Below are 228,884 nucleotides of genomic sequence, written 5' to 3'. Positions count from 1 at the left end.
ACCCTTAATGGGAATAATAATTAGGCATTTTAAATTTGGAATTTGTATAACAGGTTAAGAATAAATACAGTTTGTATGTGCTTGACTGGGGTTATTCAAGTCATTATCATTAGTTATTCAAAGATTCAAAGTACATTTATTATCACAGTATGTGTGCAGTATACAACTCTGAGATTCAGCTTTCCCATAGACAGCCAAGAAACAAAGAAAACCATTGAACCAGCTCAAAAAAAAATCAGACCCCACATGCAAAAAAACCATGCAAATGGCAACAAAAGAAAATGAGTGAAAAACGCAGAATATGAAACATAAAAACCAAAGAGTCCAGGCGTAACTCAGTTCAGCTCAGTGTTTGTTATCAAAATAGCAACAGAAAAAGGAGTGATCAGAAACTAGACAACACATCATAATGCGAACTCCACATCGTTAGCATTTGCATGTTTTCTCTGTTGTTGATTGCTTTCAACTCAAATTGCCATAGATTCTTTTTATTTAGCAGTACAGTGAGGAGTAGGGCCTTCTGGTCCTTTGAGCCAGCAACCCCCAGCAAACCAAATTAACCACAACTTAATCACTGAACAATTTACAAAGAGCAATTAAACTACATGGTATGCCTTTGGACTGCGGGAGGAAACCAGAGCACCGAAGGAAAACCTATGCATTCCAAGGGGAAAACGTACAGAGACTCCTTACAGATGGTAGCGGAATTGAATTCCGAACCCCAACGCCATGAGCTGTAATCGCGACGTGCTAACTGCTGTGCTACCGTGGCACCCACGAAAAGATTTCTTACTAAGATCTTAGTGTCTTGCTCACGCACTGACATGCTTAGTTAAATGGCAACAATGACTTGTACAGAATGCATGAGAAGTAGGTGACTGATAATGCACATTTCTGATGCAAAGGCTTAAACAGATCATTCTCTCCACCCTAATATGTTTCCACTGTTTAAACTGCAGTTTTCAGTACATGCAGGGTAGATTGACAAAATAGCTCAAGCATGCTATATTCTGCACAGTATTACAAGTGAAAGAGGCAAATTAGAATTGCTGATAAAATTTTGCGGAGGATATAATAAGAGGAGAGTGATAGAAAATGTTAAACCTCCTGCAGCTATTCAGCCAGGGGCACAGTTGCAAAAGAGGCCACCAATTATTTCCTTCTGTTTGAGATTTAGGTGAGGCATTTCCACAAAGATAAGTCTGGAATTACAAAATAATCACTTTATCTATTCTTTTACACAGAATTATTTTACATAATTAATTATTTCATAAAAAGTAATGGTTGCCATGTTTATTAATCTAACGATATATAGGTGTAATCTGAAAAGTGTCATAAAAGTGCTTATTTAGAATTTTATTCACTGTTAACATCTTACATCTTATAATTTTGAATGTGTATCACAAATAGCCTTGAGGCCATCAGACCATAAGACATAGGAGCGGAATTTGGCCACTTGGCCCGTTGAGTCTGCACTGCCATTCAATCATGGCTGATCCTTTTTTCCCTCCTCAGCCCCACTCCCGGTCTTCTCCCTGTAACCTTTGATGCCCTGGCCAGTCTAGAATCTATCAATCTCTGCCTTAAATACACCCAACAATGTAGCCTCCACAGCTGCCTGTGGTAATAAATTCCACAAATTCACCAGCCTCTGGCTAAAGAAATTTCTCTGCATCTCTGTTTTAAATGGATGCCCCTCTATTCTGAGACTGTGCCCTCTTGTCCCAGACTCCCCCACCATGGGAAACATCCTTACCACATCTACTCTGTCTAGGCCTTTCAACATTCAAGAGGTTTCAGTGAGATCCACCCTCATCCTTCTAAATTCCAGAGCCATCAAACGTTCTTCGTATGATAACCCTTTCATTCCCTGAATCATCCTTGTGAACCTCCTATGAACGGGGCCACAGGGTAAAGGCACTGGGTCATATGATTACTTTTTGATTACTGTGGTGTAAGCGCAATGCTGATGTGATGGGCTAATATGACCCTTTTGTACTATAAATTTCTGTGGTTCTACTGTTCAAATACTCTGCTCTGTTTGTGTGTAAAGATAGCAGAAAAATCTCATCAGCTCAAGCAGCATCTGTGGGAGGAGAGGTAAGATGACCAGGCACAACCTGTCTGCCATCTTACCTCTCCTCAGTCCACTAATCACTTCAGATTCCAGTCTCACCACTCCCCTTCTCCTCTTTATATTGGCAATCTGGCCTCTCCATTCTCAGACCTGAAACATCAACTATTCCTTTCCTCCCACAGATGCTGCTCGACCCACTAAATTCCTCCAGCACCTTGTCCACTGGTCCAGATACAGCATTGGTCTCTCTAAACCGCATCAGATAGTCAGCCCGACTGCTTTTGACCCCATACAATAACACTGAAATATCCTCATTACTTCTTTTTGACATTCTGTTTTAAGATATTGATTAAATTCTGTTTTACTATACTCTTGTTAGACTCTTCTTTCTTAAGGCTGAGACATGCAGATCTTGAGATAGATATTTCAACCAATATTAGATACTTGTTCCCTAAAAGGAGTTTAAAATAACTAACATTCATCCTCATTGCTTACCTTGACATTTTTCTTCAAATTCGACAACTTCTTTCATAGGCTATTTTAAATGGAGCAGGTTATTGCATTTGTAGTGCTTTGGCATGCAATTATCTTTTGGTTTCACACCATACACAATAATCTTCATTAAAATAACCTTTGTATTCCTTAAACAAAGCCTATTAAGGGGTTAACGTGCAATTTCCTGATTGATTGCTCAGCTCGTCTCTGCATCATTAAAATGCAAAGCTAAAAAATCCATACAGCACATCCATGAAGTTATGTCGACCCACTAAAATAAAAGGTACAGCACAAACCACAATATTTGTGACAGCAGGCAAGGAAACTAAGAAGCAAAATATGGGAAAATAAAAATATTTGAGTGAACAACAGCAACTGCTGGAAAACACTAAGCAGGTGAGGAAATGTCTTTGCAAAAAGGAAGGTAAAGTGGAGGTTCCATGCCATTGGCTTTTCATAAGAATCAGGAAAAAAATCAGAGAGAAAAATAAAGGCAAACACGAGGAAATCTGCAGATGCTGGAAATTCAAGCAACACACACAAAATGCTGGTGGAAAGCAGCAGGTCAGGCAGCATCTATAAGGAGAAGCGCTGTTGACATTTCGGGCCAAGACCCTTCGTCAGAACTAACTGAAAGGAATGATAGTAAGAGATTGGAAAGTAGGAGGGGGAGGGGAAAATGCAAAATGATAGGAGAAGACCGGAGGGGGTGGAGTGAAGCTGAGAGCCGGAAAGGTGATTGGCAAAAGGGATACAGAGCTAGAGAAGGGAAAGGACCATGGGACGGGAGGCCTAGGAAGAAAGGGGGAGGGGAATAATTAAATAAAGTACTGCTGATGAACCTTCAACGGGTCAAAATGAAAATATTATTGCCCCTTGGCTACTGTCATGAGATATTTGCACATCTTCTACTTTTTAGAAGCAGAAGCAATCGATCAGAAAAGGAAACACAGATGGTAGTTGGCCTCACAGGTGCCAGGGTCCGCAACGGTTCTGAACATGTCCACAATATCCTGAAAAGGGAGGCTGAGCAGCCAGAGGTCATCGTACATATTGGTACCAATGACATAGGTAGAAAAAGGGAGGAGGTCCTGAAAAAAGAATCCAGGGCATTAGGAAGGAAGCTGAGGAGCAGGACCTCAAGAGTAGTAATCCCATGATTACTGCCTGTGCCACATGACAGTGAGGATAGGAATAGAACAAGGTGGCAGATAAATGCGTGGCTGAAGAATTGGAGCAGGAGCAGGAATTCAGATTTCTGGATAATTATGACCTCTTCTGGGGCAGGTGGGACCTGTACAAAAGGGATGGGTTACACTTGAATCCAAGGGGGACCAATATTCTTGCAGCAGGTATACTAGAGCCAGTGAGAGTGGTTTAAACTAATATAACAGGGGGATGGAAACCAGTATGATAGAGTTGAGGATGAGCCAGCAGGTTTACAAGTAGATAATGGATGTAAAATGAATGTAAGAAAGGACAAGCCAATGACTGGGTACAAAGACAGACAGAGCAAAGAGTTAAATTGTACCACGGAGGCAAAATTCAAAAGGGTGAAGAATGCAGGACTGAAGGTACTGAATTTAAATGCGTGCAGCATTCAGAATAGGTGAACAAACTCGTGACGCAGTTAGAGATTGGTCAGTATGACATTGTGGGCTTCACTGAGTCATGGCTGAAAGAAGGCCAAAGTTGGGAGCTTAAAATGAAAAGGATATACTTTGTATTAAAAGGACATGCAGGCAGGCATAGGAGGTGGTGTGGTTCTGTTGGTAAGAGATGGAATTACATCTTTAGAAAGAAGTGACATAGGGTCAGAGAACGTTGGAATATTTATGTGGGGAGTTAAGAAACTGCAAGGGTAAACAAACCATTATGGCAATCATATATAGGCCACCAAATAGTAGCCAGGATGTAGGGTTGAGATTGCAAAGAGAACAGGAAAAAGTATGTAATAAGGATAATGACACAATTGCAATTGGGGGCTTCAATATGCAAGAGGATTGGGAAAATCAGGTTGGTGCTGGATCGCAAGAAAGGGAATTTGTTGAATACCTACAAGATGGCTTTTTAGAACAGCTTGTGCTTGAGCCTACTTGGGGAAAAGCTATCTTAGTTTGGGTGTTGTGTAATAACCCAGATCTTATTCAGAAGCATAATTCACATATATCAGCATCGCAATGAAATAAGGGGAATTACAGAGGCATGACAGAGGAGCTTGTCCAAGTGGATTAGAGGAAGATACTGGTGGGGATGGCAGCAGAGCAGAGATGGCTGAAGTTTCTAGGAATAGTTCACAAGGCGCTGGAATCACAAACACGAGAAAATCTGCAGATGCTGGAAATCTGAGCAACACACACAAAATGCTGGAGGAACTCAGCAGGCCAGGCAGTATCTATGGAAAAAAATACAGTTGACATTTTGGGCTGAAACCCTTCGGCAGGACACAATAGAGGAATGGCTGACAGGCAGGAGACAGTGAGTAGTGATAAAAGGGGCCTTTTCTGGTTGGCTGCCAGTGACTAGTGGTGTTCCTCAGGGGTCAGTATTGGGACCAATACTTTTCACATTGTTTTTCGGAGAGTTAGATAATGGAATTGATGGCTTTGTGGCAGAGTTTGCAGTTGATACGAAGATAGGTGGAGGAGTAGTTTGTGCTCAAGAAGCGATGAGCTGACAGTAGGACTTAGACAAATTGGAAGAATGGGCAAAAAAGTGGCAGATGGGATATAGTGTTGGGAAATGGATGATAATACATTTTGGTAAAAGGAAGAATAGTACAGACTATTATCTAAATGGGGTGAAGGTTCAAACATCAGAGGTGCAGAAGGACCTAGGAGTCATCGAGCAAGACTCCCAGAAGGTTAATTTAGACGTTGAGTCTGTGGTAAAGAAGGCAAATGCAATGTTGGCACTTATTTCAAGGGGAATAGAATGTAAAAGCAAGGAGATAATGCTGAGTCTTTATAAGACACTAGCCAGGCCACACTTGGAGTATTGTCAACAGTTTTGGGCCTCATATCTCAGAAAGGATGTGTTGTCATTGGAGAGAGTCCAGAGGAGGTTCACAAGCATGATTCTACAAATGAAGGGCCTAACATATGAGAAGTGTTTGACAGCTTTGGGTCTGTGCTCACAGGAATTTAGAAGAATGCTGGGGAAGGGATCTCATTGCAACCTACCAAATGTTGAAAGGACTAGGTAGAGTGGACGTGGAGAGAATGTTTCCTATGGGGAGGGCATCCAGAACTAGACGACACAGCCTCAAAATTGAGGGACAACCTTTTAGAACAGAGGTAAGGATGAATTTTATTGAGCGAGAGAGTGGTGAATCTGTGAAATGCTCTGCCACAGACTGCGTGGAGGCCAAGTCCATGGGTATAGTTACGGCAGAAATTGATAGTTTCCTGATCGGTCAGGGCATCAAAGGATATGGCGAGAAGGCAGGTAATGGGGTTGAATGGGATTCGGGATCAGCCACGATGGAATGGTGGAGCAGACTTGATGGGCTGACTGGCCTAATTCTGCTCCTATGTGTTATAGTCTTATGGTAAGTAGTTATACTCCAGTGCCAATAAAATTCCAGACAATTACAGGACAATTTCAATCAGCTCAGTATTTGACGGTTTGATTTTTACCAGAGCACAGATACTATACAGGTGATCACTTCTCAAATGGCATTTCTCAACCGCTTATCTCTTAATATATACTTTCCTGATAGATTATGCTTTTCAAATTTACTATTTGTATGTAGAATTGCACGCCTACATTAGACACTTATCATGTAAGTTAATCTGATTTGGTAATACTGACTCAGTTGTGAGGTTGATTGCTGGTCTTTACTAACAGACTTCCACTCCGCCCGCCACAACAGACAGGATCTCCCAGTTGCCACCCACTTCAACTCTGTTTCACATTCCCATTCCGATATGTGCATACATGGCCTCCTCTACTGCCATGATGAGGCTAAACTTAGGTTGGAGGAGCAACACCTCATATACCATCTGGGTAGTCTCCAGCCCCTTGGCATGAACATCGAATTCTCCAACTTCCAGTAATTCCCTCCCTCTCCCTTCCCCCATCCCAGTTTCACTCTGCCTCCTCCTCCAGATGCCTATCACCTCTCTCATGATTCCACCTTCTTCTACTACCCATAGTGATTTCCCCTTAAATTCCTTCTTCACCTCTCCTGCCTATCCCCTCCCTGCTTCCCCTCCCCCACCCCTTGATCTTTCCTCTTACTGGTTTTTCACCTGGCACCTTCCACCCTCCCCCCACCTTCTTTATAGGGCTCTTGCCCTCTTGCCCTCTTCAGTCCTGACGAAGGGTCTCAGCCTGAAACGTTGACTGTTTGCTTCCACAGATGCTGCCTGACCTGCTGAGTTCCTCCAGCGTGTTGTGTGTGTTGCTTTGACCCCAGCATCTGCAGTGTACTTTGTCTTTACTAATAGCTATTGTACAGTTACTGGAAATCTTCACCCTAAAGTTCCTCATGAAATCCATTGAACATCTTTACTTGAAGACCCTACAATTGGATATGAACTGCTGTTGCTGGGGTTCTGTGTTGTCCAGACACCTCTGGAGATTTTAACATCATAACCAGTTACTGGCTGTCACACTTGTCTGAGTGAGAATGGTCCCACCAGATTCCCGGAGGCTCAGTGAAGTTTGCAGAACTGGAGCAGGTAAGCAAAGACACCTCCAATTTTTATTCAACCTGAGCACATATTATTGTTTCCATGTGTTCCTGGATTCTCAAGTGATCAACAGATACCCTCTCTGCTCATCACTGCCGCACACCAAAGTGTAAGGAGAACTACATGGGTACAATCGATCACATTTTGGAAGAAACACGATTGTAGTTGCACTGTTTTTCCCCCCCTAATGTCATTGCTGCTTTGAAAGGGGATTGGATTTAAATGGCTGTGTGTGAAAAAAACAGCATCTGTCACATCCTTGATTGCACCACAAATTAAACCAGATACATCCCCAAGGGACACTGGAATGGTTATGCCGTGTAGAAATTCAGCACTGTTATTTTAACTGCCAGTGGAACAGCAATACCAATTATTGAGCGCATTTGCAGGTATTGTTTTAGTTGGGAGCATATGTCACTGACAACCTCCTTACTTGGCCTCAGCTTTCTATGGTACTGATTCTTTGCACGTCCAGTTTAACAAATCATGTAACATGCAAGGCACTCTCTGTCTGACCTTCAAAATGCCTCTTCTTTCTTTATGTGCATACTGTCCTGCCTATGCAAATGTCCCCAGAAAAAACTAACTCAAAGTTGTGCTGCTAAGAACAGCATATCATTTGTAAATTATAAAGATGCAAAACCAACTCCTGCCTGGAAAGGAACACAGAATTAATACATCAGGATATATGTCTGCTGAACTAAACCAGGTCTCACTCTTTCTTACTCTTTTGCTGGATTCAATTTTTAAACGCTCATTGGATTAGCTAGACACAGCAAGTGCAGAAATAATGACACTTAAGATTGAATGATTTCCTGTCAATTATACTCTGTAGGTTAAATATCCCATAACATCAACGTTTTGGTGATAAATTCAAATCAGAAGCCATGAAAAGCATGTGGAGGAATACAGCAAAATGTGTATAAATTAGCAGCATAGTCGAAAGTTCTTAACCCTATATTATGATACAGCAGACAAATATGAAACAATAACATAGGAATAAGAATACAAGAAGCAGAAGGAATAGGGCCTCTGGGTCACCATGCCTGGTTTCCTTTCAATAAGATTGTGGCTAATTTACTGTTTACCCTAGTGCCTCTCTCCTGTATTAACCTCAATGCCCAGAGATCTATTGGATCTCTGGCTTGAATAAACTCATTGACTGACTCTGAAGCTCTGTAATTGAAGAAATTTCTTCTCATTTCAGCCCTGAATGGCCAAGCCTTTATGCTGATTCCATCACACAGGGCAAACATCATCTTTGCATGTCCTCTGCCAAGCTTCATAAGAATTGTGTTTATTGACTTGTTTATTCCTGTTCTCTGTTTTCTGACCTTTAACTAATCCTACAGCATTTTCAATATATTTATGACTCTGTAAATTTGCTTATGTAGAACCTTATTAAAAGGCCTGCAAAACGTCCTTTCACAGGTGTGATTAATGTGAATGTGTGCACACTGGTTAGTGTGGTGATGATGGGCCAAATGGCCAGTTTTCCTATTGTATGACCCTGACAGTAACACTATCTCCATTATTTCCAATTATATATACTGCTATTCACAACCTCAAAAATAAACATATTTATCAGACATGATTTTCCTTTCATAAATCTATATTAAAACTGCCCAATCCTATTACAAACTAAATTCTCTATTTCAACTTCTTCAATTATAGATTCAAGCATTTTTCTTACTTGTTGGTCTGGCAATTTCTCTTTCTCTTCTTCCCTCCTTTCTGAAATAATGGGTTATTATTCCTCTCTTCCAGTCTGTGTGAGCTATTCTCAAATCTTTGGAATTTGGGATGATGACAATCAGTGCCTCCATTCTCTTCATATTTAGACGGACAGACAGACATACTTTATTGATCCCGAGGGAAATCGGGTTTCGTTACAGTCGCACCAACCAAGAATAGTGTAGAAATATAGCAATATAAAACCATAAATAATTAAGTAATAATAAGTAAAATTATGCCAAGTGGAAATAAGTCCAGGACCAGCCTATTGGCTCAGGGTGTCTGACACTCCGAGGGAGGAGTTGTAAAGTTTGATGGCCACAGGCAGGAATGACTTCCTATGACGCTCAGTGTTGTATCTCGGTGGAATGAGTCTCTGGCTGAACGTACTCCTGTGCCTAACCAGTACATTATGGAGTGGATGGGAGACATTGTCCAAGATGGCATGCAACTTGGACAGCATCCTCTTTTCAGACACCACCGTCAGAGAGTCCAGTTCCACCCCCACAACATCACTGGCCTTACAAATGAGTTTGTTGATTCTGTTGGTGTCCGCTACCCTCAGCCTGCTGCCCCAGCACACAACAGCAAACATGATAGCACTGGCCACCACAGACTCGTAGAACATCCTCAGCATCGTCCGGCAGATGTTGAAGGATCTCAGTCTCCTAAGGAAGTAGAGACGGCTCTGACCCTTCTTGTAGACAGCCTCAGTGTTCTTTGACCAGTCCAGTTTATTGTCAATTCATATCCCAGGTATTTGTAATCCTCCACCATGTCCACACTGACCCCTTGATTGAAACAGGGGTCACTGGTGCCTTAGCCCTCCTCAGGTCCACCACCAGCTCCTTAGTCTTTTTCACATTAAGCTGTAGATGATTCTGCTCACACTATGTGACAAAGTTTCCCACTGTAGCCCTGTACTCCGCCTCATCTCCCTTGCTGATGTATCCAACTATTTACCTCCAAAACCCCTTGAAAGCAGGCCTCGGTGCACTGAAGATTTAGCAATTTTCAGTCCTATTCATTTCCCCAATAATAGTTTTGCCCTCATTCACTCTAGATCCACAGTTCTCCACTATACCTAGAATGTTTATCTAATTTATCCCATAAATAATATGACTGTAAAAATATGTGACAAAAATTAAACACATTAACCTGTACCATTTTTATGTATCTATACAGATTTTATAGTCTAGCCAAATGTTTCATACTATTGTACTCCTATCTCATAGTCTCCATTTACTTACCAATATATTGGTTCATATTTGCTGAATTCTGAAATTATCCTGATTCTCAGGCTTACCCCTCTCCTGACAACATTTAATACCGTTTATGTGATCTATTCGTATCTTGAATTTCTCCTGTCAATCATAATAGGGCCACTTTTCCTGCTGGAATTTTGTCCTTTATGGGAATATATATTTGTTGTAGGTGATGTATTCATTATTTAGCTGGTAGTTATTACTATCTTATCTGCATTCAAGTACTTCTTGATTTTCTGAGTTAAGATCATTTCCCTCTGCTTACCTTTTTAATTTTGCTTATCTCTCCTACAAGTAGCCTGGAATGTTTCATTCACAACTTCATTCACTTTGCAACCACATCGCTGTAATTGCTATTGGATTCTACTCGACAATTTGTCAATTTTCTTGTGAATGCTCTGTATATTCAGATAAAGAGTCTTCAATTTTGACTTTTTAACCATATATCTCTACTCTTACTCTAATTGAAGGCATGCTCTTATGTTTGACTGCTCTATCACTTCACAATATACTCCATGTAATAATCGGGTAAGTTTTGCCTGGAAGTAAGATTATCAACAGTGTGTTCAAACTTAATCTTACCATATTGGGTGAGAGGATCATAACAGAACCATCTTGTGAATTAATCATCGTGCCCTTCACATGTCCCTACATACACCTCACACAGGCAGATTCAAAACATTTTAGTGAGTCAGTGTCAGATTTAAATTGTTAAACTTTTATTTTACAGATAGCATCTGAACAATGTTATGCAATGGATGAGTGATTTGTCTATGCAAAATTATGCTCAATAAACAAACTTGAACTAAGTGGATTTGATCAAAAGGATAAGAAATAACCTTGAAATTGGATTCCAAGAGTGATGTTTGGCAAACTTTTAATAAATATATGAAGTAACACTGATATCTAGGTCCTACTTAATTCATTGGATTTTATCCATTGGAAACTAATTAAAACTGTTGTCTTGCCTAGAGGGCTAGCTGATATTTAACAATATTGTTTTTGCAAGGGAAGAAGTCTTTTTACATCAGATGGCTAAATAAGCGAGTTATCAGTCATGAATGGGCAACAGTGAGCCATTGGTAGATAAAACAGGACAGATGAAGCAGACGGAGAGGAATTTTGGGCCAAGACCCTCATCGGGACTCCAGCATCTGGGTTTCTCCGGTGTTTTGTGTGTGTTGCTCAATACTTCCAACATCTGAAGAATTTCTTCAAGTAAATTACCTTTCCTTCATTCCATCCTGTATGCTTTTTTTTTTATCAGTATTCATTTCACAAAGTGATTCAAAATGCCTTTAATGATTTATTGTCAGATAATTGAATTAAGTGTTTAAAAAGTCAATCAATTAAAATCTAGCTAAAACCAGCAGCCATTCAGAAAAAGTACTCTCAGGATGGTTTTCCACATTTATAATCACACACACTCTATACTTTACAAGTAATGGTTTCTTCTACATTAGGTGAAGACCTTTTAAAACAACTCTATTCGATTTGTATAAAGGTCTGAGCTCTCAGTTGCCTTTTATTTAATTCTCTATATCACTCTCACTTGGCTTCCACAGTTCTGCACTGTTTCAACAGTGCTCAAAGTAAATTGAAAGAACTCTACCACATTTTCAAAGAAACATAGAAACATAGAAAAACTACAGCGCAATACAGGCCCTTCAGCCCACGAAGCTGTGCTGAACATGTCCTTACCTTAGAAATTACCAAGGGTTACACATAGCCCTCTATTTTTCTGAGTTCCATATACCTATCCAGGAGTCTCTTAAAAGACCCTATTGTATCTGCCTCCACCACTATCGCTGGCAGCCCATTCCACACACTTACCACCCTCTGCGTAAAAAAAAAACTTACCCCGACATCTCCTCTGAACCTAGTTCCAATTACCTTAAAGCTGTGCCCTCTCGTGCTAGCCATTTCAGCCCTGGAAAAAAGCCTCTGACTATCCACTTGATCAACACCTCTCATCATCTTGTACACCTCTATCAGGTCACCTCTCCTTCTCAGTCGCTCCAAGGAGAAAAGGCCATGTTCACTCAACCTATTCTCATAAGGCATGCTCCCCAATCCAGGCAACATCCTTGTAAATCTCTTCTGCACCCTTTCTATGGTTTTCACATCCTTCCTATAGTGAGGCAACCAAAACTGAACACAGTACTCCAAGCGGGGTCTGAGCAGGGTCCTATATAGCTGCAACATTATCTCTCGGCTCCTAAACTCATTCTCACGATTGATGAAGGCCAATACACCGTATGCCTTCTTAACCACAGAGTCAACTTGCACAGCAGCTTTAAGTGTTCTATGGACTCGGACCCCAAGATCCCTCTGATTCCTCCACACGCCATTGATACTATATTCTGTCATCATATTTGACCTACCAAAACGAACCACCTCCAACTTACTGTATCTGGATTGAGCCCTATCTGGCACTTCTTAGCCCAGTTTTGTATCCTATCAATGTCCCGCTGTAACCTCTGACAGCCCTCCACACTATCCACAACACCCCCAACCTTTGTGTCATCAGCAAATTTACTAACCCATCCCTCCACTTCTTCATCCAGGTCATTTATAAAAATCATAAAGAGTAGGGGTCGCAGAACAGATCCCTGAGGCACAACACTGGTGACTGACCTCCATGCAGAATACGACCCGTCCACAACCACACTTTGTCTTCTGTGGGCAAGCCCGTTCTGGATCCACAAAGCAATGTCCCCTTGGATCCCATGCCTCCTTACTTTCTCAATAAAGCTTGCATTGGGCACCATGTCAAATGCCTTGCTGAAATCCATATACACTACATCTACTGCTCTAGCTTCATCAATGTGTTCAGTCACATCCTCAAAAAGTTCAATCAGGCTCGTAAGGCACAACTTGTCTTTGACAAAGCCATGCTGACTATCCCTAATCATATTTTGCCTCTCCAAATGTTCATAAATACTGCCTCTCAGGATCTTTTCTATCAACTTACCAACCACTGAAGTAAGACTCATTGGTCTATAATTTCCTGGGCTAACTTTACTCCCGTTCTTGAACAAGGGAACAACATCCACAACCATCCAATCCTCCGAAGCCTCTTCTGTCCTCACTGATGATGCAAAGATCATCGCCAGAGGCTCAGCAATCTCCTCCCTCACCTCTCACAGTAGCCTGGGGTACATCTCGTCCGGCCCCAGTGACTTATCCAACTTGATGCTTTCCAAAAGCTCCAGCACATTTTCTTTCTTAATATCTATATGCTCAAGCTTTTCAGTCTGCTATAAGCCATCCCTACAATTGCCAAGATCCTTTTCCATAGTGAATACTGAAGCAAAGTACTCATTAAGTACTTCTGCTATCTCCTCCGGTTCCATACACACTTTTCCACTGTCACACTTGATAGGTCCTATTCTCTCACGTCTTATCCTCTTGCTCTTCACATACTTGTAGAATGCCTTTAGGTTTTCCTTAATCCTGTTTGCTAAGGCCTTCTCATGGCCCCTTCTGGCTCTCCTAATTTCATTCTTAAGCTCCTTCCTGCTAGCCTTATAATCTTCTAGATCTCTATCATTACCTAGTTTTTTGAACCTTTCATAAGCTTTTCTTTTCCTCTTGACTAGATTTACAACAGCCTTTGTACACCATGGTTCCTGTACCCTACCATCCTTTCCCTGTCTCATTAGAATGTACCTCTGCAGAACTCCACACAAATATCCCCTGAACATTTGCCACATTTCTTCCATACATTTCCCTGAGAACATCTGTTATGCTTCCAAGTTCCTGCCTGGTAGCCTCATATTTCCCCTTACTCCAGTTAAACTCTTTCCTAACTTGTCTGTTCCTATCCCTCTCCAATGCTATGGTAAAGGAGATAGAATTGTGATCACTATCTCCAAAATGCTCTCCCACTGAGAGACCTGACACCTGAACAGGTTCATTTCCCAATACCAGATCAAGTACAGCCTCTCCTCTTATAGGCTTATCTACATATTGCGTCAAGAAACGCAGTAGGCAATTTTCTTCTTTTTGGGTGATTTCAAACATTAGGCATTTTCAGATTTTTATTTCATATTTTTGCCATCCACTCCACATTTCACTGGTAATTTCAGTTAATTATTCTGTTTATTTTTCATTCACACCTACTCCAGTATGACCTTTGTTTCCTTTACTGATTATCACTCTTTTTACCTTGCACTGTCTTCCTCTCATCTCTTCTGTTTTCCACATTTCAGAAATCTCCCCTCATGATCTCTCACCCTCCTCAGACTTAGACAGACAGTCATACTTTATTGATCCTGAGGGAAATTGGGTTTCATTACAGCCGCACCAAGAATAGTGAAGAAATATAACAATATAAAGCCATAAGTAATTAAATAATAATAAGTTAATCATGCCAAGTGGAAATAATTCCAGGACCAGCCTATTGGCTCAGGGTGACTGACACTCTGAGGGAGGAGTTGTAAAGTTTGATGGCCACAGGCAGGAATGACTTCCTATGACGCTCAGTGTTACATCTCGGTGGAATGAGTCTCTGGCTGAATGTACTCCTGTGCCTAACCAATACATTATGGAGTGGATAGGAGACATTGTCCAAGATGGCATGCAACTTGGACAGCATCCTCTTTTCAGACACCACCGTCAGAGAGTCCAGTTCCACCCCCACAACATTAATGGCCTTACGAATGAGTTTGTTGATTCTGTTGGTGTCTGCTACCCTCAGCCTGTTGCCCCAGCACACAACAGCAAACATGATAGCACTGGCCACCACAGCCTCGTAGAACATCCTCAGCATCATCCGGCAGATGTTTTACTTACTCTGCTGCCTTTATTTTAACTTTTAACCCATTGTGATTAAAGATCACCATCAAAAAAAGTTAATTCTTTCATTCACTACAAAGATCCTATCTGATCCACTGAATGTTTTCAAAACTTGTTGTTTTTTATGTCATAGGTGTGTGATACAGTTTAGCAGGGATCCTTATTATAAGTGGATTAATATAGGGAGTGAATATGGGGATTCAGATAGAAGTTTGAAAAGCAAGATCTCAAGAGTTCTAATCATCAGTGCCAGATGCTAGTGAGGGAAGGAACAGAAGCAAAGGGCAGAATAATGTGTGGTTGAGGAGATGGTGCAGGAAGGAGGGATCCAGGTTCTTGGACCGTCGGGATCTCTCTGAGGCAGAGGTGACCTATACAAGAACTGGAAGGGGATGTATCACAGTGGGAGTTGCAGGTGCTACTTGGAAGGTTTCAAGCTAGTCTGGTGGAGGAGAGTGGGGTTGGAAAGAAAGGGGAGGTGGGATTTGAAGCATTAGTTTGGCAGGTGAGAAGCTAAAAGTGAGCAAACTTACTAGGCAGGATAGGGAGTGAGGAAGGATTGACAGGCATTTATTTTAATGCTAGAAGCCTGACAAATAAGGCAGATGCGACAGGTGGGTTAGGGGGTGAGTAAGAGAGGAGACAAATTGCTTTCTGGAGTAGGGAAATGTCACAGTAGTGGTACTTTGAGGGAATATTTCTGGGGGAATTATCCATTGGTTGGAAATCAGAAATAAGAAGGGGATGTTCATTTTGATACGATGGTACTTCCAAATAGTTAGTGGGAATTAAAAGAGCAAATACATTGAGACTTCACAGATAGCTGTTTGAATAGTAGGACTGTAATAGCAGCTACATTTAACTTCTTCATATTGATTGGGACTGCCGTAATTCTAAGGGCTTGGATAAAGTGGAAATTGTTAAGTGTATCCAGGGAAGTTTTCCCAAGCAATATGTGGAAGGACCACTTGAGAGAGGGTACCACTTGATCTCCTTTTGGAAAATGAGGCTAGACAGTACCTAATGTGCCAGTGGTGAATGCAACCAATAAATATAATCCTATTAATTATAAAATAGCTAATGTAATGTATGGATTTTTTTTCGTGCAATGACTCCCTTTAGGACTACTAATTCACTGATAATTTACCAATGCATATTGATCTGTAGTGTTCTCTCTCTGCAAGTGAATATACCAGTTACCCTCACCTCCGCATGCATGCTTTTATTTAATTGATATGTAGTTGTACAGACGCAACAGTTAATGGAAACACAGAACTAGCCCTAAAGATAAAATCCTAATTTTGGGCATGGCAACTTGTGATAGGAAGGTTCTGACAGGACTCTAAGAAATAGGACCTACATGAACTTGAAAAGGTAAGGATTGATTAAAGATAGTCAATATGACTTTGTGGGCAGGAAGTTGTATCTCATGAAGTTGAGTGAGGTTTTTGAAGAAGTGACCAAGAGGATTGATGAGGGCATCATCTACTTGGACTCAGCAAGTCCTTTGGCAAGGTCCTGCATGGTAGGCTGGCTCACGAGGTTAGAACACATGGGGACCAGGGTGAGCTGTCCAATTGGACACAAACTTGGCTTGCTTGTAAGAGTTAGAGGGTGGTAGAGGAGGCATGTGACCATCAGCATGCCACTGGGTCTACTGCTGTTCATCATCTATATTAATAACTGTAAGAGAATGCAGTTGGTATGAATATAGTTATGAAGTTTGCAGATGACACCAAAATTGATGGGAGTGAACAGTACAGAAGGTTTTTTAAGATTACAACAAGATGAAGATCATCTGGGAAAGTAGCTCAAGGATTTGCAGATGAAAATTTACATAGAAAAATGTGACCATTGGATTATAAAATACAGGAGCAGAATTAGGCCATCTGGCTAATCGAATCTGCTCCACCAATTCATCATGGCTGATCCAATTTTCCTCTCAGCCCCAAACTCCTGCCTTCTCCCTGTAACCTTTCATGCCTTGATGACGTGAGCATCTATCAACCTTTGCCTTAAATATACGTAAAGACTTGGCCTTCACAGCCACCTGTGGCACCGAATTCCACAGATTTACCACTCTCTGGCTAAACTCTCTCTTCACTACAGAAAAGGATCTTGGCGATTGTAAGGATGATTTGCAGTGCACTGAAAAGCTTGAGCACATAGATATTAAGAAAGAGGATGTGCTGGAGCTTTTGGAAGGCATCAAGTTGGATAAGTCACCGGTACTGGACGGGATGTACCCTAGGCTACTGTGGGAAGCAAAGGAGGAGATTGCTGAGCCTCAGGTGGTGATCTTTGCATCATCAATGAGGACGGGAGAGGTTCTGGAGGATTGGAGGGTTGCGGATGTTGTTCCCTTATTCAAGAAAGGGAGTAGATATAGCCCAGGAAATTATAGACCAGTGAGTCTTACCTCAGTGGTTGGTAAGTTGATGGAGAAGAACCTGAGAGGCAGGATTTATGAACATTTGGAGAGGTATAATATTAGGGATAGTCAGCATGGCTTTGCCAATGGCAGGTCGTGCCTTACGAGCCTGATTGAATTTTTTGAGAATGTGACTAAACACATTGATGAAGGAAGAGCAGTAGATGTAGTCTATATGGATTTCAGCAAGGCATTTGATAAGGTACCACATGCAAGGCTTATTGAGAAAGTAAGGAAGCATGGGATCCGACAGGACATTGCTTTGTGGATCCAGAAATGGCTTGCCCACAGAAGGCAAAGAGTGATTGTAGACAGGTCATATTCTGCATGGAGGCCGGTGACCAGTGGTGTGCCTCAGGGATCTATTCTGGGACTCCTACTCTTTGTGATTTTCATAAATGACTGGATGAAGAAGTGGAGGGATGGGTTAGTAAATTTGCTGATGTCACAAAGGTTGGGGGTGTTGTGGATAGTGTGGAGGGCTGTCAGAGGTTACAGCGGGACAATGATAGGATGCAAAACTGGGCTGAGAAGTGACAGATGGAGTTCAACCCAGATAAGTGTGAGGTGGTTCATTTTGGTAGGTCAAATAATATGGCAGAATATGGCATTAATGGTAAGACTCTTGGCAGTGTGGAGGATCAGAGGAATCTTGGGGTTCGAGTCCATAGGACGCTCAAAGCTGCTGCACAGGTTGACTCTGTGGTTAAGAAGGCATACGGAGCATAGGCCTTCACCAATCATGGGACTGAGTTTTGGAGCCGAGAGGTAATGTTGCAGCTATATAGGACCCTGGTTAGACCCCACTTGGAGTACTGTGCTCAGTTCTGGTTGCCTCACGTGGAAGGATGTTGGAACCATAGAAAGGGTGCAGAGGAGATTTACAAGGATGCCGCTTGGATTGGGGAGCATGCCTTATGAGAATAGGTTGAGTGAACTCGGCCTTTTCTCCTTGGAGCGACGGAGGATGAGAGGTGACCTGATAGAGGTGTGCAAGATAATGACAGGCATTGATTGTGTGGATAATCAGAGGTTTTTTCCTCAGGGCTGAAATGGCCAGCATGAGGGCACAGTTTTAAGGTGCTTGGAAGTAGGTACAGAGGAGATGTCAGGGTTAAGTTTTTTACACAGAGTGGTGAGTGCATGGAATGGGCTACCGGCAGCGGTGGTGGAGGCAGCAATGATAGGGTGTTTAAGAGACTCCTGGATGGATACATGGAGCTTAGAAAAATAGAGGGCTATGTGTAGGTAGTTCTAAGGTAAGGACATGTTCAGCACAGCTTTGTGGGCCAAAGGGCCTGTATTGTGCTGTAGTTTTTCTATGTTTCTAAAGAAATTCCTCCTCATCTCCTCTCTAAAAGGAGGCCCCTCTATTCTCAGACTGTGTTCTCAATATTGCATCCTTGCTTAGGTAATATCCTACTGAAATTCCAGTGAGGTAATATTGGGTAGGGCTTACAAGGTAAATGTCAGAGCTCTTTAAATTACTTCAGAACAGAAACATCTAGGGATACAACTTCATAGTTCTGCAGAAGTGGCAACACTGTAGACAAGCTGGTAAAAAAGGCACTTGGCATGTGTGAATTCATTAAGTCAGGACATGGAGCACAAGAGCTGGAACTTCATGCTATAATGTACGAGATGTAGGTGAGACCACACTAGCAAATAGTACAATCCCACTAGCGATTCAAAAGATATCATTAACCTTCTAAGAGTGCAAAAAAGATTCACAATTATTAATCCAGGATCAGGAGAGCTTGAGTTATAAGGAGAGACTGGATAGATTTGGGATTTTTTTCATAGAACATAGAACATAGAATAATACAGCACTTTACAGGCCCTTCAGCCCACAATGTTGTGCTGACCCTCAAACCCTGCCTCCCATATAACTCCCTCACCTTAAATTCCTCCATATGCCTATCTAGTAGTCTCTTAAATTTCACTAGTGTATCTAGATAGATAGATAGATAGATAGATACTTTATTCATCCCCATGGGGAAATTCAACTTTTTTTCCAATGTCCCATACACTTGTTGTAGCAAAACTAATTACATACAATACTTAGCTCAGTAAAAAATATGATATGCATCTAAATCACTATCTCAAAAAGCATTAATAATAGCTTTTAAAAAGTTCTTAAGTCCTGGCGGTAGAATTGTAAAGCCTAATGGCATTGGGGAGTATTGACCTCTTCATCCTGTCTGAGGAGCATTGCATCGATAGTAACCTGTCGCTGAAACTGCTTCTCTGTCTCTGGATGGTGCTATGTAGAGGATGTTCAGAGTTATCCATAATTGACCGTAGCCTACTCAGCGCCCTTCGCTCAGCTACCGATGTTAAACTCTCCAGTACTTTGCCCACGACAGAGCCCGCCTTCCTTACCAGCTTATTAAGACGTGAGGCGTCCCTCTTCTTAATGCTTCCTCCCCAACACGCCACCACAAAGAAGAGGGCGTTCTCCACAACTGACCTATAGAACATCTTCAGCATCTCACTACAGACATTGAATGACGCCAACCTTCTTAGGAAGTACAGTCGACTCTGTGCCTTCCTGCACAAGGCATCTGTGTTGGCAGTCCAGTCTAGCTTCTCGTCTTACTGTACTCCCAGATACTTGTAGGTCTTAACCTGCTCCACACATTCTCCATTAATGATCACTGGCTCCATATGAGGCCTAGATCTCCTAAAGTCCACCACCATCTCCTTGGTCTTGGTGATATTGAGACGCAGGTAGTTTGAGTTGCACCATATCACAAAGTCCTGTATCAGTTTCCTATACTCCTCCTCCTGTCCATTCCTGACACACCCCACTATGGCCGTGTCATCAGCGAACTTCTGCACATGGCAGGACTCCGCCACTGACTCAGGCAGTGCATTCCATGCACCAACCACTCTCTGAGTGAAAAACCTTCCTCTAATATCCCCCTTGAACTTCCCTCCCCTTACCTTAAAGCTATGTCATCTTGTACTGAGCAGTGGTGCCCTGGGGAAGAGGCGCTGGCTGTCCACTCTATCTATTCCTCTTAATATCCTGTACACCTCTATCATGTCTCCTCTTATCCTCCTTCTCTCCAAAGAGTAAAGCCCTAGCTCCCTTAATCTCTGATCATAATCCATACTCTCTAAACCAGGCAGCATCCTGGTAAATCTCCTCTGTACCCTTTCCAATGCTTCCACATCCTTCCTATAGTGAGGCAACCAGAACTGAACACAGTACTCCAAGTGCGGCCTAACTAGAGTTTTATAGAGCTGCATCATTCCATCGTATCTCTTAAACTCTATCCCTCGACTTATGAAAGCTAACACCCCATAAGCTTTCTTAACTACCCTATCTACCTGTGAGGCAACTTTCAGGGATCTGTGGACATGTATCCCCAGCTCCCTCTGCTCCTCCACACTACCAAGTATCCTGTCATTTACTTTGTACTCTGCCTTGGAGTTTGTCTTTCCAAAGTGTACCACCTCACACTTCTCTGGGTTGAACTCCATCTGCCACTTCTCAGCCCACTTCTGCATCCTATCAATGTCTCTCTGCAATCTTCGACAATCCTCTACACTATCTACAACACCACCAACCTTTGTGTTGTCTGCAAACTTGCCAACCCAACCTTCTACCCCCACATCCAGGTCGTTAATAAAAATCACGAAAAGTAGAGGTCCCAGAACAGATCCTTGTGGGACACCACTAGTCACAACCCTCCAATCTAAATGTACTCCCTCCACCACGACCCTCTGCCTTCTGTAGGCAAGCCAATTCTGAATCCACCTGGCCAAACTTCCCTGGATCCCATGCCTTCTGACTTTCTGAATAAGCCTACCGTGTGGAACCTTGTCAAATGCCTTACTAAAATCCATGTAGATCACATCCACTGCACTACCCTCATCTATATGCCTGGTCACCTCCTCAAAGACCTCTATCAGGCTTGTTTGACACGATCTGCCCTTCACAAAGCCATGCTGACTGTCCCTGATCAGACCATGATTCTCTAAATGCCCATAGATCCTATCTCTAAGAATCTTTTCCAACAGCTTTCCCACCACAGATATAAGGCTCACTGGTCTATAATTACCCGGACTATCCCTACTACCCTTTTTGAACAAAGGGACAACATTCGTCTCCCTCCAATCCTCCGGTACCATTCCTTTGGACAACGAGGACATAAAGATCCTAGCCAGAGGCTCAGCAATCTCTTCCCTCGCCTCGTGGAGCAGCCTGGGGAATATTCCGTCAGGCCCCGGGACTTATCCGCCCTAATGTATTTTAACAACTCCAACATCTCCTCCCTCTTAATTACAACATGCTCCAGAACATCAACCTCACTCATATTGTCCTCATCGTCATCTAGTTCCCTCTCATTGGAGAATACCGAAGAGAAGTATTCATTGAGGACCTCGCTCACTTCCACAGCCTCCAGGCACATCTTCCCACCTTTATCTCTAATTGGTCCTACCTTCACTCCTGTCATCCTTTTGTTCTTCACATAATTGAAGAATGCCTTGGGGTTTTCCTTTAGCCTACTCACCAAGGCCTTCTCATGCCCCCTTCTTGCTCTTCTCAGCCTCTTCTTAAGCTCCTTTCTTGCTACCCTATATTCCTCAATAGACCCATCTGATCCTTGCTTCCTAAACCTCATGTATGCTGCCTTCTTCCACCTGACTAGGTTTTCCACCTCACTTGTCACCCATGGTTCCTTCACCCTACCATTCTTTATCTTCCTCACTGGGACAAATTTATCACTAACATCCTGCAAGAGATCCTTAAACAATAACCACATGTCCACAGTACATTTCCCTGCAAAAACATCATCCCAATTCACACCCACAAGTTCTAGCCTTATAGCCTCATAATTTGCCTTCCCCAATTAAAAATTTTCCTGTCCTCTCTGATTCTATCCTTTTCCATGATAATGCTAAAGGCCAGGGAGTGGTGGTCACTGTCCCCCAGATGCTCACCCACTGACAGATCTGTGACCTGACCCAGTTCGTTACCTAATACTAGATCTAGTATGGCATTCCCCCTAGTCGGCCTGTCAACATACTGTGACAGGAATCCGTCCTGGACACACTTAGCAAACTCTGCCCCATCCAAACCCTTGGAACTAATCAGGTGCCAATCAATATTAGGGAAGTTAAAGTCACCCATGATAACAACCCTGTTATTTTTGCATCTTTCCAAAATCTGCCTCCCAATCTGCTCCTTGGTATCTCTGCTGCTACCAGGGGGCCTATAGAATACCCCCAATAGAGTAACTGTTCCCTCCCTGTTCCTGACTTCCACCCATACTGACTCAAAAGAGGATCCTGCTACATTACCCACCCTTTCTGTAGCTGTAATAGTATCCCTGACCAGTAATGCCACCCCTCCTCCCCTTCCCCCCCCCCCCCCCCCCATCCCTTTTAAAGCACTGAAATCCAGGAATATTGAGAATCCATTCCTGCCCTGGTGCCAGCCAAGTCTCCGTAATGGCCACTACATCATAATTCCATCTATGTATCCAAGCTCTCAGTTCATCACCTTTGTTCCTGATGCTTCTTGCATTGAAGTACACACACTTTAGCCCTTCTACCTTCCTACCTTTACACCCTTTATTCTGCTTCTCTTTCCTCAAAGCCTCTCTATATGTTAGATCTGGCTTTACTCCATGCACTTCTTTCACTGCTCTATCGCTCCGGGTCCCATCCCCCTTGCAAATTAGTTTAAACCCTCCCGAACCATGCTAGCAAACCTACCTGCAAGGATATTGCTCCCCCTCGAGTTCAGGTGCAACCCATCCAATCTGTACAGGTCCCACCTTCCCCAGAAGAGATCCCAATGATCCAAAAATCTAAAATCTAAATCTAAAATCTAAAATCTAAATAAAAATCTAAAATTTAAAGGGGAAATCTAAATAATTTCTCCTGGATTATGGAGGCTGAGGTGTGGCCTTATAAGGGGCATAGATAAAGTGAATGATCACAGTTTTTCCCAGGGTTGAAGAATCTAAAATTAGAGGACATAGGTTTAAGGTGAGAGGGGAAATATTCAAAAGGAACTTGAAGACAGCTTTTTTCACTCAAATGGCAGTGGGTATGTGGAGTGAGCATCCAGTGGAAATTGTAGAAGCTGTACAACTACAACATTTGAAAGATATTTGGACATGTAAGTGAATAGAAATGTCCAAATATATTTTAGGCCAAATGCAGGCAAATGGGTCTAGCTCAGGTAGGGATCTTGGTTGCATGGACAAATCGGCAGCAGAGCACATTTCTGTGATGTATAACTCTAATTTTATGTGCTTACACAGACATTAATTTCAAATTGATATCCAATTCCTTTGCAGTGCTCAGAATGTGAAGTATGACCTATGCTAACGCAGAGCAAGAGTACCAGGGCATTGATACAGTATACTGTGTTCATTCTTGTAGTCTTTCACAAAGGAAGAGAACTGAACATCTTTGATTATTTATGATTGTTGCATTGTCATACAAATTGCCTGACTGGCATATTATATATAAATAGTATAGATTACACCCAGTTAAATGCGGATTCATTTCTTTCTCTGCTCAAATATTTATTTCACTCTGTGGCTTTTCTCACTTCACATTTGGCAGCAGTTTGAAAATGACTGTAAACAAAAATGTGTTACATTAACAACGTCTCTACAAAGAAAACAGTATGTTTCATACCAGGTCACCTTGCTACAGAATGATTGATGCATGATTGCATCAATTATCAACAGAATAAAAGAATCCTTGTTATTAATGCCTACTTGACTTTTGATACCTCATTCTCTCCATCATTTTATGTCTTCTACAGTTGAACTGAAGCTTGACAATTGATATCTCCATATTTTAAACTTGACATTCTTTGGTTTGAGCATATCTAAATGCTGATTGATTCTTTTCCTGTCATGTTACTTTAAGCAATATGATGTCACTCTGTCCATGGTTGACCTTGTCTTCTTTGCCAGGACTGGACAACAATCTCATATTTTTTTCTTCTAGATCTGAGTCATCAACATGATTGCTTTGTTTAGGTATATGATACATTAGTCACCTCCATCCTTGCCTCAATCCACCTTTAAGAACCTTGATTATTCATAAATTCTCTCTATGGCTGATTATCCCAATGATAATTGGTAGCCCCATGAGCAACCTTCCTTTAAAACCACTGAAGTGTTGACATGTACCATATCCTACACAAAGACTATTGGCTCCTCTTCTAACAATGTATCAGCCTTTGGTGTCATGCATGTAGTCTTTGAGAGCCACAGTATGGAAATTGACTTATCTAGTCCATAGCAACCACCAAGCATCTATAAACACTAATGCCATGGTAATCTCATTACTCATTCTTCCCATATTCTCATCAATCCTCCTGATCCTATAACTCATTTACACACTAGAGGCAATTTACTGTGGCTAATTAACCTGTCAGTCTGCATGTCTTGGGAAAATGGGAGGAAACCAGAGCATCCATAGGAAACCCACGCAGCCACATTGAGAGAGTGCAATCTCCATTCAGACAGGACCCAAAGTCAGGATTGAACCCATCATTAAAATCAGTATGGAAACAGGCCATTCAGCTCACCTCATCCACGCCAACCAGTACATTTTAATCCTGTCATCAAGTACTTGGTCCATAGCCTTCCACACACAAGCAATTCAACTCCTTATCTAAACATCTCTGAACTGTTTGTGGACGTCAGAAAGGGTAAGATGAGGGAACCCACATCAGTCCTCAGAGAGGGATCAAAACTGGATGAACTCTGGGTCATTTGGAAGGCTGGCGGTTGATAGAAAGGACATAGATAGTTACACCAAAGATGCAGGATACAGGAAACTGGGTGACCCTCCGGAGGGGGAAAGGGGATAGGCAGCCAGTGCAAAATACCCATATGGCTATCTCCCTCGACAATACGTATACTGCTTTGGATACTGCTGGGAGAATGACCTAGCAAAGGAAAGCCGCAGTGGTCAGGTCTTTAGCTCTGGTGCTCAGAAGGGAAGGGAGAAGAGGCAAACTGTAGTGAGAGGGGATTCATTGGTTACGAGAACAGAAAAGAGGCTCTATCGATGAGAATGAGATTCCTGGATGGTATGTTGACTCCCGGGTACCAAGGTCAGGGACATCTCAAATCAAGTACACAGCATTTTTAAGTTGAGCAGCCAGAGGTCGTGGTCCACACCTGTATCAATCACATGGGTAGGAGGAGTGATGAGGTCCTGCAAAGTGAATTCAGGGAGTTAAGTTCTAAGTTAAAGGACAGGACTTCTAGCATTGTGATCTCAGGATTGCTACCCATGCCACATGCTAGTGAGGCTAGAAATAGGAAGATACGGTTAAGATTTTTAGATCATTGGGCTCTCCTCCAGGGATGATGAGATCTGTACAGACGGATGGTTTGCATCTGAACTGGAGGGGGTCTAATATCCTTGCAGGAAGGTTTGCTAGTGCTGCATGCGGTGTCTTAAACTAGAGTTATAGGGAGATAAGAACCAGTGAGCCAGAACAGATAGTGGAGATTGAGCAGAAAGATGCTGTTAAGCCTACATTGAAAGTCAGGAATCAAAAGGTTGAGCAGGCTGGGACAAATGTCCTGAGCTGCGCATATTTCAATGCAAGGAGTATTGCAGGAAAGGCAGACAAGGTTAGCACATGGACCAGCATGTGGAATTATGACATTGTACTGTTAGTGAGACTTGCTTGCAGGAGGGGTTGAAATGGCAGCTCAGTGTTCTGGAGTTCTGATGATTTCGACGTGATAGTGCGGAAGGAATTAAAGGGGGAAGTGTGGAATACTAGTCAGATAAATGTCACGGCAGTGCTCAGTCAGGACAGACTGGAGAGGTCGTCTAGTGAGACTTTATGCATAAGGTTCTTGGGGGAGGGGGGAGAGAGCAGTGGGGTGAACAGCCAGAGGTGCACATTGAAATAGGAAAGAGGTCCTGCGCAGTGGATATAAGAAGTTAAGGAAATGGTAAAGAGCAGGACCTCCAATTACTCCAATTGCTCCCAGTGCCGTGAAGTAGTCGTTGAAGGAATAGGATTATAGTACAGGTGAACAAGTGACTGAGGAAGTGGTGCAGAGAGCAGGTTTCAGATTTCTGTATCACTTATGGGGGCAGTATGAACAGGTTACACCTGAACCCAAGGGGGAACGAAATCCTTACAGGCAGGTTTGCTAGAGCTCTTGGGGAGGGTTTAATCTAAGTTGGCAGGGGGATGGGAACCAGAGTGATAGGGCTGAGGATGGGGCAGTTGGTATACAAGCTGAGGCAGTGTGTAGTGAGACCATGAGGAAGGACAGGCAGACGACAGGGCAAAATTGCAGTCAGTGTGATGAAGTGTAACATGGGGAGAAATCGAAAAGGGTGATGAAGACGGGACTGAAAGCACACAGTATACGGAATAAGATAGATGATCTTGTAGAGCAGTTAGAGATTGAGAGGGGTGACATGTGCATCACTGAGTCATGGATGAAAGAAGATCATAGTTGGGAGCTTAACGTCCAAAGATACACATTCGGTCAAAAAGAAGGGCAGGTAGGCAGGGAGGGTGGCATGGCTGTGTTGGTGAAACATGAAATCAGATCCTTAGAAAGAGGGAGCATAGGAACAGAAGATGTAGAACCCTTGTGTGCAGAGTTAAGAAACTGCAAGGGTAAAAAGTTGCTGATGGGAATTATATACAGGCCCCCAAACAGTAACCAGGATGTGGGATATAAACTTCAACGTGAAATAGAAAAGGAAAATATTACAATAGTCATGGGGGATTTCAATCTGCAGGTAATTTGGAAGAATCAGGTTGATAGTAGATCCCAAGAGAAGGAATTTGTAGGATGCCTACGAGATGGCTTTTTAGAGTTTCTTGGGTTGAGCCCACTAGAGGAAAGGCAATTCCTATGGGAAAGGATTGTTGTGTAATGAACCAGATTTAATTAAGGATCTTATGGTAAAGGAATACTTGGGAGGCAGTAATCATACTATGATGGAATTCACTCTGCAGTTTGAGAGGGAGGTGATAAAAATCTAATCTGGAATATTCTACTGACTGAGATATTCACAGCTAGTGCTGTGGCATGTTTCAAAAGACAGTAAGACCATAAGACACAGGAGTGAATTAGGCCATTCAGCCCATCAAATCTGTGTCATCATTTCATCATGGCTGATCCATTTCTCACTTAACCCCATTCTCATGCCTTCTCCCCATAACTTTTTATGCCTGACTAATCAAAAACCTATCAATCTCCACCTTAAATGCACTCAGTGACCTGGCCTCCTCAGCTGCCTGTAGCAACAAATTCCACAGATTCACCACCCTAAAGAAATTCCTCCTCATCTCTGTTCTAAATGGACATCCCTCTATCTCGAGGCTGTGCCCTCTGATCCTAGACTCCTGCACCAAAGCAAACATCCTCATCACATCCACTCTCTCTGGCCCTTTCAGCATTCGATGGGTTTCAATGAAATCCTCCTCTCATTCTTTGAAACTCCAGGAGTACAGGCCTGGAGCTTTCAATCGCAGCTCACGATACCCATTCATTACCAGAATCATTCTCGTGAACATCCTCTGAACGCTCTCCAATGTCAGCAATTTCTTTCTTAAATAAGGGCCCAAAACTGCTCACAATACTCCAAGTGAGGTCACACCAGTGCCTTATACAGCCTTAGTATTACACTCTTGCATGTATATTCTAGTCCTCTCGAAATGAACACTAACACTGCCTTTGCCTTCCTCATCATCGATTCAACCAGCAAATTAACTTTTAGGGAATCCTGCATTAGGACTCCCAAATACCTTCCCACATCCAATTTTTGAACTCCTGATGAAGGGTTTCGGCCTGAAACGTCGTCACTACCTCCTCCCGTAGATGCTGTCTGGCCTGCTGAGTTCTGCCAGCATTGTGTGTTTTTTTATTTATTTCCTGTAATTACCTTTCCTGTAATACCATGGCTCTTATCTTGTTAAGCAATGTCATGTATGCCACCTTTTCAAAGGCCTTCTGAAAATCCAAGTACTGTAAATAGCATCAGCTGATCCTTCCTTGTTTATCCTGTCTGTTATTTCCTCAAAGAATTACAACAGGTTTCTCATGCAAGATTTTCCCTAAAGAGAACCATGCTGACTTCAGCTTACTTTATCATGTGCCTCCAAGTACCCTGAAACCTTAATAATGGACACTTCACTCTTCAAGAATGGAGGGAGGCAGAAGAAAGAAAATTATAGGCCAGTTAGCCTGATCTCAGTGGTTGGTAAGATGCTGGAGTTGATTGTTAAGGATGTGGTTTTGAGGTACTTGGAGGCATATGACAAAATAGGCGAAAGTCAGCATGGTTTCCTTAAGGGAAAATCATGCCTGACAAATCTGATGGAATTATTTGAAGAAATAACAAACAGGATGGGCAAAGAGAGAATCGGTGGATGTTGTGTACTTGGATTTTGACAAAGTGCCGCACATGAGGCTGCTAAACAAGTTAAGAGCGCATGATATTGCAGGAAAGATACTCGCATAGATAGGGCATTGGCTAAGTGGCAGGAGACGAAGAGTTAGAATAAAGGGATTCTTTTTGGATTGGCTTCCGATGACTAGAGGTGTTCCACAGGGATCTGTGTTGGGACCACTTCTTATTACATTGTATGTTCAATGATTTGGATGATGAAATTGATAGCTTTGTGGCAAATTTGCGGATGATACGAAGATAGGTGGAGGGGCTGGTAGTGTTGAGGAAACAGAAAGGTTGCAGAAGGACTTAGACAGATGAGGAGAACAGGCAAAGGGGTGGTAGATGGAATGCAGTGTCAAAAAGTATATGCTCATGCATTTTGATAGAAGGAATAAAAGCATGGACTATTTAATAAAGGGAGTTATTACCTCCTCCCATAGATGCTGTCTGGCCTGCTGAGTTCTGCCAGCATTTTGTGTTTTTTATTTATTTCCAGCATCTGCAGATTCACTCGTGTTGCCTTTTAATTACAGGAAAAGTTTCTTTGTGGATATAAAATTGACTTGACAGGCAGGAGGCGAAGTGTCGGAATAAAAAGGGCCTGTTCTGGTTGACTGCCAGTGAAAATCGGAGTTCTGTAAGCATTGGTATTGGAACTGCTTTTTTCACATTATCTGTCAATGACTTGGATGATAGAATTGATGGCTTCATGGCCAAGTTTGCAAATGATAAAAAGACAGGTGGAGGGGCAGGTACTGTTGAGGAAGCAGGATTCTGCAGAAAGGCGTGGACAGATTGGGAGGATTGGCAAACAAGTGGCAGATGGAGTATAGTGTAGGGAAGTGTATGGTCATGCACATTGGTAGAAGGAATAAAGGCATAGACTATTTTCAAAATGGGGAGTAAATTCAAAAATCATAGTTGCAAAGAGACTTGGGGGTCCTTGTGCAGGATTCCCTAAAGTTTAACTTGCAGGTTGAGTTGATGGTAAGGATGCAATGCTAGCATTCATTTCGAGAGGACTAGAATATAAGAGCAAAGGTGTAATGCAGAAGCTTTGCAAGGCATTGCTCAGACCGCACTTGGAGTATTATGAGCAGTTTTTGGCTCCTCATTAAAAAAATATGTGCTGCCATTGGAGAGGGTCCAGAGGAGGTTCATAAGAACGATTTCAGGAATGAAAGTGCCAACGTATGACAAGTGTTTAACAGTGTTGGGTCTGTAGTCACTGGAGTTTAGAAGAATGGGGGGGGGGGGGGGTGAATCTAATTGAAACCTATTGAATATTGAAAGCCCTAGACAGAGTGGATGTGGAGTGAATGTTTTCTATAGTGGGTGAGTCTAGCACCAGAGGGCATAGCCTCAAAATAGAGGGACATTCACTTAGAACAGAGATGAGAAGGAACTTCTTTAGCCAGAGGATGGAGGATATTTAAAGCAGAAATTAATATGTTCTTGGTGACTCAGGGTGTCAGAGGTTTTGGGGAGCAGGCAGAAGAATATGGTCGAGAGGGATAATAAATCTGCCATGTTGGAATGGCGGAGCAGACTCAAAGGGGCAAATGGCCTAATTCTGCTCCCATGTTTTATGGTTTGCTTTATTTTGGGAGACAAGGGTTGGATATGACTCAAGTTATTAAGCCCCCCTCAGTACAACACCCCAGCAGAGTAAGTAAAACATAGTGCAAACCAAAGGTTGCTATCCATAATGGGGAGGAAAGGAAGATATAAAAAGCAACAGAACATAGTGCTAGAGATTAGAGGCCCGAAGTAAAATATGGTCACTACCAATACAGATTTCTTGAATGATTAGAAAGAAACTGTCTGCAAATTTGGTCAACAATTTGGTCTCCCAACTCCATACCTCCTGCAATCCCAGGCTGAGCCACAGATCACATTCTTTCTTGAGGTTTCAGGTGGCAAGAGGCTTCAAGCCATTTCAGTGTCAGGATTGGTGAAAAATCTCTGCACGGCCCAGATGTCTGGTGGTAAAGGCTATTCTCAGGGTGTCTAAAGTGTACTGGTGCACTGAGGAACCTTAAACCGGATGGAAGGTTGGGAGTTCAAAGTAAATCTATTATCAAAGTATATAATAAGATGAGAATCATTTTCTTGTGGGCAGACTCAATAAATCCAATAGTCATAATAAAAGCAGTTAAAAATTGCACTAATGGGGTGCACGAATGGTGTGCAAAAGTGTGTGGGGAGGGCTTTACCTATGATGGACTGGGCTATATCCACTACTTTTTGTAGGACTTTCCATTGAAGGACATCAGTGTTTCCATACTAGGCTGTGATACAGGCAGTCAGTACACTCTACATCTATAGAAGTTTGTCAAAGTTTCAGATGTCAGCAATCAGCAAGCACCTCTGCTACAGTGTACAGCTCCCAATTCAAAAAACAAGTAATTTGGAAGAGTTACTTCAGGAACTATTGGTTAGTGGTTTAGATAATCTGGCCATTGTCTCCACTTCATCCAACAGGACCACAATCTTGTCGTGCCTTGGAGGCTTGCGTGCCTCAGTGACCTGGAGAACTATGGTGGCCGGAGTCAAGGCCTTATGCTTTGGCCCTTGGTAGGGTCACCCATGCCAAACAGGTTAAAGTGTTGAGGCCAGACTAAGAGTGGTCCACCGGCCCTCCAGATTTGGGGGTTCCACTCAGCGCTAACAAGCCTGACTGGCCCAACAAAATCATTACAGAAACAGCAATGAAGAATTCTTCTATGTCTATGTGCAACGGTATAGCAGAAATGAGGTCCCTGAACCATACCTGAGCACAGTAGAGAAGGTGGGCAAGTCACACAGAGATGGAGGAGCTTCATTGCTCTCCTAAATGCCAGTGGTATAACAGGCAGTAAGCATATTGTCTCCGTTCTCCTGCTTCTGATGCATTTTGATTACTCATTCTGTAATACTTGGGTGTTACAGATGATAACACATCCATCCTCCACTAGTGTCATGGGGCCTGTCACTTTCAGATGCCTACTTAAAAACTAGTGTTTAGTCCACATCATCAAAAACAATACTTGAGCCTCCTTTATTGATATTAAATGTGTAAAAAAGGTAAGGTAAATTTTCATTATTAATATTTTCTTGAGGATATATACATGCGAGCTAACCACAACACCATGATTTGGGGATCCATTCAAAAGGGTGGAGAGAAGAGAAATGTAGTTGTAATTGGGGATAGTAGAGTCAGGGGAAAAGACACAATTCTTTGTCACAAGGATCGAGAGCCCCAAAGACTGTGTTCCCTGCATGGTGCCCAAATTCAGGATATTTCATCTGAACTGCAGGGGGAATTTAAGGGTGGAGGGGACTGTCAGCTGATGGTGCCCATGTGGATATCAAAAATGCAGGAAAGAGGTTCTGCTGTGGGAATATAAGCTGTTAGGGACTAAATTAAAATGTAGAATGAAACAGGTAATAGTTTCCAAATCATCATTTGAGCTACATGCAAATCGGTACAAGGTCAAAAAGTTAATTTGAATATGTGGCTCAAAGATTGGTATGAGAAAAGTGGATTTGAATTTGTGAGACATTAGTATCAATCAGTATTGGGATCTGTTCTAAAGAAACAGGCTGAACCTGAACCATGCTGGGATCAGGATCCTGGTGAAGCACATAACTAGGGCTGTGGATAGGGCATTAAACTAAAGAATAGGGGATGGGTACAACAGATTGAAATATTACGCATACAGTAAAAGGAAAAGAGGGCACAGGATATATTACTGATGCCATCAGAATAAAAAAGTAGTAAGGTTCAGAAAAAGATAAGAATTTTTCAGACAACATGGAGATAAATTTGAGAAGAAGGATAGTTAATACAAGCCTTGAGGTATTATATTTGAACACACACGGTATGAAGAAAGGTAGATGAGCATGTAGCACAGTTGGAAATTGGCAGATACAATGTTGTGGCAACACTAACACTGAGTCGTAGATAGAATAAGATCAAAGCAGGGAGCTTAATATCCAAGGTTACACATCATATTGAAAGGATGGGGGGGGGGGGTGCAGAGAGAATGAAATGGCTCTGTGGAAAAACAATAAAATAAAACCCTTAGCAAGAAGTGACATAGGATCAAAAGATATGGAAGCCCTGTGGGTAGAGTTAAGGAACTGCCTGTGTAAAGGAAGACTCAGATGGGGCTTATAAACATGCCTCCACATAGTAAACAGAATGTTTGATGCAAACTCTCACAAGAGATAGAAAATGCATGTAAGAAAGGCAATGCTGAAGTGGTCATGGGGGATTTCAATATGAGACTGACTGGACAAATCAGGTTGGCGCTGAATCCTAACAGAAGGAACTTGTAGAATGCTGATAAAATGGCTTTTTAGGACAGCTTGTGTTTGAAAACTAGGAAAAAGGCAATTCTTAAGTTGATGTTGTCCAGTGAACCAGCTTTGGTTAGGGAGCTTAAGGTACCGAAATGCCTAGGAGGCAGTGATCATAATGAGAGAATTCCCCTGCTGTTTGAGAGGATGAAGGTAAAATTGGATGTATCGGTATTACAGTTGAGTAAAGTTAACTGAAGAGGCGTAAGAGATGAGCTGCCCAAAGATGATTGGAAGGTGACTGAAAAAGCAAAAAGGAGAGAAGAGATTAAATAATGAAAGTAAGCTAGTCCATAATATAAAAGAGCTATAAATGTTTTCAAATATACCCATATAATGAGTAAAAGAGAGGCAAATGTGGACATTGGACTGCTAGAAAATTATACTTGAGAAGTAGTAATAGGGAATAAATAAATGGCAGCTGAACTGAATAACAATTCTCAAGACAAATCACTTTTATTGTCATTTCAACCATAACTGCTGGTACAGTACATAGTAAAAATGAGACAACATCCGTTGAAATGAGTAGTCAACATTCATCCAGTTCATTCAGCTTGTTTGTACGTGTTGATTTGACCACAGCATCTGCAGTGTACTTTGTGCTTAAAATGAGACAACATTTTTTCGGGACCATGGTGTTACAAGACACAGTACAAAAACTAGACTGAACTACGTAAAAAACAACACAGAAAAAACTACACTAGACTACAGACCTACCCAGGACTGCATAAAGTGCACAAAACAGTGCAGGCATTACAATAAATAATAAACAAGACAATAGGGCAGTAAGGTGTCAGTCCAGGCTCTGGGTTTTGAGGAGTCTGATAGCTTGGGGGAAGAAACTGTTACATAGTCTGGTCGTGAGAGCCCGAATGCTTCAGTGCCTTTTCCCAGACGGCAGGAGGGAGAAGAGTTTGTATGAGGGGTGCGTGGGATCCTTCATAATGCTGTTTGCTTTGAAGATGCAGTGTGTAGTGTAAATGTCCATAATGGCGGGAAGAGAGACCCTGATGATCTTCTCAGCTGACCTCACTATCCGCTGCAGGGTCTTGCGATCCGAGTGATGCACCATCAATAACTCACTCTGAGACGTAAGAAGCGAGATATCGGCTTTTATTAACTGGAAGAATGAACAACACTACATCCTGGAGAATGAGGCCGGGCATCAGGCCTCAATCGCCTTTATACAGGGGTCTGTGGGAGGAGCCACAGAAGCAGTCAGCAGGGGTCCGTGGGAGGAGCCACAGGAGCAGTCCAGACAGGTATATGTAGTTCAGCACACCGAGATGGTGCAATTTCCGAACCAGGGAGTGATGCAGCTGCTCAGGATACTCTCAACACAACCCCTGTAGAATGTGATGAGGATGGGGGGTGGAAGATGGACTTTCCTCAGTCTTCGCAGAAAGTAGAGACGCTGCTGGGCTTTCTTTGCTATGGAGCTGGTGTTGAGGGACCAGGTGAGATTCTCCGCCAGGTGAACACCAAGAAATTTGGTGCTCTTAACGATCTCTACAGAGGAGCCGTCGATGTTCTGCGGGAAGTGGTTGCTCCATGCCCTCCTGAAGTCAACAACCATCTCTTTTGTTTTGTTCACATTCAAAGACAGGTTGTTGGCTCTGCACCAGTCCATTAGCCACTGCACCTCCTCTCTGTAAGCTGACTCATCTTTCTTGCTGATGAGACCTACTATGGTCATGTCATTGGCGAACTTGATGATGTGGTTCGAGCTGTGTGTTGAGGCACAGTCGTGGGTCAGCAGAGTGAACAGCAGTGAACTGAGCACACAGCCCCGGGGGGGGGGGGGGCCATGCTCAGTGTGATGGTGTTGGAGATGCTGCTCCCAATCTGGATTGACTGAGGTTTCCCAGTCAGGAAGTCCAGGATCCAGTTGCAGAGGGAGGTGTTCAGGCCCAGTAGGCTCAGCTTTCCAATCAGTTTCTGAGGGATGATTGTGTTGAATGCTGAACTGAGGTCTATGAACAGCATTCGAACGTACGTGTCTTTTTTATCTGGGTGGGTTAGGGCCAGGTGGAGGGTGATGGCAATGGCGTCATCTGTTAAGCGGTTGGGATGGTACGCAAACTGCAGGGGTCCAGTGAGGGGGACAGCAGGGTCTTGATATGCCTCATGACGAGCCTCTCAAAACACTTCATAATGATGGATGTGAGTGCAACGGGACAGTAGTCATTTAGGCAGGACACTGAAGACTTCTTTGGCACGGGGACGATGGTGGCGGCCTTGAAGCACGTTGGAACGGTGGCGCTGCTCAGGGAGATGTTGAAGATGTCAGTGAGAACATCTGCTAGCTGGTCTGCACATCCTCTGAGCACTCTACTAGGAATGTTGTCTGGTTCAGCAGCCTTCCGTGGGTTGACCCTGCACAGGGTTCTTCTCACATCAGCCACGGTGAGACACAGCACCTGGTCATTTGTAGGAGGGGTGGACCTCCTCGCCACCACATCATTTTCCGCCTCAAAACAGGCGTAGAAGTTATTCAGCGCATTTGGGAGGGAGGCAGTACCTGCACAGTCAGGTGATGTTGTCCTGTAATTGATGATGTCCTGGATGCCCTTCCACATGCGCCGCATGTCGCCACTGTCCTGGAAGTAGCTGTGGATTCGCTGGGCACGTGCACGCTTTGCCCCTCTGATGGCTCGGGACAATTTGGCCCTCGCTGTTGTTAGGGCTGCCTTGTCGCCTGCTCTGAAGGCGGAGTCACGGGTCCTCAGCAGCACATGCACCTCCACTGTCATCCGTGGCTTCTGGTTAGCGCATATAGTGATGGTCTTGGACAGAGTAACATCATCAATGCACTTGCTGATGTAGCTGGTCACTGATGCTGTGTACTCCTCTAAGTTGGTAGAGTCGCCATCGGTTGCAGCCTCCCTGAACATGTGCCAGTCAGTGTGCTCAAAGCAGTCTTGAAGAGCAGGGTTGGCTCCTGCTGGCCAGGTTTTCACCTGCTTCTGAACTGGTCTGGAGCGTCTGACGAGCGGTCTGTATGCTGGGATTAGCATAACAGAGATGTGGTCTGAGTAACCGAGGTAGGGGCGGGGCTCTGCCCGGTACGAGTCGGGGATGTTTGTGTAAACCAGGTCCAATGCGTTCTCCCCCCTCATTGCAAAGTCCACATACTGATGGAACTTAGGGAGCACTGACTTAAGGTTCTGCATTAGTCTTCATTGTGGAAGACACCAGCAACATGCCAGAAATTCAAGTGAGTAGGGGGGCAGAAGTGAATGCAGTCACTATTACTAAGGAGAAGGTGTTTGGGAAGCAGAAAGGTCTGAAGGTGGATAAGTCACCTGGACTAGACACCCATACCTCAGTGTGGAGGTATTAACCTGAGAATCACTAGGGTCAGAAATCATTCCAGAGGACTGGAAAATCACCAATGTCATTCCGCTCTTTAAGATGAGAGACAGGCAAAAGATAGGAAATTATAGGCCAGTAGACTGACTTCAGTGGTTAGTAAGATTTTAGAGTGCATTATTAAAGATGAGGTTACAGGGTACTTGGAAACACAAGATAAAATATGCTAAAGTCAGTATGGTTTCCTTGACCATAGAACAGTACAGCTCAGGAACAGGCCATTTGACCCATAGTGTTATGTTGAACAAGCGAGAAAGCAAATCAAAAACACCCCCCTACCATGTCCATATCCCTCCATCTTCCTTCCATCCATGTGCCTATCCAAATGTCTCTTAAAAGCCTCTAATGTATCTGCCTCGACAGGCAGCGCATTCCAGACATACACCACTCTCTGAGTAAAAAACTTACCCCTTACACCCTTGAACCTACCCCACTCACCTTCAATGCATGCCCTCTGGTACTGGATATTTCAACAACGGTGAACAGATACTCTTTCCCACTTTAACTATGCCTTTCATGATCTTGCCTCTATCAGATCTCATCTCAGCCTCCGCTGCGCCAGAGAAAAGAACCCAAGTTTACCCAGCCTCTTGTGATAGCAGATGCCCTCTAAACCAGGCAGCATCCTGATAAACCTCTTCCGCACCCTCTCCAAAGCCTCAGCATCCTTCCTATAGTGGGGCAACCAGAACCGTACACGATACTCCAGATGTGGCCTGACTGGGGTTTTACAAAGTTGCAACATAACCTCCTGACTTTTGAACTCAACCCCTCAACTAATAAAAACAAGCATTCCATAAGCCTTCTTAACATATTGTTACGCCTGTGCTCCCCCCCCCCACCTTTTTGAGAATCGCAAGATCGCTATTAAGTCAGGTCAGGAGACCCAGGAAATGAGAGAAAGACATGCAGAATCCACAAAGAGTTTGGAATGTGTCCTGGCCTCCGAAAGGCGGAACCATTGGTAACGGCTATTGTCTTTTGGAGACGGAATTGTGTATTGAATACTGTACGATTCATCGAACCACCCAGACAATGAACCGAGGGGGGCTGGTGGAGGGATTGCATCATTCCAACCTGATTGACATCTGAGACCCTGTGAGTCAGGATAAAAGAGGGTCTGGGGAACAGCCCCTTCAGACGCACCAGAAGAAATGCTAGAACTCCTGTAACAGCGTAATAGCGAAAGCCAGTGGAAAAGCCCACGTGCATCCTTTTCCATTTGCCTCGGAATTGGTGGGCCTTTACCACGGAAGCACGGCTTTAGCTAACCACAAAGGGGAAATCAGCCCCCAACGACTCTTGAAGGATTGACCTCATAAAAGGAATGGGCAAGTTAAACCTCCGTCTTTCTCTCCAACCAAAAGCTGCAGCTTGAATGTACTGAGTGACTTTTATATTTCCATCGGACAATACATTATCCCCTAGACAACGATAGAGCTATTTCTTATTGATTATTATTATACCCGCGCTTTTAGATTTAGTATTGACGACATATATTATATGTATGTTTGCATTGATATTATTTTTGTGTATTTTTATCAATAAATACCGTTAAAAATAGTACCATCAGACTTCAACGGACCTCTCTATCTTTGCTGGTAAGTGACCCAGTTACGGGGTACGTAACAATATCGATCTGTTCAGCTACTTTCAAGGAGCTATGAACTTGGATCCCAAGATCTCTCTGCTCAGCAACACTATTAAGGATCTTGCCCGTAACAGTGTATTGTCTCCTTGCATTTGCCCTACCAAGGTGCAACACCCCACATACTGTACGTAGGAGCAGATTTAGGCTATTCAGAGGCTAAAGAGGAAGTCTTTCCTAACATATCTGTTGGACTCTTTGAGGAAGAAACAAACAGAATAGATAAAATCAATGAATGTTGTTTACTTGGATTCTCAGAAGGCCTTTGACAAGTTACCACCCGTAAGGCTGCTAAACAAGAAAGGAGTTGTGGGCAGACAGAATATGGCACAGGGAACTATATAATTGTGCACTTTGAGAGATGAAATAAAAGTATAGACTATTTTCTAAACAGGGAGAGAATTCAAAAATTGGAGGTGTAGATGTACTTGGGAGTCCTAATGCAGGATCCCCTAAAGGTTAACTTGCAGATTGATTGTTAATAAGGAAGGCAAATACAATTTCAGCATTCATTTCAAGAGAACGAGAATATAAAAGCAAGAATATATTGCTGAGGCTTTATAAGGCAATGGTCAGACCATATTTGGAATATTGTGAGTAGGTTTGGGTCCCATATCTGAGGATGGATGTGCTGCACTGGGGAAGATCCAAAATAGTTTTACAAGAATGATCCCAGGGATGAAAAGTGTGAGGAGTGTTTCATGGTGCTTGACCTGTACTCGTTGGAGTTTAGAATGTTGACTGGGGATCTCATTTAAACCTAACAAATATTGAAAGGCCTGGATCGAGTGGACATATGGCAATGTTTACAGTAGCAGGAGAATCTAAGACCAGAGGGCACAGCTTTAGAATAAAAGGATGGCCATTTAGAACAGAGATGAGAAGGAATTTCTTTAGCCAGTGGATGATAAATTTGTGGAATTCATTGCCACAGATGACCATGGAGGCCAAGTCATTGTGTAAGTTGCGGAAGTTAAAAGATTCTTGATTAGTAAGGTTATTACAGGCTACTGGGATAAGGCAAGAGGAAATAATAAATCAGACACGATCGAATGGTGGAGCAGACTCGATGAGCCAAACAGCCAAACTGTGCTCCTATGTATGTATGTATGCATTTATTTATTTATATTGTGTGGAACAAGCCCTTCTGGTCCAATGAGCTGCACTGCTCAGCAACTCACCTATTTAACACTAGCCTAATCATAGGACAATTTACAATGACTAATTAACCAACTAACTTTTGGACTGTGGGACGAAACTGGAGCACCCGGAGGAAACCCACGTGGTCACAGCGAGAACCTACAAACGCCTTACAGAATGCGCAAGAATGGAATTCCAAACTCCAAACACCCATACTGTAATTGCCTTGCACTAACTGCTACGCTACCAAGATGCCCATATGGTCTTATAGTCTTCCAAAAGTACAGCAAATTGGAAATGGGAGAAAGGAAGAAAAATCCCCAATGTGCACTTTTTGCTCTGTTTCTGAAGCATGATGCTGCTAAATTATATTTTTAAGCATGATTAACAAATGATTTAACAATATTTTTCTGTCTGCTTGTTAATTAAGAAACATTCTGAATAAAGTCCTTTCCTGTCAATGTGCTATTAAAATGGGATACAAAAATCTCCCTTAACGTAGGAGGAATTTCATTATAAAACTTATTAACACCACCTTCTGGAGATTTGCTATTCTATATCGCAAACTTGGCATAAAGTCCCTTAGTAAATACCACATCTAAAATAATTTGATTTGCATTCTGTAGATTACATGAGCATCTCTATCGTTTTAGTCCAGTATTGTGAATGGATAGCTTTAGACAGAAAAAAAAAATCCTGGACAGCGAAGCAGTGCAGTGGTAGGTCTTGTTATGCTTTATAACTCCAAAATATAAAAGTAATCAAAAGAAAAACACGGAGCCAGGAGACGTGTGTGTACTTCATTTCTTCCTTTAATAGGCACGCACTTATGATGTGGTGGCATATTGACGGATGCCATTCACGTACTTTTACGTATAACCTGTAATGAATTAAGTAAACAAATACTGCCTAATCAAACAATATATTTAAATTTTTTTCAAATATTACTTAAATATTAAAGACACAACAGATCTGCCGCCAGACAACTCTAGAGACGTATGTACAAGCCTGGCTTGCAATGTTGTCTGTGTGGTCCTTGCTACATAGGTTTCCCCTTGGGCCCACGGGTCTCTCCTACATTCCAAAGATAGGAAGTTGATTGGTTAATTGACCAGTGTAGTTTGTGAGTGGGTGGTAGAATACGAGAATAAGGAGAGTTGCCTGGGGTTGATGGAAAGTAAGGAGAAAGAAGCAGTGTTAGAATATGAGGGTGACATGAACTCAATGGACAAAAGGGACTACCCCTATGATGAATAACTCTCAAAATGCCCAATAGTTTGTGCTCTATGTAATATGTATTCTTTAAAGTATTGGATTGATTGTTCTATTTCCCCTCAAATCTAACTCCATGAAACTAATTCTCCCAAAAAGTAGTATTTTTATCCGTTATAAGGTATATATCTTAATATTATTTTTCTCAATGAATAGCAATATTTTAGGTTTAACTTCAGTAGAGGTATTAGGAATGGTTCAATAGCTGGAGCCATGCCCGGAGTCAATTAATTAAATTAACGTGCTTCTCCTCCTTTGATGGTTCTCAAGGATCAAAAAGGTGTATTGCTTCCACTACAGTTCTGTGGATTCTGGAACAGCAGGTGCTTGACAGGGCAGCCAGATGAGTAGTTTGTGTGGTACCACACTCTCTCTGGTCTTCAATTTAATTACTGAAACAAGATTTCTCCTGCAGAAGATCATTTTGATGATGGAACACATGTTCCACAAGAGCGAAATTTTGGACCATTATTATTCATAATTTACAGTAAAGATCTGTGGTTAGGAACAAAGAATTCAGTACCAATATGTGGAGATGATAACAAACTGAGAAGGGATGCTACAAAATAAATACTTGGACGCAATGCCAATGACTAGAGGATGCAATTCAGTAGGAAAATTAGAAACAACACTTACATCAAAGAACATAATTACAAAACAGCATTGCATGTTGGCATGGCAATTAAAACTTCAGGTCATACAGGGGTACTTGTAATATGCCATAATAAGGTGTTGCTAGAAGTGGTGGTATGGTACAGGTTACAAGAGAGTAATGATGATAATAATAATGTTGATTAACACTGGGATTCAGCAGAAGAAGATCTATATTTGGAAGAAGCAACACTGACATGGTAGACGCTGAGCATTTTAACTTAAAGTCTGCAAAGGGAATTGACAATGCGTATTGACAATTATTTTGGGAAGTCATAAATATTTATTTTTTCACATCAACATCTTTTCTGTTGAATATTTTTGTGCTTCATTCATTACTTGGCTTGTTAAAAATGATTAACCGACAGGGTCTATCGCTTAGTTAGTGGGTTGGTCTTGTATCCCATAAAGAACTCTTTCTAACCAATCCGTTCTTTGCATCAAACCACAAGGCCTCCAATAAACTTTTTTTTAATGAATTACATTTCAGTTTCATAAGTGCTGAATTATGAAATCAGTTTCATAGAAGTTTATTGTATGTGTGTTCTAGTTGTGCATTAATTATAAAGAACCCAATCTTGTCAAAAGCATCATTTCCAAACCTACTTGGTTTATTACCCCAGCTTGTCAATTCATTTTGTGTAGGATTCTGACTTCTTGACCAGTTTACCAACAGGGATGACAATGTGATCTTTCATGTCTGTAGTATTTCTGTGCTTTGAGCTCTGTTATGGATAGTTGCCAATGATCCACATTCTATGTAGACTGTCAGGTTTTTGAAGTCGGAGCTAGCTGGCATTAATTAACTTTTTTCATATCCGTAACATCTCAGAATAACTTCCTGAACCTACATTTCAATGTCACTAGATGTGAGGGTTGAGTGAATTTTAAGTGGGAATAAAAATATTTAAAACTTTGGAGATTTAAAATTATTTATGAGGTGTTATTGTTGGAGAAATTTCAAACTTTGCAAACAAGCATTTCAAACTCTAAGCTTGCACAGGACTTTTTATATATTGAAATATGGAGATATTCAACCCAAGGAGTTGAAATTGCGGATATGCAAAAACAAGGATTGTGTTAAATCTAGAACAGACCATTCGGTCCACAATGTTATGCTATCATATGCCCAACTAAATCCATCTCTTCTGCCAACAACTTGTCCATATCCTTCCATTTCCTGCACATTGTGCCCATCTGAGAGCCTTTTCAATGTTTCTACCATATTTGCCTCCACCACACTTCCTGAGATCCACCACTCTCTATGTAAAACAACTTCAACTGCACATCCCCTATGACCTTAGCCCCTCTCAGCTTAAATGCATGGCCTCTGGTATTAGACAGTTCAACCCTGGGAATAAGATAAAAGCCCTCTACTCCACCTGTGCCTCTCGTAATCTCTGTTAGATCTCCCCTCAGCCTCTTCTGTACCACACAGAACAAGCCAAGCATGCACTCTAATCCAGGCAGCAAGCCTCTTCTGCAGTCTCTAAAGCCTTCACATCCTTCCTATAAAATAGCCACAAGAACTGAATGCTTCAAATGCTACCTAACTGGAGTTTTATAAAGCTACAACATAACTTCCTGACTCTTGAACTCAAGTCCACAACTAATAAAAATAAGTATGGCATATGCACTTTTTACCATGCTATCAAACTGTGCAGCCTCTTTTGGAGAGTTATAGACTTGGATCCCAAGATTCCACTGCACATCAACACCACCCACTTACACTTGATTTCCCAAAGTACAACATTTCAAATGTGCCCAGATTTAAATACATCTGCCATTTCTCTATATAATGATATATACACTTATCAAAATATAGATCAATTGCACACACAGCATATATCACAAACAGCAGTGATACCAGTGTGAATCCCTGTATAGCTCCGGCCAGAGTAAGTCCCATCAACCACTTTTTTCTGTCTTCCATGGGTGAGACAATTCTGAATCCAAACAGCCAATTCTCCATGGATCCTATACATCCTAATTTTCTGAAAAGCATCTCATTGTCAGAAAACATAGAAGAGGCTTGACCCAAAAGCAGAGTAGCAGAAATATTATTTTAGTAATAAGCTGCAAAATAACGAGCCTCGAGGGGCCACAAAACAAAAGCGAACAAAGAGTTAACATGACAAAGCAACAAGGTAACTGAAGACTAGGAAAAACTGGTTGAGGCTGGCTGGTTTAATGGGTGAACAAAAGACCGTGGATGTGAGTTGAGTTTAAATAGGCTGCAGGTGGTGAGCTGGAAACGAGTGACAGGTGACTGGGTGGAGACTGGAAGGTGCCTGTGCAGGTTTGACAGGACTCCTCCCCCTATGGCCCATGATTCTGGAAGTGCAGGTTCAGGTGGATTGAGTGGTCCTTGGACAGAGGGCTTGAGGTAGGACTTGTGGAAGATGCTGAGGGATGGTGACAGCTGGAGATGTTAAGTGTCTGGGCTAATGTGATGGGTAATCTTAAAAGGGTGAGAGCTTACGGTAATTGGAGCCCAGGGGGCAGATCTCGGATGGATAACGAGACATATCCCACAGAGGGAGAAGTTCTTAAACAGCAGGGGTAGGAGGAAAATGTGACTGACAAAGGAAGTTAAAGACTGCATAAAGCCAAGGAAAGGGTGTATAAGGTAGCAAAGGTGAGTGGGAAGTTAGATGACTGGGAGAATTGTAAAAAAAGTGGCAGATGGAATACAGTTTCAAACATCAGAGGTGCAGAGGGACTTGGGAGTCCTTGTGCTGGGTTCCCAGAAGGTTAGCTTACAGGTTGAGTCTGTGGTAAAGAAGGCAATGTTGGCATTTATTTCAAGGGGAATAGAACAGAAAAGCAAGGAGATAATGCTGAGCCTTTATAAGACACTAGTCAGGCCGCACTTGGAATATTGTCAACAGTTTTGGGCCTCACATCTCAGAAAGGATGTGTTGTCATTGGAGAGAGTCCAGAGGAGGTTCATGAGGATGATTTTGAGAATAAAGGTGTTAACATATGAGGAACATTTGGCAGTTTTGGGCCTGTACTCACTGGAATTTAGAAGAATGCAAGTGGATCTCATTGAAACCTACCAAATGTTGAAAGGACTGGATGGTGATGGATGTGGAGAGGATGTGGAGGGGGTATCCAGAACTAGAGGGCATAGCCTCAAAACTGAGGGGCACCCCTTTTGAACAGAGGTAAGGAGGATTTTTTTTAGCCAGAGAGTGGTGAATCTGTGGAATGCTATGCCTGTTCAGCCAACACTGCGGTGGAGGCCAAGTTCATGCATATATTTAATATAGAATTTGATCGTTTCCTGTTCGGTCAGGGCATCAAAGGATATGGCAAGAAGGCAGGTGTAAGTTGTTGAGTGAGATCCGGGATCGGCCATGATGGAATGGCGGAGCAGACTCGATTGACTGAATGGCCAAATTCTGCTCCTATGTCTTATGGTCTTATGGTGATCTGGATCAGTCTAGTGGAACTCTTTGATAAACAATGGATCCAAGATGAAACTGGAAACCTAAGACCTCTCCTCCTCGCTGTACCATTCCCAATCGGCACACCCCATAAATCCATCAACTAGCGAACCATGTACACTGGTTCACCGTCCACTGTCCTTGGATCCAGAAGTGCAGGCTCCTTGGACAAAGGACTTGAGGCAGGACATGTGGAAGGTAGGTGTGATGCTGAGAGATGGTGACAGCTGGAGATGCTAAGTGACTAGGTTGATGCAATGGGTAATCTTAAATGGGTGAGAGCCTGCGGGAGTCAGTGAACAGGGGCAAATCTCGAATGGACAGCCAGACACTGTCCTTCAGGCTGGAGCAGACTGGCTGGGCACTGACAGTGGTTAGTTTGGTGGCAGCAAGCATGGTTGGTAGCTAGGGTGGCCCTCTGTGCCCTCTTCCACAGAGACCGATGTATTCCAGCATCGTGCACCAGGGCCCAGGCGAATGGGACCTCCACCTTTGGCTCCTCTGTGGGGAATAACAAGGGTTGGTCGCCATTAAGTGCTTCAAAGGATGACATACCTGTGGCAGAGAAGGTGTGTAGATTATGCAACATTTCACCCCAGAGCTGATACTTCTTCCATGTTAAAGGTAGGAAGGGATTGCAGAAACATCTCTACTTGTCAATTGGCTCTTTCTGATTGACTGATGGCCTGCAGATGATAGCCAAAGAACAAACTCACTGAGTTTGGAGGGAGCAAAAGGCTAGCAGGAAGTGGGAGACTACTTGTGGGCCCCGGTCCGACACAATGTCCTGAGGGAAACCATAGAAGTGAACTCTAAGTTGGAGAATTAAGTCCTCTCCCTCAGTGGCTGATGGAAATTTGGGGAGGGCATTGAAGTGGATCACCTTGGAAAACTGGTCTACTACTGTCATGATCGCCATAGCCCCATCAGTAAATCCATGGTCAAATCTACAAAGTTTGTATGTCGAATTGGGGTCACAAGAGCCCAGAGGGCCACTGGTTGGGGGAATTGGACTGGGCACATTGAGGGCTGATAGTGGAAAACTGACATACGTCTGTGTTCAAGTTGGCCCATCAGAACCGCTGTTGCAGAAAATCCAGAACCCGCCTTGCGCCTGGATGGCTGGAGAGGGGCGTGGAGTGGACCCAGTGAAGTGCCTCTGAGTGCATCACCACCAGCTCGTACACGCAGTTGTCAGGTGTGTCAGCCAGATCTGGTTCTCAAGATCTCAGAAGATCAGAAGGAGCATCTGCAAGGATGGAATGACGGGCTGAAGGTTTATCTGTTTCAGATGGGTTGAACTTGGTGTTCTTGGAGCTGGGTCAATAGGAGATGGTGAAGTTCAATTGCTCAAAGAAGTGGGCTCAGCAAGTCCAACATGGGTTGAGTTTGCAGGTCTTTTGTATGGATATGTGGTTCTTGTGGTCAGTCCAGTCGTAAAGGGCTTGATGTTTCCCATCAGCCAATGTCTCCATTCCTCCCTATCTCCTATGCTATTACAGCGCTATGTGGAGTTGAACTTGCGCAAGGCGGCGGCAAAGGGTATATCTGCCTGTCTCAACCTTGCTAGGAGAAGATGGCTCCAGCGTCCATGTCAAATGTGTCTACCTCTACCACAAAAGGTGTGGAGGAGTTCAGGTGGAGGAGAATGGGAGTGGTGATGAAGCCTCCCTTGAACTCCTTGAAAGCATGGTCCACAGCAGCAGGTCAGGTTATCCATGAGGTAGGTAATTTGGTGAGGGAGCTGACAGGAGCAGTGATTTGATCATAGATCCTGATAAAAAGATGGTAAAAGATTGAAAAGCACAAGGAGTGCTATAGTTGTTTGTGAGAGTGCGGTCAATGATGGTGCGTGCTTTCTCTGGGTCCGCGGTTATGCCTTGTGGTGGAAGAATGTAACCCAGGAAGGAGATGACTGTGGTGTGGAACTGGGCATTTTTCTAACTTGCAGTAGAGTTGATTTTCAAGTTGATATCGAAGGGCCGAATGTACGTGACAGATGGGTCTTGGGAATCCTTGGAGAAGATGAGGATGTCATCAAGGTAGAGAAACACAAACCTGTGTAGCATGTCTCAGAGGATCTCATTGATGAAGACTTGGAAGATGGCTGGATTGTTGGGAAGTCCAAAAGGCATCACCAAGTATTCATAGAGACCAGTGGGCACTATGAACATAGTCTTCCACTCATCTTTCTGAGGGATGCAGATCAGATTGTACCCACTCAATAGATCCAATTTGGTGAAGATCTGCACCCTGTGGAGTGTTTCAAATGTGCTATCCATCAAGGAGGGAGGGTAGGGGTTTTTAATGGTGATTTTGTTGAGTCTATGGTAGACAATGCAGGGACAAAAATTCCACTTAATTTTTGACAAATAAGAATCCTGCACTGGCTGGAGACTGGGATGGTCAAATGAAGCCATGCTGCAGCACTTCAGTGATGTAGTCATTCATAGCTTGGATCTCAGGAGGGAACAGAGAGAACAGATGACTTTGGGGAGAGTGGTGCCCTCAAGTGTGATCTGTGAGGCAACAGGGTGCTGGCTTCCTTTTGATTGAAGGCGATGACTGTCGTGATATTCCTGTGGGAGTTTAGTGGTCAAGAGTTTCCTCTAGCTCCAAGGATTTGCGGGTAAAGTCAGCTGGATTGCAGGGAGATGGTCCAGCAAACACATCACCAACTCAACAGTGAACTGGATGACCAGTCGAAGTGAGGGTCGTGAGTGGAGAGCCAGGGTAACCTAAGATGAGAGGAGTGTTAGGTGAGTCGATAAGGAGGAATAGGATGGACCCACCAGTGCTTTTCAATGCTCACGTGCACAGGCCCTGCATATGCTCTGACCACCCCAGACCCCAAGGGACGTCCATCAAAGCCCATAATGCAGTAGGGAGTCCAATCCAAAAAGTTGCCCACCACAACGGAATCCACCAGAGTCTCCTGAATGCCTAGAGCTGTCAGGGTGTGGAGTGAGTGAGGCTAAGGTGCTGGAACGCGAACCAGGGGAGCCTACTAGATAGAAGGTCCCTCATCTCTACCTGGCGGTGCCATTTTCCTGGATGCAGCGGCCATTTCTATGTTCAAAGTTCAAAGTAAAATTTATTATCAGAGCACTTACATGTCACCACATATAACCCTGTGATTCTTTTTCCTGTGGGCACACTTAGTAAACCTATAGAATAGTAATGATGACAGCAAACTATACAAATGCAAATATAAATAAATGGCAATAAATAATGAGAGCATAAAGTAACAAGATAAACAGTCCTTAAAGTGAGACCATAGGTTGTGGGAACACCAGAAGTAGAATGAGTGTAGTTATCCCCTTTTGTTCAAGAGCCTGATGGTTGAGGGGTAGTAACTGTTCTTGAATGTGGTGCAAATCCTGAGGCACTTGTACCTTCTATCTGATGGTAGCAGCAAGTAAAGAGCATGGTTTAGGTGGCGAGGATCTTTGACAATGGATGCTGCCCTTCTATGGCAACGTTTCATGTAGGTGTGCTCAATGGTGGGAGGGCTTTACCCGTGATTTACTGGCCAAATCCACTACCTTTTGTAGGATTTTCCAGTGATCCCATACCAGGTCGCACTGCAGCTGGCCAGCACACTTTCCACCACACATCTATAGAAGTTTGCCAAGGTTGTTGATGACTAGTTGAATCTATGCAAACTCCTGAAGAAGTAGAGGTGCTTGCATGTTTTCTTTCCAATTTCATTTATATGATGGATCCATGACACCAGGAATTTAAAGTTACTGACCCACTCTACCTCTGATCCTCCGAGTACTGGCTCAGGGAATTCTGGTTTCTTCTCCTGAAATCTGCAATCAGTTCCTTGGTCTTACTGACATTGGCTGAGAGGTTGTTGTTATTACACCACTCAGCCAAATTTTCAATCTCCCTCCTGTATGCTGACTCATCACCACAAAATCACGACACAGCCCACAACAGTGGTGTCATCAGTGAATTTGTATATGGTGTTGGAGCTGTACTTAGCCACACAGTCATAGGTGTAAAGCAAATAGAGCAGGGGACTAAGTACACATCCCTGTGATGCACTTGTACTGATGGAGAGTGTAGAGGAGATGCTTTTGCCAGTCCGAACTGACTAGGGCCTACAAGTCAGGAAATGCCAGGATCCAATTGCACAAGTCAGTATTAAGGCCCAGGTCTTAGAGTTTACTGATTAATTTTGAGGGGATGATGGTATTAAATGCTGAGCTGTAGTTGATAAACAGCATCCTGATGTATGCACCTTTGCTGTCCAGATGTTCCAACATTGTGTGAAGAGCCAATGAGATGGCATTTGCTGTGGACTTGGCGCTTCAGTAGGTGAATTGGAGTGGATCCACGTCACCATAGACAGCAGCTGAAATGCTTCAATACCAGCCTCTCAAAATACTTCATTACTGTGGATGTAAATGTCACTGAGTGATAGTCATTGAGGCAGGTTACCACGCACTTCTTGGGCACCTGTACGATTGAAGGCTGCTTGAAGTAGGTGGGTACCACACACTTTGGTGCTGAGAGGTTGAAGATGTCTGTGAACACACCCACCCAGTTGGTCGACACGGGTCTTCAGTACTCAGCCAGGCACTCCATTTGGACTGCATACTTTCCTTGGATTCGCTCTCTTGAAGGCAGCCCACACATCATCTTCAGATACTGAGGCCAAAAGGATCATCGGGAGACATGGGGGTATGCGATGGTTCCTCCCTGGTAGTCAAAGTTAGCATAGGAGACAATGAGCTCATCTGGAAGCAAAGCTCTGCTGTCCCCCATGTGGCTAGATTTAACTTTGTAGGAGGTTATGGCATTCAAACAATTGTCAAAGTATCCCTCGTTGATTCCAGTCTAATCCAGAATCTCCACTTTGCCAGTGAGATGGCTTTCCAGAGATCATACCTGCATCTCTTATAGCATTCTTGATCTTCAGACTTGAATGCCTCTGATCTGGCCTTCAGCAAATTCTGGATTTCATGGTTCATCCAGGGCTTCTGATTGGGAAAAACCGTGAACGATTTTGTTGGGACACACTCATCTGTTTTAATAAAGTCTGTTACAACCCTGGGGTAGTCATTCAGATCCTAAGGTAAGTGCTTGAACACGACCTAGTCAACTGGCTTAAGGCAAACCTATAACCGTTCCTCTGCCTCCCGCAATCACCTCTTAGTTGTTTGATCTCTGGAACCTTGCTTTTTAGGCTGTCTGTATGCAGGTAAGGAGTACAGCCAAATGGTCCGATTTGCCAAAGTGCAGTCTCGGAAAGGAATGATAGACATTTGACGCGTGGGTAAATGGTGACTCTGCAGTGAGAGCACAAGTTATGCTCTTAGAAGGGGGTTAAGGGAGCTCTCCCTAATTGTGTGGGTTCTGGAGCCGTTAATGTTGAGGATCCTGCAGTGTGAAATGAAACTGGGGTCCTGGCTGATGATCTGGAGGGCTGTCCCATAAGACACTGGTGGACTCGGAGGGCCAGATTGACGAGGCTTTCAAGGTCAGTGGCCATCTCCCAGGTAGATAGCTGATCTGTCAAAGGCTCCGAAAAGCCGTGATGGTACTGGGCCAGCAGCTGCATTCTGCAGCAAGGGTCCTCAATTCCACTGTGTAATCCAGCACCAAGCTTGAGCCTTGATGCAGGCAAAATATCTGATCCACTGCCCACTCTACTTCCCAGATTGTTGGAAGCTGCATCTCAGCAGTGAGTTCCTCATATTCACTGCAAATGGTGGTTTTATTGTCCCAGTTGGTGGTGGGCCAGGTCAGAGCCGCCCAGTCAGGAGAGAAATGATGGCTCAGTCCAGAGACACAAAAATGGCTGAACCCTGAAGTGAGAGGCACGCTGTGACTGGAAGTTGCGGCACAGGGTTGGGAATCCATCGAAGTGATCAGGCACCGGAACCTGGGGCTCCAAGGGAGGAGGGTGACTGGCACAGGGTTGCTAAATGGAGAAGGAGGATTGGTTGAGAGCAGTGTACATATAGTCAACGGTCTTCTGCTGCTACTGGGTCATGTGCTTCTGTCGACAGATTCCCTTAGGTGAACGGGATCTGCTGAGTCAATCATTGGTTCACCATCCTGCCAGGAAATGTGGAGCAGGCTTCGCCCAAAAAGCAGACCAGTGGAGATGATTTAGCAGTAAGTGATATTTTACTAATAAACTGCAAAACAACAAGCCATGAGGGCCCAGAAAACAAGAGTGAACAGATACTTAACATGACAAGGCAACAAGGTAACTGAAAGCTAGAAGCAACTAGTTGAGGTTGGCTGGTTCAATGGGTGAACACACAACCGTGGATGAGAGCTAGGTTTAAATAGACTGCAGGTGATGAGTTGGAAACAAATGGCAGATGACCCTCATTAGCTGAGTAGTAGGGAGGTGCCTGCTTGTGTAGGCCTGACACCCATGAGGGACATTTTCTAACACCTTTTTAAAATCCATGTTAACAACGTCTACAGTTCTACCTTCATTAATCACCATCCATTACCTCCTTGATAAAATCAGTCAAGACAATTTTCCTTTCATAAAGCCATGTTGACTGTCCCTAATTGAGCCATAGTTTTCCAAATTCTCATAAGTCATTTCCTAAGAATACTCCCTACCACTGATGTGACAGTCATCAGCATTTAGTTTCCAGGATTATCCTTATTTCCCTTCTTGAATAATGGAACAAAATTAGCTACAATCCTACCAGTCCTCTGGGACCTTGCCTAGGGCTGGAGAGGAAATGAGGATATTGACCAAGGCCCCAGCCATATCATCTCTTGCCTTTCTCAATAACCTAAGGTATATCCATGAGGACTTGTACATATTAATATTCTTTAAGATATCTAACACCACCTCTTCTTTATCTTGAAATGTCCTAGCAAATTATCATGCTCCATGCTGATCCCTCTATCCTCCATCTTCATCTCCTACGTAAATACTGATGCAAGGTACTCATTTAGGATCTCACCCACATTCCTCACCTCCAAACATATGTTCTCTCCTTTATCTTTGAGTAGTTTTACCCACTTCCTAGCTCCACAATCTTGCTCTTGATGTACTGTGCAAAAGTCTTCAGCACATATATATAGCTAGGGTGCCTTAGACCTTTGCACAGTACTGTACAAGCGCAGTCTTGGAAGCTAGCAAGTACTGCAAGTTATTTTTTTATGCATGGTCCACCTACAGTCCTTGCTTGGTGATTCATCATATACAGAACACATCTCATTTACTACACAAATTACCACACATTGAGCTATTGATGCGCCTCGGATGTCGTGACTCAATATCTTCTGCCTCCTTTCACTTTGTAGCTCCGCTTCAGAGAAAGAAAGGTGGTAGGATGAAAGGACAACTTTGGACAACCTTGTCAGGATTAATCACAGACATTAAATTCAGGATTTGCCTAATTTAGGAGTTAATCATTGTACAATTATGTTTTATTCCCCTTATTTCTAGAGAAATAGATACTATACAGCCATAAAGAGTAATTGTATATAAAAGATCAGGAGTATCTGCTAGTAGTTCTTTTGAGGACTCTTCTTCCAAACTTTCTAAATAATGTTCACTTCTAGGTTAGAAGCTATAAAGAGCTTGAAGAAGATTCCAAGATGCCATTGGTAATCTTCTATTTTAAATAAAAAAGCTTCTTAAGTGATATTTGTGGCAATAAAATTGGTTCCTATGATCACTTCTCCAATAGTACATCCTATTTATCCCCTCAGAAGAGTTGATATTTTATTTTCTAACATTACATTCAAATTGAAAATATTCTTATCAGGATTATTCATCACAAGATTGAAATCTTTCTTAAGTATGAGTCTATACAGAAGGAATCTAAATATGCCACTGACAGAAATACGTCCCTTAATGAGAAATATGCAGATTATTCCACAAAATAATGAATTCCTTTTTGGCAAAAATATCCATGATAAATATATTACCCAGACATGTTGTTTGAATAAACTACACAATTTTAGACAGTACTGTACATTGTTTGCTTTGATGTAAAATCATTACCGCCAATGAATAATTAATTAATAGGCTCTGTCACCCAAGTTATACATTCTATTGTGGAAGTGTGTCATAAGGAAGATAATTTTCACACATAGTTTATGTGAAGAGTTAATCTCTGAGCATACCTAGACATATACAAATAGATACACAGTGGTGCCCCAGTCACTCAAACACTCCAGTCTCCTTTACACCACCTGCCCCCTAATCCACTATGGATGTTCTGCATGCTCCCACACCCCTTAACTTCCCCCCACCTTGAGCTCCAGGCTCCAAAGGTGAAAAATGAAAAAAAAGCTTGTCTCCGAATTAGGTTAAGAAGTGAAAATAGAAGGAAGACCACTTTCTTTAGAGTGGCACGGGCCCTCATAACTTCAGTAAGTTACCAGACTCAACGAGACCACTTTCCTCCTTAAGGGACCACAGATGCCCAAATCTCCTCAAGGGCAAAGGCTATTAGAAATCTACCAGTCAGATTTTTAAATATTAACAGACTCAAGAAATATTTTACTTACTCATTTTCAAGACCTGAGTGTAGCTGACAAGGTCAGTATTTATAGTCCAAGCCTAATTGCCCCTGAGAAAGTGGTGGTAAGCCATCTTCTTGAACTGTAGTAATCCCTTTGGAAAAGATAGTCTTCCATTGCAGAAAGTTCTAGACCCTGCAAAGATGAAGAAACAGCCTTGTATTTTCAAATCAGATCAGTATGTGACTGAGTGGAGCTCACAATTGGTGATGGTCTCATAAACTCTCGGTGAGTTGCCATTCACTTCAATTCTGCTTCACATTCCCATTCGGATATGTCCATACATGGCCTCCTCTACTGCCATGATGAGGCCAAACTCAGGTTGGAGGAGCAACACCTCATATACCGTCTGGGTAGTCTCCAGCCCCTTGGTATGAACATCGAATTCTCCAACTTCCAGTAATTCCCTCCCTCTCCCTTCCCCCATCCCAGTTTCACTATGTCTCCTCTTCTAGCTGCCTATCACCTCTCTCACGATTCTGCCTTCTTCTACTACCCATAGTGCTTTCCCCTTAGATCCCTTCTTCACCTTTCCTGCCTATCCCCCCCGCTTCCCCTCCCCACCCCTTGATCTTTCCTCTGATTGGTTTTTCACCTGGCTCCTTCCACCCTCCCCCCACCTTCTTTATAGGGCCCCTGCCCCCTCCTTCTTTAATCCTGACGAAGGGTCTCGGCCCTTGAAACATTGACTGCTCTTTTCAACGGATGCTGCCCGACCTGCTGAGTTCATCCAGCTTGTTTGTACGTGTTTATTTGACCACAGCATCTGCAGTGTACTTTGTGTTTACTGTTGGTGATGGTCTCACATGTCCACTGCCTTTCTCCTTCTGGGTAGCAGAGATTTTGGGCTGGGGAGGTGCTGTTAGAGTGACCTGAGAGCATAATTGTAGAATATTTTGTAGATGATACACATTACCTTCAGAAGAATGAGAGGGGATCTTATGGAAACATACAAAATTTTGAAAGGTATAGATAAGATAGAAGAAGGAAAGTTGTTTCCATTGGTAGGTGAGACTGGAACTAGTGGACATTGCCTCAACATTCAGGGAGAAGATTTAGGACGAAGATGAGGAGAAACTGTTTTTCCCAGAGAGTGGTGAATCTGTGGAATTCTCTGCCCAGGGAAGCAGTTGAGGCTTCTTCACTAAATATATTTAAGATACAGATAGATAGATTTTTACATAGTAGAGGAATTAAGGGTTATGGGGAAAAGGCAGGTAGATGGAGCTGAGTTTACAGACAGATCAGCCGAGATCTTATTGAATGGCGGGGCAGGCTGCTCCTATTTCTTATGATCTTATGTTATGTTGCAGGTGGGGAAAGCACAGCAGTTTCTCAATTTGGCATTTGGCATGACATCTAACACTTTGACAACCTTCTATAGATGTGTAGTGGTGAGTATATTGACTGACTGCATCACAGCCTGGTATGGAAACACCAATGTCATGAATGGAAAATCCTACAAAAAGTAGTGGATATAGCCCAGTCCATCACGGGTAAAGCCCTCCCAATCATTGAGCACATCTACATAAAACATCCATCATCAGGGACCCTCACCACCCAGGACATACTCTTTTCTCACTCCTTCCATCAGGAAGAAGGTACAAGAGCCTCAGGATGCACACCACCAGGTTCAGGAACAGTTATTACTCCTCAACCATCAGGCTCTTGAACCAAAGAGGATAACTTCACCTGCTTCATCATTGAAATGTTCCCACAACCAATGGACTCACTTTCAAGGACTCTTCATCTCATGTTCTTGATATTTATTGCTTTTAATATAATCATTTGTTCTTTTTGTATTTGCACAGTTTGTTGTCTTCTGCACCTGGTTGAACACCCTAGTCGGGATTATTCTATAGATGTATTAAGTATGCCCACAAGAAAATGAATCTCAGGGCTGTATATGGTGACATATATGTACTTTGATAATAAAATTCACTTTGAATTTTGGAGCAGCAAATGGATATTTAGGATGGTTGACAAGGTGCTTATTGCGTGGGTTGTGTTGGCCCAGATTGGACTGAGCATCTTGACAGCAGCTAGCACTGCACTGGTATCCAAGCATGTGACATTATTCCATTGCACATCTATCATGGAAAAGTAGAAAGGTTTGATGATTTCAGTAAGTCAGCACTCAAACACATACCCAGCCTCTGACCTCATCTTAGCATCCATGATTTTTATATGATAGATCTATTGAGTCTTAGCATGGAAACAAAACCTTAGACCACTGAGCTAACTGCAGAGCACCCATTTAAACTAATCTGAAATACTTTGTTCTTTCCTCTTTCCCACTCACTCACCTCCACACTAGGCACGATTTACAGTCACCAATTAACCTACCACTCACGTGTGATGTGGAAGAAAATCAGAGCACCCAGGGGAACCTCACACCATCACAGGGAGAAGTACACGCAGACAGCACTGGAGGTCAGGATTGAATAGAGATTGTTGGAGCTTTGAAACAGCAGCTTTACTAGCTGCACCACTACACTACCCAGTTCATTTTCGGGTCAAAAATAAACCCCAGGAAATTGTCGGTTGAGGAATCAGCAATAATAGTGTCATTGAATGTCAAGGGTGAGTTGTTACACTCCCTTCTATTGCAGATAGTCATTGCCTGGCATTTGGTGGTATGAGGGTTACTTCCATGTCTGAATATTGATTTGTTCTTGCTGCATAGAGAAAGGGGCTGTATCATTGCTGAAGAATTGAGAATGGAATGAAACACTGTGCTGTCATCTGCAAACATCCTCACTTCTGATCTTACAATGGAAGGAGGTGGTTGATGAGGCAACTGAAGACAATTCCCATGACCAATGCCTTGGTGATTTTCTGGGCTGGGATGTTTGATCTCCAACAACCACAACCACCTTTCCTTGGGTGAGATAGCATTATAACCACCAGTGTTTTCCATTTAATGCCCATCAACTTCAGCTCTTGCAGGGCACTATGATGGACACTTGCTTAAACGCCATCTTAATGTCAAGGGCAATCACTCTTAACTCACCTCTAGAATTTAACTTAATAGTTCAGGACTATGATTGAGATCTGGAGCTCAATGGTCCTTGCAAAATCCAAACTGGGCATTAGTAGTATGTTCTTGTTGAGTACTTGCGATTTGATAGTACTATTAACAACAGTTTCCATCCATTGGCTGATGATTGAGAGGAGCATACTTGGGTGGTATTTAGCTATACTAGATTTGTCCTACACTTGTGGACAGGGAAAACTTAGAAGATCTTCCATATTGTCAAGTAAATGCCAGTGTACAGGAGCACAGCTACTCCTGGAGCTCTGGTCTTCAGCAATACAGCTGAGATATCATTTGGTCCCAGAGCCTCCATGTTCTCAGCTGTTTCTTGACATCAAGTGGTGAATCAAATTGTCTAGAGTCTGTGAGAGGGAGATCTCAGGAGGAAACCAATATGAATGAACATAGATGTGAATGCCTTGGGCTTTTTTTTTTAAACACTCACATACTGGGCTCAGAGAAGGAGGTTATTCTTGGCACTCACTTCCCGTTAGTCACTTTATTTGCCTGTACAGTATACACAACTGGATGTTTCGGGATGGTATAGTTTCAATCTGATCCATTGGTTGTAGGATCATTTTGTTCTGTTGATTGTGCCCTGTATTGTAGGAGTGCTGAGATAAAAATATCTGCCACAATCCTATTGCATAGAGGAGAACCCACAAGGAGGCAGATGACCTACTCCTGCAACTTGCTGCTGCACTATATGTAATTTTAATGCAATTCATGAGTTTCAACTGGGCCTTTATCCTTTTATTTTATTTATGCTTAGTGCAGTGCTGAAATTGCATAATGAAGGTTTTCCAAATGGTATTATAATACAAATTGAATTTCTCATACTTCCAACATTTAAAAAAAAATCCCTTATCCTCCTACAGTCCCAGGTGCTTTGAAGGCTTTAAATTTTTCATTAAGCCCTAGGCAATTCTAAAGTTGGCGACTCAAGGATCAAAGTCCAGAATTTTCTGAATTCTCCTACGCACAACTGTACTGTTTTACTTTGGTGAGAACCTGAAGAGTACAATTATGCCTGCACCCCAGTTCTGTTCAAAGTTCAAAGTAGAATTCATTATCAGAGTACATACATGTCTCCACCTAAAACCCTGAGATACTCTTTCCTGTGGGCACACTCAGCAAAACTTTAAAACAGTAGCTGTAATCAGGATCAATGAACAACAAACTGTACAAATGCAAATACAAATCAATAGCCGTAAATAACGAGAGCATGAAATAGCAAGACAAAGAGTCCTTAAAGTGAAACAATCAGTTGTGGGAACACCAGAAATAGAAATGTGTGGTTAAACACTTTTGTTCAAGAGCCTGATAGTTGAGGGGTAGCAACTATTCTTGAACCTGATGGTGCAAGCACTTGTAGCTTCTACTTGATGGCAACAGTGAGAAAACAGCATGGCCTGGGTGGTGAGGATCTTTGATAATGGATGCTGCTTTTCTACGGTAATGTTTCATGCAGATGTGCTCAATGGCTGGGAGGGCTTTACCCATGATGTACCGGGCTAAATCCATTTCTGCTCTATGACATTGGTGTTCCCATACTAGGCCGTAGTGTAGCCAGTTAGTACAATTTCCACCACACATCTATAGAAGTTTGTCAAGGTTTTTGATGACATGCCAAATCTCTGCAGAGTCCTGAGGAAATAAAGGCGCTGGCCTGCTTTCTTTGTAATTACATTTATAGGATGTGTCCAGAACAGGACAGATAGTGACACCCAGGAATTTAAAGTTATTGACTCTCTCCATCGCTAATCCTCTGATGAATACTGGCTCGTGGACCTCTGGTTTTCCTCTCCTGAAGTCAACAATTAGTTCCTTGGTTTTTCTTATAAGCCTCATGTCTGGTGAGAATTATAAGGCCACATGGTAACTTCTGCCCAGTGTACTTCTTGGTGGGCCTCAGGTTAGAATCTTTGCCAGTGAAATTTACTTCAAAATCCCAATGAAGTTTGAGGAAAGGGGTCAAAGTCTTACATCTGGGGGTAATTAATAAGAATCTCTATATTAAGTGACCAAACAGCATACTGCAACATTTTGTCTTCCACTAGAATAAATAGTTCTATTCCAACATTAAGTCACGTACAGTTTCTCTGAACTTTGAAATAAAAATGATTTCCCTCCTGAATTTGCTATTGAATTCTTATCTATAATGCCCAGTTTTACGTTCACTTATAAGTGACACTTACCCTGGAATTGCCTTTTCATAGTCTTAAAACCTTCTATTAGGTCACCTCTCTCTTCTCTTGTGTATTATAGAATTTTCTTGATTCTTCGCCTCTCACCAAAATGGTCTAGCAAGCTGCCCAGTTGTATCAACTGCTATGTCAAATATAATAAAATTGGATGGACTACGCCGTGAGCTTTGACACTTACACATCACAAAGGCTCATCAGTTCCAATTAAGTGTATAAACTCTATCTCATGATATTTCAACACAAATACCTAAATTGGGAAAGCTATCAAGCAGGCATCTCAAGCACAAGATCTGCAGATGCTGGAAATCCAGAGCAACACATACAGATTTCTGGAGGAATTCAGCAGGCCAGGCAGCATTTGTGGAAAAGAGTACAGTCGACGTTTCAAGCCGAGACTCTTCAAGAGCCCTGAAACATCGACTGTTTACTCTTTTCCATAGATGCTGCCTGACCTGCTGAGTTCCTCCAGCATTTTGTGTGTGTTGCTTTAGGCTACTCAAACAACCTAACATAATCATACAGAGAGAAACAATCTTTCAGATGCCTCTATTATTTACCTTTTTATTTGCACAGTTTGTCTTAGCTTATACTTTAGTCGTTTCTCAGTCTTTGTCTATTTAGCTAGTTTTTCATGAATTCTATTATATTTTTCCTGTAAATATCTGCAAGAAAATCAATCTTAAGGTGGTATACGCTAACACACATGAACTTTATTGTTAAATTTACTTTGAACTTTCAACTCTATTATAATGTTGAACATTCATAATAAATACGATGTTTGCTTGGATTTTCAGAAGGTCTTTGGCAAGGTGCCACACATGAGGCTGCTTAACCAGATAAGAGCCCATGGTATGACAGCAAAGATACTAACATGGATAAAAGATTGGCTGACTGGCAGGAGACAAAGAGTGGGAATAAAGGAAACCTTTTCTGGTTGGCTGCCGGTAACCAGTGATGTTGGGACAGCTTATTGGGACATGTTGGAACATTGTATATCTATGATTTGGATGAAAGAATTGATGGCTTTGCGGCCAAGTTTGTGGTCAATGCAAAGGTAGACTATAAAACATAGGAGCAGAATTCGGCAATTCGGCCCGGAAGGATTTAGACAAATTGGGGAGTAGGCAAAAAAATGATAGATGGAATATAGTATGGGAAGTGTACGGTTGTGCACTTTGATAGAAAGAATAAACGAGAGAAAATTCAGAAATCAGAGGTGCAAAGGGACTTGGGTGTACTTGTGCAGGATTCCCTAAAGGTTAACTTGCAAGTTGAGTCTGTGGTAAGGAAAGCAAATGCAATGTTAGCATTCATTTCAAGAGGATTAGAACGTAAGAGCAAGGATATAATGCTGAGGCTTTATAAGGCATTGATCAGACATGAACTATTGTGAGCAATTTTAGACCACTTATCTAAGATAAGACATGCACACATTGGAAAGGTTCAGGAAAAAGAAACCAGGAATGAAAGGGTTAACATATGAGGAGCATCTGGGCCTGTACTTGCTGGAATTTAGAAGAATGAGGGAACATCTCATTGAAACCTATTGAATACTGAAAGATCTGGATAGAATGGATGTGGACAGGATGTTTCCTATACTGGGGAAGTCTAGGACCAGAAGGCACAGCCTCAGAATTGAGGGGTGAGGGGTGTCCATTTAAAACAGAGATGAGAAAAAATTTCTTTAGCCAGAGGGTGGAGAATCTGAAATTCTTTGCCACAGACAGCTATGCAGGCCAAGTCATTGGGGGTATATTTAAGGTGGAGGTTGATAGGCTTTTTATTAATAAGGGCATCAAAAGGTGTGGGGAGAAGGCAGGAGAATGGAGTTGAGAGGGATAGTGAATCGGCCATGATGGAATGGCGGAGTAGATGTGATGGGCTGAGTGGCCTAATACTGCTCCGAGATCTTAAGGTCTGATGAGGGGATTTAAAACACAGAGAGTAGACTCACCAGGTGTAGCTGTAGTGTTGTCAGATGAGATTGGAGCCATTGACTCTGGACCTAATGAATTCTGAAGGCATCTGATTAAACAAGGGCATGAAAACCTCTAGCTCATCTAGAATCGCCCGCCTCAACTGAAAAAGTAGTATTCCTCCATGTTGACCACATAGAAAAACAAGAAAACAGAATCTAGTTTATGTAGGGGGGAAGGGGGGGCTTTAATTCAAAGTTCATTATAGAGGGACTCAATAGCATAATTACTGATCAAGCTCTTAAGGAGAGAACAGCCAGATTGAGTCTGTGGCAGATGGTGAGAGAACCAACAGGAAGGATAAACATAAGTCATACATATTCTCATCAATCTACTGTTAACAATGTATCTGTCTATGATAGCATTGTTATTACATAGTCTTCTACTGTCATGTCAAGGACTCATGATGTCCTGCAGCTCCACCTTTGTGTTATATTGAATAAATTCAGAAAGGAATTTATTCATCAGATACTAAGCTGTCAGTAGCAACAGTCGAAATATATTTCAGCACAATCTGTAACCCCATGTCTTGGCATATTGCTCACATTTCAACTACCAGCAAGCCAAGGGATCAAATTATTTCACCGTAGGAGCGGTAACAAGCTTGGTAGATCTAATAAAGTTGCACACTGGAATACATGCACATTAAGCACAAAAACAGCCTTCAATAGACAATTTGTGTCACTTTTCCATGCAAGCACAAGATTTGCAACTCCTCTTCTTCCCATTCAATGTGTCATCTTTCTGGGTGGAACTGATTTCCTTTCATTCTAATCTAGAATCCCCAGTGTTCATACTGTGGTCCCTATGGTAACTATGAAAATGGACAAGGGAGAGCGTAACTATGAAAATGGACAAGGGAGAGCCGGTGGATGTAGTGTACCTGGACTTCCAGAAAGCTTTTAATAAAGTCCCACATAGGAGATTAGTGGGCAAAATTAGGGCACATAGTATTGGGGGCAGAGTTCTGACATGGATTGAAAATTGGCTGGCTGACAGGAAACAAAGAGTAGTGATTAACGGGTCCCTTTCGGAATGGCAGGCTGTGACCAGTGGGGTACCGCAAGGTTTGGTGCTGGGACCGCAGCTGTTTACAATATACATTAATGATTTAGATGAAGGGATTAAAAGTAACATTAGCAAATTTGCTGATGACACAAAGCTGGGTGGCAGTGTGAAATGTCAGGAGGATGTTATGAGAATGCAGGGTGACTTGGACAGGTTGGGTGAGTGGGCAAATGTATGGCAGATGCAGTTTAATGTGGATAAATGTGAGGTTATCCACTTTGGTGGCAAGAACAGGAAGGCAGATTACTATCTAAATGGAGTCAAGTTAGGAAAAGGGGAAGTACAACGAGATCTAGGTGTTCTTGTACATCAGTCAATGAAAGCAAGCATGCAGGTACAGCAGGCAGTGAAGAAAGCTAATGGCATGCTGGCTTTTATAACAAGAGGAATTGAGTATAGGAGTAAAGAGGTCCTTCTGCAGCTGTATAGGGCCCTGGTGAGACCCCACCTGGAGTATTGTGTGCAGTTTTGGTCTCCAAATTAGAGGAAGGACATTCTTGCTATTGAGGGAGTGCAGCATAGGTTCACAAAGTTACTTCCCAGAATGGCGGGACTGTCATATGTTGAGAGATTGGAGCAACTGGGCTTGTATACACTGGAATTTAGGAGGATGACAGGGGATCTAATTGAAACATATAAGATTAGTAAGGGATTGGACAGACTGGAGGCAGGAAGCATGTTCCCGCTGATGGGTGAGTCCAGAACTAGAGGCCACAGTTTAAGAATAAGGGGTAGGCCATTTAGAACAGAGATGCGGAAAAACTTTTTCACCCACAGAGTGGTGGTTATGTGGAATGCTCTGCCCCAGAAGGCAGTGGAGGCCAAGTCTCTGGATGCATTCAAGAGAGAGTTAGATAGAGCTCTTATAGATAGCAGGGTCAAGGGATATGGGGAGAGGGCAGGAACAGGGTACTGATTGTGGATGATCAGCCATGATCACAGTGAATGGCGGTGCTGGCTAGAAGGGCCAAATGGCCTACTCCTGCACCTACTGCCTATTAATAGTCTATTGTCTATTGTCCCCTTTAAACTGGGGAAACCCAACATGGCTTGCTCATGTTTTACAAAGCACCGGAGCTTCTTGTTGCCTGCCCCTTCAATACATCATCACACATCTATTCATCCCTATAGTCTCCTGCTCTTTTAGAGGGGCCCAACACAAGCTTGAAGAACAAAATCTCATCTTCCATCTGGCTGCATTTAGCCTACAGCAGGGGTCACCAACCTTTTTTGCACCATGGACTGGTTTAATATTGATAATATTCTTGTGGACCGGCCGACAGGGTGGGGGGTGGGGGGGATGTTAAACACAACTGGAATAGTGATACTCGAAGGGGGTTCCTTATGTCCAGTCTATTCCGCAATTTAGATTTTGTGGCTCTCAGCACTTGCTTCTGTCCTGCTTGCTCATGTTTTTTCCGCTCAAAAAAACTCAACGGTTTTGTCCTTAAGTGCAGGGTGCTTGGACTCAAGGTATCGAAGCAATTTTGAGGACTTCATTGCCTCATTAGATAGCCTCCGCGGCCCGAATTCCAGCCTCCCGCCTGCCCGCCGGCCAGACGCCTTGGCTAGGTGCGGCTGGTTGTGGGTGGGGTGAGAGGACAAGGTAAGAGCAGCAGGTCCTCGTGCCAGGGCCGCAGTCCAGAGAGAGCGACCGACCGAGCGAGGAGTGTAACACCACACAGCCAGTATGTTCAGACCACGTGAGATCTGTACATCCTCTCAACCCCAAATCCACTGGGTTTAGGGTTTAGGGGCTGGCCCATCTCCATTCCTTCTGTAGTCCACAACCAGCTCCTTTGTTTTTGCAACATTGAGGGAGAGGTTGTCTTCTTGACACCGCTGTGTCAGGGTGATGACTTCTTCTTTGTAAGCTCCCTCATCATTATTTGAGATTAGGTCAATCAATAAAATCTACGGCCAGAGGGCACAGCCTCAGAATAGAAGGGTGTCTTTTAGAACAGAGATGAGGAGGGATTTCTTTAGCTAAAGAGTGGTGAATCTGTGGCATTCTTTGCCACAGGCAGCTGTGGAGGCCAAGTCTTTAGGTATATTTAAGGCAAAGGTTAATAGGTTGGGTAGGGCATGAAGGGATACGAGAAGAAAGCAGGAATTTGGGGCTGAGAGGAAATTTGGATCAGCCTAATTCTGCTCCTATATCTTGAGATCTTTTGGTCTTATTTTCTACAGATCAGCAAGATGACAAAAGAACTGCTTGTCTAAGCACAGGAAAATTCAATCAAATAAATACAACATCAAAGTTGCATTTATATAGTACCTTTAACTTAGTTTTGTTTTCTGAGGATAGGCTTCATTTATTAATTATTTCTGCCATCTCCAACTAAACTACTGTGGCTTTGTTCTGAATCTGAGAAAGTAGGTCCCTCCTCGATTGCTTTTCTATCTCCTACAGATTCTCTCCAAAGCACCATTATCTTATCTCTGTGTCTAATTTCTTCTTGGCTTTGACATTTTCTATTAGTGTCCCTTTCAGGATATTCAGCAGTTCTACACTGGTGCTAAACAACAGATTTCTAATTCCTCTGTGTTTTCAATGAAAATGCATTCAGGGGAATAGAAACCATTTTTTGTAATGATTTCGCCTCTCATTACAGCACAAGGTTGCTTTAGTGGTTGTGCAGCCACATACAGAGTTCATAGTGAAGGACTCATTACTTTGGAAAGTGTCACTTAAGCACAATGAACAGATGAAGGATACAAATCTTGTGAATACCTTGCAGATTATTTGTGCCAGAATGGCAGTTTCAAGAAATAAAAAGCTCTGTTTGTTATTCTCACATAGACCAACGGTGGTAAATGATGATTTCTCATTTGTAGTGAAAAATGCAACTGCAATCATAATACTCAATGGGTGTTTCATGCTGATAAAGATTGAGTGCCAATTCATTGAGTTTAACAAAATTAGATCATTTATGCTAATTTACTCCCTGTAAATTTTCTGCACATAAAATAAAGAACTTGCATCATTTATATATTACCTTCCATCCCGAAATACATTTGCAGCCAAACTGAGTGCTTTTAAACTATCACTATTGTAACAGAGGGAAATATGCCTGCAAATTAATGGACAGCAAGGACTCAGATTAATAAAAACAAATGATCTGTTTCAGTATAATGAAATTCCAGAAGAATTCCTATTTTTTGTATACATTTTATTTACCTTCATTTGAGGTAATAATTTAACCAAAAAGTGGTCCTTACAGCAGAGCACTACTCACCTACTGCACTGAGGTGAGAGCCTCAATAAAACACTTAAATCTTTGAATGAACACTTGCTTTCTCTAAGATGTTGTATGGTGGTTTGATGCTTTCCAGAAGTTGAAATTGGAATTGGTTTATTAGCATTGTTTCACATTAGTCACGATACAGTGAATAGCTTGACCTGCATTCTGTTTATACCGATCCAAATATTACACAGCACATTGAGGTTGAACAAGGTAAAACAATGCAGAATAAAGTGTAACAGCTACAAAGAAAGTGCAGTGCAGGTAGACAATAAAGAACAAGGCCATAATTAGGTAGATTGTGAGATTAAGAGTCTATTTTATCATACTGGTGAACTGTCTTAATACAGCAGGGTAGAATCTATCCTTCGGCCTGGTGGTACATGCCTTCAGAATTTAAGCTTGATGAGATTAAAGAGACACTGGAAATAGGGTCCTCCAGGTTCTATGGAAGTGTAGGCATTGGAACCCCTCAGAGTTTTTGTGGAGGATGGTGAATGGATCCTAGTGTGAATAAAGGGAGCATGCTGTTGGCCAGAAGAAACTACAGTCTAAACAAGGACTGGGGAAGCAGACAAACCAATTCTCTTTGCTCCCCCCCCCCCCCCTCCATTTTATGGACTCTGAACTGAATCTTACTCTTGGATAATCTAATCAGAGCAACTGAATGTGGACACAGGAAGCTTCAGGTAACGATCTGCTAAACCTGAGACCATTCTCAAACAAGTAGGCACTCTTTATGTAAAGGGTGTGGACTGGGAACTGATTCTTGACTCTGGGACAATCTAATCAGAGCAATGAACTATTGCAATAACTATTCTCTATTCTCAGAGGAGTAGCTACTTGTTATGTAAAATGCCAAACCTACAAAAGAAGGAACCTGTAACCTTGTTCGACTCTGTCTGGGTTGCCTCATTTAACTGGCTTGGACCAGTCAGGGTGTAAAGACACAAGGCTGGAGTGGGCTGAGCCATGAAACAATGTTGGTTGTAGCCCTGTACAATGACCAGTAAAAAGGTGACCGAGGTAAGCCAGGTGACCTTGAGCCAATGGGATGGAGATCCAACAGTTCAATTGATGAGGAACAGTACAAGACTCTGGAACTCCAAGTAACTCTCCAGCAGCCCGAGACCAACCATCGCAGATAAGGAGGACTCCATGGACACTTGGAGATTGGCATCACAATGAACACCTGGCCAGCATGGACTGCTTTCCTGGGTAATAACTTTTCTCTACATTGACTGTACATGGAGTGTCAGGGAATTCCAGTAGGGTGCACACAGGGAGATAGTTTGTGAACCCAAGTGCTTTTTAATTGAAACAATATAAGTTACTTGTTGGTAAATACAGATTCTCTGTACCTCACTGATCATTATTACAAGGGGTGATTCTTGTAACAGTGCAAACTGGGCCCTAGCGATTATAAAAGGAGCGCAGGAGCCAAGGACCTAAGGAGTTTTGAGAGAATGTTGAACTGGAGGTCCTGGTGAGTTTAAAAGGAGCAATGGACTGGAAGTGAAGTGAGAATGGGAACGGAGGCTTGAATCGTGCTGGCGTTATCTGACGGTTTTCAGATTACTTGCTGTATGTAGTGAAGTAAGCTTGTGAGCCGCTCTTGCTGGTGGACATTCAAATAGTAAATACTGCACATTCTTAGGTTCCCAAAAACATTCCTACAACTTTTATTGTCCTGGAAGTCATATTCTTCATCAATGTTCTCACTTGCACTACAACTTCAAATCCAACTGATTTACCTTTCCATTTATTATTGTGCAATCCCATTTAAACTATCAGCTCTATACTGCTGGATCTTCCAGCAATCATTTCATGCATTGTCCTAAACTCTGAGTATTCTGATCAAAACTGATTCAGCTTTATCAAACAACACACACAAAATGCTGGTGGAACACAGCAGGCCAGGCAGCATCTATAAGGAGAAGCACGCATTTTGTGTGTGTTGTTTGAATTTCCAGCATCTGCAGATTTCCTCATGTCAGCTTTATCAATATCCTTTCTACACTTGACAATTCTTCTCGTTACCACAGCACTCAGATCCAGTCATGAAACAGTTTTGTTTGAATATCCCACACACCTTACATAATGCTCAATTTAAAAATACACCAAAATTGCACTGTTCTTAAAAGGAATAGGCTCTCAATAAATACTGAAAAGGTGATAACTTATGTACTATTCCAGCACATAAACAAGCAATTCCTCCATTTTCCACATATTTGTAACTCTGTAAACTTAATCTCCAGTACTTCTCAGCTTTGGTTCTGTTGCTCAGCTTCCTACCTTATGCCACTTCTCAGCTTCTGAATTGCTCACTTGGATGCTTTTCAAGCATTCGCTGTGCTTCTCAGCTTCTAGTGCTATCCCTGATCAATTTTTTTGTTTCACCGATTTAACTCACAATCCCTGTTGCCATCACTGTCAAAAATCATTCTAGTTGGGTGTAGATTTCATTTCTCCAATTCATTTGTGACTGGAGTTCTCTAATCCAGTTCCCTTTCTCTCCACCACTTCTTAGGTCTCTAGTATTCATCTCTAAATCCAATAATATTCCCTTCTCATGCATTCTCCACAATATGACAAAAACAAGACTTGTGTCCATCAGTAAAGGCTCATGAGTAAGAATAATGAGACAATAAGAAGCTACATACTATAGGAGGGAGAAAGGGAATGAGAGTTAGACATATGAATGTCGGTGTGGAAAGAAGGATGTATAAAAAATGGAGAGGAAAGAAAGATGTGAGAGCAAGAGATCCTGAGGAAGAAAAAAATGGTGCAGGAAGAAAGAACACATATTTTCTTTACCAGAGACATCACAGGAAATCAGTTGCTAGATGGAAAAGAAATGAGAAAGCCCCAATTTGATGAAGAAGTCCAGTGGCTCTGAATTTTGGTCAGCAGTGTGTTGTCAACAATCCTCATTGATTTTGAAAATAAAAATCACTTGCCTTGTCCAGTTTCCCCAAAGAGGAATTTCAGTACAGAATTGGAAAGTTCCTCGGCATCAAAACCTTGTTCTCCACTGCAGCAGGTCCCTTCCTTCAAAAATACCATGGTGTTGAGGAAGGAGAACAAAACAATCACAAGCAGGTATCAGTTTCTTTTAGGAGTTGAGTAATACGCACCGGTTTAACCAAATGTCAAAGCAGTCAAGGCTTCAAATTTGAAATTCAAAACATTCCAAAAACTATTTTAAAAAATTAAATAATGATTTAATCAATTAAAGTCTAAAACAAAAACACTTCTAAAGCACTCAAATAAAAACAAGTAAAAAACTATTTATACCAACACTTTCCTTCCTGGCAAGAACTCCCTGCTCCAGCATAAATCTGGTGCAAGCTGTTTAGCTGGATTCTCTGCCATAAATACTGGGGAATTGCTGCAATTTTGCATTCTGCGGATGGACTCCATAAAAGGCTCCAACATTGCAATGTAGTCAGGAAATCACAGCCAGACACTTTTGAACTCTTACATATTTGCATTTTGTTCATAAAATCCTAGGAGTTACTTGAGGAAATGTCAGCTATGTATGAAACTACAGACAATTCCTACAGACTACAGACACAGAGAAATAACTCCAAATTGTTCGTAACTAGTTCTTTTCATTCTCAAATGATCATCAACTGCAATTAAATGCTGTCTCAGCCTGAAAAACCCACATCTTTTGAACGAACCATAACACAATAGCATAATCAGAAATGTGAAAGGTATCACTTCTGTCCTTTTTTACATGGCACATGACCAACAATAAGAACTGCACAAACAACCCTCTGCGTTTATGTTTTTTTAAAGATATACAGCACAGTACATTTACGTCCCCACTAAATCTTTTATCCATTACGTTAACATAAAACTTAGCTTTCAATTTATTGTCACAGTTGCAATGACAATTCATTACCTAAAATTTACTGTATTCTTACAAGTTAAATGTTCCAGAAGAGAAAACTTTGTCTGCAGCAACTGTATTGTAAAAGCAGAATAAAATAAAGTGAAGCCACTGAAATTCTTTCATTGTCACTTCCCACTCTTTGCCATTTGTCACTGTCACTTCCTACATATTGCCATTTATTTCTCAGCCACTTCCCACACATTGCTATTTTTTTTTGCCTCTTCCCACTTACCACCAAAAGCGTAGAAAAGAGAAATCGTATTACAAGCTTTGAAATGTGCATTAAGAATGTTTTAACCCAAACTGATTTATTTTATTAAGGGAGGTGAATAAGCAAACTTAATCACCTCAGGAAAATAAATTTAAGTTTTATTACATTGTAAACTGCATCTTTTTTTTCCCCATTTCATACTGTCTGTCAAGTACCTCCTACTCCATATTAAAAGAAACCATTCACCAGCTACTTCCAATTCACAGAATGAAGTATGGGACAAGGAATAAGGATGCTCATTGACAATCCCAAGGGCTGGTTCTAAAATAGCTCACAGACTAGTTACTTTGACATCCTCCACTACACTGAGTGACACACAACAGGCAGGAGAAGGCCAGTTTAAGGAACAAGGTCATTGATATATCTTCTTTTGGTGAAACAAACCAGAAGAGAAACATCTTATTAATGGGGTAAAATTTGCTATCAAGAATGAGCTAGTCATCTTTTCCAAGCTCTATAATGGAATGAGATTACCAGGCAGACAAGGGAAGTTATTCAAGGAAGTGCTTAAAACCACCTTGGAAAACACAGTCCTACAGTTTCTATGAATTCTTGGCCATGACCGCTCAAATTCCTGGCCAGGCATCACAAGCACTCAGTGGCCCAGCATATATGGCAGAAGAAGCACACCAGCTCAGAAGCTACCTACTGCCTCACTTGTGAAAGAGTCTGTAATTCACACATTGTACTCATTAGTCACCTCAGAAGCAAAGCAAGTCATCCCCAATCTCAGGGCTTCTCAAGAAGATTGAAAGATTCCTTTCAAGATGATCATTTGTGTGAGGTATAATTTCAATATTGTTTACCTGTATATCAACTATATAAATGCTAACAGGATAATGAAACGGGCTACTTATCAATCACAAGAAACACACACAAAATACTGGTCGAACTCAGCAGGTTGGACAGCATCTATAGAAATGAATAAAGAGTCAATGTTTTGGCCCAAAACACTTCATCATGGCTGGAAGGGAAGGGGGAGGAAGCCAAAATAAGAAGGTGGGGGGAGGGAAAGGAGTACATGCTGGAAAAAGATAGGTGGAGCCAGGTGAGGTGAGGGAGAGGGGATGAAGTAAGAAGCTGTGAGGTGATTGGTGGAAAAGGTAAAGGGCTGGAGAAGGAATCTGCTAGGAGAAGAGAGTAGACCATGGGAGAATTGGAAGGAGGAGGGGCACCAGGAGGAGGCCAGAGCAGTGTGAGGAAAAGAGGTAAGAGGGGGGCCAGAGTGGTGAACTGAAGCAGAGGGAAGGGGGAGGGGGAAAATACCCAGAAGTTAGGGAAATCTATGTTCATGCCTTCAGGTTGAAGACTACCCAAATGGAATATGAAATGTTGCTCCTACAGCCTGAGAGTAACCTCATCATTTCAGTAGAGTAGGCCATGGACCAACAAGTTAGAATGGGGATGGGTCTTACCAATGTAGAGGAGGCCACATCAGGAGCACCAGATGCAATAGACAACCCCAACAGATTCACAGATGAAGTGTTGACTCACCTGAATGGAGGTTAGGGAGCAGATGTGTGAGGAATTTTGCCAGTCTAGGGGTTCATACCTTTGTGCAACTACATAATTGCATGTCTACATTGCTCAGTAGAAATCAGGTGCTGCTCTTCAGCCTACTGGTGTCAATCACAAGACCATGTGGTGCTGCCCTTTAGCCAACCATTGTAAATCACAAGACTATGTGACTTGAGTGTTTTTAGGAGTTTGTATTCAATCTGGAGCAAAGTTCCTGATTTATTGCTAACAATTGTTCTTGTTAAAATGTGTAACCACACTGCTTGCATGTCCTATATGTTATATGAAGGAATTTTCTGTAATCAAAGGCAAAGTGGCTGCTCTCAGGAAGAATGGCTCTCCATATCATGTAAAATAACAAATCTCCTGTATATAAAAGGCAAACACAAGGAAATCTACAGATGCTGGAAATTCAAGCAACACACACAAAATGCTGGTGGAACGCAGCAGGTCAGGCAGCATCTATAGGAAGAAGCGCTGTTGACGTTTTGGGCTGAGACCCTTCATCAGGACTCACTGAAAGGAAAGATAGTAAGAGATTTGAAAGTAAGGGGGCGAGGGATCTATTGCCCCCCTGGGGCAGCAGGCTGTGTGTTGCTTAAATCTCCTGAATACCTGGGTCTGAGTCTGGTGTGGAAATAAAACTTCCCTAACAAGGTGAATGGGCAGGTGAGAGAACCTGGGTGGAACAGAAGGAGACAGAGAGATGAACCAGTGAGAGGAGAGGAGGTTGCCTTACCTGAAATAAGTTCCTTTGGACTATTATTGCAATTGTTCCTTGGCCTAACCTTCTGCAGTTGCTTCATCCATGATCTGCCTACTATGATAAGAAAGGAGGGAGGCAGCAGAAAAGAAATTATAGACCAGTTAGCCTGATCCAAGTGCTTGGGAATACGTTGGAGTCAATTGTTTAGGATGAGGTTATGGAGTACTTGGTGACATAGAACAACATCAGCATGGTTTCCTTAAGGGAAAATCTTGCCTAATGAACCTGTTGGAATTCTTTGAGGAGTTTACAAGTAGGATAGTTAAAGGGGATGTTGTATATTGAATTTTCAGTAGGCTTTTGACAAGGTGCCACACTCGAAGCTGCTTAACAAGTTAAGGGCCCATGGTATTACAGGAAAGTTATTAACATGGTTAGAGCATTGGCTGATTGGCAGGAGGCAGTGAGTGGGAATAAAAAGATCCTTTTCTGGATGGCTGCCAGTGTCTAGTGCTGTTTCACAGCGGTGTTGGGACCACTTCTTTTTATGCTGTATATCAATGACTTAGCTGATTGACTAGATGGCTTTGTTGCCAAGTTTGCAGATGATACAAAGATTGGTGGGGTGCCAGTTAGTGTTGAGAAAACAGGAAGGCTGCAGAAGACTTAAATCAATTAGGAGAATGGGCAAGAAAGTAGCAAATGAAACACAATGTTGGAAAATGCATGATCATACACTTTGGCAGAACAAATAAATGTGCAAACTATTTTCTAAACAGGGAGAAAATCCTAAAATCTGAGATGCAAAGGGTCTTGGGAGTCCTTGTGCAGAACACCCTGAAGTGCAGAAGACCCTGCTGCTGAGGATGTTCTACGAGTCTGTGGTGGCCAGTGCTATCATGTTTGCTGTTGTGTGCTGGGGCAGCAGGCTGAGGGTAGCAGACACCAACAGAATCAACAAACTCATTCGTAAGACCAGTGATGTTGTGGGGGTGGAACTGGACTCTCTGACGGTGGTGTCTGAAAAGAGGATGCTGTCCAAGTTCCATCTTGGACAATGTCTCTCATCCACTCCATAATGTACTGGTTAGGCACAGAAGTACATTCAGCCAGAGACTCATTCCACCGAGATGCAACACTGAGCGTCATAGGAAGTCATTCCTGCCTGTGGCCATCAAACTTTACATCTCCTCCCTCAGAGTGTCAGACACCCTGAGCCAATAGGCTGGTCCTGGACTTATTTCCATTTGTCATAATTTACTTATTATTATTATTTATTTATGGTTTTATATTGCTGTATCTCTACACTATTCTTGGTTGGTGCGACTGTAACGAAACCCAATTTCCCTCGGGATCAATAAAGTATGTCTGTCTGTCTATCTGTCTTAACTTGCAGGTAGAGTTGGTGGTGAGGAAGGCAAATACAATGTTAGCATTCATTTCAAGAGGTCTAGAATATGAGAACAGGGATGTGATACTGAGGCTTTATAAGGCACTGGTGAGGACTCGCCTTGAGTACTTTTAACAGTTTTGGGCTCCTTATCTAAGAAAAGATGTGTTGGCATTGGAGAGGGTTCAGAGGAGGTTCACAAGGATGATTCTGGGAATTTAAAAGGTTATCATATGAGGAATGTTTGATGGTTCTGGGTCTGTACTCACTGGAATTTAGAAGGATGAGGGGAGATCTCATTGAAACCTTTCAAATGTTCAAAGGTCTAGACAAAGTAGACGTGGAAAGGATGTTTCCCATGGTGGGGGAGTCCAGGACAAGAGGGAATAGTCTCAGGTTAGAGGTGCATCCATTTAAAACAGAGAAGGGGATAAACTTCTTTAGCCAGAGAGTAGTGAATTTGTGAATTTATTACCACAGGCAACTGTGTAGCCCAGTTCATTGGGTGCATTGTAAGGTAGAGATTGATAGGTTCTTGATTGGTCATGGCGTAAAAGGTTACAGGGAGAAGATCGGCAGTGGAGCTAAGGAGAGGAAAAAAAGGATCAGCCATGATTGAACAGCAGAGTAGACTTGATGTGCCAAATGGCCTAATTCTGCTCCTATTTCTTATCAGAATCATGTTTATTATCACCGGCATGTGACGTGAAATTTGTTAACTTAGCAGCAGCGGTTCAATGCAATACATAATCTAGCAGAGAAAAAATAATAAATTAAATAGAAATAATAAATAAAATAAAAATAATAACAATAAATAAACAAGTAAATCAATTACATATACTGAATAGATTTTTTTTAAACGTGCAAAAACAGAAATACTGTATATTTTTTTTAAAAGTGAGGCAGTGTCCAAAGATTCAATGCCCATTTAGGAATCGGATGGCAGAGGGGAAGAAGCTGTTCCTGCATTGCTGAGTGTGTGCCTTCAGACTTCTGAACCTGTTACGTGATGGTAACAGTGAGAAAAGGGCATGCCCTGGGTGCTGGAGGTAGATATTCACTGACGATTACAAAACGTTCAATTCCATTCACAACTCTGTTAGAAATGAAACAACTCACACCTGCATGTAGTAGCAGTGCATTCACTTGGGTCGAGTATGATGTTCTCCAAATGGGCTGCCTAATGGTGAGCCTCAGATGGCTGTAGGGGCTGATCCAAAACCCACCTATTCTGGTTGGTGTGGGCACAACACCACACTATGGTGGCTATGGTTGGAGGTTGGGTCTTTTTGATTGTTTAGTCTCTCCCTTTACAGCTGCCGCTTGTTCTCTGTGGTACAGCGGAGGTTGTCCTCATATAGCACAGCTTCCTCTTGAATGGATTTCCTCAAAATCTGCCATTAGGCCCTTAGGTGGTACAATATCCAGGCACATGCTGGTAAGTGGCAAGTAATATTTGAGCCACAGTGATGCCGGACATGAATACTTTCAACAAGAGAGATTCCAATCAGCTATGTATGACAACTGCCATTTCATGGCATCCCTATCTCTAAGGTGTACAAGATAATGAAAGGATTGATTGTGTGGATAGTTAGAGGCTTTTCCCCAGGGCTGAAATGACTAGCACGAGAGGGCATAGTTTTAAGATGCTTGGAAGCAGGTATAGTGGAGATGTCGGGGTAAGTTTTTTTTTTTACGCAGACAGTGGTAAGTGCATAGAATGGGCTGCCGGCAGCGATGGTGGAGGCAGAAACGATAGGGTCTTTTAAAAGACTCCTGGATAGGTACCTGGAGCTTAGAAAAATAGAGGGTTATGGGTAAGCCTGGGTAGTTCTAAGGTAAGGATATGTTCGGTACAGTTCTGTGGGCCAAAGGGCCTGCATTGTGCTGTAGGTTTTCTATGTTTCTAAGTCCTCGGCCATCAATATTCTGGGATCATCGTTTTTCTGAAATTCAGCTAGTCCAGGCACATAATGAGTATGACTAAAAGAGCATATCAAAGGCTAGGCAGGACTCATCTTGCAAAATCCTAACATCTTTCCGCCACCTGCAAGGCACAAATCAGGAGTGTGATAAAAGATTCTCCACTTGCCAGATTGAGTGCAAACATTAGTAAGTTCGGACGAAGTATACACTGACTGCCTACTTGATTGTACACCATTTATCAGCCAAATCATTCACCTCCACAGTCCACACAATGTAACTATAGTGTGTACTGTTTACAAATTGCGGGATATTTCCATAGCACCTCCCAAGCTCTCAATCTTTATCACATAAAGGGACAAGTGGTAGATGCATTAGGACAACACCACCTATAGGCTCCCTTGAAGTTGCATTCTGACTTTGAAATATACTCAGATCGCTTCTCTGAAAATCTAGATCCAGATAGTGGAAATCCAAATAGATTATTGGAGTACCTTCACCAGAAGAGTTGGAGTAACAAATTCCTGATTTTGCCCTGGTAAAGATTGCTCCCTATCATCAGTGTTACTTGGAAATTAATCTCCAGAGGCAAGCTTCCACAAATAAATCCAACAGATAAGTGACTGTGAAAAGCAGTATCTCCTCAGCTCTTTGCTGTGCTGATTGAACTCCTATGTTAGTGGCATTAAGAAAGGAACAATTGCCAAATAATATGTAAAAAATCATAAATGATGCCAGTTTTACTGAGGGCTAGTAAGACAGTATTGATATTGGATATTATATATACATGGGTTCTTCCGTACCTCATTTAAGTGCATCTCTGAGTACAAGTATCTGTCGATCAGGATAAAGCTTTTCTTCTCTTCTCTTGATGACTACAAATAAGCAGTTTTATCACCATCAGGGAGGAGGTGATGGTGATAGAGTAAAAAAAATAGAGAAGTGAATTGAAATCTTGCAAGATTCCTGCCGCTGCTAAACCCCATTGCTAAGCCTCCATGGTTTCTGGATTTGTAAATTCTGGAAGTTGTCAAAGACAATTGCAATTAGGACAGTAGAATGGCACAGCTAGTAGCTGCCTCACTGCTCCAGTAACTCGGGTTCAAACCTGACGTCCGGTGCTCTCTGTGTGGAGTTCATACGTTTCTCCCTGTGGCCACATAGCTTCCTTCCACATCTAACAGAGAGTTTGATTGGCTTCCTCATTAGTCTATAGTGTTCCTATTGTGTAGGTGTCCAGTAGAAGCTTGGGGGAGTTCATGGGAATGACAGGAGAATAGGTTACAGGAAAATTCATGGGGCATGGCATTATTCTGTAAGTCAGCAGACTCAATGGCCTAAAATAGCCTCCTTCCCTGTCGTAAGGAAACACTAAATATTAAAATATATTTGTAGCTGTTGCTTTAAATATACACCCACAACGCAATAGGCCCATCTGTATTTAAGCATTGATACTTCCAATCTAAAATCACTTTCTTCCATAATATCATCTGTGCTAGCTAAAGTATTTACACAGCGTCACAAGTGTTAATGGAAATACCACTATGTCTGTGTTGCTGCTTGCATTTGTAGGGGTTACATGTGGTAGAGCTGAATTGCATGGTTTGTGTTTGAAGTCCAGATGGCAAAAATTCATGGGTGGGAAAATATTAAATTAAGAATATATCAACCACCTACATAAGCATATGTTCAATGAAGAAAAGATATGCTTTATAGCAAGAAATTTCCACATCGAGGAATGGGTAACACGTGAAATCCATATTGACTGAAATTTGTTTACAGGTCACAATCTATTGGTGTTGATTTATATTCTGTAACGTGGACCATTTCTGTAACGTGGATTCAAAGTTGGGTTTTTGTTGATTCTAGAAATGCTAAGCATTAACTGCAGAATCTTTACCAGCCTTCTTCCCTGAATGAGAAATGACTTCCTTTCTGATTCTCCTTTCAAGTCAAGTCACTTTTTATCGTCATTTCGACCATAACTGCTGGTACCGTACACAGTAAAAATGAGACAATGTTTTTTCAGGACCCTTGTGCTACATGAAACAGTACAAAAACTACACTGAACTACGTAAAAACAACACAGAAAAAACTACACTAGACTACAGACCTACCCAGGACTGCATAAAGTGCAAAAACAGTGCAGGCATTGCAATAAATAATAAACAAGACAATAGGAACAGCAGAGGGCAATAGGTTGGTGTCAGTCCAGACTCTGGGTATTGAGGAGTCTGATAGCTTGGGGGAAGAAACTGTTACATAGTCTGGTTGTGAGAGCCCGAATGCCTCGCTGCCTTTTCCCAGATGGCAGGAGGGAGAAGAGTTTGTGTGAGGGGTGTGTGGGATCCTTCATAATGCTGCTTGCTTTGCGGATGCAGTGTGTAGTGTAAATGTCCATAATGGTGGGAACAGAGACCCCGATGATCTTCTCAGCTGACCTCACTATCCGCTGCAGAGTCTTGTGATCCGGGATGGTGCAATTTCTGAACCAGGCAGTGATGCAGCTGCTCAGGATGCTCTCAATACAACCCCTGTAGAATGTGATGAGGATGCGGGGTGGGAGATGGACTTTCCTCAGTCTTCGCAGAAAGTAGAGATGCTGCTGGGCTTTCTTTGCTATGGAGCTGGTGTTGAGGGACCAGGTGAGATTCTCCGTCAGGGGAACACCAAGAAATTTGGTGCTCTTAACGATCTCTACTGAGGAGCCGTCGATGTTCAGCGGGGAGTGGTCGCTCCGTGCCCTCCTGAAGTCAACAACCATCTCTTTTGTTTTATTCACATTCAGAGACAGGTTGTTGGCTCTGCACCAGTCTGTTGGCCGCTGAACCTCCTCTCTGTATGCTGACTCATCGTTCTTGCTGATGAGACCCACCATGGTCGTGTTATCGGCGAACTTCATGATGTTGATAATCATAAAACTAATCATTGGTTAGCAAGGAGTCATAGTAATTTACTAGGGAGAAGGGTATCTTTCAGATCTTCATATTAATGAACTTTAGGTTAACCCCATTTCTAGCTCTTTATCCATGTCATTTCACATTTGGCTTTTAATTGGTAACCCAGGTACAATTAAGAAAGAGTTTAATTACTTTCTGGCAATAACTTCTAGTTTTTGATCAACTGCACTCTAATCCATCCACCAACGAATTCAAAATCATGCCTCCTAGCAAATGACCTCTGTGCTAAAGGAAGCACAACCCTGCTATTCACCCTGTCTAGGTCTCTCATGATTATATACACCTCAACTAAATATTCCCTTTCTCTTAAAAAAGTGACCACAGCCTAGATGCTATCTCCATAGAACTATAAATCTTTAACCCCTCGCAACATGTCTATAAATCTTTCCTACAGGCTCTTTCCTTAGAGTAGCATATGGAACTGTGTTTTGAGCATAAACATACAGTAGTATCTATTGTCCTAAAAGAAGTAGAGAGCCTTAAGTCCATCCCGATGACAATGGAAGTGTACAGGGAATTTCATCAGACTTTGGCTCTAAACATCAACTGTTTATTTCTCTCCATAGATGCCACCTGACTTGCTGAGTTCCTCCACCATTTTGAGTGTGTTTAAGATTTCCAGCATCTGCAGAATCTCTTGTGTCTCATAGAAGATCAGCAGTTGCACACCTTTAAAAAGATATTTCAGAAATCTAAGCAAGGGTATATTCTGGTGAAAAAGAAAGATTCTATGAGAAAGACGAACTATCTGTGATTAACTAAGGAAATTAAGGATGGCATTAAATTGAAAGAATAGACATATAGGCAATCCCCACATTAGGACCATGCAGGAAACAGAATTTCAACCTTACAGAATTTACAAATCGTTGCTCAAAGATGTGGAATAAAATTCTCTCTCACAGAATTTATATGCAAATAAAAACAAAATGAACAAGCATAATTTTTCTCAGCTCATATCTCTTAACACGTGCTCAGATGAAGTGACTTTATGGTAAATGGCAATATGGAACTTTTTCTAGGGAAGCAACTCCCCCACCAACGCCCCCACAGGCGCAAGTCACCTGTACAGTGTTGCAAAGATTACCAGTAGACCAGAGGATTGGGAAATTTTTAGAAACCAGCAAAGGATGATTAAAAACTATATTAAAAAGAATAGAGTATGACAGTAGGCTAGAAAATAATATAAAGATAAGCAATAAGAGCTTCTTCATGTATATAAAAAAAGAGCAAGTCAAAGTAAATGTCACTTAAAGGCTGAATCTGGAGATTCTATAATAGGAATAAGGGGATAACAGGAAATTGAAAAGTGACAGTAATTTTAAATAACTACAATGGATTGGCTTCATGATAGAAGGCACTGAAAGCATCCCAACAATGTTGGCTTATCAATATGCCAGTGGAATGAAGGAACTTAACACTGACAGCAAGTACCATTCAAATTAATGGAGCTAAAGGAAGACAGGTCCCCCTGACCTGATGGCCTGCATCCTGGACTCTGTAATCTAAATCAGAGCTCCTTGGATTCTGGAGTGTTCGCACAGAGTTGAAAAACTGTAATTATAATCTCAGCATTCAGCAAAAGAGACAGAAAGTATGAATCTATCAGCCTGTTGGCCTCATATCAGTCATTGGGAAAACTGCCATCCATTATAAAGGTGATAATAGCAAATAATATATAAAATCGCAAGACAATTAAATATAGCCAACATTTATTTATGAAATGGAAATTAGGTTTGAAAAACCTGATAGAGTTCTTTGAGGATGTAATAAATAGGGTGAATAAAGGGGTTGTTGAAGGAAGAGAAGTTGAGTTGGTTCGTCTATAGTTTTATTGGAATTCCAAGAATGAGAGATGATATTATTTAAACATAAAAGATTCTGAGGTTGATTGACAGGGTGGATGTAGAGAGCATATTTCTCCCAGATGTCTAGTGTAAGGGGTACGGAAAAAGGGGATAAGGCAGAAATGAGGAAAAATATTTGTTTCTCAGTGAATCTTGAACCTTTGGAAATCACAACCAATTGGTGCTGTGGAGGTGAATTCGTGCAATATATCCAATGCAGTGACTGATAGTTTGAACTACAAGGAAGTAGAGGGTATGAGAGAGATTGCAGAACAGGAGAATGGACCAGGCATGATCTTATTGAATGGTGCAGTAGGCCCAAGGGCCATCTGGTCTACTTCTGCTATTATTTCTAATACACACATGCTTCTCTTTACCAGAGCCCAACTCATGGAGGGAAGTGCCAGTATATTCTCTTACAAGAATTTTTACACCTCTGAAAATTCTGGGAACACTTTCATCAAAAACAATTCTCAAATCCAAGAGTATGCAGATGACATTCCAATTAGTCTCAGATGACTGTGATATTTTGTTTCAGTTTTGACACAGTGTTATTTCTTCACACATATTGGAGTCAACACTTGCTCCACTAATCATTAAGTAAAGGTTGCCTAACCTCAGTTTTTATGTTGTGTGTATAAACACAATTCCCAAAAGGATGATGTTAAATGAAATTGAAGCTGTAGAAATCTGTGTGCAACAATAATGCCATTTCAAAGATGGAAGTATTAAAGTAAATTCACCCTGTTACAATGTCACAAGTACACAACAAGATATGCACAAATTTACAATTAAGTTTAAGACTGCACCCATCTCAAATATTGGGTGATTAAGAAAATGGATAGTCTTGATGCAAATTTTGGACTATCGATGTTGCTCACAGACCAACAAGGAACTGTACAGAATCATAAGTTGTGGTTTGGGCCCAGATAGTTTGGTTCACAAAATAGATAATGCCTCTGTCTCAAGCAACCACATGGTGAAATCAACAAGAACCAAAACTTCCCTCCCCTCTCTCTTCCTCTAATTCCATACTCTGGCCTTTTACCTCTTTTCATCTGCCTATCACTTCCCCCGGTCCTCTCTTCATTCCCTTTCTCCTATGGTCCAAACTCCTCTCCTGTAAAATTCCTTTTCTCCAGACCTTTACCTTTCCCACCCATTTGGCTTCATCTATCACCTTCCAATTGGCTCCTTCTCCCCACGCCCCACCTTTTTATTCTGGTATCTTCCCCCTTCTGTTTCAGACCTGAAGAAGAATCTTGGCCTGTAAAGTCAAAAGCCTGACCTGCTGAGTTCCTCCAGAATTTTTGTGTGTTGTTTTGGATGTCCAACACCTGCAGACTCTCTTGTCCTAACAATTATAGTAGATACCCTGCAGTGGAGGTTATACTTCGAAAGCTTGATTGTACCTTTCCATTGTTTGATGTATAGTTCACTGGGCACGCCAATGGTAAACATCAGAATCAGAAGTAAATTGGTCTTCATGACTGCTGAGCTATTCAGTAAGATCCTTTACCTTCGCAATCCTTTATTGCAATAGGCCATAAAATATAGCAACAGAATTAGGCCATTTGGCCTATTGAGTCCGCTCCGCCACTTCATTATGGCTGATCCAATATTCCTCTCAGCCCCAATCTCCTGCCTTCTCCCCATATCCCTTCATGCACTGAATACATCAACCTTTGCCTTAAATATACATAAAGCCTTGGTCTCCACATCTGCCTATGGCAAAGAATTCCGCAGATTCACCACTCTCTGGCTAAAGAAATTCCTCCTCATCTCTGTTCTAAAAGGACACCCTTCTATTCTGAGGTTGTGTCCTCTGGTCTTAGACTCTCCCACTATGGGAAATATCCTGTCCACATCCACTCTATCAAGGCCTTTCACCAATTGATAGGTTTCAATGAGGTCACTCATCATTCTTCTGAATTCCAGTGAATACAGATCCAGAGCCATCAAATATTCTTCATATGACAAGCCATTCAATCCTAGAATAATTTCCATGAACCTCCTTTGAACCTTCTCCAGTTTCAGCACATCCTTTCTAAGACAAAGGGCCCAAAACTGCTCACAATACTCCAAATGAGGCATTACTAGTACTTTATAAAGTCTCAACATTACATCCTTGCTTTTATATTCTAATCCTCTTGAACTGAATGCTAACATCGCATCTGCCTTCATCATCACAGACTCAACCTGCAAATTAACCTTTAGGGAATCCTGAACAGGGACTCCCAGGTCCCTTTGCACCTCGGTTTTTTGTATTTTTTCTCCATTTAGAAAATAGTCAACCCTTTTGTTTCTTCTACCAAAGTGCACGACACTGTATTCCATCTGTCATTTCTTTGTCCATTCTCCTAATCTGTCTAAGTCCTTCTGTAGCCTCTCTACTTCCTCAAAAATACCTGCCCCTCCATGATATCATCTGAAAAATGTGCAAAAAAGCCATCAATTCCATCATCCAAATTATTAAAAATAATGTTTAAAAAATCAGTCTCCACACAGATCCCTATGGAACACTACTGACAGTCAACCAGAAAAGGCTCCACTTTATTCCAACTCTTTGCCTCCTGCCAATCAGCTACTGCTTTATCCATGCTAGAAAACTTCCTGTCAGGGATGGACAACCTATGGCGCATGCGGCAAAAGTGGTACATTGCACCCCAGTGATGAGAATAAAAAAGTAAGCCTACTCATGCAAAAAGTATTAACCAAAAACCGATTTGTAGAATAAAAAATCTATAACAGGAATTCAAGATGCTTAGAGCTAGAAATGGGTTTTACTGAGAATAAATCTAAAACCTAGCAATTATTTTTAGCAATTTTATTATTTTGTGCACATCTTTTGGTGAATGTTATCTTCTTTCACATTAATCTGTTTTCAATTTTAAAAAATGTTCAATGAGTCAAACTAGGAAAGAAGGACTTTTGTTCTGCAGTCGTTCCATAACTGTTCAATACACGTTTGATATTTGTTTGATCCTGAGGCACCAGGCGTCTGCACCAGCGGTGCGTCACAGGTCTCTGCCAGTCAGTTTACAATTGACACTCATGCGCTACAGAGTTGTGCTTTGTTCGTCCTTTGTGAACATTTGCAGTTTTGTACTTTTTCGAAAATTAAGCCTTGATTTTACATTCAGTTACCCATCACAGTGCAAAAGAAAATGAGCAAAAGAAAAGCAGAAAATGATAGTAAACGTGAATTCAATGAACAGTGGGAAACTGAGTTCTTATTTATAGCGGGTCCATTAGGAAAATCATTGTGCATTGTTTGTAAAAACACTTTCTTACATAATAGAAGACATGATCTTAATAGACACTATAAAACACAGCATCAGACTGAAATAGAAGGAAAACTGAAGCTAGTGCTTGGATCTGAGTTACAGAAAGAAGATGTGATTAAGAAAAATCATTTCAGCACCTAAGTTACAGGGAAAGATTGAACAAGTTAGGTCTTTATTCTTTGGAGCGTAGAAGGTTGAGGGGGGACTTGATAGAGGTATTTAAAATTATGAAGGAGATAGATAGAGTTGACGTGGATAGGCTTTTTCCATTGAGAGTAGGGGAGATTCAAACAAGAGGACATGAGTTGAAAGTTAGGGGGCAAATGTTTAAAGGTAACACGGGGGGGAATTTCTCTACTCAGAGAGTGGTAGATGTGTGGAACAAGCTTCCAGTAGAAGTGGTAGAGGTAGGTTCGGTATTGTCATTTAAAGTAAAATTGGATAGGTATATGGACAGGAAGGGAATGGAGGGCTATGGGCTGAGTGCGGGTCAGTGGGACTAGGTGAGAGTAAGTGTTCGGCATGGACTAGAAGGGCCGAGATGGCCTGTTTCCATGCTGTAATTGTTATATGGTTATATGGTTAAAAAGGAAGAAATCAAAAGGAGACAAAATAAATTTGTTAAAAGTCTCATTAAGGTAAGTAATGTTTATCTTGTTTATATATTAAATCAATATATCATGTAAAAATGCTAAGAGAGAGAGAGTGTGTGTGTGTGTGTGTGTGTGTCTGTCTGTCCGTCTGTCCGTCCATCTGTCCGTCCGTCCTTAACTCCTGGTGGAGTCGTCGGGGTGCCATCATGACAAGCTTTTTGCACCGATCTTTTTGGTGATTGTGCATCTGAAACCTGGCGGAGCCCATCCCGCTCCAGGTTTTTTTTTACGAGGTCGAGTTGCTAGCTCAACACTCAACCCAGGCACGGATGGAGAGCGTGTAAGGTAGCCTGCCGGATTCGAACTCAGGACCTCTCGCCCCAAAGTCCAGCACTGATGCCACTACGCCACCAGCCAGCATAAATATGTTATATTAACATATATTTACAAGAATTGAATGGGGGCACAAGAGTTGTATGACGCATCTGAACTCGTGTGTGAAAAAATTGATGCATGGAATGTAAAAGGTTGGCCACCCGTTTCCTGTAATGTTAAGTAGCCTCAGGTGTGGCACTTTGTTAAAGGCCTTCTGAAAATCCAAGTACATTACATCAACTGATTCTCCTTTGTCTATCCTGCTTATTTCTTCAAAGGATCCCAACAGATTTCTTCAGCAAGATTTTCCCCTGAGGAAACCATATGCACTGCGGCCTATTTTATCATGTGGCTCCAAGTACCCTGAAACTCCATCCTCAATTATCAGCTCCAACATCTTCCCAAACACTGAGGTTAGACTAACTGGTCTATAGTTTCTTTTCTTCTGCCTCTCTCCCTTCTTGAAGAATGCAGTGACATTTGCAATTTTTCAGTCTTCTAGAACAATTCCAAAATCTAGTGATTATTGGAAGATCATTACTAATGCCTCCACGATCTCTTCAGACACCCCTTTCAGAACCCTGGGGTGTACACCATCTGGCCCAGGTGACTTATCTACCTTCAGAACTTTCAGTTTCCCAACAAACTTCTCCCTAGAAATGGTAACTTCACACACTTCAAACCCCCTGACATCTGGAAATGGCACCATATTGTTAGTGTTGTCCACAGTGAAGACTGACGCAAAATACTTATTCAGTTCATCAGCCATTTCCTTGTCCCCCATTACTAACACTCCAGCATCATTTTCAAGTGGTCCAATATCCACTCTCGCCTCTCTTTTACACTTTACGGATCTGAAGAAACTTTTGGTATCCTCTTTAACATTACTGGTTAGCTTACTTTTGTATTCCATCTTTACCTTCTTAATGACTTTTTAGTTGCCTTCTGTTGATTTTGAAAACTTTCTCAATCCTCTAACTTTGCATTAATTTTTGTTCTATTATACGCTCTTTGGCTTTTATGTTGACTATGACTTCTCGTTAGCCAGTTATGTCATCTTGCCTTTAGAATACTTCTTCCATATTGTATATACCCTGTGCCATATTGCTTCCAAAAATTCCAGCCATTGCTGCTCTGCCATCATCCTTGCCAGTGTTCTTTTCCAATCAATTCTGGCCAGCTCCTCTCTCATGCCTCTGTAATTCCCTATACTCCACTGTAATACTGATACATCTGACTTCAGCTTCTCCTTCTCAAATGTCAGAATGAATCACTATCTCCTGAGGGTTCTTTTACCCTAAGTTCTCTAATCAATTCTGGTTCATTGCACAACATTGAATCCAGAACAGCTGATCCTCTAGTGGGCTCAACCAAAGCCATTTAAGAGGCACTCTAGAAATTTCCCCCACCTGGAATCCAGCACCAACCTGATTTTCCCAATCTGCCTGCATATTGAAGTCCCCCATGTCTATTGTAACATTGCCCTTTTGGCATGCATTTTCCATCTTCCATCGTAATTTGTAGACCACATCCTTACTACTGCCTGAGGTCAGTATACACCTTTCATCAAGGTCTTTTAACCCCTACAGTTCCTTAGCTCTATCCACAATGATTCAACACCTTCTGGCCTTATGTCACCTCTTTTTAATGATTTGATTTTACTTTTTATCAACAGAGGAACACTGGCCCCTCTACCTTCCTGCCTATCATTTTGATACATTGTGTGTCCTTGGGCATTAAGCTACCAGCTATAATCTTCTTCCAGCCATGGTTCAGTGATGCCTAAAACATTATACCTGCCAATCTGCCACTGGGCTAAAGCCTCAAGATCACCACTCTGACTCTGTCCACCCCAACAACGATCGCCCTGCCTTCCTTTAATTTGTTCTTGCTAATCAATCACAAACACTGACTGGTTGCTGGTCAAAGCTCTTTTTCGCTGTAGCGACCCGCTGCTAGCTTTTCTACTTGGGCAGTGAACCTGAGTGAAATTCCCTCCTCTCAAAAGTTCCAACGTCCGGATTGGTCACTGGTCAAAGCTCTTTTTCAATAATCCTATATGCTTTGATTCCAAAATCCTATTGACCTCTGGTTTGAATAGAGCCCTTTTAGACAGGGAAATACAGAATTCTGTTACATTCTGTTGTAAGATTAATTAGCACAGAAATTTTTCAATACTCACGCATATTTGCACCTATTCCTTTGAAATATCACCACACAATTTTAAACCATGTTTCTGATTACACTATAAACTACATAAGACCCTTGAAGCCAAATGGTTGCAATGAAACAAGAAAAAGCAGATCAAAGGCAGTTTTGAACTAATTCCAAATTCAACAAGGGAGAAAAGTGGAACAGAGATAGTCCAAATAAATAATTTTTACAGCACATTTTAAAAATTATGATTTGAATTTCACTGGGTAAACAGACCTATTTCTATATATAAATTCACATTTTTTAACCATAAATGAATTCTACTTCAAAATACCTGTATTGCTCAGATATGGCAGTATAATCTGCTACAATTTCAAAATTTTGCTATTTACATAAAGAGCATTTCTGCGCACCGCAGTTTCCAAGGAGACTTTGCATTGGAGATAGTTTAAAAGAAGCGAGCGGGGGCAGGCGGCAGATTTTGCACACCACATTTCCCGAGGAGACATTGCATTACGTAGAGGAGAGAGAGAGTTTAAAAGAAGCGAGCAGGGGCAGTTGGCACATCTTGCATGCCACAATACCCAGGAGACACTGGATTCCACAGAGGGAGAGAGAGTTGAAAATAAGCGAATGGGGGTAGTCGGGTAGTCAGCATATTCTCTGCACCATAGTTGCCGAGGAGACATTGGATTGCGTATAATTAGGCACTTGGCAAGGTCCAATACAAAAAAAAAGTTAGGTTTAAGCTGAATGACCTTTGTGGGAGCGGCCATTGTGTGAGTGAGCCATTGTTAGAGTAGGAAGCTGAGGCTTTGGTGATTACATACTTTCATCCAGTCTATGTCCTTCATGATGCTTTTATACCTCTATCAGATATAATCTTTTCTGTTCTATTTTAGGAGATTCTCCAGTCTCCTATGTTCCAGGGAATAAAGTCCAAGTGTACATGAACTCTCCTTATAACTTGGGCCCCATGATTCTCACTTTTCTTGTTTAATAACATCTTTTCTATATCAGGGCAATCAAAACTGCACACAATACTACAAGTGGGGCCTCACGTATATCTTATATAATTGCAATATAATCTCACAACCTTTACATTCAGTGCCCTGAATGATGAAGGCCGATGTTCCATACACCTTCTTCACCACCTACCTACCCGCAATGCTGCTTTCAGCTTAGTACTCAATAAATGAAATAAAATAAATAAACAAGTAAATCAATTATGTATATTGAATAGATTTTAAAAATGTGCAAAAACAGAAATACTGTATATTTTAAAAAGTGAGGTAATGTCCAAAGATTCAAAGTCCATTTAGGAATCGGATGGCAGAGTGGAAGAAGCTGTTCCTGAATCGCTGAGTGTGTGCCTTCAGGCTTCTGTATCTCCTGCCTGATGGTAACAGTGAGAAAAGGGCATACCCTGGGTGCTGGAGGTCCTTAATAATGGATGCTGCCTTTCTAAGACACTGCTCCCTAAAGATGTCCTGGGTACTTTGTAGGCTAGTACCCAAGATGGAACCAACTAAATTTACAACCCTCTGCAGCTTCTTTCGATCCTGTGCAGTAGCCCCCTCCCCCCAATACCAGACAGTGATGCAGCCTGTCAGAATGCTCTCCACGGTACAACTATAGAAGTTTTTCTGAGTGTATTTGTTGACATGCCAAATCTCTTCAAACTCCTAATAAAGTATAGCCACTGTCTTGCCTTCTTTATAACTACATCAATATGTTGAGACCAGGTTAGATCCTCAGTGATATTGACACCCAGGAACTTGAAACTGCTCACTCTCTCCACTCCTGACTCCTCTATGAGGATTGGTACTCTTTCCTTTGTCTTACCCCTCCTGAAGTCCACAATCAGCTCTTTCATCTTACTGACATTGAGTGCCAGGTTGTTGCTGCGGCATCACTCCACTAGTTGGCATATCTCACTCCTGTACGCCCTCTCATCACCACCTGAGATTTTACCAACAACAGTTGTATTGTCAGCAAATTTGTAGATGGTATTTGAGCTATGCCTAGCCACACAATCATGTGTATATAGAGAGTAGAGCAGTGGGCTAAGCACACACCCCTGAGGTGCGCCAGTGTTGATCATCAGCAAGGAGGATATGTTATCGCGAATCCACACAGACTGTGGTCTTCCGATTAGGAAGTCGAGGATCCAATTGCAGAGGGAGGTACAGAGGCCCAGGTTCTGCAACTTCTCAATCAGGATTGTGGGAATGATGGTATTAAATGCTGAGCTATAGTCGACGAACAGCATCCTGACATAGGTGTTTGTGTTGTCCAGGTGGTCTAAAGCTGTGTCGAGAGCCATTGAGATTGTGTCTGCCGTTGACTATTGTGGCAATAGGCAAATTGCAATGGGTCCAGGTCCTTGCTGAGGCAGGAGTTCAGTCTGGTCATAACCAACCTCTCAAAGCATTTCATCACTGTCGATGTGAGTGCATTGGTATAATTGTTGTCTTTTTGAAGCAAATGGGACCTTCTGCCCATAGCAGTGAGAGGTTGAAAATGTCCTTGAATATGCCCAGTAGTTGGTTGGCACAGGTTTTCAGAGCCTTACCAGGTACTCCATCGGGAGAGTTCACTCTCTTTAAAGACAGTCTAACATCGGCCTCTGAGACAGAGATCACAGGGTCATCAGGTGCAGCAGGGATCTTCACAGCTGTAGTTGTGTTCTCCCTTTCAAAGCATGCATAGAAGGCATTGAGTTCATCTGGTAGTGAAGCATCGCTGCCATTCATGCTATTGGGTTTCACTTTGTAGGAAGTAATGTCTTGCAGACCCTGTCAGCGTTGCCGTGCATCCAATGTTGTTTCCAACCTTGTTCAAAATTGTCTCTTCAAGCTTGAAATAGCCCTCCACAAATCATACCTGGTTTTCTGGTACAGGCCTGGGTTGCTAGACTTGAATGTCAGAGATCTAGCCTTCAGCAGACGACATACCTCCTGGTTCATCCATGGCTTTTGGTTTGGGAATGTAGAGTAAGTCTTTGTGGGCACACACTCATCCACACAGGTTTTAATGAAGTCGGTAACAACTGCAGCATTCTCATCCAGATTTGAAGATGAATCCCTGAATACATTCCAGACCACCGATTCAAAGCAGTCGTATGAGCACTCCAAGCAACACACACAAAATGCTGGTGGAACGCAGCAGGCCAGGCAGCATCTATAGGGAGAAGCGCTGTCGATGTTTTAGGCCAAAGCCCTTCGTCAGGACTAACTGAAAGGAAAGATACTAAGAGATTTGGAAGTAGGAGGGGGAGGGGAAAATGTGAAATGATAGGAGAAGACCGGAGGGGGTGGGGTGAAGCTGAGAGCCGGAAAGGTGATTGGCAAAAGGGATACAGAGCTGGAGAAGGGAAAGTATCATGGGACAGGAGGCCTAGGGAGAAAGAAAGGGGGAGGGAGCACGAGAGGGAGATGGAGAACAGGCGGAGTGATGGGCAGAGAGAGAGAAAAAAAACTAAATATATCAGGGATGTGGTAAGAAGGGGAGGGGCACTAATGGAAGTTAGAGAAGTCAATGTGCATACCATCAGGTTGGAGACTACCCAGCCGGTATATAAGGTGTTGTTCCTCTAACCTGAGTGTGGCTTCATCTTGACAGTAGAGGAGGCCATGGATAGACATATCAGAATGGGATTATACCGGCTTGGTAGCCTGAACCTGATGGCATGAACATTAACTTCTCTAACTTCTGTTAATGCCCATCCCCTTCTTACTCCATCCCTGATATATTTAGGGTTTTTTTCTCTCTCTGCCCATCACTCTGCCTGTTCTCCATTTCCCTCTGGTGCTCCCCTCCCCCTTTCTTTCTCCCTAGGCCTCCTGTCCCATGATCCTTTCCCTTCTCTAGCTCTGTATCCCTTTTGCCAATCACCTGTCTGGCTCTCAGCTTCACTCCACCCCCTCCGGTCTTCTCCTATCATTTCGCATTTTCCCCTCCCCCTCCTACTTCCAAATCTCTTACTATCTTTCCTTTCAGTTAGTCCTAATGAAGGGTTTCGGCCCGAAACGTCAACAGCGCTTCTCCCTACAGAGGCTGACTGGCCTGCTGTGTTCCACTAGTATTTTGTGTGTGTTGCTTGAATTTCCAGCATCTGCAGATTTCCTCGTGTTTGCCTGTAAGCACCCCTGTGCTTCTCTTGTCCATACCTTCTTGGTCCTCACTACTGGTGCTGCAGTCTTCAGTCTCTGCCTGTACTCAGGGAGTAGAAGTACAGCCAGGTGATCAGACTTCCCGAAGTGAGGGTGTGGAGTAGCATGGTGGTGTGTAGCATAGCATTCTTGATGGTGGTGTAGCGATGGTCCAGTGTGTTGATTCCTCTGGTATTGCAAGTGATCTGTTGATGGTAGTTGCTAAGTAATTTTTTCCAGAGTAGCCTGGTTAAAATCTCACAAAACGATGGTGAAGGCATTAGGGTGCGCTGTTTTGTGCATGTTGATCCCATTACTCAGATCATCTAAGGCAGGGTTCCCCAATTAGTTTTCCACAAGGGCCAAATTACGTCAAGCATGCCAAGCCAAGGGCCAAAACGTCCAGGGTTTTTTTTTCATTGCACCAGTAAGTTGTTTTATGGGCAGATGTTGTTGTTGCTGCTATTACCATTATTATTATTATTAGTAGTAGTAGTAGTAGTAATGGTAGTAGTAATAATTTAGGCCTGGGATTCTCAAAGCCTGTGTGGGTCACACAAGAAAAAAAACGGAGAACGGCTGTCTCAGGAAGAGGAGGATGTCACCTGAGAGTTTAGGGGAGTTTTCAAATTGTTCCCTGAAGTTTTCTGCCAGGCTCGTCACGAAATCCTTCATCACTGGATCCTCCCACATCTCGTTCTTCTCGCAATGCTCCCATAGACGTGGAAAGTGCAACTTTCTCCCGTGAATGTCTCTCTCCAAAAGGTTCAGCTTTGACCGGAAAGCTTCAGTTGCCTCGTACGTGTCTGCAACGGTGTGGTTGTTGCCTTGTAATTGCAGATTAAGTTGATTTAGATGAGACATGATGTCACACAAAAGGAGAACATGCGCCATCATCTTGTTGTCACTTAAAAACCTCTTAAATCCTTGGGCTTTTTGGCTCTGCAGGCTGGATAAAAATGACACAAGCTCATCGCGCAGGTCACACACCCTCTCCAACACACGGCTTTTGCTCAGCCAGTGAAGGTCACGCGCTCTACGGGGACGTAGGTCAAGTGTACGGTGCGGGATGAGGTTAAAATAAATTAGAGCAACGCGCTTTATTTACATGTCATGACAGGTTTGTTCACGTAAGTGCCAATGGGTCAGCGCGGTCCAGACATATGGTTCTCGCGGTCCGGACCTGGCCCCTGGTCCACCTATTGGGGTCGTCTGATCTAAGGTCAGAACACTCCCCGGTACGACCATTCATTGTGTAAGCCCGACCCTGATTGGATCTCCCAAATTGCAATACCTCGCACTTAGCTGGATTGAACGTCATTTGATAATTCTGAGCCCACATATCTAGCTGATCAAGATCCCTCTGTAATTTTGCATAACCTCCTATGCTATCTGCAACACCTATTTTAGTACCATCTGGAAATTTACTAAGTACATCCAAATTATTTATATTATTTACCACCACCATCACAGGTCCCAGCACCAAGCCCTGTCACACACCTCTGGACACAGGCCTCCAGTCTGAGAATCAAGCCATGACTAGCAGCCTCTGCTTCCTACCACTAAACCAACTATGAATCCAATCCAATACCTATGCAAACTAACCTAGTTTAGATGAGTACGTTACCAATGTTGTGGACTTGATTAAGTGTATAGAGGACTGTGTACTAAAGATGTCAATCCAGGTTTTCACAAACTGGAAACGATGGATGAACCAGGAGATCCACTCCCAACCAATTTCCCTCCAGGGTGTGGTGTTCAGATCAGGTGACCCTGAACCATGCAAGAAATCAAGATACAATTTCCATAAAACCTTCAGTAATGTTAAGGGACAATACTAATCCAAAATAAAGTCCCAGACAAGATTCTGAATGTGTTGCTATCACAGGCTACAAAACGAAGTCAGGCAGTGTCACCAACAACAGTACTGTGCACCTTTTCCTGACGACCCTGCACATTTTATCCACGTTTTGAATGGAAGTTAATTGGTATGTCATCACCCAGCTCGATAGCCTCCAATGTGCCTGAACCCACAGTCACTGCAGCAGACACCAGAGCAGACTTCCAGAGAGTGAACTCATGGAAAACATTTGGCCCAAATAATGCCCCTGCCAATGTCCTTAGAATCTTCTGCAGATTAAATGGTGGGAGTATTTGCAGAATTTTTAACCTCTCCCTGCTTCAATCTGAGGTTCCTGCTTGCTTTAAGAAGACCACTATCATTCTGATACCCAAGAGAAACAAGGTCACATGCCTTAATGCCTACTGCCTGGTGGCTCTGATAGCTACTATTATGAAGTATTTCAAGAAGCTGTTTATGGCACACTCCAGCCTCCCAAACAACCTTGACCCACTGCAGTTCTTATGCCATCACAATAGGTTTCTGGAAGACGCCATCTCTCTTGCCGTACATTCATCTCAGGAGCATTTAGATGGTAAAGACACCTACATTATACTGTTATTTATTGACTACTGCTCCACCTTAAATACTATAAATTTAAGCAAACTTATCGTCAATTTCTTTCTCTTGGGACTCAACACCTCCCCTTGCAACAGGATCCTGGCCTTCCTGATTAACAGACTGCAGTCTGCAAGGACAGGCAACAACACCAACACTGGTTCCCCACAAGGCTGCATCCTCACCTTCCTACACTATTCCTTATGCACTCACAACTGAGTGTCCAGTTTCTGTTCTAACTCTGTCTACAGATCTGCAGATGATACCACCGTAGACTGCCGAATCTCAAAAAATTATGAATCGGAGAACCTGGTGACATGACGTCATGGAAACTATCTTTTGCTCAATGTCAACAAAACAAAGGAGCTGGCCATTGACTTCAGGAAGGGAGGTGGTGTAGTGCACACGGTATTTTTACATCAATGGTACATATGTACCTGTTCATAGATGGTGTTTGAGCTGTGCCTAACCACACAGCCAAGAGTTTAGAGAGAATAGAGGAGTGGGCTAAGCATGCCTCCCCGCGGTTCACTGATGTTAATTGTCTGTAGGGAGATGTTGATGTTATACTGGCCCGCAGTTAAATGTTAGAACCCCAACTCACCCCTCCAGCAGCAAAGCAATGATCCCCCCTCTCCCCCACCAGCAAAAAGCATTGGCACCCCCCCCCACCAAGCACTCAAGCATTCAGCAAAGTATCAATAAAGACACTGACTTTAAAAATACTACTCGTTCACCCAGTAATTCGATACACCACTGGCTCTCTCTCACCCTAATAAGGGAAAAAGAGGTGTCTCCGTTTCACACTCCATCCAAGTCTTTCACACTATGGTTGTCTCAGTGAATATTAGGGAAGTTAAAATCTCCCACTAACGCTACCCTAATATGTTTACAAGCTGCAGTCTCACTACATATCTGCTCATCCCATCATCCCATCATATCCCTTGTTGTTTCTTAGTTCTACCCATAAGACCATAAGCCCATCGAGTCTGCTCTGCCATTCCATCCTGGCTGATCCCTGATCCCAATCAACCCCATACTCCTGCTTTCTCGCCATATCCTTTGATGCCCTGACCAATCAGAAAATGATCAACTTCCACCTTAAATATACACACGGACTTGGCCTTCACTGTAGTCTGTGGCAGAGCATTCCACAGATTTACTACGCTCTGGCTAAAAAAAATCCACCTATTCTAAAGGGTCACCCCTCAACTTTGAGGCTGTGCCCTCTAGTTCTTGATACCCCCATCATAGGAAACATCTTATCTATATCCACCCTATCTAGTCCTTTCAACATTCGGTAGGTTTAAATGAGATCCCCCCACATTTTTATAAATTCCAGTGAGTACAGGCCCAAAGTTGCCAAACACTTCTCATATTTTAACCCACTCATTCCCAGAATCATCCTTGTGAATCTCCTCTAGAGTCTCTCTAATGACAACACATCCTTTCTGAGATATGGGGCCCAAAACTGTTGACCATACTCCAAGTGCAGCCTGACCAGTGTCTTATAAAGGCTCAGCATTATTTCCTTGCTTTTATATTCTATTCCTCTTTCTTTGACAGGATAACTCCCTCTCTTCTCTAGTCTCTGAATACCTGTAGTGTCTGTATCCACGACAATCTGCCTTTCTTTGTTCTTGAATTGTTTACATTTCTACATAGTGCCAACATCAGTGACTATTCCAGATGCAAAACTGTTGTGCTAACACCTCATTAGCTCCTACTTATTCAGAAAATTATCCAAAGTGCTCATGCCAAAAAGAATTTATGGGAAGAAGCTTTTTTATAGGTTTTTATGAAACTGCACTACAATCTGACATTTAACAACATGAATACTGCCAGCTATACAGTCTTTGCATGACTAATGCATACTTGTCTTCTAGAGATACCCTGTGAGGTAACATCCTATCTACTTCAGAGAAACAAAGCCAGAATCAACACCATGAAAGCTAATAATGGCAAAATGGTCACATACTGTGATTGGGCTCCTCAATGTCGAAGTGACTGATTTGTGGGTAATAAAAGGCGAGTATTAAATTGAAAAATTACATCTGTATGCAAAGAATCTATGAAGTGGGAAAGAAGCAGTGCCTGGTGCCATGGAGTAGCTGTGGAGGTAAATTGAACAGGGAATGGCTGGTCTTTTAGGAGAACTAAAAGAGTAATGTGTGTTTCATAGTGGGTCTGGCTATGAACCATTGAAATGTCATTGTGGCCACAGAGTCACGACCAAAGTTGTCAGGTAATATTCATGCAGGAATACTGATTTCAAATATTTCATTCCTGGGAGAATGTTTCAACATAGCTAAATACTTGCCTATCTTTTTTTAAAAAATTGAAATGTAATATCAAAGACAGTGAAGCCTTAAGGGAAGCTGCCCAAGATTTCCCAGAATGTTTGGAAAGAATGGGTTACTCAATTTACAGCACAGAAAATTAAAAGGGGATCTGGGAAAGGTGTTTGTAATGATAAAGATTCCAGAACTAGATAAAGAAAAATGGTTGTCCCTTTCAAAAGAGTCGAATTCAGAGGAAACTGAACGATTGGCAAAAAGCCGAAAGTAGTATTGGTATCTAATTTCATAATGGTTAATAATATCCAAAATCCAATTGGAAAAAAAAGGCATAAAATATTGCATGGGTTATGGGGAGGGAGCCTAACTAGATAGATCTTGCAGAGACTTGACAATGACTTTATAGGCTGAATAACCCTTCGGTGTTAAACTATTTCTGTGATTCAAAGATTACCAGCACAGTCCATCCCGGGACACAATAACCCTTCGGTGTTAAACTCTTTCTGTAATTGAAAGATTACCAGCACAGTCCATCCCGGGGCTGAACTCAAGAACTACAACTCCACTTAGCGTTCGCGCCGAAATGACGTGCGTCCTCGCGTCATCCACTTCACGCGCGCCTCCAGTCACCGCCGAAGGAGCAATGGCCGGGACCGTGGATCAGATCGCGCCGGTGGCAGAGGATCAGGAAAGGGTCATCTCCAGGTCAGACAGGTACGACCGAAACGACACGGGGGACTTCCTAGAGTGGTCGGTGCTGGAAATTCGCTGGTTTCGGGAACGTTGCGCGTGGCGGAGAGGAGCAGGCCTGGGGCATTTAACATGGGTTACCCGGTTGCCATGGGGCAGCCCGGGAACGAGGCCGCGGTTCTTCCCGGTGCGCGTGAAGTACTGGCAAATTAGCGAGTGAGCTGAGCATCATCGTAGGCCTTTCCACATATTGCCTAACTCACTTCACATTTACTTCATTCTCCGAGCCTGTGGCAAGCTAAACAATACTTCAGATAACCTAAAATTAAGTCCGTTATTGTAGACGTAAATGTGAGTTACAAGGAGTTGCATTAGTTATCATGAATAAATCAGCCAGGAGTGTATGTTGCTATTGAAAAAGACCAATTATCGCAATAAAATATTGCAAAGTTTTTTGCACAAATAATGAATTTGACATGAAGCCGCGTTGCCGGAAATAGCCGCACGATGTTTTAAACTGAAAGAAAAAAAAAGATAAACATTTGTTACTGCGAATCAGTACTAAATTAACTAAAGTTAAAGTATTCCCTACATAAACAGGCAACTATTCTGACACTCCTTGAATCCTTTCAGTTGACAGATTGATTGATGCCTTCCCTGTTGGAAGGTTGGTGGATTCCAAATGTTGGAACCACATTCACAAAAAAAATCTGCAGTCAGTTTCCACATGGTCATGCTATAGATTTGGAAATCAGTGGCAAAGCCAGCAGTTATGTCCATCCATAATTGCTCGGGGACTACCTTTTTGAATATCTGAAATGTTTAGATGAGGGGATTTCCACAGTGGCTTGGTTGGGGTGGCCTGGATTTGGGTAAAGAAAGGGAGAATGCCTGCTGCATTCATCCTTTGTTTTGGAGTGTTGTATTGGAGTATGCGCACTCTGCATTTTGCAGATGGTAGACAATGTAGTCATTGAAATGGAAGGAATGAATGTTTCTGATGGTGAAGGGCTGCCTGTCATGTAGGCTGATTTGTCCTGGATGATGTTAGGCTTCTTGAGTATTGTTGGAGATGTTTTTGTCCAGGAAAGTGGAGAGTATTCTATTATGCACCTGACTGCTGCCTTGCAGAGATGATGGAAGGCATGTCAGGAGGTGCATCATTTGTTACTGGATGCCCAGTCTGTGCCCTGTTCTTGTAGCATTTATCTGGTTGGTCCAATTGAGTTCCTCATGGATGGTGTCCACAAAGTAATAAAGCCACTGAATATAAAGAGAGTTCTGTTCTGTTGGTGGTGATTGTTGTCTGGCATTTGTATGGTGTTAATGTTTCCATCAGTGGAGAATCAGTAACCAGAATATTTGGATTTAAGGTGTTTTGTGAAAAAGATGCAGTTGACTTTTTAATTGAAATGTTTGTTCTGAATGAAAAAGAACTGTTTCAAGTATTTGAAAGTGCATGGAGAAGTTTACAGGCTGTGGGGAAAGATTTGCCTTTCACTGCCGATACTCTTATCCATGTTTTTGCTTCCTTAAACTTTTTTTTCAGTATTTTCTTCTTGTTGGCCTCTCAAGTTAAAGCTTCCAAAAAGTCCAAATTTCTGCTGAATATCTTTTGCTGTTCTCTTGGTCTAAATTAGTGGTCGCCAACCTGTCGATCTTTGAGACTTTCCCAGTAGATCCCGAAAAAAAAGAAAAATAAATACACAAATACTGTTGAGAGATTGTTTCCGAGTTATGGGGTTTTAGTTCCGTTCTTTCTGCTCAGTGCGCACGTGTGTAGCTCCCCCGCACTACACAGTGTAATTCAGTGGTCCCCAACCACCGGGCCGGGAGGAAACAATATGAGTCAACTGCACCTTTCCTCATTCCCTGTCAGCTCACTGTTGAACTTGAACACACGTGAGGTCATCAGTTGCCTAACCGCAGTGACACCCTCACACCAGAGGTCACTGGTTTGGCCTCGGGCGACCGGCGGGAAATGCCGTCGCTACTGTCCTGGAGCGCTGCCTCTAAACCTGTTTAACAAACCGAATGTTTGTGGGGAACCCGGTGTTAAAATATTCGCAGTCGACCTAATTCGGGCTCAGCGCTTCATAAGTATCAGAGCAGCTACCTTGCTGTGATCTACTGAAACAAACTTTTGTCAGCCGATAGAACCTACAAGGGGTAGGGGGCGTGCTTGCGCCCTGTCGCACTCCTCGCTTGGTCGCTCGCTCACTCCGGACTGCGACTGCCGCGGTCCCAGTACGGGGACCTCTGGCCCTGACCTTCTCCTCTAACCCCACCCACGACTAACCGCACCTGGCCAAGGCATCTGGTGGTGGGCGGACGGGAGGCTAGAATTCGGGCCAGGTGGCTGTCCGAGGCAATGAAGCACTCAAACCTGCTTCGGTACCTTGAGTCCAAGCGCCCTGCACTTAAATACAAACGCGTTGAGTATTGTGAGTGGAAAAAACGTGTTCAGCGCGGGACAGAAGCTAAGTGCCGAGAGCCGAGAAAACTAAATTGCTGAATAGACTGGACATAAGGAACCTGCTTCGATTATCACTGTATTCCTGTCGTGTTTAACACCACCCCCCCCGCCCCCCCCAGTCGGCCGGACCGCAAGAATATTCTCAATATTAAACTGGTCTGCAGTGCATAAAAGGGTGGGTACCCCTGGTGTTCATACATTATTTCTACTTCTGGGTTGCAGGGTTTTACTTCCAGTCTTTTCTGCCCTGGTGCGCATGTGTGTACCTAATTGATCTGGGGTTGATCTTGCCTTGAACTAAAGCCGAGGTAGGGGATCTTGGGCTTAAAAAGGTTGGTAACCACTAGTCTAAATGATTCATATTTGATCCCTATTCCCTCCCTCAGCACATTTGAAATGAACAACTGATTCCTTGAAAACATTTTACTTAATTCTGCTCTTAATTGAAATATTCCTTCCCTTATGCTTTAACTTGTAAATTGTTATATTAGAATTTGTGAGGTATGGAAAAAATGGACTTTTAGCAAATTTGAGTTGCATAGGTAAAACAGCGTACAAAATTCTGATGTGGAAATAAATATTTAAGCCTCAAGTATCTTTCCAACAAATTCAAACATGTCTTTGAATGACCAAATTGTTGTACCATGAGCTTCCAAAGGGACGTTTTTGCTCCAGGGATCCAATTTATTTGTTGGAATTTTGCGCCTTTCAATGGAAAACAGTCCTTTGAACTGCAGTCCCTCTTCTGAATTCCTGTAAATGCTCCAGTTTCTACTTTTCTCTCTAGCATTAAAGCATTGCAGGTGTTACTTCCTACAAGGTGGAACCTAACATGAATGGCTGTGATGTTTTACTCGCAGATAGGCTGAACACTTTTTTATGTTCACTCTGAAGGGGAGAATAAAGCTGCACCTGAGGAAATCCTTTCAGCTTCTGGTGATCTTGTGATCTCTGTTTCAGCCAATGTAACATCTTTCATTAGGGTGAACCCTTGTAAGGCACCAGGTGCTGATGGTGTACCTGGGAGGCCAAAGAAAACCTTAGTCAATCAGCTGGCTGGAATATTCAAGGACATCTTCAATCTCTTGTTGCTGCAGTTGGAGGATTCCACCTCCTTCAAAATGGCGACAATCATACCAGTGGCCAAGGCAGGGTGACTGGTTGCATCACAGCCTGAAAAGGACCGATGCCCTTGAATGGAAAATCCTACAAAAAGTAGTGGATGTGACTCAGTCCATCGCGGGTAAAGCCCTCCCCACCATTGAGCACATTTCAATGGAGCGCCATCGCAGGAAAGTAGCATAGACCTATATCATGGAATTATAAGGTCATATATCGTAGAAAAGCATATTATTGATAAATATACCAATATATAGTTAGTACTTATTGATCAATCTGAGATGAGATCTTGTCCCTGTTGGTATCTAATCCAATTTGCATCACTCTAAATGTCATTTGTACTCAACAGGTAGGTCTGTTAATACTGGCTACATATCTGCTGATAATGAACTTTGGGTCTTGTTTATAAATCTTGCTGTTGTCAACCAAATTTGGGATCTGCTCTAGCTTATTCATTTTTTTTCCAAGTGTGGAGGTTGAAGACCCATTGGTTTGATTGTTGACCAGATCTTGTTCTGTTATCTGAAGAGCTGGAAATGGAACTCAAAATTACATCCACAAGCTACATTCTGTCTTCTGAAACATACAGTAAATTGATATTTGGCCTAAGGGTGCCATGCTGAAGACATGTATTAGACTACAATAACCACAACTATTTTCCATTCACGAACAAGAATAATACATGCCGCCAATTTTTAACAACACACATGAGATACTGGAGGAACTCAGCAGGTCAGGCAGCATCAGTGGAGGCAAGTGAGCAGTTAATGTTTCAGTCCAGTACTCTTCAGGACTGGAAGGAAGGGGGCAGAAGCCAGAATAAAAAAGTGGGGGTGTGGGGAGGAGTAGACAAGTGATGGGTGAGACTAGGTGAGAAGCTGAGGGATAGTTGGAAGAGGTATGGGGCTGAAGAAGGAGGAATCTAATAGCAGAGGACAGTGGACAATGGGAGAAAGGAAACTAGAAGCAAGTGATAGGTATGTGGCAAGGGAGGAGAAGAGAAGTGGTGAGAGGAGAATCAGAATTGGGATGAAAATATAGAGAAGGTCGGGGGAAACTAGAGGGGATTGATTACTAGAAGTTAGAGAAGTCAGTGCACATGCTACCAGGTTGGAGGCTATCCAGACAATATGAGGTATTGTTCCTCCAACCTGAATTTGGCTTCATTATGACAGTAGATGAGGTCATGGACAAACATTTCTGTATGGGAATGGGAAGTTGAATTGAAATGGGTGGCACCAGGAGATCTTGGCAGTTGCAATGGATGGGAGCATAGATGCTCAACAAAGCAGGCTCTGCATCTGCATTGGATTTCACTAATATAGAGAAGGCCACACCAGGGTGCACCACATACAGTAGATTACCCCAACAGACTTGCAGGTGAAGGATCACCTGTTTGGGGCCCTGAATGGTGGCGAGGGAGGAGGTGTAGCACTTGTCATGCTTACAGGGATAAGTGCCAGGAGAGAAATCAGTGAGGAAGGATGAGTGGACATCGGAGTCATGTAGAGAGTGATTCCTATGAAAACCAGGGTAGGGAGCGAAGATGTACCTCGTGGTAGGATCCCATTGGAGATGATAGAAGTTACAGAGAATGATGTGCTGGATACGGAGGCTCTTGGAGTGGTAGGTGAGGACAAGGGGAACTCTAACCCTGATCGGACAGTATTGGGTAAGGGCAAAGGCAGATGTGTGGAAACTGGCGCACTTATGAGTGAAAGCAGCATTCCCCATCCCATTTCCATTCCATTTTAGCGAATCTAGTAGTTTTGTTTCTGTTAAAAGCATATTTATCTGGAATGTACTTTGTGAATTGCATTGGAGCATGAATTGATGGTTGACCACAAAGCTCTGAATGCAATGTTAGTGGTAAATCTCAAGCTTGCTTGCTAGCTCTACCTTCCCAACTCTTGCTCTCTGGTGACATCCTATTTCTACTTGGGATCTTTAGTCAGTGATCCCACTTTCAGGATTTTCTTGTCAATGCTAATAATTGACTTAGATTTCTATCTTTGTTAGCAGTTGCAATGACAAACTTGCAGACAGAGATTTAGTGCTTCCTTGATTCTTTGTCTGTGGCGGATAAAACAATCTGTTGCTGGGAGGAGACGAATTTGCCATGACTAAATCAGCTGCTGGTGGATTTTGTTCTAATGTCCATCAACTTGATTTAAACTTGCAAGGTAATTTTATATTTGTATGCTATTTATATAAGCTTGTCAAAATAATTTTCTGTGGAAACATCACTAAAGTAGTTTAGTAGCTTAATTTATTTAGAGCCACGTGAAAGCTCCTACATCTCAATGAATGCAGAAGCTTTAATTTGCTGTATTGCAATAACATTTTTATAAGTCGTTACTGAATATTAAGTTAATAGTTATAAAAATGATGAGACTAACTTAATTCTTATAAAAGCTATATTGCGGTACAATTCTTGGATCCAAATGAGATGGCATTTTCCAAATTGGAATATATTATACATTTAAATTTTAGGGCAATTGCATTTCTGTCAATAGTTTTGCAACAATGGTTCCAGATAGCACATGAAATGTTATCAGAAAAAAATTGAATTGTTTTATTATCATCAGATGATCTGAAATACAGTGAAAATATCATGTGCCATCCAGACAGATCATGCCATACATAAATACATTAAGGTAGAAAGAAGGAAAACAGAATGCAAAATATAGTATTACAATTACAAAGAAAGTTGTAGAGCCTTGATGTGGTAGATTGGGAGATCAAAAGTTTGCCTTTTGGCATATGCAAAGTCCTTTTGAAAAGCCTGAAAACAGCAGGAGGAAGAATGCTGTCCTTGAGCATTGTGCTAGATGCACTCAAGCTTTGTATCATTACCTAGGAGAGGTGGAAGAGGAGAGTATGACCAGAATAGGAAGGAGTCTTTGATTGTGTTGCCTGCTGTCCCGTGGCAGCAGAAAATGTAGAGGGAGTCAATAGGGGAGGCTGGCTATTAAGATAGATAGATAGATAGATAGATACTTTATTCATCCCCATGGGGAAATTCAACTTTTTTTTCCGATGTCCCATACACTTGTTGTAGCAAAACTAATTACATACAATACTTAACTCAGTAAAAAATATGATATGCATCTAAATCACTATCTCAAAAAGCATTAATAATAGCTTTTAAAAAGTTCTTAAGTCCTGGCGGTTGAATTGTAAAGCCTAATGGCATTGGGGAGTATTGACCTCTTCATCCTGTCTGAGGAGCATTGCATCGATAGTAACCTGTCGCTGAAACTGCTTCTCTGTCTCTGGATGGTGCTATGTAGAGGATGTTCAGAGTTTTCCATAATTGACCGTAGCCTACTCAGCGCCCTTCGCTCAGCTACCGATGTTAAACTCTCCAGTACTTTGCCCACGACAGAGCCCGCCTTCTTTACCAGCTTATTAAGACGTGAGGCGTCCCTCTTCTTAATGCTTCCTCCCCAACACGCCACCACAAAGAAGAGGGCGCTCTCCACAACTGACCTATAGAACATCTTCAGCATCTCACTACAGACATTGAATGACACCAACCTTCTAAGGAAGTACAGTCGACTCTGTGCCTTCCTGCACAAGGCATCTGTGTTGGCAGTCCAGTCTAGCTTCTCGTCTAACTGTACTCCCAGATACTTGTAGGTCTTAACCTGCTCCACACATTCTCCATTAATGATCACTGGCTCCATTAAATATCATTACATTTTAAAATTTGCATAGACAAACATAATTCATAATACAGGTCAAAGGTCAATGTTGGGAAACGAGATGACTGAATAGAAGTCAATTTTTAAAAATTTGCTGCAACTTGGCACTCTTACTTTGAACTTGGGATAGTAGAACTGCCTAGGAGAAAGTGCAGCTTCAGAGTTGTATCTAGATTTGTTTTTGTATAGTCCAGGATATTTTGGATACCTTTGTGGCAAATTGTCTTTTTCAGAATTTAGAAATGTCTAGATCTACATCTGCTATTTAAAAGCCAGAGACAGGACTCAGTAGTATTTCCTATCAAATTTCAATGAAGAAACAGTGCCAAAGGCTTGATTTTTTTTATCATAATATTTAGCACATGCAGAATTTGACCTTAATTTCATGATTATTCAGTAGGATTATTGACCTGAAACATTAACTGCTTCTCTCTCCACAGATGTTGCCCGACCCACTGGATGTTCCTTGTACTTACTGTTTTTCTTTCAGGTTGCCAGAGTCTGCAGTCTCTTTTGTTTACTTTTACCTGGCTGGAGGCGTAGTGCCATCAGCGCTGGACTGTGGGGCGGGAGGTCCCGAGTTCGAATCCAGCCGGCTTCCCTACACGCTTTTCATCCATGCTAAGTTAAGAGCTGGTGATCTCTCTGGGGAGGAAAAAAAACTCACCAGGCAGAAGTCAATGGCAAACCACTGCTGTAACTTGCCTCGTACGCGACTTCCCACTACGTCACAATGGCGTGGGAGGAAGTCGTCTGCTAACTGGAAAAATTCCGAATGCGACATACCTTAACTTTGATGTTATCCTTTCTACTGTAAATTGAATACCTTGGAATAATTAGATAATTTAGTAAAGTGGGAGTGAGGTAAAAGATCAGTCGTGATCTTACTGAATGTAGGGCAGGCATGAAAGGCTGCTTGGCTTACATTACTCATATGAACACAATAAAAAATAAATGGGGGTAGTAAATATTTTAAGGAGAAAGCATGTGCCTTAGTGTGTGTATTCTATCCTAGTGGCAGCGGTGAGGATTCCTTGGATGGTTTGTTTTCCCGACTACCGTTAACTCCATCTCTTTCTCCACGGAAGCGAACAACTAGTCAAAGCAAGTCTGAACCCCCACTTCTGAGAACTAGCAAGCGAACCATCTACACTGCAGGGCGACCTCCCTGGTACACGGAATCAGGAACTCCATTTAAAGAAGCCTTTGTCATTGGTGAATGATACTTTTTTTTAAACAACTTTCCTAATAACAGTAATGCTTATTAAAACCTACAGTTGTCTCCTACAGTGCTGGAGAACATAAGGATAGACTGCTTTGCAAGGTTAATTATATCTATTAGTCCACTTTGTTCTGTATTCTAATTAATTCATGTTTGAAATTTTCCATTGTACAAATTTTCCAAGGTATAAATACAATTTAAGGGTCTAATGGAATGTCAGCTTTAACTTTCTGTTTAAAAGGTTACACCCCTTAGTTCTGATCTTCCCTCTTCGGAGAAAATCAATTTGTCTTCACTTTTTATTGTTATTTGGGTAAATCTGCTGTGCACTTTCCAGGACCAACGTACTGTATCCCTGTTGTGAAGGAAAGTATAATAAACCAAATGTGGTTAGCCAGACTTTACTCAATTTCAGTTTAAGTACCATTCCTTTGTATTTCATCGAAGTGGAGGCTGACATTCCATTAGACTTTTAAATTATATTTGTACCTTCCCATTAACCTTTAGTCATTTCTGTCCAAGGAAACTTAAATTGTGCTTCTTCACAGTTCTGGTTCTTGCCAGTTAGAAAATAGTCACTCTCTTTTAGGTCTAAATTCAATGGGCTCAAATCTCTATATGAAACTTAATCTTTTATTTTGCTAATTGGGTCAGTGCTGTTATTATTTCCAGCCTATTTATATATCTGAAGCCAAGAAATAAGTTGCATAATTCAGTGTCAGTTCTATTACTTGTATTTTACCCAATTAATTAGTTATTCCTTTTAAACTTATAATTTTATCCTGAGTGTTTCTCTTGCACAGCATCTTTTCTGGGTGATCTGTTTATGCCTACATTCCAAAAACAGTTGGGGTTAGTGAGTTGTGGGCATGCTACTTTGGCACCGGCAGCATGGCAATATTTGCAGGCAGCCCAGCATAATCCTCACTGTTTTGAAGCAAACAACTCTTTTCACTGCTTGTTTCGATGTACATGTGACAAATAAAACTAATCTAATCTTTATTCTGATTTTGAATTATAGCTTCGAAATCAGAATTCTGGATAGATTTCTTTTATTCTCTTTAACAGGAAGAGGATGATTCTTTTTGAAGATTGAATTAAGTAAAGCCCTTCCTATAAATGCGAAAGTTTGGCAAAACTAATCCTCCAAATGATTCCTACTTTCAGGGTTGTAAGAATGACAAAACAAAATTGATTACTTCAGGCTGGGCAAAATAAATTTTGCATTCTTTTGACCTGATGGAGCTACTGGATTTAAGATATTTTTAAAATTTGAATTTGAAAAACAATATAAAATATTTTGGGACAATTTCCAAATGAGCACCATTGTAATTAATTTATGAATTTGCTGTTAAGGATAGGTATTGCATCCTTCCCATCCACTATTAAACTCCAAAATGTGCATTTATTTTTGTAGGTTTGTGTGGAGGAAGTTCTTCTGGCAAAACTACTGTGGCTAACAAGATCATTGAGGCTTTGGATGTTCCTTGGGTGGTTCTACTTTCTATGGATTCCTTTTATAAGGTAAAATGGTTTTATTTGCAGTGGGTTATTTTAAGGGTATTGTGTGGTATATTAGTATGAAAATTTGTAGGTATTTTATGGAACTGTTAATGATTAGTTGAAGCTGTTCCATTTGTGTATTGCTATTTGATGCTGCTTCATTTCATTTTTGCATAGTTACAAGAAGGTTTTAACAAGATAAGAAATGGATTATTATCGAGTAAATGTCATTTTACATTGATTTCAAATTGGGCTGCCTCCACATGCATTTCTTTTTCTTCCACTGTATATTTTCTCCAAAACTTTTTATTCTTCTTGCTTTACATAGCAGATTAATCCACTCTCTTTGTCATTGTGCTTGAAATATGAATCTGAATTTCCTGTTTGTTCATTTTCAAAAAGTTTTGAATTTGTCATCAGAATAAACAATTCAGAGGATTTAAAGTTTTGAAGCTTATTACGTAGGGTTGCCTATATATGAAAGAATTTATAAGCGTATTCAAAACCATAGAAAGCCGTCGAGTGTGATACAGATAAATCTTGTAGGCATGTTAAAAATTATGGAGAGCTATAGGGAAATGGAACTGAATTCAAGTTTGAATCCATCATGGTAATATTGAATGTTACAAGAGGCCAAGAACTCTGGGGCTTCTACTACTTATACTTTTATATTCTTCTGTAAGATAACATTAAAGTTTTCTATAACTAAATACCCTTCCTAATCTTGCATTAATTTTGATTGAGATCTCAGATCAGTTACCAATTTGATTGTTCTTAGTGGTGTGGTGACCAAGCGTGCTATACACTCAATATCTTAAAAATTAAAACATTTTATTATTGGTGGCCCATTTTCTATTTGTATTCTAATCCAATCTCGCACCAGTGTGCTTTTATTTTCACAAGTAAGCTGATCATTTACATGATTTTTTTCTAAAAGCCCTCTTCTGGACTTGTGTTTGGACTGCTGCAGTTCCGCTTTACATCAGCTTTTTTTTTCACTGTAAAGCTATAGCATTTCTGAATCAGCTTACTTTTACTTGCTCCATTATCTGCACTCTAATACCAATGTTTAATTTGTATGATTTGCAATTACCAGATTCCAAGATCTTTGTTGCTGAATTAATTACTACAGTAAGGTTAAAATTGTCACTTCTGGCAAGCACTTGTATTATGTTGCTGTGATTTCTGGCACTTTATTGTTATAATACTTATTTGTCCAACTATATTATCTTCATATCAGTATCTGTGTTTCTGACGCTTATTGTTTTTCTGAAACTCTTGGAGCAATAATGGCTTTAAATAATTTGAAAAAAAAACTTCCTTGCAGTGTGCCATATTGTCTATGGCTTGTTGTTCTGTGAAGATAAGGGCTAAAACTATCATCTTAAAATTTGTATGGAATTAGCTTAATTATTTTCTTCCCATTGACAGGTCTTAAACAAGGAGGAACAAGAACTAGCTGCCAAAAATGAATACAATTTTGACCATCCTGATGCCTTTGATTTTGACCTAATCATACATACATTGAGGAAGCTGAAGAAAGGGAAAAGTGTGAAGGTTCCAGTTTATGATTTCACCACACACAGTCGACGGAAGGATTGGGTAGGCTTAAGAATTTTGCCTTTTTTTTTGTAAAGACATATGAACTGAGCAGGAATAGCTGTACACCATTGAATACGATAACAGCTGGATTGATCTTAGCCACAGTTCCATGTCCCGACCTATTCAAGTTCATTTATTTATTATATGTACATGTACACGTTCTTAGGTACATGTATATAGCTAGGGTGTCTTAAGACTTTTGCGCAGTACTGTAGTAATTTTATTTATTGCACTGTACTGCTTCTGCAAAAAAAAACATTTCATTATTCTGTTACTGTATATGATACTGTACTGTAAGTCTGATTCTGTTTTGGGTCTCTATTGTGGGCAGGGAGATGAGAATCATGGTTGCAAAAAGGGGAAGGGAGAGGTGAGGGAGCAGGAAGCACCAAAGAGACATTCTGCAATAATCATTAAACCAATTGTTTGAAATTAAATGACCTTGCCTGATGATTCAGGACTGAGTGTAATGGAGAAGCTTCACTCGTTCATATGTTTTGGTCACGTCTGAGTCTTGGAAAATATTGGAAAGAAATATTTCAAACTTTCTCGATACTTTTCAAAGTAAACTTTAAGCCTAATCCTTTGACAGCTTTATTTGGTATTGTTGGAGGAAAGGATATTATTTTGGAGTCATCTGACTTGCACATTTTGGCTTTTATTTCTCTTATGGCCAGAAGGACGCTCTTGCTTAAATGGAAAGATGCGCCCCCCCCCCCCAAACTCACGGCCAATGGTTATGTCATGTCATGTCATGTTTAAATTTAATGTTCAATCTCTGAATCTGGTCAAGACTTTCAAACATTGTGGGGACCTTTTCTGAATTATTTTCAAAACCTTTGATTTGCTGTTAAAGCACAGATGATGACTAATAATTTTTTAAACTTTTTTTTCTTTACTAATCAGCTTCGGTCTTGGTCGTGGGTTAGATTTTTTTATATAATAAAATTATTATATCTCAATGTTACAAATTAATCTGTATGAAAATAGGGTAAGAAGTTTTTATGTACCATTTAGTATAATGTATTGATATTTTTTTCTTGTACTCTATTATATGTAAATTAATAAAAATATTGGAAAAGTAAAGAAAGGACTGGGTGTGTCTGCACCCGCTCCTTCCTCACCCCTACCTGTGGCACTCCTTCTCTGCCACCTGTCCTACACCCCTCCTGCAGCACTCTACCCACACCATTCCCAATATCCTTTGCTCCTGTCAGATTTATAAACTCGCTTCTGAAGCCAAAATAGCTTACCTACAATGTTCAGCAGAACAACACAAGCAAGAACAGCAGCAGCAAAACAAGCCTGTTTGTTTCCCCCCCCCCCACCCTCTCTCTCTCTCTCTCTCTCACACGCATGCATGAACACACGTACACACAAACCCAATACAGGCTGCCTCCAGGCCTCCAGCCTTGAGTACACTCACAGACATTGATTGGGCTTCTGACTTTCCCAGAGGACTCTCAATTTGCAGACGCAGTGCTTCACCAATAATTGCAACCCGAAATCCAGGCCTAGGGAGTCACCAGCCCTTGTGTGTCCTGCCCGATCAGAACTTCAGTCCTGGGACCAGGGTGGAGCGGTGGGAGGGTGGCACCAGCTGTCATTCTCGCTGGTCTTAATCCGCAGTTCTATGACTCCCTTGTAGTCCAAAAATATTATTATCACCCATGAAGGTGTTCAGTGATTCAGCCTTCACAGCTCTTTGGGAGAAGAATTCAAAAGATTCACAATTTTTAGGAAGAAATTCCTTCTCAACTTACTTTTAAAAAGCGATCTCTCAGTTTGTACCTAGCTCTTTAATTCTAGACTCCTCACATAATGAAGTATCCTCTGAGTACCCACCCTGTTATATACCCCCTTTGTATCTTCAATAAGATCAACTCACCTTCATCCATTCAGTGTAGTCCCAAAATACTCGATTTTTCCTTGTAATATCCTTTAATCTCTGTAATCAACATAATGAAATAACCTTGATCTGTGACAACACAGGTGTATCTCTCCTTGCATTGAAGAACAGAACAGTGCACAGTAGTCCAGGTGCACTGTTATCATTATCCTATTTGGTTGTGGCAAGACTTCTTTACATTTTATTCCACCGTCTTTGTAACGGATGTTATCATTTATTGGGTGGGTGGGGGGAGGGAGTGAATCTACTTCTATCTTGTCTTCTAATCTATTCTCACACCTAGTGCACTTTTGTTTTTCACTAGAAGTAGGCTCATCATTTACCTCAGTAGTTGCAGCTTGCAACTAAATTCTGTTCATTACTTTTTCTCAATTCTAATAAATAGAGTGCAAGACCCTAGGATATAGGAGCAGAATTAGACCATTTGGTCCATCAAATCTGTTCCACCATTTCATCATGGTTGATCCATTTTTCCTCTCGGCTCTGATCTCCTGCCTTCTCCCCATATTTCTTCATGCTCTGACAAATACACGATCGATCAACCTCTGACTTAAATATACATAAAGATTTGGCCTCCACAGCTGCCTGTGGCAAAGAATGCCACAGATTCACCACCTTCTAGCTAAAGAGATTCCTCCTCATCTTCGTTCTGAAGGGATCCCCCCTCCCCGCATTCTGAGGCTGTGCCCTTTGGTCTTAAGACTCTCCCACCACAGTATGTCAAGCATGTTTTTTTCTTTCATGAAACCATGTTGATTATCTTTGTTATGATTTTGTATATGGCACTGTTGCTTCTTTCTTAATGGATTTCCAAGTGTAGAAATCTTAAGCACTTTTGGTCACTGCGCATCAGCCAATTGTATGACTTAACTTTTCTGATATTTGACATGGTCCTTTATTGCAGAAGTTATTGAAGTACTTGGAAGAATGGTGGATAAAACACACCACCAAGTAATGATATTTTTGAAGCTGCATAGAGGGCTATTCCTACAGAAATTGTAGGCAGTCTCAAGAGTAGGTTATGTGGTTGGCACAATATTGTGGGCCGAAGGGCCTGTAAAGTGCTATAAACTTCTATGTTCTATGTATACCAGTAGAAGGTATTGTTTGGAAGAGGAATTCAGAATCAAAACCATTAAAATAAGTTACTAAAGAAACAAAGAAAAGTGCTTACGAGAATTAGTAATAAATGGTGAGGATTTTGAAATCTGCGCTAAAGGTCAAATGACCAAGGACCAGTCTAGTGTTTGAATGGGCTATTTTTTTGAAATCAAGTAGCTGAATCTTTAAATTGTGGTATGGAAGATGGGTGAATTTACAATCAAGTGGAATTAAATGCTAAAATGAATTTGCACTTCACTGTTGGTGTGCTAGACGTGCTCTGTTATGTATTTAAAATTCCTTGGCTTCACAACATGTATACTTTGTATTTGAGGCCTGATTATTTGGTACTATTTATCTATAGCCCAGAATTTAGAATTGGGTGTATTATCACTGATGTACTCTATGTCATGACATTAGTTGTTTTATGGCAGTTTGGTTAAGATTCTTTGTATAAGCACACTGCATCTTTATTTTTTAAAAGGAGATTTCCTGGGTCCCTGTATGCAACAATGTTTTCCTGCCGCCTTTTAGTTTAGACAATATTGTTCCCTATTCCATGAATTGTGTGAAATTTTAATTATTTAGGAAAGTTCATAAATGTAATGCCTAAAACAGTTTGCAAAAGGCTATTTTAATTAGTTAATCATTGATGCCTGTTTTTTGATATTGTAATAGTCTTAAATTGATGGCATTTCTCACCTGGCTGCAGAAACACAATAAAACTAAAGACTTACAATTAACATTACCAACAATACAAGCAGATACCGCCATCATTTTTAGCTTCTGGCTATTTCTCCCTGCATACAAATAAGCGGTTTCCCTTTTTTATATAGTTTTGCATTTAAATTTAATGCTCCACAACCAAATCACAAACTTTATTGGATAGGGACTCGTGACTGAAATTTGCTATTGCTTGAATTTTTTTTGTTAGCAAGGACTGCAACAGGGTCTGAGAGGATGGTGGTAAGCCCTCAAGGCATAATATGAAAAAAACCTTGCTGTGATTTTTCTTTCTTGCGTTCAGTATTGTCTGTCTAAGTTTATGACATTGCTAGATGCAGTCTAATTAAAATTTTAGTTTCATGCAGATTTGTTTGAAGTTTCAGAATTTTGATTGGAGATACTGAATATATCAAATTCTGTTTCATTGTATAGTAATTTATTCATTCACTCTATGTGAATATTGATGGACATGCTGGCATATAATGCCCAATGGCCCAATTTTTTTAAAAATAGATGGCAGTTGTATTCTGAATGCTTGCTTGTTTGTGTTTACCTGGTCCCGATGGCTTCATCTTATAACGGAGTATGATTAATTATTTTATCATTCAGTTTAATTCAAGTTTAATTGCCATTCAACCCATAGATGAATACTAGCCAAACGAGACAGCATTACAATGGGGTCAAGGCACTAAAACACATTACCATCTCAGTCGTCCCTCTCCCCCTCCTCCCTCTCCCTGCCCTCTTCCCCCTCTCTCTTCCCCCCCTCTCTCTTCCCCCCTCTCCCCCCCCTCTCTCTTCCCCCTCTCTCTTCCCCCTCTCTCTATCCCCCCACCTCACTCTTCCCCCCTCCTCTCTTCCCCCTCTCTCCTCTCCCCCACTCTCTTCCCCCTCTCTCTTCCCCCTCTCTCTTCCCCCTCTCTCTTCCCCCCTCCTCTCTTCCCCCCTTCCTCTTCCCCCCACTCTCTTCCCCCCTCTCTCTTCCCCCCTCTCTCTTCCCCCCTCTCTCATCCCCCCTCTCACTCCCCCTCTCACTTCCCCCCTCTCTCTTCCCCCCACACTCTTCCCCCCCTCTCTCTTCCCCCTCTCTCTTACCCCCTCTTTCCCCCCTCTCTCTTCCCCCATCTCACCTCTCCCCCTCTCTCTTCCCCCTCTCACTACCCCACTCCACATCCCCCACTCTCAATCCCCCTCACTCTCCCCCCTCAACACTACCCCCCACTCATACCCCCACACATCCCCCTCACTACCCCCCACACTCCCCCCTCACTACCCCCCTCTCTCTTCCCCCCCACACACTCCCCCCTCACACAACCCCCACACACATCCCCCCTCACACAACCCCACACACTTCCCCACATCACAACCCCCACACAACCCCCACACACAACCCCACACAAACCCCCCACACACATCCCCCACACTCATCCCCCCCTCTCACCCCCACACACAACCCCCTCACACAACCCCACACACATCCCCCCACACAACCCCCCCCCTCAACCCCCCACACTCTACCCCCCACACTACCCCCCTCATCAACCCCCCTCTCACCCCCCTCTCATCCCCCCTCATCTCACCCCCCACTCTATCCCCCCTCCTCAACCCCCCTCTCTCTCCCCCTCACTCTCCCCCCTCTCTCATCCCCCCCACACTTCCCCCTCACTCTTCCCCCACTCTCTACCCCCCACACTCTACCCCCCTCACACTCCCCCACAACCATCCTCCCCACTCTCTACCCCCCTCACAACAACCCCCCACACACCTACCCCCACACACAACCCCCCACACACTACCCCCACTCACTTCCCCCCACTCACCTCCCCCCCTCTCACTCCCCCCCTCACTCTCCCCCCTCACTCTACCCCCCACACTCATCCCCCCTCACACAACCCCCCCCTCTACCCCAACCCCTCTTCACAACCCCCCCTCATCACTTCCCCCCTCACTCTACCCCCTCACACATCCCCCCTCTCTCTTCCCCCCCTCTCTCCCACCCCCCACTTCACCCCCTCTCTCTTCCCCCCTCACTCTTCCCCCCTCTCTTTCCCCCCTCTCTCTTCCCCCCTCTCTCTTCCCCCCCTCTCTCTCCCCCTCTCTCTTCCCCCCTCTCTCTTCCCCACTCTCTTCCCCCCCTCACTCTTCCCCCCTCTCACTTCCCCCCACTCTCTCCCCCCACACCTCTTCCCCCTCTCTCATCCCCCCCTCACTCTTCCCCCCTCTCTCTTTCCCCCCTCTCTCATCCCCCCACACTCTACCCCCCTCTCTCTTCCCCCCACACTCTACCCCCCTCTCTCTTCCCCCCCTCTCCTCTATCCCCCCTCACTCATTCCCCCCTCTCTCTTCCCCCCTCTCTCTTCCCCCCCTCTCTCATCCCCCCTCTCTCACCCCCCTCACACTTCCCCCCACTCTATCCCCCCCTCTCTCTTCCCCCACTCTCCTCTCCCCCCTCACTACTTCCCCCCACTCACTTCCCCCCTCACTCTACCCCCCCTCACTCTTCCCCCCTCTCTCTATCCCCCCCCCTCAACCCACTCTCCCCCCCTCTCTCTTCCCCCCCTCACTCTTCCCCCCTCTCTCTTCCCCCCTCACATCATCCCCTCTCTCATCCCCCCTCTCCTCTACCCCCCACTCTCACCCCCACTCTCCCTCTCACTTCCCCCTCACTCTTCCCCCCTCTCTCTTCCCCCCCTCTCTCTTCCCCCTCTCTCTTCCCCCTCACTCTTCCCCCCTCTCTCTTCCCCCCTCTCCTCTTCCCCCCTCTCTCTTCCCCCTCTCTTCCCCCCTCTCTCTTCCCCCCTCTCTCTTCCCCCCTCTCTCTTCCCCCCTCTCTCTTCCCCCCTCTCTCTTCCCCCCTCTCTCTTCCCCCCTCTCTCTTCCCCCCTCTCTCCTTCCCCCCTCTCTCTTCCCCCCTCTCTCTTCCCCCCTCTCTCTTCCCCCCCTCTCTCTTCCCCCTCTCTCTTCCCCCTCTCTCTTCCCCCCTCTCTCTTCCCCCCTCTCTCTTCCCCCCTCTCTCCTTTCCCCCTCTCTCTTCCCCCTCTCTCTTCCCCCTCTCTTCCCCCTCTCTCTTCCCCCTCTCTCTTCCCCCTCTCTCTTCCCCCCTCTCTCTTCCCCCTCTCTCTTCCCCCTCTCTCTTCTCCCCCTCTCTCTTCCCCCCTCTCTCTTCTCCCCCTCTCTCTTCTCCCCTCTCTCTTCCCCCCTCTCTTCCCCCCTCTCTTCCCCCCTCTCTTCCCCCCTCTCTTCCCCCCCTCTCTTCCCCCCCCTCTCTTCCCCCCTCTCTTCCCCCCCTCTCTTCCCCCCCCCTCTCTTCCCCCCCTCTCTTCCCCCCCCTCTCTTCCCCCCCCCTCCTCTTCCCCCCCTCTCTTCCCCCCCCTCTCTTCCCCTCCCCTCTCTTCCCCCCCCCTCACCCTTTGTGCAGTACTCTGAATTTATCCCAACAATGAATTCCAGTTTATGAGAAAGGGTTTTCCTCTGAGCATTCGGGTTTCCTCCTACATTCCAAGGTTACCAGTTAGTAGTTAATTGGACATTGTAAATTGTCCTGTGATTAGGCGAGGATTAAATCGGTGGTTTGCTGGGCAGTATGGCTCAAAAGGGCCTGTTCCACACTGTATCTAAATAATAATAAATTCTAAAAAAATTTATTCCAGTTCTGGGATTTCAAAATGAGATTTAATTTTTGACTTGCAAAATTAATCTTTCATTCCTTGCTGAATCTGGTAATATGGTGGCCTGCCTGGACGTAGTGGCATCCCCTGGCTTCAACTAAAGGTGTAATTATTTGTCTTTTAAATATTTCATACAATTGCAAGACTCTGGATTTTAAGAACATTAAGTATTGCAGATCTAACCATTAGTGAGTTGCTCGATAGCTACGGAGCTGGAATTGTGTACTTTTGTGGAAATGTATTTAGTTGCCTTTTTTTTTGCATGCCATCGTTGTGCCGAGGCAGCACGTGTTCCAACAAATGGTGCGAGTGATTGTCTTGGACGTTGTTATTGTGGTCGCACGCCCTGTCGGGCATTGGTTATGTGGAATTCTGAAGTCTGGTTCAGTGATTCATTGTTGAGACCCATGGCATAGGGCTTGCTTACCTTAGTGGTGGCACAGACTAGGCCCTCATGCCACAAGATTTGCCTGTTGCAGCCACCCAGGAGAGGAGATGCTGGAGGCTGTGTGGGAGAAAGCAGAGTCCTCTTTGGGCGTACAACAATCTGTACAGGGTTGGGGCAATGCTGCTCTCTGGTGTTCACTCAGTGGAAGAAAAAGCTGGACCAGGACAAAATCCCATGCACCATCAATCTACAGGCCATGCTGCTCAGGGACTAGAGCTTTTTTTTTGTGTTATAACCATATGTGCTGTGTGCTGCGGTAATGTATTTTGTACCCTGGTCCTGGAGAAATGCTGTTTTGTTATTACTATATTCATGTACGGTCAAATGATAATTAAACTTGAACTTGAATTAAGCTTCTTTAGCAGCTTAACAAGCCATTCTGTTTAAGAGGCTATTAGCGCTGGGCAATAATTGTTGGCCTTGGCAATGATAATAGCTACAATATCCAAGGGGAAAGGGAACAGTATGATTTGTTAACAGAGAAAGGAACAAGATGATAACTTAACAGAAAAAATTGAACCCTGCAGTTTCTATGAAATGATAGTACAGCTGCACTTCCTAAATTACAGTGAGCTCAGTGTACACCATGAAATGAAAAGCTGATCTGTCAAGTTCTGCATATTCATGTATGAAGACTCTGAAATCTGAAAGAACCATCATTTTCACTGAATATTTCTTTTCAATTAGCCATGCATTAAATTTTGTTTCAGATCTAATTCACACTCAACAATAGGGACAAATTTCAATGATATGAATTCAGGTGGTTTTGCAGAATAGTTCATACTGATGTTTAGGACAAATCTCTGGAGTTGGAAGATTCATAGTTTTAATGAGGATCATAGTTTTCAATTTTGTTATCATAGAATTGTACAACATGGAAAATGGCCTTTGGCCCAGTTCATCCATGTCACCCAAGATGTGTGAATTTATCCCATTTGCCTGTATTTAGCCCATAACCCTCTGGGCCCTTTCTAGCTATTTATCTGCCCAAAATTACATTAAGCAGTGTAATTGTACCTACCTCTACAGCTTCCTCTGACAGCTTGTTCCACATATCCACATCCTTTTTATATCATTCCCCTCTCACCTTAATTCTATTCCCTCTAGATCATCCCTCTAGATGTCACTTAAAGTAAAATTGGATAGGTATATGGGTAGGAAAGGAATGGAGGGTTATGGGCTGAGTGTGGGCCAGTGGGACTAGGTGAGTGTAAGCGTCGGCACGGATAGGTAAGAGCCTATCAAGCCTCTTGTTACTCAAGCCTTCCATTCCTCATAAACTCGTGAATCTTTCCTGCATTCTTCCCTGCTTAATGGCATCCTTCCTACAGCTGGGCATCCTGAACGGTCCAGGTATGGCCTTGTCAACTGTTTATACAAGTGTACTCAGCTGTATATCCCCAACTCTTGTATTCAGTGCCTTGTCCAATGAAGGTAAGTGTGCCAAACACCACCTTCGCCATCCTGTCTACCTGTGCTACCACTTTCAGGGAACCATATACCTGTACACCTCTGCCTCCCATTCTTTGAAAATCAAAATTAGTTGATTCAAAAAACCCTGCAGCTTAATAACATGTTTTTTTTATGTTGCTAATACCCAAACAATTACATGAAAAGTCTACTGACTTTTATTTTAAATAGATGAGGGAATACTCACCCACTAATTACTACATTGCATCTAACAAATTAATTCCTAAAATAGAGTTGAATAGGTGAAATGATTAAATATAAGTACTAAATAGTAAGCTGCTATTGTACATACATTTTTGCAGGTTGTAATTTTTCCTGTGTGAGTTGAATGTTAATTAACAGGAATTTTTTTGGCAATTTTATTCAATTTTAAGATCCAAAATGGCTTTACTAATTTTAATTAACTCAATGCTGATTTCCACCCCCCCCCCCCCCCCCCCCAAATAATGTTAAATTTATATTGATCACACAGTGTTAATATCAGCTGTGGAGTTCATTGCATAGTTTTGTACTTCTGCGATTTTATTTACAGAAAGTTAGTCTTGTAATTAAATTTTAACTTAAGTACCTGCTTGTGAATGTTGTATATTCAATCAAAAGCTGACGGATTACTACGGAGTTTAGGCTGCAAGGAAGTATTTCTAACAATGATGGCATGTAACTTATGAGAAGACATTCCTGAAAACATTACTATGAGTGATAAAAGCATGTACATTTATGAATAGTACATGTGATAGAAATTCAGAATTTCATTTGCTGTTTTAAAATGCTTTACTTGCATCTTGTGATTTTATGATTTGCTTCTCAAGCTATCCCACAAATGTTGAAGTCTTGCATTGTTTCTTCATGTTTAAGGGACTGGAGACTAAGAAAAGTAGCTGTACATTTGCAGTTCATGTTTTAATCAATTAATCCAAGTGTTGTCTGTCCATTTCCATTAGATATATTTAAATTGGAAAGTTGATGTTCCAGTCTGTCTCTGTCCATCCAAGATGGTGCTGATTTGCTTTTAAATCTGAATTGGGTACCTCAGAGGTAATTTTTCTCGAGCATTGAAACTAGTTAGTAACTGCAATATTTTTAAATTTGTTTTTACAGAAAACTGTGTATGGAGCAAATGTTGTCATCTTTGAAGGAATTCTTGCATTTGCCAGCAAGGAGCTTCTAAAGGTGCAGTGATTTTCTTTTTGCTACAGTGTTTGAATAAAAACTTGTGAAACATCATTGATCATTACAAAATTATTTTTCCAAATTATAGTGGTAAGATGATACATTTAGTAATGTGATCTACAAAAGAACTGTGCTCAGTACCACCCATGATGTGTTTCATGCCAAATAGATTGGCAGTACTAAAGCACCACACAACAGTCAGTTCATCTCTATACTAACACTGGTAGATTTGCAGCAAGCCCTGATGTAAAATTGTTGAAAAAAGAAATTTTTGACTATGAAGCTCCCTCACTGGGCTCATATGGAAAATTGGCTTGTTGCCAGCCCAGCTAAGAGCCATGGACTCTGTGATGAGAAGCCAGCTTCCGTAAACAATAGGTGTCCTAGGGTCAATATGATTTGGAATTCAACCAAATAGGACCATCGTGATATTACAGTTAAAGAATTGTCAATTTGAGCAAATGCTGCATAAATACTGTCTGTACACAATTGTTGGTTGACAAGAAATAACAAATTGTACACTGCATAAAATTATAAAGAAAGTGTGTATTTACAAATTTCAGCTTTATTGAACAGTTATACCATAAGACATAGGAGTAGGATTAGGCCATTCACCCCATTAAGTCTGGCTCCACCATTCCATCATGGCTGATCCCGGATCCTACCCAACCCTACATACCTGCCTTCTTGCTATATCCTTCGATGTCCTGACCAATCAGGAAATGATGAACTTCCGCCTTAAATATACCCAAGGACTTAGCCTCCACCGCAGACTATGGCAAAGCATTTCACAGATTCACTACTGTCTGGCTAGGAAAATTCCTCCTTACCTAAAAGATCACCCCTCTAGTTCTGGATACCCCTATCATAGAAAACATCCTCTCCACATCCACCTTAGCTAGTCCTCTCCAACAATCGGTAGGTTTCAGTGAGATCCCCCCCCACATTCTTCTAAATTCCAGTGAGTACAGGCCCAAAGCTGCCAAATGCTCCTCATTTGTTAACCCCTTCATTCCCCTGAATCATCCTTGTGAACCTCCTGGACTCTCTCCAATGACAACAGACCCTTACTGAGATAAGGGGCCCAAAACTGTTGACAATACTCTAAGTGTAGCCTGACTGGTGTCTTATAAAGACTTAGCATTATCTCCTTGTTTTTTGTTCTATTCCCCTTGGAATAAATGCCAACATTGCAGTTGCTCTCTTTACTACAGACTCAACCTTCTGGGAATATGGCACAAGGTAGAACATAGAAATTTACAGCACATTACAGGCCCTTCGGCCACAATGTTGTGCCGTCCATGTAACCTACTCTAAAACCTGCCTGGAATCTCCCTAGCACTTAGCCCTCTATTTTTCTAAGCTCCATGTACCTATCTAAGAGGCTCACAAAAGACCCTATTGTATCCGTTTCCACCATCACCACTGGCATTGCAATCCAAGCACCCACCACTCTGTGTGAAAAACTTATCCCCGACATCCCCTCAGTACCTATTTCCAAGCACCTTAAAACTATGCCCCCTCGGGTTAGCCATTTCAGCCCTGGGAAAAAGCCTCTGGCTATATACATGATCAATGCCCCTCATCATCTTATACTCCTCTATCAGGTCACCTCACATCCTCCATCGCTCCCAAGGAGAAAAGGCCAAGTACACTAAACCTATTCTCATAAGATACGCCCTCCAATCCAGGCAACATCCTTGTAAATCTCCTCTGCACTCTCTCTATAGTATCCACATCCTTCCTGTAGTGAGGTGACCAGAACTGAACACAGTACTCCAAGCGGGGTCAGACCAAGGTCTTTTATAGCTGTAACATTACCTCACATTTAGATAATATTCTGCACTATTGTTCCATTTTACCAAAATGCATTATCATACAGTTCTCAACACTATATTCCATCTGCCACTTTTTTGCCCATTCTTCCAATTTTTCCAAGCCCTGCTGCGATTGCATTGCTTCCTCAGCACTACCTACCCCCCTCCACCTATCTTGGTATTATCCGCAAACTTTGCCACAAAGCCATCAATCCCGTTATCCAAATCGCTGACAAACAATGCGAAAAGTAGTGGTTCCAATACTGATCCCTGAAGAACACCACTCGTCAGTGGCAGCCAACCAGAAAAGGCTCCTTTTATTCCACTCGCCGCATCCTGCCTATCAGCCATTCCTCTATCCATACCAGTATCTTTCCTGTAACGCCATAGGATTTTATCTTGTTAAGCAGCCTCGTGTGGCACCTTATCAAATGCCTTCTGAAGATCCAAGTAAATGACCTTTTTCTGTCTCTCCTTCGTCCACTCTGCTCGTTACTTCCTTGAAGAACTCTTAACAGATTTGTCAGGCAAGATTTCCCTTTACAGAAACCACGCTGACTTTGACTTATTTTATCATTAGTCTCCAAGTACTCTGAAACCTCATCCTTAATAACAGACTCCAGCACTTTCTCAACCATTGAGGTTAGGATTACTGGCCTATAATTTCATTCCTTTTGTCTTCCTCCTTTCTTCAAGAGCGTACTTAGTAGGAAAAAGAAAAAAAAGGGAAAAGCAAATAAAATGGCCCATTACAGTTAAACCAGTCTAAACATTGGAGCTGATCTTGAAGTTGTCTTGACTCGCTCGCTGGACCCACGGTTTGTGTGAAAACTCATCACGTTCCAAACTTTGCTTGAAATCCATTTCAAACCAATGGGTGCTCTCTCTTTCTCTCTCTCGGGAGTGTTGGCTCTTCCTTCTTGGAGCCATTCATCTGCACAAAGCACCTTGTGTAATGGGGACATTCTTTTCCACGGTATCCTTGGCCATCTTCTCTCCTGTCCTCTTTGCAGCTCCCGCCAAAACAAAAAAAATCCTCAAACCACACTGTCCGTCACAAATCTCTCTCTCTGCCCCACTCTCTTGAATATTCTGCCGATTCCACCATCCAGATTGGCTGACACTACATTCCTAAGTTGAGTATCAGCCCCTTACCTTGTAGCTGAAACCAAAACATTCTAAAAGCTTTTGCAGAACAGCTAAAATAAAATACCTACACATAGCAGTAAAAATCTTAAACAGGGCATTACAACTGGAGCTCAGTTTAGTCAAATATGAAAGTTCTGAAAAGTTTTGTTTGTTCTTGCATGCAAGTTATTGAAAGCATTTCAATTTTTCATATTATAAAAGTCTTAAAACTTAAATCACTTAACAATCTTTAAGAGATCTCTATTTTAAAATCTATTGATACTAATATTTCCCTTGGTCACTCAGTCATTCTGCTCTGTTGAATAAATGATAATGAGTGATGCAGCGTAACTGTATATAATGACTGTTATTGAATACCTTTATTGTTCTTGGTATATGTATTTGATGAACATTTGTATGGGCTGCATTATAGCCTAAGGATTGGAGTAAGTTAGAATAATAAATGAGGACATATTGGAGAAGTGAAAAAAAATTAGGTAACTGATTGTGCCCCAAAGTGTTTTTGAGTGTGCATAATTACAAAGGTTAGATTAGTTAGGTACTTGAAGCGATAAAGAATGGTTCTGCATCCGTGGAACAAATCAGGTCTAGGCTAATATTTCACTCAATCATGGCAAAGTGTAAAATAATTAAAAGATATATGTTACAAATGTGGAGCAACTCTGAGGGGCCGAAGGGTGCAAAGTCGCCCCCTCCTTTTTGAGAATCGCAGGATTGCTATTATTTTGGGTCTGAGACCCAGGAAATGAGAGAGATACATATCATGTCAATAATGAGAGAGAGAGACGCCGGATAACAGCAAAGGCAGTTGTTATAGACAACGCAGAATACACAAGGTTTGGAATGTCTGCTAACACAAGCGGAACAGAACCACTGATTACTGCTATTGTCTCTTGGAGAAGGAATTGTGTATTGAGTACTGTACTATTCATTGAAACCCCTCGGGACAACCAGAGTGGTCTGGTCGAGGGATTGCATCATCCCAACCTGATTGACATCTGAGACCCCGTGAGTGAGGATAAAAGACGGGTCTGGGGAACACCCCTTAGACACCAGGAGAAACGCTAGAAATCCAGTGACAGCGTTTTATAGCGAAAGCCGGTGAGAGCTCATGTGTGTCCTCCCTTGCCTGGGTGGCGGGCTCATCATGGAAGAACGGTTTAGCTAAAGGAGAGGTCATACTTGAACGGCCACAACAACGAGACACCGACGGATGAAATCTGAAGAAGGGAAAAAACAGTTGGAGAGTTTGGTGTGGGTTGGGATCATCAAGAACCTGGAACTGGAAGTGTTAGAACTAAGTGGCTGGAGAAGAAAATAGTGCCTGGCGGTGTGATCGGCAATAGAAAGGGTACAAAACAGGAGAAAGTGAGAGATGGAGAGTGACGGCAGCTGTAAAGAGCTGTAAAAAAAATAGTGCATAGAAATAATGGATTCTGATTTGGAGAAGATACCAAAATCTGTGTGTGAATTAACAGAGGAAATCAGGCTTGTATCAAAATCTGTTTTTCCTGTACAGTACTACATTTTGAATTGAATTGACTTTATTACTTACATCCCTCATATACATGAGGAGTAAAAATCTTTACGTTACGTCTCCGTCTAAATGCACAATGTGCAATTTATAGTACTTTATAATAAATATGTACAACAGGATAGTCAATATAACATAGAAATACATTTGTGCCAGCATGAATTAAGCATTCTGATGGCCTGGTGGAAGAAGCTGTCCCGAAACCTGTTGAACCTGGCTTTTATGCTGCAGTACCATTTCCCGGGTGGTAGCAGCTGGAACTGTGTTTGGGGTGACTGAGGTCCCCAATAATCCTTCTGGCCCTTTTTACACGCCCGTCTTTGTAAATGTCCTGAATGGTGGGAAGTTCACATCTACAGATGCGTTGGGCTGTCCACACCACGCTGCAGAGACCTGCGAATGAGGGAAATACAGTTCCCATACCAGGTAGTGATGCAGTCAGTCAGTATGCTCTCAGTTGTGCCCCTGTAGAAAGTTCTTAGGAACTGCAGGCCCATACCAAACTTCTTCAACAGTCTGAGGTGAAAGAGGCATCGTTGTGCCTTTTTTTACCATGCAGCCACTATGTACAAACCACGTCAGATCCTTGGTGATGTGGATGCCGAGGAACTTAAAGCTGTTCACCCTCTCAAGCCCAGATCCCTTGATGTCAATAGGGGCTAGCCTGTCTCCATTCCTCCTGCAGTCCACAACCAGCTCCTTTGTTTTCGCGACATTGAGGGAGAGGTTGTATTCTTGACACCACTGTGTCAGGGTGATGACTTCTTCTTTGTAAGCTCCCTCATCATTATTTTCTGAATAGAGGGGAAATGTTTTGCATTGTTAATTTGAACCTGTGATGGTTATTAGTCTGTATTGCAATGAGCTCCTTTCTGAGGACACTGGTGAATCAGTTCCTGTAAATTCAGTACCCCTGATAATAACCAGGAACTGGAAGGTTCCAAGGATGGAAATTTTCTGCCCCAAAAAAGCAACAAGTATGTGTTTCCTGCAGCTCAGAGGAATTGATTGACAAGATTTATGAGTGGTACTAAAAGGCTGAGCACCTACTTGATAGGAAAGTGTTTGAGAGTGAGAATAGATTTCAAGGCCAAAAGGAAGAAACTCTGATGTTGGGGAGCTAGAAACCAAAGTTATTCAGCCAAAATGAGTATGTTTTATATTGAATATGAGATCATGAAGTTGACTTGGAATCTTGCTTTTTGATATCCCTTCAAGATGATGGCAAACATGAGGGAAAAAACAAGAGGTGTTTAAGCAGAGTATGTAGTGGGAGTAGATGATAGCTTTAGAGTTCCCAGTGGTTTCATGGGGGTGTTTGTAAAACAATTTGAGAGCACAGAGCAGAGAAGCCCTGAGAGCCATCATAGAGCGGAGGAACTAAATTTGATACTTCATGGATGTAGATGACATTGATAACAATAGAAGATGATTGCTGTTTTGGTAAGTGGTGGAGCTACTACAGGTTAGAAAAATCCTAGAGAACTGAGTAGTGGAGAGGCATTGGAAGCAAAGTTATTGTAGAAACAAAAATAACCACATCTCAAAGAAGTTGAGGACCAGGGAGTGGTAATGGCAGTAGTCACAAGAAAAGTAATGTGTGACTTAGGGTTGTTTTGACAGAAACCATGTGTGGAAACTGGTGCTTCAGATTGAGCAGATTCATCAGCTATGAAGAGGCTATGCTTGGAGAGAGCCATGTAAAATGTTAATCTCCATTAACCTACAAAGGAAAGCTAGATGATCATGTTTGGTGGGAATAGAGACAAGGGATGATCTGATTGAAATTATTTTGAAGAATGGGAGAGAAACTAGAAAGAAGTGAACTTAGGGTTTAAGTCTTTTACACAATACAAACCTCAGGAAGATCATCCAATAACCAGGCATCAGTTAGCACATCATAAATATAAGGGATTTTGCAGATGCTGGAAATCAAGAGCAACACATATAACTGGTTGGAGAAACTCAGCAGGCCAGGCAGCATCTATGGAAAAGAATAAACAGTCAACATTTCGGGCCGCGATCCCTCTTCAGGACTGGAAAGGAAGGGAGAAGATACCCCGTCAGTTTAGTTAGCACATGAGCTGTCCTGATAGCTTTCAGGTTCCCCTCTTGTTTGGTTGCTGCAGTTATTTTTAAATTATCAGGCTGTTCAGCATGTCATGGATGAGCAGAAATTTACACTATCATGATGATATTTTACATTACCATGAGATGATTTCTACTAACATTCGCAGTCAGCAGAAACCATTTCATGATAATGTGAAATAAAATGCTTTAATTCATACATTCAAAATAATGGAATTCTATGTTTTTTAGCTTCTAGATATGAAAGTTTTTGTGGACACTGACTCTGATATCAGACTTGTTCGACGTTTAAAAAGAGATATATCTGAGAGAGGTCGTGACATTGTTGGTGTCATCAAGCAGTACAACAAGTTTGTAAAGCCTGCGTTTGAGCAGTACATAGAGCCAACAGTACAGCTTTCAGATATTGTGGTTCCTCGAGGTAAGAATTCTTTATATATTTATCTGTGTTTAAATAGCCACAATGGCTAAATTCAAAACTGCAAAATTTTCGAGAAATGTAGTTACCATTTTTCGAATGTTAATCCTTTTGAGATTATTATAGTACTGCAGGTTATAATTAGGGCTCAGGAAAAGAGTGGAATTTCAACCATGGTATATATGAACTAAAATTAAATATACAGTGACATTTATAATGGGTGAAATTTAACTTCGGAAGTACTGCAATACCTGCAATATTGGAATAGTTTCTCTATAATGACTCAACTTAGAACATGGAGCAGTCCAGCACAAAATATTAAGCCAGCCAATATAGTCTTAGTCAATGATCAATCTAATCCTTCCTTCCCTCAAGGCCCATAACCCTCCATTTATTTTACATCCATGTGCCTAGCTTAAGTTTCCCTGTTGTATTAGAATCAGGTTTAATATCAGTGGTGTATGCCGTGACTTGTTTTGCAGCAACAGTACATAATTTAACAAAAAGGCCCAAATAAATAGCATAACAGAAGTACGTGCAACTGCTGCTAGTTAAATTGTTCAGGAACATTCTCCTGTCCCAATTAAGCAGCTATCCAAATAAACGAAGAGAATCCCAGCTATTGATGAGTTTTTTTTCTTTATGTGTGTATGCATGTTTATGTGTATGTGTGATGCTGAGAAGGCTACGGTCCGTGATGGAGCTGGCTAAGTTGGCAACTTTTTGCAGCTTAATCCGATCCTGCGCAGTGCTGTTCCATCAATGAGGACTGGTGTGTGTTCCTTTGACTTCCCCTTCTTAATTATTACTATCCATTACACCACTCGCCTTTAGAGCAGCAATGAAGGTCCTCCATCTCAGACAGTGTTCAGAGCTTCTTTCATTGTCAGTAGCTTTCTCTCAGTTTTTATTACTGTCAGTCATGCAGGTCCCAGGTGAAGACTCAGGAATAACATTTCACTCGTATGTAAAAAGATTCTTCATTGCTCTTTCCATAGCAACCTTGTTGTACATGTCTGGGTTGTTAGCTCTGAGCTAAGCACCCATACCTGGAAGACTAGTGGGCCACTCTTAGTCTGTCCTCTGCCATTTGACCTGTTTGGCATGGGTGACCGTACCAAGTGCCAAAGCATATAGAGCCCTGACTCCAGCCAATATATCTCTCTGGGTCATTGAACCATGCAAGCTTCCAAACCAGGACAAGGTTGTGGTCCTCCCCTTCCTGAAGTCCGTAATTAATTCCTTGGTCTTACTGACATTGAGTGCAAGGTGGTTGTTGTAACACCACTCAACCATCTGATCTAGCTCCGCTTCTTCCACCACTCCTGGCTGTGTGCTTCAATCATTGACCACTCTCAAAGTGGATAACATATATAAAAAACAAACACTGACATCTTTCCTCCACTTTCTTCTATGCATCTTAAACACATGTTGTCTGGTATAGGCCATTACCACCCCGGAAAAAAGGTGCTGGCTATCCACTCTACCAATGCCTCTTATAATCTTGTACACCTTTATCAGATCCTCCAATGACAAATACCTTAGCTTGCTCAATCTTTCCTCATAAAATATTTCTCCAATCTAGAAAGCATTCTGGTGAAACAAATCATAACCAAGAGAAAGTCTGCAGATGCTGGAAAATCTGGTAAATTTCTGGTAAATCTTCTCTGCATCCACTCCTTCCTAAACGAGGGAACCAAAATTGAACACAATATTTTAAGTGCGATCTAACAAGAATTTTATGGAGTGCAGTATTACCTCATGGCTACTGAATATCCCAACAAATGAAGGCCAGCACACCATATGCTTTCTTAACCACCCTGTCAAGTTGCTTGGCAACTTGGGACTTGGACACCAAGATCCTTTTGTTGCTCCATGCTACTAACAATCTTGCCATTAACAATGTACTCTGCCTTCAAGTTCAATCTTCTAAAATGTATCTCTTCACATATTTCCAGATTGAACTCCCCTCTACTATTTTTCCACCCAACGGCATCCTGTCTTAATGCCGTTGTAAGGTACGACAGCCTTCTACACTATCCACAGCGCCTCCAATCTTTGTGTCACCTGCAAACTTGCTAACTCACCCCTTTACTTCTTCATCCAAGTTATTTATAAAAATTGACCTCCAGGTAGAAAATGCTCCATCTAGTACTACCCTCTGGCTTCTGTAGACATACCAGTTCTGAATCCACCCAGCCAACCTTTCATGAATCCCATACCTCATGAATTTATGGGTGAGTCCACAATGGGTAGCTTGTCAAGTATCTGACTAAAAACCATAGATGCTACATCCACTGCTCTAACTACATACAATTGTTTTCTCAACTATTATTTTTTTTGGTCTGTGGCAATGCCACTCGTTAAAAGATCTTCCGTTTTATACCGCAAACACAAGGAAATCTGCAGATGCTGGAAATTCAAGCAACACACACAAACTGCTGGTGGAACGCAGCAGGGCAAGCAGCATCTATAGGAAGAAGTACAGTTGACGTTTCAGGCTGAGACCCTTTGTCAGGACTAACTGAAAGAAAAGATAGTAAGAGATTTGAAAGTAGGAGGGGGAGGGGGAAATCCGAAATGATAGGAGAAGACAGGAGGGGGAGGGATGAAGCTAAGAGCTGGAAAGGTGATTGGCAAAAGGGATACAGAGCTGGAGAAGGGAAGGATCATGGGACGGGAGGCCTAGGGAGAAAGAAAGGGGGAGGGGAGCACCAGAGGGAGATGGAGACAGGCAAGCAGTGATTGTGAGAGGGACAGAGAGAGAGGGGGAAAAAAGGGAGAAGAGAGGGGAAATAAACCAATAAATAAGGGATGGGGTAAGAAGGGGAGGAGGGTCATTAATGGAAGTTAGAGAAATCAGTGTTCATGCCATCAGGTTGGAGGCTACCCAGACGGTATATAAGGTGTTGTTCCTCTAACCTGAGTGTGGCTTCATCTTGACAGTAGAGGAGGCCATGGATAGACACATCAGATTGGGAATGGGACGTGGAATTAAAATGTGTGGCCTCTGGGAGATCTTGCTTTCTCTGGCAGACAGAGCGTAGGTGTTCAGCGGAACGGTCTCCCAGTCTGTGTTGGGTCTCATTAATATATAAAAGGCTGCATCGGGAACACCGGACGCAGTATACCACACCAGCCGACTCACAGGTGAAGTGTCGCCTCACCTGGAAGGACTGTCTGGGGCCCTGAATGGTGGTAAGGGCAGGTGTAGCACTCCCCCCTCCATTGAAATGTCTGTTGCAGGTATGCCAACACAACTACAAAGATGTAGGTAGTGGGTATATTGTGTAGCTGCAGTACTTAGTGAGCATGAAGATTTCCTCTTGGTTTAAAACAAAATTCACTATACTTAGAGTACCTATTTACCCATTCTGAATCTTGTGTACGTGCTTTCAGGTATTGCAGATTCCTGAAATTGAGAGTGACCTTTTGAAATGAAGGCTCAATTTCAGCCTGAACCTGCTTCACTAGTCCAGTGCTTTATCCAATTGAGATTCTCATTTAAATAATTATAATGTAAATGCTCTCCAAGCAGTATTTAAATTCCAGTATATTTTGCTATTTACCTGTGGGGTTCCAAAGCTAATGACTATAAATTTATAGTAGAAAGCAAAATGTAGCATATTTAGGGTTGCTAATAGTTAAAATAAACTAATTGGGGAAAATGAGCTGTCTGGAAGTGTGAGGGAGTCTTGAACAAGGTGGCAAATACAGAACAATGTGAACTACATGTAACCCTCAGGCTTGGCCAGGACATGTTCGTTTAGTGGAAGACAACTTCTGGCCCCACCAAACTGAGAAATCTTATTTGTGTGGATGCTACGTGATGTGTCGCCTGGTTACAAATCCGCACCGCACAATATCGGACAGTACACCATATGAAATTAACTGATTGAACTTTATAAATCTTAATCTGAATATAGGGTTAGTAAAGAAAATAAAAAGAAAAAGGACCCATTTTAAGAGAAGAGTCAAAATTGCACGTTGGAGCTCACAAATACGGCTATTCATCAACCATCGACCTCCTCCAAGCATCGCTGACCTTTGGACCCTCGCTCCCGGTCTACTCCATCTGGTGGTCTACCAGCTCTCTCCACATGTGTCTTCCTTCTTCTCCTCTCACCGACCAAAGACAGCGAAAATCTCTCTTCCAGACTCACAAGAAAGAGCAACATCATTCCAAACCCTGTTACCTCTAGTCATAACCCAAACATTGCTGCTACAGAGAAACTATTACATTATCAGTGAAACATTGCAGAGAGGGCATTACATTATCAGTGAAACCTGACAGCGCGCTACACTATCCCCCCACCAAATTTAGTCATGTCCTCATGACATTGAGAAAATTCGCCACCCCTTCTGCAGAACACAAAACCCAATCCAGGTGTAAAAGGCAGTGACATAGCTCCCCAGAACAGTAGGAGTCATGCTCTGTTCCCCTGGTGCTATGTAGGCCAACCTATCTGGTTGTCTCCTAATTCTCTGAGACCTCTGCACCCCTCATCTAACTCCTCAGGTCCAGACACTACTGGAGATACTTCCGGTCTACCTGGTGAGTCCTCCCCAATCTAACACTTGTGCCCTGCCCTCTGTCCCATGGCCAAACCCTGCTTCCTCCCCTGCAGAGTCCCGCTGCAACCCAGGCTGCCCACAGATACCACCCCCCCTTCACTTCACCTGAAGGGCCGGGAGTCTCTTCCTCAATCAATGGGGAGTTCACGAAAGGCAGCATATACCACACATCCAGGTCCTCATTCTCTGAATCAGTATCTCTCTCGGGTGGGTTCCAGCCTAACCTCGCCTGTTGGGGGCCCTGTAGTTGCCCTACGTTTCCGTAGAGTCCTCTTACTAAGTGTAGGCTCCAAGTCACGCTTTGGGTCTACTTGTACCTCTTGATCCTGGGGCAACAGGTGGTTCGAATGGAGAATCTTGACAGGCCCATTCCCATCTTCTGGTAGGTTTGGCATCTGACTCTCCACCACATAGGGCGTAGCTGCCCAGCGGTCAGCCAACTTATGCTTTCCAGGTAGCCCCAAGTTCTTTATGAGGACTCTGTTTCCAGGCTGGAGTTGGGAGAACCTCACCTTTTGATCATTCCTCCTCTTATTCCTTGATTCTGCTTGGCAGCTGCAACGTCAGCTAATTCATAAGCCCTTTTCAGCTCTCTTCTCATGTCAGACACATTCTTCAGGTAAGTCTTCAGTGGTAAGTCACCCTCATCAGTCTCAAAGCAAAGGTCAATGGGCAACCTCGCCTTGCGCCCAAACATCAGACAGTGTGGCAAGTACCCAGTAGCTTCATTTAGTGTATAGTTGTAACTGTGAACCAGATGCCCAATATGTTGAATCCACTTGCTCTTCTTGCTGATCTCCAGGGTCCTAAGCATGTCTAGCAAGGTCTGATTAAACCTCTCTGGCTGGGAATCACTCTGCGGGTGATAGGGCGTGGTCCTCGACTTCTCGACTCAAAGCATGCCCAATAACTCCTGGATGAGTCTGCTCTCGAAATCCCATCCCTGATCACTATGTATTCGCCTGGGGAGGCCATAATAAACAAAATACTTTTGCCACCATAGACGCCCTCTTGTCCTTAGTAGAAAGAGCCTGAGCATATCTGCTGTAGTGGTCTGTGATGACTAAGACATGCGTCGAGATGCTGGCATCACGTTCTATTGCCAGGAAATCCATACACAACAGGTCCAGAGGCCCTGCACTCTGCAAGTGGGACAAGGAAGCTGCCTGTGTAGGCAGTGTCTTCCACTGTATGCATTGAATGCATGACTTGCAGTATTCTTCGATCTCTGGCTTCATTCGGGGCCAGTAGAATTGGTCTCTGAGCAATCCATAGGTCTTTTCAACCCCCAAATGCCCAGAATCATCATGAAGTGACTTCAGAGTAATCCTCCGATACTTCTTGGGCAGAAAGCTGGCAACGCTGGGGTCAGTCTGGGGGTGACATGACCCAGTATAAGATCTGGTTCTTCAATTCCAGCCGAGGGGTTTCTCGCAGTAATGGAGGCACAATGCATGTTTCGTCTTCTCCGCCTGAGCCCTGTCTCCTTTTTCAACCACTGCCCAAATGATATCAATGCCCGGATCATTTTGCTGAGCAGCTGCCACTTCCCCAGAACTCAAATCTGGCAGCTGATTGGTCTTCAGAGCAGTCAGGTTGCAATAAACGTGGGGCATGGCGTCATCAGAAGCCCCCAATTGGTCCACCACTCGATCCTGCCCCTCCTTTTTCTCTGCCTTCACGGTGATGGCAAACTGAACATGGCCTTCACCCCAGGGGCAGGAATGCTTTCCCACTCCTCGTCCATGTCCAGGCCCTTATGCTAACATAGCTAACAGACATCTTGCAGAACTGCATTTGTCCTGGGAAAGTTTTAACCCTTCAGCTTTTAGGTGGCCCAGCACCTTCAGCAGCCTCGCTTCATGTTCTTCCAAGGTGGATCCAAATACTGTGAGGTCATCCAGATATACCAATACCTCAAGTAAGTTCATATCCCCCACTGTCTTCTCCATGACTCGCTAGAAAGTTGCAGGAGCCCTTGGGAATCCTTTCGAACTGGAAGAGACCCAGGGGACATATAAAGGACATCTCTTTGTCAGCCTCACTCATGGGGATCTGGTAATATCTACTTCTCAAATCCAGTACACTGAATCCACTGCGCACCACTCAGACAGGCCAGCGCATCTTCGATCCTCGCGACCATGTACTGGTCAGAGACGGTGTGCCTTTTTGGAGTCCTATGGTCCACACACATCCGTACCTTCCCATTCTTCTTCCAGGCCACTACTATTGGGGACACATAAGGACTTCGGGACTCAGGGATGATCCCAGCTTCCTTCAACTCCTGCGACCTCTCTCTAAATGGGGTGTCCTCGGTCACCCAGATAGCGTGACGAGTGCTCTTGGAACAACCCACGTCAAATTTGTCAGTGGAAAAGACACCTTCCAGCTTCAACATTTTCTCTACCAACCTCCTTTTCCACACTGCAGGCACTGGTGAGTCCCTGAAGTTGAATGACTCCGCTGTCAACTTCCACCACCCCCTTTGCCATAATTTCTCCCCGGCTTGTCTCACAGGGACACTGGTCATTACCGTTAACAGGAACAGATGTGCCGAGGTGTCCCCCACTTGAAGGTGACCTCGCTCTTTGTAGTGTTCCTGACAATCACTGCCATCCTGCTCGCCTGTACAACTCTGGACTTCTGCAGCTTGGGCCTCACCAGTACCCCAGCAGGAAATCCAGACTCGCTCTCGAGGTTTTCCAGAGCATCCACTCAGTGGACCTCGCCCTCAGACACTCCGGGAAATTTGGGAGACCCCATCACTCTTGCTACTTCCTCGAGCTGGACCACCAGTTGTTTCGTTTGGGTGAACCACACAGTCCCTCGTTTAAATCCAGTATCCGACCCAATGCAGCCGTGCACTTCCTCAAAAGCAGCACAAAACACCGGGTGCATGGACGATGTCCCCAGAAAGCTCTGACCAGCCTTCTCCTTGCAGGTCCCCATGAGTCTCCTCACAAGAGAGGTGTTGGCTCCCACCAGAACTGAAACGTCGCCCGTCTCAACCGGGTCCTGACAAACCGGCACGAAGGTATCGAGGACCTCAGACACTCCCACATCAGCCTCCAAGAGCTCTAGCTTCACTGACAAATAGCCGTTGTATGGATAATCACCGGCACTGAGACCTCAGATCTCCAGTGCCCTGAATGGTGGCAATGGTAAATGCTTCAGATACCAGTTGTAAAACAAATGGTACAACGTGACCTGCAACCCGGTGTCAAGTATGGCTTTAGCATAAATACCCTTTATTCGTAGCCACACACTGGAACATGGTCCCACTAATCCTTCAGGAATAGGGTCTTTCACTTTCGAGGGTTCCTTGGTACATTGCTGGGAATGTGTTCCCCCAGAGACACCAGGCCATTCCCTCACTGGGTCTCCTCTAAGTTTCCCGACACTTCTCCCTGCTTAGGCATCCGGGGCTCACTCTCCAAGGGGCTTCCCGTCACTCACTGTGCTGAAGTGGCCCTCTTCACCACAGTTATAGCAGACAATACCATCCACCCCCCCTTCTCACGGAACCCCAGCCACCCGCAGCCCTCTGCATAGTCCTACCCCTTGGGAGACAGGTTACTATTGATGCAATGCTCCTCAGACAGGATGAAGAGGTCAATACTCCCCAATGCCATTAGGCTTTACAATTCAACCGCCAGGACTTAAGAACTTTTTAAAAGCTATTATTAATGCTTTTTGAGATAGTGATTTAGATGCATATCATATTTTTTACTGAGTTAAGTATTGTATGTAATTAGTTTTGCTACAACAAGTGTATGGGACATTGGAAAAAAGTTGAATTTCCCCATGGGGATGAATAAAGTATCTATCTATCTATCTATCTATCTATCCATCCATCCATCCATCCATCCATCCATCCATCCATCCATCCATCCATCCATCCATCCATCCATCCATCCATCCATCCATCCATCCATCCATCCATCCATCCATCCATCCATCCATCCATCCATCCATCCATCCATCCATCCATCCATCCATCCATCCATCCATCCATCCATCCATCCATCCATCCATCCATCCATCCATCCATCCATCCATCCATCCATCCATCCATCCATCCATCCATCCATCCATCCATCCATCCATCCATCCATCCATCCATCCATCCACCCACCCACCCACCCACCCACCCACCGCTCCTATCATATGGGGGGGTCCACCCCCACTGTTAACACCCTGGACATCTCAGTTCTCAGATCTGCCACAGTCTCCTTTGCCATTTCCCAGGTTGGGCTGGCTGCGGTCACTTCACCACAAGGGGCGTAGTAGCTGTATCCTGCTGACAGAGCCCTCCCGCACCTCCGACGCATTCTCCTCCTTCCGTACCTCTCTAATCAGCTCAACAAAAGGGGGGGGGGGGGGCGCATCTTACGGGACTGTCGGGGACCCCAAGCAATCATGTCCTGTGACTGGGCGTCCTATCTGGTCCTTTTTTTTTTGGATTTTTTTTTAATGCAAATAAAAAAAAACCAAAACAAAGTAGAAAATTAGTACAGTGCAAGATAAACATACAATAGTAATATAATACAAAATAAGATAATTGAGAAAGCACCCAAATTGAAGTCATGTAAAGTTAGTATCCTCCCCAAGCCCCACAACAACAAAAAACTCCAGACCAACCAAGACAAAATGTAGAAAATATAAATCAGAACATTCAAACCCCCAAAACTGTAAATACGCTTGAAAACAGAAGATAATAATGCCTACTACCAAAAAAAAGCTGAAAGCAAGGGACTGAAAAAAAAACTTAATTAACAGGAAAATTATGAAAATACTCAATAAAAGATCCCCTGACCTTATGAAACTTTATATCCGAATTAAGAATTGAATAATGGATTTTTTCAAGGTCTAAACAGGACATGATATCGTTAAGCTATTGAGCATGCGTGGGCGGGGCAACATCTCTCCATCTAAGGAGGATTAGACATCTAGCCAGGAGAGAAGCAAAAGATAATATTCGACATTTAATCGAACTCAAGCGTATATCTGTCTCACCCAAGAAACCAAACAGAGCAATTAAAGGGTTAGGTTCTAAGTGGTGATTCAGAATACAGGATAAAGTTATAAAAACATCTTTCCAAAATTTCTCTAGACTAGGACAGGTCCAGTACATATGAATAAGAGAAGCCTCGCCACTTTTGCATTTATCACAAAGAGGACTAATATTAGGGTAAAATCGAGATATTTTAAATTTGGACATATGGGTTCTGTGAACAATCTTAAACTGTAAAAGGCAATGACGAGCACAAAGAGAGGTTGAATTAACCGATTTGAGAATCAAGTCCCAAATCTCATCAGATAAAGAGATATTTAAGTCATGCTCCCAAGCCATTTTAATTTTATCCACAGGGGCATGCCGTAAGGATACTAATTTATCACGGATAAATGATATTAAGCCTTTACCCAGTGGATTAATAGAAAGAAATAAATCCATAGCATTTTTCTTGGGCATTTCAGGGAAGTTAGGAATTAAGGGATTGATAAAATGTCTGATTTGGAGATATCTAAAGAAATGGGCATTAGGCAGATTGAACTTAGCAGAGAGCTGGTGAAAGGATGCGAAGCAATTATCGATAAAAAGATCCTCAAAATGTCTAATGCCCTTCCTATACCAATCATAGAATGTTGAGTCATACATAGTAGGTAAAAAAAGATGATTATGTAAGATAGGACTAGAAAGGGAAAAACCATAAAATTTCCTAAACTGGGCCCATATTCGCAAAGTATGTCTAACAAGATTAACAATTAGTCTAGACAAACTACTAGGGAGTACAGAGCCAAGAAGTGCAGAAATAGATCTTTAGTGGAATTCAGCTCCATTGCTACCCAATTAGGGCACTCAGATTGGTTATGAAAAAAAGACCAGAAGATAGTGCAATGAATGTTAGCTGCCCAGTAGTATAAACGAAAATTAGGTAAGGCCATGCCACCCTCTTTTTTAGATTTTTGAAGATAAACTTTATTAATTCTAGAACGCTTATTCTTCCACAGATAGGACAAAATAATAGAGTCTAAGGAATCAGAAAAGGTTTTAGAAATAAAAATTGGGATAGATTGAAATAAATATAAAAATTTAGGGAGAACGTACATTTTAACAACATTAATACGACCTACCATTGTGACAGACTCTGTTTTGTAGTGTAATAAAGATTGGCAAAATTTTCGTGAAAAAGATCTTTAAACTTCCTTGTAACTGTAATACCAAGGTAAGTAAATTGATTATGAACTACTTTAAAGAGGAGGTCACGAAATGCTAATACTTGTGCTTCTTTATTAATTGGGAACAGTTCACTCTTATGTAACTTAAGTTTATAGCCAGAAAACTGGCTAAATTGATCAAGAAGTGAAAACATTGGAGGTAAGGATGTGGACGGATTTGAAAGAAAAAGTAATAGATCATCAGCATAAAGAGAAACCTCCAAACCCCAGTCAATTCAGGACAGCTTCGGAATGCTAAAGCCAGAGGTTCTACAGCCAAATAAAAAAAAAGGGACTTAAAGGGAATCCTTGACGGGTGCCAAGTTTGAGGTTAAATAACTGGGATTTCTGAGAATTAGTCAAAACAGAGGCGATAGGACATAGATACAGCAATTTGATCCAAGAGATAAAACTTTGACCAAATTTTTCTAAAACCGCAAAGAGGTAGTTCCACTCTATACGATCAAATGCTTTCTCCGCATTGAGAGAAATAACGCATTCAGGAATCCCAGTTGAAGGTGAATATAAAATGTTAAATAAACGCCGTATGTTAAAAAAGAGAAGACGGTTTTTAATAAAACCAGTTTGATCATCAGAAATAATAGAGGGTATAACAGTTTCTAATCTATGAGCCAAGATTTTAACATCAACATTAAGCAAAGAGATCGGCCTGTATGAGGAACGCTCTGTTGGGTCTTTACCCTTTTTTAATAAAAGAATAATACATGCCTCATTAAATGAGGGTAGCAATTTACCGTAGTTAAACGAGTCAGATAGTACTGAGAGTAACTGAGGAGAAAGGAGCGAGAATGATTTATAAAATTCTATGGGGAACCCATCAGGTCCAGGAGATTTGCCTGAAGCCAGTGCAGAAATTGCAAAAGATATTTCTTCTGATGATATAGGCTCATTAAGTTTTGCTTTAAAATCAGATGAAAGCGAAGGAATATTCAGATTATTTATTTATTTATTTATTTTATTGGTTTTTTAATGCATTTTCTACATCACTACAGATAAAAAAAACCCAAACCAAAATGAAGAAAATTAATACAGTGCAAAAATAAACATACAGTAATAATATAATACAAAAAAGATAATTGAAAAAGCACCTAAATTGAAGTCATGTAAAGTTAGTATCCTCCCCAAGCCCCGCAACAAAAAGAAACTCCAGACCAACCACAACACAATATAGAGAATATAAATCAGGACATTCAAACCCCCAAAACTGTAAATACACTTGAAAACAAAAGATAATAATGCCTACTACCAAAAAAAAGAGCTGAAAGCAAGGGACCGAGAAGAAAACCTTAATTTTCCTTAAAAACCTTAATATCACCAAGACCAAGGAGATGGTGGTGGACTTTAGGAGATCTAGGCCTCATATGGAGCCAGTGATCATTAATGGAGAATGTGTGGAGCAGGTTAAGACCTACAAGTATCTGGGAGTACAGTTAGACGAGAAGCTAGACTGGACTGCCAACACAGATGCCTTGTGCAGGAAGGCACAGAGTCGACTGTACTTCCTTAGAAGGTTGGCGTCATTCAATGTCTGTAGTGAGATGCTGAAGATGTTCTATAGGTCAGTTGTGGAGAGCACCCTCTTTGTGGTGGCGTGTTGGGGAGGAAGCATTAAGAAGAGGGACGCCTCACGTCTTAATAAGCTGGTAAGGAAGGCGGGCTCTGTCGTGGGCAAAGTGCTGGAGAGTTTAACATCGGTAGCTGAGCGAAGGGCGCTGAGTAGGCTACGGTCAATTATGGAAAACTCTGAACATCCTCTACATAGCACCATCCAGAGACAGGGAAGCAGTTTCAGTGACAGGTTACTATCGATGCAATGCTCCTCAGACAGGATGAAGAGGTCAATACTCCCCAATGCCATTAGGCTTTACAATTCAACCGCCAGGACTTAAGAACTTTTTAAAAGCTATTATTAATGCTTTTTGAGATAGTGATTTAGATGCATATCATATTTTTTACTGAGTTAAGTATTGTATGTACCGTAGATTCCGGATTTTAAGCCGCTACTTTTTTCCCACATTTTGATCAGCTTTGAACACTGCGGCCTTTACTACGGTGCGGTTAATGCATGATTTTTTTTCATGCCGCCAAAAACATTTTGCCTCGTAACAGTAGACCAATAAAATTGATGAGTAGTTCACAGAGGTCCAATGAAATTGTACGATAAATCAAGCGCACTTTCAGAATTAAATTATTGTAAATCAGTCATTTGTACTCACCCTCATCAACATGGAAAACACTCGAAGAAAAGCATTGTGCTGCCTTTATGGCAGTTATTTAGTTTATAATATTTTCGCTTAGTAATTCATTTGTTAGTATGTTTTCTGTACTACAGCCCGGAATGCTAGACGTCACATCCGGTTTCGCCGCGTCTTGTGGGATAAACGGGAAGGTGGGGGGGAGCGGCGGAGCCAAAACGCTGCTTTTAAGTTAAAGGCGATCAATAACTTTTCCTGGTAGGCTGCAGTATATATATTTTTACCAGTCACTAGGAGATATTGGAATGTATATGCAACGTAATTTGTGTGTTACCGATACGTATGTATATTTAAAAGTAGCCGTATTACAGGCACGGTTCGAAAAAAAGCATTTGCAATATGTATTTGTTTGTTACCATATGGATTTAATTAAAAGTTTAAAAATCCTCACGTGTAATATCTTTCTGTGTAAATATCTCATATTACAACGTGGGACACCTGCGGCCTAAAATCCGGTGCGGCCTGTACAAGTACAAAATTGATTTTCTTTCTAAAATTAGAGCCAGCGGCTTTTAATCAGGTGTGCTCTGTAGTGCGAAATCTACGGTAATTAGTTTTGCTACAACAGGTGTATGGGACATTGGAAAAAAAAGTTGAATTTCCCCATGGGGATGAATAAAGTATCTATCTATCTATCTATCTAACAGGAAGGTTATGAAAGTACTCAATAAAAGGTCCCCAGACCTTATGGAACTTTATATCTGAATTAAGAACTGAATAATGAATTTTCTCAAGGTCTAAGCAGGACATAATATCATTAAGCCATTGAGCATGCGTGGGCAGGGCAACATCTCTCCATCTAAGGAGGATTAAACGTCTAGCCAGGAGAGAAGCAAAAGATAGTATTCGACACTTAGTCGAACTCAAACGTATATCTGTCTCGCCCAAAAAACCAAACAAAGCAATTAAAGGGTTAGGTTCTAAATGGTGATTCAGAATATAGGATAAAGTCATGAAGACATCTTTCCAAAATTTCTCTAAGCTAGGACAGGACCAGTACATATGAATAAGAGAGGCCTCGCCCCTTTTGCATTTATCACAAAGAGGGCTAATATTAGGGTAAAATCGAGATAATTTAGATTTAGACATATGGGCTCTATGAACAATCTTAAATTGTAAAAGGCAATGGCGAGCACAAAGAGAGGTTGAATTAACCGATTTGAGAATCGAGTCCCAAGTCTCATCAGATAAAGAGATATTTAAATCATGCTCCCAAGCCATTCTAATTTTATCCACAGGGGCACGCCGTTAGAATGCTAATTTATCACGAATAAATGATATTAAACTTTTACCCAGTGGATTAATAGAAAGAAATAAATCCATAACATTTTTCTCAGGCATTTCAGGGAAGTTAGGAATTAAAGGATTAATAAAATGTCTAATTTGGAGATATCTGAAAAAATGGGCATTAGGCAGATTGAACTTAGCAGAGAGTGTTGAAAAGATGCGAAGCGATTATCAATAAAAAGATCTTCAAAATGTCTAATGCCCTTCCTATACCAATCATGGAATGTTGAATCATACATAGTAGGTAAAAAAAGGTGATTATGTCAGATAGGACTAGAAAAGGAAAAACCATAGAAACCATAAAATTTCCTAAACTGAGCCCATATACGCAAAGTGTGTCTAACAAGAGGGTTAACAATTAATCTAGACAAACTACTAGGGAGTACAGAGCCAAGAAGTGCAGAAATAGATAAATCTTTAGCGGAACTCAACTCCATTGCCACCCAATTAGGGCACTCGGGTTGGCCATCGAAAAAAGGCCAAAAGGTAGCACAACGTGTATTGGCTGCCCAATAATATAAACGAAAGTTAGGTAAGGCCATGCCACCCTCTTTTTTAGATTTTTGGAGATAAACTTTATTAATTCTGGAATGCTTATTCTTCCACAGATATGACAAAATAATAGAGTCTAAGGAATCAAAAAAAGTTTTAGGAATAAAAATTGGGATTGATTGAAATAAATATAAAAATTTAGGGAGAATATATATTTTAACAACGTTAATACGACCTACCAAAGACATAGATAGAGGTAACCATTGTGACAGACTCTGTTTTGTGGTGTAATAAAGATTGGCAAAATTTTCGTGAAAAAGATCTTTAAACTTCCTTGTAACTGTAATACCAAGGTAAGTAAATTGATTATGAACTACTTTAAAGAGGAGGTCACGAAATGCTAATACTTGTGCTTCTTTATTAATTGGGAACAGTTCACTCTTATGTAACTTAAGTTTATAGCCAGAAAACTGGCTAAATTGATCAAGAAGTGAAAACATTGGAGGTAAGGATGTGGACGGATTTGAAAGAAAAAGTAATAGATCATCAGCATAAAGAGAAACTTTATGCTCAACACCTCCCCCTCCAAACCCCAGTCAATTCAGGACAGCTTCGGAATGCTAAAGCCAGAGGTTCTACAGCCAAATAAAAAAAAAGGGACTTAAAGGGAATCCTTGACGGGTGCCACGTTTGAGGTTAAATAACTGGGATTTCTGAGAATTAGTCAAAACAGAGGCAGTAGGACACAGATACAGCAATTTGATCCAAGAGATAAAACTTTGACCAAAGTCAAATTTTTCTAAAACTGCTAAAAGGTAGTTCCACTCTATACGATCAAATGCTTTCTCCGCATCAAGGGAAATAACACATTCAGGAATCCCAGTTGAAGGTGAATATAAAATGTTAAATAAAAGCCAAATGTTAAAAAAAGGAAGATGGTTTTTAATAAAACCAGTTTGATCATCAGAAATAATAGAGGGTATAACAGTTTCTAATCTATGACCCAAGACTTTGGCCAAGATTTTAACATCAACATTAAGCAAAGAGATCGGCCTGTACGAGGAACGCTCTGTTGGGTCTTTACCCTTTTTTAATAAAAGAATAATACATGCCTCATTAAATGAGGGTGGCAATTTACCATAGTTAAACGAGTCAGATAGTACTGAGAGTAACTGAGGAGAAAGGAGTGAAGAGAATGATTTATAAAATTCTACGGGGAACCCATCAGGTCCAGGAGATTTGCCTGAAGCCAGTGCAGAAATTGCAAAAGATATTTCTTCTGATGATATAGGCTCATTAAGTTTTGCTTTAAAATCAGATGAAAGCGAAGGAATATTCAGATTATTTAAGAAAAGATCAACAGAAATATTCTCATTCAGAGGAATAAAGCCGAGAGTAAAAATTTTTAAATACGTCATTGATTTCTAAGTGATCCGATGTAATATCCCCGTTGTCCTTCCGGATCTTTGTGATATGTTGTTTAGCTTTAGAACGCCTCAACTGATTAACTAGAAATGTACCAGATTTGTCACCGTGAATATAAAAGCGACTCTTACTTTCAAGAAGTTGGCGTTCAACAGGTTGAGTAGAAAGAAGGTCAAATTTAGTTTGAAATTCTACACGCTTCTTATATAATTCAGGGTTATTAGTTTGAGCATACAATTGATCTAATTCTTTAATCTGATTAATTAGGTCTAATCGATCTAAACGGGACTTTCTATTAAGATTTGCTGTATATGAGATTATTTGACCCCTCAAATATGCTTTCATGGCATCTCAATAGTTAATGTCTGAGTTACTCAAGTAGAGTCTGTGTTTGCAAAAAAGAACTTTAATTCAAGAAGTACTTATCAGCCATTTTAGAAAATCAGACCGGGTCCAAAGAAGCGAAAATGGCTGGAAGATTTCCAACAAACAACTCAGCCTCCTTCACTGATTTAAACCACTTATATTCTCCAGTAGTAAGTGTAATTCGAAGATCGGCTGGGTTACGAAGAGAAGGTTTGAATCCACGTTCAAAAAGCACTTTCATTACGCCTTTGAACTCAGCACGCATCTTCAGAACCTGGGGGGCATAATCTTCAACGAAACGAATAGTTGTATTTTGAAAAGCCAAAGTACCTCTACGGCGTGCCTCCATAATCAAATGGTTTTTCACCTGATATCGATGAAAGCATAAAATAATTGGCCGTGGTTGAGAACCCAAAATGGCTCGAGGAACATAAATCCTGTGAGCCCTTTCTAGTTCAGGTGGAGTCAGAAGAAATTCTTTCCCGAAAATCTCACAGAGAAAAGAAGAGAAAAATTCAACGGAAGAGCCCTTTTCGGTGGCCTCCGGCAAACCGAGAATTCACAGATTGCAGCGTCTGCTCCGATTTTCGAGATCCGCCATTTTGGAAGTAAGTTTACTGTTTTTCTCTGTTAGGTTGGAGCAGAGAGTTTCTAGATGTTGAACACGGCGTTCTAAATCTTCAGAGGTTAGATCGATGCGAGATAGATGTTCAGCATGGTCATCCACTCTGGCATTAATCTGATCCAATTTTGACTCCAGCTGACTGATAGAAGCTCTAAATTCAGTCTTGATATCCATTAGAGTATCTTGTTGATGCTGTTCCAGGATAGAGAGTATCTCGGCCGACAGAGCCGTGGAAGTTTCTTTTTTCCCGAGTTTAGTACCTTTTGTAGTCATTATGAGATAGACGAATTCGCAGGCAGATAAAAGAAAGCAAATAAAATAACGAACTAAGGTTTAAAAAGGGAGACACAGTGCAAAAATAGGAAGTATAACGGAGCAAAAGTTTAAAGCGACTTAACAATCGCCATCTTACCGGAAGTCACCGTCCATTATTAACTTATCCACCTCAGCCGCCTGAATGACCCCCTGCTTTGCAAACTATTTAGCTGCTTCTCTAGCCAAAAAATTTAAGCAGATAGCTTCTCCCCCTTCTGGCGCATGTTCTGAAACCCCACCATGAGTTCCAGTGGGCTCCCTGTTGTACCAAAAGCGCTCTCCAAAAGCGGAGGGTTGGCTAGTTTTCACAGCTCTCACCATGTCAGCCGCCAGCCCCTTCAAACTTTCAACCAATCTTTGTCATTTTCTGTCATCGGAGCACTGCCACTCATCTAACAACTCAGAGGTTTGCTCTGCCCAGGTTTCACACTCCTCTTCCCCCTCTGGGGTGGACATTATTCCGGAGAACATTCTTAGCTTCTGGTGGGGACCCTCTGCCCCAGGGAGGTAAGGGCTGATGCCAACTCAGAATTCTCACTCTTCCCTGTGGGACAGGGACTAATTGGACATTCCAAATCCGACCACACTTTCCCCTCACTCCTCAGAAACGATAGAACCCTGAATTTGAAATCTCCGTCCACCCTATATGAAACTCCGCTATGTTCTCCTCCTCCCTGACAGTATGGACAGGCCATGGCCCTGCCTCACCTGGGGCACCAATAGACGCTGGCAGTCCACTACCATTATGTCATTGCTAGTCTGAACTAAAACAAGGTCTGAACCCGCCATTTTATCAAAATGCTGCGTTACGATCTCAACTTTGCCAATAGCTTTAACTGAACACAAAAATCGAATTAGCAATTCATCCGGGGTATGAATATCCACCCCACTCAACATGCACACATTAGTTACCGGTAACCCCATGGAGGCGCACCACCACTCCACCCCAGCAACATCATAAAATCATAGAAATTTACATTATAGGCCCTTCAGCCCACAATGTTGTGCTAACCATGTAACCTCCTCTGGAAACTGCCCTAGAATTGCCCTACTGCATAGCCCTCTATTTTTCTAAGCTCCATGTATCTATCTGAGTCTCTTAAAAGACCCTATTGTATCCACCTCTACCACTGTTGCTGGCAGTGCATTCCATGCACCCACCTTTCTCTGTGTAAAAAAAAAACCTCTGACATCCCCCTTGTACATACTTCCGAACACCTTAAAATTAAGCCCCCTCACGTCAGCCATTTCAGCACTGGGAAAAAGCTTCTGGCTTTCCACACGATCAATGCGTCTTATCATCTCATCATCCATACCAGCACAGATTTAAACCCACAGCCCACTGGTTCAATGCTCAGGGCAATCACACAGCATCCAACCGAATCAATTGAAAATAGCCCCCACAGTTGTAACCCTCAGGCTCAGCCAGCACATGTTCATCTAGGGGAAGACAACTTCTGGCCCCACCAAACTAAGAAATCTCTTTCGTGTGGATGCTGTATGATGTGTTGCCCAGTTACAAATCCGCACCACAAAATATCAGACGGTACACCATATGTAATTAAACGATTGAACTTTATAAATCTTAATCTGAGTATAGGGTTAGTAAAGAAAATAAAAAGACAGAGGGCCCATTTTAAGAGAAAAGTCAAAAGTGCACGTTGGAGCTCACAAATACGGCCATTCATCAGCCATCGCCCTCCTCCGAGAGTCGCCGACCTTTGGACCCTCGCTCCCAGTCCACACTGTCCAGTGGTCTACCAGCTCTCTCCACACACATTTTCCTTCTGCTCCTCTTGCCGACTAAAGACTGCAAAAATCCCTCTTCTAGACTCTCAAAAAACAACACCATCTTTCCAAACCCCGTTATTTCTAGTCATAACCTAAATATTGCTGCTACAGAGAAACCATTACATTATCAGTGAAACATTACAGAGAGGTCATATATTAGCAGTGAAACTTTACAGTGCATTTCTTACAATGATAGGAAGAAAAATATATTTTAAGCAATAAACTAGTGCTGTTAGTACTGTATACTGAAGAACTTTGCATTGGTTCATGAGCAATTAAGCATTTATTATTATTATTATTACTATTATTATATATTTTGTAAATAGGGGTGTGGATTTCATTGGCAAATGAGTGTTTAGTTTCTATCCCTCAAGGAAGATGCAGGTGCTGGAACTCTAAATTTAAAAACATAAAATGCTGGAAATACTTAGATTAGTATATATCTGTGGGGAGAAAAACAGAGTTGACATTTCAGGTTCAAAGTAAATTTATTGTTATAGCACATACCACATATCGTACCATATACAACCCTAAGATTAATTTTCTTGTGGGCATTCTTAGTAAATACAAAGAAAATAAGAAAAAACAAACATAATAGCCAATAAATAAATAAATAGATGGATAAATGGATAAGCAAGCAGTAAATATTGAGAACATGAGATGAAGAGTTCTTGTAAATGAATCAATAGGTTGAGGGAACAGTTAACTGATGGGACAAGTAAATTTGGGTGAAACTATCCAGGCTCTCTCTCCTAATTTCATCTGACTTGCATTGAAATAAACACATTTCACTCCATCTTTCTCATCGTGTTTTGTAACCTGCACTTCCTTTCAACTTATGTGACATAGCTCGTGCCTTCCCATCAATCCTTCCAACTTCTTTAAGCTTAAAGTAAACTTTGGCATTCTGTATCTCCAGAATTATGAATGTTTTCTAAAACTGAGGTTGGTAATTTATTAGATATCAGGGGAATTAGATGATGTGAGGATCAGCTGCCAAATTGGATAAGCATAGAATTTGTCTGAAAATGAATTGTAGACTGAAGGATTTTTTTTACAAGTTTATAGAATCAATATCCACATAGCTTGTACGCAGTGCCCTGACGATATTTTTCTTTTGGTTATATCGTACTTATTAAGGTAGACAGTACTTTTTGCTTGTGTGGAGGATAAATTAATTGGGCACTTTGTTTTTAATAGAAACTTCTTTTGAACTAGATTTGCCCCTGAAAGATCAGATTTATGGATATTCATTGTCACCATATTACAATATATTTCAGGATCAGGTTTAATATCACCAGCATATGTCATGACATTTGTTAACCTTGTGGCAACAGTACAGTGAAATAGATGATAAAAATACTGAATTACAGTAAATAAATTTGTATATTAAATAATTAAGTTAAAATAAATAGTGCATAAATAAATTTTTTAAAAGGTGCTAAGATAGTGTTCATAGGTTCAGTGTCCATTTAGGAATTGGATGGCAGAGGGGAAGAAGCTGTTCCTGAATCGCTGAGTGTGTGCCTTCAGGCTTCTGTACCTCCTTGATGGTAATAATGAGAAGAGGGCATGTCCTGGGTGGTGGGTGTCCTTGATGATGGATGCCACCTTCCTGGGGCACCACCTCTTATAGATGTTTTAGATACTAAGGAGGCTAGTACCTATGATGAAGCTGATTAATTTTACAACCTTCTGCAACTTACTTCGATTTTGTGCAGTAGCCCACCATGTATCAGGTGGCTAATGCAGCCTGACAGTATTTTGCAACAGGTTGGGAGTTTACCATAAAGATGTGTGAGCAGAATTGGGCCACATGCACAAAATACTGGAGGAACTCAAGCAGATCAGGCAGCATCTATGGAATAAAGTATAGTTGACATTACAGGATGAAACCCTTTGGCAGTGGGTCTCGTCCCAAAATGTCGACTGTACTTTTTCCATAGATCCTGCCTGGCTTGCTGAGTTCCTTCAGAATTTTGTATGTGTATCGTGGATCTCCAGCATCTGCTGATTTTCTCTTCTTTGTGAGCAGAATTAAGCTATTCAGCCATCAAGTCTGCTCCACCATTCAATCATGAATGATCCTTTTCTCCCCTCTTCAACCACATTCCATGGCTTTCTCCCCAAAACCTTTGATGTCGAGAACCTATCAATCTCTGCCTTAAATAGACCCAATGATCTGGCCTCCACAGCTGCCTGTGGTAACAAATTCCACAAATTCACCACTATCTGGCTAAAGAAATTGCTCTGTATCTTTGTTTTAAATGGACGCCCTCCTATCCTGAGGCTGTGTCTACTGTGTTTCAGTTTCAAAAGGTTACAGTAAATTTTACAGTCTCAACGCTTCCAACATGTGAGATCAGAGGTCTGATCTATCACTGAGTGTTATAAAAGTTTAACATTTGAATCTCTCTATACTTATTAGGTGGAGAGAACTTTGTTGCTCTTGATCTGATTGTCCAACATGTTCATAGTCAACTGGAAAAGGTAGGCAAGAGTCAGGATTATTTTACAATGTACTTGTATTAATTTTGTTTACCTTCCTCATGTGCATATACTTAATAAAAATGTTGTTTTCTTGCATGTTTTTATTTTGAAAATTGCATCACATTTTTCATTATTATTTGTTTTAAATTATATCGTAGCCATTCATATATTTGCCATGAGTATGTGCTCTTTCACTATTCCAAGCTTGCCCAGCACGGGGGTTGGGGGCAGCAGGGGAGACACTCAACATTCTTATGCAATACTTGCATTTGACTATCTGATCTGCAATTACAAATAAGATGCATTTCATCTCTCAAAGTTAATGACTGAAATGTTAATTATCCAAAAGATACAGGAATAGATCTTTTGTGCCCCTGAACTGATAGGCTGAAACATTTGGGCAAATTAAATTTTCAAATAAGGAAAGCTCTGGGAACAATTGAGCAGTAAATTTTGTTACTGAAGTTATTTTGTTCAGATCTTCCACCCAGCATGACTTGATTCCCTTAGAACAGATATGCTCTTAAATATCCATGAGGCTGTAAAGAACATTAAAATCTGCAAAGCAGTTTTGAGACCGGGATGCAGCTCATACAGTCTGTCCCTTAAGTTCTGATTGCTGCGGCTTTCCTCTTCCAAACCTAAAGATACTCTGGAGTTTCTCTCTTCCTCTGCACTTCTCATCATGTGTTTTGAAAGTTGCTTCCCAACCCCTCCACTCAAATCCTGTGCTAAAATAACTAAGTCGTATTTGGCTCAACGATATGATCAGTTAACTTGTCTCTACTCGTGCCTCCACAAGTTGACAGCAACCTCTTGTCTGTGTGTCATCCCATGGAGCCATCACCTGCTAGCATGCTTTCCAAACGTGGAACAGTACTCTTGCTTTACTCTGTTAATGTTCCTTAATCCAGTGTAACTTGTGTTGCTGAGCCTGAATGTGTTCTACAATATCAATATTGTTCTCACAATTCCATACTGTGGCTCCTTCATCAGTCTGCCTCAACTGTAGAGGTCTTTGGCTGGGTTTCAGCCTTCCATCTTTTCAATTTCCAAAAATGTTTATTCACGCCTATAGGAGGGCCCTGTTCTGAGTTTGCTTCATTCCACAGCTGCTGTTGAAACTGAACTGCAGTTTTTGCTAGTCACTTTATTGATGACCTCATTTCTCCATCTCAATGTGTGGAATTAAAAGTTGTTATTTGGTCCCTTGGGCTTTGTATAGAGATCTTTTTTGATGCGTTTTCCTAGGTGCAATTGTAAAATAATGAACTAGCCCAGCTGTTGTGAAACTACACATGAAGAGCGCTGTTTATAGTGTCATGAATCAAAGTTTTTTTTCTCCAATAATTTTTAAAATCCCAGGTGCAATATATTATCTTTCATTTTGTAGAGGATTTTTTTTTTGAGAATCCTGTCATCAGAGATAATCTTGCTATTTTTGAAGGCACATTTACACCAGATTCTTTTGCCAATTATCACTATTTAAATGAAATTGTTAATTTTTTTTTAACTTTCAGAACCACACTTCACTCAGCTTTACTTTACTTTCCTTTAATCCTGATTTTTTTTGGTTTCTTATGACAATGATCAGCATGCCTTTTGGGATGCTTATTTGAAATGTTTGATCAATGCTATATGCATTTTTATCAAGCATGCTTTCACCATTATTAGCAAAAGTGTAAATGCTAACACTAATAAAATAGAATTGGGGGGGGGGGAATTAAATAATGTTAGGATACATTATAGTTTGTCTTCCAGGAGAAGGCTTTTATTTGAGACACATATTCAGGATCCATTCAAACATAGAATAATTTGGGGGCAAAAGGCCTTTTACCATCATAAAACATTAAAGTGTTGATGGGCTTTTATTCATGGCAAAATGTGAGGGATGCTTTTTTTTGTACTTGAACAGTTGCAGCTTGATATCGAATGATCCCACTAATGAGAATGACTTTCATTTTTATTTCTTTCCTCCCATATGTGGTAATGAAATACTTGATAAATCCTGAACGAATTTACTGTAATCACCACAGCGTGAAATCACTGTAAGGTATGACACAAAGAGTAATGTATTTTGCCTGCAAAAAGGAAAAGGGAACATGATGAAGCTATGACACCACTGATGGCCTTTCAGAAAGATCAAAATTTAATCTGCCTCAAGGGTCTCTGTGCCTCAGTCTGTCTATGTTTCACATATCTCCTGGTTCCTTTTTAATAACATGTTACAATGTTTAAATATATAGAGCCAGATACAGATGCTGGTTATTCCAATGGTATGTTTTTTTTATGACAAATTTCAGCTCAAGTTTAATCAATTGGCTATATGATCTGAAAGCCATACTCTGCCTAATTGACTAAAAATTGTATTAAATCTATTGAATAAAATTGGTACTGTTTTCAAATAATTGTTTAATTGAATACTTAATGAATAAATTGAATGTTTCAAGCTAAGATTTTACACAGTATTTAAACCTTGTATTCACCGAACGAAATAGAATGGAATTATACTATTGACTAGTACAAAAATACTACTGTAATCTTCAAACATCAAATACTATTTAATTTGGATTCAAAGACAATCCACATAATTAATACAATCTGTATGTGTTACGACAAATACCATCTTAATAACTACAATTTGGGCAAGTCCAAAAATCATTTAGGGAAATGTTGTATTGCTTTTAAAAAGAAAACTATTGTGCGGTAGATGTTTTTAGAACTCACAACTGTATAAAAAAACATTATTAATTTATAACTGGCTCTGTATAGTAGTTTCCAACCATTGAGTTTGAGTGAAACTAAATGTATATGATACATTTTGCATCAGGATTCAGCCCTTGAAAGATTTTGTGATTTCCTTTAATCTGATTAAATTAATGGGTGAGGGAAGAGATGTAAAGTGACTAAATTTGTAAAGAAATCACAAAATTAGATGAGCTATTGTCAAGAAATTGTGTTCTTACTCCTTCCAGCAAAACAGCTTCATTAATGAATTTTGGACTGCACCCTAATGCTTTCTCAGTACATATCTGCTTTCCTTTGTGCTTGTGCCTAATATAGATGTCTTCTCTTTCTGTCTATGACTGTTTCTTCAATTGTCTCGCATTGAATAATTCTGAACTGAACAGAGGAAACTTCGCTGGGATATGTGAGGACAACTTGTGTATTTTGAGCTTGGATTTCAACTTTTAACATGATATTGCAGTTAACTTTATTTTTCTTTCTTGTCTTTTTATATATTCACTTGCACCTCATGTTGGCCTTTGTTTACTTGACTCTTTAATTTCAAAAGTTCAGTGTACATATTTTATGCAAACTAAATTTGGATTTTTTATATTGATTTTGTTTTTAAAATGTACATAGAGATTGGTATTTTTTTACTTTAAAAAATGCAGTATTAATTTATTATTTTGCCTTCTAAAAATGGCATAGTAAGATAGTCATAGTAACATACATCATGGGAACAGTCCATTTGGTCTACCACATCCATTTCGACCAGTGGGCACCCATATTGTTTTATGCCTAAGCCATTCAAGTGGTCTTCTAGAAACGTAAATGTTGTCAGCGACCATGCTTCAACCATTCACTTAGACAGCATATTGCAGGTACTCATCTCCCTCAAGGTGAAAAAGAACCCCCTCGTATTCTCTCTGAATCACTTCCCCTTTCCTCAATCTATCTGTCCATGTCTGCTATGGGGAAAAGTTTTCTATCTATGCTCAATAAATTTACATACCTAAGTTGTGTCCTCTCTTAAGAAAAAAAAACCTTCCAGGGAGAACATACCTGTGAAACTCTTTGTAACTGAAACAATCCATCCTGACTGAAACATCCTAATGAATTTCCTCTGCACTCTTTTCAGCATTATCACTTCCTTCCTATATTGTGACACCCAGAACCACACACACTTCAGATCTAACCAAAGTTTTATAAAGTTAGAACACAACATATCTACTTTTGTATTCAATGGTCAATTACTGAAGGCCACTATCTGCCACCTTCATTGATCTCTGAAATTGTAGTTCCAGATCCCTAATCAATGCTCCCTGAAGATCCTACCATTCGTGGTGTATGTAGTAGCCTCAGTCATACTCCCAAAATGCATTACCTCACCTCACCTCACATTTATCAGGATTATTCACTATCTGCCATTTGTCAGCCCATTTCACAAACATGTTGATTATCATTCTGTAGCTTAAGGCTCCTCTGCACATTCATTGTGTCATTTGAAACTTGCTGATCATGCCTCCTACTTGCACATCCAAGTCATTCATGTATATTACAAACATCAAGGGGCTCGGCATTGATCCTTGTAGGCATTCATTTGCAAAACAACCCCTCACCACCACCACCACCCCTGTCTCTAATTGCCAAACCAGGCTTGGATCCTCTTTGCCAAAGGTTTTACTGAAATCCATGTAAACTACATCTACTGCTCTGCCTTCATGAATAAAATTCAGTCAGATTTGTCAGGATTTGCCCTTAAAGCTATCTTGGCTATCTCTGACTAGACTCTTCTCATTGCAAATGATCATTCCCTCAGTATTTTCCCCATTAATTTTCCTGCTACTGGGTTCATTGGTTTATAATTACCAAGCTATTCCCTACTGTCTTACTTGTGAAGGGAGACCACATGAGTTATTCTGCAGTCAGCAGGTGCCTTACTTGTCATCAACAAGGATGTCAAAATTTTTAAATCTTAGAGATTGGGATCTACAAGTGATTAGATTTGCAGCTATAATAAGAACATTTTAAAATGCTTTTCTTCCTTTAAAATCCTTATTTTAAAGATTTATGTAAAGCGATTACAAAATTACTCTGACTATAAAATGCAGAGGATAAACTAGTTTTGGAATTGGCCAGTTTGCTAAGCAAACAATTATGGCATATTGTGCGATTAAAACATCAATAAGAACTTGTATTTTGTAATATCTACAATTTTCAGAATATTTTACAACAGCACGTAGTTCATAAAACTTTGAAGTTTGTGGCAGTTCTGATGATTACTTTTGATTCTGTTGGAGAAAGCTACAGTGTAGATGACAATGGTCTACTGCATCAATGACTGCTGTATATTTGTACCTCAGCAAAACTCCCAAACCTATTTGTTTCATGCATTTGGCACAGGATCTGACTGGTAAATTGCCCAAGAAAGACTTGGAACAGGGACAAAAGATTACAGCTACAGAGTTTGCTGAAAGTAGCACCAGAGGTAGACAGGGTTGTGAAGAAGACATTTGACATGCCGGTTTTCATCAGTCCAGAACTTTGAATATAGGAATTGGGACATTGTGTCACAGTTGTACAAGACTTTACTGAGGTTACACTTGGAGTACTGTGTACAGCTTTGGTCACTCTTTTATAGGAAAGGCATCATTTATTTTGAATTGTATTGCTCTGCTTTACACCTGTATACTGGAAAAGTCATTAAATGATCTTGAATCTTGAAAGAGTAGATTAATGAGGATGCTGCCAGCATTCAAGGGCCTATGTTATAGGGAGAGGTTGGTCAGGTTAAGACTTCATTGTTTGCAAATAAGGTGACCTTAGATAAAATCATGAGGGGGATAGGTAAAGATAGATAGATAGATACTTTATTCATCCCCATGGGGAAATTCAACTTTTTTTCCAATGTCCCATACACTTGTTGTAGAAAAACTAATAACATACAATACTTAACTCAGTAAAAAATATGATATGCATCTAAATCACTATCTCAAAAAGCATTAATAATAGCTTTTAAAAAGTTCTTAAGTCCTGGCGGTTGAATTGTAAAGCCTAATGGCATTGGGGAGTATTGACCTCTTCATCCTGTCTGAGGAGCATTGCATCAATAGTAACCTGTCACTGAAACTGCTTCTCTGTCTCTGGATGGTGCTATGCAGAGGATGTTCAGAGTTTTCCATAATTGACCGTAGCCTACTCAGCGCCCTTCGCTCAGCTACCGATGTTAAACTCTCCAGTACTTTGCCCACGATAGAGCCCGCCTTTTATGGTGATGTGTTGCCAAAGAAAGTGGTTGAGCTGGTATAGAGACAGCATTTAAAAACATTAGGATAAGCACATAGGAGTGACACACAGAAAAATGCTGGAGGAACTCAATAGGTCAGGTAGCATCTATGAAACAGTGTTTCAGGCAGAGATCCATCAGGACTGGAGAGGACGGGGGAAGAAGTCACACTAAGAAGGTGGGGGTAGGGGAAGGAGTACAGGCTAGAAGGTGATAGGTGAAACCAGTGTGGGTAGGAAAGGTAAATGGCTGGAGAAGAAGGAATCTGATAGGAAAGGAGACTGGGCAGTGGAAGAAAGGGAGAAGAGGTAAGAGGCCAGAGTGGAAATAGAAAAAGGGAGAAAGAAAAAAATTACTGAAAGGAGAAATCGATGTTCATGTCATCAGGTTGGAGGCTACCTTAACAGAATATACGGTGATGCTCCTCCACCCTGAGAGAGGCTTCATCATGGCAAAAGAAGAAGCCTTGGAACGAGATGTTGAAATGGGGATGGGAATTAAAATATTTGGTTATCAGGAAATAGTGCTTTTGGCAGATGGAGTGGAAGTGCTCAACAAAGTGAACCCCCCCCAATTTACATCCGGTCTCAGTAGTGTGGAGGAGGCTATATCAGGAGCACCAGATAGAGTAGACGGCCCTAACAGATTAGCAGATGAAGTGTTGCCTCTCCTGGAAGGACTCAGTGGAAGTAAGGGAAAAAATGAATGGACAGGTGTAGAATTTCTGTCACTTGCAGGGATATTTGCTGGGAGGGAGAGCAGTGGAGAGGGGTGAATGGACTGGGGGATCATGGAGGGAGTGATCAGTGGAGTGGGGGGTGGGTAACGATGTGTTTAGTGGTACAATCCTGTTGAAGGTGCCAGAAGTTGTGGAGAATGATGTGATGCATGTAGAAGCTTATGGGGTGGTACAAGAGGAACTCTATCCCTGTTAAGGTGGTGGAAAGATAGGGTGAGGACAGATGTCAGGGAAATGGATGAGGTGCGGGAGAAGGCAGCATCAATGGTGGAGGAAAGGAAACCCTGCTCTTTGAAGAAGGAGGACATCACTGATATCCTGGAACACATCCTGGGAACACATGGCGGAGGCGAAGGAACACTATGGTAGCATAGCAGGTAGTGTGACACTATTATGGCTCGGGGCATTCCAGAGTTCAGAGTTCATTTCCGGCACTACTCTGTAAGGAGTCTCTGTCCATCCTCCCCGTGAATTGGTCATTGTAAATTGTCCCATGATTAGGTTAGGGTTAATTGGGGGTTGTGCGGTTGCTGTGGCAACAGGCTCGAAGGGTCGGAAGGGCCTACTCTGCGCTGTATTGCTAAATATATAAATGATAAACTGAGAAAAGGGTTAGCATTTCCACAGGAGACAGGGTGGGAAGAGATGTAGTCAAGTTACCGCAGCTGTGGAAATTGGTAGCTATATAAAAGATGTCAGCAGACAGTGTGTCTGGAGAGGGAGACAGAGGAAATGAGAAAGAGGAGAGAGGTGTCAGAAGTGAATTTAAGGGCAGGGTGGAAGTTGGAGGCAAAGTTGATGAAATTGACAAGTTCAGCATGTGTGCATGAAGCAGCACCAATGCATTTGTGAATGTAGCACAGGAAGAGTTGGAGAGCATTACTAGGAGAAGACTTAAAACAGGGACTGTTCCACATAACCAACCAATGCAGGCATAGCTGGGGCCCATGCGAGAACCTGTGGCTACCCCTTGGAGTTTGGGGAAAGTAGGAGGAGCCAAAGGAGAAATTGTTGAAGTGAGCACCAGTTCTCAGACCAGTGCCAGACGGAGGAGGGTGGTGGTGGAGGGGAGCTGGTTGGGTCTGTTGTAGAGAAAGAAGTGAAGAGCTTTAAGGCCTTTTTAGGGACTGGAGATCCATGGTGAAAATGAGGCAGTCAGAGCTAGGGAATTGAATAGATAGAAGTGATTTTGAGGAATATGAGCCAAGTGCAGCCAAATTGAACTAAATGGATGGGCACTTTGCACAGCATGGACAAATTGGGTCTAAAGTCCTGTTTCCATGCTGTATTACCCTATGACGATGACAGTCACAAAGGTTTGCTGCTCCAATTTCGGTGGTATTAAGAGCTCGTCTCCTATCAAGCATAGTCAATCCAAATGGTTACTCAAACCACCAAAGCTTTGTTGTTAAGGAATATGTTCCAATGTTTGGCCCATTATGGACATATGCCATTTTGTTTTTCTTCTTCCATATGTGATATTTTTTTTTTTGCTGCATGCTTTTAACTCAAACTGATCTCTTCCTCCCTTCTCTCCCACCCACCCTGTCTCCTTGAATATCCAAGCAATTAAGAATACTTTTTAAAGTTATTTCTATGAGGAGAATCTGACTAGTTAATACATATCAAAGAAAATATTGTTTTGTACAAGTATATATGTGCAGGCTGTTCCGGTGTAATGATCCATAATTGATTTTGTCCATAAGTCAGAAAATTCACTGGATACGGTAACCATAGTTCCACAGTATTATAGTGAATAGCATCAGAAGCAAATAAGACTGATAGGAAAGAACAATTACTGGATAGTATAGAGAGAGAGGGGAAACTTGTTCTGTTTGTAGTTAAAAAAACGCATGAAAATACATCAGATTTCTGAATTTGATAATATCGTGAGTTTGTCCATATACAGGCATCTGTTAGTCAGCGTTCATCACCCAGAATCTACATGCAAGACGGCTGCGTGACAAATTGCAATTGGGTAGCACCTTAAGTTTCAAATATCTTAAGAAGGGGAAAACAAAGCCAAAAGTACTGGAGGTGACCAAGGACTTGATTCATAGACATTCTGCCATTTGTTTATTTATGGGACATGGACTTTGGTGGTGATCATTCAAAGAGTTAGAGTCTGTCCTTAATAGTTCCTGAACTGGGGTTATTTTTGAGATTTATTCATAGGTTAGATCACATAGAAATAGCAGAGTTCCTTCTGAAGAATATAAGAGAATCAGATGGCTAGTTCGAGCAGTCTGGTAGATACATGGTTACCATTACTGATTCTGGCTTTTTTATTTTAGATTTATTAAATTACTTGAATAGAAATTCCTCAGTTGCCTTGGTGGGATTCGAACTCCATGATAGAATTCAGGCTTCTGGTGCTATTGGAGTAACCTAATGACTAGCCAACGTTAAAGATGAAGGTGAATGTAAGTGTTGTTTAGTGAGGCACATCTGCCAATGTTGCTAAAGCATTGGCAGAGAAGACACAGGAAGTGCATGAGGCAGGGTAAAGGAATCTGGAAATTATAGAAAATGTGTTTGTAGGACTAAAGAAAATGAGAGATTGAGATGGTTTAGGCAATGCTTGCAAATCAAAAAGAACATCAGAATTTTAACTTAAGGAGATCACCCTCATTCTTCTGAATTCTAGTGAATACAGGCCCAGAGACATCAAACGCTCTTCATATAACAAGCTATTCAATCCTGGAATCATTTTTGTGAATCTCCTTTGAGCCCTCTCCAGTTTCTGCACATTGCTTCTCAGATAACTGTTCGCGTTCTTCCACAGGGAAGACTGATGCAAAATACTTACTCAGTCCATCCGCCATTTCCTTGTCCCCTATCACAATAGCGTATCTCTTCTCCTCCTTTCCCTTCTGAGTCATAGAGGCAGACTCAGTGCCAAAGACCTGACTTTCCTTTATTTGGACAAGCCCCCCCTCCCCCCAACCCAAAGTGATATACCTGTTGTTGAGGGGGTTGGCCATGGGGGTCCTCTACACTGACTCCTTAATCCTTTTCCCCTTCCTGACTGTCACCCAGTTTCCTGTGTCCTGCACCTTGGATGTAACTACCTCCCTATATGGCCTATCTGTCACCCCCTCAGCCTCCCAAATGATCTTGAGTTCATCCAGTTCCAACTCCAACAACAATGTGGATTGTTAGAAGCTGCAGCTAGATCTAGATGCACCTCACTGTTGTAATTGTCAGGGACACTGGACATCTTCCTGCCTCCCCACATCCTACAAAAGGAGCATTAAGAGGGAGAAGAGGGTGGATGTGGAATGTGATGTATTTTGTCAGTCAACTTTAGATTGTGATATTTGACACAATTTGCCCTGGATCCTATAGGCCATAATTTTTTAAACCACTTTCCCATGTGGTACCTTGCCAAAGGCTTTACTGAATTCTGTGTAAAACACATCAACTGCACTGCCCTCATGAATAGAATTTGCTACCTCTTGAAGAAAATTTCAGATGTGTCAGATTGGATCTGCCCTTGACAAAGCTATCCTGGCTCTCTGACAAGACGCTAATTCCAAGCAATCGTTAATCTTGCCCCTTCGTATATTCTCCAATAACTTCCCTACTACTAATATTGGACACATTGATTTATAATTGTTACGCTATTCCCTGCTGCGCTGTTTTGCACAGAGGTCACATTTGTTGTCCTGTAGTCAACAGGAGACTATCTTGTCATGTGCAAGGATTTCAAAAAAAGTTAAAACATTAAGATTAGGACATACAAGTGATTAGACACTGAGGAAAGCAGCCTGTGGTGAAACCTGTAGTAATTTCTTTGGAGTTTGAATTTGGCCAAGCCTAATTTATTGGAAATAAAATACACAAAGTTACTCAGATCTAAAATCATTAATGCTTTACTTCATAAGGATTGATTTTGTTTGATAATTCCCACATTCATAAGAAAACCTTTACAATATTTAAATCACTGTAAATATATTAGGAATGTACAATAGAAAATAAATTATTTTCATTTAAAAGACGACTCAAATTAATGGATTGCCAGTAGGTCCAAGTGTATAGTCAGAATTTCATGTTATATGTTACAATTCTGTACCCAAAAGGCATTACAAGTCCCTGCAAAAATGTTATTTTTTTACCACACAGACTGCTACCCTGTATTTTCTTTGTTGAAGTGTCTACAATGTGTGTAGTAGTGGTCTGCTCAAGTATAAAATTAAAATCTGATCTGGCCAATATGAGAATAAGAACCTGTATATGTGTTGCTCAGATCTGACCATTATCAAAATGTATTAATCATAAAAAAGACTTATCCAAAATATGGTCCCAACTCACAGTGCATGTCCACTCCATCCACTATTGCACAGCGCTCCTGTGACTTTCTGAAGCCAAGGTGTAACTCCTTGAATCACCCTGCTTTCAGTAACTTTTTTTTGTAAGTGTCAGGTAGTTCACCTGTCCCAAGGGTACTCTTGTGCCCAGAAAAAAACAGTCTTGGAGAACTTATGTTTTGATGAAGTTCTTAGTTCCAGGCTAAAACCAGAGGACTTTATATTTTCATATCTAAACTTAAACCAACACACAATTGAGTCACATTGAGCTCATACGGTAAAGTTGGAGATTGAGAGGCAGGTGAACCATGTATGTGCGTTGCCAGAGCCCAGTTTGGTCTCTCGATATCAGTATGTGAGTACTTTGAAGTAGTCTCAGCTTTTTCCTCCTTTTCTTGCCTTAGAATGGCAAGGTGAATTCCAGGACCTCTATCACATCACAGATTGAATGGTTAACACTTCAGATTTAGGACTGGTATGGAGTTGATTGGCCTGTAACACATGCAATTCATTTTATTAATACAATTGCCACTGGATTTATAAAAAGACTTGTCAAGCTTAATTTATTTGGGGAAAACATGCAAAATTTCACACATATGAATTGGGTGCAGGAGTAGGTCTCTTAAACTTGCTCAGCCATTTAATATGATTACAGTTAATCACTTAAACTTCATAACCCTTCCACGTGTGGTAACTTTTACCTTCCTGCCTGCTCAACTAATTATGAATGTCTGCTTTAAAAATATTGCTTCTGCCACACCCCCAGAGTTCCAAGGACTTGTGACACTTGGAGAGAGTATGTTTCATCTCAACTCTTTTTAAATGGACGAGCCTTATTTTTATGTACTGGTCTTTAGTTCTAGACTTTTCCCACACAAAAGAGCATCCCTTCCACATCCACCCTGTCAAGACCCCTCAAATTTCAATCAAGTCCACATTCACATTTCTGAATTCCGGTAGATGCACACTTGGCCTGATCAAATACTCTCATAACAGAACTTGCCCATTCCTGATTTTAGTCCAGTAAACCTTTGAGCTGTTTCCAAGACAAACATTCTCTCTTAAAAGAGACTAAAGAGCTTGTTTTTACCCATGCATATTTATTTTCCCTTATAATGATAAACTATAGCATTCTGATAGCTTTTTTAATTAACTGTAATACCAGCTATTTGTAATTCATATACGTTTTAAGTCTGTGTTGCAGGCTTCTGTAGTCCCTCCCCATTTTGATTGGGTTTTTTTCCTGCTGATATGGACAGTTTTGTATTTTTCCATATTTCATTTAATATATCAGTGCCTGTTCATTGAACCTATCCATACATATTTGTGAATCCTTATCTCTGCTTCACAACATACTTGTCAGTCTGGCTTTGCTTACTTTCAAGTTATTTATATAAATCATTTGAAGCTGAGGTTCCAGCACCAACCCCCTGAGGCACATCAGTATCTGCTTCTTGCCAATCTGAAAAGACACATTTATGTGTACCCTCTGTTTCCTGTTGGCTAGCTTGTGTTCAATTCTTGCCAATGTGTTATCTGCTAACCATGGTCTTTAGTTGACTCATCACAGTATTTGAAATTAAAAACAACAAACTTGCTAACATTTTTTTAGATCATTCAAATTAGATTTTCATAATGAAAGATAATAAGTTTAGAATGCCAACAAAATAAGTTGTCTCATAGTTTTGCTATATTTTATTTGAAGGCTACAGTACCTACTTCGAATGGATGATGGATCTTGCTTTATTATCGAAAATATTGCCAACAGTCAGAAAATTAGATTATTATACTTGCTTCAGGGTTTATTTGCAGGTAACAATTTTCACTTGGTGTTATCTTTAATCCCTCACAGAGCAGCCCTTGCATCTGCCCACCAAGGTCAACCACTGCCAGATAAGTTAAGCGTCCTTGAAAGCACTCCACAAGTTAGAGGAATGCATACTATTATCAGGTAATTATAGATCCTGCTTTTAAAGTTTTTATTTAAGTGTATAATTACAGGAGTAGAGATTCTTACCAAGAAGGGGAAAAATTGTAGTGTCCCTTTCGTGTAGGGAATGAGGACACAATAAAGGGGGAAAAAAAAGTCTGGTATATTATTAACAAGGCTGGGGCACAATTAATTACTGTCGAAGAACATGAAGGTTTAAAAGACATAAATCAGAATTTAAAGAAATGAAGGTAAACAGATGTCATGTTTCTAGCCCCTGCAGTATGAAATCACTTTCTCTTTCTTTTGAACTCATGAGGCTAAGGTTCACTAAAGAATAACCTATCCTGTATGTCAAGGACAAGTGTATTGGTATATAGAATAAAGTCTGGATATCAAAATTTTGCCCATGATTGGTACCATTGTGCTGAAAAGAAATGTTGCACATATTTATGAAGTTTGGGGTGTATTTGTTAGGAAATTACTTTGAGATTAGGAATGCACTGACCTGGATTATAATTGCCGACTGCTTTAATTGACTAGAAGAGATATAAATAAACACTCTTTTAAAATTTGCTTTCTGAACTGATGGAGCCTCTCTTCAGTGGAGTGTTTTTAGTCACTTTGGTAGGGAAATTTTTGCTTAGTTATTGTGTGTTGTACTAGTCTTCAGTTCTCATGAGGAGGCCAGATTTCCACAGTTCACTGCTAAGGGAACTTTGGTTTCAAGATGTCTTAAGGGAAGAATCATCATCCTTGCATGTTTCCTCAAAGCCCACAAGAGCTGATGTATGTTTAAGTGAGATCATCACTCATTCTACTAAACTGAATGGGAGGGTTTTTCCCCTTTCCAGGGATATATCTGTCAATCTTTGCTGCACTTTCAGTTTATATATTTTGTTTAGAGATACATCACGGAATAGGCCCTTTGAGCCACGCCTCCCCAGAAACCCTCAACTAACCTTATTCACAGGACGATTTACAATGACCAGTTAACCTACCCAGTACACCTTTTGGACTGTGGGAGGAAACCAGAGCACCCGGAGAAAATCCATACATTCCTCGGGGACTCCTTACAAAGGATACCAGAATTGAACTCCGAACTTCGATGCTCTGAGCTGTACTTTTATTTATTTAGCAATACAGCATGGAGTAGGCCTTCTGGCCCTTTGCACCACACCGCCCCAGCAACCCCGACAAATACGATTTACCCTAACCTAATCAATTCAGAATGACCAATTCACCTAACCGGTACGTCTTTGGACTGTGGGAGGAAACCAGAGGACCAGAGGGCGAATGTATAGCGACTCCTTACAGAACAGCACCAGAATTGAACTTTGAGCTCCAGAACACCCTGAGCTAAAATAACATCAAGCTAACATACTGATTGCCTTCCTAATCGGTTGTTCTGTCTCATGTGTTAAACTTAAATGATTAGTGTACAAGATCACTCTGGATTTTAAAATAAAATAGAAACCTGAGGATCCCTTAAAAATTAAAAACACAAGGTTTCAAGTTTCAGAGAAATTGGTAAGTGTTTTCAAAGTGGATGACCTTACATTTTTCCATATATTTCACCATTCCCCATCCTCAAATGTTCAATTAATTACATCTCCTTGAAACCTCCTCACAACTCGCACTGCCGCCAACTTGTGTAAAATGGTTGTTTTGCAGTCATGTCTTGTGAACGTTATTCAATCCTTGTAGCATTCCAGTGGCCGTGGCCTTCCAATCTGAAAATTAACTGTTCATTCCCAGTCTCTGTTTCCTGTCCTATAACCATTTCTCAGGCTATATTGGTATATTGTCCCTGATCCCATTTCCTGTAAATTTGTACGTGTGTGTGTATGTAACCCCCTGGGTCGCCCCAGGCTCGCTCAGCTCGTTCTCGTCTAGGGGGAGCAGCCTTCGGCCCCGCCAAACTGGGTAATCAGCTGGTGTGGATGCTGTATGATGTCCCCGCCTCGCCCAAAAAAAGACAGTACACCATATGCGATTAAATGAGTACAATTTATAAAGGTTACTATAACTAAGTGATTAATAACAATACAGTATATATGAAGGAAAAACAATAAAGAAAAGGCGCCAAACTTATCAAAGTCCAAACCACTTCGTGCACAACCATTGGAGCTCAATTACTGAAGTCTTCTGGCCACCATTCGATCCCCTCCGAACTCCTCGACTCGCAGCTTAGGACCACCCGAAGTGGTCGACCAAGCACATCTAGCTTTATCTCCTCTCCTCGGAGTACCTCCTGGCCTTGGACTCCCGCTTGGGGTCCGTTCCTCGCCCAGCTTACAGCATCGCGTCCTCTCTCTCTCAACCCCTCGCGCCGATCTCCCCAAAAGCCCGCCAACAATAGCTTATAGACTCAGAAGAAAGAACAACATTGATCCCAATTGGTTTACAAAGGAATACAATTCTCGTTATCAGTAAATTTTAACCCAAACAAGCTTCCAGCACTCTCTCGCAACAAAGAAGCATTCCTGCTTTTAACAAAACAAAGAAGCCATTTTGATTACATACACAGTAACAAAGAAAAAAGAAGAAACCCCCTTTACATGTATAATTTGCAAAAGGTATAGTTAACTAGGCCCTTTAAGCCTTCAGTGCTGTTTAATAAGAACATCGTTGATAAGTTTGTAATCCCAACTCTCTTTCTCTTGTCCTTACCTACCACCCCATGAGCCTCTGCAACTTCGCCATCTTTTATTTATTTGTTGAGAATAAGCCTTTCTGCCCCTTTGAGCCACGTCATTCAGCAATCCCCCGATTTAATCCTTGCCAAATCATGGGAAAATATACAATGACCAATTAACCTACCAACCAGTAAGTCTTTGGACTGTGGGAAGAAATCCACACAGTCAGGGAGAATGTGCAAACTCCTCACAGGCAGCACTGGGAATTGAACCTGGGTCACCTGTAAAGCGTTGCGCTTACCACCACTCTACCTTGCCGCCTTTGATGGGATCCTACCACCAAACAGATCTTTATCTCCCTGCTGCTCTCTGCTTTCTGCTGGCATTACTCCCTCTGCAATTCACTTCTCCATTCATCCTTCCCCACTAATCTCCCTCCTGGCACTTATCCCTGCAAGCAGCAAGTGTGCCAAACCTGCCCATTCACCTCTTCCCTCACCTGCATTCAGGGGCTCAAGTTGTCTTTCCAAGTGAGGCAACATTTCTCCCGTGAATCTGTTGAGGTCATCTACTATATCTGATTCTCTTGACGTAGCCTCCTCTACATTAGTGAGACCTGACATAGACTGGGGGAACGCTTTGATGAGCACCTTCAGTCCATCTGCAAAATGCAGCATTTCCCAGTGGCCAACAATTTCAATTCCAATCTACATTCCCATTCCAACATGTTGGTCCATGGCCACCTCTTCTGCCACAATGAGGCCACTCCCAGGTTGGAAGAACACGACCTTTATATTCCGTTTCAATAGCCTCCAACCTGATGGCATGAACGTCTATTTCTCCAACTTCTGGTAATTTTATCTCTTGGCCCCCCCCCCCCCCCCCCCTTCCAACTACTCTTCACTTTCCCCTAATGCCTCTCCTCTTTCCCTTTCTTTCTTCCATGGTCCACTTTCTCCTGTGATATTCCTTGTCCAACCCTTGATCTTTTCCATTGATCACTCCCAGCTACAGTTGAAATAAAATGTTTGTGAGCCCTTTGCAATAACCTGGTTTTCTGCATTAATTACTCATAAAATGTGGTCTGATCTTCATCTAAGTCACACTAGACAAACACAATCTGCATAATACACAAACAATTGTACTTTTTTTTAATGTCCTTGTAGAACACATTGTTTAATCATGTGTCCAGACTGGAGAAAGTATGTGAACCCTTCTATTTAATAATTGGTAGAACCTCTTTTAGCAGCAATAACTTCCACCAAATTCCTGTACCTGCTGATCAGACTTGTACAACGGTGAGGAGGAATTTTAGACCATTCCTCCATACAAAACTGTTTCTGTTCATCAATATTTCTGTGTTACCTTTCATGAACAGCCCTCTTCAGGTCATCTCACAGCATCTCAATTGGGTTAAGGTCTGGACTCTGGCATGCCCATTCTAAAACACAAATTTTCCTACTTTTAAGCCATTCTGTTGTTGATTTACTCTTGTGTATCAGGTCATTGTAATGTTGCATTGTCCAACTTCTATAAAGCTTCAGGTATCAGACCACTACCCTGACATTCTCCTGTAAAATGTCTCGATACAATTTTGAATTCATTGTTCTTTCAACAGTTGCAAGCTGACCACGCCCTGAGGCAGCAAAGCAGCCTCAAACCATGATGCTCCTTCCACCATGCTTCACAGTTGGAATGAGGTTTTGATGTTGGTGTGCAGTGCCCTCTTTCCTCCAAACATAGTGGTGGACATTTCTGGCAAAAAGTTTCAACTTTTGTCTCATCTGTCCACAGGCCAGTGTCCCAGAAATGTTTTGTAACATCAGGTGGTCTTTTGCAAACTTGGCGTGCAGCGGTACTTTTTTTTGAGAGCACTGGTGTCCTTCCATGAGCACCATTCTTGTTCAGTGTTTTTCTTATAGTGGACATACGAGCATGCTTGTTTTAATAAGAATCTTAATATATGTTACATAGTTTTCAATTGTTTCTCAACTGGGATTCCCAGAACCCTAGGGTCCTGTGAGAGGTCGCTAGTGTCTCCACAAGAGATCATGATTTTTAAAAAGTGTTTTTTGATCTTGGGGCAAGATACAATGCTAACACTCACAGTGGTGGGCAGCAGGACTGTGTTTATTTGGTTGTGTCCATTCTTAGTTTTTGACGCAAGATAGGGGAGGCCATTGATAATTGGTGTGCGGAGGGGAGGATGGTAAGCTGATAATTGATGGGTGCTGTATTCCCCGGAGGGGAGGGCGGCAGGCTGATGGTGAGTGCAGTATTGCACTGAAGGGAGGACAGTAGACTGATGAGTTTGGTGCGTTTTCCAAGCATTGGATAGACCCTCCCAACTTGAGCTGTGACGTCAGCCTTTTCCTCCCAAATTACCTCCCTCAACTTCCCCTTGGACACTTCCGACTGACTTGTGGGAGTAAACAAACTCTGCCGGTATAGCAGAAAATTAAATCTACTAAGCCTACCTTAAGAAAACTTAAGTCCCATTTTGGCTTAAGCCAGTTATTTAACAGAAATTTATTATGTTTGCCTCATGAGTTTTTAAAATTTATGAAAGGGAAAGAAAGATGAATTTCAAGAAAGGTAAGCTAAGTTTAACTACCTGTTTTTTTTTCAAGTTAGGTTGCCTAAAAATTAATTCTCTACTTAAAAAAGCATTGATGATTATTTTTGGATTATTTTATCTACAACTTACTGATTACGGTAACGTACCACAAGCTGTAAATATAATAGTCTTTAAGGGTTCCTCCATGACAAAAGGTTGAGAAGGGCTGGGTTACAGGATACTTTTAAAAATAATATCATTTGATTAAATCTGACATGCAACAAATGGAATTTCAGCTATTTTTAATAATTTCTTTCATTGCACAGAAATAAAGACACAAGTCGAGATGAGTTCATCTTCTATTCAAAAAGGTTAATGAGGTTACTGATTGAGCATGCTCTTTCCTTTCTGCCGCTCAAGGTGAGTTTATAGAGTGCGCATGTCAGTGGTAAAATAGGAAGCCTGTTTTAGGCTAGTAGTCCATTAATGTATAAATTAGTATTTACTGTCAAAATAATAAAGCAATAATGTTCTTTAAATGTTTTCTGATTTCCTTCTGGAATGAATTTTCACAGCCTGTTACAGTGGAAACGCCTCAAGGAGAACTGTACGAAGGAAAACGATTTGATGGGAAAAGGGTGAGTGTTTTGCCATTATTGTCTACAATGTTTTTATTATATACTGATTCCTAATGTTCATTTCAAATTACCAGAGTAAAATTTCATTGCAGGATAAGAATCTGTAAATCACATATGGCTAGATCTGTGAATTACAGCATATTTTTAAAGAAAAGCCTAATGTTTAGTTTGCATTAAATGTTCCTGAAATACAATATTACTTTAGTTGAGGAATTCTGCAAATCATGTGTTTAATGCTTTTTCTAATAAGGTTTTAGTTCAGCATTACTTGATATTTTGTATCAGGCATTTATAGGACGAAGATACTTACACTTGAAGTAATACATGATCAGGAATTTATGGGGAAAGTTACTTAGACAAATAGAATTTCATCATATTTAATTATCTAATTACAAGATTGTAAAGAAAATGAAAGGAATAAATCCAGACAAATTGTGTACTATGGACAGGCTTAAATAACAGAGGATGTGGGTTTTCTGTTTCAACGCCAGGATTAAATTCTAAATAGGGAAGGAAGTTAAATGATTTTATTTTATCCATATAACAGTTACTAGCCAGCTGATGGTGTAGTGGCATCTAGTGGGCAGGAAGGGACAAGCTGGGAAGTTTATTGGTGAAAGAGATGCAGGGCTGGAGAAGGGGGAATCTGATAGAGGAGAGGACAGAAGGCCATGGAAAAAAGAAAAGGTGAAGGTGATGGGCAACTACTGAAAGTTCAAGACATCCATCAGGTTGAAGGCTACCCAGATGGAATAGAGAGCTCTTCCGACTGAGTGTGGCCTCATTGCGACAGTAGAGGTGGCCATGGATTGATATATCGGAATTTGAATGAGAAGTGGAATTAAAATGGGTGGCCACTGGGAGATCCCACTTTTTCTGGCAGATGGAGCATGGGTGCTCAGCAAAGCGGTCTCCCGATCTACATCTGGTCTCACCAATATACAGAAGACCACAGTGGGAGCACCGGATACAGTAGATGACCCCCAACAAGTTCGTAGGTGAAGTGTTGCCTCACCTGGAAGGACTGTTTGGGGCCCTGAATGGTCATGAGGGAGGAAGTGTAGCACTTGTTCTTAACCAGACATCTGTGGTAAGATGTCTGACTTCAGTTCATTTCTGACTTACGTATTTCGGTATCAGACTTGTTGATTGGAGACATATAGAATAATGATTAGAAAATGACCAGTATTTCTCTGCAAAACTGCAGGAGCGGTTTGGCTTGTTGATTCCATTAAATCTCATTTGATCCTTAAAATGCAAATAAGTTTCTATCATAAACCAAATAATCTTACTCTCTTGCATATACCGACTGTACCTGTTACTACTATATAAGCGTTTGGTGTGATTGGATGTGATAATGAATAATGAGCAGTTACTGAAGATGTCTTGGTAATGTTTAAATGAAAGAGTGTGATTAGAGATTGAATTGGAGAGACCTTGATGCCCTGAATGTCTGTCTAATCAAAATTCATCCTCTAGGAGGGAGCAGAAATAAAAAAGAAAAGGACAACTTACTCCAGGCTGTCCCTGAGTTACAAACGCCTGTCTTGTGAATGTTCTATAACTAAGCTGTAACTATGAACTATTCCTTGTTCTTCAGATAACAGGAGTTTCCATTCTCCGTGCTGGTGAAACAATGGAGCAGGCACTAACAGCAGTGTGCAAGGATATCAGATTAGGAAAGATTCTTATTCAGACAAATCATGACACAGGAGAGCCTGAGGTACCGACTGCTGGTCAATTCTAGACCATCTTTCTTAGGGAATCTTGGAATAATTGCCATGCCTTGATTATGTTCTTTTTTATATAATATGATTTAACATTTCAAATTGTAGATGAAGCAAGCATGGTTAACATACTAAACCATATACTCTTCTAAGCATGCAAGTTCTCCTAATTAATCTTTAACCTCTGATAGATCCTCTGTTAAGTCACTGGTTACAAAATAAAAACATTTCTAGACATGCATTACATTAACTGATTATTCATTGCACCAATATAAGTAGCAAAATCCCTGAAGGCTTTACTTTTCTGTAAAACCATAATTGATTTGTAGTTCTTCCATAGTTGTCAGTTGATGTAACTGCATTCCTTACTAGATGAAAGCTGTAAATTGATTAATTTCTTGCTTTTGTGTAGCTACATTATCTTCGATTACCTAAGGATATCAGTGAAGATTATGTCATTTTGATGGACAGTACAGTATCAACAGGTGCTGCTGCTATGATGGCAGTTCGAGTCCTTTTGGTGAGTATCCATTTAGTTAAGTATAGATTGCTTAGAATTTATGCACTGATATGAATTGCAGTCTCTGGTAAATTAATGTTTAAGTATTTTATACCAATATTTTACTCCATAACTATTTCAAACAATAAAGAAATTTAAATCTACCATGGCCATTGCTTGTTAATTTTTTTAATAATAAAATACCAGGAGATGTCATCTGCAGTAATACTTCTGTACATTCATAAATAATTTGGCTTGTAACTTGGTTCCATTGTTTAAAAAGGGTTCTAAGAGTAAACCTAGCAATTATAGGCCTGTCAGTTTGACATCAGTGGCAGATAAATTAATGGAAAGTATTCTTAGAGGTGGTATATATAATTATCTGGATAGACAGGGTCTGATTAGGAACAGTCAACATGGATTTGTGCGTGGAAGGTCATGTTTGACAAATCTTATTGAATTTTTGAAGAGGTTACGAGGAAAGTTGACGAGGGTAAAGCAGTGGATGTTGTCTATATGGACTTCAGTAAGGCCTTTGACAAGGTTCCGCACGGAAGGTTAGTTAGGAAGGTTCCATTGTTAGGTATTAATATTGAAATAGTAAAATAGATTCAATAGTGGCTAGATGGGAGATGCCAGAGAGTAGTGGTGGATAACTGTTTGTCAGGTTGGAGGCCGGTGACTAGTGGTGTGCCTCAGGGATCTGTACTGGGTCCAATGTTGTTTGTCATATACATTAATGATCTGGATGATAGGGTGGTAAATTGGATTACGGTAGTAAGTATACAGATAATACTAAGGTAGGTGGTGTTATGGATAATGAAGTAGGTTTTCAAAGTTTGCAGAGAGATTTAGGCCAGTTAGAAGAGTGGGCTGAGTGATGGCAGATGGAGTTTAATGTTGGTAAGTGTGAGGTGCTACATTTTAGTAGGAATAATCCAAATAGGACATACATGGTAAATGGTAGGGCATTGAAGAATGCAGTAGAACAGAGTGATCTAGGAATAATGGTGCATAGTTCCCTGAACGTGGAATCTCATGTGGATAGGGTGGTGAAGAAAGCTTTTGGTAGGTTGGCCTTTATAAATCAGAGCATTGAGTATAGGAGTTGGGATGTAATGTTAAAATTGTACAAGGCATTGATAAGGACGAATTTGGAGTATTGTGTACAGTTCCGGTCACCGAATTATAGGAAAGATGTCAACAAAATAGAGAGAGTACAGAGAAGATTTACTAGAATGTTACCTGGGTTTCAGTACCTAAGTTACAGGGTAAGATTGAACAAGTTAGGTCTTTATTCTTTGGAGCATAGAAGGTTGAGGGGGGACTTGATAGAGGTATTTAAAATTATGAGAGGAATTGATAGAGTTGACATGGATAGGCTTTTTCCATTAAGAGTAGGGGAGATTCGAACAAGAGGACCTGAGTTGAGACTTAGGGGGCAAAAGTTTAAGGGTAGCATGAGGGGGGAATTTCTTTACTCAGAGAGTGGTAGCTGTGTGGAATGAGCTTCCAGTAGAAGTGGTAGAGGCAGGTTCGGTATTGTCATTTAAAGCAAAATTGGATAGGTATATGGACAAGAAAGGAATGGAGGGTTATGGGCTGAGTGCGGGTCAGTGGGATTAGGTGAGAATAAGCATTCGGCACGGACTAGAAGGGCCGAGATGGCCTGTTTCCGTGCTGTAATGGTTATATGGTTATATATATATATATATATATGGAAGTTCTGATTGTGAAAGACAAATGCAAGCAGTAGTTTATGATTTATTGAACAACCAGTTTGAACAAAACTTCTTTGGTAAATGATCCATTTTGAATCATAAAATTCAAAGAAAGAAATAGGTTTAATGTGTTGACAAGTGTTAACAATATAGGGTATTTCACACCTCTTTTAACTTCTGTGTATAGTAAATCAGGTCTCTGTTAGCATACCTGTTTTCTCATGAAAGGGCTCAGTAGTTTCTGCAATCTAAAAGCGATGCACTGCTGATGCTGGAAATGTTCAACAGATCAGACAGCAGTCGCGGAGAGGGAAGCAATTATTGTGTCTGGTTGGTGACGTTTCATCAGAATGGCAAAATGTTAAAGTGAAACAAGTTTAAGTTGCTGAGACTGGTTCAACCACATCTGGAGTATCGCATTCAGTTCTGGTCACCCCACTATAGGAATGCATTAGAGGGCAGGTTATGTGAAGTTGGGCAAGCACTTCTTGATAAATTGTACAAACTTTGTTTTCTTTGGAGCAGCAAACCTGAGAGAGGTTTATAAGATTGAGAGGTCTAGATAGGGTAGACAGCTGGTATCTCTTTCCCATGGTCAAATTGTTTAATACTGGGGTACAGACATGTAAGGTGAGGGGGATAAGCTCAAAAGAGATGGGTGGGGCAAGTTTGTTTTACACAGTGGTGAGTTCTTAGAATACTTTGGGGGTCGTAGTAAAGGCAAAAATGATAAGAGATATTTTAAGAGGCTGTTAGATAGTTACATGAATGGGTAGAGAATGGAGGGATGGGGACATTGTGTGGGCTGAAAGGATTAGTTTAGATAAGGCATTTAATTAGTTTGGTACAATATCACAGGCCGAAAGGCCTGTTCCTGTTCTGTTCTGTGTTCTAATATACTTAAAGTGCTTTGGGATATGCATAAATCTTTATATGAAAATGTTAAAGAAATGCAAAATAGTCATCAAAGAATATGCTAAAACTTTCTTAACAGAATTCGCTAATTTTGTAATACCCTATCTAATTTAAAATAGTAAGATAAAATGTGATCATTAGTCAGTGGTTTTCAATTCAGTTGGTATATCTCAGTTGGCACGTTTCAGTTTAGTGAAACTGAGTCTGCATGTGACAACTAATGGGCTTGGCCATAAATCTGTTTGAAGTGTTAATTGTCTACACAGTGAATTGGAGATTTATTTTTAAGCTATTAGAATTATATATCAATTAGTGAAAAACTTGATATTCAGAATGTTTTGATAAGACCAAGCTTATCTCATTTTTTAGGATAAATTTGGTCTTGTCATAATATGCATATTAAACAATAGTATTTTTTAAAGAATTGTTTTGGCAATCATCTTTTCTCCTTTCTCAATATATAGTGTAATGTGAGAGTAATTGAGGTATCTGAATTTATTTCCTTGCCTCACCCAAAGCTTAGGGCCCAGAATTAAATCGCATTGGTTAATATAGCAGACAGTCTTTTGGTACATTGGGTGTAATGTTACAATACAGTGTATAGTCATTTATAGTTTAGATTCTCATAGAGCCAAATGGTTATATGAAAATATTGTGAATTACCTATTTCTGATTTACTGTATAAAGTTGACTTCCAGCTATCTTAAAATTGTTATCTCTACGCTGAAAATTTGAATGGTCTCTGAAAATTTTAAGAAGTAACTTTAGTTTGCAGAAAAGTTTGCTTTGTCAATTTGTATCTGGCAACATATTTGATGTTAGAGTATTTAAAATGTGCACTGCATAAAATTATTCTGACTTATTTTAGGATCATGATGTGCAGGAAGATAAAATTTTTCTACTCTCATTATTGATGGCTGAAATGGGAGTGCATTCAGTGGCTTATGCCTTTCCCAAGGTTAACATCATAACCACAGCAGTAGACAAGAAAGTAAATGATGAATTTCACATTATTCCTGGAATAGGTAAGATTATCTATCAATTCAAATGTAACCAAATGGTATTCTTCTGCCCCCCCCCCCCCCCCCCTACTCCCTTGCCATTTAATTTATTTATAACCACTCAGATTTTGAGTTGTTCATATATAAAGAAAAAGTTTACGGAAGTCACTTAATCAAGTACCATGTGAAGGATTTGATAAAGACTTAAAAACTTAACAGGCAACTGGCTCTGGTATGTATGCACTTGCAAGGTGTGAGAGGTTGACTTTCTAGAATTTTTTGTACATTGGCGTACCTTGATGGTTATTAGTTACCTTTTCTTGCATAAAAGATAATATGTACCAAACGTAACATCGACATTTGCAAAGCAGATGAAACTCAGGAACATTGTAAACAGTGAGGAAGATGGGAGCACAGCAGGAGATTAGAAGTAGTCTGGTGATGCAGGCCATCCTCTTGTTGAAATTTAATGTAAATTGTGAATTGGTGTACATGTACCATGGTATAGTGAGAAACTCATCTTGCATGCAGTTAATACAGATCAAATCATTACAACAGGAATGAATTGAGGAAAAAGAAAACGGTAAATGTTAAGGTTGCACAGAGAAAGTGCACTGCAAGGAGACAATTGGATGCAATATAGTGAGGTACACTGAAGTCAAGGGTGCATCTTGTTATACTAGGGAACCATTCAATAGTCTTAAAACAGCAGAATAGAAACTGTCATTGAACCTGGTGGTATGTGCTTCCAGGCTTTTCTATTTTCTATCTACTGCCTGAAGGGAGGGGAAGAAGAGAAAATAACCAGTGTGAATGGAACCATTGATTGTGCTGAGCTGAGAGAGCAAGAAGTGTAGACAGGGTACAGGTTTCTGTGATAAGCTGAGCTGTGTCCACTATCGTGCAGTTTTTTTTGTGACCACAGATGGAATAGTTGGTATAACAAGCCATGATGCATCCAGATAGGATGTTTTCTATGCTGCATTGATTTAAAAATTAGTGAGGGTCAAAGGGACATGCCAAATTTCTTTAGCCTCCCAAGAAGGTAGGGGCACTGGTGAACATTCTTGGCCATAGTATCAGTGGGATTGGACCAGGACAGGGTATTGGTGATGTTCTTTCCTAGGATCTTGCAACTTGCAACCTCAGCACCAATTGATATAATCAAGCATGTACACCATCCCAGTTCCTTAATCAATAACCAGCTCTCGTTTTGCTGACATTGAGGGAAAGGTTGCTTCCATGGCACCGCGTCACTAGGCTCTCTATCTCCTTCCTACAGTGCCTATAAAAAGTATTCACCCTCCCCGGAAGTTTTCATGTTTTTATTGTTTTACAACATTGAATCAAGTTGGATTTACTTTTGCTTTTTTTCTTGACTGCTCAACAGAAGACACTGTGTCAAAATGAAAATAAACTTCTACAAATTGGTCTAAAATTATTGCCATTATTAAACACAAAATAATTGATTGCATAATTGCTCACCCCCTTCAAGTCAGTATTTAGTAGATGCACATTTGGCAGCAATTACAGCCTAGAGTCTGTGTGAATAAATCTCTTAACGGCTTTGTACATCTGGACACTGCAATTTTTCCCATTCTTCTTTACAAAGCTGCTCAAACTCTGTCAGATTGCATGAGTGAACAGCCCTTTTCAAGTCCAGTCACAAACTCTCAATTGGATTGAGGTCTGGACTGTGACTTGGCCACTCCAGGACATTAACTTTGTTGTTCTTAAGCCATTCCTGTGGAGCTTTGGTTTTATATTTGGGGTCATCGTCTCGCTAGAAAACAAATCTTCTCCCAAGTTGAAGTTCCCTTGCAGGCTACATCAGGTTTTCCTCCAGGATTTCTCTGTATTTTGCTGCATTCAATTTACCTTCTTTACCTTCACAAGCCTTCCAGGGCTTGCTGCTGAAAAGCATCTCCACAGCATAATGCAGCCACCACCGTGCTTCATGGTAGGGATGGTGTGTTTTTGATGTGCGTTGTTTGGCTTATGCCAAACATGGTGTTTAGTCTGGCCAAAAAGCTCAATTTTGGTTTCATTAGGCATTAGGACCTTCTTCCAGCTGACTTCAGAGCCTCCCACAAGCCTTCTGGCAATCTGTAGCTGAGATTTCATGTGAGTTTTTTTCAACAGTGGCTTTCTCTGTGCCATTCTCCCATAAAGCTGCAACTGGTGAAGCACCCGGGCAACAGTTGTTGTATGCTCAGTCTCTCCCATCTCAGTCACTGAAGCTTGTAACTCCTCCAGCATTGTCATAGATCTCTTGATGGCCTCCCTCACTAGTCCCCTTCTTGCATGGTCAGTCAGTTTTTGAGGATGGCCTGCTCTAGGCAGATTTACAGCTGTGCCATATTCTTTCCATTTCCATTTCTCTTACCTGTACTCCAAGAGATATTCAGTGACTTGGAAATGTTCTTGTATCAATCTCTTGACTTGTGTTTATCAATAACCTTTTCATGGAGTTGTTCGGAATTTTTGTCTTCATGGTGTAGTTTTTGCCAGGATACTGACTCACCAGCAGTTGGACCTTCCAGATACAGGTGTATTTTTACTACAGTCAATTGAAACAGCTAGACTGCACCAGTGATGATTTGGTGTGCCATATTAAAGGAGGTGAATACTTAAGCAATCAACTGTGTTTTATATGTGTAATTAATTTAGATCGCTTTGTAGAGATCTGTTTTCACTTTGACACGTAAGCACCTTTTTCTCTTGATCATTGTCAAAAAGTCAAATTAAATCCACCGTTAATGTTGTAAAACAATAGAACATGAAAACCTCCAATGGGGGGGGGGGGGGGTTAAATACTTTTTATAGACACTGTATACTCCAATTCATTGTTTTTTCAGATGCAGCCCATTACGGTGGTATCATCCACAAGTTTCTTTGGCCATAACGGTTATGAGTGTCTAGGGAGCTGAGAATGCAGCCTTGTGGGATACAAAGTTTACTAAGTTTTACACTATAGTTGTAAGATTGAAGAGAGGCAATATGAATTGTTAGAATTTTTAAGGGGTGCAGTAGCAGAATGGATGGGTGAATCTACACATTTTTTGAAGACATGAGACAAGTTTGGAAACTGTTTAAAACAAAATCTAGGATTCCTGGACTTGCAAGGAATATACTAAAGATTTACGGAATGCTCATTAGTCATTCATTGGAGTTGTGTCCAGTTCTGGGCACTGTACTATGGGAGAATGCTCGGAATATGTCAGGCCTTGGAGGGAAGAAGATGAGATTTAGCATAATGCTAGTGGGGCGCTTCAGTTATGTGAAGAATTATTCTCAAGACCTGAAAAGAATGTGGAAATTTTATTCAAGTATTCAAAATAATGAGTGACAGTAAAACCAAATTATTTTGGTGCTAATTACCTAGAAGACACTGGTATAATCACAAACAAGAGAAAATCTGCAGATGCTGGAAATCCAAGCAACACACACAAAATGCTGGAGGAACTCAGCAGGCCAGGCAGCATCTATGAAGGGTCTCAGCCCAAAACGTCAACTGGACTCTTTTCCATGGATGCTGCCTGGACACTGGTATAAGACAGTTGTCAAACCAACCAGATAAAGAAGTACAGGAACCTGAGATATAAAAGCAGGAATTGATTACCTGGCTCTTTTTGCCTCTTTGTGCTTCAAAATGATCATTGTTGATGTTTTACTGCAGGGCCATTTTCCACTGCTGATATCATAATCCTTGATTCTCTCAGCATCAAAACGTTATCTGTTGTTGCCTTTGCACAGTTGTGCTGCAGGTAGGACAGCTATCTGGTAGCTCCAATGACATAGATTCAGTCCTACCCTCTGTTGCAGTCTCTGGACATTGTATGTTTCCCCAATAATCACACGGGTTTCCCTTCATGCTCTAGTTTCCTCCCAAATACGAAAGACTTTGTGGTTGTTGAATTGACTGCCTACTGTAAATTAGACGGTTGAGAGGGGACTTGATAGAGGTATTTAAAATAATGAGGGGGATAGATCAAGTTGACGTGGATAGGCTTTTTCCATTGAGAGTAGGGGAGATTCAAACAAGAGGACATGAGTTGAGAGTTAGGGGGCAACAGTTTAAGGGTAGCACGAGGGGGAATTTCTTTACTCAGAGAGTGGTAGCTGTGTGGAATGAGCTTCCAGTAGAAGTGTTAGAGGCAGGTTCGGTATTGTCATTTAAAGTAAAATTGGATAGGTATATGGACAGGAAAGGAATGGACGATTATGGGCTGAGTGCGGGTCAGTGGGACTAGGTGAGTGCAAGCGTCGGCACGGACTAGAAGGGCTGAGATGGCCTGTTTCCATGCTGTAATTGTTATATGGTTAAGAGGTTGTACCCTATTCAGGTAGGTAATGGGGGAAGTCAGTCATATGTAAGAGAAAAGGTTTCAGGACAATCTTGGATGAATGTAATAATAGGATTGATCTGAGAGATTGCATTGACTTAGTGGGCTGAATAGCTTCCACCTCTGTTACAAAAAAGAGTTCTCAATATTTTCAATGCCTGAACCCTTACAGCCCTCTTGTGGACAAAAGTCCATAAATTCACCAGTCTCAGGGTGGGAGCAATGTGGGAAATATTAGGTTATCCCCATGCAAGTGTAGGAGGCAAATTAAGTAAAATTGTTCTGTCGGGCTTTGGCAAGCCAGCAAAATGTGGAAAACAATGGTTATCTTAATTAAAAATACACTCTATAGAGTAAGTGCAGAGAAAGGAAGATTCAGCATATTGGTCTTGGGATACTGTGTCTGTTATGTAAGAAGATATTGAACAGACTGGGCCTCTCCTTTACAGTTTATAAGAATTAGAGAACATTTTAGTGAAACTTGATTTTGTTGAATGGTGGTGCAAACTCAGAGCTAAAAAGCCTACCTGTGTTCCTTTTTGTTATGTTCTTATCACTGACCTGAATTACACCCACTCTGACTTCTGGTTCTAGACATCCCAGCCATGGAAAACATCCCATTTAGCCATGTAAGAAATATATATGTTTTAGAGTCATAACCTCTCAACTCTTTTAACTCTTTTAGGTCTATATATTTTTTAATTCTCATTAAACAAACAGGGTTTGAGCAGAATGGAGACCTATATAATCTAGTGAATCTTCACAGCATAATCTGATGAATCTTCACTGTTCTCCTTCTATGGCAAGTCTATCCTTACTTGGAAGAAAGGCCAAATCTGTACACAATTCCAAATATGGTCTTAGTTGAACTCTACATTTGAAGCAAGATGCCTTAAAACTTCTAATCAAATCCTTTTGCATTAAAATTCATATAGATGTTATGTTCCTAATGGTGGGAGAAAGGTTATACAGCCAGTTCTTATTCACAGGGATATAGTCAAGGGTTTTCATTACGTATCACCTTTGAAAGAAAGGAAGTAACATCATTGGCATGCAGAAGGGTTAGTGCTCCCACCAACAGCATCACACCAATCAAAAGAGTATGTGTTCACTTGTAGTGATCACTGGTAAATGGTGTCACATCTGTTCAGTTGGCATTTTTTTCTGCTTTTATGCATGTCTATTTTTAAATTATAATTGTTCTGAAGCAAACCTTAAAAGATTTATTTGCTTGTAATTGTTAGTGTTTATGAGATGTAGCAGTGAGAGTAAAGATTTAATTTTCAAGCAACACACACAAAATGCTGGTGGAACACAGCAGGCCAGGCAGCATCTATAGGGAGAAGCACTGTCGACGTTTCGGGCCATTTCCAGCATCTGCAGATTTCCTTGTGTTTGCTTTTTAATTTTCAAATTTATTTTGAAATGCATACATGTCAAAGTTAAACCAATGAAAGAATGAGGGGAGAAAATGACCAGACTAATTAATGAAATTTCACGTCAGGAAATTAGATTTAAATAGGAATTTTATCAGATGTTCATTATTCAGAACATAAATTGGTACCCAGTGTTTCCAGTTTAGAAGATCTCATGTGCTATTTATGTGAAGCATAGAAGAGTAATTGTTACCCTATAGGCATGTGACAAAGCAGAGCACATATGAATGTTAGAACTGCATTTACAAATTTTAAAAGTCCTGTCAGTACTTTTAAGCTGAGAAAATGTTTGACATTTATTTTGTGATTCATTTTTGGTATATCTGACTGTTGTCATTTATGATCTGTTTTTGCATCTTTATTCACAATTTTTATCTACATTAATAAACTAAATGAAAGTTAAGGAAAGCAGTGTAAAGCTTGAGGCTATCTTCTTTGGTTTATGCTTTCGTAATTTTGTTTTGTAAGTTAGACAAATGACTGTTGGATCAAATGTATCATCTCTCTTCCAAGGCAAAATTTGAATAGAACATATTAAAACACTAGAGGTGATCATTCGTATGTGTTCTAACTACGGTCACATCATCATTAGCAAATATAGGAAACATTTGTGAGTGTTGTTTCCAATTTATTTGCAACATCCACTAGATTAGGCAAGAAATCAGGATAGGTGCATTTATTAGAAATTGATTTGTTTGATATCTCTATATTACTGATTGATTGTCAGCAGTGATTGTTACTGAAATCCGCATAAATGGAAACACAAACTTTGTAATATCTGATCTGTTTCAAATTTTCTGAAGTAGAATGCACTCTGGTCATTTCTGAATCATTTCCATGACACTCCATAAATTTGGATATTCTTGGACATCAGATCAATGAACAAGGGCTTCACTACATCTAGGAATAGCTAGAATTTATTTGTATAAATTGCTCAACATTTGTAATAACAGCAGACTAATATTCCCACACTCCCTTCAGAATCTAGGCCTATGTATGTACAATCTCTTTATACTTTGGATACTAAACTCATTTTTACATTGTTCACAATGAAAAGGTTTCCAATACACATTTTAGTTCATACACAAGTTATGTTTTTTGTATGAACTAAAATATGCATTGAAAGCATTTGCAATAAAACTTTGAAATTTTAATGTTGGTCTTTTAATGAAAACTCAAAAAAAACATTAATTTCAGGTAACTTTGGAGATCGATACTTTGGCACTGATGCACCGTCTGATTGGTATGAGAGTGATGAGGGCATGGACTACTGATTTATCATCTGGGATTCCAAGGGACTTGGGAAGGCAGTGTGGCTGTGAAAAATTTGCAACTGCGGAGAGAAAAAAAGAAGAAAAAACATCTTAGTTATATACCAGAACAAGTTGAACAATTCAGATTGTCCTTTCAATTTAGATATTTTGGTTCATCATTAATTGATCCTACTCTAAACCAGAAACTGCTGTGTATTTTAAGGTTAAGGCTTTGGAATCCAGAATTTGTATTTGTCAAGTAAACTTTGTCAGATTCTACATAATCTAATGATCCTGACTGCTTATCAGTGATGTGTGGGGAATTAGTAGATGGCCTCAATTTGAAAATGTAAGCTTGAACCTTTTTGAAAGCAGGCCTGAATATATCAAAGAGTAAACTAAATATTCAGGGAGTTATAATCTGTAATTTCCCAGCTATCATTATCATTGCATTTATTCAACCAATAAATTTCTTGTTGAAAAATTTTTTACTTAAAAATTTTACTTGGGATCAAATTCAACAAATGATGTGGCATATTCTCCAGATTAAATGAAGATACTAATGTATCTTATGTGACCTTGCTTAAAAAACAAAAGTAATTCACTACTGTTTTTAAGATGCTGCATGAAATTGGAAATTTTTGTTAATTACATAAATCATTATCAGTACTCTATTAGAACACTGAAGTGCACAGTTACTGCTTATTTTAATGATGTTTCAGATCTCAGATGTTAAATGCTATGCCATTATGAAGAGGGACAGGAGTTGGCTAGAAAAAATGTACAAAACTTTCACCAGTTTCCAGTTAGAGACTAGATAGGGTAAACAGAATAAGTTTATTTTGATTTGTTTATACTAAGATACAAATAAGTTCATTTTAATAGATGGATATAAGGTTGTTTGCAAGTAATACAGATCATATAGGATACTTCAGTAGTTCAAAGCTCCAGAATTATGCCTGTTCTGGTATTATAAGAAAAGGTGTTCAAAAAAATCTGCAGATCTTGAAAATATTAAGTAAAAGTACTGGACGTTCTCAACAGGTAAACCAACATCTGTGAAAAGAGAGCCAGTTAATTTCAGCTCAGTGTTCTTTCGTGTCCTCAAGACAGGCCAATAAAATATTCCTGATATTTTGTTTTGTATCCATTGGATACTTAATAATGTTGAACTTGTAATCTGTCTTAACTAGTTCAGTTTGTTCAAATAAATTTAATGGTATTCCTCAGAAAATAGGTGTGAATCTGTCGGGACTGAACTTTACTTGAAAACAATGGACCCAAAATATTGTGCACTATGAATTTTTGCTTAACTGGATGTTGATATGTACTAATAAGATTTATTAAATTAAATGTAATCAATTTTGTCCATAGGTTATTTGAACTTAATTGTTTAGCAGTTTGGAGTTGATGTTTTTGAAGTCCAAGAATGCTGCTGTTAATATATCTATACAGTATATCTTCAGCTGAAAGGCAACAGTAGCTAGTCTTGGACTATGTTTGGTTAGGAGAGGATGTGTGGTAGAGGAGGGAGATCGTATGATAAAATTATTAATGTGCAGAACTCCTAGATTGTTTATGTTGTCTTAAGATACCTTAAATATGAAAATGTTCAAATGTCAAAAGTTTTGTGTGCATGATATGCATAAATATGTGGCTGTATTATAACTGTACACTTTTTCTGTATCATGAAGTTCATAGTACATGTGCAATGTATTAAATGAATGATAGATATAATTCATTCTCATTCCAGTAAGGTGACTTGCACAACACAGATGGATGAGCATACAGAATAAGATCTAGATGGAAATCTGAATGAAACGTTTTATGATGCTTAACTGTACCAGAACCTGTAACATAATGTACTTGGTTGAAAATTTTATACTAGTTTATTGATGTATAGCAAATATTACAAGGATTTGATCTTTGACATTTATTAAATAATTTTGAAGTAGTAAATTTTACTGAGGTGCAGACTCTTAAATTCCATAGAACTAAAGTGCACTCTAAAAAATTTTAAACATACCCATTTTACAATTTTTTTGACATGACATTTATGGTGTTTTCATATTGTATTTTGTACATTTTGTGATACAACTGTGAGTTTAGTTGGGTAAATCACAAAGATGCTTCCCTTTTTAACGACCTTGTTTTGCCATCAAGCAATTATTTTAATTTCCCTAACCCTCACTGACATTGTTTTTCTGTGATCATTGTTATATTTATATTTTGTTATGATGCAAAGGCTACCCATGTATCTGTTGTTAGTCTGTGTGAAATGAATTCAAACAGAATAAATTCAATATTGTGTTTTGTATCAATCAATTTTCAAAATCACTTAATGACAGGAAATCTCACATTTGACCAACAATTGTTTGTCAGCTGCAGCTGTGTCTACTTTTTCTGCAAAAAAAGTTCAAGTTGTGCTATAGCTTTATAGAGTGGAGGTAGTAGTATTACTATGCCTGATTTTAATCCTTATTTCTACTGTGGTATGTGAGAAGTTTTCACATTCTCTTTGACCCCTGGGTATTCTTGTTTTCTTCCACATCCCAAAGAAGTACAGGTTGTTATTCTAATTGTAAACTACAAAGTTTCCCTGTGTGTGAGTGGTAGAATGGTGAGTTGATGGGAAAGAGGATATAATGTGGGAAGTGCCGGAGGACTGGAGAATGCCAAATGTAGTTCCCTTGTTTAAAAAAGGTAATAGGGAGAAACTTGGGAACTGTAGACCGGTGAGTCTTACGTCAGTGGTTTGCAAACTACTTGGAAAGGATTCTTAAGGATAGGATCTATGAGCATTTGGAGAAGTACAGTCTACTCATGGATAGTCAACATGGCTTTGTGAAGGGAAGATCATGCCTCACGAGCCTGATTGAGTTTTTTGAAGAGGTAACAAAAGAAATTAATGAGGGTAGGGCAGTGAATGTGGTCTACATGGACTTTAGCAAAGCATTTGACAAGGTTCCTCACAAGAGACTCATCCAGAAAGTCATGAGGCATAGGATATGTGGAACCTTGGCTGTTTGGATAAAAAATTGGCTTAAAGGAAGAAAGCAGAGGGTAGTTGTGGAAGGAAAGTATTCTGCCTGGAGGTCAGTGACTAGTGGAGTGCCACAGGGATCTGTTCTGAGACTCCTGTTATTTGTGATTTTTATAAATGACCTGGATGTAGAGGCGGAAGAATGGGCGAGTAAGTTTGCGGATGACATGAAGATTGGAGGAGTTGGGCAGAAAAATGGCAGATGGAGTTCAAACCGGACAAGTGTGAGGTGATGCATTTTGGAAGGACAAACCAGAAGACTGAGTACAGGATTAATGGTCCGTTACTTAAGAGTGTGGATGAACAAAGGGACCTTGGGGTTCAAATCCATACATCCCTCAAGGTTGCTGCACAAGTTGATAGGGTAGTTAAGAAGGCCTATGGGATGCTAGGCTTCATTAACGGGGATTGAGTTCAAGAGTAGAGAGGTCATGCGGTCTCTACAAATCTCTGGTGAGACCGCACTTACAGTATTGTGTTCAGTTCTGGCCACCTCGTTATAGGAAGGATGTGGAAGCTATGGAGAGGGTGCAGAGGAGATGTACCAGGATGTTGCCTAGTTTGGAGAGCAAGTCATATGAAGCAAGGTTAGCAGAGCTGGGACTTTTCTCTTTGGAGCGTAGAAGAATGAGAGGGGACTTGATAGAGGTCTACAAGATTATGAGAGGCATAGATAGGGTGGATAAGTCAGTACCTGTTTCCCAGGGTACCAATAGCAAACACCAGAGGGCCTATGTACAAAATTAAGGGAGGGAAGTTTAGGGGAGACATCAGGGGTAAGTTTTTTTTACACAGAGGGTTGTGGGTGCCTGGAATGACTTGCCAGGGATGGTGGTGGAGGCTAAAACATTAGGGGTATTTAAGAGCCTCTTGGACAGGCGCATGGATGAAAGAAAAATGGAGGGCTATGGGGTAGACAGACAGACATACTTTATTGATCCCAAGGGAAATTGGGTTTTGTTACACCCACCAACCAAGAATAGTGTAGAAATATAGCAATATAAAACCATAAATAATTAAATAAGTTAATTATGCCAAGTGGAAATAAGTCCAGGACCAGCCTATTGGCTCAGGGTGTCTGACACTCCGAGGGAGGAGTTGTAAAGTTTGATGGCCGCGGGCAGGAATGACTTCCTATGACGCTCAGTGTTACATCTCAGTGGAATGAGTCTCTGGCTGAATGTACTCCTGTGCCTAACCAGTACATAATGGAGTGGATGGGAATCATTGTCCAAGATGGCATGCAACTTAGACAGCATCCTCTTTTCAGACACCACCGTCAGAGAGTCCAGTTCCAGCCCCACAACATCACTGGCCTTACGAATGCGTTTGGTTTAATGAGTGTGGGTTTAGTACTTATTTTTTAAGGATTATATGGGTTGGCACAACATGGAGGGCTGAAGGGCCTGTACTGTGTTGTAGTATTCTATGGTTTAATGTGGTTAGTGTAATTTTCATTTAAGTGGGTGCTTGATCCGCATGTTTCTAAGCAGTTTCTTTTGCATAAGAGGAGCTTGTGAATCTGGAAGCAAACACCGTATTAATTAAAAAGCAATAAAACGTACACCTGAAGTTAATTGATTGTTCGGCTTGGGGGATGTATGGAAGGAGGAAACTGCTCTATTTCGAGCTTAAGGAATTGGAGGAGGTGGACCATCTGAACGGTTGAGCCTGCTCCTCCATTCATTAAGATTACGGCTGACATGGACCCAGCAGCTCTACCTATCTGCCTTTCACTCATGAATTCTAATTCCGCTGCTGTGCTTTGATTTCAGACAAAGCTTTCAGGACCAAGTTGAATTAATAATTAAAGATTACTAATGGCATGAAAACTTAAGGAATACAGTGGTGGTGATATGGACGAGCTGGTCTCCAGCCGACCCACCTTTAGCAATGCTGGGGCTCAATATCACCGAACAGCAATCGGAGCAGACTACCGGCGGAAGTGGCGCGCGGTGCAGCGACAGGAAGTTGTCAGCTGGGAAGCGCGCGTGCTCCGGGGCCGGGGCCGGTGCCGGAGTCGTGAACGTTGCTGGTGTGGAAACCATCCCGAGCATCACTGGACAGCGGCTTTGCTTTGTCTGTCTTTAAAAGTCCGAATGCGAGTGGTGGTGGTGTAAATATCCGGCCGAGAACCATCCCGAAGGAACGTTTACTCTTAGCTTCCCCTTCACCTTCTCTCAGCCATAAAGTTGGAACAATGTGAGGTTTAAGAAAAATAAGTAGATTATCTGAGGCTGAAGCCAACATTTAGCCCAGTCAGTTGTATTTTTCAAACGCCCCTTTGATATGGAGAGTTGTAATATTCTAACGCTGATTTTTTTTAAAGGGGGTTATCTTTTACAATGAGTCGGCGTCTAGCTTAGATTATGTGAAAGTTAAATGTAACTTAGTCCGATTTAGTTTTTTTCTAGATGGGGAAATTTTGTTTTTATTGCTTTCATTTGCATTAGGAATATGGCATAAACGTTTTGCGCAATGACCTTTTAAAAGCGGGTACCTTTGATAAGATTTCCAATAAAGGTTTGTGTAACATATAAGGACCTTGACAGAAAGGAGCCGAGTTAAAATTTCAAGGTGATGGTCTTCGATGAAAATCCGAAAAAAACGTTCCTAGTGGTTCATCGACCCGAAAAGTTTTTTCTCTCTCTCCCAACGTTTGCCTGAACACAATATCCTTACCATTTTCTGACTTTATTTCAGGCTCCCATCACTTGAAGTTTTTTTTTAGCTTTTTAGTGAAATTGGCAAACCCGGAATTGCTTTCATCAGTTGATGTTCTCTGGGAATCTTGTTACATGTAAAATCTGTGACATCTTCAAAGAAGCTACAAAGATGTATATCCCTGTCTGAGAAATGTATCTACAATAGAGCTACCTGGGATATTTTAATAACTGCATAAAAGTTTATCAAAAACAATGAATGTGGAATACAGCTCGAGTTCTTTATCATAATAAACACTTAAGCATATTTTTTTCTACATCCCATTTACCAAGCTTAGTAAGAGTAGAAGCCTATATTGCTTCCAGTATAGATAATTAATCCTACTTATTTTCAAATTCAAAATTACAGTAAGGTGTGGAAAAAGTCACTATCTTAAAAGTCATTTGCAAATCCTCTGGGTTTTTTCCCCTCATTTTTAATACCTTCAGTGTTTTGCTTTTTATTTTAAAGTAGAGGATTCAGTGGTGTTTAAGTCACTCTCTTCATGTTGTTTAGCCATAATTGGAAATATTTGAAATTGTAGAAAATAAAACTTCAAAAAAACTTTGACAAAACTTGCAATATTTACTGGAGAGATATAGTATTATTTTAGAATTATTAATGTTGCTCTGTATTGTGCACATCTTAGAACAAAAATGTCTTATACTGGATATAATATTGATATATCTCTTATTATTCTGCACAGGTTTAAAAGAGTAAAATACGCATGGAGAACCTATCAGATGTTGATGAAAAAACATCCATGGAAGGTCCAAATACTGACTTCTGGTAATGAATTATAGTTATTGATGCTGGGCTAATTTGAGTTTCAGCAGAATAATGCAAGATTTCATGGTCATATGGCACAGAAACAAGCCCTTCAGGCCGTTATATCTGTGCTAACCGTAATTCTTACCTACACTCGGTGACCGCTTTATTAGGTACAGTGTGTTCAGAGATGTTCTGTTGTGGTTACTCTCTCCTGTCAGCTTGAACCATTCTTCTCTGACCTCTCTCATTAACAAGTCATTTTCGCCCACAGAACTGCCACTCACTGTATTTTGTTTTTGTTTTACACTACATGCTCTGAAAATTCTAGACTGTTGTGTGTGAAAATCCCAGGAAATCAGCGGTTTCTGTGATACTCAAACCACTTCGTCTGGCACCAGCAATCATTCTAAGGTCAAAGCATTTAGATCTAATAACGTGGCCACTGAGTTGTATATTGCTCCCATTTAACCACATTTGTTTCCATATGCCTCCATGTTTCATGTGTTTATCCAGATACTGAATAAATGTTGTGAGAGTACCTCAGGCAGCGTTTCCAGAATTTAAACATTCTCTGTAGAAATCTCTCAAATTCATGTTAAATCTTTCTTGTGTTAGATATCCCTTCGATGAGAAAAAAGCTTTTTGCCAGTGTGTTTCCCTTTTTTAATCTTCTATACCTCTCTCAGATCACCTTTCCAATCTGTCTTTATAACTGAAATCCTTCTATCCAGGTGCGAATTTCCTCTGCACCCTCGCCAGTGTAATCACGTCCTTCATGCAACATAATGACCGAAAATGTGCACAATACTCCTTGTGGCCTAAATTATGTTTTATTAAGTTGTAACAGGATGTTGCAGCTAATGAAGGCAAACATCTGCATGTGCCTCCTTCACCACCCTATTTGTCTGTGCTTCTGCTTTTGGAGACTTTCAACAGGTCAGGCAACATCTGTGGATAGAGAAAAATAGCACTGATGGGAAGTCCTCAAGCTGACAGATGTTTACTCATTTTCTTTCTTCACAAATACAATGTTATCAATATAATATTGAAACCTTTTCGCATACTTGGTAGAATTTACTGCCTGAAAAGATAGTAAAAGTTTTTACCTTGCATGTTTTTAAGGCAATAGGATATATACTTGGAATGTTAGGTACAGAGCTACAGGAAAAGTTAACAGAAAGTCAATGAATCAGCATGGCCAAAGGTAGACACTAATTGGTCTCTTGTGATGTAATCCTTCTAAATATTTGTGAAATATTTATTTGTGCTGCATCCTTCTAAGGCAGGGGTTCCCAACTCTTTTTATGCCATGAACCCCTACCATTAACCATGTGGTCCATGGACACCAGGTTAGGAACCCCTGTCCTAAGGTATTTGTTAAGATGACTATTGTATCAATAATTGTTATATTTGATTGTATTTTCACTAGGCATGCTTTTAGTTTGAGTTTGGCAATTTTGAAAGTTATATTAGCATCCTGTTTTGTACACGATAAAAATCACGATCAGTTTTCATTTTTTCTTCATTAGTTAACATTCAGGCAACTTAAACAGCCTGGATCATCATTGAGAAAATCAGGAGTGAACTGAAACTACTTAATTTGTTAACACTAGAGGGCAGTTGAACAGGTGTTCAGTTGAGAACTGGAAATACTCTATGCTTATTATTTGCAGAGGTATAATTTGAGCCCACCCTTTTTTACAGAGAGGTATGGTTGTTAGCAAGCTAAGGTCTAATTATGTTGAACTTTTGATTTTTTTAAAGTTTAGAATCAATCAGAAGCCTTCTGTTTTCCCGAGGCAATACTAAATAGTTTAACTAGCTCTCACTTTTGCACCTCTTTTGTGCCGGGAGTTGTGAAGGCCTACAATGTGAGCCTTTAAACTTGCAGAAAACCCTTTTGGTCCACAAGATCCTGAGTTACTGAATTCTACAGATTACTATAAGGGAACGTTATCGGCTAATTTATTCAGTAGTCAACAGCAGGCACAAGCAACTGATCGTCAACCACAGATTCTGGGCTAACAGCTGGGGAGCATTACCAGCTTACTGACATGACAGTTGTTTTTTTTTAAATATACGCAGTTGCAAGGAAACATTTGTGAACCCTTTGCAATTATGTTGTTTTCTGCATTAATTGCTCATAAAATGTGGTCTGATCTTCATTTCAGTCACAATAATAGACTTAAACACAATCTGCCTAAGCTAATAATACACAAACAATTTTACTACTACTCGTCAATACTGAGTACACCACTTAAACAATCACAACCTAGGTTCAAAAAGGTATGTGAACCTCCAGGGTAACGCCTTCTACAAAAGCTATTCGAGTCAGGTGTTCCAGTCAATGACATGAGCTTGGAGATGTGGGTTGTAGAGGTGCCCTGCCCTATAAAAAGACACACAAAGTCTTGTTACTGACAAAGCCTGCTCTTCTCTAGAAAGATGTGTTTATGTGCACCATGCCTCAATCAAAACAACTTTCAGAGGACCTTAGAAGAAGATCTGTAGAGATGCATGAAGTTGAAAAAGGCTGCAAAAGCATTTCTAAAGACCTGAAAGTTCATCAGTCCATAGTAAGAGAAATTACCAACAAATGGAGTCCACAGTAAGAGAAATTATCGACAAACTCAGTATTGTTGTCTCCCTAGGGCTGGGCATTCTGCAAAAATCGCATCAAGAGCACAATGTGCAAAGTTGAAGAGGGTGAAATAGAACCCAAGGTTAACAGCAAAAGTCCTGCAGAAATCTCTAGAACTTGCTGAAGTCTCTGTTCATGTGTTCACTATAAAGAAAAGCACTGAACAAGAATTGTTCAGTGGAAGGACACCACGGAGGAAACCACTGCTCTCCAAAAAAACATTGCTGCATGTCTCAAGGTTGCAGAAGACCACGTGGATGTTCCACAACACTTGTGGGAGAATGTTTTATGGACAGCTCAGATGAAAGTTGAACTTTTTGGCAGAAATGTTTGGAGGAAGAAAGGGCTCTGCACACTAACACCAAAATCTCATCCTAATTGTGAAGCATGATGGAAGAGGCATAATGTTTTGGGCTGCTTTGCTGCCTCAGGGTTTGGACAGTTTGCAATTATAGAGGGAACAATGAATTCAAAATTATGTCAAGACATTTTACAGGACAATGTCAGGGTAGTGGTCTGTCACCTGAAGCCTAATAGAAGTTGGATGATGCAACAAGATGATGATCTGAAACACAAGAGTAAATCAACAACAGAATTTAAAAAAGAAGAAAATTTGTGTTTTGGACTGGCCATGTCAGAGTCCAGACCTTAACCCAATCAAGGTGCTGTGGCATGACTTTGTTCATGCAAGGTGTCTCAGAAATATTGATAAACTGAAACAGTTTTGTATGGAGGAATGGTTTAAATTCCTCCTCGCCATTGTGCAAGTCTGATCAACAGCTACAGGAAACGTTTGGTGGAGGTTAGTGCTGCTGAAGGAGGTTCGACCAGTAATTAAATATGTGGGTTCACTTACTGTACTTCTACCAGCCTGGACTGTAAATAATTAAACAATATGTTCAGTAAAGACATAAAAAGTACAAATGTTTGTGTGTAATTAGTTTAGGCAGATTTTGTTTGTCTATTGTTATGACTTTGATGAAGATAAGACCACACATTATGAGTAATTAATGCAGAAAAACAGGTAATTGCAAAGGGTTCACAAACTTTTTCTTGCAATTGCAGTAAAAAGTTGTAAAAGCTTCATTATTAAACTCTAAGGTATGAACATTTTGGGAAGCTAGAGAAAAAATCTATATAGTTAATTTGGCTGAGAATGTGCAGGGTATGGTTGGTAAGTGATGCACCATCAATAACTCTCTCTGAGACGTAAAGGCAAGATATCGGCTTTTATTGACTGGAAGAAGGAACAAGCAGTGGTTGACCACCATACTACATCCTGGAGACAGAGAGGCCGGGCTCAGGCCTCAATCGCCTTTATACCGGGGTCTGTGGGAGGAGCCACAGGAGCAGTTAGCAGGGGGCGTGTCCAGACAGGTATATGTAGTTCACCACAGTAAGTTTGTAGACAACCCTGACATAGATGGTCATCACTGTTTACAGAAGGATCTTGCTCAGATGGATAAGTAAATGGAATTTAAGTGCAAAGAGATAATTTTGGGAAGACAAATTGGGTAGAACATACGGTAAACAGAAGTGTCCTGGGAGTGTTATAGACAAGTACACACTTTCCTTAAAATGGTGTTGCAAGTATACAGGGTGATGATGAAGGCTTTTGGCATGCTGGCCTTCACTAATCAGAGTGCTGAGTGTAGCAGTTGGGGTGTTATGTTGCAGTTGTACAAGACATTGGTGAGGCCAAATTTGGAATGTTGTGTTTGGTTTTGGTCACCCTGCTTAGGAAAGATGGCATTAAGCTAGAAAGAATGCAGATGAGGTTTACAAGGATATTGCCGGGCCGGGAGAGACTGAGTTTTGGGGAGAGGTCGAGCAGGTGAGAACTTTATTCATTGGAGAGTCAGAGAATGAGGGATCATCGTGTAGATGTGTATAAAATCATAAGGAGCATATTTAGGATGAATGTGCATGGTCTTTTTCCCAGAATTAAGGAGTCAAGAATTAAAGGACATAGTTTAAAGGTGAGAGGAAGATATTCAAAAGGAGCCTGAGTGGCATCCTTTCACCCCAGATAATGGTCAGTATATGGTTTGAGCTTGCTGCTGAGGATGTGGTTGAGACAGGTACATTAACGAATACTTGGAGAAAGAGATGGCTAGGAAGGCCTGTTCTTACAAACAGGCAAATAGCTTGGGTGGAAATTTTGTTCCTCATGGACCAGTTGGGTTAAAAGGCCTGTTTCCATGGCCTGAGACTGTGCTGGAGTGCAACAAACAGCTGCAGAAAGTTTGCTGCATCTTGTGAATTTCTATTCTACTTCCTCCAATGCCAGTATTCAAACATGTGCATTGCATCCCAGCCATTTCCTTAACTGTGCCTCGCGTAATTATAAAAATTCTTATCTCTGAATTCCATCACTTTTGCAGTGAAAGTCAATTTGCCAGATGTCTTCCTATCTACCCATGTGCTTACCTTTTGCAAATGATGCATAAAAACACCTATGTCCCTTGGTACTCCACTCATCAAAAGTCTTTCTCCATTTAGAAAAGTCAGCCTTTATATTCTTCTGAATTAAGTACAATACCTTAGGTTTTCCAGCATAATATTCCATTTCATAAGTTTTCGCCCACTCACTCAACCTATCTACTGTACATACAGTTACAGATAGTTGTAGAGTGTTAATACCTCCATTTTGTATGCCCCTTCCCCCATACATAATCTTTTTGAGTAGCTTTATAATAAAATCAACAGGTTCTAAGCATCTTGAACTTGCCACAATTCTTCTGCTGACTTTGGCTGCCTCATTTGCTTCTATCTTTCAAGGTAATTCCAGACAGTTTGATGATGTTGAGATCAGGGCTCTTTGGAGACCATACCATCTGTTGCAGAACTCCTAGATCTTCTTTTGACTGGAGATGGTTCTTTATGACATTGATCTTGTGTTTGGGGTCAATGTCCTGCTGCAGAATGAAGTTGGGAACAATCAAAAGTTTCCTTGATGGTATTGCATGATAGATGAGAATCTGTATTGAGGATTCCATTAATTCTGACCAGATCACCAAATCCATTTGCAGCAATGAAGCCCCAGACCTGCAGAGAAACTCTACTGTGCTTCACTGTTGGCTGCAGATGTTCATCCATGTAGAGCTCTCCAGCCCTTCTACAGACAAACCACCTCCTAGTTGAGCCAAAAAATTCTAATTTTGACTTGCCAGTCCAGAACACTTACTGCCATTGTTCAGCATCCCAGTCCTTGTATTTTTGAGTGTAGGTGAGACTCTTGGCTTTGTTTCTACTTTGAAGGAGTAACTTTTTGGCAGCAATTCTTCCATGAAGACCACAAAACTTCTCTGGATTGTAGAGGGATGTACTTGGGTTCCAGTGCCTTCTGTGAGTTCAGAGCTAATAGCAGTGCTGGATGACTTCTGATTTAGAAGAGATGTCAGCGTCAAGTTGCTTTTTATTGTCATTTCGACCATAAACTGCTGGTACAGTACACAGTAAAAATGAAACAAAGTTCCTCCAGGACCATAGTGCTACATGAAACAACACAAAACTACACTAGACTACAGGACTACATAAAGTGCACAAAACAGCGCAGAGCAGTACAATAATTAATTAAATAATTAACAAGACAATGGGCACAGTAGAGGTCAAATTACAATATAATAATAAATGATGTAGATGTCAGTCTACACTCTGGGTATTGAGGAGTCTGTTGGCTTGGGGGAAGAAAGTGTTGCACAGTCTGGTCGTGAGAGCCCGAATGTTTCAGTACCTTTTGGCAGATGGCAGGAGGGAGAAGAGTTTGTATGAGGGGTGCGTGGGTTCCTTCACAATGCTGTTAGCTTTGTGGGTGCAGCGTGTGGTGTAAATGTTTGTAATGGCGGGAAGAGAGACCCCGATGATCTTCTCAGCTGACCTCACTATCCGCTGCAGAGTCTTGCAATCTGAGACGGTGCAATTCCAGGCAGTGATGCAGCTGCTCAGGATGCTCTTGATGCATCCTCCGTAGAATGTGGTGAGGATGGGGGGGTGGGAGATGGACTTTTCTCAGCCTTCGCAGAAAGTCGAGATGCTGCTGAGCTTTCTTGGCTATGGAGCTGGTGTTGAGGGACCAGGTGAGATTCTCCGCCAGGTGAACACTAAGAAATTTGATGCTCTTAATGATCTCAACAGAGGAGCCGTCAATGTTCAGCGGAGAATGGTCAGTCCGTGCTCTCCTGAAGTCAACAAACATCTCTTGTTTACATTCAGAGATAGGTTGTTGGCTCGGCACCAGTCCGTTAGCCGCTGCACCTCCTCTCTGTATGCTGACTCGTTCTTGCTGTCGAGACCCACCACGGTCGTGTCATCGGCGAACTTGATGATGTGATTTGAGCTGTGTATTGCTGCACAGACATGGATCAGCAGAGTGAACAGCAGTGGACTGAGCACACAGTCCCGGGGGGCCCCTGTGCTCAGTGTGATGGTGTTGGAGATGAGGTCTCCCAGTCAGGAAGTCTAGAATCCAGTTGCAGAGGGAGGTGTTCAGGCCCAGCTGTTTCAGCTTTCCAATCAGGTGCTGAGGAATGATTATGTTGAATGCTGAACTGAAGTCTATGAACAGCATTCAAATGTACGTGTTTTTTTTGTTTGATGTATCTCTTGTCTGCTGCATTCCATTTCCGTGGCTGACCACTGCATTTCTGGTCCTCAATCTTGCCCATTTCTTTATGTTTCTTCAGAAAAGCTTGGACAGCACATCTTGAAACTCCTGGTATGAACATGAAGTTACAATAGGTACATTTAATGTATACAGTATTCAGACTGAAATTCTTTTTCTTCGCAAACATCCACAAACACAGAAGAATGCCCTAAAGAAGGAATGACAGTTAAATGTTAGAACCTCAGAGTCCCCCCTCTCATGCACAAGCAGCAACAAGGCAACAGTCCCCCCTCCCCCACCAGCAAAAAAGCATTGGCGCCCCCCCCCCCCCCATCGAGCACTCAAGCGTGCAGCAAAGCATCAATAAAGACAGAAGCTTGCAGTACCCCAAAAGCTACTCGTCCACCTGCTAATTCAACAACTCAACATACCACAGGCTCGCCCTCTCCCTATAAGGGAAAAAGAGGTGGCCCCGTTTCATAGCGAGAGGGGAGACATAAGAAACAACTCGCTGATTTACGATGTTAAAAGTCTGTTGCGTCGCTTTTTCCAAGCTGTGCACCCAGAGAGTCAGCCCCAGAAAGTCTCAGGTCTCTGGACACACAGCCCATGGCAGCTAACCTGGTGTTCCATGTTATCCCACAATGCCTCAGTCTCAAGGCCAGTCTCCAGAGCCACAAAACTCCAGCACCCTTTCTACTTGGGAGAAACTTTGCTAATGCAGGATGACCACCTTGTGTCTTGTTGCTAAGCTCTCTCTTACTGTGGTGTAAGAATTGATGATTTGAAGGTTAAACTGTCACATCTGCTACAGCCTCGCCTTTTAGTTTGGCTATCCTTCACCCAGTTTGATACCTTCTACACCAGTTTCTATTTAGTTCATTCAATTCATTTATTGATCATTAGCTTGTTATCTTTTATTTTATCGTGCAATGGGCTACGTACAGTGGCAATGCAAAAGTTTGGGCACCCCGGTCAGAATCTCTGTTACTGTGAATAGTTAAGTGAGTAGAAGATGAACTGATTTCCAAAAGTCATAAAGTTAAAGATGAAACATTCTTTTCAACATTTTAAGCAAGATTAGTGTATTATTTTTGTTTTGTACAATTTTAGAGTGAAATAAAGGAAAGGAGCACCATACAAAAGTTTGGGCACCCCAAGATATTTGAGCTCTCAGATAACTTTTACCGAGGTCTCAGGCCTCAGGCTTGTTAGGGCTATGGCCTTTCACAGTCATTTTTAGGAAAGGCCAGGTAATGCAAATTTCAAAGATTTATAAATACCCTAACTCCTCAAACCTTGTCCCAACAATCAGCAGCCATGGGCCCCTCTAAGCAGCTGCCTAGCACTCTAAAAATTAAAATAAATGATGCCCACAAAGCAGGAGAAGGCTATAAGAAGATAGCAAAGCGTTTTCAGGTAGCCATTTCCTCAGTTTGTAATGTAATTAAGAAATGGCAGTTAACAGGAACAGTGCAGGTCAAGTTGAGGTCTGGAAGATCAAGATAACTTTCCGAGAGAACTGCTCGTAGGATTGCTAGAAAAACAAGTCAAAACCCCCATTTGACTGCAAAAGACCTTCAGGAAGATTTAGCAGACTCTGGAGTGGTGGTGCACTGTTCCACTGTGTAGCGACACCTGCACAAATATGACCTTCATGGAAGAGTCATCAGAAGAAAATATTTCCTGTGTCCTCACCACAAAACTCAGCGTCAGAAGTTTGCAAAGGAACATCTAAACAAGCCTGATGCATTTTGGAAATAAGTCCTGTGGACTGATGAAGTTAAAATAGAACTTGTTGGCCAGAATGAGCAAAGGTACGTTTGGAGTAAAAAGGGTGCAGAATTTCATGAAAAGAACACCTCTTCAACTGTTAAGCACAGGGGTGAATCGATCATGCTTTGGGCTTGTGTTGCAGCCAGTGGCACGGGGAACATTTCACTGGTAGAAGGAAGAATGAATTCAATTAAATACCAGCAAATTCTGGAAGCAAACATCACACCGTCTGTAAAAAAAAAAGCTGAAGATGAAAAGGGGATGGCTTCTACAACAGGATAATGATCCTAAACACACCTCAAAATCCACAGTGGACACCCTCAAGAGGCACAAGCTGAAGGTTTTGCCATGGCCCTCACAGTCCCCCGACCTAAACATCATTGAAAATCTGTGGATAGACCTCAAAAGAGCAGTGCATGCAAGACGGCCCAAGAATCTCTCAGAACTAGAAGCCTTTCACAAGGAAGAATGGGCAAAAATCCCCCAAACAAGAATTGAAAGGCTCTCAGCTGGCTACAGAAAGCGTTTACAAGCTGTGATACTTGCCAAAGGGGGTGTTACTAAGTATTGACCTTGCAGGGTGCTCAAACTTTTGCTTCAGGCCCTTTCTTTTTTTTGTTATTTTGAAACTGTAAAAGATGGAAATAAAAAAGTAATCTTAAAATATTAAAGGAATGTGTCATATTTAACTTTATGCCTTTTGGAAATCAGGTCATCTTTTACTCGCTTAGCTATTCACAGTAGCAGATATTTTGACCAGGGTGCCCAAACTTTTGCATTCCACTTTACCTGCAAAGTAATCAAGATGAATCTTCCAACCATGCAAACACACATCTTTTACTCCATTTTCTCCTACATCAGCCTTTTATGTGGCACTTGGTCAGCAATTGCTTTATGAACATAATTTTCCTGTGTGATAGTCGTTCTTGTGCTGTTGATGCATCTTACAGACCTCAAATTAATTTACTCTATTGGTATTTATTTAAAAAATTAAATATTAACTGCTGATAAAAGGCTATTGCCATTTTAAACTTGAATGTAGTTAAAAGGCACTTCTGACCAAAGGTTAGTATTTCATTTCCACAAGGAGATGCATAATTTTTATAAACTTGCCATAAAGCACTTTTTACTGGCGTATTCAGCTATTGCCATTGCTTCTTTATTTTCATTTTTATATCTATTAAATTATTTAGCAGAGAGTTAAAAAGCATTTATGGAGCAATTAAGTTTGCAGTGTATTACAACAAAATGCATTGGGTTGCCAAATTATATTATGGAGCAAATGGAAGTAGATTTGATGTTCCCTCCTCTTTGGATGCTTGGGCTCAGATGCCAGAAAAGGAGATTCCAGCTTTTACAAGGCTGTTTTAATGCAAGTGAAGCTGAATGTCTGGGTGAATGTAACTTTAACTACAGAAGGAACAGAAGTTGCTGAAACTATTTTACCACAATAGAATAAAAGGAAATAGAACTTAGTGTAGCTCCCTTGGAGATGCCATTCATTTAGCCTTTCGTCTGTCCTTTTGAAAATGCTCATTGTTTAACAGATCACATACACATTTGTTTACCAGATGTCCTTTATTCCACTCTCTACTCACACAACATACGTAATAATTGTTATTATAGTCTCCCTCCTTGATTGTTTAGATGAGATTTGCACAAAGTAGGAATTGTAAACTATCCCAATGTAATTTCTCGTTTTGCATTATCTATAGTTACATTGGATATAGTATATTTTTTTAAAAGCCATCAGGGTAAATTGGGAGGATTTTGTTTGCGGAGTATTTTTAGTGATATTTATTTTGGGCTTGGTAATTTAAAATAAAATTAATTGTGCTCGTAGTTTGTTTTATTCAATTAAGTACATTGTTAATTTGTCAATTTTTTTTTTGATGAGCATATTTAATATTGCCAATATATTTGCAGTTTTATTGACTTGGTGCAGATATATTTGGTTGAAGAGATGCAGAGTCACTGAATGATTAATGTTCATTTAGAAAATATCAGCACTATGTCACTAATAAGTTGCAACTTGAGCCTGAGTTTACTGAAGGGTCTTTTATATTTTGATCATTCCTTTAATAGATAGTTTCCTGCCAGTTCTAAATTTACTTTTGAGCAATAGTTCCTGTTGTATTTGGGATCTAATTTTCATTCACTATTTACTTTCTTAATATGACATTTTGATCTTGTATTAATTTAGCAGCATACAATAGTTAGCCCACCTGATAGAAGCCATTCCATTCATTATACTTGTTCCACCATACAGTAAGATTGCAGCTTTTTTAAATCTTGCTATCACTTTCCTGCACTAGCTCCATATCCTGTGATTTCCATATCTGGAAAAAAATGTGTATCCCTGTCTTGAATGAACTTGCTGACTGAGACTCCACGACCCTCAAGTGCTACTGCATCTTTTAATTTGCCTATTCAGTCTCATTCTTGGAGGTGGTGCAGTGGTGGACCAGTTAGTGCATTTGACTTGGGCTTGATCCATCCAGACCATTGTTGCTGTGTGCTTGAAGTTTGCATGTTCTCACCATGGGTTTCCTCCTGTTGGTAGTGGTAGATTAATTGACTGTTTTAAATAACCTCTTGGTGTAGGGTAAAGGCAAAAGAATAAAAGGGGATTTTTTGAACAACTCAGAGTGCTACAGGAACTCAGCAAGTCAGGCAGCATTTGTGGAGGGGAATAGATGATCAATGTTTTGGGCTGATTCTGTCTTGGGAATGCCTGACCCTTATCCATTTAAGTTTGAAGGGTCTCAGCCTGAAACATCAATTGTTTATTCTCCTCCTTAGATGATTCCTGACTTGCTGAGTTACTCCAGCACCTTGTATTGATGAAGGATTCCAGCATGTGCAAAACTTTGTGTTCATCAAAGGTGAATTGATGGTTGTATATGAGTAACAATAAGTTGTAGAGTACAGGAAAGGATGAGTACAGGAGATGGACGAATAAGATTTCTCTTAGTACTGGCATGAACCATAAAATGAGAACCAATACCTTCTAGCACCTGAACTTTACTTTGCATATTCTTATTTTTTGTATATGCATTTTGTGTAGAATATCCTATTTTGGAGATATATGGTTCTTTGAATACTTCTTAACTCACTGTCATGTAGCCTGGAAATGAAATAATTTGAATTCAGACTTGCAATTAATTATACAAAAAGTTCTTTGTAGATCCACCCATCTCTAAACAAGCAACAGGTGTTGGTGACAGCTCACCACTTACAAAAAGCTTTAAGCTATAAACAGCTTATGACATTTTCTTCCATTAAGCTGTTATTTATAACTATTACACTTTCCAATCAAACTCTTGTGTGTCAGATTTGGCTGTAAAATTTTTGAAATGTGACATCCTGTAGTGTCTAAAGTCAAGATAAATTATATAATTTTTATAAATAGGGCAAGTCCAAATGTCAGGTACTAGGTATAAACCTCTACAAAATACACATACAAGCAGCTTTAAAAACAAGGTTGTGGGGCTTCAAATCATAAAATGTGTCAGAAATAAAATACTGAATAAAATAACTATTACTCAAAATATTTGCCAGGATATTTTATAAGTTTACAGAATGGAAAACCTGTTAATGTATTGTTTTCTTTGATAATAAGAAAAGTAAATGTGGAAAATATTTTTTATTCAAAACAGCAAAGGTAAATTAGTTCAGAAAACTTTGAGGAGAAGATATAGCAATAGTTTCAAACCTTACGCAGAAGTTTCTCCATTGTAACCTTTTTAATAAGTGCAAGTCTTGTATTCAAGCAAACTGTTTATGGACTTAGTTTTGTGGCATTACTGTGGCCTCTGAAATATAGGGAACTATTTCATAAGATAAGTTTCTGACATTTAGATTTTGTACAAGAAGGAGAATTATATTAAATACATGTGAATATCCTCCTCCAACTCTGGTCTTAACTTTAAACATGTAAATATAAATCTTAAAAATGAAAACTCATTAATATATTTGCTCTTTCTATAGCCTCTTTTATACCTAGATGTATATGTAGAGCCATCACCGTAGAGTCACACTAAGGAACTCTTGGTAGCAATCCAGTAGCATTTTGCAACTTCCTTTCTTCAACATGCCTTTTGCTAATGTTACTCATTTGCTGGAATATCCACTTTTAGTTGGTACGGAGCTGATAAAATGCATTTCTCTGCTATAGCCAGTGTCCGTTATTTCATCCTGTCCCATTACATAAAAAGTTATGAGTTCAGCTGATTTTTTAACTTCTGATACCTTTTAAATCCCTTGCCATCCACTTACACTCTCATGCACTTGGCAGAAGTTGTCCTTAACCCCCGGTTTCTTTTTTATTTCCTCCCACATTCTACAGATCAAAGGTGTAGTCATGGCCACTTTGTTGCCTATGTGAAACAGTCCCTACACAGACCTATTCCAAGACTGCCTTCCCACTATCCCCTGAAACCCAGCAATAATTTTCCCCCTACCTTGACAACTGTATCTTGCTGCCTCCTGCACTCATGCACATGTCATCAATTTTATAACTTTCTCCAGTGACTTCCATCCTGCCCTCAAATTCACCTGGATAATCTCAGACTTTTCCTTCTTTGGATCTCACTGTTTTTATCTCAGGAGTGTTACGTACCCCGTAACTGGTTGTCTTACCAGCAAAGATAGAAGTATCCGTTGGAGTCTGGTACTATTTTCAAAACAGTGTTTATTAGTAAAATCTACAAATCAATATGCAAATATACAGATAATACACGTTAGCAATACTAAACCTAAAAGTGTGGGTATAATAATAATCAATAATAAACAAGCTCTATCGTTGTCTAGGGGATAATGAATTATCATGGGAAAGTATGAAGTTCAGATCAGTTCATGTAGGCTGAGGTAGTTGTTGGTTCTTTTGTTGTAACCATTGGAGGGAGAGAGAGAGAGAGAGAGAGGGCGAGCAAACAGTGACAGCTAGAGTCAGTCAAACCTTCCTTTACGATCTTGATCCATCGATGTGTTGTTGTGGCCATTCAAGTATGACCCCTCTCGCCTTTAGCTAGACCGTTCTTCTATGGTGGACTCGTCACCCAGGCAAGGGTGGACACACACACAAGCCCCCACCAGCCTCGCTATAAACACTGTGAGTTAAAATTGACCGATCCTTCATTCGGTCTCTGATGCCCCACACCTTCTCGTGGGTTCCAACACTTAAGCAGTGCTCACTAGTGTGTCTCCTGGTGCGTCTGAGGGGTGTCTCCCCAGACCTCACTTTTATCCCTACTCACGGGGTCTCAGATGTCTATCAGTTTTGAATGGCTTAGTCCATCAAACCAGCCCACTCCGGCTGTCCACTGAGGAATTTTAATGAACAGAATGGTACCAAGTAAACAGCCCTCTCCGGAGCCATAAGTCTTTCAGGAGTCATAATATGGTGGAACAACAAGTCGCTCTCTCTCCCAGTGTTATCTCTCCCTTATCTGAAGCAAATGTTCCAATCCCAGTAATTTTTTCCCTTTGTCTCTCTTTCTCTCTCATTAGCAGCATGGCAACAGTAACGGTTTGTAATTCTCTCAGGGGAGGGGGACATGGGCAACTCTGCACCCTTCTGCCCATCAGAGCTGTTCATCCTTCGTAACAGGAGATAGATTTACCACTGACTCCCACAGCTACCTTGACTGTTCCCTTCTCTACCCTGTCTTGTGTAAGGACACCACCCCTTTTTCTCAATCTCTCTGCCTCTGCCACATCTGTCCACCAAATGAGGACTTCTGAGCCCTCACACATATTTCCATTGCATGTCAGGTCCAACCCCTGCCTTGCCCTGTCACCAGGCACAGAGCAGAGTTCCCTTGCTCCTCAACTTTCACCCCACCAACTACTGCATCCAATATGTCATTCTTCACCATATCTACCAGTTCCAACACCATCACTGATCACCTTCCTCGCTCTCTGTAGGGACCACTCTCCTGGGAACTAACTGGCCTGTTCATTCCTTTCCACTCACCCCTCTCTGTCCTGTTACACTTTCCTCTGTAACTGTAGTAGTAAGATTTGTCCACTCACCTCCCTGTTCTCCACCATCCTAAGCAGAGATTTACTTGCTCCTCCTCCAACCTGATCAACTCATTTGGTGCTCACATTGTGCACTTCTCTAATAAGTGAAATCAAGTGTAAACTAGATTTTGCAGAATACCTACATTTTGTCTACAATGACCATCTCAAGCTTGGTGCATGTCATTCTATTTCCCATTTCCACAACCTGTCCATCCTCTGCCTTCTCCATGACCATAGAGAGACTAAAAACAAATTAGCTGAACAATATTCTACTTGGATCGCTTACAGCCCAGTGGTATGAACACTGTATTTTCTAGTTTGAGGTGAGTCACACCCCTGTGCTACCCACCCACACACCTGCCCACCTAGTGTCTTTAACTCTTTTCATCCGTGCCATTCCCTTCTCCTACATGGTTTCATCTGCTCATCATTCTCTTCCTCAGAGGCATGTATATTACTTCATAGGGTAAGACGGTCAAAATTGCATGCAGTACTCTAGGTGTGCTCTTTTCCCTGTGTCATTGGAACAAGACACTTGTGCTCAAATGTTCTTCAGACCACCACATCCATGCTGACCAGCATGTTCTCATCTACTGCAAAGTAATTCCATGTATCGGCAGTTGGTCTGAGCCTTGACAATTCAAATGCTCATCCACGTATTTGTTAAGTATAAGAATGCCTGCCTTCACCACCCCAAGCAATGTGTTGCAGATTTCAACTACCTTTGGGGGAAATTAACTTTCCTTAGAACCTCTTTAACATCATATACTTTACCTTAAACCTAAGGCCACTTTATGGGGAAAAGTTTCTCCTAATCTCCCCTATCCATACCTCTCATGACTGTGTATACCCCCTTTCAGGAGTCCCCTCCTGCTCCCCGATGTAGGTAAAACAAGCCCAGCGTACCCAGTCAGATCACGAGTAAAATGCTCCATCCCAGGGAAATATCTATACCCCTTCTAGTGCCTTTCATGTAGTTGGTGAATGGAACTGTATTTAGTTCTCCAAAGATTTATAAAATGGTTTCATGCTCTACTGTTGTAGGCCCTGGCGAATAAGATCATAAGAGATAGGAGCAGAATTAAGCCACTTGGCCCATCAAGTTGGCTCTGCCATTTCATCACGGCTGATCATTTTCCCTCTCAATCTCATTCTCCTACCTTCTCACCATAACCTTTCATGCCCTGACTAATCAAGAGCCTATCAATCTCTGTCTTAAATATATCTAATGACCTGGCCTCCACAGCCTCCTGTGGCAACGAATTCCACAGATCCACCACCCTCTGGTGAATGAAATTCCTTCTCATCTCCATTCTAATTGGATGTCCCTCTATTCTGAGACTGTGCCCTCTGGTGCTAGACTCCCCACTATAGGAAATATCTTCTCTATCTAGGCCTTTAAACATTCAATCTCTCTCTCCCTCTCTCACCCCCCCCCCCCCCCCAACCATCTTTCTAAATTCTAGCAAGTACAGGCCCAGAACTATCAAACACTCCTTATACAATAACGCTGTCATTTCTGGAGTCATTCTCATGAACTGCCTTTGAACCTTCTCCAACATTAGCACATCCTTTCTTACATAAGGTGCCCAAAACAGTTCATGATACTCCCAAGTGAGGCCTGACCAATGCTTCATAAAGCCTCAGTATTACATCCGGCTGGTGGCATAGTGGCATCAGCACCAGACTTTGAAGCGAAGGCGCTCAAGTTTGAATCCAGCCAGCTCCCTTGCATGCTCCATGCTGGTTTGAGCATCAAGCTAGCAACTCGGCCTCGTAAAAATAAGAAAGCTAAAAAACACTGTCAGGACAGCTCCCGATGACTCCACTCGGAGTTAAGGGCAAAAAAAAATTACATCCTTATGAGTACCTGGATCCTGCCTTCACCACCGTTCTCTTTATGCTGCCACCTGTAAGGATTTATAGACTGGTGATTTATAGACTCTGTTTTCCCTATTCCTTATTATTGCCTAGGGTCCTGCTGTATGTGATGTATGCCCTAGCTCACATGCCATTGGCCTTCTTAACTTCAATCTGCACCTGCATGAAAATAATAAACATAAATGCTGGAAATATAACATAAAACCAGAAAATGCTGTAAACACTCCGCAGATCTGCCAGTATCTATTGGAAAGACCCTTGGACCTGAAACATTAATTCTTTCTCTGTCCGCACATGTTATCTGACTTGCTGATTTTTTCCCCACCATTTTCTGGTTTTATTGCTGCCCCTGTACATTTGCTTCAGTAACTGGTGTAGAACAACACTCACATTTCTTCATACGTAAATACATTCTAGTCTAACATGATTTAAATAGAACATCACTTTTCTGTTTTTCCCACCAACATGGAAAAGTGCGGCATGTAAGGACCAAGACTAGAGGTGCATTAGTATCTTTTGTCAGAACCTGTGACAGCCTGATATTCAGAGAATTTAAACATTTGGAAAAATTAATTTAGATAATTCATGTAATTAAATGCAGAAAAATAATAGCTAAGTATGTAAAAATAAATAATAAAATTAGTTAGAATAGAGCAAGGTCCAGCAGATGAAGAATCCTTGTTGAAATGAGTGCGTCACTGTTCCTATTCCAGATCTGGTTGGTGTAGCCTGACATAAGATTACAGTGGATTTGGGTCAGTCTAAGACCAATTTATCTGAGAGCAGCTGTAGGCCAGCCATAGCCCCTTGATTCAACTCTATACAGAATAAAACTGGTTTCAGCACTGACAATCTTCAGTATCTTGTGTTTTTTATGCTGAAGGAAATTCGATTCCTCAACATTATGTTGTTCCCTCCAACTGAGACTGAAGTATATTGGTGATCATGTTATTCTGTGGAAGTAAATTCAATGGCACTGAGAAAGGAAGAAATTCCAAATCTTGGATAATATTTAATATTTTCTTGTCGGCATCATGGTTGGTGTGGTGGGGTACAGCATTCAGATTAAGAGTGGTTGTGAGCCATTTGGACCTTTAAGCCTGGTCTGCCATTTAATAAAATCAGGTTGATCAGGCTGTAACCTTGGCTTTTATGCATACTCCTGATGACCTTTCATCCTTCCTTTCCTATCAAGAATTTTATCTGCATTAAAAATATTAAAACAGTAAAATACTAAGCATTAAAAATATTTAAACACTAATTTCACTGCCTTTTGAAGAAGAAGTTCCAAAGACTCCCTGAGAACTTCTTGTATGGGAGACCCTTATTTTTAAGGAGTGACCCCTGCTTCTAAATTCTCCCACAAGAGGAAACATACATTCTACAGCTATCCAGTCAAAACCCTTCAGGAAATTTGGTCCATTCATGTCCTCGCTTACCCTTTTGGACTCTATTGAGCCCAGCCTGCTCAATGTCTTCTTAGTAAGTTACCCTATTCAAGTTTCAGTCTCGTAAACATTCTCCAAATTGCTTCTACACACATCTTAAATAGGGAGACCACCACTGTTCCCAAATGTCATCTCACCAATATAACCTTAAACCTCCCTACTTTTACATTCCATTCTCCTAACAATAAGCAATAACAGCTACCCATATACCTTTGTAGATTCCTTAAGCCATATAACCATATAACAACTACAACACGGAAACAGGCCATTTCGGCCCTTCGAGTCCGTGCCGAATGCTTACTCTCACCTAGTCCCACCAACCTGCACTCAACCCATAACCCTCCATTCCTTTCCTGTCCATATACCTATCCAATTTTACTTTAAATGACAATACCGAACCTGCCTCTACCACTTCTACTGGAAGCTCGTTCCACACATTTACCACTCTCTGAGTAAAGAAATTCCCCCTCGTGTTACCCCTAAACTTTTGCCCCCTAACTCTCAGCTCATGTCCTCTTGTTTGAATCTCCCCTACTCTCAATGGAAAAAGCCTATCAACGTCAACTCTATCTATCCCCCTCATAATTTTAAATACCTCTATCAAGTCCCCCCTCAACCTTCTATGCTCCAAAGAATAAAGACCTAACTTGTTCAACCTTTCTCTGTAACTTAGGTGCTGAAACCCAGGTAACATTCTAGTAAATCTCCTCTGTTCTCTCTCTATTTTGTTGACATCTTTCCTATTCAGTGACCAGAACTGTCCTTTTCATAATTACCTTCCAACTAATCTAATTGTCATCAGCCAAGTGAACACTATCTTCAGTCATCTAAATCGTTTAATAACTTGTAAAATGAATTTGAAATTATTTTGAAATTAATTAATGTTGTTTCTGTTCTTTCATCACTATATTGGGCCTGTTTTATCAGTGCCTAGCACACAATAATGTTATCATAAAATAATTGCTTTTAAAAGCTGTTCTTTGTGTGATAATGTTTCAGCAATCAGTACATAATACATGCAGATTATCTGCCACCCACCCCCAATTACAATGTTGCTGTACTTGGTAGATTTTCAAGGAGCTACATTTTGTCTGAAGATAAGGCCCTTCCTTGTTGACAGAAAAGCTGAATGGTTAACTGTTGTAATTTACATCACAACAGTTTTGATTGATAAATGTCATTTGCTCTGATAGATACAAGTCTTTCTTGTAAGAGTGCCATTGGACTCATCAGACTCTGATGAATAGTACACTGATAATTGGCAGGGCCAGTTGCTTGTAGCATACGGTTTCAGTAGATTTCCATGATATAGTTAGACGAGTCTGACAACTACACATTGAATATTAAAATTGACAATAACCTTCCCTCCTTTAGATAATTTCTTGACCTGGACCTACTCCTTGCATGTTATTGTTTATGAGCATGTCAGAACGTCTTGTCCAACTGATTATATAGTGAATAGGGAGCAGTTGTATTGAATTTTTAAATAATATAAAACTCTTGCATTGCATTGTATAGTGTGTCATGTTATTTGTAGTTGCAGTGTATATTAAGTGCATGTTTCCTGTAGTGTCTTTGTAGTAGTTTTTTAGAATTGAGTGAACAGTATGATTAGTCTAACACTTAATTATAAAAAACAAGTTTGCTATAATTCTCTCAACCAGTTCAATCCATGCTAGGCTGACCTGTCAGCTCTTTTTACTTTTTACAGTTTCTGCACAGAATTTCAGGTAATTTGTCGATGTATAAAATGGCTGTTTCCTTCAGTACATGTACATAAGTGTGCATTCATTCAATTGCTTAAAGTTGGTATTGACAATCTATCTGGATTTCATTGTTGAGGTTCTGTGTTTTCAGCTGCCTAACAGAAATCCATTAAAAGTAATGAATCTATAAATATTAGACTTCTGAAAAGATTTCGTCCAGAATTGATTAACAAGCAGATCACCCTTTTTATTTCTTGGGGTTTGGTTCAAATTTAACCTATGCTAATGGGAAGTACAGTATGTAAAATTAATTTGACCAATACGAGTCTTAGTCCAGCTATCATTTGTGGCAGGACTTGCATACTGTAATAGATTACAAAACAAAGTCAGACAGCATCACCAAAAGCAGCATATCCCTTTCTGATGAGTTGAACACATTCTATGTATGTTTTGAATAGAAGGGAATGGGTATGTCACCACACACCTTGACAGTCTCCAGTGCACCTGAATTTACAGTCATGGACAAAAGTTAGGTCTTACAGAGTGTGAACCCGCAGATAGCATCGAGCTCAGATGATGTCCCTGGCCGTATCCTTAGATCCTCGGTGGATCAATTAGCAGGGATATTTGCAGACATATTTAACCATTCCCTGCTTCTACTGCTTTAAGAAGACCACTATTGTCTGTGATGATAGTGAGTTTGCTAACTGTAATGTTTGAAACTCAAGCAAAGACCTTAATCTCCATCTGATATGGATAGCTGTGGATACTCTCCATAAAGGGAGATTGCAGTGTAACTACCAACTCTTTAACGACTGTTTACCCTCTGTGGCGAGTTTAGTTGGCAATACCCACTATTTGAGTGGCAGGTCCCCCAGCAGTAATTTAAACACAGTTAACTTATTTTCAGTGATACATGTTTAAATTCAAACAATATTCTTAAACAGATTTAAAACTCTCAGAGGATTTCTATCTTATAAAAGACTTCCAAATTACAAACCATTTCTAAAACACAGAGGATTTCTGAGACAGTTACAATTCCTATAAGCTAAAAAAGCCGTAACCAACAAACCGCAGACAAACTAGCCATCTGTCACAGGAGTTGAAGGTGGAGAAATGGATTCTAGTTCACCCCATGATTCTGTCATTCTTCTTGATGTTCCTGGACCATTCCTAAAATGCCTCCTCAACTACTTTCTACATTTATACAGTTTTTTTTGCCACTTGGGTGACTTCATACATGTGATAATTTTTCAGATAACTGCTGTTACGTACCCCGTAACTGGGTCACTTACCAGCAAAGATAGAGAGGTCCGTTGAAGTCTGATGGTACTATTTTTAACAGTATTTATTGATAAAAATACACAAAAATAATATCAATGCAAACATACAGATAATATACGTCGTCAATACTAAATCTAAAAGCGCGGGTATAATAATAATCAACAAGAAATAGCTCTATCGTTGTCTAGGGGATAATGTATTGTCCGATGGAAATATAAAAGTCACTCAAGTTCATGCAGGCTGCAGCCTTTGGTTGGAGAAAGACGGATTTTTAGAACTTGCCAGTTTTTCCTTTTTATGATGTCGATCCTTCGAAATGTCGTTGGCGGTGGTCTCTTCTTTAGCTAAGCCGTCTTCCGTGGTGAGGCCCACCAATTCCGAGGCAAATGGAAAAGGACGCACGTGGGCTCTCCACCGGCTGTCGCTATTACGCTGTCACGGGATTTCTAGTGTTTCTCCTGGTGCGTCTAAAGGGGTTGTTCCCCTTTTATCCTTACTCACGAGGTCTCAGATGTCAATCAGGTTGGGAGGATGCCATCCCCCAACCAGCCCACGTTTCTCATTCCTTGAGGGCTTCGATGAATAGCACAGTGCTCAATACGCAATTCCGTCTCCTAGAGACAATGGCCGTTTCCCGTGGCTTTGTATCGCTGAGGAGCCAGGCCATTTCAAACCCCTTGTGGATTCTGCGTCTCTCTCTCATTTCCTGGGTCTCCTGACCTGAATTAATAGCGACCTTGCGATTCTCAAAAAGGAGGGGGCTACTTTGTACCCTTCGGCCCCTCAGAGTTGGGGCACAGGCGTAACACCCCCTTTCTTCAACACGTTTTTTACCATCGGTAAAAAACGAAGTAATACAGAGTCTTACAGGATTTTAGAATCTAACACAATACAAAAGCTTTTTTTTTTCACTACAGAGTAATACAGTTATACATTCAATTCAGCATCTAGATAAACAGTCCGCGAGCACATTATCACTTCCTTTAATATGCTGTATCTTAATATCGAACTCTTGCAGCATCAGACTCCAACTCAATAACCTCCTGTTTTTATTTTTCATATTGGCCAGGAATACCAACGGGTTGTGATCTGTATAAACAACTACGGGTTTTTGCGCTGGACAAATGTACACTTCAAAATGTTGTATTGCCAAAACAAGGGCCAACAACTCCTTTTCCATGTTAGAGTAATTCCTCTGGGGTACATTGAACTTCCGAGAGAAATATGCTACCGGGTGCTCCACTCCATCCCTTGCTTGCTGTAATAGGACTGCTCCTGCAGCCTCATCACTCGCATCCGTCGCCAGGGAGAAGGGTGCTAACAAATCGGGTGCTTTTAACACAGGGTGATGGCACAATATGGCTTTTAACTTTTCAAAAGCATTCTGACAAGACTGGCTCCATTCAAATTTTTCCTCCTTCTGTAGGAGTTTTGTAAGTGGGAGAGCAATATTCGCAAAATTTTTACAGAATTTCCGATAGTATCCCACCATGCCCAAAAACCTCCTCAGTGCTCTTTAATTGGAGGGTACAGGGACCTCAGAAATAGCCTGTACCTTTGCTTGCACAGGAGTCAGCTGCCCCTCTCCTACCACATACCCCAAGTATGTGATCGTGGCATGACCAAATTCACTCTTTGCGAGGTTTACTGTAAGTTGGGCTGCCGACATCCTCGTAAACAGATTTTCTACAGCCTTCATGTGCTCCTCCCAGGTGTCACTCCAAACTACCACATCGTCAAGATAAGCCTTGGTGTGGGTTAACCCCTTTATCACTGTGTCTATCATCCTCTGGAATGTCCCTGGTGCATTTTTCATTCCGAACGGCATAACATTGTACTCGTACAACCCGGATGGGGTGACAAAGGCTGAAATTTCCGGAGCCCTGTCCGTTAAAGGAACGCACCAGTACCCCTTTAACAAGTCAATTTAAGTGCTGTACCACGCCTTCCCCATTTTATCAATGCAATCATCCACCCTGGGGATAGGGTAAGCGTCAGTCTGAGTGACTGCGTTGACCTTTCTGTAATCGGTACAGAATCTTATGGTACCATCCGGTTTTGGGACCACCACGCAAGGAGAAGCCCACGCAGAAGAGGATTCGCAGATTATCCCAGCAGCTAGCATATGTTCAATCTCCTTTCCTACTAGCTGGCTCTTCTCAGAATTCATCCGATAAGGGGCTTGTTTAATAGGCGGTGTCGAGGTAGCTATTACATCATGTTTCGTCCCACTGCACCTCCTTGGGACATCTGGACATAAGTCTGTATGCCGGTTAATAAGCTGTGTTACCTGCTCCTGCTGTTCAGGCTCTAAGTGACTAACTTTATCCGCAAGGCTTGCTAAAATAACAGAGTTCTCCAATCTGGTGGGTACTATACTTATCTTTTCAAACCGCTCTGGTTCCTCGTTACCACCCCCCGCTGCCTCATCAGTTTTCAGGACTGCACCGACCACCGCGGGGGTTGTTTCATGGTACCCTTTCATCATGTTCACGTGAACTAACTGGGTCGGCTTTTGCCTATCAGGGGTTTCAATCACATAATTCAGCGAGTCTATTTTCTTACACACTGTATACGGTCCTTGAAACCTTGCCTGTAGGGGGTGGGTAACTACAGGAAATAGGACCAAAACCTTATCGCCCACGTGAAACTCTTGCTCTCTTGTTCGTTGGTTATACCATTTGCTCATTTTGATCTGGGAGTCTTTAAGGTTTTCTCTTGCCAAGGCGCATACCTTATGCAGCCTTTCCCGGAATTTTAAAACATAGTCAATCACACTGACTTGAACGGTCGGACTAGACCACTTTTCTTTAAGTAGGGTTAGAGGTCCCCTGGGCCTGTGACCAAAAACTAGCTCAAACGGACTGAACCCCAGAGATCCCTGAACTGTATCCCTTACTGCAAATAACAGAAGGGGTAAAGCATCATCCCAGTCTCGAACGTTTTCCTGACAATAAGTTTTAATCATGGTCTTTAGTGTAGCGTGGAATCTTTCCAACGCACCTTGGGATTCCGGATGGTATGCAGAAGCTAAAATTTGTCTCACTCCCATCTGTGTCATCATTTGCTGAAATGCTCTGGATGTAAATGTACTCCCCTGATCCGACTGTTTCTCCTTAGGCAGCCCCACTGTGGTAAAGAATTTAATGAGGGCCTTTACCACCACAGAGGTCCTAATATTCCCCAGAGGCACAGCCTCTGGAAATCGTGTAGCGGCACACATCAGGGTCATGATATACTGCCGGCCACTCGCAGTTTCAGGTAAAGGACCCACAAAATCCACAATGACTCGGGAGAAAGGCTCCTCACACGCGGGGATGGGTCAGAGGGGTGCCTTAGGGATAACTTGGTTCGGCTTACCCACCACCTGACATGTATGGCACCTTTTACAATACTCAGCAATATCCTTTCCCAGGTTTGGCCAATAGAAATCTCTCATAACCCAATCCACTGTCTTCTTTACTCCCAAATGCCCACCTAAGGGTCCCTTATGAGCTAAGTTCAAAATTTTGTCCCGATACACTTTCGGAACTGCTACCTGATGCATCACCGCCCAGTCCTCATCGACCGGCACCGTGGTGGGCCTCCATTTTCTCATCAACACCCCTCTTTCAGGTAGTAACCCTCTGGCTCTGTCTCAATCTCGGTCTCAGAAAGAACTGACTCTCTCAATGCTACCAGCTCCTCGTCACATTCCTGTTCTCGTACAAACTCTCTTCTTGCTAAGGGTAGGCCTACCTCCAACCCTTTTACTCTCTTTTTCCTCCCTACTCTCCGTTTTACCCCCCTCTAACCCTTGTTGGTACAGGGTCGGTAAAAACGTCTCGGCCAAGTCGATACTGGCCGGATTTAAACTGATCTCTTTCTCAGCTGCCTTTCTCGACATGCTGCAAGTGATCGCGCACGCGGGATAGATCTTGGAATTTAGGGGTGGGGCCTCAACCCTCACAGGCTTGTTTGTCAGCTTCACGGCTTCACCCATTTTACCACCCGCTAAGTCATTACCAAGAAGGGCATCCACGCCTTCCCCCGGTAATTCCGACAGTACCCCCAATTCCACTGGTCCAGATACCAGCTCACAATTCAGAATGACCCTATGCAAGGGCACCACTTCGGTCCATTTTCCTATTCCTCTCAAGGCTACCTCTCCCATCTGAGGACCAAAATCTAGCACCTTACTGCTAATCAATGACAGCTCCGCTCCCGTGTCTCTCCAGATCCGCACGGGAACTGGTGGGTCTCCCTCTCTCACAGACACGGTTCCTTCTGAACGAAACGTCTCACGCCCCTCCTGTACTCCATCTACCTGGGGCTGTCTCATCGATTTTCTGATCGACGCAATACAGCCTATAGGTATAGCTGCTCTCCCTTTTCCTGGCTCCTTCTTCGGAGCGGGGCACTTAGATGCAATATGATCCACCTTTCCACAACTAAAACAGGTCAAGCCAGGAAATCTCCTGGCTTCTTGCCTCTCCTCCTCAATTCTACCACTAGCTCCTGGCTGAGTTTCTCCCTTAGCCGGCGGGCTTTCTCTACTGTTCCCACAGTCTCTCTGGTAACTTTTATTCGAGGAAAATTTTGTCTTGTGGGTTAGGGCATATTCATCTGCGAACCTAGTAAATTCGGAGATGGACTTATTCGGCTTCTCATTCAAATACATCCGGATATCCTCCGAAACACAACCTTTAAATTCCTCAAACAGAATTAACTCCCTGAGACGCAAAAGATCCTCTTCCACTGTTTCTGCTGTACACCAGCGATCCAAGAGCACACCCTTCTCATAGGCAAACTCGGTATACGTCTGATTCCACCCTTTCTTTAAATTTCTGAACTTTTGTCTATACGCTTCAGGTACCAATCGTAAGTCCGGAGAATGGCCTCCTTTACTTTGGCATAATTCTCCGCCCCTTCCCCCTCCATGGAAAACGCCGCATATGCCCGTTGTGCCTTCCCTTTTAACACACTTTGTAACAGCGCCACCCACTGCTCTTTGGGCCACTTCTGATTCACTGCCACCTTTTCAAAAAGCAAGAAATAACTATCAACATCCGTCTCCTCGAACGGAGGTACTACCCTCAACTCCCGACTAACATTAAACCGCTCCTCTTGGTCTGACCCTTGAGCTCTTCGCCCTTGCCTTAACTTCTCCATATCCAAGTCATGTTGCCTCTGTTTCTCTGCCTCCCTCTCCTTCTCGGCTCTTTCCTTTTCTTTCTCATCTCTCTCCCTCTCTTTCTCAGCTGCTTCCAGCTGTTTTAACTGAATTTCATGCTCTCTTTGCTTCTCAGCTCTGTCCTGCTCTTTTTTCACCTCTAACCCCTTTAGCTGGAGCTCATGCTCCCGTTTCACCTCTAACTCCTTTAGCTGGAGCGCATGCTCCCTTTGTTTGTCGGCCCTTTCTTTTTCTCTCTCGGCCCTTTCTTTTTCTCTCTCGGCCCTTTCTTTTTCTCTCTCGGCCCTTTCTTTTTCTCTCTCAGCCCTTTCTTTCTCTCTCTCGGTCCTTTCTTTCCCTCTCTCAGCTCTTTCCTTTTCCTTTTCAGCTGCTTCCAGCTGCTTTAATTTAATTTCATGTTCCAACCTTAATTTCACCAACTCTAACTGAGCCGTCCCACTAGCTGGTACCTTTTCAGGGATATTTTCCAATACCTCAGCTGCAAACACATTCTTCTCAATATAATACTGAGTTATGGCCCTTTGCACCTCCCGCTTTTTCAATGACAACCTCACCTCTGCGAGGTTTAGTCCCTTCGCCATATTTATCAAGTCCGATTTGGTGGCCACCTCTAGCGCCTCCAGAGTCGGGTTTTCTATAAATTCATCCACGTCCATCTTTGCTGGTTTCCCATCTGGCTACCCACGTACCAGATCCAAGTTTGGACTTACAAGCCCGATTCACTGGCCTCCTAATTTGGTGTCAAATCCCGATACGAGAACCCCAAGTTGTTACGTACCCCGTAACTGGGTCACTTACCAGCAAAGATAGAGAGGTCCATTGGAGTCTGATGGTACTATTTTTAACAGTATTTATTGATAAAAATACACAAAAATAATATCAATGCAAACATACAGATAATATACGTCGTCAATACTAAATCTAAAAGCGCGGGTATAATAATAATCAACAAGAAATAGCTCTATCGTTGTCTAGGGGATAATGTATTGTCCGATGGAAATATAAAAGTTACTCAAGTTTATGCAGGCTGCAGCCTTTGGTTGGAGAAAGACGGATTTTTAGAACTTGATAGTTTTTCCTTTTTATGATGTCGATCCTTCGAAATATCGTTGGCGGTGGTCTCTTCTTTAGCTAAGCCGTCTTCCGTGGTGAGGCCCACCAATTCCGAGGCAAATGGAAAAGGACGCACGTGGGCTCTCCACCGGCTGTCGCTATTACGCTGTCACGGGATTTCTAGCGTTTCTCCTGGTGCGTCTAAAGGGGTTGTTCCCCTTTTATCCTTACTCACGAAGTCTCAGATGTCAATCAGGTTGGGAGGATGCCATCCCCCAACCAGCCCACGTTTCTCATTCCTTGAGGGCTTCGATGAATAGCACAGTGCTCAATACACAATTCCGTCTCCTAGAGACAATGGCCGTTTCCCGTGGCTTTGTATCGCTGAGGAGCCAGGCCATTTCAAACCCCTTGTGGATTCTGCGTCTCTCTCTCATTTCCTGGGTCTCCTGACCTGAATTAATAGCGATCTTGCGATTCTCAAAAAGGAGGGGGCTACTTTGTACCCTTCAGCCCCTCAGATTTGTGGCACAGGCGTAACACTGCTAACACAGATGGTCTGAAAACCTCTGGAGACAGTGTTCCCAGATACCCACAATTAATGCTGTGAAGCTGACTGTCTTGACTATACAAACCTTCCAACTATTAGCAGATCAGCTGTTTAGTATGCTAAGTGATGTTATCAATCTGGTCTGCAAGCTTCCTTGAACTTTACAACTTAGCCAGCATTGTCTAGTTTGAAACAAGCCCAATTATCATAACCCATTGTCTTACACTGCGCCTCTTGAGCAATAAGCTCAGGTGCTGTGGGGCCAGCAAGTCTTCTCTGTAGACAGTATAGCTGCCCTTTTAACTGCAGACTGACTACTGCTTTCCGTTTACATCAAGAACTGCAGAGAGTTGTGAATATAGCTCAGCACATCACAGGAACCACCCTGTGGACTCTGTCTATATTTCTTGCTGCCTCAGGAAAGCAGCATTATCAGAAATCTGAACATTTTCTTTTCTCCTCTCCCTCACTGGGTAGAAAATTTTCAAAAGCCTGAATGCACATGCTGCCAGGCTCAAGGACAGCTTCTAACCCACTGTTATCAGCTTCTGGACCCCTTGTATGATAAGATGGAATCTACCTGGTTATGATCTTGCACTTTATTGTTTTACTGTATTCTAATGATTTTATCTGTATAAACAGTATGCAGACAAGCTTTTCACTGCATCTTTTTTCATGTGGCAGTAATCAATATCAATACCAAATACATCTTGTGTCCTTTAACTTCATATCTCAGCATATGGTTGGTCACAGCACATCACAGTTGGCATTGAGTATATAGAAGTGGAACAAGAAGAGGCTATGTAGTATTGAAAGCTAAGCTATCTTTCAGTAAGATCATGACCAATCTTTTAACTTTATTCTCTAATAAGTAGACTATGTAGAGTTAGGTATCAACTGGTTTCTTATAACGTAAGATACTTGTGAATCGTTCTTTGGAAAATAATAGTCCACTAAAGTGTATTGTTGCATTTCAATTTTCTAGGTGGATTGGTTGGTGTCAGTGACATCGTTTCACAACAAGTGGTTGAACGCAGAGGTTTAACTAATCACAATTTAAAGAGGACGGCAAAGATGACTACTGTTGGGTTAATATATGTGGTGAGTCTGCAAGTTAAGAGGTAAATATTGAATTAGAGAATGCAGGAAGCATGTTGTTTCTGATAGAGTCACAGAAGGAAAAAGTTAAGTTTAAATGACTCGAATCCAAAACTAAGGATAAGATAATTGAGCAATTAAAATAAAATTAAAATTTGAGTTGATTAGAAGATCAATATGAAATTGTAGTGTCAAACAAACTTGGTTCTTTAAGAACAAGTTATATACTAGATAGGGCTATGTCTGTGATACAGTTTGAGTAAACTTTTGGAAGTCATTTGGTAAGGTTATGCACAAGCCGAAGATAAAAATTAGGCCCCATAGAACTGGTAAATTATTAATAGGGTATCATCAACAGGGAAACATTAACCCTCCTTCCTATCTGCATAGTTTTATCTAATCAGCTAAATAAGTACTTCTAGCATTTTGTACTTTACCTGCAGTGTTTTGCTTTTGTCAAATTCCTGACTTGTTTTAGAGAGTAACTTAATTGCAGAAGATAGGAAGAGATAATGGTTTTGTGGATACTCTTAATTAGGGTAGAGTGAGTTTTGACTCTCACAAGCTTACTGATCATGCTAAGTTTAGTGGCAGGGCTTATGGGGTAAATGAGCACAGAAATGCAAAGAAACATAATAGATTGTGAATCAGTATCAGATGTATTATCATTGACTATTTAGGGTAAACATTGTTGTTTTGCACCAGCAGTGCACCAGTTGAACAGGTGGGATAAACCAGGTGATGGTAGCTAGCAGCCTTATACCCCAGTGAGATAGGGTCCTGGTATGTGAAGTCAGCTCCGGCTGACTGGGCAGATGAGATTTACAGTGAGATCCAGCAACTAGGAAGGCAGTACTGCAACACTCCATGTAGAGTGAAAGGCATGACAAGGCACAGAAGACATACATCATGGTCATCCACTGCAACCAAGGAAGACCCCAGTTTGTGATGCTTGGTCGTACCACTGGACCCAGACTTCTGAGGTTGAGAGAGTGGAACTGCCCCAGTGCGATGGCAATGGCTTTTCCACTTTAAAAACTCTTCTGCATAGGTTCCTGTCAATGGACACACTAGACATCCACAACAGTCCAAAGACATAAAAAAAATTACTCTGAATTACAAAAAGTAATAGTTGATGGTTTCATAAATCTGGTGGTGGAGAATAAGAAGCTATTCTTGAGTCATTGTGTGTAGGCTCCAGTACCTCCTCTCCAATTATAGTAATGGGAAGTGGGCATGTCCCAGATACTGAGGTTCCTTGGTGATGGAGCCGACTGAGATAACAACCTTCTAAATGGCCACAATTCTGATAGATTACTTGAACCCTAAATAAGCATAGTATGTCTAAGCAGTTGAAACAAGTATTAAGAACTGTAAGTAGGGATTTGTACTTACTGATTTTTTTTAAAGAACAATTAACTATAGTAGATAGTGACATGGAAATTGCATTGTTTGTAACATTTGCTTCTTGTAATCCTTTCCTATAGGGTCCTGTTCTAAGTGTATGGTACAGATTGCTTGATCGACTGGTAGTTGGACAAAGCAGAACTGCAGCTTTTAAGAAAATGTTATTTGATCAGGTCAGTTGCGGAAAATTAAAGTGGAAAGTACCTTAACGTGCCTTTTAGGAAGAATGTAGTGCACTGCTCCAAGACCTAATGACAAAGGTGGAATTTGAGAAGTTTCCACAGGAATCACGGAGATTACAGCCTGATCTGCCAAATGCTGGTGTAATGGTGACATGATAGATATGTAGCCCCCAGTTTTAGAGAAAAGGATTCTGAAGCGAAAGAAAATATAATATGTAAACTTCTGGTTGAACTTAGAGAATGAGATTTCAGGTCATTGAATATATTTAAAGCAGAGGCCGATAGATTCTTGTTTAGTCAGAGCATCAAAAGTTACAGGAGAATGGGGTTGAGAGGGATAATAAATCAGCCATGATGGATCAATGGCGAATCAGACTTGAATCAGGCCTAATTTTGCTCCTATGTCTTATGGTCTTATTTAGAGAACCACAAATTGTGTGTGCTAGCTTTAGTATTTGAAATTGTATATAATTTAGAAGCAGAAAAATACCACTTTATCCCCTCAAATTTGCTTCATCATTCAGTAAGTTTGTGGCTGATCACATACGTGTCTACCCCAGTCATCAACTTGCTTACCAAGTATCTGTCTACCTCTGACTTAAAATATTCGCACTCTGCTTGCTTTACCCTAGGAAGAAGAAAATTCCAATCTCTCAGACCTTTGAGAAAGAATTCCACTTTGTGTCTGAAATGAGCAACTACTTCTAGATTCTCTCACATGATGAAGCATTCTCACTGCATCCAACTTCATACTGTTGTTTGTTTCAATCAAGTCACCTCTTAATCTTCTAGGCTTCAGCCTGGCCTATCCTACTTTTTGCAGAAAACAACTGCCCGTGACAATAAATCTTCTCTGAATTTCTTCCAATGCTTTTACAATCTTAATATGATTCTGTTATTGAAAGGCTTATCATAGAAGGAGTGTTTGGTGCCTGTACTCACTGGAATTCAAAAGAATGAGGGGGAATCTCATTAAAACCTATCTAATGTTCAAAGGAGTGGATGAGTGAGGATGTTACCTATGGTGGGAGAGTCTAAGACCAGAGGACACTGCCTCAGAATAGAGGGACCTCTATTTAGAACAGAGATGAAGAGGGATTTTAGCCAGAGGATGGTGAATCTATGGAAGGCCAAGGCTGTGGCTGCGGAGGCCAAGACATTGGGTATATTTAAGGCAGAGGTTGATAGATTCTGGACTATTCAGGGTATGAAAGAATACGAGAAGGAAATGGATCAGCCATGATGAAACGGCTGAGCAGACCAATGAGTCAAATAGTCTAATTCTTTTCCTGTATCTTATGGTCTTATTGAAAGCCAGCAGTGAATACTACTCCAGTGTGGGCTCACCAATGCCCTATGCAGCTGAAACAGACTCCCCTATTTTTGTATTCAATTCCCCCTAGGAATAAACGGGTAACATTTTGTGAGCTTTCTGAATTACTTTTTGTACCTGCGTATTAGTTTTTTAGTTAAGCCTTATTCAGACATCGGATCCCCCTTTTCTCAGAACTTTGCGGTCTTTAACAATTTTGATCATGTTTTTTGAAATTTTCTTACCATGATGGACAACCCATTTGTCCACATTTACTCTTTTTGACAAAACTTCGTATAATCACTTAGCCTATCTATATTTATTTGCAGCCAAACTTCTGTCCTCTTCACAGCTTACTTCCCAACCTATCTTTGTGAAAACAAAGTTTTGCCATAGCAAGCATAGATTTTCTTATACTTCCTGGGCTACAGAATCTACTCTGTTCAATGCTATTTCTCAACTGAACCATGCAAGTTTTTGTTGTAATATCCTTTGTACGTCTCACAGTACTGCAGAAGACTGTAGAAAAGTTTCTAAGCTATTTTTCTTCCCCAGCTTGCTGTTGCGCCTTGTTTCTTAGCTGGTTTCATTGCAGTAACTGGGTTCCTTGGTGGACTTTCTCGGGAAAAAATATGGTTGAAATTGCAGAAGGTGAGTAATATTAACTTTATTTTTAACATGTTGAATTAACTTTTAAATACTGATTTGGAACTACCGTAGATTCCGGATTTTAAGCCGCTACTTTTTTCCCACATTTTGAACAGCTTTGAACTCTGCGGCCTTTAATACAGAGTGGCTAATACATGGTTTTTTTTCATGCCGCCAAAAACATTTTGCCTCGTAACAGTAGACCAATAAAATTGATGAGTAGTTCACAGAGGTCCAATGAAATTGTACGATAAATCAAGCGCACTTTCACAATTAAATTATTGTAAATCAGTCATTTGTACTCACCCTCATCAACATGGAAAACACTCGAAGAAAAGCATTGTGCTGCCTTTATGGCAGTTATTTAGTTTATAATATTTTCGCTTAGTAATTCATTTGTTAGTTAAAGTTAGAACTGTTTTAACTATATTTGTTTTCTGTACTACATCGCGGGATGCTATGACGTCACACCCGGTTTCGCCGCGTCTTGTGGGATACCAGTTTGCGATAAACGGGAAGGAGGGGGGCGAGCGGCAGAGCGAAAACGCTGCTTTTAAGTTAAAGGCGATCAATAACTTTTCCTGGTAGGCTGCAGTATATATATTTTTTACCAGTCATTAGGAGATATTGGAATGTTGTTCAGTAAAGAAGTATACGCAACGTATATTTAAAAGTAGCCGCGTTACAGGCACGGTTCGAAAAAAAGCATTTGCAATATGTATTTGTTTATGTTACCATATGGATTTAATTAAAAGTTAAAAAATCCTCACGTGTAATATCTTTCTGTGTAAATATCTCATATTACAACGTGGGACACCTGCGGCGGAAAATCCGGTGCGGCCTAAAATCCGGTGCGGCCTGTACAAGTAAAAAATTGATTTTATTTCTAAAATTAGAGCCAGCGGCTTTTAATCAGGTGCGCTCTGTAGTCCGGAATCTACGGTATTATTAATCAACAAAACCAGCTTATTAAGAACAAAATCAGTATACTGCAGCAGCGTTTGTTGAGTCAAGAATGATACAAGTCTACGTTTCATGTCGACACCTTGCATTAGGACTGAGGGGGAACAAGAAACTTTGTAAGTGTACAGTAATAAAAGGGAGCTGGAGGGGAACAGGTTGGTTAGGTGATAGGTGGAACCAGATTGGGAACTGGGTGGGTGGGACAGAGGCTGGTAAATTAAAGGTGGATTCAGATAAGAAGGGAAGAGATAATAGACAATTAGAACCAGATTTGGGTGGAGTGGGAATATATCAATCAGAGCATTGGAGTGTAAGTTATCCAAGATGTACACATCTATTTTGACATTTAAAAAATTTGAAAACCATAGGTATGAAAATTGAATTTTGTGCACGCACACATACCTAGTTTTCTTCTCCCTTAGTTCCTCTCTGTTGTCCCCTCCCCAGTTGGTTTCATTTGTCCATCATCCCCTTCCCTTCTGGAACATAGAACAGTACAGCACAGGAACAGGCCCTTCAGCCCACAACGTTGTGCCGCACCAATTAAATGGCCAGCTAAACTAATCCCTTCTGCCTACACAATATCCATATCCATTCAGTTCCCTCTCATTCATCTACCCATCTAAACATCTCTTATAAGTCCTTAATGTATCTGCCTCTACCACCGACCCTGGCAGTGCATTCCTCTGATTCAGGCAGTATCTTGGTAAACCTCTTCGGCATCCTCTTCAAAACCTGAACTTCCTATAATGGGTCGACCAGAACTGTATGCAGTACTCCAGATATGGCCTAACTAGAGTTTCATAAAGCTGCAACATACTTTCCTGACTTTTGAACTCAATGCCTCAATGCACACATACCATATGCCTTATTAACCACCCTGTGTAGCCTCTTTAAGAGAGCTATTAACTTGGACCCCAAGATCCCTTAGCTCGTCATGTACTTTCTCTTTTCATTTGACCTACCAAGCTAAAATAATATGGTTCAACGTATCTCTCCTTCCTATGTACTGCTATATACCAATCATCTTTCCTGTTCCCTCTCAGTCCTGATGCAAGGTCTCAACCAGAAAGTTGACTTGCACCTTTTTGGCTCTGTTCTTCAAGGGTTCTGTTTTTGTTCTAGGTTCCAGCATATAAGACCATAAGACATAGGAACAATATTAGGCCATCTGGCCCATCATGTCTGCTCGCCATTCAATCAAGGCTGATCCTTTCTTTTTTTCTCCTCCTCAACCCCAGTTCCCAGCTTTCTCCCTGTATCCTTTGATGCCATGTCCAATCAATAACCTATCAGTTTCTGCCATAAATACACTCAATGACCTGGCCATTCACCATCCTTTGGCTAAAGATTTCTTAGCATCTCTGTTTTGAAAGGGCGCCCCTCTATCCTGAGACTGTCCTCTCTTGTCCTAGGCTCCCCCACCATGGAAAACATCCTTTCCACATCTACTCTGTCTAGGCCTTTCAACATTCAAAATGTTTCAATGAGATCCCCCCTGAATTCCAGTGAGTACAGATCCAGAGCCATCAAATGTTTCTTGCATTATAGCCCTTTTTTCCCTGGAATCATCCTTGTGAACCTCCTCTGGACCCTCTCCAATGCCAGCACATCTTTTCTAAGATGAGGGACCCAAAACTGTTCACAATACTCAAGGTGAGGCCTCCCCAGTGGCTTATAAAGGTTTAGCATCACGTCCTTGCTACCAAGCTAAAATAATATGGTTCAATGTATCTCTCTTTCCTATGTACTGCTATATACCAATCATCCTATTTTTAAAATTTTAATGTTAAAATTGTACAAGGCATTGGTAAGGCCAAATTTGGAGTATTGTGTACAGTTCTGGTCACCAAATTATAGGATAGGTATATGGACAGGAAAGGAATGGAGGGTTATGGGCTGAGTGCAGACCAGTGGTACTAGGTGAGTGTAAGCGTCGGCATGGACTAGAAGGGCCGAGATGGCCTGTTTCCGTGCTGCAATTGTTATATGGATATATAGTTATTCTAGACCTCTTGGAATGAATGCTAACATGGCATTTGCCTTCCTCACCACCAACTCAACCTGCAAGTTAACCTTCAGAGTGTTCTGCACAAGGACTTCCAAGTCCCTTTGCATCCCAGATTTTTGGATTTTATCCCCGTTTAGAAAATAGTCTGCACATTTATTTCTACTACCAAAGTGTATGACCATGCATTTTCCAACATTGATTTCATTTGCTGCTTTCTTGCCCATTCTCCTAATCTGTCTAAGTCCTTTTGCATCCTACCTGTTTCGTCAACTCTACCTGCCCCTCCACTAATCTTCGTGTCATCTGCAAACTTGGCAACAAAGCCATCATTTCCATCAACTAAATCATTTATATACAGCACAAAAAGAAATAGTCCCAACACCTACCCTTGCAGAACACCATTAGTCACTGGCAGCCAACCAGAAAAGGATCCATTTATTCCCACTCACTGCATCCTACCAATCAGCCAATGCTGTAACCATGTTAGTAATTTTCCTGTAATACCATGGGTTCTTAACTTGGTGAGCAGCCTCATGCGTTGCACCTTGTTAAAGGCCTTCTGAAAGTCCAAATGTACAACATTCACTGCATCCCCTTTATCTATTCTACCTGTAATCTCTTCAAAGCATTCCAACAGGTTCATCAGGTAGGATCTTCTTTGAACAAAACCATGCTGACTTTGTACTATCTTGTCCTGTGTCATCAAGTACTCCATCATCTCATCCTTAACAATTGGTTCTTCACATCTTCCCAACTACTGTCAGGCTAACTGGTCTATAATTTCCTTTCTGCTGCCGTCCTCCTTTCTTAAAGAATGGAGTGACATTTGCAATTTTTCAGTCCTCTGGCACTGTGCCAGAGTCCAATGATTTTTGAAAGATCATTTCTAATTCCACCACAATCTCTAACACTATCTCTTTCAGAACCTGAGGGTGCAGTTCCTCTGGTTTGGGTGACTTATGTACATTTAGGTCTTTTAGCATTTTGAGCACCTTCTCTCTTGTAATAGTAACTTCACACACTACAACATCAGGCATACTGCTAGTGTCTTCCACAGTGAAGACATGCAAAATATTCATTTAATTCATCAGCCATCTCCTTGTCCTCCATTATTATTTTTCCTGCCTCATTTTCTAGCAATCCTATATCCACTCTTATTTCTCTTTTATTTTTAAAACACTTGAAAAAACTTTTACTATCCACTTTGATAGTATTTGCTAGCTTGCTTTCATATTTCATCTTTTCCCTTCTAATGATTTTTTCAGTTGCTGTCTGTAGGTTTTTAAAACCTTCCCACTAATTTTTGCTTTGTTGTATGCCCTTTCTTTTACTTTTACAATAGCTTTGGCTTCCCTTGTCAGCCATGGTTGTACTATTTTACCATTTGAGTATTTATTCATTTTTGGAATACATATGTCCTGCACCTTCCTCATTTTCCCCAGAAACACATGCCATTTCTGCTCTGCTAACATCCCTGCCAGCAGCTCCTACCAATTTACTTTGGCCAACTCCTCTCTCTTAACACTGTAATTTCCCTTACTCCACTGAAATACTGCTACATCAAACTTTACTTTCTGCTTATCAAACTTCAAGCTTCTGGTTCATTACATAACACCCAATCCAGTATAGCTGAACTCCTAGTAGGCTCAACAACAAACTACTCTAAAAAGCTATTTCTTAGGCATTCAGTAAACTCAGTCTCTTGAGATCCATTACCAACCTGATTTTCCCAATCGACCTGCATGTTAAAATAGACAATAGGTGCAGAAGTAGACCATTCGGCCCTTCGAAAGTTGCCCATGACTACCATAACATTGCCCTTTTGACACACCTTTTCTATTTCCTGTTGTAATCTGTGGTCCTCCTCCAAACCACTGTTGGAAGGTCTGTATATAACTGTCATCAATGTCCTTTTACCTTTGCAGTTTCTTAACTGAATCCAAAAGGATCCAACATCTTCCAATTCTATGTCACATCTTTCCACTGATTTGATGCCATTCTTTACCAGTAGAGCCACACCACCCTGTTTGCCTACCTTCCTGTCCCTTCGATATAATGTGTAACCTTGGACATTCAGCTCCCAACTAGATAGATAGATAGATAGATAGATACTTTATTCATCCCCATGGGGAAATTCACATTTTTTCCAATGTCCCATACACTTGTTGTAGCAAAACTAATTACATACAATACTTAACTCAGTAAAAATATGATATGCATCTAAATCACTCTCTCAAAAAGCATTAATAATAGCTTTAAAAAAGTTCTTAAGTAGTTTACTTAAATACATTAAATACAATCAACCCCGGCACTTTAACATATCTTACTCCTGGCGGTTGAATTGTAAAGCCTAATGGCATTGGGGAGTATTGACCTCTTCATCCTGTCTGAGGAGCATTACATCGATAGCAACTACAACCATCCTTCAGCCACGATTCAGTGATGGCCACAACATCATGCCTCGCAATCTGTAATAGTGCATCAAGATCATCCACCTTATTTCTTATACTAAGCACATTTAGATACAATACCTTGAGTACCGTATTTGCTATCCTTCCTGATTCTGCATTCCTAATGTTTTGATACTCAACCCCCATAATCTCCATCTCCTTTCTACATCACCATGTTCAGAACTGAACACAAAGCATCATCTCGGGAAAAATCTGTGTTTCTATAGGATTAGCAGATCTCCCTTACTGTGTTTGTATTGTCATAGAGTTGTGACTCTTGTGCAGGATTCCTTAAAGGTTAATTTGCAAGTTGAGTTGGTGGTGAGGAAGGCAAATGCGATGTTAGCATTCATTACAAGAGGAATAGAATATAAAAGTAAGGATGTAATGTTAAGACTTTATAAAGCACTGGTGAGACCTCACTGGAATATTGTGTGCAGTTTTAGGCCCCTATCTTAGAAATGATTTGTTGATGCTGGAGAGGGTTCAAAGGAGGTTCACGAAAATGATTTTAGGATTGAACAACTTGTCATATGAAGAGCATCTGGTGGCTCTAGGCCTGTATTCACTAGAATTCAGAAGAATGAGGAGTGACCTGTTTGAAACCTATCGACACAGTGGACTTTGAGAGGATGTTTCCCATGGTGGAAGAGTCTTAACACCAGAGGACACAGTCTCAGAAAAGAGGGGTGTCTTTTTTAGAACAGAGATGAGGAATTTCTTTAGTCATAGAGTGGTGAATCTGTGGAATTCGTTGCCACAGGCAGCTGTGGAGGCCCAGTCTTTATGTATATTTAAGGCAGAGGTTGATAGATTCTTGATATTTTGGGTCATGAAGAGATACAGGGAGAAGGTAGGAGATTGGGGCTGAGAGGAAAATTGGATCAGCCGTGATGAAACAGCTTAATTCTGCTGCTATATGTTGTAGTCTTATGGTCTATAGTTGTGCAGCACAGAGATGGGTTCTTCAGTCTACTGGCCATTCCCTACACTAATCCCTTTTGCCCACATTAGGTCCATATCCTTCTGCACTTTGTCTATTTGAGTACCTGTCTAAATCCCTTAGTGTTAGAGTACATTTTTAATTTAAATTATTCTAGTTGCTCTGCAAAATGCAGTTTGGGAAAAGAGTGATTGTTGCAACATATATGTTGAACCAGTTTTCTGACAGCAACTTAGATTCTACTTATTACGGAGATACTAAATAGATACAATTTTTTTTTGCCTTGATTTTACACATGTATTTGTATGTTTGTTATTTTTCCCTTTCCTAACTGCATAGATTTGTACAATTTGACAACTGAGTTACGGTAACCTGAATTCAATCTTTTTTATCAATGACAAACCTTGCTTGATGCCCTTTTTTTCAGGATTATAAAAGTACATTGATATCAAACTACGCAGTAAGTAAAGGATTCCATTACTAATAATTCATGAAGTATTTAAGTCGCTTTAATGTCATCTCCTTGGAACTGGATTGAAATTTGCAACGATGCCAGACTTGGTCACTACTTTTTCTAGCTGAAATCTGAAATTCCAATATTGCTTGGAACATGTAGGAAAGGAGACTGTTTTCCTGTGAAATTCAGTGTAAGGTTTTGTTGTTTCTATTTGAATTTCTTCCGCTAAGTTAATTTCAAATACTCTGATGTGAAATGTGAAAGGCAAAATTCAACATATATTTTTGTGGGCTATCAGCATTATTTTTTCATTTATTCAACATATTTTTTGTAATTGTCCTAAAAATTACTCTCTCTTTTAAAGATCTGGCCAACTGTACAATTGCTGAATTTCTACTTTATACCACTGGAACACAGGTAAAAACAACAATATTCACTGAGTTTATTCATCCGAAAAATGTCTTTAATGTACTTTGTCACAGTGTTCCTGGCATGAAGGGTGTCTGGCCACAGGATTACTGATAAGATTTTGTATATTGTTGTAAATCCACTTTGGAAATAATCAACCTGTATGTTGGAGTTGTAGCTCATCTGCCTCTGAAGTTGTTTTCATATTCAGAATCGGGTTTATTATCACTGGCATGTGACATGAAATTTGTTAACTTAGCAGCAGTTCAGTGCAATACATAATCTAGCAGAGAGAGAAAAAATAATAAATAAAATAAAACAATAATAAATAAACAAATCAATTACGTATATTGAATAGATTTTTTTAAATGTGCAAAAACAGAAATACTGTGTATTTTTTTAAAAAAAGTGAGGTAGTGTCCAAAGCTTCAATGTCCATTTAGGAATTGGATGGCAGAGGGGAAGAAGCTGTTCCTGAATCACTGAGTGTGTGCCTTCAGGCTTCTGTATCTCCTACCCTGATGGTAACAGTGAGAAAAGGGCATGTCCTGGGTGCTGGAGGTCCTTAATAATGGACACTGCCTATTCTGTACTCCTCTCTTTCCTATTGAACACCATGCCATCCCACACAACAAATAGTAGACATTTCCTTGGGAGTGACCATTTGCCAAGTTCTATCAGCTGACAAAGTAAGTGGAGTCAGTAAGTAAAAATCATCCTGTGAAAATAGAGTGAAAACTTTTTATTGCCTGCTGATACTTTGTCCATCAGTAAATTAAATTTATTTTGGATGGAGATGCATTTTTTCTCACTAGGCTATAAACGTGCAGGAGCAGTATGTGGTTAAGTGCCTTGCTCAAAGACACACACGCTGCCTCGGCTGAGGCTTGAACTAACAACCTTCGGATTGCTAGCCCAAAGCCTTAACCACTTGGCCACATCACATTATGAGCAAGAAGCACAGGAAATTGTGCATGTTATTTACCTTGATATAAAAAACAAAATTCAGTCCGTCAAGCCTGCTTCGCCATTCAATATGACTGAATATCTACATGAGTACATTCCTACCCTTAATTCCATTTTCACTGGTTCCCTTAGTACACCAAATTATACTCAGCTTAGTTTTGAAAGCAGACAATAACTTTCCACCGGCCCCACCTCTTGAATAAAAAAAAATACTTCTCACCAAGTTTATCTTCACTAGATGTGTCCATTGCTTTCAACTCAATATCCATGTGGAAATAAAGCAACTATTCTGGTCCAGATTTTTAATTAAGTAACAAGTTAATTTCCCAAGCCATTTTTTATCTTTCCTAAACAGATGTTTTTGTTTTAAGTTGAAAAATCAAAAAATAAAACTTTTAATCTCAGTTGCTGTTTCTTTACCACAGGTTGGCAGTTGTCCAGATTGTCGCCCTGATGTGGAATACTTACCTCTCCTGGATGGCAAACAAAATGTGAATGATATATTTGAATCATCAATAAATTCTCTCGGTTCTGTGGCAAAAGACTAAATTTTCTTAACCATTTGATATGATATTTTACTATAAGTTAATGTTGTAGAGTAAAGCTGTTATATTTGTTGAGAGCGTGTTGGGAGGTGAATATTTCATTGTATTTGTTTGTGTTAGATCTCCCTTGTCTCAGGTTAAGACAGCATGTCCTCTTTCCATCTCAGTTATGAGGACATTAGTTCCTAAAGTAAATGAAGTTGTTAAATGGAAGAGGAATAGGTGACCAATACTGTTAATGAACTTCTTGAAAAAACTTGAGCCACTGTTTATTATACTAAACATGTATAAAGTTATTTTCTAATACTAGGTTGCAATTCATTTTTAGGATGAAGTATATGTTTCACGTGTCTAGGTGTCTTTTGGACAAATTTGTAACACTACATTATCTTGTGTAGTAGGTATAGTATGCTTTGTTCTCACTCTCCATTAACTCCTATTCGTGAGAAGTAGACAGCATTGGATAAATTTAACTGATTACCAAATTCTGATCATTGTTGCACTGAGAATTTGTGCATCGAAGCAAATGCTCTATTTTGGGGGAAGGGGAAAATTTAAGTAATGCACATATATGAAATTATCTTAAGTGTCAATGAGAAGAATAGCAACTGAACAGATTGGAGAATAAAGAAAATTGCAAACTAATAATTAAAATAAATTTTAACTTCTGATAAAATGAAAGTGTGAATATAATATTTGCATTTTAAGAAAAATGCATGTTAGTCATTTGTGCTGAACACTTGTTAGAGGTTGTAAAAATGTCCTTATAATTTATTGTAATCTGAGTGTTTTTTCTGTACTGTTTACACCCAACTAAGAGACTACTAGTCAGGTATATGGAGGAATTTAAGGTGGGGGGGGGGGGGGTTATATGAGAGACATGGTTTAAGGGTTGGCACAACATTGTGGGCCAAAGGACCTGTGCTGTGCTGTATTGTTCTATATTTTGTTCTATGTTCAATTAATAACTCGTTTTAACATCGAAAACAAACCTTTACTATATTGAGAATGTCATTCCTGGAGATGGTGAGCTACATTTTTGCAAGTGGCAAAACTGAGCAAAAAAAAAAACAGGTTATAGAGGTTTACTAAGAGTCAAGCACACTGTTAACATTGTATCCTGACTACATGAAGACTATAATAGAAATACACAATGGATAACGTTGGAAAAATAGGATAAAATAAAACACTGGTGTTTATAAAATGTTACCTCTTTTTAAAAAGAAGCCTTAATATATGCTGAACTCTATGCCATCATTCAGCCACACCATTATCATTCCTCCTTACTGACCTATAATTATGCTCCAAAGGCTATTATTTTTAACTGGTCAAATGCTGGCGGATCTCACTTTATTGAAGTGTAAGGCAAATATTACAGCTAAATTTTGATTATTCCTAAAGTTAGAATTTCACTAACTTTTTACCTTTGTTTCTGAATGTATTTGTTTAGAATTTTAATATGGTGGAGTTCTAATGGATTTTTTCTTTTAAATTAGAATCAAACATTTCCCAAATGGTGTAAAACTAATTTATGGTGCTAGTCTATTTAAATTTAGTTTTTATTCTGTATAAATTAGCTTACTGTGAAGATAAATAAAGAAATCTGAGCATGAAAACATGTTAACTTAAATCCAGAATTGCAATGTTCATATTTTTATAACTTGTGGATGGTAATTCAAGAGTTAAAGGTACCTACTTTATCTAGATAGTACTAGGTCAAAAAGTCAGCACAGTGCTGATTGACCACTGTATGCAAGATTGTGCATCAGAGAAATAAACACCACCTGTTTTGAGCCTTTCATTTATTTTTCATTCTTTCCATATGAGTCTCAGACTGGGCGTATTAGAAGATTGATCATGTGGAATGCCGGTAAGTTTCAGTAAATTACCAATTACTGAAAGTGGAAAATGCAAAAAAAAATTAAAGGGATATTTTTATGTAAAAAAAAGCTATTTTAAAGGTGGAGGAATGAGTAGTTAATTTATAGATAATTATTTTTATTGTTGTATAATAAGCTGCATATATACTGCTCAGAAGCATTCACTGTCCTGTTTCACATTTCCTTATACTGTCTCTGATACCTATTGTACTTTCTGTATTGTTAATTTGATATTCAACTCTTTAGAAATCAGACCGAAATTGGAACAATTTATTACAAATCATTATTAGTTTTAATGATTACAGTTTGGGAAGCAAAATTGAAATTTGTTTTATTCTGAAAATTGTCATTCCAGTTTGGAATTGTGATGAGCAGAAAATACTTTCAGGGCAAGTTTTTTTTTTACTGAGTTAAGTATTGTATGTAATTAGTTTTGCTACAACAAGTGTATGGGACATTGGAAAAAAAAAAGTTGAATTTCCCCATGGGGATGAATAAAGTATCTATCTATCTAACTATCTAGTTACAATTTAAGATGTCATTGTAAAATATAAAAACTTTTACAGTGAAATTATTCCTTTCAACCAGATAACAATATTTGTACTTGAAAGCAAACGTGTACTGCTTTAAGTACAGAATGTTACTGATATTTGGATTTACTTTAATATATATCCAGCATAACATCATTATAATGTGTTCCATTTATTTTATGTATTTTGTCAATACCCCATGTTACAACAATTAGCCAATTTAACGGGTAATTGGGTGAAGAAAAATCTCAATTTCCACTTTATTACAGTAGTTTCCATCAATACATAGTAATGGTAACTTCTTAAATCCTAGGGAGTTAGGGGTTGGAGT

The 228,884-nt window shown here is 41.2% G+C and overlaps 2 protein-coding genes across 4 annotated transcripts; both read left to right on the top strand.

The window, feature by feature from the left end:
- Positions 1–95,303: 95,303 nt before the first annotated feature.
- On the top strand, positions 95,304–180,412 carry LOC140733586 (uridine-cytidine kinase-like 1). Of its 3 annotated transcripts, none has more exons than XM_073057128.1 (15): positions 95,304–95,403; positions 103,697–103,896; positions 105,321–105,427; positions 106,838–107,008; positions 117,429–117,500; positions 124,320–124,509; positions 146,306–146,367; positions 149,499–149,518; positions 159,282–159,380; positions 164,882–164,975; positions 165,131–165,193; positions 166,794–166,916; positions 167,333–167,440; positions 170,924–171,080; positions 178,036–180,412. In XM_073057128.1, exons 1-15 carry the CDS (start codon positions 95,333–95,335, stop codon positions 178,110–178,112), a joined length of 1,614 nt encoding a protein of 537 aa, XP_072913229.1. In that variant the 5' UTR covers positions 95,304–95,332; the 3' UTR covers positions 178,113–180,412. The 3 variants fall into 3 exon arrangements, with proteins under 3 accessions (XP_072913229.1, XP_072913230.1, XP_072913231.1); XM_073057129.1 differs by lacking the exon at positions 149,499–149,518 and adding an exon at positions 148,404–148,420; XM_073057130.1 differs by lacking the exon at positions 170,924–171,080.
- A 2,698-nt stretch (positions 180,413–183,110) lies between these two features.
- mpv17 (mitochondrial inner membrane protein MPV17) lies at positions 183,111–227,942 on the top strand. The gene is made up of 8 exons (XM_073057127.1): positions 183,111–183,336; positions 184,544–184,626; positions 213,739–213,854; positions 215,339–215,431; positions 217,308–217,403; positions 224,195–224,227; positions 224,589–224,641; positions 226,024–227,942. Coding segments are annotated over exons 1-8 (546 nt in total). The 5' UTR covers positions 183,111–183,334; the 3' UTR covers positions 226,094–227,942.
- Positions 227,943–228,884: the final 942 nt, after the last annotated feature.

Source organism: Hemitrygon akajei, chromosome 9, assembly GCF_048418815.1.
Source record: "Hemitrygon akajei chromosome 9, sHemAka1.3, whole genome shotgun sequence".
Lineage (NCBI taxonomy): Eukaryota > Metazoa > Chordata > Chondrichthyes > Myliobatiformes > Dasyatidae > Hemitrygon > Hemitrygon akajei.
The sequence above is the reverse complement of the archived record's forward strand: the minus strand, read 5'-3'. Positions and strand labels throughout refer to the sequence as shown.

Coding starts and splice junctions, on each gene's coding strand:
- mpv17 (XM_073057127.1), top strand. Junction 184,627..213,738: donor GGTCCAAATACTGACTTCTG/GTAATGAATTAT, acceptor TCAATTTTCTAG/GTGGATTGGTTGGTGTCAGT. Junction 224,642..226,023: donor TTTATACCACTGGAACACAG/GTAAAAACAACA, acceptor TCTTTACCACAG/GTTGGCAGTTGTCCAGATTG.
- LOC140733586 (XM_073057128.1), top strand. CDS start 95,333: ATGGCCGGGACCGTGGATCAGATCGCGCCGGTGGCAGAGGATCAGGAA. Junction 165,194..166,793: donor AACGATTTGATGGGAAAAGG/GTGAGTGTTTTG, acceptor CTTGTTCTTCAG/ATAACAGGAGTTTCCATTCT. Junction 167,441..170,923: donor TGGCAGTTCGAGTCCTTTTG/GTGAGTATCCAT, acceptor GACTTATTTTAG/GATCATGATGTGCAGGAAGA.